We start from the raw sequence: 278,922 nt of genomic DNA on the forward strand, positions 1-278,922 counted from the left end.
ACAAAAATGAAATTATTATCTAGTGCCATCATTTTTTTTTAAGTAGACATTATAATGGAAATAATTTTATTATTTCATTAAGTAACATTTTTTCAGATGTTTGACATTAAACATATTTAACTGTTATAGAAAGAGTTGACTTTTTGTTGAAATAATTGAAAATTTAACTTTTAGTAGGATTATATTTCAGTAATGTTTTTTTTAATAAAGTAAGAGCATTAATAATAGCAGAAAACCAGGGAGGCCTAAATCTGCAATAAATAATAACAAATCATTAGAGAATACGCAAGAATTTAGTGAGAATCCTCATTCCTCTACTTGAACAGCAGCACAAGAACATAAAATTAACTAAAGTTAACCGATTCAAACATTAAAAAGTGAAAATTTCAAACCTTTAAAATTCAACTGGTACAAGAACTTAATGAAATGACTACAATCAAAAACTTTAGTTCTGTGAAATTATGATGAACAATATTTGTGCGATCCTAATCTATTAAACAACATAGTTTTTAGTGCTGAGGCTAAATTTTGTTTTTAAATGACAATGTAAATTGCCATAATTGTCAATATTGAACTGTTATTAATCTACACATACACATTTTCCAGTCAAAGTAAATGTATGGGAAGGTATTGTTGGTGGACTATTGATAGGGCTTATATTTATTGACCATATCATCAAAATATTCAAAACATTGTTGCCCCCAACTTCCAAAACATTTGGTTTGAACAAGATGATGACTGCCTCATTTTGCTCTTCATGTATGTGAAATTTTAAATGCAATTTTTCTTGAAAGATGGATTAACTGAAGGGATCAATTAGAATGGACAGCAGATAATCCGATTTTCACCGTTAGATTACTTCCTATGGGTACACTTAAAAAATATTGTTTATCATACATAATAATCCCCATGATATCAATTATTTACAAAATATAACTCGAGAATCATCATAAACTATTGCTAGGGAATCATTGAATAATGCAGTATCATCCTTTTACAACCAACTGGCACACTGCCAAACAGAAGAAGGATATTTTGAACATTTATTAAAATGAAATGTAAGTAAATAAGCAAATTTTATGCTTTATAAATATTATTTTTAAATAAATTTATTCACTATATCCATTTAATCAAATTATTAATGTAATTTTTTTCAAAATCTAAACTTTATCCCGCTGCCATTTTGGGTATAGACATCAAACCAACTTTTTATCTTAGAGACCTTTAAAATGGTTTATCACAAAGGGTGTTACCATTTAAAATATTTGAGGTACAACCTCTGGGCCATTCCCCAAGAAAGGGTTGAAATTCTATTTCACATCAAAAGAGAAAGTAGTTGACCAATAATTTTTCCTGAAAGTTACAGCATTCTATCTGAAACGGTTTTAAAATTGTTGAGGGGTTTTCATACTTTTAATACTGAATAAATTTTTCCTTGAAAAGACTATATTCTGATCTTCCAAGATCAGAATTTGAGTTGATCAAAGGCTCAACCCAAAACCCTTACTTTACTTATGGTTTTCTTTATCCTTAATACTTTGTTCCCTGGATGAGTTACATGGGAATTTAGTGATCTGCCATACATCTTCTACCATTCTTCTTCTAGACATGATGTAGACAATTGGGCAGTTGTTTATGTAATAGGGCTGATGATTTTGCCACTGGTTATAAAGAAACTCTGATTCCTATCCAGGGATTGCACAAAAAGCTCCAAAAGTGATGGACAGTTATGTAAATCTGATTGTGAACATCCAATTACATTCTAAATCAAGATATGAACCTAATATTTATAACAATGAAAGAAATATCTATAGTTTCTTAAACTTGCTGTATAACTTAACATTTTTTTTTCCATCTTTCATGACTGCATAGAATCACTTTATTCAGTTCATTATCCAAGGGTTGACAAAGATACTGTTCCGGTCCTCTCAGTACTTTTTCTTACGTTCTGATCTCCGTGCCCCTTCATTTGTTGAAAATGTTTATGTTGTGAGTTTCTTTCTTGTGAGTATGAAACGAGTGTTTTTGTCCTTGATTTTTTCATTTAATTTTATCTGGTCTTTTGGTGCAAGGCCAATTTCCTTCAGATCCTCCCTTATTTCTCTGATCCACCTGCATCCTGTCTTGATGTTCAAATCTTGCATCTTCACAAAGACATTTTTTACTGTAGGTTTACCAGGTTAATTTTTTTGCTTTAGCTAGTTTGTTTGTTCTTGTATGGATTTCATTTATGCTGTTTGCTATTAATTCGCTTAGGTATTAAATTGGGCTACTATTTTGACATTTTTACCATTTATGTTTACTTCTTTTAATTGTGTTGGTTTTTGGGGCATCATTTCTGCCTTTTAGAATGATATTTTGAGGTCAATTTTATTTGCAATGTTGTAAAGATCTAATATGTGTGTTTTAGCTTTGCCAGTAGTGCTAAGTTGTCAGTGAAACCAAGGCAGTTTGTTTTGATTTTTGGTAGGCATTTTTTGAGCAATTCTCTCATTATCATTTCCAGACTGCAGTTGAATATTAGTAGTGAGAGTCCATCGCCTTGGCGTAGTCCTGTTTTGATCTCAAATGGTTCCAAGTGTTCACCTCTGAATTTCACTTTTGACTTTGTGTTTGTGAGGGCCAGTTTTATCATGTTTATTAATTTGGGATGTAGTCTGAGATGCCTTAGAATTTTTAGTAGGGATTCTCTGTGGATGCAATCATATGCTTTCTTGGAGTCTACGAACATTATCACTATGTCTCTGCTTCTTTTTCTGTTGTAATCCATTATTAGCTTGAGACTCATGATTTGCTCTGGACAGCTCTTCCAGGTCTGGAACTTCCCTAGTATTCTACTAGTTCTTTCTCAAGCTGTAAACCGATCCTGTTGAGGATGTTGAAAGAATTTTGTATGTTTGTCTAGGAATGAGATTCCGCTATAGTTGTTAGGGTCTGTTTTGTCTGCTTTTTTGTGTAGCAGGTGGATGAGGGCTGTCATCCAATGTTCTGGTAGTTCTTCTTTGATAACAGAGGTTTGACAAGCTGTTGATGAAGGGTGATTTTTACTGGTCTTACTGATGTTCCAGTTCTCTCCATAGATCTGACCTTCTCCACCCCATTGTAATTCTTCATCACACCCAGTACGATAGACTTCTTTTATTGTGGGAGGGTTGATGTTTTCCATTGTTATTGGGGTGTTGGAGGTCAAAATTTAGAAGTTCTGTCAGATTCGTATTTTTGGGGTTTTTTTTAAGGTTTTGTGGTGTTTTCCTGACTGCGTTTGTTGAATTTTTTTTCTATTGGTTTCACATTGTTTATTTGGTATTGTCTTTTTATTTTCCTGAGGATTCAAGTGGTACCTTTTCTTTGTTTTACTAGATTTTGGAAGGATTTTTCTGATTTTTAGGATTGGTATAGTAAAGGTTAAGTGAAGAGGCTCTTCACTGTTTCGTTGTATTCACCGTTCCACCACTGATACTTTTTATGGGGTTTTATTGCAGCCAGTTCTGCAATTTTTTTAAGTTTGTTAACTAGGTCTTTGAGTTTATATGTGATAGTTATTTTTTCGTTGCCTTTTTGATAATTTTCATTTCTGATTAGTTGGGTAGGGTTTATTTTTCTTTTAGTTTTAGTGGCTTGTTTGTTGCTTCCCTTGGGGAGTGAAATTAATTTTAATTATGACTATGTAATGATCTGAGCCTATGCCTACTCCTCAGAGGACTTTTACATTGTAGATTTATGGTGGTGTTTGTCCATGAAGACATGATCTAGTTGTCATTTCCTTTAGTGTTGTAGGGATGTTTCCAGGTTTTGAGGTTTCCTCTTGAAATATGTGGATTTCGAGATTAGGTTGTACTTTCTGCAGAGATCGATAAGTCTCTGTCCATTTTCATTAGTTCTCTTTTGGCAGGTTTTCTGCTAACATTGCAGTATCTTCTTTCTGTGCCTAGTTGAATGTTGAAGTCTTTGATTAGTTGTTTAAATGATTTTTGGGGATGTTATTTTTGGTCTGGTTGAGTAGATCACAGAACTTTATTATATCTTTAAGGTCTTTTGGAGATTTGTTTTCATTATTAGTGGGGGTTGTGGGCATTTATTTTGGGGTAGATTTTATTAGATGCTTTTAGAGTGAGTTTTGAGGTTCTTGTGGACTGTGACTTGAATTCTTGTATGGAGTTTATTATTTTGAGGCTCACCAAAAAACCTGTTCCAAATTGTGGTACACTTTTCAACACTCTTTTCCTGATTCATAGAGCTTATATCTGTGAGAATCCATGACGTCCTGATGAGTGTTTCTTATTTCCTGCAATCCATGATGAGAATTTTGTGTTGGTTTGTTAGGTCAATTGTATGGAGATGACGCTCTATCAAAGCCCAAGTTTTTAGGTGGTTTAAACCATTTTCAGATGGCTGGGAATCAGTTGCAGACGATCCATGCTCTAGAAGACCACTAACGTCAGAAAGTGACAGCAGTATTGAGTGAATCAGAGACTCAATATTGTACAACTGGCAATTTACAGAATGACTGCAAAATAATTGAATTTGAATCGTACCACAGTTCATCAAATTTTGACAAACAAATTGGACATGAAAAAGGTTTGTGCAAATTGGTTCCAATAAAACTCACTGTTGCACAAAAAAACAAGTGGGTGGAAGTGTGCTGCAGTCTTTTAGAGCAAATTGAAACTGATCCTGATTTTCTAAAAAATGTTATTACTGGTGATGAATCTTGGATATTTGAATACAACCCAGAAACAAAACGCCAGATCAAGGATTGGCTCACTTCAAACTCACCACGACCCAAAAAAGCAAAAATGAGCAAAACAAAACCATGCTAATTTGTTTGATAGTAATGGCATTGTCCATTAGTGCCATTACTTTATTTACAGACCTCGTATATCCAGGCGCAGCATGTAAAGGTTCGATAAGACTTTTGTTAAAGTTGTTATTTTGGAGAAAAGTTAAAAAGTCCAATCCTAAGCATTATGCCCAACTTTACAATATATGTTATTGAGAAAAAAACGTAACAATAAAGTTAAATAATTTTCTGTTTTACTTGACATGTGTTCACCGCAAGTTTATCTGACCACTGTAGTACATGCAACTGTTTGCTTTAAAAGGAGATCAGATTTCTGTTAAGTTTTAATTATTTTCAGTTATTTTTGTATTGATAGAGAGATGCTTCATATTTTCCTTAATTTGTGAGAGTAGAGACTTTTTTTTAATACCTTTGAGGTTTTTATATTGAATGTGTTTCCTTTTAATTTTGGATTGCTTGGAAAAATAATTTTTTTTAGTTATAACTTTTAGTAATTACTTTTTAGAAGTTATTTTGTCTTGACAGTTTGTTGCCTTAATAACAGAATAAGAGTAAGATTTCAGAAGGGTACATCACTATTTATGTTAACATTCTTAATTTTTCCCTTAACCTTAAGTGAACAAAAATGAATGTATTTACATTTATATTGCAGCAAATAAAGCAAGCTAAAAAAACTTATCTGATATACAAAACTAAAATAAACAATAGAAAGCACCAGTAGCCCCAAACTCTGTGCCACAATCAATGTGGATACGATTTTATGAATTGAATATTTTTAACAAAGTAGCAAATTAAAAATATTTTTTCTGCTAAACCAAGAGGCCTGCTAGTTTCATTTTGTTGAAATAGTAAAGTACTATAACTCTGTAATAATGGGCTGAAGTGTTCTTCTAATAGAGTAGTGACCACCAGAAAATTTCACAAATTTTTTACTGCTCAATAGAATAGTAGTGCAGAAATTCACTCAAATGACAGCACAAGTCCTCATGGCTAATGGGGCTTCTTTCTTTAACAGTCACCTTTGTTTTCAATAACCAAGAAATAAATACTTGTTTCTAAATTATCAATGATTTTCTTTTTTATAAAATGTGTAGTAATGGTAATTTTGTTATCAGTAACACAAATGAGATAACATTCTTTATGAAAATTAAAAACTTTTTCAAAATAGTTGAAATTATGGTTCCAGACAATCTTTTCAGAGCTATATTATATAGCTCCTTTGTCAGTGGAGTTGCAATGGCAATCTTCCTTATGTGGTTAAGAAACCTGTTTAATATAAATGAATGATATATTTGATGTACGTTGCTTTTGTTCATGTAGTATGTTTTGGTAATTGTTGTGTTTTTCTATGTCTCTTAATGTTAGATTTGTTATAAATTAAGATTTTATATTTATAAATACAGTTTGCAGCTGTGTGTAAAATCTGCATTTTCTGACTCATATTTATGTTTTCACTTTTCATAAGGTGGTAGTATGCAAAGGTTGATTTTTTCTGTGTATATTGTTGGTCCTTTGTACCTGTGGGTGCATGAGCAACCAGTTAAGTTAGCTTAATATTTTGTGCAGCCACTACAATTTAATTTTTTTACCACTAGGGTCTCATATTTTCAAGGTAAGGTTTAATATTAAGTTATTTACTCTTGAATAAAATATTCTCCAGTTAAAATAGTTCTCCAATTGAAACACCAATTAAAAAAGCCTAGGGGTCATAAAAATATTTGGCGATCATGACTTTAACTTGGAAGTGATGAATTTCAGAAGTTTTAATAGCAGTGGTAGGTTAAACTTTTCAAAATAGTGAAAGAGGAATCAGGCTTTCAAAATGTTTATACAAAATATAAACTACTTTTTATAAAAATCTTCAAAGAGGAAAATATGTTGGGAAAAAATTATCTGAAGTGTTAAATAAGGTCTGCTCTAAAACTTGATCATAACAGTCTCTCTATTATGATTAGAATTTGAAAAGCTCTTAAACTTAAATATCTTTCTAATAACTTCAGTTACACAATACAGGTGGTGAGACTTAGCATTTGAGTATAGATAACTGTAGTGAAGAGAAGATAGCAGGATTTAATGTTTATACCTTGGAATAATATTACATGAGCCATATTTCCAACATATGACTGTTTTCAATCTCTTGTTTTTTGTTTGATTTTTTTAATGAAATTACAACATTATAGTATACTAGGAATTAATTATATTATTACAAAAGTTATATTTACAAACACATTTAAATCATATTTTAAACATTTTATATATACTGCAGGTTATTTACTACACTATAAAAACATAATTAAGCACACTGCTGTTAAATATTATTCTATAATTATCAAAAGTCAGACAAAATGAAAAAGAAATAGATGAGTATTTTCTGCACTGAAAATTTAATCTATTCTTACTGTATCCATTGAGTTACCCCATAAACAATTCATTCATTCTTATAAACTAATCTATTAATCTTATTCATTACAATTAAGTGCTTATTTTAGTTAATAAATAAAAACCATTCAAAAACCCTTCACTTAAAATTTAAACCTGAATAGCTAATTCAGTCGTTAAACAATCATTATAAAAATTTAATTAATTAAATAAATGAATGAAAGATAAATATTAGTTCACAAATAAACAGTAATTGCCCGGCACTATAAAATGAGTATTTTTAACAGAGCTAATAACACATAAAATACAAAAGAGTTTTTTTAGGTAATAACAGTTGAAATCGTAAAGTTAGTTTAAGAAAATCTAAATCACTGATATCTTAACTAAGATTGCCCTTTATGATCCTTATGGAAAATATGCCCCAAATGAGTTAGATGGGATAAAAATTTATCTTAAGAAAGATAGAGATAGTGTAAATATTTTTTTTTAGCTTCCTGGACCATCATTAGGTATTGCTTCAGAGGATGAGATGAAATCGCAGTTTTTGTAGTATGTAAAAGCTATACCTTTGTGGAGCAATAACTAGTGGAGCCTAACTAGGATTCAAAGGATGAGATGCTACCACTCGCATCACCCAGGCTGACAGCATGAAACTTAAACCAGAAATTTCCTTCAACAAATTTTAAGGAAGGGGATAACCATTTAATTTAATCTATTTTACAAGATTTTGTTTTTTTGGACTAAAGTCTATACTAAAGTATCTATACTAAAGTTACTTAAATTTAGAATAAATAACCAAAAAAATAATAATGACAGTAATAAATATTTTTACAATATATATCCTATAGTAAAAAATTGGAAAATGAAAACAAAATATGATTTCTGACGTGAAAAAAACATTATTACACAATAATTAATTGCAAATATAAGACAATGTCACAACAGAGAAAATAATAACCTGACATTTAAAATTTATTCTTTCCATTTACTCAGACATCTTTATTTCAATGTTTATATGAACTTTCTTCTTTATTTTCACCATTAGAACATATCTTGAAAGTTTGTTACTTTATTGTGAATCACTCTATATATAAACAAAAAAATAAATAAATAAATAAAATTTTGTCTTGCACAGTGAAAACTATTTGGTTTCAAATATGATGCTTTAGTTGATTATAAGAATGATAGGGTCATAATACCTGTACTTGAGTATCACTTAATTCCTTGGTAGGTGATGTAAAGCTAAAAAGTGGAAAGAAGAAATGCTGCAAACGGTTTCCTGAACCTCGTTATAGGCTCTCGACAGCTCAGAATCCAGAATTAACAATTTCTCAAACATTACAAAATATAAAAAGTATACTTTCAGATGATTTTGTTCAGAGATGAAGAGGTAAAAGATTATAACTTCATGCCTGTATTTAAGGTGATCCATAGGCAAGTTTACCACATCATAGGAAGTTTGTTGCCAGAATTACATCAGCAGCCATAGGTTTAACAAAAATATTTTGTCAGAGACAAGGAGAAGGAAAGAGATATTTACTGTGAAAATTTTCAGAGTTCCAAACCACTCTTAGTAACTGGCAACAGACATTACTTTCCAATACAACCTTTACTTAATTGACAGTTTTATATGCCTGAAGACAAGTTTATGATAGGCAGTTGAAAAAATTAAAAATCCAGTTACGTCTCACGCTAAGTCTTGTTTAGACAACAGTCTAAATAATAATACTTTTACATAATATTTTTGTTTAGACAACAGTATTATCATACTATTCTCAAAACCAATATGAGAATCCATCTAAACAATGATGCAAAAGCAAAGGCTTTCTCAGATTGCTTTTAAAAATAGGAAATGCAGAAATGAAGGAAATAGATAGCAAAATATTGATTCTGGGGAGTTGTGTTCAAAAGTTTGGAAAGATTAGTGTGAGGGTTTACTCGGACATCGAAAAATTTGATAAAAAAAGTAAATTGTGGCTAAGAGAGAGAGAGAGAGAGCAATTTTAACACCTAAAACTGACATGGTACAGAAAATAATACGTTTCTCGCAAAGCTTAACTCAGAGATTGTAAAGTATAATTGTGTTGATTCCAGGGTAGAAATTGAGAACTCAGTAAACTATCCAGTCAATTCCTCAGTAAGTTACCATTAATACTCAAGGTCTCTCCTACAGCCTCACGCTCAATATAGGTGCTCTTACCATTCTGCTTCATTCATCCAATTACAAAAGGCTTTATTTTTATGCAAATGAACATATAACATTACACCAAATTATAACATACATGTTTAATTATAAAATTTTACTTACAATTATCACAAATGCTCAATATATATGGTCCCCTTCGGAAAAATGGCGTGCATTCACACATAGTTAAAACTTGTCCCACACTCAAACAATCATGTCTGGTTTTACTGCAGCCTTTGCTGTCATTTTGTAGTTTGTCCACAGTTGCTGGAAGAAGGGGCATACAAACAAAGTCTTCCATATGAATTCGCAAAACTTCACCTGCCGTTTTTTATCAATGCTGAAGAGGCATGTACCAATTGAATCCTGTATAATTTGAATACCATACAGGCATACATCACTGCAAAACATGCCAGGCAGTCATACAAGGAATGTGTCATGTGAGGAATCGGCAGAGAATCTTCTCTGCTGGCATGACGAGAGGTCGTCCAACACACGAGGGATAGTTCATTACTATCATGCTTTTTTTATGTAAGTAGGCGTAAAAACTATCAAGTGTAGTTGTTGCTGAATCAGTTATGGAACCGAATACAGTAATCAACAGTATAATTTCATTAGAAAAGTGTTGTTAATTATATTGAACAGCACAGGAAGGTTAGAATTGGGAGAAACGGTATGATTGTGAAAATCGATTTGATGCTGCTCTCGAGGTGCAAAAAATCATGGTCGTCTCATCTACCTAAAACAATACAAAAAATACTCGTGTTTGTTTCAGTAATATCTTCTGTGAAAAAAAGTGAATTGAATGGCTACAGGCAGCTACTAAGCATCCCAACAAGAAACAATCCGTTAAATATGGACATCTGTTGGATTCCTTTTTTTTGCAAATTCTGCTGGATATTACAGCTTTTTGGCCTCCGTAATAATTGGTACAATTTCTTACTAAAATTTATTTTTATAAGAATAATAAATTTACATTTTCTTAATAATTAACATATATTTATAATTTTCTAAATAATTTCAAATACATTTCTAATTTCTAATCAATTTTTAAAGGTACATATGCTAATCTTGTACATTTATGTTGTATCAGCTTTAATAAATTAAGTATGATCATATAATAAATAAGTCTTGGTTACCAAGTGTTGCTGAAGCAAACAATTGACAGGAAAATAAACATACAAATGATCAAGGTATAGCCTAACTTTGGAAATCGTCTTGATACGCATTAATCAATTTTAACATAGTCCACTGAATGTTGGCCCCCACTAATTCTGCAAGTATGTGATATTCTACTATGAAATAGGGCATGTCACCATAACACATCATAGGTCTTTAGGTCTTTAGCAGTTTCCCAAGGTGAAAAGATAAAGATGCTACAATTTGCTGATGATATAGTAGTTCTAGCTGAGAGTAAAAAGGATTTAGAAGGAACAATGAACAGCATGGATGAAGTCCTACACAAGAACTACCGCATGAAAATAAACAAGAACAAAGCAAAAGTAATGAAATGTAGTAGAAATAACGAAGATGGACCACTGAATATAAAAATAGAAAGAGAAAATATTATGGAGGTAGAAGAATTTTGTCATTTGGGAAGTAGAATTACTAAAGATGGACGAAGCAGGAGCGATATAAAATGCCAAATATCACAGGCAAAACGAGCCTTCAGTCAGTATTTATAATTTGTTTAAATCAAAAATTAATTTAAACATCAGGAAAAAATTTTTGAAAGTATATGTTTGGAGAGTAGCTTTATATGGAAGTGAAACTTGGACAATTGGAATACCTGAGAAGAAAAGATTAAAAGCTTTTGAAATGTGGTGCTATAGGAAAATGTTAAAAATCAGATGGGTGGGTAAAGTGACAAATGAAGAGGTGTTGCTGCAAATCGATGAAGAAATTAAGCATTTGGAAAAATATAGTTGAAAGAAGATACAGACTTATAGGCCACATATTAAGGCATCCTGGAATAGCCACTTTAATATTGGAGGGGCAGGTAGAAGGAAAAAATTATACTGTCAGGCAACGTTTGGAATACATAAAACAAATTGTTAGGGATGTAGGATGTACGGGGTATACTGAAATGAAATGACTAGCACTAGATAGGGAATCTTGTAGAGTTGCATCAAACCAGTCAAATGACTGAAGACAAAAAATGGTCTTTAGGAAAATGACTTATTGTTTGGGATTGTACTTGTCTGTTGAAAGTCAATATGCATGTCAGTACATGGCTGAAATATTCAAACTTCAGTTCATTACTATCATGCGTTTTTTTTGTAAGTAGGCGTACAAACTATCAAGTGTTGTTGTTGCTGAATCAGGTATGGATCCAAATACAGTAATCGACTGTATAATTTCATTAGAGAAGTGTTGTTAATTATTTTGAACAGCACAGGAAGGTTAGAATTGGGAGAAACGGTATGGTCGTGAAAATCGATGTGATGCTGCTCTCGAGGTGCAAAAAATCATGGTGGTCTCATCTACCTAAAACAATGGATTTTCAGTAGCATTTGTTGAGAAAACAGCATGTGTTTTGTTGTGAAAATAGCTACAGATTGATTAAAATGCTAATTGCTATTAAATACAATGTTTATGTCAGGAGCATATTGTATTCTGATTTCTAATGTGTGCATCAAACCGATGCACTGGAATAGAAACGTTTTCACCACAATGAATCATCTCTTATGCTATGAATCATTTTGTTAATCCTAACAGTGGTTCTCATACTCAAACCATTGGACGCATGTGGGATGTTGCTGAAATTGTGTAATAAAAAGCACAGGTGTACTGCAAGGCACCACGTGGAATCTCCCTTCATTCAATTCATGTTTTGTAACATGATAAGGGTAGAATCCTTCCAGAAAATACTTGATCACTGATGGTGATACAAATACCACCAATGATCGTACTACAAATCATTGATAGCGATACAAATTACCTAAAAGAACTACTAATTGTTACTTTTTTTATAATAACTATGCAGGTTTTTAGAATAATGGTATTTACGCATTAGCCCATCGACCATAACGATCCCGTAACATTGAAAATAGTTCAAAGTTACAGGATAATAAACATATTACAAACTTAACCTACACTCGCTAACCTTGCCTAATTAACAGTAATGTTTTGATTATTTAAATAATTGAAATAATTACTGAATTTATTATTTAAATACTCAAAACCTTATCGTGTAAAGTAGTCAAGATTGACGAGCGTAGGTTAAGTTTGGTTAGATTATATTTATAAAATAAATAAATATAAATGGTTACAGCAATGGAAAACTACAGCTGCTTTTTTTCCAAGAAAATGTGGCTCTCTGCATTTTCACATAGCAATAATGGAGGCGCCTTCCTTGGTAAAATATTCCGGAGGTAAAATAGTCCCCCGTTCGGATCTCCGGGTGGGGACTACTAAGGAAGGGGTCACCAGAAAATTAAAAAATAACATTCTACGAGTCGGAGCGTGGAATGTTAGAAGCTTGAAAAAGGTTGGTAGGCTAGAGAATTTAAAAAGGGAAATGGGTAGGACAAATGTGGATATAGTAGGAATTAGTGAGGTTCGGTGGGAAGAGGAAGGCGACTTTTGGTCAGGTGATTTTAGAGTAATTAACTCAGCGTCAAATAATGGGCAGGCAGGAGTAGTAATGGGCAGTATTTTTCGTGATGAACAAGAAGATAGGGAGGAGAGTGGAGTATTTCAAAACGCATAGCGATAGAATCATTGTAATAAGGATAAAATCAAAACCTAAACCGACAACGATTGTTAACGTCTATATGCCTACAAGCGCCCATGATGATGATGAGGTAGAGTGTGTATACGAAGAGATTGATGAAGCAATTAAACACGTAAAAGGAGATGAAAATTTAATAATAGTTGGAGATTGGAATGCAAGCATTGTAAAAGGAAAGGAAGGAAATATAGTGGGTGAATACGGGCTGGGCAAAAGGAATGAAAGAGGGGACCGACTTATAGAGTTTTGCACGAAGTATAATTTAGTAATTGCCAACACCCAATTCAAAAATCATAACAGAAGAATATACACTTGGAAAAAGCCAGGCGATACTGCAAGGTATCAGATAGATTATATCATGGTTAAGCAAAGATTTAGAAATCAACTCGTTGACTGCAAAACTTACCCTGGAGCAGACATTGATAGCGACCATAATTTGGTGATAATGAAATGTAGATTGGGGTTTAAAAACCTGAAGAAAAGGTGTCAGATGAATCGGTGGAATTTAGAGAAGCTTGAGGAAGAGGAGGTAAAGAAGATTTTTGAGGAGGACATCGCAAGAGGTCTGAGTAAAAAAGATAAGGTAGAAAATGTAGAAGAAGAATGGGAGAATGTTAAAAAGGAAATTCTTAAATCAGCAGAAGCAAACTTAGGCGGAATAAAGAGAACCGGTAGAAAACCTTGGGTTTCAGACGATATATTGCAGCTGATGGATGAACGTAGAAAATATAAGAATGCTAGTGATGAAGAAAGTAAAAGGAACTATCGGAAATTAAGAAATGCTATAAACAGGAAGTGCAAACTGGTGAAAGAAGAGTGGATTAAAGAAAAGTGTTCAGAAGTGGAAAGAGAAATGAACATTGGTAAAATAGACGGAGCATACAGGAAAGTTAAGGAAAATTTTGGGGTACATAAATTAAAATATAATAATGTGTTAAACAAAGATGGTACACCAATATATAATACGAAAGGTAAAGTCGATAGATGGGTGGAATATATTGAAGAGTTATACGGAGGAAATGAATTAGAAAATGGTGTTACAGAGGAAGAAGAGGAAGTTGAGGAGGATGAAATGGGAGAAACAATACTGAGATCTGAATTTAAGAGAGCATTAAAAGATTTAAATGGCAGAAAGGCTCCTGGAATAGACGGAATACCTGTAGAATTACTGCGCAGTGCAGGTAAGGAAGCGATTGATAGATTATACAAACTGGTGTGTAATATTTATGAAAATGGGGAATTTCCATCAGACTTCAAAAAAAGTGTTATAGTAATGATACCAAAGAAAGCAGGGGCAGATAAATGTGAAGAATACAGAACAATTAGTTTAACTAGTCATGCATCAAAAATCTTAACTAGAATTTTATACAGAAGAATTGAGAGGAGAGTGGAAGAAGTGTTAGGAGAAGACCAATTTGGTTTCAGGAAAAGTATAGGGACAAGGGAAGCAATTTTAGGCCTCAGATTAATAGTAGAAGGAAGATTAAAGAAAAACAAACCAACATACTTGGCGTTTATAGACCTAGAAAAGGCTTTCGATAACGTAGATTGGAATAAAATGTTCAGCATTTTAAAAAAATTAGGGTTCAAATACAGAGATAGAAGAACAATTGCTAACATGTACAGGAACCAAACAGCAACAATAACAATTGAAGAACATAAGAAAGAAGCCGTAATAAGAAAGGGAGTCCGACAAGGATGTTCACTATCTCCGTTACTTTTTAATCTTTACATGGAACTAGCAGTTAATGATGTTAAAGAACAATTTAGATTCGGAGTAACAGTACAAGGTGAAAAGATAAAGATGCTACGATTTGCTGATGATATAGTAATTCTAGCCGAGAGTAAAAAGGATTTAGAAGAAACAATGAACGGCATAGATGAAGTCCTACGCAAGAACTATCGCATGAAAATAAACAAGAACAAAACAAAAGTAATGAAATGTAGTAGAAAAAACAAAGATGGACCGCTGAATGTGAAAATAGGAGGAGAAAAGATTAAGGAGGTAGAAGAATTTTGTTATTTGGGAAGTAAAATTACTAAAGATGGACGAAGCAGGAGCGATATAAAATGCCGAATAGCACAAGCTAAACGAGCCTTCAGTAAGAAATATAATTTGTTTACATCAAAAATTAATTTAAATGTCAGGAAAAGATTTTTGAAAGTGTATGTTTGGAGTGTCGCTTTATATGGAAGTGAAACTTGGACAATCGGAGTATCTGAGAAGAAAAGATTAGAAGCTTTTGAAATGTGGTGCTATAGGAGAATGTTAAAAATCAGATGGGTGGATAAAGTGACAAATGAAGAGGTATTGCGGCAAATAGATGAAGAAAGAAGCATTTGGAAAAATATAGTTGAAAGAAGAGACAGACTTATAGGCCACATACTAAGGCATCCTGGAATAGTCGCTTTAATATTGGAAGGACAGGTAGAAGGGAAAAATTGTGTAGGCAGGCCACGTTTGGAGTATGTAAAACAAATTGTTGGGGATGTAGGATGTAGAGGGTATACTGAAATGAAACGACTAGCACTAGATAGGGAATCTTGGAGAGCTGCATCAAACCAGTCAAATGACTGAAGACAAAAAAAAAAAAAAAAAATGGTAATATAATGGTTATATCGGTTGATATTATCGGTAACCCAGAAGTTTGCACTTTATTGGTAGACGGGCTAATAAGGAAGGTCGAATTGAGACTGTACAAGACTACACTCATACGTACCTTCCTCATTCATTTTCTGAAGTAATACCTGAACGGTAATTCCCGAAGGCTAAACAGGAAAAAAGTGCTAATACGTAAGTACCATAAAAAACTAGTATTCCCAAACATGCAGGATTTGACATGAATTTAACAGAAACCTTATAAAAAATGTTTACACAATCATTATCAAAAATAGTTCAGAGATAAACATGTTTATAGTTATTTACCCCATCTGATACATCTAAGGGATAAAAGCAACATTGTAAAAAACTGAATAATTTACTAACCAACTATAAAATTACAAAGCAAAATATAAAAAAAAAATATATTTAGCTGCAAAATTAAATTCCACGTAATTAAAATATAACAATGGCAGTCAAAATGAAATTATAAAACTTTTTAATATCCAATAGGGATAGATATTAAAATTTAATTACGGGTAACCTTTGATAAATAAAACTGTATTGAAACACATTTATTGTTACTGATTCCATACCTACTCCAAAAATATAAATTCAAAACGTATTTACGTTCACTACGGAGGTTGAATGCGCATACTGTGATAAAAAATAAAATAAAAAACAAGATCAGCCTAAGAACCCACCACAAGATAAAATATTCAAAATCCCAACTCTTCAAGACTATGCACTAATAAAGAAAAAATCAAGTTACTTTAATATTGTTCGATCAATATTAATATAATTTTGTTAACTGATAATATGTATTATAAATATTAAGTGTTAAATAAACCAACCCAAAAACAAATAATCAGTATAAAATGAAATAATTTATTAGTGCGCAACTGAAAATTTTGTTTTTCAATTAACATTTTTCCGTTTTTTTTAAAGAAACCTTAGTTTTAAAAGAATACTTTTTTTAATTCATCTGCTTTTCAAATTATACAATGTCAAAATACAAAATAAACAATTTGACTATTCTTGTTCAAACTATGGCCAACTAATTATAAAACGATTAAACCCAGTACCAAAACCGACTGTTAGGTAGTGGGAAATAATACGAAAAAGGTTGTTCAAAATTATGAAAGCGAGTCAAATTTAATGTAATTTTAATCAGTTTAAAATTAATGTTAACTCTGAATAATTAATAACTCGTGCAGGAAAGACCGGTCCTGTGGGATACAGCAAGTGAAAATTACAAAGACATTATTACGACTTAAATTGGAAGCGTGGAAGTAAGTATGTCGAGAGATGAAAGATGATTAATACGGTGACCGACGCAGAAAAAAATAACACGTAATATATATGAATAATTTTATTGTTATATTCAACTACTAATTAATACAAATTATTATTTGGGAGCATTTTATCGTGAGGTCGGTAAGATTTTTACTATCTATTATTTTAAGATTATTTGTAATATATAAAATCGATCCTATCATGAGTTTTCCAGCTTTAGAAATGAAATATGCAACAAAACCTTTTCTGATTTAGTTTGCATTCAAACCACCTTGTACTGCATGTAAGGTGGGAGATCTGCTGTTTCTCCCATCATTTCAACTGGTCGTGTTTGTACGAGATATATTTATGAAGATGTAAATGCGGTTTTTGATGTATTCTTAAAAACTTTTGGAAGGGTAATTCAAAATTCATAAGTAAAAAATTATCAGAAAAAAACCTTGGTTAAATTTTCATTTTCTAACTAAAATTGAAAAGAAAAATGATTTATGCATAAAGTGGAATAATCAACCATATAACATTAAACTTTTTAACAAATAGAAAAAATTATGCGACTAAGTAAAGTGTGAAATAGCTAATGCTAAATCTCGATTCTACAATGAAATGCTGACTAGTTTAATTAGTGACCCAAAAGGAAACCGACGTATCATAAATAAACTTATCGGTAAAAATAATCCAAGTAATGAAATAAACCAAATTAAAGATAGCGATGGGCGAATAATATCGGACAGTTTCTGCATTGCGATTGAATTAAATAATAACTTTATGTGAATATAGCCCTGCCATTTTCATCGTACACAAATAAACGTAATGAAACCCTTTTAAACTGCTATAAAACATTATTCCATTCCGAAAATGCAAGTCTGTCTTCAATGTTTTGATACCTACAAACAAAAGAGAAATAGAGAATTTAATAAAATCCCTTAAATTAAAAAAAGTCCCTGGGCTTTTTAAAATTACAGTAGATACAATAAGGCTGTAATAGACAAAATATTTTATATACTTCTCTTTTACTTTAATCTTGCAGTAGCAACCACAGTGTATCCAAACCAATTACAATTTTTCCATTATTTCAATGTATAAGGGCAGAGATAAAAATGATCCTAATAATTTCAGACTATTGCTTTATTGTCGATTTTTTTCCAAAGTACTTGAAAAGCTCATGCGGATCTGTTTAAATAGATTTTAAGTAAGACAAATTTCTATAGTAATAAAAATTTGGTTTTAGGAAAGACCAAGATACTGAACATACAATAATAAATCTCTTCTTTGGTATCTATAACATTATAAACAGAAACTGCCAAATTGCTGCACTATTTCTAATTATAAGAAAGGCTTTTGATTCTGTCAATCTCACACTCCTAAAAAAATTAAGAGATGCCAGTCTCAAAAGAATCTCTGGAGACTGATTTGCTAGCTTTCTGTCAGGTAGGACCCGGCAAGTTAGAGGTTTTAATTCTTTGAGTAACAAATCCTGTATTGTCTATGGTATGCCTTTTTGTTTTGCCATATCTATTTCAGTTTATCTCAGTTATTTTTTATGAATTGCAATGCTCCAAAAATTAAACTTTTATACATGCCAATTTTTTGTGACTATGAATGATTTGATTCTTTATGTATAGTGGTGGGATTTATGGTTGGTTTCCTATAAACATCTGTTTCAATTTCAATGCCAAGTAGTGTATTCTCCTGTTAATTTTCATTTCAAACGTAAATTTTAAGTCATTATTATCGTTATTAAGTATATTTGAAATAGTCATATGTTCGTCATTTGTAGCTGGATTATATATGACCAATATATTGTCCACATCCCTAATCTACAATAATATTTGATGTTTGTTCATAATATCATTAATTATGATCTCTAACAGTGGAGATTTGTCGGTTGAAGCAAAACTTCAATGAATTGTGAAATGTGAGTGTATCACTGTATGAGCTGGGTTTGAACTGAATGATTATGAATATCTAAAAACCAGTTCATGTGTTTAATGATTACTACAGTATAAAAAATAAGTAATTTAAAATCATGTTTCAGATAAAAAACATGAGGAGGTAATTATTATTTGAAAATATTTTAAAATCAAACAAGTTTAAAAAAAGATTAATGGTGAAGATTGCATATAGACTGTTAAAAGTGTTTAATTTACAGATATGGGAATGATGGTATAAATACCATCATCATTAATTATTGAAATTAATTTATGTTGTATTACTGATTGCAATAATTATTCCTATTCTCAGTAGGGATGAGTCTAATGATGATTAACAATCAAGATTTGTAGCAAATCACTGGCCAGTTATTACTATTAAAGATAATAAGTATGTTATTGTTAAACAGCTATTATATGGCTCAGTTAGTTGGACCAGTTACAAAGTCTTGATGTAATCAATTGCAGAAGTGGAATGGTTTTAGTGAATTTTTTTTATAATGGCAAATTCTATTACAGATTAGCTCTATTACAGATAGCTCAATATCATGGTCCCTATACCTGAAGAGTGTTTCAATTATTTAAAGATTTCTCAAGATTTGGAACTCTCTGATGATCTTAAGAGAAGAATAAATCTTTGGAAAGAAGTGCTGCTGATTTTTGACTTTGGATCTTGTGGTATTGCACATATTACTTTTTATCTGTAATATTTATGTAATCAAGACAAATGCAATGGTGTTATTAAAACTTTCACTTTACCATGCAGTGACATTGAAACAGCTTTAAAATCCACATACAATACATCTCACAAATTAATGTAGTATCTTCATCAAAAATTGATACTGTGATGATATTGCAAAGATATTATGAATAGAATACATCTACACTATTTTATATTGTAGCCAAATGGCTTCGACGGCACATATTTCATAACCTTGTGGTGGTCCTGAAAAGGTCTGTTTTTTGCGTTAGCTCTGAGAAGAGCTGTTGGGTCTGGAAGCTGGTCTCTGGTGGAGTCGGGGTATTGCGGCTCATCCATTGAAGTCCGACCGGGCTTTCCCTCAGCGGCAGTTAGGTCCCCACTACAGCATGGCAGTGGTGGCCCCCAGAGCCCTGCAGTGTCGAGTCGGCGTCGGCGTCGGACGTCCTTCGCCGGTGCAGTTCTCCCCGAGTAATTCCACGCTGGGCCTGCTCCTGCTGCTGAGTCCGCCGCGGCCAGGGAGATTGAAGCACGGCGAGCTGGAGCTAGAGCGGGAAGGTAGCGTCCGCGTCCAGCTGCTCCGGCGGGGATGTTAGCATCCGCCGGGAGGTCCCACGTTGAGCCAGCCAGGAACTTCTTTTTCTTCCGACTTCTTCAGGTAGTGGTCGACGTTGAATTGCGTTCACTCTCGTGATGAACGCTCTTTTTTGGTACCTGAGAGTGGTGGGACTGCAGCGCCGCTATGGTGGGAGAACTGCGCGGTAGAAGTGATGTTTATATAAATGCGTCCGTATACTGTGCGCCCCGCTCACATCGTTGCTACTGTTATCGCCCGCCGATATTAAATTAAGCATGTATGTGGTAACAATATAAAGAGAAAGAGGGTTTTTGTTTTTTCAGGATAAACAAAAAACTACCTGATCAATTACAAAAAAATGTTCACCCATGTTTCTTAGCTAACTGAGAAGGTTTTTGGATATATTTCATCTTGAAACATTTTGGACATAAAAAAAAATATATATATGTATATAAATATGTAATAGTGGAGATTTGCCAGTTGAAGCACAAACTTCAATGAATTGTTAACTGTGAGTGTATCACTGTGTGAGCTGGGTTTGAACTGAATGATTATGAATATCTAAAAACAAATTTCTAGATTTTTTGAAATTCTGAGTTTCAAGGGTTTGAAATGGATTTTTGATGTTTTTTAAGACCATGTTGTTATTTTAATTTCTCAGTAACAAATGAAGAAATCAACCTGATTTTTGGTCAGTGTAATCTTCATATCAATAAACAAATTTCTAGATTTTTGAAATTTGACCTTGAAAGGGGATGAACAAAGCTAAACAAATTTTGAACAATGATTGTAAATTTGACCAATCCCAACTATAGTTTACTATACATTCAATAGATTTGAGCTAGAAAATACTCTTCAGATAAATATTTAAAAACCATTTTTGGATTTTTAAATTCTGATTTTTTAAGGGATGTGAAGGTATACGACGCTGTGGCTCAACTAACACAGCCAATGCCACCGTTACTGTGCGTGTGACTTACTGGCTGCACCTACCTCTGGTTACTTGGCTAAAAAACATAAAATAAAAAGATTGACTGCTAGGGGAAACGTAAGTAACCATATAATACAGGCAAATCTGTAATGGGCAACTAGTTTTAAACTATATTGGAATTATTATAAAAAATAAACAGTTTTTGTTATTAAAAGACTGATAACAGTTTCATATGAGTGGGCAGAAAGTCCCTTTACACTGTAATATGAGGGTTATTTTTTTCAAGGTCCGATCGGTCGCAAAATAAAAACCCACGCAAAAAACGGATGAACCTTTGCGCATATGTGCTACGCAGCGTCTCTAGTATGGCCTTCAATCACGCCGCGTCATTTCGTTTAGTTCTGAACACACAGCTAGCACGTAAACATGTCTACAACAATTCGATTTCTTCAGGCTGAGGGGTGTAATGCACCTGAAATTCATCGACGAATAAGTAATACGTGTACGTATTACGTGTAATAAGTGTACGGTGAAACTTCAATGAGTGGCAGCAAAGTGCGACAATGGTGCAGGAACTTTAAAGCAGGACGTACAGATGTTCATGATGCAGGCGGTCAGGGAAGGAAGCAAGTATCAACCGATGATCTCGTTGAGCGAGTGGATGAGGCAATTCGCGAAAATCGTCGGTTCGTGAAAATGACTTTGATCGATGTGTTTATGCATGTTATTGCTTAAACACTTTCTGAGAGCCAACGATAAAAGAAACGTCATATTCTTTGATGAGTGTGCAGTTTATCAAAGTTCTTGTAACTGAAATTTTTTTTCTGGGTGAAAGACAATCTCCATTTTTTTCAGGAAATTGAACACCATCCACCTTATGTTATGATTTGGGCTGGAACTAGAGCTGAACATCACCTTGATCCTTATTTTTTCGAATTAATGGCAAAAGAGATCACTGACATCATTACATTTCAGCAAGACAATGCTCCAGCGCATTTTGCTTTTAATGTCCATGGACATCTCAATGAAATTTTTCCAAATCGCTGGATCAGAAGAGTTACTGGCTTCAATGCTTTGGCCTGCAAGAAGCCCTGACCTCACAATGCATTCTAGGGTATTATAAAAGAAGAGATCAAAAAATGCAGATACATCAACAAGCAGCTCCAAGATTGTGTTCAGTCAGCATTTGAAGTGATCACCTTTGATATGCTATTGCAGATGAACAATCGGACATGGAGGCACATACAGCTGTTCTTTGAACATGGTGAAACCCAAATAGACATTTTACATATATAGAAGGGATTTCCTGCCCACCCATATATAGCTAAGTTTGAGAAATAATTCCAGATAAATTTGTCACAATGCATTTTATAACAAAATTCACCTTGCTTTAATTTGTATTGAATATTAATTTTTAATTTTGCATTGCATATAAATTTTTGGATTTAAATCTTCGTGTTTATTTTTTGATTTTAATCTTCTTTTTTCATCTTTCAATCCATTTTAATGCAAGGAACATCCTAGAAGGCAGTGAAAAATACTTATTTTTTGTGCATCAAAAAATTTAAAAACATCAAATTTGAACCTTTACAACTTTTGGGTGTTAATTCTTTGAAGTAATCTTTCTTTGAAACAAGTAAAAAAATAAAGGACATTAAATGTAATTTCCTGATTGAAAACAATGGTCTTCACTCAGTATTATTAGTAGTGCAACTCCATAACTTTTATTTGGTAAATTGCACTTCACATTTTACATATAAAGCTTGTCCCAAAAAAAATCATTCGATTTAAATTGTTTATATTTTGAAAAATATTGAATATAAAAAGTTAAGATTAATTTTGTGTTAAAGGTTATTTCATGAAGTTTTTTACATACCAAGTCATAAGTGCTTAATAGTCATAGGTAGTCATACAGGGATGCACGGTATGTCCACACAATAGTAAAATTCGTCCCTCACCTTAGAAAGTGTTTCTCTATTTACTGCTGCCATGGCTGCTGTTATGTGATTTGTAACTGGAAGGGGAAGCACATCCATCTTTGAGGAACTTATCAATCAAAAATTTTCAAACGTAAAGACTCCAGTAAGGTGGTGCTCCATCCTGCTGGAAAATGAAACTTCCAAATCGGCCTCTAACAGAGGGAAAAGCCAGTTTTCAAACATATTTTGATATTGTTGTTTCCATAACAGTGTTCTCTAAGAAAATAAAGGGACCATACATCTTTTCCCATGACACAAAAACATTTTACTTTGGGAGATTCTCTCTCTCTCTCAGGCTGTACAAATTCATATGGCCTCTCCATACTCCATATTCTAACATTGTGGTGGTTTGCCTTCCCACTTAAATAAAATGCAGCCTCATCACTAAACATTAAGCATGTTACAAAATTGTCATCTGCCACCTTGTTAAGGAAGCATTCACAAAACTCCACATCATTGTTTGTCATCTACATAAAGAGCTTGCAGTAACTGAATCCTGTATGGTTTATAAGCAAACATTGATGCAAAACATTCTGGGACATGTTTAGTTTAATAGCATGGTGAGTTTTCAGGGGCTACTTGAGAAACTCTGATAGATGTGCTTCATATCTTCGTCTGACATATGGGGTCAACCACTTGATTTCTCCTTACACAGACAGTGTCTTTAAATTGTTTATACAATCACCCTAATGCTCTGAGCGGTAGAAGGTTCAGCACCATATTACTACAGAAATCATTCTGAACAGTTATTACAGACTCACTCTGTGTAAAGCATAGAACACAATATGATTGTTGTAGAGTCGCCACTTTTTCTAACACTTTAGTGAATGAAGTTCTGGTGCTCCCTATATTAATTAATTATATGAAAAAATATCTTATTTTTCTGTGTTGATGGTTGGATGCATTTCCCCTCCTAAAGTAATGATAATGATAAAATTTACAGTCTCCACAAAGAAAAGGATTAGAAAAGAAAAAGTTTGTCTTGAAGAGTAAATAGCTATTAAAATTGTTGCTTTCTACTAGAAAGCACAATTTTAACACATTTAACAATTTTCATAACAGATTTTGTTTCTGTTATGTTTCAATTCCTGTAGGGCTGACCAAATTTCCTTAAGGGTCATGAGAACTCTTCAAATGTGAACTTTCTCTTTGAAGTATACTGTATCATCATGCAGCATATACTTTCAACTGAAAGAGTGAATGAATAACCAAACTCAGAAATATGTCAAGAATATTTGGGTTCAATTCAAATGAAAGTAGAAATTAAAATATTTAAAAAAATATTATTAAAATAATTTGTTTATTATTTAGATTACTTATACAAAATTTATACATGGCTGTGATAAAATAAGTTTCATGAAATTTATTATAAAAAGGATTTCGGAACATAGAATATAGCTGCTACAAATAGTTTTAATTACTAATACATACACTAACAAGTATAATACTATTTTTTACCATTTAATATAGTTTATCACATAAAGAATATCTGAAAGACAAAGTTTACAAGAATAGTGAAGTGAACATTAACACTAATTTGATTGTTTTTCAGGTTTAAAAAATAACTGGCAAGAAATTTTAACACAAGCAAATAACAATAAAAAGTAATATATTTAGTAATAACATAGGCAAGAAGTAAATTATATTTAACTAGGAAAAATGCTTAATATCTAGAAAACTTCTGCTAAAAATATTTTATTTAAAATAACTTATTTGCATCTTCAATAAGGCAAGTATACGTACATATCAATTAACTTTAAAGAACTGTAACTATTCTACTCACTGGAAATTCATTAAACAAATATTAATACTAAATCTGTTTGTGTACATCACTACATTTTATATATATGCAAGCTGTGTGCAATATGGTATGATTTTTATTCATGATTAAATTACTATTATTTTATTCACAAAGCAAACAAATAAATGTAAATCTTATTGTCTTAAAAACAGTCACTTTCAATTGGTGTATGATGTCAATTCTAGCTGCAAATTTATAATAATTGAATGCTCAGAATAAACTATTTGAAAGTTTTTAATTTTTTGCCAGGATCTTTAAATATTAGCAAATACATTTAATACCTTTATCTTAAAAAAAAGTACATACGAATTATATTCAAATTCTAAAATTTAACTACATAATGAATCTAAAAACTATAATGAAAAAAAAAATTGATGTGAAATGTGTCAATAAAAAGGCTATATTTTGCATGTATGTTCAATTACTTCATTTCTTTTTAAATAAAAAGCTAAATATAATGAATACTGTTCTTCAGTCTTCAGAAAAAAAAATATTTAAAATTAATTTTAATACTGAAACGCGATTGCTGAGTGTATACATAATTGTTAATATTACAATATACCAACAATTTAATATAAGTCTAATGTAATAACAGAGATTTGTATTACATAGGTGGATAAAATAATTTGACTGGATCTTGTATATATGACCCAAAATACATTAAAAAAGAAGAAAAAAACAGCAGTTAGTTAGAAATTAAAATAAAGTAATAAATTCACAATCTTATATCTATACATACATACATACATACATACACATCATTTTCAATTTTATTTCTTTCCTTAAAAATATATTCACGCGATACTTTTGTTTGAGCTGATAATTTTTTACAAAAAAATTAAATTTAATAAGACTATCATAGTCTTATCATAGTCTATATCATATAGGTAGCAAAATTTCCTCTGTTGTACAATAATAAAACTCTAATAATCAATAAAAAAAAACCTTAAAGACAACAGCAGAAAAAGAAACAGAATGTCTAACAGAAATAAATCTTTTTTACTTTCATTTTAGGAAAGAACACACTACGGTGAAAGGTACATGTTTGTGAAAGAACATGAAAATACAGAAAACATATGCACTTATAAATTAACATTCACATAAGAAAACATGAATATTGCAGTATTAATCTTGAAAAAAAAAATTTATTTATATGAAATAATTGTGACAGTGTAATGTTGACCATTTATTGATACAAATGAAGTTAATTTATTTTTTAACTTCATTTTGTATCATGGGATTTATCCTGTCACTTTTAATAAATAAATATACACGAGCCGGTTGGAATGAGAGAGGTGTAGGTCAAGAAAAATCTGATGTGAAGTTACAGCCATGGAGATTATCCTCAATGTCTATTCTTATGTTCAGTATATTAAAGTAAGTCATTAGTTTCACCATTTGCACCAACAGCAGCAGCACAACATTATCATCCTTAGTGGTTTATTTTATTAAAAGTTTTAATGACTGTGTTTGTTAAAGCAGATATTAAGGTTGTGTTAAACAGTTTTTCAATTTTATATACTGCATTCATATTTATTTTAACAAAAACTGTGTTAAATTAATGTGTGTTATTTTTATGTTGTGAATTTTTGGGTTAGTTTCAAAAAGAAGACCAATCCCTTTAAAAGTGGTGTTATTACTGATTTTTTTATTTAAATTTAATATTGTTGATTCTCTTACTTATGAGTAGGCCTAATGGTAATCAAAATTGACTTAAAAGATTAATATTTCTGAGCAATTCATCAGATGACTGTAATGATACTGATCAGGATCCAAATTTCTCTCCTGGCTTTAATGTAAGTAGGCCTTTTATGAATATTATACGTAATAATCTTCAAAGAAACAGGTTATTATCAGAATCATCATCTCATTCAGGGTCAAAGATTGAGGGATTTATTGGACCTCAAAATAAAATCAGGCGTAGAAAAGGATAAGAATACCAGAACACAAGGGAAAAATTGCAAAACATCTGAGAAACACTGGTCGAAGATATATTAGTAAATGAGGAAAAGTTACTGAATATAAGGAGTTCTCTAATAATCCTTGCATTTGCAACGAAAATTGGCATGAAAAAGTGTTGGAAAAGGATAGTTATTTCATGTTCCAGACTTTTTCAAAAATGGGCTTTTAAAAGACAAAACACATACATTTGTGGATTAAGACAAAGGCAAGAAATCAAACAGAGAAGACCAAGAAAGAAAGAAGGGGTGTATTTTCTGCATCAGATGGCTGAGTAACTACAACTATTAAAAAAAATATGTGAGGCCAAAAGCCCTGGCCGAGGATCTAAGCGGTAATAAGGGTTGACCCTCTACGAAATTACCTTTATCAGATATAAGATTTATTTGTGAACATATTAATTTGTTTCCTGCATATCAAAGCCATTATTATACCAGGAAACATAATGAGAACAAAAAGTACCTTTGCAAGTCTCTTAATTTAAGAAGAATGCACTTGTTGTTGTACATAGAAAAATGCACTGCTAAAAACAAACTTACTGTTAAAGAACACTAATACAGGTACCTTTTTAATACAAAATTTAATCTGAACTTCTACATTAAAAAAAAAAAGATAGCTGTAAGAAATGAATATTTCTAAAATAAAAATCAATGATATTAATTTAAATGCAGAAGAAAAAAGAAAACTAGAGTTTAATCATGAATACCACCTAAGAAAAGCTAAACTCACAGTTGAATGCTCGTAAATTTTATCATTACACCTTTTTAGACTGAAAGTGGTTTAAGTCATTTAAGTCCAATTTTTAATAGAAACTCTAAAATTATGATTGTACTTCGTATGCACAATAAATGTTTCAGTATTTTTTAGTAAAAAAAAAAAAGAATAAATAATCAATATGACTGATACGGATTTTTTAATATCAGACTTAGCAAAAATCTAAATTGCATAGAACTGTAAAATATTGACTTACACCATTCTCAATCTAACCGGCTTAATATTAAATGAAATATAAACACCAAAACATAATAAACAGGTAAGTTAAAATTACCATATTAATTCCAAGAATTGATTTTCATGGGATTCTGTATCTTCAGTTTCTATTAAATTTAATAATTATATTAAAACATATTTATGATTTGTTAATTTGTCAAAATTGTTTTTGATATTTATTATGGATGAATACACAAATTCTGCTGTCCAGTATTGTAATCTGGAATCTAGTATATTCCACAATGAAGATGTGGAACCTGCTTTCAGTTATTATTAAATTCTATAATTACATTAAAACAAATTTATGATTTGTTGAAACTGTTTTGTGAAAATTTTAAAATTTATGATGTAAAATTATAATGTCAAATCATAAATATGTTTTAATATAATTGTAGAATTTAATAACAACTGAAGCTGCAGGATTTTGTGAAATCATTTCTTGGAATTAATATGCTATGTTTAACTTACCTTAAGTATTACTACCATAGTATTGACTATGTTTTGGTGGTTTGAATTACATTTAATGTTAAATAATATTAACACAGTGATCAATATTTTAATGAATTATATGAATTTACAAAAAAAAGTATATATATACACACACACACACAAACATACCATAATATATATACACACCATAACCATAATATATATATATACACACACACACCATGACTGATATCAAACAACTGTTGCCTTGTTACTTGATTCATAGCTCATTAAATACATAAATTTTTCTCTCTATACCTCTGGGAACCATTAGGTATTGCTTTAGAGCATGAGATGAATGATTTGTAGCGTGTGTGAAAATGGCATGCCTGTCCGGGATCTTTATATTAATTAGCTTGTGTGATTGTAGTAATTTTTTCTAGCTCAGCACATTGGGTCACCGCTGATGTTGATAATTTTTTCAAATCATTTTTCTCAATTAATTTCTTAATTGTACAGATTTATCTAATAATTAAATAAGATATGATAATACATGATAAAGTTCAAGCTTAATGTAATGGTATTTCAAAATGTAATATTTTATTTCTTTCAGTTTTAAAATTACATATTTTTACTTTCAGCACATGATTAGTTTGTTTCCCAATTATCCTGATTGCTGTTCTCTTTCTCTCTCTTAATTTATTTACTTAAAAATTACAACACCAAGAATTAAAATAACAATATATGGCATATAGCTGCCAAAGTTTAATTACCAGACCTGTATTGAAAAATAAATTTTCTTGGACTAAGTGTTTCTTATATATTTTTTTGTACTGGTTTCAAAAATAATTTTTCTATAACACATGCATATTAATGTTATACAGTGTATACATATATAATCTCCATTATATTTCACTTATTACAACTTGGCAAGTTTTAGTATATAAATTAAACCTCATTTATAAAATTTATTAATGCCTATCACCATAATCTTCCTTTTTATTTCCTGGTTTTCTTATAATTCCCAAAATTAATAATTGTCATAAAACTGTTAATATTTAAATCTTGAATACCAAAGTGCTAATCGTGGTTATTATTTGAACTAAATAGTTTTGTAAGTGGAAACAAAATCTATATGTTGATGTCAGTAATGATTTCTTTTATCATGATCTATCCTCACTTTTGATAGTAATTTAATTTATGATAAAATGAGTAGCTGTGGTTGTGTAAACCATCTGGGCAACTTTTATTATGTTTATGGTGAGTTTGAGATAAAAAAAATATCAAAAAAATGTTACAGATTTTATTAAGAAAGTCTATAATGGATACATTTTGTATATGTGGAGGATTAAAGAAAATTGTCGAAAAGTAAAAAAAAAATTCTAGAATTTGGTGTTCAATGATTTGGAGGAGCCAAAAAAATCACTTGAATGACTAACTATTATTTTTGACCTTATGATGTTTAAAGCTACAATTGAGAAAAGAAAAATATTTTACCTACAAACTTTACATCTGCACTATGACCTGGTTTCACACAGTTCAGAACTTCCATGCCTCTTCCTCCTGAAATATTTGAACTTCCTGATGTTTCTGATACAAATACTGATATAAAAGACGATCAGGAATTTCATTGTGATGAAGATAATGAAAGTCCTTAGTTGTTCAGTCAATGATCTAAATGATCTAGTAAAATTAAAGATTAACCAAGGATTCTACTTAATTTTTGGTTTTCATGATACAAGAAAAGATTTTATTGGCTGCAGGAACTTCTAGTAATTTGTATATAAAGGATAAGAATTTACTCCTTACAGGAGTGTGATTTGGTTTACTGCAGTGCCAGTTTGATGTACAGCATTATATATATATATATATATTACGAAGTAGATAAATGGAGGTTTTATTAACTCTTCTAAAAGTTTAAAAGCTGTTCTTCAACATAGTGGAAGCAATTATGTCTTTATACTTGTTGGTCACAAAAGGAAGTTATGTTAATTTAGAATTTGTACTCACTGAAATAAAGAATGTAACTGTGTGGTTTGTGGAAACCTTAAAATATTTTGTATGTTTCTAGGTAAATATTCTAAGTACCCCATGCTTCTTATTTGAATGGGGGCAGCCAAGCAAGATGACAACATTGGGCGGAAAAACACTAGCCTATAAGAAAATCTACTTGAGCAGAAAGCAAGAATATTTTGAATGAAATTCTTGACTTAAAAAAAATTGGGTGGAGCTGTGTCGGGATGCATGGTTGTTGGTTTCATGTGAAACGTTACAGACCTTGAATGAAGTTCCTCCAAGTTACAGTCTGACCAACTTATCTGTAGATTTAAATGGGAGAGTGAGCCACCACCATATGTTTTTGAACAAAAACTGAAAATCTCCAATGAAAAATTTTAGTTCCTCATTTGGCCAACTCTACAGATAAATCGGTTGCTCTATATGTCAGCGAGTCACTTTTAGTGTATTGGATTGAAATAAAAACAAGACTATGTTTAATTTTAACATAAAACAGACACTTAATGGTACATGAAATGAAATATTCATTTCGACAAATATTCTATGACAATTTTGTTCAACATTGGTCTGTGATATGAGAAGTAAGAGATGCAAGGCATAATAAGCAGCATAGAGGTACTCGTGCAGTCGGCTTCGTTCACTGAGCATGCCATGCCAGATTTGCGATGCTCCCGAAACAGTCTCACTTGCTTGGCACCAGATATTGGAGTACCTGTGCTTGGCCCATAACCTCCTCTTTCCAACGATATGCGTAATTTATATTTCTGACTGGCTTTTGCATGGGCTGAGGCTGACATATTGAATTTTTATACTTTTTTACATGTTTACTTTAGTTTTTTACACATAAATATTGTCCAAAATACGCTTGTTATTACTTAAATCAATCTATCTCAACAGTAGACATTTTCATTACACTACAAATTTCTGTTCTGGTAGCTGTATGTTTTGGTGTGATTTTAAAGACGTTTCACATCAAAACACTTCTGCTGCCATTCCATATAGAACTAATCTCATAAAGCAATTTGTTAAAGCGTATCAAAATAATAAAATGGCCAGTACCTATCTATGAAGTTCCCTCATTTTTCTGAAGCTAAGCTGAAAAAAGGCATATTTGTTGGGCCAAATATAAAAATTTTTATGACAGATGTAAGCTTCCTGCCCACAGTGAATGATACTGAAAAAAATACTTGGTTGCTTTTATATACAGGGTTATCATAAAAGAATGGTGCGGTTTCAGTAATTTATAGGAAGATTGTAGGGAAATTTCTAGGTGTTTTATTGGTGTCCCTGAAAGCCTCCAACCCAAGAGTTTGTTTATCAGCAGTTGTAACCACAACGTCAGTTCTTGTATTGTTGTTGCGGTGAGTTTAGTGAGTTACTATGTTCTCGGATAAAGACAAAGCAAAGTGTGTTTTATTGATACCTGAATTAAAATCTGTAATTTTAGTTCAACGTGCGTTTCGACGTGAATTTGGAAGAGATCCGCCACACAAAAATAACATAACACGTTGGTTCAAACAATTAGAAGAAACTGGATAGGTTAAGAAACAGAAATCAACCGGCAGACCAAGTGTACCAGACGAAACGGTTGAGCTAATTAGACAATCGGCAATTAGGAGTCCTGAGAAGTCCATCTCCCGTTGAAGCATCGAATTAGGTATTCCAAAATCAACAGTTCACAAAGTTTTACATAAAAAAACTGAAATTACACGCTTATAAAATCCAGATACTGCAGGAATTGAAACCCGATGATGGTGTAAAACGTTACAATTTTGTTGTTGAAATGTTGGACGGAATAAGTGAAAACGAATCATTTTTAGACTATATAATTTTTACAGACGAAGCTACATTCCATGTGAATGGGTGTGTTAACAGACACAATTCACAAATATGGGGCTCTGAAACCCCACATGCAATTATTGAGAAACAATGTGATTCGCCTAAAGTTAATGTTTGATGTGGTGTGATGAAAAATCGTGTAATAGGGCCTTTCTTCTTTGCTGAAAAAACAATTAAATGAGTTGTGTATCTTGACATGTTAACCAATTATTGCTTTCCTCAGCTGGATGAACTCGAAAACATTCATCAAGTTCATTTCCAACAAGATGGTGCTCCCCCGCACTTCAATGCATTGGTCACGGACGCTTTGAACGAAAAATTTGGAGATTGATGGATAGGCCGGCAAGGACCCATACTTTCGCCTCCAAGGAGTCCAGACCTGACACCTTGCGACTTTTTCTTGTGGGGGTACATCAATAGCGTTGTTTATACATAAAAAATTTACGACCTAAACCACTTAAAAAACAGGATTAATGAACCAATGACAACCATTAACGAAGAAATGTTAACCAATGTTTGGAGAGAAGTTGAGTATCGTTTGGACATTTGTCGAGCGACTAAGGGGACACATATTGAAATTTATTAATTATGTAAAAAAATGTTTGACAGGACAAATTTGAAAAATAAAAAACATAAACTGTAAGTAATTCTGCTTTAATTTAAACCATGTTCAAAACCGCACCATTCTTTTATGATAACCCTGTATGTTATTACTGACCAGATGACCAAAAAAAAATTATTATTTTTTTTTAATACTTTACTCTTTTATGTGTTTTTACTTTATATGTGTTATATACTTTATGTGTTTTTATACTTTACTCTAGCATTTTTCTGCTTATAAAATTCTTAGGAACACCAAGGATGTTGGTGTTTACAAAGACACTGTTTTAGGGATGTTGGACAAATTCAAATATTGGGATATTTAATGAGCATAAAATTTCACTTTTTGCACACACATTTTGACTTACTATCAGAAAATTAGGATCTGTGAATGAAGTACAGTATGATGCTTCCACCTAAATTAAAGAGAGGGAGTAAGGTACTCGAAAGGTAGAATGTTAATAAGATGGAGTGAGACTAATGTTGGATGCTGCATCATGACAATTGAGACTTATCACGCAAGAATAGAGTAGCCAGCAAAGAGCTTCACAAGCAAAAAAAAGGCATCATGGCATCGTAGAATTCCAATTAAGGTAAAAAATTGAGGAGGTACATGGAATTAGAGCAATTTGACAAAATTATCATTTTTCAGGAGATCACTTTATTTTATAGCTTGTAATGCTATCTAGCGGACACAGATGAAACTATTTCGATAAGTACAAAGTCAGCTGAGCTACATGTTTTTTTGTGATGCATTATTGCCCTTCTTTCAGACAATGAGGGATTGAGGTTACGTTTATGGTGCATCACACTGAGGCTTTATGATAGTGTTTTGTTTGTGGCTTAAAGTAATAATAAAATGCGTTCTGTAGACAAAAATGTTAGTTGTGATAGTGATTATATGAGTAGCAGTACGATTCACCTACGGTAGAAAGAAACAAAGATTATCAGAAGTTAAAACAAGAGTCTTCTTGGAAAAGGAATATATGAAGATAAGAAAAGACAAAGGTGAATATCAAATCAAAATGTAAAAGATACTGTAATAGGAGCTAAGAAGTTTAAATCTATAAATAAATGTTGTTAGAAAAATTGTTTTAACAATGTTCCAAATCAGGATCAAAGTATAAAAGTATATTCTTTCTATCTTTTTGGGACATCAGTAATAAAAATGATCAGTACCTAATTGTGGTACATTCTTTGGTACCTTGTACACCTAAGAGTAGAAAATAATAAACTCAAAGTGAGAATCAGTAGCTGGATATATAAAATACGTGTTGGTTGTAATTCTTATGAAGTGTGCAGGATTTTTTCTAGAATTATTGCAAATTTCTACTAAACTTATGTGTATTATCCAGAAAAAATTAAATGAAGGACAAATTAGCATAAAGAACATGAGAGGTAAACATAAAAACAGGCCCCACAAGATTAAGAACATGGTTTGAAAAGTGATTGAAGAACATTGGGGATCCATTCCATCCTCCAAAGCCACTATTCCTAACCAAAAAACAAGAAAATTATATTACGATAATCCTGAGCTTAGTGTTAAAAAACTGTATAAGCTTTTTAAGGAAAAAAACTGGTGAGGATTTAAAAATTAAACATGAAACATACCATAGGTATTTTAGAATTGAAGACAACAAAGAAGTGATGTCTGCGATTTCTGTACTCGGTGTAAAATCGCTCTTAAAGAAAATGCCAATGATACATGTAAGGTGAAATATGATCTACATTTGAAAAATACAAATAAATAAAAGAAAACTATATATCACAAAGTGTAAATGATAAATCATTATTAGTTCTTGAATTTGATTTTGAGCAAAACAGGCCTTTTCCAAAGCTGGTAGTTAATGCTCAGTTTTATAAGAGACTACTGTGTTTTTATATATTTAATATTCATAAATACAATAATAACTCAAGTGGTTTTTATTGGTATTTAGAGAGTGAAGGGGATAAAATTGTGACAGTGTTTGTTCTGTTGTATAACTACATAAGTAAAAAGATTAATCCATCTTCGAAAAGAATTGTTTTATTTTTGCTGTTGTGGGAGCACAAAATAACTGTTGTGTCAAAATTTTTAGCTTGGCTATCAAATCAAAAATGTTATCCATCGAAATAGAGCATGTATACCCAGTAAGGGGATAACACTCTTATTGTGTATGCAATTGAAACTTTGGCATGTATTCTACAGGTACAAAGAAAAAGGAAGTCATTGAAACTAGTGAAAGATATATAAAACTACTTGAAGAGTGTCGCAAAAGCCCCACTCCGTTTGAATTTGTTCATCCAAGAGACATTTTAAAAAAGTGGACCAGCATGCTTGAACCCCTTTGTTCAAGAAACCTACTACTAACAAGGCTGAATGAAAAATTCAACAACAATGTGTAATAAAATACTTAAATGGAGTTATTATTATAAATCTTAGTTATTTGGAAGTTCTGATAACATTCTGCTCTCTTTTCAACTGAAATGGATGGCAAATGTATGGATGTATTAGTACAAGAAAGTAAAATTATTGACTTAAAAGTCAGTAATTCCATTTTTAGATGAAAATGGAGAAGCCTAATTTGACAAAAATGTTTTTCATGTTTTATGACGGGCTACTAGTTTTAGGTTGAATGTGGTTATTTTCAAAGGATAACATATAATTTGTACTTTGATATATATAATACCTTTTCAAGAGTGTGTGTTTAATTTTTATTATAAAAAAAAAAAGAAGAAATTGTTATTTGATATGTAATTTTATATAATTTATATACAACTGATGATGCATGATCCTGTGAAAGTGCTACTGGAATAAAGAAAAGAAAAAATAAGGTAAGTGTCATTTCATTTACTTTGTAATTTTGTACTTGGGTTGTTCAAATTGGATATATATATATATATATACATATATCCAGAATCTGGATATAATATCCACTTTTAACTGAAGAAGAAGAAAATGATACTAGTGAAACTGACAATCTTAAGGAAGTTGTGGAAATTTTATCAATTCTGTCAGATGCAGGCACGAACAAGCCTATGGAAAAACACAGTTTAGAGGAAGTATGGTCTTGGCTTGAAGATGATGATGATCAGAAACTCTCTGATGATGATATAATCGTCAAAATTTTACAAAATGATAAATCTGAAGAAAAAACAACTGTGGAGGAAACTGGTTGGTATATATCTGGTATATATATCAACTGTTGGCTGTATATGCGGTTGGTGGTCTTGAAATCTGAAAGCAATAAAGTAGTCTGTCAATCGACTCAGAAGGGCTGCGCAACGAAAGGGTGATCCCGATCGGCGTGTGGTCCTAACTGCAGATTACTACAGAAAGAGGGCTAGGTACTTCCATAGCATTAGGTCCTCCAAGTGTAATTCCTGGCATTCCTTCGTTCAGGAACAAAGGAATAGAGACCCTCGAAGCACTGTGTATACAGCCCTTGGGAATAAGTGCAGGAAAGATGTTCTCTTGTCAGCTTTGTCGACCCATGAGGGTGTGGTAATTGATAAAGACTGTATCCTTAATATTTTGTTGAATGATTTGCTCCTGGATGACACTATGGTGGATGAAGTTTCATTCCATCAGCGTGTCAGATGAGAAGTCATGGTTTTCGAAACCGATTTACAATCTTCTGAGATCACTGAGGCAGAGGTGCATCAGGTGATCTGCAGTATGACAAGACACAAGGCCCCCGGATATGATTGTATCACAGTGGAGCTCCTCGTTCAAGCCCTTCCAGTAGTTCTTGGTCCTCTAACTAGAATATATAATAGGTTGCTCTTCGCCGGCCACTTTCCAGAGCGTGTTGGAAGCGTGGAGACTTGGCATTGTTGTTCAAAGGTGGCAACAAAGATCCTACTGTTCGTTCTTACCGTCCACTAATGCTCTTGCCTGTGATTGGTAAGGTTTTTGAGAAGGTCCTACATATTTGTGTATTAATGTTAGATTGGTCACTGGTCATTTGCTAACGGACAACCAGTACGGTTTCCGACTGGGCAAGAGCACTGAGGATGCCATACAAAAGGTGATGAATATATCTTCATCTAGTTCATGCAAATATTATTACAGATTTTTCTGGACATATAATAACTTCTGGGACATTTAATAACTTATGGTGGCCCTCTTCCCTGTTTCAGATGCAGAAGCGTAAATTTACATGAAATGAATTAGAAGTGCTCTCAAGTTATTTCAGCCATTAAACCGTTTCCCTGCGTGATGGTGGCTCGAAAGTTTGTAAGACCTTAACTAAAGGATGTCCTTAGGGCAGTGTTCTGAGTCTCCTTCTTTGGATTATAGAATTCAATTCCATGTTGCTTTTGAGGTTGCCACGTGGTTGTCATGTCATCACTTATGTTGACAACGCGCTGCTACTAATTGAAGGGGACTGATGTAACGAAGTAGAGTTCCGAGCTGCTCATGCTTGTGAGACACTCCAGCTGTGAAGTCTCCAATATAAGATGATTTTCAGCCCAGAGAAAACCACAATGATATTGCTTAAGGGCCGATAGGCTACTTCCCAACAAATCCGGGTTTGGATGGTTGATCATTTGGTACATTACTGGTCCCGCCATTCGGTACGTTACCGAACGGTCTCCCCTTTCGGTACGCTTGGCTTTTAGGTGTTACACGGACATTTTGCTATGGGCCCAGTGACTCCTCTTGCTGGCTGTTATAGAACAGTCTCACAAGTCTGTGTTAGAACAGTCTGTGTTATAGCTGGAGTCAAACCAATCGATATTTTGGCTAACGAGTGTAAGGAATGCTACATTTCCAAGGTAAATAACCTATTGATGTCAGAACAAAAGCAGGAGATTGAAGATCAGGGCCTTGTGTCTTGGCAGGTCAGGTACTACCCGCATGATTGCTACTACATGCATGTCCATTTGAGGGCTACATGAAGGCAAAATCTGATTTGTATTTTACTGATACAAATGTCTGCCGAGGAATTTACATCGGTGGCATCCCAACCGAGGACTGGCTGATGACTGTGAGATGTAATCAGTTAGAGGGACTGACGGTCGTCTTTAGACCTCAGGGCTCAGAATGGAGGGGTTGGAGTGGTGACCGGTAACGTCATCACTCTATGGGTTTGGGATGTGGTGTACAAACTTTGCCAAAAATTACTGTATGATGCAAAGAAGCTTTGTCAGCATTCAGCACCTGCATTAAATGGGCTGAAGAAGAAACATTAACGCAGATGAATATCTTTCATTAAGAAAATTATGTGAAAAGATTTTTCAGGAATCATTCACGACAGAAAAACAAAAACCATAAGATTCTCTTTTCAAGCCTGTGTAACCAAAAATTATGTTAATTATGTTATGTCACCCGAGTTTTATTCAATATGATAAATTGTTAATATGTCAATATGATAATTGTTCGTCTGTAAATGTTGTGTTCATCGACCAAACATTGCACAATAGTATAGTAGCTGCAATACCGTGCAAATACTGTATTTTCTTAATTTGTAAAAAAATGATTATTTTTCATAAAATGTTTTCAATTTTTTTTTTTGTTAATTTTAACAAAAAACGATTTTTTTGAGGAATAGTTATTACAATAATTAGCCTATGTATTATTTTTAAAGAATCCAGCCTAATGTAATTTAAAATTCTAAAATGTGTTTTTGTGTTTTTTTTAAAGAGTCTTTTTGCTAATACTATACTGTACTAAATACAGTTTTTTGGTTAATATTAGTTATAAGACATAGTTATTACAATAATCATTATTTTAATAAAAAAACAGTAATTTAGTTAAAATTCAAATACACATATACAAAAAATAATACAGATATACATAGTTAATGAACAATTTCATTAATTTCTATAAATAATACTGAACTATACAGTAGCATTATATGTATTTGCAAAAATCCAGTAATCTGGAATTTTCAGTAATTTGGCACCCCTTAGTCATGACTGCCACCAGATTACTGAAATTCCATTAGAGATAAAAAATAAAACTTTTCAAGAAATTTATACAATCCCTTTTCCATTCTATAATTCTCATATGCAGTCAAAACAATTTAGCAGATTGTAAAATAAAAAACTACTCATATTTGGATTCACCATCCCCAAAAGAATATATTCAGAATAAATTTTTAAACAGGTTATGATGAATTTAAATTTCTCAGGCCAGTGTAATTTTTAACATAACTTACACTCTTCAGTTGCCTTTTTACATTATATAATTAATGTTTTAGTGTTCATTGCTTTTTCAATCTGTTCACAAGAATAACACAAAAAATAAATAAAAACTTATTTATAAATAACTTGACTTTTTTTAGAGGAATGGAAATTAATATATTAATATAAATGGAAATTAACTTTCTCTAATACGGATTAACAGATAGATGTTTTTGTAGACGTACATAAATCAAGTTATAAAAATAATATACAAGGATATATTCCTTTTAAAGGAAACAATAATTTAAAATATAGCTAAAACTAAAAATTGGAGTCTGAGTAGCAGTGTAACGTAAAAGCAGAGCTATCAACCTAAAAATGAGCTTACATGCTGATTACTTAGCTAACCAAATAACTAGAGAGAAACTGCTAAAAACAACTTTAAGAGAACAAATGGAATCAAGTAAAAATATGAATAGTACTTAATACATACTTATTACATAAAATCGAAAAGTATGACTTTTGGCTAAAAAGACAAAAAAGGAAACCGTTTACAGATATGTATATTCACAATTATCCTTAAACACCTTTATGTAAAGAGATAAATTTGGTTAAGGCTAGATAAAAACAGGATTCACATAACATTACATTTTTATATATAAACATATGATATGACAAACCATAGATTACTTTATTATACTATACAAATCAGAAAGGTTTTAAAAACCTTAAATCCTAGGGAAATATCAATAAATTAATCAAAAGAAGGGGTTTAGGAAACCAAACTGTTAATTTTTGGGAAAAATGGATTTACATGTTACATGAAGTGTACATGTGGAAGAATTTACATGGGAAAAATGAATTTAAATGTTTATTAGTGGTAATCTCCAAGGTTTTACAGCAAAATTCTATAAAATGGGTTTTTGGTATAGAAATACTGTTCTCATACTAATAATAGATCTATTATGCATTTAAATCAGATAATATACTATTAAAAAAATTAGTTCAGTTGGCAGCAGATGTAGTAGCAGAAGTTGAATGTTGTGCTGATATTGTGTGCAAGTTATGTTTACCAGTAACAGAATTAGACAGCAAACAGCTATTCACAATTGCTTGTAATTGATTTCGAGCAACTCTTTCTTCTTGTAATCTATCAGACAAAGCTGCCAGTTTACAATGCAATGTGGTTACTTCCTCTTTTAATGTATATACTGTATCAGCAAGATTCCTGTATAACAATCAAGTACAAATAATGAAATAACTTTTACTACATTTATATAAATGTTTTTACATAGAAACTTTATATTCATGATAAAAATATATATATATATATACATAAAACATAATTAAATCATTTAAGCACATCACTTCAGGCAAGTCAAATTATCAAATCTATGTACAAGGGCTGTTTTTTTTCAACCTCTGATGGGCTTAAAAAAAGACACATTGACATAACAAAATGATTTTATTACTAAAAGTTGAGTAGTATCTTAACTTATTTTTCTACATAATCAACAAACAATTGAGGCATTTATCGTATCCTGACACCACCTTTCTGATGCCCTCTTCAAAGAAGTTTGCTGCCAGTGAGTTAAGGTATGTCTTGACAGCCTCCTGAAGTTCTTTGTTGGTGGCAAAGTGTTGTCCACCAACCAACCATGCCTTCAATTCTCGTAAGAGATGAAAATTGCTAGGTACTAGATCTGGATTAACGGTGGACGGTCGAAAACTTCTCACCTGAATTGTTTGAGAAGGTCTTGCATCATGTTGGCACAGTGCGGTTGTGGATCAAAACCACACCGGACGAGAGCATGCCTCTTTGTTCTGGATCACTCTGTGGAGGCGACAGAAGATTCACAATAAACTTCCTATGTTATTGTTGCCCTCTATTCTATAAAGTTCACCAACAAAAAAGGTTTTGGGACCTTTATGGTCCCAAAAAACTGTAGCCATTGTTTTTCTGTTGCTCAGTGTCTGCTTGAACTTTTTTGGCTTGTTTGGAGAAGTGTGCCTCCACTGCTTAGACTGTTCTTTGGTTTCTGGATTGTCATACTGAATCCAAGTGTCATCGCCAATAACAATAGACTTTAAAAACATTTCCCTTCATTATTAACGCGTGGGTAACATTAAGGCTGACGACATTCGTTAGATTTTGTGATCATCACTCAACATTTTTGGGACCCAACGTGCACACACAGTTTCCGGTGTCTTAGGTCTTTAGTCACAATTGTATACAGAGAAGACCTTGAAATTTCTGCAGAAATTTAACTTATCGTAAACCTTTGTCTGTCGCGGAAAAAATAATCAACACACTCAACCAGGCAAACAGTAATGACAGACTTGCGTCCCCTTGCCCACCTTCATCATGGATGTCTGTTTGCCCTTCTTTAAATCTCCTACACCATTCCCATACACTATTGTTTCTTATAAAGTTTTCACCATACACTAGACTTATTATGCGATGGATTTCAGCAGCACTACATCCTTCTACTTGCAAAAAATGAATCATACTTTGCAACTCACACTTGGTGGGAGCATTGATTGTAGAGGCCATGTTCAATTGTCCATAGCTTAGCTCAGACTGATACAATGGAGCTGGCAATAGCAGAGGTTGTGGTAGGGAGTGGCACAATCTTTTGTTTACTTAGATGTACAATTGGAGGTTGAAAAAAAAAAACAGCCTTTGTGTAATTAACATAATTAAAATTGGTTATTTATTTCATGCAAATCAATCACACTCTATGTAAATATCAATGCTGATACATATAACAGCTAGTAAATCATAATTTAATAGTGGAATAATTGTGTTACAGAATTAAATAATAAAATAATTCTAATTTTCAAGATAATATTTCATGATAATTGCAGGCAGTGTGATCTACAGGTTGTAGGAATAGCATTTACTGTCTTCCTATGTAAAAAAGCTTTTGTATCTCCATAAATATTAACAGTACATAGAACTATAAAAATTAATGTATTGAATGTTTTCAGTAACAACATTTCCAAATAAATAGATGATTTCTGGAAGTTGACTTAATAATCATAATCTGCACAAAAATGTACCAGGTGTGTAAATATGAAACCGGAATTTGCCCATAGATGGCCCTAGTTGTCAATGCAATTACTGTCAACTGCATCATTGGCATCATCATTTTCTTTTTTTGACAGCTGACAAAGATTTTCAACTTACAAGTTTCACACAACAGCATTGTTTTATTTAGTGTTGAACATGTTGAGTTTTGATTCGTCAACAGCATTGATTTTCTGTTACCATTTAAAGAAAACTGCTGCAGAATCGCATTGAACGCTTGTCGAAGCTTACGGTGAGCATGCTCTTGGTAAATCACAGTGCTTTGAGGAGTTTAAAAAAAAATTCAGAAGTGGTGATTTTGACATGAGAAACAAAGAACGGTGGAAGATCATCGAAAGAGTTTGAAGACAGCAAATTGCAAGTACTGTTGGGTGAGAATGACGCTCAAATGCAACAACTCATAGACTAATTAAATGTAACATGAGATGCTGTCTTCATATGTTTGAAAGCCATGGGAAAGATCTAGAAGATGGGAAAATGGGTTCCACATGAACTGAATGAAAGACAGCAAGAAAACCGAAAAACCACTTGCGAAATGCTGCTCACCAGATACAAAAGAAAGTCATTTTTCTATAAAATTGTGACAGGTGATGAAAAGTGGATATATTTCAAGGATCCTAAGCGTAAAAGATCATGGGTAACTCCAGGCAAACCATCCACATCGATTTCAAGGCCAAATTGCTATGGAAAGAAGACAATGCTCTGTGTATGGTGGTATCAGAAGGGTGTGATCTATTATGAGCTGCTAAAACCTGGCAAAACCATTAATACTGAACACTACTGAAAAAAAATGATAGATTTGAATCAAGCATTGTGTGAAAAACAACCGAATATCAAAAAAGGCAACACAAAGAGAATTTGCTTTATGATAATGCACCATCACACACAGCAAAACCAGTCATGGAAACGATTGAGGCGTTCAATTGGGAAACACTTTCGTATGCGGGTTACTCGACAGACTTGGCTCCGTCCGACTACGATTTACTAAGCTTCACTTCTTATGAATGTACGAAAATGGCTGGATGACTGGTTTGCTTCAAAAGAGCAACAATTTTTTGGCGAGGTGTTCATAAATTGTCAGAGATGGGAAAAATGTATAGCTAGTGATGGACAATGTTTTCAATAAAATATTTTTTATCGTTTTAATACAATAAACATGTATTTTCTAAACAAAAATTCCAGTTTCATATTTACACACCTGGTACACTGTTTATCTCTCCATGGTATTTAGCAGGAACTGAAGGATATCAAACTAGTAAGTCATCATTGCCAAAAGTAATGATCTTATAAAAGCCCCACAATGTAAACCAGTGGCAACATTTACATTAAAGCTTTAAACAGTATAGTATTAAAGTTTTATATGTCATAAAATGAAAAGAAACAACAATTTGAGGTTGAAAAGGAACCCCATGAATGGAAGAAGAAAACAAATATGATGGCTGCAAACGTCCAATCAATAAAAAAAAATCAACAAACAAGAAAATGAATTATAAGTAATTATAATTTTAAAAAAAATGTAGCTACACCAGCTAGTTTTTTTCCTAGGACTCCTATGAAGGTAAGAACCCAATAGAAACTGACATGTGCACTATAGTTGCTGGGAATAGATGGATATATAATGAATATATCAGTGCTTAAAAACCACTTACTGACATTCAACTCAATATAGCAGAAACCACATGCAGTGTAATGAAGGTCTGAGCTATATGTTATACAATTCAGCAATAAATATTAAGTCAAACCAAATATCTAAACTCTGTATTCAACCATAAACAAAAGATAATGGAATCACTCTACTTAGAGCCAACAATGAAATTCACTACATCAAACTTTATAAAACTCCAATTCTGACATCAGATTTGTATTAGTTTTTTTTATACTTAATGAAGTGGTTAAAGTCCTCATAATGTTAAAGTTCTCTGATATATGAGTACACAAGGTAGTATATGACATCCAGCATAGAAATTACTTGCCAAGCCTGAACTCATTCAGGCTGTTATATCAGAAAATTCTGTGACACAGCCAATCAGCATTCTTCAGCAAAGCAATATCATGTAGAGGATGCTGAGATTGTGCCTTCATATTCCAAAGGCGATTAATTATTAGTCATTGCTGCCAGAGAGAAGCCTCACCATTCTCAAAACGCTTACTACTGGGCTAGAATGGAAGCACTAGCAGCAAATCAAAGATTGTTATGGACAGGATGCAACATCCCATGAGTCAGTGTAGGAATAAACCAAAAGCTGTTGATTTTGGGATATTATGTCCAGAATTTCTAAATATCAATTTGAGTTCTCTTACTGAAAATTTTGAACATTGTTGTTTTTGGTCAAACTAGTCATTTTGATAATACCAGTTATTAACTGGTAAAAATAACACAATAATTAAATACTTACTTTTCTTCAACTACAGTCTTATTAAAAATATTGTTACTGCCTCTAGCCGTTACCATTGTAATACTGCTTACATTGTTATTATTAACATTATTCTCATCTGATGAAGTCTTCCCATCTTCAGCAATAAATAATGCAGGCATTGTTACAGATGCACTACAATGGCTACCTCGACATCCATCCAGCATAAGAGCTATTTACAAAAAAAAAGATAAAAGATACACTGCTATACCAAATCTAAAACAAATTATAATTGAAATCTTCACAATACACCACCAGTTTGGTAAAAAAATTAAAAAATATATACACTAATGGCAACTTTGGATTCTTCCTTCATGGTTTATAAATTGTACATTTTTTGTCTGAAAACAGATTATTTACTTTGTCAACTGTTTAAAAACTATCACAAGTATTATGCAATATAATTGATAAAATGCCAGTATAGTTGAAGTAATATAGAACAGCTGGTTGTAAAAGCTACAAACTGCCAACTCCAGTACTATACATAGATCAAAACATTACTGGTCAAAATGAAACACTCTGGTAAAGATAGTTTATCACACATATTTCACATCATAATCAATATCAGCAATTCTTGTTATAAATATGATATTTAATGAAAAAATAATCATCCTACCACAGACAATATAATGTAATACTATATATCAGGTGAATCTAAATCAGCACTACTTCTATACAGCAAATTACCCAAATTATTATAGCCCTAAAAAGCACTTTATGGATCAGTATTATAATAAAGTGATATCAAAACTTACTAAGTTCATTTTCTAATTATGACATCCTTATCTTGATCTCACACAAGCAACAGCCAATTGTTAACAATAAAAACAATATAAACTCTCCCACAGACCTGCCTAAGCTCTGGTATTATTTGTAATTAACAAAATTTAATACAGACACTTTTACAAGACCTTCAAACATTGAACATTTTTCCAGAACTGAGGTCATTCAAAATCTTTACACCAAATTTTCATAAAAACTATTTAATAATATCAAACGTTGGTAAAAAATTAATACAGGATATTTTGAAAATTTTAAAAAGTTTTACTTTCAATATGTTGTTTAAATGTAAAATGCACAAAATAAATTTCAGTTCAATTTTTTATTTGAATAAATCTTTAAGAAAGAAAGGAAGACAGACTATAAATTAAACAGTTTTAGTTCTATGTTAGATAAATCATTTTTTTTAAATTTTAAATACAGATAGATGATCACTTCCCAAAATTTGGCATATGACTGCAGATACTGCAGTATAATAAAACTAAACTGTAATTTATTAATAAAATCCAGGGACCTTTCAAACATAGATAATATTAAACCTTAATAATTTAATAATAACCTGATCTCTTGATCAGATTCCACATACTACAAAGATACAGAAATATTAATGTGATTAAATATGTCAACAAAATGATTATAATATGGCAAGAGCTTAAAACCGCTATGAACATTTTTTAAATCTAAATTATAATAACCATTACGATTTACAAATACTATTAAATTGGATTTCACGCAATTTTCACTAAGCCCTTACTAATTTAAAATGAAATTTTAATACCATAATAATTATTACTTTTGGGAACATATTTTACCTTTAAGAAGGTGGAATCTATTTTACGCTGCTTCTGAATCTGAAGGGAGGAACTAATCCCCCCCCCCTACGGTAAATAGTGGTTAATTCATACATTTTAAATGCAAACTACAACCGATTTACACATCATTTTAAATCATGTTGATGAAACTATGATTAATTAAAAAAAAGATTAATTCTAATTGAACTGGTGGTTCTTAGCATTCACCAGATTTCATTATATAGTAGCATTATTTTAGTGATTTCAGATTAAAGTAAAAAATAAATAAGAGAACTTAAATTTTTTTATAACAACTCATTAAAAGATTTAGAAAAAAAAATAAAATGCTAATACTATGAATATGACAATTTAATTCCAGTAAGATTTTAATCAAGTCAATTTAACTATCTGTATATTCCAGTTACAATTTTTTAATTTAATTTTTATGCATTAAGCATCAACATTTTTTAATTACAGCAAAAAAAATCAGTAAACAAAAAATTAGTCCTTGCTGTTTTCAAAACTAAATAATAGATATGTCTTATAAATTGATATTTTTATCTTAAAATTATATATTAAAAAAAGAATTTAAAAAAAATTTATGAAAAGTAAAAAGAATATTAAGAAACCACTGAAAAAAATTTATATTTTTCATAGTCTACTGTATAGTGTTATAAAATTATTTTATCTTTGGTCATAATGATGTATTTCTTTTTTAACAATAAAAGACGCACTTATTCCAAACATTATGTCATTAATAGTTTAGTAATCTAAAAAATTACTGTAGTACTACAGTAATTTTAGAATAACCATGCAGGTAGACCACATTTTTCTTGTAAAATTGCATGAATGCTTCTTTGAATAGAAGAAAGAAAAGTCTGTCGCAGATTGAAAAATGTAATAAAAAGATCATCAGACAAAACGCATAAAATTATAACCTAATTTGTCAGCAGCATGCTATTGAGGAAGTTCTCAAAATCATTTCTTCATAAAATATAACAAGAGGAAAGGATGTATCCCATATAAGGCAAAAAATTATTCTAGCCTCATCCACATCACAATAGACTAGTTTTGAAGATTTAGGCTCTCTTGTGGAGATCGGTTTTTGTATATTAAATTTAAAATAATTCTAGCTTAAAATCCACTTGCATTTTAAAGAAGTTATTATTTATTTATGTAAGCTGTTTTAAAATTTTATAATAAATTATATATTTATTTATTCCTACAGTTTCTAAAACTGGGAAGTTATAATACGTATTGGCTATGAATTCAAACTTAGTACAAAAATACATTCAAACTTCAATTAATCTTATTTGGGATTTGACAAAGAGTAAATGTATCATCTATAATTTTTTTTTTAATTTATTTTCTAACTGTGTATTTTAATTATTGTCTAATAACAAGTCGTAATCTAAAATTAGCGATCAGGGAGTCAAAAATTATAAAGTATTAGATTGTTAGTATTATAACTGTTATGTATGCTATACACAGCAATCCACAATCGACGATTTAGACTTGCTAAGCCAATTTGGGCATTTAAATAATTTTAAAAACAATACAAAGCTCTAAAACAAAGCGCTTCACATTTTCCGTTTCTATTAACCTACCTGTATAACCTTATTATCCTTTTGACAGGATGTCATTTAAAATTAAAATAATATAACCATAAGAATGAGACAAAATCACAATAAAGTTAAAAAGATTACCTTAATATATAAATATAAGAAAATATTGTGAAGAACAAACAGAACTCTAAAACTTTGACACCAGTACCCCAATAACAACACCACCAGAAAACACCACCAATAACAACACCACCAAGTCTACTAACCACTGGGTGAGATGAAGAATTACAAAGTGGCAGGAGATCAGACCTTTGTAGAGATCTGAAAACATGCAGGAAGACCAGCAAAAATTGCCCTTCATTAACAGCTTGTCAACCTCTGGATCAAAGAACTACCACAAAACTGGATGAGAGCCCTTATCAACCTGCTACAAAAAGAAACAAAATAGACCCTAACAACAGAGGACTCTCACTCCAAGACACAACATACATAATTCTTTCAAGAATCATCCTCAACATGATCGGTTTACAACTAGAGAAAGAACTAGAAGAATACCAGGGAGATTTCAGATCGTGAAGGAGCTGTCCAGATCAAATCATGAGTCTCATGCTAATAATGGATTACAACAGAAGAAGAAGAAGCAGAAACATAGTGATAATATTTGTAGACTTCAAGAAAGCATCTGATTGCATTCACAGAGAATCTCTACTAACAATTCTAAGACACCTTGGACTACATCCCAAATCAATAAACATGAAAAAACTGATCCTCACAAACACTAAGTCAAAAATGAAATTCAGAGGCAAACTCTTAGTGTTCAACTGTGCTCTGGAAATGGTAATGGCTCAAAAATACCACCAAAAATAAAAATAGACCAAAAAATGAAGTCTTGGCTTGGTTTCATTGATGACTTGGCACTGCTAGCAAACGACATTGACAAAGCAAAAACACAGATATCAGAAATTCAAAACATTGCGAATAAAATTGACCTCAAAATGTCATTCAAAAAGACCGAAATTATGCCTCAAAAACCAACACAATTCAAAGTAAACATAAATGGTAATAAAGACAAACCAGTTGTTGTTAAATACCTCGGAGATATAAAACAAAGTAGCTAAAGCACAAAAATTATCCTCATACACCTACAGTAAAAAATATCTATCCTTCAACGCAAAAATAAGACCCTTCAACATAAGTCATAAAACCAGAACCCACATATGCAGCAGAAAAACTCTTCCACCTGAACAATCAATCAAAGACAGACAGACTCCAGAAAATCGAAAGAAGAACCTACATAAATCAAAAGTACCAGAAAGACAGTGGTGGATCGTGCCCAACACAGTTGTGTGCAAAGAGTTAGAACCCATCACTGATATGATACCATGAGTAAGAGGAGACTAGGATTCTTTGGACACATCATGAGGATGCAAGATTAGCGACTTCTGAAACAGCTGGTACTGTACAATCTCGCCTCAAAAAATACCAAGGCAGGATGCAGATAAATCAGAGAAATAAAGGAGGATTCTGAAGGAAATTGGCCTTACACCATAAGATACCACAGACAAGATAAAATTAAACAAAAAAATCAAGGACAAAAATAGTCACTTTATACTCAAAACACACAACATTTTCAACACCAGAAAACTCACAGAGATCGAAATGTATTAAAAAGTACTGAGAGGACTGCAAGGCCGAACAGTTCCTTTGAAGAGACTTGGATAATGGACTGACTAAAGTGTGATCCCAAGCGGTCATATATGAAAAAATCTATATACATAAAGGAAAACTGAATAAAATCCCACACTAAATAAATATTCCTCCATAAACACACATTATTGGTATCTTTGAAGTTTTATTCGAAATGTTTTTTAGCTGAATTCAAAAAATAAACCTGGTTTTAGAGCTCTGCTATTGAAGGCCTTACCAAAAAAATTTCCCATGATTGCATATGTTAGTTGAATCCAAAACCAAATTTCTTCAAATTTTAAAGCATTACTTCTCATAATTTAAATGAACCTCCAAATTTTATAATTTATAATTATAATTTTATACTTTCTTATTTTTATGAAGATTATAATATTTTTATAAAAAGTATACGATTTTGTAAACTAAGACTTGGTAGATCCATTTGAAATATGACAGGAAATGCTTCAAAATTTGAAACAATCTGGTTAAATATTTCACAAGATACAATCAAGAGCCTTTGGAATCACAATTGTAAATGAAGCTTGTTTTTCTGATTTGCCTAAAAACAATAAAATGGAACATCTGAAAACTTTTTCAAAGCAAATTAATGCTTAACAAGGATAATGTAATCTCTGATATTTATCCTCAAACTCCATACAACCAAACATCTAAAAGATTTGGATATATAGTTCTATAAAATGAATACCTAAAACAAAATTATAAATATGATTACTGTAAATGTAAGGACAGAATAAATATATGAGTATTTGTAAATGAGAAATAAAAGTTTAAATAATTATGAAAGTGAAATAAAAATACTTTGTCTTAAATTAACAAAAAATGTACAATTTAAAAATATCAAACATAACACAAGCAATTACAAATATTTCAAGCTACTTTATCACTATAAGTAATCTTAAGACACCCCATATTAAATAAAACTTGAGTAATGAGGTTAAGTAATTAAAAAACAACAGTAATGAAAAAAGAATACCCAACAGATACTAAAGTAATAAATTTGTTAATTTATTTATACATATTAAATCATATCTGCATACATAACAATATAACAGTAGAGCTAATACTTATTTAACATTCTGTTAGAATATTAAATTACATTCTGTGACTAAAAAAAAAAACTGGAAAACAATCACAAAAATATGGTAGACAAGCACAGATATTAAACCAACAAAACACAAAAACATTAATAAAAATATTGAAATACAGCTAACTCAACCTATGTAATATAACAGACATAAATATTATATACAGATTACAATAGTATTACTAAATTATTAATCAGATCTATAAAACAGAAAATGACATCTAAGTCATGTTTATTTAATGACTGAAATAAGAAACTGATGAATTCAGTAAGTCAATGTGATCTGGATAATGAATTATAAGAAATAGATTACTGTGTGATTGAACGTAAGTAACAAAATCAGTTTCTCTTAAAACTATTTAAATTATTTACTTCTTAACTCACATATTATTATTTAATATATATATTTATTTATTTATATTTGTGGAGTACTGGGGGGAGAAATATTTTATTCCCCCCATAAATAATTCAATTTCATTATATAGTATGAACCTGCTAATCCAGATTTCAACAGTTTGGAGATTTCATTATTCAAGACTTGTCCAGTAATATTAACTTTCAGCAATAACTTTAAGGGGTAAAAATAAATCATCAAGTCAAGTACAAAAACTACTCCCCTTTACATATCTGATTTAACTCATAGCCCAGCAAGATGAATTATGATTACACTAATCAAATTTAATTATCATAATTACTGAAGAACTAAATTGATGATTATATGGCTAGAGAATACATCTAACATACAACAGTACAAGACACAGATCTTTACACATTGTATGTTTTGATTGTATAGACCTTTTTCATCATTATTGTCTAACAGAATTTTATTACATACATCATTTCTATAAAAATGTTTATTGTACATTTAATTTCTATTAAGCCACAAAACCAGCAATTCAACCCAGTGAGGTAATAAAATTCTGTTGGATGATATGGGGCATCTACAAAATGGATTATAAGACTCTCATTGAAATTTTATGGTAAAGAATATAAATAAAGCTGTGATATGATTCATAATTATTTATGAATACCTAAGTTTTAATTTTTTTCCATATCTATTTAACACCTTTTATTTTTTTATCTACTTCTTAATTTTTTTTAAAGAGTATACAGAATTGTTTATTTAATTTTATTTCCTTGTAAATATAGTTGTATTAAACCAGTAAGCAACCAAAAGGGAAAAGTGTTAATAATCTCTAAGTAACAAAAACATTTCACACTACTTTTTATTGGTTTCATCACAACCATTAACTAGAAAAAAATTGTATCAGAGTCTAAGGACAAAAGCACAATTGAAAAACTTTTTTACTGGACTGAACTATAAATCTAAACCAAGAATGTGGTCTTGTTTAATCTGGATTATTAGGATTCTGCTGTACTATTTTTATTATATAACTGTTATTTATTATGTCAAATATTTTATTTATTTTGTAATTTATTTATAAATATCACCATCAAAACAGACAGAAAAAGCAAGAACACAAATGACTAACTAGCACTTTTAAATTGTAACTTTTCTTTGTTAAACTACTTAAAAATTATACATACTAGCAATATTGCAGTAACTTTATTAATATAAAAAATTGCTTTTTCTGCTACGTTATAAATTTCAAACTTATAAAATAAATGTAGGTGTTAATCAAAATGTACTGGGTATGTTCCACATTTTCTTACTACTAAAAAATAAAATCTTTTTATTCACGGTTTTGAGGGTCATCTGTGCACCTCACTGTACTTGTTTTACAGGTTATATTTCTTGACTGTATAATAATAATAAATAAAAAATTTGTTTCACAATTTAAATTATAAAAATGCATTTTCTATTCAATTAAGCCACTGAAGGTTATTCACTATTATCTTCAAAATCTGTACAAATTTTACATAATTTTCTATTCTGCACTGTTACAAGGATTTTAACATTTTGCATTCACAAGTTCTTGTAGGCTAAAAAGGCAATTTTTTACTACTAGTCAAATATTTTTTTTTTAATAAAGCTTATTGATATATTTTGTCACTTCTCAGAAACTTAAAAATACAACAGATGACAAGCATATACAAAAAATTAAGATTTAAAGTTATTTACAACATACTTGAAAATAAATGAATAAGGTTACAATTTACATACACAGAATATATAACATGGTAATAAAATTATGAATAATAACACCTTATTTTTGTACATAATTTAACTTTTATAAGTAGTTAGTCAGTCATAATTTACATATAAAATCAAATTATTAACAAATTACTTATGTTCTGCAATCATAGAACAAAAAAAAAATTAAAAATTGAAATTTGTAAACCTCAGCAATATACAAAAAAATATGTTAACAGAATCATTGTAAAAGAATTTATAATTATTTGGCCAAAATTAAATGCCAAATAACAAAAATTAATTATGATTTTTCCAGATTAATAGTTTACCATTCCTTATTGTCCCTTGGGTTATATACTTCCCATTTCTAATAACAAAGCATTGAAATTCAGAATTTTAAATGGTTTTATCAAGCAAACTTCAAAGATGTGACTGTGGATCCTAACTTACCTTGGCTGATTCACATGAGGAGTAAAGTTACCCACACATAAGTGAATGTAAAAGGATAATTTATAATGTATATATGATATAAAACATTTACCAAGACATTAAAACATTTACCTGTTTTAATTTAAACACCTACAAATTTATACCTGTTAAAATTACATATTAATTGTTAAATATGGAGAATTAAGTGGCTTACTGTTTGGACCATTATTGTATGCTAATAACTGATAAATTTGAGTTCTAAGCCATATATGCGACCATTACCACCAATTTAGTGTATAACAAAATTTTTTTTTATTTATTCAAAAACCTAAGTTTCAATATAAAAGTTTTACAACTAGAATAGAATAGATAGTTTTTTTTTTGGGGAGAAACTGCAATTTAGAATTTCATACTGTGTACTTTACAACAGAATGATGACAACAATATTGATAAGTTGTTTGTAAATAAGGTTATGAAAACTTTTTTTCACTCAAGATTACATTGTAATCTGAAGCGATCAAAGTTGTTACTATAAGCATGTGCTGCATTCAAAACAATGTTGAACCAAGCAGGTTTCATTTATAAAAACAACTTTATCTGTTGAAAAACTTACAGCAAAAAGCGTAGGATGACAGATTTCTTTCAATGCCAACAATTAAAAAAATACATGTTTTTAGCAATTTTTAATTTAACAAATTTATTGTTGTTGTTAATGTTGTATACTGCAAATTTTTATTCTTATTTTTTAATCGTATGTAATAAAGTGAACCAATTAATTGAGCCTGAAAAATAAACTTATATATATATATATATATATATATATATATATATATATATGCATGTTTCAGTGTACAATACTGTTCTCATGTAATATAGCTTGACCTAATATTTATATAGGTAGTGGAAATTAACAATTTGAGTGGATTTGTCCATTAGCTAATTCATCTTATCATTTCGTTGCAGAATATAATTAATGCATAGAAGTGATATAGATCAAAGAATTTCCTTAACTTTAATAAAATGTTTTCTAAGACTACCTTTAAACTATGAAGACTGCATATAATGAACATTCTGGCCTTATTACCTTACACTGTTTAAGAGATTTTATTATAATTACTGCGTAATTTTGTTTTAACGATTAATTCCCTTCTGTATAATGACCCCCAAATGATTAATCCCATTTTAATAATTGGGAAAGAACTCTTCAAACAAATGAAAAATGCCATGCCTAATTGGGACTCAAACCTTGGACCTTCCAGATAAAAGGTTTAGGCAGTACTGCTATACTATGGAATATCAATTATTTATATACAATTTTTAAGATTACTATGTATTAAAGAAATTAAAAAAATATTCTATAGTAATAATTTATATAAAACTACACTTATTCTGTTCTTTCAAATAGTGGACACTAATTGGACAAGCACTGTGCAAGAGAACAGAAAAAATTTAGCACTATTAAAACACATCAACTTGTTTATGATAAAAAACTTTGATTTGAAACTTACTTTTTGCTTTATCCAGATGTTCTGACAAAATTGTATTTCAAGGATAACCTGAATTTCTTTAATTTTGGCTAATTACAATACGTATTAAAAATAATAATTTACATATTATTAATTCAATTCTAGTATATAATTATATATTAAAAATCAATTCTATGCTGAACAGAACACTACAAGTTAACAACTAAGATGTATTGAATAATAATCAACATCCAATATTATACACCAACAAGAATAATAAATTAGCTTTAGAAAAAAGCTCTTAATACATGTATTATAAAAGACTTTAATTTATGATAAATAAACTAACACTGCAACCATATAAAAAAACAACTAATGAGGGAAGCAGATAACAATGTAAAAACAGGACTTCTTGCTCAGTTTTTAAATCTGCTATGAGTTCAAGTAAAATAAAACATCAACATTTGCCCACTTTATAAATTGTATTACACAAACATAATGCATTATTAAACAAAAATTAATTATAATATAAACAATGGTATGCAATCAGTTTTTTCTTCCTGAAAATACTCAAAACATCAATCATAACATTTCTTTATAGGGAAAATACAGTATTATTATAATAGTGATAACATTAATGTAATAAAGACAGTAAAACATTTATTTTTTATTGGGAGTCATGTAGATTAAATTTTAAAATGTATCAGTATAAAGAAAACATTTTAGACTACTGTAGTTTTCAACTAGAGAGGATGCTATTAGGCATTCTCTGTCATCCTCCTACAAAGTATTTCTAAGTTATAAAAAAATGCACTTACCACAAACATATAAGAATGGCACAAAAAAAAAACTCCACAAAAATTAAGACATGTAGAAAATGAGCAGTAAAATGTAAAGTCATAAGCAAGATTAACATATTGTTTACAAAGCTAATAAATTCTATAAGAAACCACCACTAGCAAAACAGAAAATAAAATGCTATTGACTATTCAAAAAAGTAAGCAATATCTATAAGAAAGTTAATAATAAACAAATAAAGCCATTTTAAAGCCTTTTTCAAAACTTGAATGAGACATTTGTATTAAAAAATCTACAAGTTAGGTAGTCAATAAATTAATTTAAAGAAATATCTATCTTAATACAAAGCCAAGCCAATTCATAAAATCCAAGTTAAAATATAACTACTATTTTACACAGAGAAATCATACTTATTACTTATATCATAAAGCTTAAAAAATCCCTTTCAGCTTGCCAGAAGGCAGAGGTAGATTTCACCGGTGCTAAGTAGGGGATAAAAAAGATTTCCACCTTAAATTTAAGAAAAACTTCAAATTTACTCAATACAACAATGGGTTACATGTGAAAAAAGTTTTACATATTTAGCATATGACAAGCCCCATCTTCTTACAATTCCAGCAATATTTTGGTCATCCCTTGCTGTAAGGGTTAATCATATCAAAAATTGTTTCAGACAAAAGTTTTAGGTAATGATTAGAGGACTAACATCTACTTTAAACCGATTCAATACTGTGCCTATTAAGGGAGTTATGATTTTTTTTTCTTTCCGAAACCACATTTTTTCCACCCCTGGACCAATGGTTGGTGATATCAAAAAACTTTACTTACATAAGTTTTAGGTCCTTATAAAAAGAATAGTAGGAACTCTAAACGAATTCGATATTTTACTTAATAAGAAAGTTATAGCAATATTTCCTTTTTTTGAAAAAGCCCCCATTTCTAACCCCCTATGGTCTGATTTTGCCCATTAAACTGTACTGAGATTTTGGGTCATTATGTTTTATACATCAATTTAAAAGTGATTGGCAAAAAATTACGAGTCTGCGAGAAAGTGATATATATATAAAATGTATATATAAACTTTTGAACTGATGGTAGTTTTTGGATCTGGAGGATGTGAAACACGAAGATATGTCAAAATTTTCTGGAAGTCAAACCATGGTATCCATTACAATAGGTAGCTTTCTTATGAAATTTACATAAAACAGGTTATTAAAAATGCGAAGTGCTTTAATGAGATCATAATAGAAAAATAATAATGAATATTGCTTCTAAAATAACAGCTTACAACTTATTGAACCATTACACAAGCTACATCAGGAAAAAAATACTTATACATTTACCAGAATGTTTTTTATGTGCCTGTAAGTGTATGCAAACAAGTAAATGGACACACTACTCGTTATCCAACATTAAAATAATTTGACCAAATTTAAAAAGTTATTGATTTAACTAAATTTTTATTTGTTTGTTAATAATCAAAGCAATGTTTTCTTTAGTAGAAAAAGCTACACTATAAAAAACTAAATAAATTAAGAACAATCTATACCATTCATATAATGTAATAGATTAAATAAAAGAATCCCTTAATCACTGTAACAGAAGCAAAAGCTGTCAATCAAGCTTATACAGTAATAAAATTAGTTATGTGCTGATGTACGACTTATAATCTGCAATTGGAAGTTCACTTGTGTCTAAACAGTACAAAGGAAATATGAAACAGCCAAAAATGTTGTAACAAATTGCAAGAAATTTTTCATATGTTAATCTTTGGTAAATATTGTGAATGAGTTTTCCATTTTAATACTATAATTTGCTATTTTCTTTTAAACACTGTGCTACTACATACTTTTAGGCACTTGTGACCAAGTTTTAGTAAACTATTCTCAGTTATGCCTAACATCTAGTTTAATTTTTTTAACATTTCAATGCAGTTTAAATATCGTGATAAATCTGTTATAATAGAATAACAACATATGCACAGATTAATCTTTATTTTTTTTATACAATATCAATAATCTTACTTTGTCAGTAATTCACAGCAGCTGTGGACCGGTTTACAGCACCTGTAAACTCTGACTTAAAAACTGATTGCAGCACATTGTTATAGAATATGACTAGCAATAATTAGAAAACTAATAATATATCAAGTATAATTAACAATAGTTTTAAATATACTAAAAAAGTAAATTTTCTAATGTTGAGAAGAATTATCAAAAATCAGAAATATCCCATGATATAATATATTTAAATATAAAAATAGATTCTTATATCAAATATAACATTCTTAATTAAAATATATATCTTACTTGGATCTATAAACGTTTTAAATATTTAACATTTTTAAAAAATTATACACAACTTTTCAATAACACATATACAATTTATAAATACTATAAAATACAGATAGAAATAAATTATAATTACATATAAATACTCAAGTTTCTATAATAATATTCAAAATAAACATTTTAACAGCATGAATATAAAAATCTAATTTTTTAATAACAATTATTATTGCTTAAAATATTCTAAGTTAAGATTGAATTGCTTATTAAATTCAAAACAAGAAACACTTTTGCTAAACAGAAAATTTGACAACACTATTTATTTAATAAATATATTTATTTTTTATCTATTCGACTCTTTTTGAAAAAAAAAATCAAATCTGAAATTAAGAGAAATATAGAAAATGAGAAAAAAAATCACAAATAAAAAAGAATTACATTACAAACCAATTGACAAAATACAAGAATGTGTTTGTACAGTATGAAATTAAATTAAATCAAATAAATATAACCAAAATTAATATAAAAGGTGATAAAAATTATAATAATAATAATAATAATAATAATTTTAATTTATATTTTATTTAGTTTTTTATTGTTATGTTTCAAAAGTACAAAAAATTTACAACCAATAATAACATCACTCATTCATTGATGAATTATGTGAATTTTCAAAAAAGTTGTTGTTTACACACACACTCGCGCATGTGTGTATATATACAATAAAAGCATTTAACATAAAAAAAATTATATAAAACAAAAATTAATTTTCAATAACAGCACTATAAGCATCAGTGATGTACCAAAAACAAAATGTAATAAAGTAAAATGACTGTTATACGGTAATACTGCTTTAGAAATTAAGATGACAAAATAAGCTAAAATAATGACAATTCAAATGGAAGTTTGAAACATCTCTAAACATAAGATATAAATTATTTATGGTGATAAATGCCGGAAAATATCTAGTGAGGAACCAGGATCCATATTTTAGCTAAATCTTTTTAAAAATGACTACCTATTTTAGGTGCCCAAGAAGGAAAAACTCATACAAACCACATACATTAAAAAACTAATTTTTTTAACTTCATTAGTAAAAAAGAAAAGATATTCTGGCCAAATTTGAACTTTTTGGCACAAAGAAAAAGGAAAAACGGTACTTACGTATTAACGTCACCACAGCTACAGTTTTATTTAAAAACACAGTAGTCAATCAGATTTCGGTGGAAAATGGGCCGATATAGAGTTTAACATAGATTCAAAACAGTCTCTTTATTAATTTTAATAAATGGTTATTTATATTTATTTATTTTATAAATATAATTTAACCAAAATTAACCTACACTCGCTTCGCTCGCTAACCTTGACTAATTAACAGGAGTGCTTTGATCATTTAAATAATAAATAATTTCAATAATTACTGAATTTATTAAAATACTCAAAAAATTACGGTGTTAATTAGTCAAGGTTAGCGAGCGAAGCGAGCGTAGGTTAAGTTTGGTTAAATTATATTTATAAAATAAATAAATATAAATAAGCATTTATTAAAATTAATTAAGACACTGTTCATTTTCCACCGAAATCCGATTGACTACTTTGTTTTTAAATAAAGCTGTAGCTGCGGTGGCTTTAATACATAAGTACCGGAAAAACCTCCACCATTCCATCATATGATACGTAAATATAACTGCTAAATTGATATCCGTATGAATTTAAAGAAGTTTAAATGATCCAATAAAGATGTTAACTAACAATTTCTATACTTCAAAATATGTCTTAAAAATAAATATGTACTTAAAAATGTTAATAAATTACAAAAATGGAGTAAAGTTCTCTTAAAAATGACATAATCTGTTCAGTTAGGTAAACAGAAAATTAAATCATACAGGTTCTAGTGATGAGTATTATTGATCAGAATTTAAAGATTCTATCTTTTCAAAACTTATAACTACATAACATCTTTCATAACAGTTTTACCACTGCAACATCATTATGTTTCTTTCTTGAAAGAGCTAAATAATTTTTTTTTAAAAAAAAAGAAGCTAAGAATCAAAATTAAGTATTTTTGCTGTTTCCATCAGTTTCTACATCAGAACAAAAAATAATAGGATTTAATCACAAAATGGCATTCAATGAATCACCAAATGTTTCACAAGAAATTTTGATCAATTTTTTCTTCTAAAAGAACAAGTTTTTTGACAAAATATTAATATGGTTTTTAAATATGTTTGAAGATACAAGTAAAGACTGCAATCTTATTCCTTGATCTCCAAAAGTTATTTGAAATCAAAAACCATTTTACGATGCAATTAAAACACTTGATGTGTACCACATTCTGAAATCAAGTGACAACTGAATGCACTGGGATGAAAACTATTCACTTGGTGACTCATAACACTCCTCAATATGCTACATATCATGAATGTTACTGTTTTTCTATTAAAAGTGTTCAAGAGTGCTATTATGAATCTATCCCCTTTTCTAACTGTCATTAATGACGTTTAAAACACTTATAACACGTTTAAAACAATTAACACAAATAGTTCATTACTCCATTATATTAACCACCAAGGATAATATAAAAGCAGTTCTATTGCTTTTTATAAATTGATTCTCTTATGAACAGATTCTGAAGAACTGTTTTGCTTTAAGCTATTTAAATACAGACAGACTCTTTCCTTAATTCTAAACAAAAAAAAAATGAATAAATATGTTATTCTGTTACATATTCCTGTTTTTGTGCGTGGTGAATTTGATAACAGATTCTATCAAGATCCTTCGTATTTACACAGATGTTTACTGAAAATTTAAGTTTTCCCTGTATAGTAAAGTAAGAAAACACCTCAAATATTAAAAGGTATCATAATTTCCGACTATATTCTTACACTGGATTATATTTAACTGATATTCATCTCTAAGAATCTTCAATCATTTTTTAATTTTTTTTAGAATATAGAAATATTTTCTCTACAGACAGGATATCTAGAAGTTTATAACATGATTTGTTTAAATTAACAGTTCTGTATTACAATTGAGTGGTTAAGCATTTAAACATGTAATAAGATATTGATAATAATAATATAACATATAAGAAGTTAATCACACTAATAAATCTCAGATTTCTCAACAATGTTTCTCCCTTTTATAAAAGCAAAAACAAAATACACACACAAACAATAATATCAGAGGCATTTAAAACTGTTGAGGGCTGAATCTTTCAAAGGTTTACAGAAATAATTTTTGTTGGATATGAGGGATTATAAAAATAAATGAATTCTTCAGTTGGTAATAATGAGTGATTCTAGAGGAAAAATACCAAATAAATAACCATTTCTACTATATCAATACTTTGGGTATGTTGTTATATACTTATTTATTTTTTTGTAATTTCCTAATATTTATTGATGACTTTGTACATTAGTTACGACTTCTAATTATAATATGCAACAATATACATTATAATAAATCAAGTGATTGTACTTAGTATTCAAGCAGTCTCTCAAAATTCTCTATAAAAACATTAAACAATGCATTTTAGTTTTAGAAAATGTCTTTTCTAAACCGAGCAGTTCTGTGTAGCCATGTTCAGAAAAGAATTTTTTCAACTGAAAACATTCGTAAAGACATATTTTATTAAAATTGGATACTAGTTGAACAACTGGATATTTGTTCTATATTCAAAACAATCAATAATTAAAATATTTTGAATAATCATGATATACACAAAAAATTGGTAAAAAATAAAAATATTAGGAGTGAATTATTAATTAAAAAATTACTGTATGTCAGTAACACTGAATAATATATACTATCAATTGTATATTAAATTAATTCAGTTAAAATGTTAAATAATAATTATTAAATGATTTTTTCATGTTAAGTTTTATGAAAGCAAAAATAATCTAATCTAAATGAGCTTTAGTTAAAGTACGAAGTACAAAATCACCACAGCACCAAGTTGAAGCACGATGTGTTTTACATACACTAGTTGCTATTGTGTTACGAGCATGAGCACGAGCTGCATATGGGTCTCGATGATGATTAGGATAAAGACCGAGGCTTGATCCTGAAAAGTTCACAACATGCTGATGTGGATGCGATGAAGAAGCGGCAACATCATCGTTGTTATCATCATCTCCATCACCATCATGATGTCGATTAACACCATCGACTGCACAGACTGCATGCAACAATATATCACCATCACCAATAATGAACATGCACTAATAATGCACAACAACATGAATAACCACAATACATAAACAATGTAATAAGGAGCTATTATACAAATAAACAGTAACATTAACTGCACAACTAATACAAAAAAGAAGTTTACAGAAAACATCTGCACATTTCTAATAAAGAAATAATACAAATGTTACGCACTTTTGTAATGTAGGATGTAATGAAATTCAGTACACTATTTAGAATAGTGTACTTAATACTTTGAATAATAGACTAACAGCCAATCCACTGTTATCAAATAACATATTTGAAAAAGTAAACAGAAATAATAACAGTAGAATTATTAATATTTTAACTTTTTTTCATCAATTTCTAATTCTTTTATTTAGATTTGATTAATTAAAACAATAATTTCATCCATATCTCAAGAAAATAATCACTTGAATTAACTCTAACATAATTTCAATGATTTAAAATATATTCATAATTTAACTGTAAAAAACCGTAATTTAATATTTTAATCCTCATGAAAAAATGACAATAAAAAATAGCATACAATGTAATCCTCCTTTATAAAAGTTTCCTTCAATGAAAGTTTCTTTTTATAACATTTTTTTTTAAAGTATGATACGAATTACTAAGTTTCGTTGAGTTCCAAGTTTATCACACAACAGATTAAATATTCAAAAATCTAAATGCTTATTATGAATAAATTATTTAAAGTATATAAATGAATTTTTAGGCATCAATGATCAACAGACATACCTGCAAATTAATATCTATATAACATTGCAAATATTTAATGAAAATCATGAACGCATATCTAAAAAAAGTAGGTATAAAGTAATCAGAACTTTATCAATGTATCTCATTATAGTTATAATTTAATTAACACTACATATCTACCTATTTTGTTTTTTAATTCATTTATATCAATCAAATAAGCAAAAATTTCCGTACTACCAATTGCAAGAACAAAGGGGTGAACCAGGGAGGTAGGTAGAATGTCTTTACCCAAGAAAAAGATACTTAAAAATATCTATTACCATCCCCAAAAGTTACTTTAATAAATTTTCAAAGTAGTAGCAACCTAATGTGTGCATAACTATGCTGAAAATTAGAAATGCAACTTTAAATCACTTTGCTTAAGTTAAGTAACAAGAAAAACTTCTAAAGTGTTTAAGCTATCTGTGACAAGCCGTAACAGCTAATAAAATGAAATAAATATTAGAATAATATATGAACAAGTCTATAAAAAAAAAAATCACACTTATTTGTACAGATATAAAACTACAGTTTTTATGTACAGACATAAAACTACAGTTTGTAAAGTGATGGTCAGACTAGGCTGAACAGAAATGATCTGGGAAAAAAAGATTTGACTGTGAAAAAATGAATTTGAGAAAAAACAAAATTAATGTAATTGTGAATAAATAGTGCAGTGAAACCTGCTTATTAACACAATTCAGGTTCTAAAGAACCTTTATAAATAAATTATTCTACATAATCATAAAATAATTTTACTCACAGACTCTAATTAGGCATCAGATTGTCAGTATGAATAACTAATTAAGTAAGTAACTTTACATCAGTATATAAAGTTAAAAGCATCAAATCCAGCTTCAACATATCATCCTCACCTCATGGGATGTATTACCTACTGCAATTCTTCATACACACCAGTTCTCAAAAATGAAAAATATAACGAAAATAAATAAAAGTGGATGTGTCACCCCTTTCATCACCATTTTACAACAGGCACTGCCAATATATACATGTTTTTAATTCCATAACCTGGGCTACTGTTTTACATTTTGATAAAAAAATAAAAAATGAAATTGTTAATCAACTGGTGCAATTGATCTAATAAAAGAATTTTATTTAGTTTACAAGCATGGAAAGAAGGAGTAAATTTCTGTATATTCTGAAATATAAAAATTTAAGTTTTTATTAATTAAATTAGTTTAAATTACTTAAACATAAATTTTATTCAAAAACTCTGTCATAATACATAATTCATGTATTGTGATATCAATAAAAAATAGGAGCATTTAATATTAATATAATGAAGTTTGGAAACAATTACATAATATTTTTAAATTAATATATTACATTATTTTTTAAAACCAAAACCTAGTACACATCTATGTAATATAACAAAGAAATATATATATTAAAAGGAACAACACTTTAAAGATTATTTTATATAATTAGTAAATTAAATAAATAATGCTATACAATTTATCTACCATTTTATAGAATATTATTTACAGATAAAACAGAAATGAATAAGTACAACTACCTAAAATAAAATGTATAGAAAAAGTTAAAAAATCATACATTTTGATAAAACTTATCTGAACAGATTTTAAAAGATGCAGAGAGAACATTTTGTAGCAGAATTTGTAAAAGAATGAGGTTTATGAGCTGAACATTAATGCGTGCCAGGTTAACAAATTTAGAATCAAAGGATGTACACAAGGTAATAAAAGAAATGGAAAATAAAGATTAGCATATAAGAAAGAAATGTAGCCACAACAGAAAGTATATTAAAGCAGCGATGATATAAAAAAAAAGTTAATGTTTTCTTATTTCAAAACTGCTTTTCTCGAACAATTTGAATCCGTATACTTAATTAAGAATGAATTATTTTAAATTCTTAAGATAAAATTGAATAATGGTACAAAAAATCAAACATTTAAAAGATATTAGTTCTGTGGTATACAATACCTTAAGAGATCTATTATAAAATAATACATTTCATTCAAATTTACTGTAAAAGTAAAATATGCTGCTGAATAAACGTTCAGAGGGTAAGAGAGAAGGAATTGCTGCAATATGGTTCTTCTAAGGCATCCTAGCTGACCCGAAAACTGTTATTTTACTGTTTTAGCATCTATACAACAGAATGTGATACCCTTTTTTTATCATTTTTTTCTATTTTGATATTCTTTTATAATTGAGCATGCAGGATGTAAGCAAGGATCAAACATTCTTGCATGTAAGCAAGGATGTAAGCCTCACTCTTGTGTTTAATCTTCCATATCATTTTTTTTTTTAACTTGCTGAAGAATTCCCATATTAACCCAAGATTCTTTTTAAAACAGATATTTTTGGGCAATTATCAGAATGATTACCTTCAATAATTTAAATATGATAAAATAAAATTTGAACAGTAGATGTAGAAAAAAGCTACTTCATATTAACTAGTTATAATTAAAACCAGTGTCACAAACTCCTAGAAATAATTTAAATACTGTATTCAACACTACAACATATAATTCTGCAGCATTTAAAGAAAATAATTATGAATAAAATACTGGACAGGGACAATAATTTTTTATTAAAAGGCATTTCTCAATAAAACAAACCAACCAATAAGGTAATGTTTAACTACTTCAATGTAGTTTAGGTAAATTGGCTTATGAAACAAAGCTGATTTCAAGAACTTAACACAAACACATAAAAATATTGCAAATTATATACTGCAAAAACTAATATTTTTAACATGTTAAAATGATAACCTTTTAAATAGAAAGCTAAAAACAATGGCATGCTTATATATTTAATAAATACTGTACAAGTAATTTATTAATTATGGCACAACAAAAAAAATTAAAATGCCAACAATATAAACAACAGAAAATAATACCACAATATACATTAATAATTTTATTAATTATCAGTACACATGCAAAATTATTTTTGTTAATTAAAAACTATAAATCAATGCAAAAGTGAAAAAATACAAATACTGTGTGAAAAAATAAAGAAGTGTTAACCTTCTGTTATAAAAACATGGAAAATGATCATGACTGATGTCAAAAAAAATTACTTTGAGATGTACGAGGGATATCTCTAAAGTAAAGACTGCTGAGAAATTTTTCTCCTTAAGGTTGGCGAACCTGTGTTGTTATGGCTACATAAATAATGTACACACTGCATTGTTGTCTGAAAGTTGTTGTACTGTAGTATCTTTGATTAGGTGTGAGTAATTACATTATAAAATGAATAGGAAAATCGATGTTGTTGCCGACTGAGAAGTACATGGAGTCATACGTTTTTTAAACCATCAAAATGTTAAGCAAGCTGAAATTTATAGGCAGTTGGTTGCTGCGTATGGTGATAATGTAAGTAATGAATGAATGAATGAATGAAAGAAACGTCCAAAAATGGTGTGAAAGGGTTAGAAATAACAAAATTAATGCACACGATGAATGTTCTGGAAGCTCCATGATAATCACCGAGGACTTGTTGAAACATGTCGATGATGAAATCAGAAAAGATTATCGTTCAAAAATTTCTGACCTGGCCCTTTTTTTTCTGATGTTTCAAGAGCTGTTATCAGTCGTATTGTTCATGATCATTTAGGCTTCAGAAAGGTTTGTGCACATTGGGTGTCGCACGTCTTAATAGAACATCACAAAAAACCGAATGGGATCTGCTTTGAAATTTTTGACGTGCTACACAGAAAAAGGTGATGAGTTCCTTACTTCAATTGTTACCGGTGATGGAACATGGATTTTGTATTACACACCACAGAGAAAACAGCAGTCAAGTGAATGCCATCATCCTCAACCACTAACCAGACCAACAAAGGTCAAGCCACAGAAATCTGGATGCAAACTGATGGTCACAGTCTTTTGGGATTGGTCTAGCATGCTGCTGATTGATTTCATGCCACGTGGAATGACTATAAATGCAAAAGCCAACGGTGAAACTCTACGTAAGTTACGGCACACCATTCAAAATCTGCAATGGGGGTAGCTGACTGATGGTATCGTCTTGTTGCACAATAATGCACGTCCACACATTGCAGGTCCGACACGTGATTTACTGAGAACATTTGGATGGAAAATTTGTGATCACCCACCATTAGTCTGGACTTAGCTCCTTCTGATTACCATTTGTTTAGGAAATTGAAAGAATTTTTGAGTGGTAAGCAATTTGCAGGTGACTATGAACTTAAAAATGCTGTTTCAGTGGCTAAATGGATTAGTGGCAGAAGAATATGACAAGGGTATATTGAAGCTGGTGTATTGCTACAATAAATGTCTTAATTCATGTGGCGATTATATAGAGAAGTGTTTAAAAGAAATAAGAAATATTTATAATGTTTTAAGAATAAATTTTTTTACAATAAAACGGTCTTTACTTTAGAGATAACTCTCGCACATTAATAAAAAAAAATATATATATTTATATAATACATTATATTCTACACAACTATCATATTTTTGTATTACACAGTTATCAAACATCTGTGTAATGCTAAACTGTACCACATTTCAAAACAATGATGAAAATAATATATTTTTTGAATATATAAAACAAATGAAAAATCCTTGTGCCTGGACAGAAGTACTTCTAACAATATTAAAATTATTGCAACCAACATAAATAAGACTAATACCAATACACCACAAACACACAAATATTGATAAATTGTGGATTTAAGTAAAAATCTGATAAATAATAATTATATTGCTCTCATTAATTGTAGCTCACACACTTTCTGAACATAAATTTTCATTAACTTAACTAATTTTGAATTTCTGTTAATTTTAACATTAACTTATCTTTATGATATACACACCTATTAATAGATATGAATAGATAAAGGTAAATTATCAAATAATAAGCCAAGAATAGTAGGGGATAAAGTAAATGAAGGCATAATAACGATAGAAAATATCAAAGGGATTTATCAATAGAATGAAGATAGCAATTGATTATTGATCCACACTCAAATTTAGATTAATTTCAGGAAAAAATTAAAAATTTTACTTAATTAAAAACACAATAAAAGAGAAAAAATAATTTTAGCTACCCACTACAGCCAAATTACTTTAAGTTATCTATAACAAGAATACATATTACATTTTATCCTTTAAAAATTAACAGTATAATTCAGTTTTATTAACAAAATATCTAAAGATAAGAAATAAATTTTTCAGCTTTTTTTAAATGTAGTTCTCATCTATATTCAAAATTTGAACTGTTTAGAACAAGTGATAAATTATTTTCTGGGTCAGATTAGCATGATCATAAAACTGTGGGGGGATAAGCAGCTAGAAACTTTCAAAACAAATTACAAGAACTCTGTATAAAAGCGTCCAAGTATCGCTGTTAATTGGAAGTAAATTTTTTCAAAAATAAAATGAGTGGTGAAGAAAAACAGTACTCTATGTATCTCTATGAATTGGAAAAATTGCTGATTTACATTAACACAGTTGGTGCAAAGATCACACCACACATCAGCAGTTTTCTAATCTAGTAGTACATCATAGCATGTTACAGAAATCTAGTTTAATCAACAAAAAAAACTAAGAGCAAAAATTAGTTTTATTATTAGTTAATTTCATTATATAAATGAATAATTTTAATAAGTGTAAACTTGATGTTTTAAGTACTCTTGACTAAGTTTCTTTTTGATAGTGTTTATGAACAAAGAACAATTCAGTTTAGTACATTACATTCAAATTCTGTTTAATACGCTTTACCAAACATAATAATGTGCTGCATACCTGGAGAAGAATTACATGCTTATTATAATCTGGTGACTCAGTTATTATTATCCTTAGTTTCTCATCATACAAGTTTTACATCCACTGCACATTTATTTTATACACAATATATAAAAATCACAAAAATATACTACAATTTCAAAACCATTTATTTACTATTCAATATGGTTGAAATTCTACATTATTTTTTCCCTTAGAAATGCTATTTATAGTTAATCTACTAAATGTTCAATACAGCAAAAATGTTGGTTGTGAAGGATCTGTATTTTTTAAATGTTATGGCCAAACAAAATTTAAAAACAAAACCTCTTCATAACAACTAACAGATTTCTTTCATATTATAACCTTGGAAATGTGAACAAGAAGTGAAATTTAAACTCATATTTTACCATAATTCGGTTTTGTAACAAATTACCTCACAAACTAGCAAAAATATGTATCATCCACATAAGAAGATCTAAGTTTCAAAGAGTCACTTATTCTTGGAATTCTTTCCATTTCAGTGTTAAAAAAGTTCTATTAATTGCAGGTAAATTTACATAATTTTCCATAGTAAGTTTGTACACCCAAAAAATTTCTGTTGCAGATAGGGATTTCATTTCTGTTTTTAATACATTTACAAACATGTTTATGATGATAAAAAATATAAAATATAGCTTATAGACAGACCATACAATCATATAATGAAGCATTTAAAAATTCATAATTATGATAATGATCCTAATAATTTGTGTGGTATTTATAAAATAACATGCAATGATTGTAACGAAATTTATATTGGGAAAAATAGTACATCATTTAGGGCAAGGTTTAAGGGCAACATTTTAGATCATTTTAGATCTAAAAGATCTAAATAAGTTAGTCTCAGCAATAAGTTAGATTTTCTCCAATCTTGTAGACCATTTAATAATCAATAAACATTCAATCACCGATTTGGATACAAATTTACACAGTAGAAATTGTATAAAGGATGTGATACTAATAAAAAATAAAATATTTTAGAAAAATATTATATAAACAAGTATAGACAAAAGTTTAATTTGATAAATGTACAGACAGAATTTGATAATGACTCTCTAATCAAAACAGCACATATATAGCAGCACATTTATATAATTTAAATAAACTCAAATAACTTCAGTACAATACTGTATGTGTGGCTAGCCACATAAGAAACATTTTTTTTTAATTTTATAATTTTTTAATATTTATAACTACATATTTTTTTCATGTTTATAATTTTAATGTTTTGAATTTTATGTGTGATTTTTTTTTTAAAGAAAAAGTTTAATTGATGATGAGGGAAACCCTTGAAAGTGCTATTATGAAAAAACAATATGCATAAGGTAAGAAGCATTATTGAATTCTGTACTCTTTGTGGTAAACTGCTTTTATACTTTTGTCTTTGATATATATATATATATATATATATATATATATATATATATATATAAATATATATATATATATATATATATAAATATATATATATATATATATATATAAATATATATATATATATACAGGGTCTGTTAATAAAGTAATGAGACTAGTTTTTTTTTGACAGGCAAAGTGGCAACACTGTAAAATTACTAGTAAACATATGGTTATATGAACAGCTGATTTATATTAGATATTAATATTTTTAGTCTATTGTTGCCACATAAGACGTAAACAAACTTTTTGTGAAACTGGTTTTAATTGTGTGTCACAAAAATGAGTGATACTAATGAACAATGTTGTGCAATCAAATTTTGTGTTAAACTTGGTGAGAATGCTACTGAAACTTTTTCAAAATTTAAAGGAGCATGTGGAGATGACGCTCTGTCATGAGCCCAAGTTTTTAGGTGGTTTTATGCATTTTCAGATGGCCGGGAATCAGTTGCGAATGATCCATGCTCTGGAAGACTGTTACGTCAAAAAGTGACGACAATGTTGAGCAAATCTGAGACTTTTGAAGTTTTTATCTACAGGACAAACTGTAAATCAATATGTTTACAGAGAAATTCTTGAAAGACTGCGGAAAAGAGTGCCCGTGTGAGAGCAATCATCAAAGACAACTGGATGCTTAACATCCAAGACAACAATGCAACTTGTCACACTGCGCTATCAACTAATGAGTTTTTGGCAAAGAAAAACATTCCTGTAATTACCACCTTATTCACCTGACTTGAGTCCCTGCAACTTTTTCCAGACTTTAAAAACACCTTAAAGGACACCATTTTAGAACAGTAGAAAATATCTTTAAAAATGTAACCAACCATCTGAAAGATATTCTGGTTTCTAAGTTCCAACACTGCTATTAAGAGTGGAATAACCATTTCAAGCATTGTATTGTTTCCCAAGGGAAATATTTTGAAGGTGGTAAGAGTCCATGTATAATTGGATTGTAAATAATTTTTTTTTCTAAACCAGTCTCATTAATTTATTTAGACCTCGTATATGAGGTGTGGCTAAAAAAATCATTTTAATGCTATAAAAACCTTTATTTTTTATTCTTCAAAATTATAACATTATCCCCTTCAATATATGCCCCTTCACAATCCCAACACCACTCCATGCAAATTTTCCATTGATCAAAGCAGTGTTGGAAGTCATTTTCAGAAGCATGCTCATGTTTCCATTGGTTTGTCTTTCACGGCTTTAACTGTCTCAAATCTTGTTCCTTTTAGTGCTGATTTCACCTTGGGGAACAGAAAAAATCACACAGGGCAAGATCCAGTGAATAGGGTGGATGTTTCAACACAAGGATCCCATGCTTGGCCAAAAACGTCTTGACAAATTATAAGACTAATTTTTTCTTGTACAATGAAATTTTAAGCAACAAAACCCTCATTTATAAAAAAAAGATATACAAACAAAATACAAAAGTAAACTTTATTAATGATAACCAAAAATAAAATCAGAAATCTTAAGTTCATAAAGATTTTACTTTCATCAAAAGCAAAGTCCAAATTTAGCGATTTAATGGCACATTTTTTTTATTTCTGACCCAAATTAATAAATTAACAATTGACCGTGTTCATGATGTACTTTTTTATATGAAAAGCATTTAAGTTTTGCTATACTTATGGATTTATTTTTAATCTCTTTAAACTTTATATAATGTTACAGTAACGAATTATTAAGTTTATTCCTTCATTGTTCATACAGAGCTATTAAATATTGAATTGGATTATTAAAAAGTAACATTTGACAAGCGCATTTGAAAAGAAATGAAACTTATGAGAATTAAACAATACATACACTATTTCCCCTATAGCTTGTCAAGTATAACAACTTCTATTCGTAAAACAAAATATTATAAAAAAACATAGTTCTGTTATAGAAATTTAAAGATATTATAATTAATCAAAGATGTATATGGATTAAAACTCCAAATTTATGAAGAGGTTTGTATAACAAATTAATAAAGAGTGCGTGTAAAAGTATATATGCATGCACAGGTGTTTATATTTGAACATAAGTTTATTCATTAAAATAAAATAAACACCAAATAATGCAGTCAATGAATTTTATTATTTATAGAGTAAAACTGCAAAGGACAGACTAAATAAAGAGGGACACATCATTAGCTTGTACAACCTAGAAAACTTATATATAGAAAAAGCTGCTACCAAACAGTTTGGAATTATTAAAAATATTTTTGCTAAGATAACAAAATATATTTTATTAACTATATTATATTTTATGAATAATATTATGCAAACCATTAATAACAGAAAAGCCAGGAAAACAGCAGAATTTTTAGAGACACTATTAAAAAAGAATGCTGAAAATTATGTTGAGTTGTAGAATGAAATGAAAACGTTTGAAGAAGAAGAGAAATCTGTGACAGAATCTTGAACAAAGAGAAGAGCCATATTCTCCAGCAATATCCCTGTTGGTATATGAAACAGACAATTGAGTTTGTAAGATGTACTCATTATGCTAAGATTAAAAGATTGGCTTTGATAGAAAGGAATGGAGATATTTCCATTAAACCAACCAACCATCTGAGGATAAATAAAGCTAATTCCTAATGAAATACAACCAATTCCAATAAATACTTTTTGATAAGAACTTATCAAAAAGAAAAATAGCAGAATAGTCTGTTCCAAAAATAAACTGAATATTAAATACTGTTCCTTACATCATTTTATTCAATTATGCAATTAATCAGATCTAATCACTGTATAGAATACTCTAATGTTGATACAGGAAAATTTATCAATTATGAACTGCTTCAGGATATTACAAAATTATCTCAAAATTAAATACGCTAGCTGATCTAATGCTTGGAAAAAAGTGATGACGTCCATGATTATGTTCACTCTGACCTCCATTAGATTTTACAACACAACTTTATGACTTTCCAGAATGTTTGCATTAACTAATTATAATTACACTTTCCCAAACTAGTTCAGATAAACTAGGATTTTCAACATATTAACTGATGTTATAAATATCACAGAAAAAATCTGAAATATATGATAAAGGAAAAGCAAAATAAAAACAAGTAAGAGAAAGAGAGAATTGATAAAATTACAGATCTATTTCACAGATATGACTTGTTCTTTGATGAATGGTGTAACTGATTTTTCTCATGTTCAGAATTATTTTTTCTAGTCAGCGAAAGAATTCATTCAGTACAATTTATTAGTATTATGCATTTAAAGAAATGGAAAAGGCAGGATAATTATAAAATGCAACACTTTAGGAAGAGGTTAAAACAGGATGGATAGCAAGAAGAAAGCATTCTACATCTTCAACTATCATCTAAATGTTTACTTAATAAATTATATTCACAAAACGTAAAGAAGTTAGATTCTATACATGCATTAGATGATGTATACATTTACACATCACTACTTGAATAGGAAATGAAAAATTTTATACTCTCCTTTGTAGAAGAAAAGACAGCCTTATGTCCTACTTAAAAATAAGAGAAGGGCTAATCTTAAAATGTGTAGGAATAGATCAAGTAGGAAGGACAGTTAGTATTTAACAAAGATAATAAATGGTAACATTGAAGACCCACAGTCAGAGAGAACAGAAGTGATTATCATAGAAAAATCAATCTAACAAGAAAAAAGAGGAAAATAAAAAAGAATGACCAGAACTTATAAAAAAATGTTCAATAAGTCTTCATTAAGTGACTATTTTAACAATCTTTAATACTTCATCTTAATTTTAGTAATGTAATTTGTAAAATTATTAAACTATTTTAGTTCTTATAATAGCACGTAAAGTCTGATTAGCTGAATTAAATGCTTAAGAAAGTATAACATTATAAAAAATGTACATCCTAAGTTAGTTTACATTAGTATTATCTTTACAAAAGTAAAATTTATTCAATTACTTTTTTCTATGACAGTTTTACGATCGATATTAATTTAATACAAATAACACACAGGTCCAAAATAATCAGAATGACAAAATTAACAGAGTGAAAAATTTAAATAGCAACTCTTAATTCACAAAATTAATATTTTAAGATAAAAACACTGTATAGAGAACGATTTCAACGAAATAGGAATATTTTGTTTCTAAGTATTTTAACAGATCATATAAATTTCATTTTTTTCTTTAAAAGAACCTATTAAATTATTTATAGTACAACCTACATGATACAATGTACACAAAGTATACCCTGCACTGATTTTGTTATAAAACTTATATTTTGTGAACAGAAAGTAACAAATAAAAAAAATGAACAAACCTACTTAATCTCGGATGTAAAACAGACATTTGCTAAATACAAAAATTTATACAACAAAAGTAATTTTTTTATTTTCACAGCAATACCACAATCAGATCACTCAATCAGATTAGAAGTAACAATATTTCCATATGTTGGTAAGATATAAAAATTTAATAATTTTTGTAAAATCACAAAGAACATTAATTTTCATTTCTCTTAAGAAAGTCATCTCATAACTAACTAGACATGTCAGAAATTAATCAAAATAATTTTGTAGATAACTAAACAACTGTTCAATTAACACAATAAGGTAACCCAAACATAAATTCTACCCTTAATAATAAATAACATATGAAAACTTATAAGAAATAACAATAAATAGAACAAATAAAATTATTTTCTTTTTTAAATTCTTTTGATTTATAATAAATTTATAAATTAATTTTAATAAATAATTAAAATAACAATATTAGCGGAAAAAGCTATTTACAGTAAAATAGGATGTTAAAATAACAACTGATTACTTTCATTAACCATCTACTTATAAAAAAAATCTAATTAACCAAACATAATTGTTACTACAAACAGATACGCAGATTAATTTGGGAAAAGCTGAAACTGGATTTTCTTTTAGAAACATAAAACCTGAATTTTTAGTAACAATAACACTATAATTATTACATTTATTTTAAGAAAAAGATTTACTTTGGTACAGTATGTTTTTTAAGCAAAAATTTGCACTTAAAACTGGTCTTGGAATCCTAAAATACAATGCCCTAAACATGAAGAAATTAAACATTTTAGTAAAATAACAAAAGTTCTGGTAACTATTATTGAGCATTTAAAAAAGAAATATTCTCAGTTAATAAGCATCTAATAAATTGATTTAAAAGACCTGGTAATGGAAATTTTAAGTACAAATATTTTTACAATTAACTTGAATCTCAAAAATTGCAAAAAATATGACTGTAAAATCAACAATTTGAAATATGAATAACAGATATCACTTGGAAAAACTTAGATTATCTTAGATCTTTAAATACATTAAAACCTACAACTTGCATATCTGAATTTTCTCATAACAGAAGCACCAAGAATAAGAAAAAAATAAAATTCATATTTTTTTATATCTTAATTTCGTTTTGTAATCTATTGAGAATAGAATATGTATCTGACACAACAATTAAGTTAAACTTACCATAACGCTTTTTCAGTTGATATTGAATTCTATAATTACATTAAAACATATTAATTTTGTAATTAGTTGAAATTTTTTTCTGTTTTAAAAATGCTGAAATTTATCATGAAAATATATATTTCCTTAGTTCTACTGTCATTATTGCCAAAATCATTAGATTACATCTTATTATGTTTTTAATTAAATCATTGTTGAATGTGATCTGGTGGTTCATCATTTCAGATTTTTGTTGATATTTATATATGTAATATTTCTTGAGTATATTCATTTTTTTATCATTATTACAAACTTCCAAAATCTCTAAATTAATTTTGCAATCAGTAATACTATGTTTGTTTTCTAACAATTGGTAAGCTATATTAATTAGATATACCTCTTTTTTTGTTTTAGTGTGCTGTGAAATGTTCTATACATTTTTTTTAATGATCTATTCGTTTTACCAAAAACAATATTACTACATTTGTTGCATTTAATTTTGTATATTCCTATTCCTATTATTATTATTATTATTATTATTATTTTTGAAATATTTTATGATGCGATAATTTGATTTATATTCTTTTTTGTATTTATTATCATAAAGGTTAATAATTTTTCTATTATTTTATTTGTGTTGCATTTTAGATATAAACTATTATTAATTTTTGTGTTATTTTTATGCTGTTGTACTTTAGCATAATTATCATGGTATTTTTTATTCCGCTTGTTATAATTTTTTTCTACAATTCTATCATCAAAACCATTAAATATTACTATTTGTTTTATTTCATCTATTTCCGTTGAATATAATGAATCTTAGGTATAAATGTAAAAAATACATACAGTCATAAATAAATTCTTTTAAGTAAATTTTACCAAAAAAATGATAAGTTATCATAACACGAAAATGTACCCTAAGATATCAGTTGATAAGATAATAGAAATAATAAGAAATAGATCAAATGAAACCCCGGAATAAACCAATACATTAATCATTATTTATAAGATATATTGTCTTAAAAGTTACTTTGGGTACAACAATAACTATTTTTCACAAAGAGAAAGCTTACCAATGAAATTATCTATGTCTGCTAATATGTCTGATATACTTATACAAGATTTTGAAAATAAATAGTTCATGGCATATTAAATACATACTAAAAATTATTGTGGATAAGATATGTAGATGATATTTCAGCCATCTAAATTATAAATTTTAGTCTTACTATAAATAATGAACATTTTATCATTCTAAGTAAACTTAACAATTACAGTAAGAATTTAAAATTTACATACAAACAGAAAATAACAGAAAAATACTTTTTTAGATACTGAAATCGAAATAAACATAAACAATATAAAAGAAATATCAGTTTATAGAAAACCCACAAAAAATAATATTACAATATATTAAAATTCTAACCACCCATGGTCACAAAAAATTAATACATATAAAACAAGATATTTAAAGCTATTCATTACACAAAAACAATAAAAATAAACTCAAAAAAGAAATAAGATGAAATAAAGTCGATCTCCATGGCTGAGTGGTAGCGTCTCAGCCTTTAATTCGCAGATCCCAGGTTCAGGTATGGCAGTTTTCATATGCTACAAAATTTCCATTTCATATTCCCAAGGACAAACTTCGAACTTATATGGTGAAGTAATCATAAAAAAATCAATATTTAATGATTTTGAATAAAATTATAAAAAAAGTTAATAAAAACCAGAATAAAAAATACAACAGTAAAAAAATAACATTTAGGTGTAATAGTTTATACCTAAAATACAATTACACAAATAAAATAACAGAAAAATTTAACATATATGATAAAAATAAAAAAGCATATAAACCAAATAATCACGTAAAATACTTAAAAAATAACAGTAATAAAAATAATAGAGGAATTAAGAGGAATGTACAAAATTAAATGCAATGAATGTAATAATATTTATATTGGTAAAATCAATACATTTTTATATGTGATTTTTTGACAGCATTTTGTTACTTGCAGTCTTCCACACCCATTCTCCAAGACTTACGATCACTCTAAGCATCCATATCCAATCCTTGTTTATTCACAGATTCCATCATGCGCTCCATCCAAGATCTCAGCGGACATCTATGTCTCCATCTCTCCTCAAGTACCCACTTCCAATAATTTTCAATGTAACCTGTATGGCTCCATTCTAGGTACAAGTCCATACCACCTCAATCTCTTCACCAATATTTTAAAACAGTAATCTTAACTGGAGGCCTGTGTCTGACTTCTTCATTCTAAATATGTTGTAACCATGAAAGTCCCGCATTTTTTCACAAAACATCCATCCCTACCACAATCAGTCTCTCTTCCTCTCAACTCCCATGTTTCCGCCCCATACAGCATAATCGTAACTACCAAATTGTAAATCCAGATCCTTTGTATCCTTTTGTAAAACATCACAAGTCCACAAAGTCCCAAACAAGCCTGAGTCACTCGGCTATGTATATCAGCCTTACTTGTTCCATCCTTAGAGAGAATAGTACCTAGGTATTTAATATCTTCAACACCTTGTCACTGACATTTAAATCTTCCACTTCCCCCCCCCCCCACACATCTGGTCCAGTCAAAGTTTATTCTCAGACCACCATTTCTTGTATACTTCCCCCAGATTCCTCATCATATATTCAATATCATAATCATTTGAAATTATAATCACCTGATCATCTGCAAACAATAGTAGATGTATATAATCATCAATGATAAAACCAAATGTATAAACTGTGAATGTATAAAACCAATAATCATTAAAAAAAATATTTTTAGAACATTACAGAGCATACTAAAACAAAAAACAGTTATATCTAATGTAGTTGACCATTTTTTTGGAATACAAATATTGTATAAGAGATTGCAAAAATAATTTAAAAATTTTGGAAGTTTGTAATAATGATAAAAAAAATGAATATACATAAGCAATATTAAATTTATAAATAAAGAAAACGATATAAAATAATGAACCAACAGATCACATTCAAAGGTGTTCGAATAATGACAACAGAGGAAAATATATATTCATAATAAATTTCAAGATTTTTAAAACAGAAAAGAAATTAACAAATTATAAAATGTATATGTTTTAACATAGTTATAGAATTCAACACCAACTGAAGATCCTGAAAAAATCAAATGTGGTTTAACTTACCTATTACTGTGTTTTGGTGGTTTATATTACATAATATTTAATTTCATTAACACAGTGGTCAGTATGTTAATGAATTAATTGTATTTACAAAATATATAACTATAAACAATTAAGTATAGTATTATATATATATATAAAAAGGTATAAAGTATAATACTGGCTGTAATATATAATACTGGTTGGATGTACTACATTATACTCATATAAAATAGGTAACTTATTAATGATGTAAGTGTAAAACATGAATAATAATACATCCTAACCAGTTTTTGTATATTATACGTAGACAAATAAAGAGTAAAAACCAAATAATAATAATAATTTGAATAGTAGGCTTTAACATTTTAATTTTTTAAGACTACTCAGATGTTTACTGTGTTAAATGATGAGGATTCATTCATAACAACATTCATTCATATGTGATGTCAACAGAAAGAAAAATAATCATGATTACAACTAAATAATTTTAGCAGATTATCTAATTAAAATAATCTGTAAATTTTTTAACTTTATCCTATTAATAGTATAAAAGTTAACTATTATATTATTACTATTGTTATTATTTTTACATGGCGTGTTTAATTTAAAAAGATTAATACATATAATTTAACATTAATTATTTTAATTAATATAAAAATTGCCTTTTTCCTCATATCTAATATATTTTCAAACCCAGAATGTATTGTGTATTATTCCAATTATGAGAAATTTTACTGAACTTCAAAATCCATTGAAAAATCCAACTGATGTTCTCTTACAAATTTTTATATAAAACTCCCATCAAAACTAAATAGAAATTCTAGCAGAATAAATTTTTACATACAAAATATCTTTATCTTATTGGGGGATTACAACTTCCCTTCAATTTATTAATCAAAATGAGCTCAGACTCCATAATTGAATCATAATGCTTTAATCTAACAAAAAAAGTAGAGATGGGCCTGAAAATTGTACCTAGTGGAGGATAAAGATTCTTAATGAAGAATAAGTTCCTAACCTTCAAGCATACATTCCTCCATTCTACACAGCTCACAAACACTTTCTTTTTGCCTAGAACAATCTCTTAGACCAATTTTATGTTCATACGCAACTAATATTTACTAAAAGCAATATGCAATAAAAAAAATAATCTACTATCAATATATAATAAAAGTTTAAGGCACCATGGTAATTCTTAACCGATATGTTTTGAAAACAATAGACTAGATAATACGATAACCAATATACACATAAAACTTATGCAAAGGTATATTTATGTAATAATGTAAATGTATTAAAATATAAACAAAAAAAAATGTAAAAACTGTTTAGTGGTGGGATGAATCCTTTTTTCCTCTAATTCGAGTCCAAAAGTTTGTTACTGAATCTTGAATCAAAACTGAAAAAAATACAGGCAAGACTTTAGAATAAATGCGTGTATAAACTAAAACAAGATGGAAAAAGGAAATACCTACTATGTACACATCTACCAGCTGTTGCACTGAATCTATAGTAAACCAATTTCTATCATTAAACCAATTTTTCACCTGAATTACTCAAAATATATGATACTTATTTATCATTCATAATTTCTCAACCTCCAACATTCACATTTTTCAATTAAAATTCAACCAACAAACTTTACAATCAAATTCTGATAATGTTCTTTCTTTTTGATTGCTAACTATATAAATGGTTATGATACTTAATTCCCATCAAAATTAAATTTTAAGTACTAAAAAAAAATCTTAATATCTATTTATTTGTATGTAAACAGCTAAGACAGTTTCAATTTATATTTAATTTTATAAACAAAAGTCAACTAATACTTTCATTAACACACTCAAAAGATGATAACAGGAGAAAACAATAACTGCATTTCTGAGGGTCTGTAACAGAAACTAACTGAAATGTGATTATGAAACAAAAGAACTAATTTTTTCCATCACTAATAAACAGTGTTCATAAATACCTTTCAAATAGAGTTTACTTTCACTCTACAAATATACAATATTTTAACTTGCCTAATGGCTTCAGCAAGGAAAAACTTCATATACACGCACCGTTATATTCTAAAATTTTACCACAAAGTTTTCAAAATTCAGATATCTGTCATACTGTATGCAAAATATTTTAATAAGTTAAGTTTACAAAAGTCTTGTTTTACAAAATAAAATCAAAATGTTTTATTCACTGGTAAGTTTTATCACACATTTGTACATTCAGATCCAATAAAAAATTTTTAAAAGGATAATCACAATATAATCCAATAGCAAACTACTTTTGACTTAAAAAATAATTGGCTAAAACAAAACTGTTTTCTAGAAGCATTATTTTTTTGGGATTAAATATAGAAATTATTCAATTTATTTTATAAATTCTTGTTAAATTTGTTTCATCATTAATTTTAAAAAGTCTTATCAAAAAAACTTTTGAGAAAAAGGAAATCTTTTTAAAAATAAAAAAACTTCTTCGTACAGTTTGATTGTGCTTTTTTTAGATCTTGGGCCACAATTCATCAATACCATAATGCAGATGACCATAATATAAGAATTTTGGTGGATTTTTAACCAGAGTATAATTTGCCTGGATTCATCGAGCTGAGAAAAAGTTTCAAAGATATATGCTAAGCTTGTAACATATGTAGACCCAAAAAGTTAAAATATAATGCTCACTAAAAACACTACTTTGGCCAATTTCATGATACAACCACTCAAAAAAAAAAAACTGATAAGTTTTTTCTTAGACTAAATATCACTCAAGTCAAATTTTGATGTCATGAACAATATAAGGTGTTAAACAATATTTGATTGTAATACCAACATTCTAACCTACTTCGAGGACAGATAGAATATCTAATTCTTTGGATTCATAAATCAGTTTCCAATAAAACTACAAAAAAACAATTTTTTATTACTGTATTTTTCTCTACTATTTCCATCTATATCTGTAAAAATCATTTATTTAAATATTACATTTCACATGAGTTGGATATTGTTGGCTGTTATACCACATGCAGTATACATGTTTTAAGAAATTTTTATAAAATATATATGTTATAAATTAAAAAGAAAATTTTATTTATTAAAGAACAGTCACTGCTGAAAGGGAATGAAAAACGAATTAATGCGAGTTGAAATTATTCAACTCGCATGATGTAAAAAACGATAAAATGTAAACTTTGTACAAATGCGTGCATGCAACATCACCAAATTTTTTAGTAAAAGGCTTTTACAGAACTTAATAATTATTACAGTAGCTAAAAACATCTCTTAAATGTAACTAAACAAATGATTAAAAATAGACATTCTATGAATGACGTAAAAACTGTGTGGATGTAATAGAATCATGCCAATCATAGGAATCATAACCATCTAAATAAATATTATATTAATAAATAAAAGAAAAAAAATAAACAATTTAAACAAAAAAAAATGTGCTGGTTATGGTCAATACTAATGTCCTAAAATCAAATTATATCTTATTTGTATAGTTCATTGTTGCATATACCACAGGGAAGTTAAAATTAAAATTACATCTTTCTATAAAAGAAATATGGCATCTATGAAGAACAGATGAAATGCACTACTATTTATTATCCTAAATAGTTTCTGTTGTAATATCACATCTCAATATATTAACTACACATAATAAATTAAAATAATTACTGATAAAAACATACATTTTAGTATTTCTTGATAAGAGCTATCAACTAATTATTATAAAAAGTTCAGAAAGCTCCATCATGATTAAACTATAACATTAAGATAAATATAGGACTGAATATCTGAACTACAATATCCCTTAATGAAACAATATATAACTAAAATGTGATCATTCTTATTAGAATCATGTGATAATTTTTCACATTTTTTCTCCTTGATAATGATCTAAACACACCTCAATTTCTTAACTTGAACTGTACCATTTTTCAATAAAAAATTATGCAGTATACTTAAATGTATTCCAACTCGGCTTCTAATGGAACATATTATTTCTCCCTTAAAACCAAAAATAGATGATTAATTCTTACAGACTATCAAATGAATCATAAATGTAAAATACAGTATTTTTTTTACTTTATTTGATAGGATCTGAGGACAAACTAATATGAATATTCTAAACAAAAGCTCTACCTACATATGAGTACTGAAAATGTCTTTTTCATAAAAAATAAACAAAAAACTATGAGATCTATCACTAACTGTTCACAAAAATTATCAAAACTATACTTCTAACTGAAATTAGACTGTATATTAGCAATGGGTTACCTAAATATATGAAATTATATAAAAAAGCAATGCTAACATCACTAATAGCCCAAAAAGAAAGAAAATGACAAAATAAATGCATAGGTAATAAATCTTCAAAAATAAACTAATATATCAGATAATAAGAGAACAAAACAACAAATCCCCTGCAAAGCAACCCAAACTGGTAACTAAAAAACTAGTTATACTTTTGTTAGTATTGTTAATTTGTTGTTAAATAAAATCTAAATTTAATCTTACATAAACTTACCAGAAGTGATCGTATATCTTGACTTAACATTTGCACAATAACCTTCAATAACACGTAAAATTTGAGCATCCTCTTCAAAACACCTTTCATCTATAAAAAAAATTCAATAATTTGTTTTAAAAATCAACAAGAAACTTCAACTATCGAAAAATAATCACATTTAACTTAATATTTATGAAATTAATAAAATATTTTTGAGGAAGAAGAAAGAAAAAACCATATTGGTTTTGATGAGGTTTCTCTAATGCAGAGATGGCTTAGTGCAAGTTTTACGCTAACCAGTTTTTAAGCTGTATATATATATATATATATATATATACATTGTTAAGCTGGAATCCATATAGTAACACTCACAGGACATAGACCATACCGATGCCAATAGATATGAAAACAATACTAAAACCACATTTAATTTGTGATGTTTTTTATGCTTTTTTCAATACAAACACATTTGTAAAGAGTTTCTAGTGACAATTAAACAAATTAACAATTAAACAATTAAATTAAATTATCTACTCATATTAGTTTTCATCAACTGATTAAATGATCTATTTTTTAAAATTATTTTTGATATTTTCCTGATCAGTATTAAATGACACACTTTCTGACTTTTTAAGTATTTTTCACGTATTATAATAATAATTGATACAGATTTTTCTCTACCCTCTTTTAAATTCCCTTTTTACACAATTTTTGTATACATTAATCAATGAAAATGAGTAATTGTTTCCCACTTGCAAATATTGCTTTAGCGTGGAGAAAAGAATAAGTACCACTACAATTTTCTTTTCTTAAGATTGTCACATAATTAATATCATTTGTACAGTTGAAAAGAACCATCTGATATCTATTTTCTAAAAAACAGTTGTTCATAGAGAAACAAGAGCTCAACAAAACTGACTTACACATTACCTTTCTCCAGAAGTAGCTGGGTAACAAAGAAAATTCACTTTTATTAAGTAAATCTGATGCACTTTAAAAATTCAGCAACAAATATACCAAACATTTTGTGAACAATAGTCCAATTAATAAATGTTAAAAAAAGAAGGAAATTTTGAATCTAATATATAAATGTGAAAGTTAGTAGTGGTTTTGTCCGTTCACAGCAGTATCATGCGAGAACCAACAAACCAGATTACTTTCAAATTTTTAGGATACATTTGTAAATAATCAACCAATCATTTGTGCTATTATCCCAGGGAAGGTTTTAAGCCACAGAGCAAGGACCTAACCCCCTTGAGGGCAAAGTTGTGAAAATTTCCTCTTGGATAATGATCTAATACTGTTTTGACTTCATTTTTCAACATCAAAAAAATAAACTAAACGTTTTATAACACATATGATTCTCAGCTCTCTACCTTGACCCATTCTTGAAATATAGAATAATCTAAGGTAACAGAAAACCAACTCCCTAGGGGAATGGTTTCCCCGTTATCTAGGGGAATGAAGAAAAGGCTAAAGGGAAAGGCAAAAGGATCTACAGCAGGAGGGTTATCAGAGTTCTATATCATGAACAAGAGAAATGTTAGAGAAAAGAGAGCTTTTCAGGCTTTAATTGTTATTTATCAGTTTTATTCTCACAACCATAAGGATAATGAACACAGCACGGATCTGCCCCCTGGCTAGTATTTGTATAAAAAAAAGTATCATGATGAACAAACAGTAACTTTTTTTTAAAATAAGCCAATAATTCAATAATATGAGGAATGCATCATGTCAAAAATTTTTTGTTACTATATCTTTAAATATGAGTTTTTGAATGGCAGTAACGGTAAGACATTTGGCGAGTTCAATGACATTGGTTAGATACAAATTACTGATTGACTACAGTTTGCTGTGTAGGTATTTTGTAAATTATTGCTTATTATTTGAAGAATAGAGAAATACTGAAAAAAATATTCAAAATTTATGTTAGTTTGGTCCGGCTGCATGTCCTTTGCAGGGGCAACTGCAAAAGCCAAAAAAGAATTGCTCTACAACATATAATAAGATTTTTGTAGAGAATCTGTCCAGTAAGTTATGGCATTAATCTGCTGACAGCACTAAATCTAGGAAAGAAATGGCAGCATAAACAGATAAAATTTCTAGTAAAAAATCCTGGTAGATTTTCACGGTAGAAGATCCTCATACGCTTCATGGGAATGTGTAACAGTCTGGTACGCAGTGACTAAATTTGGAGTGATGGACTCATAAGTTTATGTAGAGAATGGTTGAACAGTTTCAATTAATTCAGTTTGTTATGTGGAAATGCTGAATAATTTCCTTGCACCAGTGTTATATCATCTTGAAGTTAATACTGAAAATGTATGGTATCAACAGCAAGAATGTCAGTGAATGTGCTATGACAGATGTTTCCTGGACGTGTCATTTCAAGAAATGGTGACCCTTCATGGCCTGCTAATTCCCCAGTTCTGTCAGCAAGTGATAATTTTCTATGGGGATATTTGAAGTTGAAAGTATATGTTGGAAGGCCTCAAACAACTGAAGAACTGAAGTTAGCTAATCACAATAAAACAGTGGTAATACTGAATGACATAACAGTGAAGGCAATGAAAAACTGTTGTTTCGATTCTGCGTTGGTGTAGGATATCGATGTCTTGTCGCCCGTAACAATGTGGGAAAACAAATCATCTCCATCTTGTCGATAGTGGTCCAAAAACGCTCATCCACTGCACATTCTTTGCTCTTTGTGTTGGTTAGTGAGCATTTTCGGTACCCATCTTGCACACAATTTGTGATGATATCCGAGCTTTCCTGTGACAATCGTGTAGATAGAGGTGCATCCAACATGCAGAAATTCATCAGCCATAGCACTAATCATCAATTGTCAATCTCATTCCAGTTTTCGGTTCACTTGTTTAATAATTTTGTCAGTCTGAATACTGCACCTGTCACTCTGCTCTTTGTCATGCACATTTGTGTGCCCATTTTTAAAGTCTCAACACCACTGTCTAACCTTTCCTTTACTCATAACTGCAGCTCCATACACTAGGCACAACTGCCAATGAATTTCAGTAGCTGAAGATTCTTTTGCACACAAAAATCAAATCACAGTGTGCACTTCACAACTGGCAGGAGTACAATTGTTGCAGACATTGCAATCTGCATTCACAGGCAGGCAAACAACTACTGAATGAAAACAACTGCAGTGGCTTTGTAAATAGCAAACAGATGGTCCTGTATGTGTGAAACTATATTCAGATCTGCTAATATTTAAATATAAGCCGATGGCCCTTACTTTATGAATATGTCTCGTACATTGTATCATTCTGAGTTCACCAGTGAGTAGACAAACTCACTAAAAATAAAGGTAGGTGGGCATATATTAGACATTCAGAATTAACTGAATTGGTTATAAAGGGAGAAAAGATAAAATCTACAAAGGCAAATTAAAAAAAAAAAAAGATAACCAAGAATGAAAATCTACGTAAAATATAGGAAGAGACTAAAAAATAACAGAAGATACTAAAAAAGAATAACTACCCCAAAATAAGGATAGTCAACGATTAACTACCCCCAAAAAAAAACCATCTTTATAATAAAAATTTTGTGTGTTTTTTCTGATTTGTTTCATTTCATGATTCTACTATCAAGTCCGCTTTTTACAAGCTGAAATTATAAGAAAAAAATATATGCATATATCCTTAAAATTCACACACACCTCACAAAAAAGAAATTGTTATCACTTTAAATACTTAACATCTGGTTTGATTACTTATAATCTGATCAATCCAAATCCATTCATGTCATCCCATTTCTGACAAAATAAAATGGAATGGCTAACCAGAACCAAAGTTAATTACTTTAATGTGAGATTTTTATGCTAATTAAATCATGCAACACAAGTTTATTACAAACACAAAATGCACCTCAATCTATTAAGAATACGTAATAAATTAGGAGATCCTTAGTAAGATAGAATATCACTACGCACTGTAGTGATACACATACTATAGTATTGTTAATAACTGATGAACATAATAGTTTATGCCTAAAAAAAAAAAATTAGTAAATTAAGATTCTTTTTTTTCAGTCTCATTAACTAATTTGAAAAACTTCACCACTCATCTCTTTTCATTCAGTTTAAATAAATACTAGTATAAACAAACTTTAAAAAAAGACTACTTAGTTTTCTTGAGGAGTTATGATGTAATCCATGTCCAGGTACAGAAGACTGTTGACTGGTATTGTTGCTACAAGTCTTATCATCTCTAGTTAGTAGTGTTCGCAGTGGAGGGGATGGACGGAGACATGATACATTCCATGGACGTAATGATGACTGAGCAATATTTTGTTGTTGAACAGGGGATGACTGTTGTAAAATTCCACTACTACTGCTACTGACCATATGAACAATATTATTGCTGACAATCTGTGTGTAATAAACAAAGTTCAGATTTAAAAAATGTATTTATTGATTTATAATAAAGAAAACAAAAAAAAAGGTACACAAATGCACACTGTGCATGCAAATACACAGAACGTCTATAAAAACAGTTTCAAGAATTCAGGGAATGGACCCTCACATCAAAAAAATAAAGAAAGACTTAAAGAAAATAAAGAATCAAAGAAATAAGAAAAGACTTTATCAACATATGTCTGGAAACAGTTTACTGGCTATCCACCATTTTGTATTTTTAACATAAAAATTTTTCTCAGGAATCATGTGATCAAGTTAATCTTATCAAGATGAAATTTTGTATAATATTAAAGTACCTACAGGTTTACTTGTACAAAAATAATGAACTTGCTCTTTCAATCCATTTCAAAATGGCGACCATGTAAATTTTTCCATTGTTAATATCTTTCAATTGCTGGTTTACAAAAAATGTTAATTGTTTTATGACAAAGAGAATGACACCTTATTTATTCAAATCTATTCAAAAATAACAAAATTAAGACAAAAATTCTTAAAGCAAGTCACTCATTAAAAAACCAGTTTCATTTTCTCCTGAATAAAATTAAATTATTCGACACACTCTCAAGTGGAATAATTTTATTAATGTTATGTAATAAATTATAATAATTTAATAATATTAAATGCAATACAATAAAATACTATTAAAATCATGAAAATATATAATAATAAATTAATATTGCAAAATAATTTGCAAAAAAGATTTTGTAATGACTTATTACCAAATCTTTTTTATTTAACTAATAACCGGTTTTTGTCTTTTGCCATTTGTCTTTTAATGAATAATTTATTTTGCCATTATCTTATAGATGAAATATCTAACCATCCTGAAAAAAGTACTAGAGAGCTGGCGTTGAAGTTCAATGTTAGTAATGCAACAGTCTGGAAGGTTTTGCATGAGCAGCAACTCCACACCTATTACTATCAACAAGTACAAGCTACTTTACCTTGAGATTATACTCACAGTGTTCGGCTATGCCAATGGCTTATCAAAAAATGTAATCTAAATTTTTTTAATGATATTTCTTTACTGATGAAGCCAAACTTACAAGATCAGCCATTCTTAACACCCACAACACATTCATCCCATTTAAGAGAGCCATTACTAGTTTCAGTTTTCTGTAAACATATGGGCCAGTATTATGGGTGATAACTTATTTGTCTGTTTTTTACATGAAACACTCAATGGTGAAAGATATTTATATTTCTTTATGGCTGATCTTCCACTTTTACCCAAGATAAACACATTAAACACACACAAAAAAATGAGGTTCACGCTGGATGAGTCAGGCTCATTACATATTACTAGTTCGAGATCATCTAAATGAAGCATATCTAAGCAGACAGATTGGTCAATGAGGCCCAGTATCATGGTCTGCAAGGTCTCCCGATCTTAATCCTCCTGACTTTTTCTTATGGGGTAATTTAAAGACACTGTACACTATACCCCTTTAGATAGCATAGAAGAACTGCAGAAGAATTTTAAATGGGATTGAGAGGATTCATCAGACACCATGCATCTTTGGAAGAATCTAGCAGTTAATGAAAAAACTCCTGGATGTATGTATTTTGAATGAAGGCCGCCATTTTGAACAGTTACTGTAGTTTATTTTATTAATGTTTTATTACCTGAATGATAATTTATTGTTGTTAAATAAATTTCAGTCGAAAAAAACAGTCTGTTCATTAAACAAATAACACATAATGCAAATTATTTTCCAATATTATTATAATAGTTTCATGATTTCAATAATATTCTATTTTACTGTAATACTTTCAGTATTATTAAATTATTATAATTTATTACATGATAATGTTAATAAAATTATTCCAGTTGAGATCGGGTTGAGTTATTTATTTTATTTTATTCGAGAGAAACTGAAAACTGGTATTTTAATCTAGAGTGACTCACTTTAGGAACTTTTATCATAACTTTGTTATTTATGAACAGATTTGAATAAATAAAGTGATACTTTCTTTATTCATGAAATGCTTACATAATTAACATAACATAACAACTGCATAAACCAGTGATTACAAAGACATTAACAATGAAAAAGTTTACTTGACAGTCATTTTAAAATGAATTGAGAGATCAGGTTCATTATTCTTTTAAGTAAATCTCTAGTTACCCTAGCAATAAATGAAACTTCAACACTATACGATTAACAATTCCTAAGAAATAAATTTTGATGTTAAAAATACAAAATGGCAAACAGGAAATAAATTAAGCTTTTCCAGACATATGTTGATACAGTTTTTTTCTTTATTTTGTTCTGGGGAACCATCCCCTAAATTCTTGAAATTGATTTTATAAACATTGGTTATATATTAAATTAAAAAAGGGCAGACAACAATATTGCTGTACATTTTGAACATTTGAATAGAACTTAAAATTTAACCCTTCCTCAGTATTTGTACAAAAATATAATACCCTAATGAACATAATTACATATTTTAATTTACTACCATTATCTTCTAATAATTTTTTTTTATTACAAGTAGCAAAACAATTGGTTAAAATAGTTACAAGATCAGCACAGAGCTATCTTTACCAAAACATTATTAGAAACATCTCAAATGACAGTAATTTTATATAGATGCACTAAACCCCATTAAAAGCTTTTAAAATTTAACCTGAACCTCTGCAATTGTTGAAAACTAATTCCAACCTGATACTTCTAATTTAGAATACATAATAATTTTTGAAGTTAATATATACTGCAATAGTTAAACATTAAAAAAAGTCTTACAACTATTATTTTCAAGGATGGGATTTTAATATCCCCTAACAATCAAATGTTTTAAAACTTTCCCCACCATGATTTTATCTTATTTAGAAAAAGAATATTTTAAAGATAAGAAATATTTTAACCTGAAATTTATATTACAAGTAATCTCAGATTAAATAAGATTAAATAGTCAAAAGTTTCGTTCCCAGAACTTAATGAAATTGTATTATCCCCTACACTTCTATAACAGAAAATTATTTCTACTCTGATACTGCCTCATTAAAGCAAAAGTCAAAAAATTACAATTGCAATTAGAAAAAACTTATAATTCGATTTTCTTCTTTTACCATTTCCAATCACGTAATTTTTTTATAAGTTAAAATAAACACTAAATCAACCCCAATTTGAAATGCAGTATCCTCATCAAACATTTTTTTAAACTTAATAGAATAAATTCCTAATACACAATTCTTAACTTAACAATTCTAGGACCAATACAGATACATAATTGCATATATACTTATGTGTACATACATATATTTAGAATTTTTTAAAGTGAAGGGACCCAAAACATAATCAAGGAGTGGCTTATTTTATGAAAAACAATACTTTCCCTCTGCTAACAGTCAGCCAAAACTAAAACAATCATTAAGTGGAAAGTCACCAAAATATCTATAACAGATGTAAATTATCAGGATTAGCTTAGAAATGTACTTACCCAATATTCAAACCCAACTGAATATTGGTTCTCTGCCCACTTATCTTTTATATGCAGCACCCTCAAAATAGTTATTAATTTTTAATTTGGAATATTAAATGAATTTTAAAAACAAATAAGAAAAATTATTAAAGAAAGGGCTACTTTTCACTATCATAAAACCAGCTTTACAAGTAAAATGAAATGATAAATGTCCAGAGCCTAAACAAAAATGTTAACCAACTTAATAATTTAATAGAGTTAACAAATTTCTTACACAAATTAAAAATTTTAGTTTTAAGGAAAGTTTTAAAATTTTTCAGTAATAACCAATGTTGTACGTAACTCTGTCTGCAATAACTCACTTAAAGTAATAAACTAAATAAATGAAGCTAAATTATCTACAAATAAATTAAATTCTAAAAAGTTCATCTTGTAATCTCAACAACAAAAAATTAACTTATTTGTGAGGCACAGAAATGATTTTTCTAACTTTTTTTTTATTTTAAAAATTGTTAAGCGTATGAACTGCTAAGGATATTTGTACAATAAATAAATGCCAACACCACCCAGTTAAAGTTTACTCAGTACACCATTTAAATACAATGATCTAAGAGAAGTTAATTAAAAATTTTCTGTAGAATACCATTTAATAAATAAATACTTAAAATAAATATTGTACTGAGCTCCAAATGTAGATGAAACATTAAGGAAAAATTCAAAATTATATTTCAAATTTTCATCAAAATCATAAAAATTAAAATTTTTAATTTAGTTTTTCAAAACACTGCAAAAATGTCCTTGCAGAAAGACATCTTTGTAAGCAATACATTAAAACTCCATTACATCTTTTTATTACCTAAAATCACAATAATTTTAAATCCATACTGTAATCTCACTGAATCATATAAAACAAATTTAAAAAAAAAATCAAAATTTTATACAGAAAAAAAATTTCACTATATAAAAACTGAGAAATTCATAAAGAATAAAAAATTAATTTAAAATTGTAAATCAGACATCACATAATTATTAAAACAATAATGAAAATTTCAAACGGTAACTTAAAATCTATCCCAGTTTTTCCTTAAAGATTAACAAAATTGGCAAACTTAAATGAATAAAATTTAACTAATATCAATTGTCAATATGTAAAAATAAATTAGATATAACTATAATCATACAAAAAAAAAGCTATACCAATACTCCATACTTTAAGATTAGTAGAAAACTTAAATTAGAAATATCACTGAAAACATATATACATATCATATATATGTACAGCTAATGAAGCACTCAACAAATTAGGAGTTTTAAAAAAGACAATTAGTAATATTCTACTAAAACATCACAAATAGGTTCTGAATAGATTTTCTATAATACAACCAAAAATTGCAGCAAGCATTTCCACATCCCAGACCACTGTGTTCTATTACCTACCACTCTAATGTAAATAAAACATAATTAAGGTAAAACTAAATAAATATTAGAAAAAAAAAATAATGCAATCTGAAGTAAGCTCAAAAACGCATCATGATACAATGATTTAATAAAGATGAATAATGATTCATAAAATGTTAAATGTTAAAAAATGCAGATGAAATTAATAATATTAATACACAGCACATATTCAATCACAATAATCACGGAAAAAATAGTTATTCGCAGCAGATGCCAAAACTTAAAAAAAAACCACAATATTGTATTTTTTAAACATACTGTTTTATACCAGAATTAACTAGTTACACTTGATACATGAATTTATGAACACATAAGAGATAAATACATTTTAAATATGTATATATGAGTGTAATATATAGATTTCAATCAATATTGTAAATTTAATAAGTTCTACGAATTATAACATATTAGGATTTGTAAATTCCATTATTTATCAAAGGTGATAAGCAACTCCCAACAAAAGTTTCAAAAGTTGTACTTTTAACAATAAAAAGATAGATAAAAAAAAGTTCTGCTAAATCTTCACACCAATTTAATTGAAAGCACAGCAAAAATTCATAAATTTATTAATCATAACACTTTCATCAAGATTTCTATCCTTAAAAAAGCTTTATACAAAAAGTTACTCTAACCACAAGAACTTACACACAAAAACAGTTTAAAGGATAAATAAACGTTTTTATTTGATAATTCCAGTGTTTAAAGTTTTTACTAGATAAATTTTTTCCAGAGTTTCATTGATCCCAAGATTTCTAAAAACTGTGAATTAATAACATTAAACCAGTCTAGTAAAATAAATATACTACAGATTTACTAAGAACATTATAATTACCAAAATTTAATTAAAATTATTAGTATTCTTAACAGATTTATTTTTTTAATGTAATGTACAGATTAGTACTGAGATTAGCATATAACTAGAGAATTTCTTTTTCTTTTTATTGTTACAACCTCTTTTAATACAATTTAACACAGAGGACGAAACAAATAAAATGATAATGTGAAAAAATATCACAACTTTACTGGGAATTAAACTCCAAAACCAGGTAATCTAGAAACCAGCATGCATGCCAAAACACTAACTGGCTGACCAGTCAAAGAATTTAATTTTACACAATATAAGAATTGGCATCTTATTAAATTATAGCTAATATTATAAAAACAAATAATAAAACAGCACAACTCATAAAACACACGGAAATTTAAAAAAAACTCAGTGGTATTACTGTCAGAACACAAGAGTGGTAGTTAATGTATTTGCTTGCCTGGTAATGTTTTACAGTTGTTTGCTGGTATTTTCGCCTTGAGCCACCAGTGGGCATACATGCCTGAACGATAGGTAACAGGGTCTTGGGATGTGGTAGTGGTATCTGAACTTGTAGTATCAGTGGGCTGACAAGATGTCCTTGGTGTTGAACCAAAAGGTGAAGAACAAACACACTGGTTTTCAAAATTACCAGATTCTTCTGATTCTGGATGAATCAGCCCTGGTGTTATTGCATCTGGAGATGTTATATCAGCTAAACCAGAATCAGATGATTGATGACTGTTGAAATACTGACAAGGTTCATCCCCTTGTAAATATTGATAACTAAAAGTTCGATGAATTTTTTTTTCTTTACAGATCTCGGCACTTTTTATAGTACTCGGTGGGATATCAAAACTAGAGGAATGTGGAAACTTATTATAATACGTACTGCTGGTCTGTAAAGGAAGGCTTTGATGAGTAGATTTAAACCCATCTCTAGATGACTTTAACGATTTTGTCATCACAGTTTTACTATCCATTCTAGATAAATCAGGGACATCAAGTTTATTAATAGTAAGAGTGCTGCGGTAAATACCCCCTTTGATATAACCAAAACTACTGCTAGCTACACTGCCAGCATCATCATCATCGTCATCATCACAATTTTCACAAGTGTGACTTCCTGCCAATTTACTGATTTTATAAAATATATCATCAGCACTGTCGTCATCATCATCATCTCCATCATCACTATCATTATGTTTATTATCATTTTTAGTCTCTTCAACATCGGTGGATATAGTTTCAGTAGTGGATGTGCCAGATGATAACCAGGTTCTAACAGCATGTTGTGGATAAATGATACATTCAGTTCTATGGCTATGTCTTCTTTTAACGAAATCTGTATTAACCCTTTCAATATACTGCTTATATAAAAGTTTTTTTATAATTTTCCTAGTCAGTATACCACGGCGTACAAGCCGTGAAAAATACCTTGCTAATCTTGCATAAGGACTTACTGGGGAATGTGGTGGAGGAGCAGGGGTTGAAGGTAACGGAGAAGATACTCGAATACTGCGAATTTGTTGTCGAATTAAATCTACCCAAGTCTGTTGGTCTTCCTTTGTCTGACAAACAGCCACAATTTTTTCTATCATTGGTCCTGAAAAAAATAAAATGTCTTAAAAATAATTGTATAAAAAAAATCTTTCTAGAAATTTAGGGAATGAAAACTAAGAGGTTTAATTCTAATGGTCTAGGTATTTCTGTCTTACTAGTTGTCGAAGAAACTGATTGATGACTGAGAGCAATGTCTCATCCAAACAAAGGATTAATTAAAAATCTGGATAGAATAACCATCAAAAGCTTTGAAAGGATAATCATTCCAACATATTATCACTGTTGTTGAGCAGTTAGATAACGTTCAAGCAAGTATAATTATAATCTGAGTGAAAGTAGGCATTAGATGCAAATATTATAAATTTTTACTAGGGAAAATAAAACTACAATCATTCAATTCTCAGAAAAACTTGTATGAAGGGTAACTAAAAATATCTGAATAATGAATGTGGCATAAAAACTAGATATATCTGTATGATGCAAGGTATTGTAACTGCTATGAAGTGAGTTAACATAATTCCCAGTTTTGCATTATTATACAATTACAGCATATTGTAGTTTCTTTCTTAGTTTCTGCATGGAAGTTCATAATTTTTATAATAATTGATAATATAAAGCAAAGACTGTGTATTTTGTCTTCTTTTAAGGAAATCAACTGCTGAAATTATTTTAATGCTTCAACAAGGATTTCAGGAAAAAACTTAATGTAAGACAAGTACGAAACCAGTATTTACATTTCGAATGAAACATACAATCTCCTGATTTTCTGAAGAAAATTTAATAACTGTAGACTCTTCAAACAACCAAAATAACAGAAATCTTGAAAATGTTTCTGACAAATCAATCAATGATGATCACTGTCAAACTGCTGATAAGGTTTCTGAGATGATTAGAATTTTTCTTGTTAATATCAGCAAATATAAAGATTTGAAAATGAAATGTTTTTCTACAGCATTTCTTCTTGTTTATAACAGAGAATAAAATACAAAATTACTTGAATGTTCATTGCAATTCATGGGAGCAAGTTTGAAATCACTCGTACATCTTTTTACAGTTATGCTCCTTGTGACCTATGCTGACCTTGTGTAATGAGTTTTGGTGCAATAATTATGATCCAGAAATAAAATAAACATAAAATCAATGCTAAACCCAAAATTCATGGAACACAAGACAGGCTGAACCAATATTACAACACATGTTGATGTGTTTTTATGTTAACAGAATCATGCAAAAAGAATTAATTTCTTTTGGACAAATTATGAACCAAAAATTTTAATAGAAGATAAAAAGAAATAGTGCTGCTCCAAAAATCTGCAGTAACAGTAATTAGGTCCTTTACTCTGACAACATATTGAATAAAACCTAATGAATATTTAGAAAATTCTGGTTATTCATGAGTCTTCCTTTGTACACGTCTGAAGATTATATGAAGATATTAAAATTTGAAATTCTTTATAAAATCTGAAATAAGAATTTTACAATTCCTAGTCTAATTAATTTTAGCAAGAATAATGTGTATTATACAATCCTTTTACATATTCTAAGGTGTCATTGCTATTTTTCTGAATCTGGATTTGGTTCATATTTGAAGGTATATTTAGCAGTTTACTGAATGTGATTAAATAGATCCATACCCAAATCTGTTTTGTAGCAACTAATTTACATTAATACATTATAAGTTGAGTTTTATGTATTATTTTAAATAACAGCTGGCAAGAAATATGCCGTAAAACAATTGTGATTTTAAATTTTATAATATAAACCACCTAGTATAGAATATTAAGATGAGATGTATCCTTACATTAATTTTATCAGAAAAGTAATTTTGTGGGATCCCGCATCCGTAGTCATGATTGAATTATTTTAATTAAACTGCATATTAAAAAAACTAAAATAACTATGTATATGGTGTAATGTTTGTTACATTATTGTAATATTAAAATGAAAATTTTGTATTAATTTATTACAAGAGTGCTGCTGCTAATAGATCTCAATTTTGTTCATATAAATACAGGCAACATACATTTATTCATCCAATCAATCAATCAATCAATCTCTCTCTCTCCCTATTTTACTCTCTCTTGCATGTTATATTTTCATATTTTATTTTGGGATTTATTTTTTCCACTTACCTGCAATCATCAAAGTAATATAAATATTTTGTAACAAGAAATTTAATTCTTAATGATTTATTTTCAAAATCAATAATTATTTTGGGTTCAGCATTTTTGATAGTTCTATATTTCTTTTTCTAATTGTTTTTTCAACATTTTTACTTATATTGTCTAGATCAAGATTTTCCAAACTTTTTAATCTAAGGGCCACCACATTAACTCCTCCACTAAGTCTCAAGGGACTCCTGCTGATGGTCTTATCTGACTGCTACCAGCAGACTACCAACTAAAACCACCCTCGTAAGGAGTACTCCTACATACCTTGGAACAACATTAGGCATAACATCAAGGTGCACAGGCCCCAAAACCAGTTCACTCTAACTTTAATGGCAGATTGGACCACGTAAAACAAGAACATGGAAAAATACATCACTGATACGACACAACACAACTCAACAACATAAGAGTGCAACACCAATTTTTTTTTTTTAATTACTGTTAAACAGAAGCCTTACACTAACAACGCAGCCCTATTGGCTACACAGCCACAAACTAAAAACGATCATAAAACTAAAAGGGTCAATTACATTTGCAGTGATCCAAGGGTGGCTGGTTGACCAATTCAAAAAAAATTACAACTTACCCACTAGATGTCTCAGGACCTTAAAACTTTTTTTTTTTAATTTTTAATTTAAGCAGTTTACCTGCGGCATCCATTTTTGTTACAGTGCACACACCTATTTTTGTGATTGTAAGGGTTTATGGAAAAAATCATAACTAAAACACTATTGGTCCTGGAAGGATAAAACAATAAGCAATTTATTCATATTTTCTCAAGGTAAAGATTGATCCAGTGATTTATTTACCTATCTCTCTTCTTTCTATGAGAAAATTACCAATAAAGTTGAACATGAAAAACTATGAAATTTCATTTTTGGTAATTTTTTTCAAGAGGCAGGGATGGCATACACAGTTTGAATTATTTTTTTATATGTAGGTATATTTAGTAGTTTTGCCACAAATAATATTAATGGTGATACACTTAACTCTAAATTTATATGAATTTTTGAAAACTGATCTTTTTTTTAATTCAAATTTTGGCTCCAAATAACTCTGATGGGGCTGGTGATAAAACAATTGTCGCAACATTTTGGAAGTCACAGTTTTAGTTTACATATTTCCTTATCTAATTCTTTAATCGGAATGAGACTTTGTAATTTGAAAACGGGAATGACTATGTGTGGATCCTACTGTTTCAAAGCAATTAGAGTCTTATATGTCAGGAGAAATCCATCACCAAATTTGGTCAAAAAATTTTTATAATCATTTTTGGCCCATCTTCAGACTTTATCTCAGGTATACTTTCTCATATTTTGTTATAATAGGTGGAAAGGACAGCTTTTAAACAAAATAATCCATGAATTTTGTTTTTTAACCTGTATATTATAGTAGTCAAAGATAACACTGGTCAACATGATTTTTGTCTTATGAGTACCAACAGGTGTACTTATTGCAGTTTTTTGTTATTATAATTTTTTTTTAATTTTAAAACTTTTTTGTCCATTGTCAAGGCTCCTAGAGCAATGTAAATATGATAGAACCAAATGAGCTAACTCAGAGAATAGCATTGCTACTGTTGTGCAGGTTCAGATGTGAACCTGTACAACAACCTGTGTTTAAACGCCTAGAGTTAGTTTAAATCATCCTAATAATTTTTGTTATTATGTGGTGAAGTGACGCTCAAGTCCCAAAGGCAAATCTTTACTCCATTAGCAAAAAAAAAGGTTATAAACTTTATTTTGGGTGTAAATGCAGAGACCAAAAAAATTTAATAATTATTACATTTATTTATTGGTTATTTATTAGATATTTATATAATTTATTTTTTACTTTTCAGTGCATTTTTATATTTGTTAATATATATATATTTTTTTTTTTTTTTTTTTTTTTGTTTAAAATTCTCAATTTGATTTAATTCTTATTTTTTACTTTTTAGAGGGTTTTTCTAATTTGTTTCCTTTTTTATTAATGTTAATATTAATATTAGTTAAATAAAAGCTTTTTTTAAAAAATAATTTTTTATATGTAATCAAATATATTTTTGTAATTTTTTTGGTTTTTTTGAATTTTTTTAAGACTAATAATAAAAGCTTTTAAAAAAGTAAAAATATTTATTTTTACACATTGAAGTTATATACGTGTACCAAATTTCATTGATTTTCATACGAAAGATCAACAGATATAGCAGTTGCAAGATTTGATTATTCCTAAAGTGAGTTAAATAAAAGCTTTTAACAAGAGTCTGGACTCCACATATATGTTGTTTATTGTATTCTAGGCTTCTCACTGCATGGAAAAATGCCATATGCCATTAGCATCCCTATGATTTGGAGGGAACTCAAAGATCACTCTGACTGTAATTTCTGCTTAACAAATGTTAAAGGGATTACATCAACATCAAAACATACAGTGGTATACCCTAACTTGCAATCTGCAATGAGACCAGTTCCTCACTACAAAGAACTGAACATACCAAAGTCTCCAGAACATGACATTAGAATAAGAGAGCAAGAATCTGATGGAAGTAAGAAAGAAAAAGGAAAATTCTGGTGATACAACTTTTGAACAAAGCACTTCAACTGAGCCTCATTTACTAAATCAAGAAAACTTTAATGATCTCATACAAAATTTAAAGTTTTCTAAAAAACAGTCTGAAATGCTTGCTTCCTGGCTGAAAGGATAGAATCTTCTTCAAAAGAATACAAAGATATGTACATAATCATCATTCTGAATTTGAAGACTATTTTTCTGAAGAAAATGGCTTAGTGCTTTGTAATAACATTTATTTCTTCTTTTATGGAGACACTTTGTAATGAATATAACCCAACAGAATGGCGCTTGTTCATTGATTCCTCTAAAGTTGGTTTAAAAGCTGTGCTTCTCTATAATGGCAATAAATTTCCATCATTATCTGTGGTTCACTCTGCTAGTATGAAAGAATTATATGAAAACTTTAAATTTATATTGGAAAAGCTTCAATATGTAGTGTAAGAATGGAATATTTGTGGTGATTTGAAGGTAATTGAAAGAATGGCCTAAACACAAATCACCCATTCCTGAACAGAAAATGTGAAACATGATCCACCCCTCCACTGTGTAATCCTAAAAATGTGTGCCTACCTCAGTTATATATCAAACTAGGATTAATGAAGAATTTCATCAAGGCCACAGACAATACTCCTGGTTTCATATACTTAAAATTAGTAATGAAAAAAAAGAAGGGATATTTGTGGGTCCACAAATACGGTCACTAATGCATGATGAAAAGTTTGAGGAACTACTGAATCCACTGGAGAAAGCGCTTGGCAAGCATTCAAAAATGTTACTCAAAGCTTTGTGAAAAATCAAAAGGCGGAAAATTACCATGATGTTAATGATCTTATAATATCTTATAAAAATTTGTCCGTAAAAATACACTTCCTGCACTCACACCAAGATTTCTTCCCAGAAAATCTTGGCACAGTGAGCGATGAGAATGGAGAACACTTTCACCAGGAGATTTCAGCTATAGAAAAGAGGTATCAAGGCAAATGGAATCCTAAGATGCTGGCAGATTATTGTTGGACCATCAAGAGTAATGCTCCACAGGCGAAATACAGCAGAAAATTGTCATTCCTTACTTTCTAGGTGGGTCAAATATTTGAATATTGTGTAGTTAACAATGCAGAAAATATTAAACGTTTGAAATTATAAATTCCTGTCTCTCAGAAACCTTGCATGATGGTGAAAAACTGATATCATATTTGAATTCAGGGGAAAAAATACTGTCAGAATCACATATTTTTCTTCCCAAGACAAAAAAAATTTCTTTTTTTTCCCCAGTGTTACAGTTAACATGTTTACTTTCATTATGTACATCAGTCATATTTTGTTTCTTAATTGGTCATTAAATAAAAACATCTATTATTATTTTGTATGATTTACTTATATTGTAAATTTTACAATGTAATCAAAATAAACTATGGCAGGCCAAATAACAGGCATGTCCGCGGGCCGGATTAGTGGTGCTCGTAGACCAGTGTTGGCCCATGGGCTGTAGTTTGGAGACCCCTGTCTATACTATCTGTTTTGTGATCAAGAATAAAATACTTTACAACAGTATTAATTTTTAGTTTATTTTTTAAATAAATAATTGTGCAAAGACTATTTCAAGTATTTGTTATTATAGTTTATACCAAAATAAAACATCATCTTTTTCCATGTAAGTGAAAATTCGTAAAATTCAACAATCATGAGTAAGAGGCATGATCCTTCTAACTGGGAAAAACATGGTCGCTAAGTGTTCTTGCAAGAAACAGTCATGTGGATCCACATGATGCCAATTTTTAGAAGTTCTGATCGTTGAAAAGTTTTTAAACATTTCATAATTTCTCAAAACATTTCCCATTATCATAATCTCTCAATTATTTAAGCTGGTGGATTAAATTAGTGAAAAATCTATTGTAGCAAATGTCATAAGTTTCTTTAATACAGTGTTTCATTAAGTGGCCAAGAAACAGGTGCGCAGAATCACTTATTCATATATTATGTACCACAATACTCACAGAATTTATACACAAAAGAATCCAAATTGAAGTGTGTTTATTTTTCTAACAATGAAGAGCTGAAAAATACTAAAAATCCTTGCCAGGAGCTACACATGAGCATGTGCACATGCACAACTATTTTTACAGTGAACCAGTTTAAAGCTGTTTTATATTTTAATAAGTAGACAAATTAATATTACTCTATATCATACTTACCAACAATTTCAAAAGCATTCTTAAATGTATCATTAGTATCTTCCAATTTATTAACACTAATACCAGCCAAAGGTAATTTACCCTAGAAAAAATAATTTTTAAATTACAACCTATTATACAATGTATTATAAATTTGAAGAATCATTAATCTAAAACCTTAACTTCAGTAGTTTATAACAAAACTCTTTTACAAAGGAGCACAATCTACTTAACAACAAATGATTTTTTTTCTACAAGAATGGTTGGTGAAATCCTTCTTACTTAAGCTGATAATTTCACCAATTACATTTGCTACATTTCATGATTTCAATTACCCTTTTTTCATGAATCTAACCCCTGATCCACATATTTAATGGTGTTCTTCAATTTTTAATTTAAACATACGAAGAGATATAAAAGGACTGATGATCAGTATGCCAGACCTCAGTTTTATAAATTATTTATAAAAATAAGTTGTTTGATACAGTCCATGAACGTATTCTGTTAACAGATGACAGAAATATGTAGACTTTTACTCTTGATTTTAGATTAGGAAAATCACACCCACAGAACACTAGAATACTTAGGAAACATCTAAAATGTAGCCATTATTTGCTTTTTTTGCGATAATTTGTATTCACACACAATTATTTCATCATACTTTGGTAAAACACAAAGTTTATCAAGATAATATTGCAATGTAAAAATATTCAATGGAAAAGCAAAATATTGACATTCTTATAAAATAACTTTTTTAAAGATCTTCCCTCTTTATACATGTCAACTGCTTTTATTTATATATTTTTTTTAATATTTAATAAATAAATAAAATAAACAAGAAGGAAGTTACTCTACAATACTCTACAAATAAGACTTTTTTTTTAACTTTAGATGGTACTGAAATCATATAAAACCCTAGCAATATTAAAGTAAATTTTTAAAAATACTTGATTGGCCGATTTAAAAAGGAATTATATACATCCGTACAGAGTACTGAAGGTAAGTGGGAAAGAAGAATATTGCTTTAAAAAAAGCCTCATTCCATTAAAAGATGATAAAAAGAAATGAATACAGAAAAGATATTACGATTTCATGAAACATATAAATTGATATTTTTTTGATACAATATAAAATTTGTAAAAATCCATTTAGGAAAGCAATTAAGCAAAATAAAGAAGAAAATATGGAAAGATACAGCAAATGAGTACCAGTAGTTCAGATAAAATAAAATATTCAATCTCACAAAAGCTTCACACGCTATCATCAATGAAGTTAAGAAGATACCATAGATAAAAATTATATGATAATACAACCCAAGATTGAGAATATGCAATCAAAATCCCAAAATTAGTAAATTAAGAATTTAATAAATATTTCAAATTACCAAATAACACTTAAAAAGATTCAATTGACAATATACCTTTCTGTAAGTTTCAATGCAGAGAGATAAAATACAAGGTTTGTAATAATTTTAAAACAATTAGATCATTCTTTCAAACAATGTGAAGGATTATTCCACAGAGCTATTTAGTGATCAATAAAATACTAACTCAGTATATTAGAAAGCTATTAGAATAATTTTTGACCCAGACCCTAGAAATTCTTGCAAGAATAGTATTTTTAACTCTGTGTTCACTATATAATTATTCTGTTATTAAATTTAATATATAGACCGGCAAAATTTAATATGAATAATGACAATTTTTTAACTGAAGTACTTGGTCTAGAATTAAGGTTTACTTTAGGCATATCAGCAATCATAAAAAAAAACAGATAAGTCTATTTAATATGGAAGCATTTTATACATTGAACTGCTGCACATTTTAAAAAATAGAAAAAAGTAAATTTATAATTGAATAGAAAAAATATTTACAATAAAAATGCCTATACAACCACGATGAGATGAAATATATACTAATGTAATATCTATTGTAAAACTGAACTCATTAAAACTTACTATTTATGTAACTACTAGCATAATTCAATATATTTCATTTCTATAAAAAGATAAAAAAATGAATAAACAATAAAGGAATTTGTTTAATAAGAATATTAAAAATGCTGAAAAGATAGACTAAAGAAAAATCAATCTTCTCATCATACAAAGATGGCTGGACAAAAAAAAGAACTTGCAGTTAATTAAAATTTTCAGTTAGTACATATATCTTGATTCTTATTCATTTTCATAACATCTCATGAAAAGCTGATTTTTAAATACCAATTTAATAGCAATATCAACAAAACAAAATTAAAAAAAAACACCTCATAAATGAAAGCGCTCATACGATGACTAACAGACAACATTAACAATGTTGAAGGAAACAATACAAGATAACGGTCATGATGTTCAGGACCAACTGCTACGGATCCCATATGTATAATTTCACCAAGACATGATAAATCTTCACCTTCCCAACCTCGTACACCACCACTGATTACCTCCAATTCCATTTCTTTCTGACGGCGTACAACTGAACACAATGACTGCAACATATAATTATTTCACTTTAAATTATGTTCTTATTTAATTTGCTTCTACTAAATTGCTAGTTATGAAAGTAAGATGAAAATGCTACTAGCAGGGGATTTTTAAATATTTACTAACATCCACACTTGAATTATTTATTTTTTGGAATACACACAACTATTGTATCTTTTATTTTTTAACAAGGCATATATAATACTTCATTCAAGTTCCATATTAGCACTAAAGTAATCTATAGGACTTCACCTTTTCTACATAGTTTGAATCTTCTTTCACAACCAGGTTCACAACAACAATAATAAAATCTACAACTTAGATTTACACTCTACTACGTACTAAAATATTTTCTTTAAATTACCATTAGCATTGAGGATCTTCTATAACATTCAAAGTTATACAGACACACATACCTTGCTCACTAAAACATAAACAAAAATGTGAATAAACAAATGATGAGGTCATCATCATCAAAGAATTAGACCTGGGAAAAGGAGAAAATTTGATTATTTTTCAAATAATCAAGTAAATTTACCTTTTCAGAAAACAAATGAATTGTGAGCCAGTTTCTAAATTCTAATCTAAAATCTAATTTTAATTCTAAAATGAAATTTGATTCCACCAGCACCATACTACTCAACCTTCCAGTTTTTACTGATGAGCCTCTTTCCATGTTCGCAAAATCTGCATGATAACAAGCTAGATGAAAGGCAGTAAAGCTAACAATCCCTAGCTAAAACATCAAATTACAGGAAAGTCAGAAAGAAGTAAAAACTATCTTTTACAATAAATGAACAAAAGTCTTTCATTTAGACCAATCAGTATAAGTAATAATACATGCATATGCTTATCATTGCTAATAATTCATAAAAGCATAAAGGCAGGCTTAATAGAATCCTTAAGAAATGCAGACTTGGAAAAGTCAATGTAAATATTATTCAACCAGGTGGATAAAACAAGATATGACAGGACAGACTGGGTAAGAAAAGTTAAATATGGTAACTAAAAACCAAGTGAATTCAAGATGTGGTGAATTCTAATGCAAAATGGAGGGCGATTACTGTTAACAGTCATGAAAATCCTGTAGCAGGCACTTCAAAACAGAATCAAACAGCAGATGATTGGTTAGATGACATCAATCTGTTTCAAAATAACAATCAATTTAGTTCTAAAGAAGGTTTAAGTTTGACAAATTTTAATTCATGGCCTCCATAAAATTTTGCTCAAAATAATTATTGTTACAGCTTTCTCTATTTCTTGTAATGTAAGATATATATTAGAGAAAAAAAAAATATTTATACCAAATAACAAGTACACTACTTTTTTATCATGATGATGATAGGCAAAATTTTTTGTAGAACATGTAAAATGACAAATGTGATTATGATCCAAACCAAGAACCCTAGGTATGAAACACAGAATAGAATAATCAGTGCTAATTTTATTATCAATCAATCTTCCACAAATTCAACAAAAATAAATGTTCTTCTCCAATAATTACTTTGCCTTCACTGTTCACAATGAACTCATAGATGATAAAATAAATATACTTAACATAAATATATTTATATTAAAAGAATTCAAATAGTATATACTTATTATTACCGCAATATCTTTGAAGACTGAAACAGAACGTTGTGTATCTCCCCTATCAATGTGATTTTCTTCAACATGTCTTTCGAGTTCTTGTAACATACCAGCATACTTTTCTAAACGACGAAACGGTTTACTAAGACCAGCAGTTAATACCAGTAACCCAGGACTAGCAGCACCATTTGATTCCATAAACGAACCTAATTCCTGCCTATTAAAAATTAAAAAAACAACTTTACAGCATCATCTAAATGTTATTTAATTTTATTGAAAATATTAAATTAATTCAAAGCATTGTTTGCAATACATTTTTTTTTTTTTTTATTTACTTTTTTATACTGCAGAATTTTTATTAAATATCTTGTGATAACTTTTGAATAATAGAAAATATTAGTATAGGACCATTGTCTAAATTCTTATAGAGAAGTTTTTTTTTTGTCTTCAGTCATTTGACTGGTTTGATCCAGCTCTTCAAGATTCCCTATCTAGTGCTAGTCATTTCATTTCAGTATACCCTCTACATCCTACATCCCCAACAATTTGTTTTACATATTTCAAACGTGGCCTGCCTACACAAATTTTCCCTTCTACCTGTCCTTCCAATATTAAAGCGACTATTCCAGGATGCCTTAGTATGTGGCCTGTAAGTCTGTCTCTTCTTTTAACTATATTTTTCCAAATGCTTCTTTCTTCATCTATTTGCCGCAATACCTCTTCATTTGTCACTTTATCCACCCATCTGATTTTTAACATTCTCCTATAGCACCACATTTCAAAAGCTTCTAATCTTTTCTTCTCAGATACTCCGATTGTCCAAGTTTCACTTCCATATAAAGCAACACTCCAAACATATACTTTCAAAAATCTTATCCTGACATTTAAATTAGTTTTTGATGTAAACAAATTATATTTCTTACTGAAGGCTCGTTTAGCTTGTGCTATTCGGTATTTTATATCGCTCCTGCTTCGTCCATCTTTAGTAATTCTACTTCCCAAATAACAAAATTCTTCTACCTCCATAATCTTTTCTCTTCCTATTTTAACATTCAGTGGTCCATCTTTGTTATTTCTACTACATTTCATTACCTTTGTTTTGCTCTTGTTTATTTTCATGCGACAGTTCTTGCGTAGGACTTCATCTATGCCGTTCATTGTTTCTTCTAAATCCTTTTTACTCTCAGCTAGAATTACTATATCATCAGCAAATCGTAGCATCTTTATCTTTTCACCTTGTACTGTTACTCCGAATCTAAATTGTTCTTTACCATCATTAACTGCTAGTTCCATGCAAAGATTAAAAAGTAACGGAGATAGGGAACATCCTTGTCGGACTCCCGACTTATGTTCTTATGTTCTTCAATTGTTACTGTTGCTGTTTGGTTCCTGTACATGTTAGCAGTTGTTCTTCTATCTCTGTATTTGAACCCTAATTTTTTTTAAATGCTGAACATTTTATTCCAGTCTACGTTATCGAATGCCTTTTCTAGGTCTATAAACGCCAAGTATGTTGGTTTGTTTTTCTTTAATCTTCCTTCTACTATTAATCTGAGGCCTAAAATTGTTTCCCTTGTCCCTATACTTTTCCTGAAACCAAATTGGTCTTCTCCTAACACTTCCTCCACTCTCCTCTCAATTCTTCTGTATAGAATTCTAGTTAAGATTATAGAGAAGTTAGCATTTTCAAAAATAATAATGCACATGTGGGGAGTAGTTTGTTTCCAAACATTACTCTCTGCACCAAGCAGAAAGAAAACTATTATGATCTGATAATGGAGGAACTGAAGCATTACATCTGCAACATATGAGTTTACCACTAAAGGACTAATGAAACATCTCTTAACCCTTTGTGGTGGGATGGCCAGTATAGTTGGCCACGGCCCACTCTTAGTCAGTTCGGAATATTTACAGTACTAGCAGTGCTCACAGTTCGAACGACCAGCAGGACTGGCCACTTATTTACCCTGTCATTATTGGCTCAGCTGCCATCTTGACTGCTCTGCCCACCAGCTTGGAATTGTTTTTCATTCATTCCTAAATATTTACATAAGGCATTTAATTTTAAAAAAATATCAGTACTTATATAATTTTTTTTTTTATTGACACAAAGAATAGCTAACATAATTTTGATTACTTTTTACTTTACTGAATAACATAATAAAATAATATTTAAAAAGACACTTTGTAGTATAAGAAAATTGTCCAACACATTTGTTTAACTTGCTAGCTAGATCGTGGTTTATTTTTCAGAATGATATTTTTCAAAGCATTTGCCCTTGTGTAATCCAGGGTGTTTCTAACAAGTCTTACAAAAAAATTTGTTTCGTTTTCTTTCTCCTCCAGGTCTTCTGTCACTGCAAACAGCGCAGTCTTTTAACAAAAGAACATTTTTTATTTTTACAAAAGACTGCGCTGTTTGCACAGGACCTGGAGACCAGTCTTTTGTTGAAAGACTGCATTGGGAAACATAAAAAAAGGTTCAGGAAATGTTTTTTTTTTTTTTTTTGTCTTCAGTCATTTGACTGGTTTGATCCAGCTCTCCAAGATTCCCTATCTAGTGCTAGTAGTTTCATTTCAGTATACCCTCTACATCCTACATCCCCAACAATTTGTTTTACATATTCCAAACGTGGCCTGCCTACACAAATTTTCCCTTCTACCTGTCCTTCCAATATTAAAGCGACTATTCCAGGATGCCTTAGTATGTGGCCTGTAAGTCGGTCTCTTCTTTTAACTATATTTTTCCAAATGCTTCTTTCTTCATCTATTTGCCGCAATACCTCTTCATTTGTCACTTTATCCACCCATCTGATTTTTAACATTCTCCTATAGCACCACATTTCAAAAGCTTCTAATCTTTTCTTCTCAGATACTCCGATCGTCCAAGTTTCACTTCCATATAAAGCGACACTCCAAACATATACTTTCAAAAATCTTTTCCTGACATTTAAATTAATTTTTGATGTAAACAAATTATATTTCTTACTGAAGGCTCGTTTAGCTTATGCTATTCGGCATTTTATATCGCTCCTGCTTCGTCCATCTTTAGTAATTTTACTTCGCAAATAACAAAATTCTTCTACCTCCATAATCTTTTCTCCTCCTATTTTCACATTCAGCGGTCCATCTTTGTTATTTCTACTACATTTCATTACTTTTGTTTTGTTCTTGTTTATTTTCATGCGATAGTTCTTGCGTAGGACTTCATCTATGCCGTTCATTGTTTCTTCTAAATCCTTTTTACTCTCGGCTAGAATTACTATATCATCAGCAAATCGTAGCATCTTTATCTTTTCACCTTGTACTGTTACTCCGAATCTAAATTGTTCTTTAACATCATTAACTGCTAGTTCCATGTAAAGATTAAAAAGTAACGGAGATAGGGAACATCCTTGTCGGACTCCCTTTCTTATTAGGGCTTCTTTCTTATGTTCTTCAATTGTTATTGTTGCTGTTTGGTTCCTGTACATGTTAGCAATTGTTCTTCTATCTCTGTATTTGAACCCTAATTTTTTTAAAATGCTGAACATTTTATTCCAGTCTACGTTATCGAAAGCCTTTTCTAGGTCTATAAACGCCAAGTATGTTGGTTTGTTTTTCTTTAATCTTCCTTCTACTATTAATCTGAGGCCTAAAATTGCTTCCCTTGTCCCTATACTTTTCCTGAAACCAAATTGGTCTTCTCCTAACACTTCTTCCACTCTCCTCTCAATTCTTCTGTATAAAATTCTAGTTAAGATTTTTGATGCATGACTAGTTAAACTAATTGTTCTGTATTCTTCACATTTTTCTGCCCCTGCTTTCTTTGGTATCATAACTATAACACTTTTTTTGAAGTCTGATGGAAATTCCCCATTTTCATAAATATTACACACCAGTTTGTATAACCTATCAATCGCTTCCTCACCTGCACTGTGCAGTAATTCTACAGGTATTCCGTCTATTCCAGGAGCCTTTCTGCCATCACAGGAAATGTTATACACAATTAATTAAAAGGCTGTCTGATAGGTTACAGACAAAAGAAATACACTGTTTCTATAGCAATATGTTTTGAGTGGTCAGTACTGTTGGCCATCCAAGCTGTGAGGAACGTGAGTGTGCAACAATTCTGACTTGACAAGTAAAATGCCTACCCGACCCAGTGGACTAATTTTAAATATGTTATCTGACCACAAAGGATAACACATACTTACCAAAATTTCAAAAATATAGAAAGTATATAGAAAGAGGAAAATTTTTCATCAAATTAAATAAAAAACATTTTACTAACTTACAGTATATATAACTACTAAGCAAGTCTTTTATTTTAAAAAAATGGTAATACTTACTTGTATTTATCAAGTACACATACAGCCCGAGGATGATTACAACAATATTTTGTTAATACTTGTTTAAGCTGAGGAGCAATTGTTATAAAAACTCTACCAACCCTTTGTTCAGGTCCAGGGAATGAGGCAACTTCAACCAACGAATTTAACAGTCCATCATGTAAATCAATTATTTCATGTAGATTACTAATTAGCTGGCTATATTCTGAATTCTTCATTCTGAAAATAATAAAGATTAAAAAATACATAAATTTCAAACAAATAAAAGAAGTATTTAAATTGCAAAACATGAATATCTTAACATTAATTAAAAATAACTTTACATTAGTTAAAATCTCACATATTAATTACTGAGTTGTTCCCTACTCAGTAATAAAATAATTCAGCAAATAAAAAATCTCTTTATTTGCTATTAACTTCTTAACAGTTAAACATCCACCACTGTTGGGATGTTTTGATAATCAGCTGATTAATACAAAAAATTCACTGCTGACCAATATCAGCAATAACCAACATAAAAACAAAAATAATGATTTACTTACCTGTTACTTTATTAATAAAATCTTAATCACTGTTTTAAAATATGAATCAATAAAAAAAATGTAAGATAAATGTGCAGTTACAACCTCCCTGTATATGTTCAAACTGTACATCAATATCTTCTTGAGAATAGAGATGTTGTTGCTGCTGCTTATTCCTAAGAATAAAATCTGATGGAAAACCTAAAACTACGAGAACATTTAATGAATGAGAACTAACACTTCATACGCTTTCAGCATTGCTGTCAAGAATCTCCCAGCCTGACAAGAAACTAATGAGTAAATAAGAAGCCTGACAAGTAAGAAACTAATGTCCATCTGTCTGGATGTGTTTCAATGATGACAGTTACTAAGTCCTAGTAAGTGCTTCAAAATTAAAGATTTTTCATATTGAACCATTAAAACGTTAAGGGACTTTTGAACATATTGTATAACACTAATTATAAACATAATAAAAACAGAAACAAAATTAAAAATAATAAAGAACTAACATGCAATCATACTACAAGGGTCATTCAAATATAAACCAGAATATTTTTATAAAGCTTTATTGATATTAAATAAAATTAAAAATTATTTCTTCCTTCAACAGAAATACATTTTCTCCAACAGGTAGGTAACTTCCTGATACCCTCATAAAAAAAACAAAAAAACAAAATGGCTCTCCAAACAGCAAATTGAACACATAATGATTGACTGCAGCATCACCTTTACATCTTCCCCTCCTAAAGGTTCTTTCTTTCATCACACAGTAACAAGTCTGGACTGTACGGTGGATGTTCAAGAGGTGTCCAATGAATTTTAGCAAGTTTATAAAAATTCTGAGCTGCTGTATGCAGACATGTGTTGTCTGGATAGAGATGGAGGATGTTCCGAATTGGTTGCTGGCGTTTGTTGCAATAAGCAGCAGAAATATGTCGCATTTACTGTCCTTTATTTTAAGCAGGAAATCAATCAGCAGCACACCTTTTCAGTCCCAAAATACAGCTGCCAGAACTTTTCCGCTGACAAGTGTTTCTTGACCTTGATCAGTGCCCCTTCCTCACTTTTCCACTACACCATATTTGTTCACTTGCATTCGGATATAGTGCTGGACACACATTTCATTGCAGGTCACAGTTACAATACTAAAAAGCCTCTCCTTCTTTCTCAAAGCAATTCAGAAGCCGCAAACAGACGTCTTTCCAGACATTTCTCTATGCCTCACTGAGAAGACATGGAACCCACCTCACCAACACTTTGCTATTTCCAAGGTCTGACATTGTGTGTACACTCCCAACACTTACGCCCACCTCTGATGCAACTTCAGTGATGGCCATCTTCCACTAGGTCATGAACAGCCTGAATGTTGCCATCATTGACACTGGTCTGCGGATGACATTCGTGATTTTTGTTCCACTGAATCACAGCCACTTCAACATTTTTTGGCCTAATTCAAAAACTTTGAAAGTTTTTTGTCTTGAAAACTTAAGTTTTTGAAAAGGTAGCAATTCTGAAAATTTCATAGGATTTAACACCTTCGTAGGCAAGAAATCTGATAATTCATTGTGCAATGAACAATGGTACCTCCTGCACAGATATTCTGCTACTTACATGGGAACGATACCTAAGGGTGGGGTTGGCCAGTTGCTTGCCTCCACATGTATCCAACTACCCACAGCGCCCATCACATTCAGTCCTCCTCCTCAATGCAGCAAAATTCCAGTTTACATTCTGAATGACCCTGGTAAATTATATAGTCATTTTTACTGTTAGAATGCGAATGCTACTATTACTCTAAAACCTGATCTGAATCTGATATGAGTAAAATAATTATCACTAATTTACTAAGCATTTGGCACCATTGGTATCAATACAATTGTATAAATTAATTTCCACTTACCAACAATTTAAAAAGTGTAAATCCTAGTACTTTCAGAGCTATTACTTCATCATCAGGAATTTTCTAAAAGATGTTAATTTATATTCAAATCAATAATCTATTAAACTATATTCATAATAGTCGATTGTCAAGAAAAAAATTAATTTGTATGTCAATAAGACAGTAACGTCATGTTTGTAAAAAATTTGCGACTATTATCATAATGTATATTATAATACAAGGGTTATTTTTTTTTTCAAGGTCCGATTCGTCACGAAATTAAAACCACAGTGAAAATAAACAATTTTTTATTTGTAACAAGTACTTACATAGTTACGCTATTTCTCTACATAGTCGCCACTCCGATTTAGACATCTGTCGTAGCGTGGTACCAACTTTCCAATACCCTCGTCATAGAACGGAGCCACCTGTGTTTTCAGCCATGTTTCTACGCTGGTCTGCAGCTAGCTGGTCTGTCCCAAAATGTTGTCCACCTAGCCAGCGTGTTATGTGAGCAAAGAGATGAAAATCGGATAGAGCCAAGTCCGGGCTTGTATGGTGGGTGATCAAACACTTCCCAACGAAAACGCTGCAGGAGCTTCTCTGTTACAGCTGCAGTGTGCGGCCAAGCACTGTCATGGAGAAAGACAATCCCTGATGACAACATTCCTCTCCGCTTATTCTGAATTGCCCTTTGTAGACATTGAAGAGTCACACAGTATGAGGCTGCAGTGATGATCGTGCCACGTTCCATGAATTCCACCAAGAGAACTCCATTCTGATCTTAGAACACAGTAGCCATACACTTTCTGTTGGAGAAGGTTCGCTTGAACTTTTTTGATTTACTGGGAGAATGAGAATGCATCCACTGTTTGGATTGTTCTTTTGTTTCTTCAGTTTTGAAATGAACCCATGTCTCATCCCCTATGACAATTTTGTTCAAAAAATCTTCTCCTTCATTGTGGTAGCGCTGGAGAAACGTTAGGGAGGCGTCCATTCTCATTGTTTTGTGATGGTTGGACAGCATCTTGGGAACCCATCTTGCACACAGTTTGCAGTACTGAAGTCTCTCACTCACAATGGTGTAAGAGAGCTGATGTTGAAATTTCAGGAATAAAGAAATTTCACTCAATAAAGAAATTGTGAAACGACGATTTTCTCGAATTGCCTCATTCACTCGCTCAACGAGATCATCGGTTGACACTCGCTTCCTTCCCTGACCACCTGCATCATGAACATATGTCCTGCTTTAAAGTTCCTGCACCATTGTGGCACTTTGCTGTCACTCATTGAAGTTTCATTGTACACATTACTTATTCATCGATGAATTTCAGCTCCATTACACCGCTCAGCCTGAAGAAATTGAATTACCGCACGCACTTCACACTTGGCGGGAGATGCTATTGTTGTAGACATGTTTACGTGCTAGCTGCATGTTCAGAACTAAACGAAGTGACGCGGCATGATTGAAGGCCATACTAGAGACGCTGTGCAACACATATGCGCAAAGGTTCATCCGATTTTTGCGCGGGTTTTTATTTTGCAACCAATCGGATCTTGAAAAAAAAATAACCCTCGTAATAATATATTATCATATATATCACAAACATGACGTTACTATCTTATTGACGTAAAAATTAATTTTATTCTTGATGACCGACTATTATGAACATAACAGTTTAATTTAAAAATGATTATTGATTTGATTAATTTAACATCTTTTAGAAAATTCCTGAAAATGGAGTAACAACTCCAAAAGTACTAGGATTTATACTTTTTAAATTGTTGATAAGTGGAAATTTAATTTATACAATTATCACTAACTAGGAAAATTATGTAAAATAAAATTTTCCCACTTCTACCTGGAGATATATGTAGTATAAATGTGTGTTTAATCAACATGGTTCAGTAAATACAATGTGTATTTCATCAAATATAATCAAAGATAAATATGTAGAAATAACAGCTAATCATGATTTCTAACCAAAATCATGTGAATACCTATGTCAATATATGCCTCTCTATAGATATGATATTCTGAAACTTTCTGCTAAAATAAACATGAAATACTCTTTCCAGATACGATTCTTTAACAATAGTTCAACAATGAAAACACAAACACGATTTCTTTTATTAAATAATAGCTAAGAATCTTCACAAACTACAGCTGATAAAATATTGATCATAACAGATAATACATGTTAACAATAATAATACCATATTTACTCACATTAATGTGTTCTCCCCTCTGTATGCACACCCGAAAAGGTGCATGGTGTGTCTTACTGGGAAAAAAGATTAAACAAATGAAGATTTTATAATTTCAACTATTTTGCTTACAATAACACTTTCAGCACCATGGCGCACTTCAACACTTTTCATATTAGCAGAGTTATTAATGAGTCATTTCCAGAGTGATGGATAGGCTACAGTGGGCTACACACCTGGTCGCCAAGATCATCCGATCTAATACCACTGGATTTTTGCATGTGGGGTTGGATGAAAAGTATTCTGTGTAAGAAAAAAGTTCATACCTGTGACGAGTTGGTTGTTTGTATTATAGATGCTGCCGTGCAAATTAAGGAAAGTCGTGCAGAATTACGGAGAGCAATGCTAGCAATCCAAAAGCATGCAGCCAAATGTATTGAAGTAGGACACATTTTTTAAAATTTATTATAAACTTTATTAAATATCAATTACATTTTAATTTTTTTAACACTATCAATTGTATGTAGTTCATTTTCTGTAGTTGATAGCATTTAAAAAAGCATTTAAAAGTTTTCATACAGTAGGAGTAAGTAATAAAATCTAATTTTTTGAACGTGTATTTTCTTTTTAATTGGACCATTTTATATCTATTTTCTCTGAATTACATTTTCTACAAGTTTTGATAATAGATTTTATGCATTCATTAGTCATTTAACACAGTTTTTGTATTACAAACATAAAAAATATGTTCTTAGACAACAAACCTTTCTGTTTTACGTCTGATATTATGAAAACTACTGGAGATAAATTCTGAAAGCTATTTTATTCAATTTGTCAGGTCAAAAATCATAAGAAATCATCAAGTTTACCCCTTAATTTGAGTTCCTAGAATTTCAGTATGCTTTTATTTCACTCTTTATCCAAGAATCAGCGGGATCTTTTGCTAATCAAAACTTGCTAACAAGAGTGTTTCTGGACAGATTTTATATACTTTTTTCATTATTTTCACTAGTAGAATAAGCTCAGAAAGCACCATTAACACACATGAATTACCATAATATATATATATATATATATATATACATACACCAGGTGTGTAAATATGAAACCGGAATTTGCCCATAGATGGCCCTAGCTGTCAATGTAGTTACCATCATACCACATCCCTGGCGCCATTTTCTTTCTTTAACAGTTTTAATTAGCGTTGTACATGTAGAGTTTTGTACCTACAAACTATGATTTGCAAACAACATTGATTTTCTGTAACCATTTAAAGAAAACTGCTGCAAGATCACATCGAATGTTTGTCTGTGAGCATGCACTTGGTAAATCACAGTGCTTTGAGTGGTTTAACAAATTCAAAAGTGGCTATTTTGAAGTGAGAAACGAAGAACATGGAAGACTACCAAAAACCTTTGAAGACTGAATTGCAAGCATTGTTGGACAAGGATGACGCTCAAACGCAACAAAAACTCGCGGATCAATTAAATGTAACATGAGAAGTAATCTCCATGCATTTGAAAGCCATGGAAAAGATCCAGAAGATGGGAAAAAGGGTTCCAGATGAACTGAATGAAAGACAGCAAGAAAACCAAAAAACCACTTGCGAAATGCTGCTCGCCAGATACAAAAGAAAGTCATTTCTCCATTGAATTATGACAGGTAATGAAAAGTGAATATATTTCGTGAATCCTAAGCGTAAAAAATCATGGGTAACTGGCGAACCATCGACATTGATTTCAAGGCCAAATCGCTATGGAAAGAAGACAATACTCTGTGTTTGGTGGGATCAGAAGGTTGTGATCGATTATGAGCTGCTAAAACCTGGCAAAACTGTTAATACTGAATGCTACTGACAACAAATGATCAATTTTAATCAAGCACTACGCGAAGAACAACCAGAATATCAAAAAAGGCAACACAAAGTGATTTTGCTTCATGATAATGCACCATCCCACCCAGCAAAACCGGTCAAGGAAACGACTGATGTATTCAGTTGGGAAATACTTTCACATGTAGCTTACTCATCAAACTTGGCTCTATCCAACTAGCATTTATTGACACGCACTTGCTGAGCAGTGCTTCACTTCTTATGAAAATGGCTTGATGACTGGTTTGTTTCAAAAGAGCAACAACGTTTTGGCATGGCATTCATAAATTGTCAAAGAGATGGGAAAAATGTATAGCTACCAATGACAATATTTCGAATAAAATATTTTTTATCATTTGCATACAATAAACGTGTATTTTCTATTCAAAAATTCCGGTTTCATAATTACATACCTGGTATACATAATTCAATAGTGGAAAAATGTTTGATAAAATATATATATATATTTCACAATACAGAAAAAAGTGAGAAGACATTATATATATGTATCTCCCAACTTAGGTATCCCTGAATGTCATGTGCACCCACAAATTTTATGCTGGTTTTAAAGAAAAGAAGGTGTCATACGCAAGAAAATATAGTCAGTAAATTTTTTTTGTTTTCTTTAAATAAATTTAAAAATTTTATCTGGTACTTACATGTCAGCCTTCTCAAGAGGTATTAAAAAATTATGCATTAATCCTTGAAGTTCAGTGAGATGAGCCCTTTCAGAATCAATTAAATCTTTTAATACAACACTGCGATAAATTTTTTGTTGTGCAGCAAGATCTATAATACCTGGATTGTTCTTATCCACAGACGCACTACCGATTAAACTACCTAAATAGATAAAAATTTTAAAAAATGCATGTATTTTTTAGAATATTTTAAAAATATTTTAGAATAAAAAAAAAGATCTAACTAATTTTCTAAGTCCTACCTCTCTAGTTACACAATACTTGTGACTCATTTTGTACAGCTATCACACTATTTGGCAAGGGCTAGCTATAACATAGAAATCACACACAGTACTAGGCAGAATCTGTAGCCAAAGTAAAGTGGGTGCTAAGAAGGGCTTCTTTCTTTAATTTCCACTTAACATAGGTTTTAGTTAACTAACACTATGACAATTTCCAGTGGTGGATTTGGCACCATTCAAATAGGTTAACAAACCCCTTACTTCCTTGGGACCTAATTAATGTGTTCTTCCACCATAGTTAGTTCATAGACACTTCATTAACTGATTACACTTTATGACTGTGAGTAATATGATTAAAAAGTTCACATTGGTGAATGTGGAATGTGTAGTACTCTCAATCTATCAAAACAGATTGAAAAAAAAGGAAATAAAAATGGCAATAATTAATAAATCTAAACTGAAATAATCAATAAATTTAATAAAAAAAAGAGTAACATCACTTTTTATATTAGGTGTGACAGAAAAAATAATTTCTAAAATTAGTTCAAGCTAGAAAAGAACAATTTTTTATTTTTTGCATTAAATATTGTTCAAAGGAGAACTGAAATGTCAAAAAACACGTTTTATAATTTATTTTTAGATCAAAGTAATTTATATTTCTCGTTAGAAAAATCAGTCACATAATTAAAATAGGAAAAGCTTAAAAAATCTGTTAGACAATAAAAAGTAGATTAATCATTAGATTCATTAACAGAATTAACGGTGTTTACACTTATCACTTTCTATACTACCCCACTAATAATTATGTCATTAAACAAAAATCAACCTCAACAAATTTCAAGAAGTATAAAAATTATTTACCAATTTGAAATTAAACATAATAAGTTTCATAAATTAGACAAGCAAGCAATGACTTTCCTTTAAAATCTTAAATCATTCAATTAATTCCACTTTAAAACAATTTTTTTATTACAAGAGTGAATCAAATATAAATAGTAATTGTTTTTTTTATAAATTTATTGATTAATAATATACACAATTCATACCTTCATCAGTTCTCTGTATAGCCTCCTGCTCTATCTACACAATGTTGCCAACAATCTGGAAGCTTGAATATTCCTTGTTCATAAAAAGTTTGGAAAAGTTTTGGAGCTGATGACTTACATTAATCTGATACGGATGTAATTTTAGAACTTTGGTAGGCTTATGAACACTTCTGTAAGATAGCTCAATCTGGTTAGAAAGTTTTTTAAGAGACTTTTTAGAGAACAAAGAAGTGTTTCATTTATCGTCTGCAGATTGTCATCAGTTAAAACACTTGAACAACTGGTATGCTTACAGTCATGCACACTGCCTGCATCCCCTCTCTTTTTCTGTTTAGCCTTCGGAACCATTGTAAGGTATTACTTCAAAGGATGAATGAGGATATGTATAAATGTAAATGAAGTACAATCTTTTACAATCTCAGGTCAACTACAAAAGAGCCTGCGATGAAATTAACCGAGTCCTGAATCAGGATCGGATGGGTCCACTGTTAGGCCCACATCAGAGAGGCAGAAGATCAATGTTTATGCTGTTGAGAGAGGGGACATGAGTCAGTGAAATGCAGAGGCGTTGATAGAATGGATTTGTGTTTTAACTGTGGTCATCCAGGACATTGCTGCGCCCAATGTAAGGAGGCTAAAATATGTGCTGTTTACAATAAAGAGAGCCACAGGGCAGTTGATTGTAGTACCTCATAATGAAATTACTGTGACTCACCCAATACCTGCCAATACCTCACCCAATACCTTCGTCTTCCTGCAATACCTACAGGAAGACAAAGGAAAGACTGGAGAAAGTCCTTCAAGACGAAGGTGAAGAAAAGAACAGGAGAGCATGGGGAGAATGGACAGCCCTCTGCTGAGTCATCATATGTCTGCACCTGTGTAGATGAGCAGTGATGATGACACACAGCGACTCTTGATCCTACCGCACTCAAAGGCACCTCCTGGGGCTGAGTTATACTTAATTGCAGATCCGGCCCCAGGAGGGCAGCAGGTAATGTGGTTAGGTTTAGTGAGTAGTGTGCAGGTATACCATATGCCATTAATAACATCTTTGCAGAACCTGTTGTGAGTTCAAGACTGCCCCTTTGGGCCGTACGTAAATGGTATTCCCCCACACCAACTAAAAAAAAAAAAACTACCAAAAGAACACCAGCATCCATAAGAAAGTATTCAAATCCATATAAAACTAATTGCATTTACTAAGATTTGAACCTTAGAACTCTCAACTTCAAAATCAGCTGATTTGCGATGACGAGTTTAACCACAAGACCAACCCAGTAAGGTACACTACCTGCACCTCGAAAAGGATTAAATAAATGACATATAGTGTATTTGTCTGGATCATTAGCATCTGAAAAAGTATTCATAAAAGACCTCCATATATATATATATATATATATATATATGCATCAGGTCTGTTCAGAAGATAACCAAACTTTATTTTTTAATCTTTATTATTAATTTTACAGATAATTGGTCCTTGTCCCCTACAAAGTACTCTCCTCCCCTATTCACACACTTTTCTCAGTGGTGTTTCCACTTTGCGAAGCAATCCTCGATAGCTTCATTTGAAATGCCCTTTACGGTCTCAAAACGGCGTCTTTTCATTACTTATTTTAATTTTGGGAATAAGAGAAAATTACAAGGAGCCAGGTCTGGTGAGTAGGAATGCTGAGGGACGACAATTACCTAATTTTTGGCACAAAACTGAGAAATTGACAAAGCTGAGTGTGCAAGTGCACTGGTGAGAACCATGGGTTTTATGTGAAAATATTCACAAGGATTTTTTCATGTAACCATTACAAAACACCTTGATAGTACGCACAGATCACTGTTTCACCTTGAGGCAAGAATTCAAAATGCACAATTCCATTAAAATTGAAAAAACAGAGCATCACTTTGCCGATCCATTATGATGATTGAACTTTTGTCTCAATGCTGTAGCCACAAACCCAACTTTCACCTGCTGTTATGATCCTTTGCATGAATGTTTCATCATCATCAGCTTGTTCAAGAAGTTGCTGACAAATGCCCATTGTAAATTCTTTCTGATGTTTGGTCATCAAATGAGGAACAATCATTACTGCAACTCAATGCTGTTCAATTTTTCAGTCAAAATGTCATGACATGATCCAATTGAGATGCTAACCTCTTCCGCAAGTCAAGTCTCTGAAAGTCAATCGGCGAATTGCATGCACCTCATTGTTGATTTTCTGAACATGAGTGTCATCAGTTGAAGTCAAAGGTCTTCCTGGTCAAGGGTCTTCTTCAATTGACTGATGACCATTTTTAAATCATGAAAAACATTCATAACATTGCATACGACCCAGGGCATTATCTCCATAAGCTTGTTTCAAAAAATGAAACGTTTCTGTGAAAATTTTCTCGTTTCACACAAAATTTTACGTTGTATTAATACTCCTGAAAATTGCACGTTACAAAAATCACTACTAGCACTTAAATACATTGCACTCAAATAACAATAACACAGACTATATGAGATGTCAACAATTCAAGAACATGTGGTTACAGAGGAGGTTATGTGGAACACAATGCTGCCAACTGCATATTAATAAATATTTCCATTGGCGCATAGATAAAAATGATCAGTTATTTTCCAAACATACCATGCGCGCGTGTGTGTATTTTACAATCTGCAAATGGCTATGGCTCCCACTGAAAATTTAAATCCCTTTTTTTACTATTTCAGAACTTTTTTTATTGACTCTTGTTAAATTGTCCAAGCAACTAATTTATTATATAAATTTTATTTTGTGTTATTTTTTTTCATGATGTAAATTAATTTAATTATTTTGTTTCAATTTCAGACTTTGGAATTAAATTTTTTGATTCCATGACCTCAGAAAATATCAAAAAATGAAAATATAAACAAGAAAATAGAATCTTACTAAATAATAGGTACAGAATATTGCATTTATTAACAATAATGGAAAGTCACTGTGTCTTATTTGTACAGTTACAACTGCCAACTACAAAGTAAGCAATTTATGTCAACATTATAAATAGTAAGTAAGTCATCCCAACTTCTCAAATCAATATAGACTCAATTTTAAGTCTTTGCAATCTGGTCTTCATAAGCAACAAGACTCGTTTTCTTTTAGTTGCAAAGATGACAGAGCAAACGTAAGATAGCTTGAAATACTGCTTGTGCCAAATTGCACAATGTTTCTCATATGGCACTGCTTGTGCCATATGGAGAAGGAAAATTTATTAAAAGAAACTTGAAAGAAGTAGTTAAAGTTTTGGATCCAGATAATACAAAACTTTCATAAACTGATTGCAGAGGTTCCTATGTCATGCTGTAAAACTGAGCATCGTATTGGTGCAATTAGCAAAAATATTGAAAAAAGCTTGATGCGCAATTTGAATAATTGTACAGCATTTAGTTTAGCTCTCGATGAGTCTGCATATATTCAGGAGGTTCCACAATTGCCTGTTTTTGTCCACTATTCTGGAGTTATTGGAGATGAAAGAAGACCAGTCATTGTAAATGCAGCACAAATCTACTTTTATAATTGAATTTTGGATACTCATGCCAGAATCAAAATATCCACAAAATTTCTTAAAGAAAGGGTTTAGGAGTACTGCTTGCCATCTAATTTCAATTTTTGTTTGTTTCCACAAAAAAGTTCATGAAGTCGAAATACCATTCACAGTAGATCAACAATCATCTCACACAATGCTGCGAACAGCTTTAATAAAATTACACAATTTTCAAAGATTTGACCAAGGTCTTCATTAAATGTTATATTTTTATTATATTTCATTTTTATTACTAAAATCTTAAAATAATTATTTTGTATTTTATTTCTCTTAATTATATTTTATTGTATAATATATATATATATATATATATATATATATATATATATATATATATATACTTTACATAGCACAACACTTGAGTAGAATGTCTAACCATATTAATGAAATTTGAATTTGTGTATTTAATACTATGTAATTATGATGTGGCTCTTTATAATACATGAAAAACCGGAATGTGGCTCTCATTGACCTCATGTGTAACCACCTCTTATACATTATATATATATATATATATACGATATTAGTACTAGGTGTGTAATACAAAACACATTCACAAAACTAATTTATCACTGAAACATCTTACTATTTGAAATTTTATATTCATTAACATAATTGGATGGAAACCAGCCAGTTTTCTCTCCTAAAGTGCCTTCCCACCAACCACCCTCTTCCACCTGGGTCACGGTGATAATGTCTCCCTTCTTAAAACATAGCTGAAATCAAAAACAAAACTTTAAATACATTACACTAAAATAACAGACACAGTTTGTTTAAATTAAATAAAGAAATACAGATCATGATTAGACTAACATATACAAGGGCTATTCAGAAACTAAGGAACGTTTCCACCTGACGCCGCCAGGTGCACACCAATCGCGTATATATTGGTGTGCTCGTGCTCAGCACCTCAGTCAGCGTCCAGCCGTGACAACAGGAACATCTCCGCACTGCCCCTGTCTTTTTATATACAAATTTGAAATGTGTGCTGCAATCGAAAATCCTACCAGTTGTGAGGTGCGGTCTGTGATTCGTTTTTTGTTGGCAAAAAACTTAAAACCAATAGAAATTCATCAGGAACTATGTGAAGTGTACGGGAACAACGTAATGAGTGAAAGTTCTGTCAGGAAGTGGTGCATTCAGTTTAAAAATGGCCAAACAAACGTTCACGATAAAGAGAAGAGTGGACGTCCGAGCATTGTGACTAACGATCTGGTCTCCACAGTTAATGAAAAGATTCGTGAAAACCGCCGTTTCACAATAACTGAACTTTCTCTATGTTTCCCACAAGTTTCATGGCCTTTATTGTTTGAAATTGTTTCACAGAAGCTAGGCTACCACAAATTTTGTGCAAGATGAGTGCGTCACTGAGTGGTTGAGATCACAGGTGGCAGAATTCTATGACACAGGAATTTCAAAGTTTGTACACTGCTATGATAAGTGCCTGAATTTGTATGGTGATTATGTTGAAAAGTAGTATTTTAGTCCCTCTTTCACATGTATATAATAAAAAGTTTTTCTTGTATTTGGTTTTTTAAAATTCCAAAATGTTCCTTACTTTCTGAATAGCCCTCGTATGTATATATATATATACATTCCACCTTTGATTTGCTTATACAGTACTATGTAAAAATAAATTTGCTAGTAACAAAGCACAAAATTTTCTAATATATATCATCTCCTCTGGATTCTTTTTGTCTTCAGTCATTTGACTGGTTTGATGCAGCTTTCCAAGATTCCCTATCTACTGCCAGTCTTTCATTTCGGTGTATCCCCTATATCCTACATCCCTAACAATTTGTTTTACATATTCCAAACATTGCCTGCCTGCATAATTTTTCCCTTCTACCTGCCATCCAAAATTACAGAGACTATTCCAGGATGCCTTAATATGGGGCCTCCTATAAGTCTGTCTCTTTTTTAACTATATTTTTCCAAATGTTTCCACCCACCCACTCATTTTCCAAATGTTTCCTTTATCCACCCATCTGAGTTTTAATGTTCTCCTATAGCACCAAATTTCAAAAGCTTCTGATCTTTTCTTATCAGGTACTCCAATCATCCAAGTTTCACTTCCATTGAAAGCTACGCTACAAATACATACTTTCAAAAATGTTTTCCTGACGTTTAAATTAATCTTTGATGTAAAAAAATTATATTTCTGAATGAAGGCTCGTTTCGCATGTGCTATTCGGCATTTTATATCGCTCTTGCTTGGTCCATCTTTAATAATTCTACTTCACAAATAAAAAAATTCTTCGACCTCTTTAATCTTTTCTCTTCCTGTTTTTATATTTAGTGGTTCATCTACATTATTTCTACTACACTTTATTACTTTCGTTTTGTTCTTGTTTATTTTCATGCAGTAGATTTTGCATAGCACATCATCAATGCCATTCATTGTTTCTTCTAAATCTTTTTTACTCTCAGCTAGAATTACTAACTAATCAGCAAATTGTAGCTCCTTTATCTTTCCACCTTGTACTGTTACTCTGGATCTAAATTGTTCTTTAATATCATTAACTAATAGTTCTATGTAAATATTAAAAAGTAACGGGGATAGGGAACAACCTTGTAGGACTCCCTTTTTTATTTTGGCTTCTTTCTTATGTTCTTCAATTATTACAGTTGCCGTTTGGTTCCTATAAATGTTAGCAACTGTTCTTCTATTTCTGTACCTTGAACCCTAATTTTTTTTAAATGCTTAACATTTTATTCTAGTCTACATTATCAAATGTCTTTTCTAGGTCTATAAATTCCAAGTATGTTGATTTAATTTTCTTTTATCTTCCTTCTACTGTTAATCTGAGCACTAAAATTGCTTCCTTGTCCCTATACTTTTCCTGAATCCAACATGGTCTTCTCTTAACACTTCTTCCACTCTCCTCTCAATTCTTCTATACAGAATTCTAATTAAGATTTTTGATGCACGACTAGTTAAGCTAATTGTTATTTATTCTTCACAATTGTCTGCTCCAATTCTTGCACAATTGCTACTCGGACCTCTTGCAATGTCCTCTTCAAAAATCTTCTTTATCTCCTCTTCCTCAAGCTTCTCTATATTCCACCAATTCATGATATCTTTCCTTCAGGTTTTTAAACCCCAATATACATTTCATTATCACTAAATTACGGTCGCTATGAATATCTGCTCCAGGGTAAGCTTTGCAGTCTACGTGTTTATTTCTAAATCTTTGCTTAACCATGATATAATCTATCTGATACCTTGCAGTATCACCTGGTGTTTTCCATGTGTATATTCTTCTATTATGATTTTTAAATTGGGTGTTGACAATTACTAAATTATACTCCGTCAAAACTTTATAAGTCGGTTTCCTCTATCATTCCTTTTGCCCAGCCCATATTCACCCACAATATTTCCTTTCTTGCCTTTCCAATGTTTGCATTCCAATCTCCAACTATTATTACATTTTCATCCCCTTTTATATGTTTAATTACTTCGTCAATTTCTCATATACACACTCGTCATCTACATCTCATTATCATCATGGGCACTTGTAGGCACATAGGCGTTAACAATCATTGTCTGCTTAGGTTTGATTTTATACTCATTATAATGAAACATTATGCATTTTGAAATACTCTACTCTCTTCCCTATAATCTTGTTCATTATGAAACCTACGCCTGCCAGCCCTTTATTTGAAGCTGAGTTCATTATTCTAAAATCATCTGAAAGTTGTTTTCCTCTTCCCACCATACCTTACTAATTCCTAATACATCTGCATTTAATCTACCCATTTCCTCCTTTAAATTTTCTAACCTACCAATCTTTTTTAGATTTCTAACATTCCATGCTCCAACTCGAAGAATGTTATTTTTAAATTTTCTGGTGACCCCTTCCTTAGTAGTCCCCACCTGGAGATAATAGGGGACTAGTTTATCTCTGGAATATTTTAACAAGGAAGATGCTGCCTCAATCTTTACTACATGAAAATGCAGAGACTTACGGTTTCTTGAAAAAAAAGCAGCTGTAGTTTTCCATTGCTTTCAGCTGCGCAGTACTCAGAAGATTGAGTGATGTTAATATGGCTGTTTAAGTCCTCCTGACCTACACCCCTAACAACTACTGAAAGAGCTGCTGCCTTCTTTCAGGAATCACTCCTTAGTCTGGCTCTCAACAGATATCTCTCCAATATGGTTGCACCTTCGGTTCAGCTACTCTGTACTTTCTGCACTCAAGCACTCAAGCCCTTTCACCATCGGCAAAGTCTCATGATTCATAGAGGAAGAACTTTATTTATATATTTAAAGTCCAATGTCATTTTTTGACAACAAAAACAAAATCAAAAAATTATTCAAAAAGTCATATAAATATTAAAAATGTATTTCATCATATCACTCATGAATATCATTCATTCAGTCATATCATTTACCTAATTAAGGATATATTTCTTAGGCACATTTATTAACAATTAAAAAATAATAACTATATAAAAATAACAATATTTGCAAAAACGTTTTACAAAGTCACATCCCCATCCCAAAAAAATTGTTGTAGTCATCTGGTATGTTGTGATGTCATAGGCGAGTAGTAAAATTAGATAAATCAATAATATTTGAAGTAATAAAAAGTAACTCAGTCTGGCTGTGTCTTGAACCGTACAAGCAAAATTTATTCTGAGCAAGTTGTGAAATTACATTAGTTTAGTTAGTGCCAACCGTTGCCACTAGTACCACCATACCCACACAAATTAAATACGGGGTATATGCGTGCCCTTTAGTTAGAAACATTGAATTAAATAAACGAAAAAATATTATATTTAAATAAAATTATAAATATTTTAAATTAAGTTGAATGTATATGTGTGTAAACTGTACATCAGAAACAACCTACAGTAGTAGGTCTTTCCCGGAACATGAGAAAATTTAGCTGCCTGACAGGAAAGTCCCAAAACTGTTGTCAGCTTTTTTTTAACAAAACTATTTTATTTAACATTTTTTCATTATATGTCAATTTAAATTACAGATAAACCTACCAATTGAAAATAAGTAAAAAATAAGCCATACACAAAAAACACAACGATGAAAAACCTTCATCTTCATAAAATTATGAAAAGGAATTCACTTATTTTTAGTCAGAAAGTTTTTTCAATTTAGTAATTTTAGGCTGTATTTCTATCTTTAGGATAAAATAATTCAAAAACATTCAATTAGCTGTTTCAGTTATTTCTTCAACATATTAAAAGAACATATATCATAAAAAATTTATGTTATTGATTTAATTTTTTTTATTAAACAAAATTACTCGTTTCATTACAATCAATTTTTTTTTAATTTTAATCTTTGAAGCCAGATGCTCAACAAAAATCAATTAACAGAAATGTTAATTAAGTTAGTATATTAGCATCACAATTTTGAAGAATGTTTTGACTTTTTGGAAATTTTGGGGCTCATGTATCAGGAAGCTTTTTTAATTATTTAAAATCATTAAAATTGATTTTAAACAAATATATTTTTTTTAATTTCATCTGTTTGCTCCCTCATCACGGATGGATATTAATTTTTTTTAGTGACTTTACTGTTTAACAAAATATATTTTGAGCATTAAAAATTTGAAATAACAAAAAAAGGATTTTTTTCATTTTGGGGGTCCTATCTCAAGGAAACACTCCGGTAAAATTAACATTTAATAAAAGTGGAGAAAAGTTTAAAAAATTTTAAAAAATAACTTTTTAAAATTTTATAAAAATGTTTAAATTTAGAAGGAGGTGAAAGTTTTTGGCTAATTTTTTCAAGTAACAAGTAGGCTCCTTGCTGCTCTGCTGTGTTATTATTACAAAGTAATGTTGTATATTTAAAAAATTAGAAAAAACCTAGTGAACCTGTGCTGCACCGTAACATTATTACAAAGCAATATTTTTAAAAAATCAGCTAAAAACCTATTTCATTTACATCTCATCCCCAAACCCCCTTCTTTTATTCTTTCCTTTACTACTACAGGTAAAACACATGCTCAAACCTTTTCCAGATCATCAGACTGATTGGGCTGATTTGTTTTTTCTGTTTGGAATAGCTTGCAGATATGTCATCAAACATCATTGGACCTTCAAAGTGATTTTCCTATGAATAATAACCTCAGAAAGTTCCTGAATTAAGGAATAAATGAAGATTTTTGGAGGATTTCTTAGAGTTGACTCAAGTTTGGAGTCCAATGATGCTTGATGACACATGTCATTCGAAGCAAAAAAAAGAAAATCAGCCCGATCTGTCTAGTAGAATGCCTAGACTAGACAGACTGAAAATAGTTTTCAGCCCGACTTTTCTAACATATAAGATAAGAGAAGAGCTATCAAAAAATTAAGATTTTTAAATTTTAAATGTAACTGGTTACTATCGACACGGATTTAAATTTAAAAACTTTTTTTAAAAATTAAAAAAATATTTTTAGTTTCCATAGACCATTGGAGTAGGATGTGCAAAAGATTTGTATAGCAATATGAAAGCCAACTACTTTTATGAAACAAGATATAGCTAAAAGAAATATATATATAAACGATACAGAATAATCTTTGAGGAAAGATGATTGAACAATTTTTTTTAATAATTTATGATCTTGATAAAAACACTAACTTTTCTAGGAAATTTTTTGCTAAAATGCTCCCGTCGGCATACACAACCATCGTCTACATGTCTAATTAGACGTCATTCCTTGAAAACTTCCCCATTCATTTCAGGGCAGTAAACATAGATCTTTGTTTAAAATATTAAATCCTTCTACAAATTCACAGTTAGATCTTCTAACATGAAGAATTATTAACCAAGAATATTTGCCCGTAGATACTTAATGCCAATGCTAGCTTCTATATCTTGCATATAGAATACCTAGCATAATAATATTTTATGTATGATTTTGTTACCAAAGTTCTGATTATGTACCATGTCTGTCCAGAATGTAGTTTTTCACATCTAGGCCATGAAGGAATTATTTAATTCCAGTAATAAAATAGACTTTAAATAGTTTGTGTATAACTCATTTTTAGAATGACACTGTAGATCCAAAATGATATCAAATATGGAGCTCATTCAGCTATACATTTTCTAAACACAAAAGATGAATGCCTAGCATGAATTTATAAACATATAATACTATTTATGGTAATATGAAATTAAAAAAAGTTTTAAAGTGATGTTACAAATTCTCAGAAGAAAGAACTATTCATAACAAACAAGTCAGAGGCTGAGTTTTGGCCCCTGATAGCCACCTTCACAAAATTTAATTCGCAAAGCTGCTAAACTGTGAAGAACTGGAGGAACTCTTAGAAATCAACACCAACACCCCTCTTAAAACTAACCCAGCAAAAATAACCCCCCAAAAAAAAAATCCAAGAAGTAGTGTATGCACTGAAAGAAATGAAGAATTACAAGGCACGCAGGAAGACCAAGTTTTCACAGAAATGTGGAAATATGCTGGAAACACAGATCGAATCTCTCTGCACCTGGCATTAACCAGAAATTGGTTAATGGAAAAATTCCTGGATCATTGAACAACTGCTATCTTCCATCCATTTCACAAAAAGGGTGAAAAAAGCAATCCAGTTAATTATAGAGGGATCTCGTTCTTAGATTGCACTTATAGAATATTCTCCAGAATAATTTATAATAGAATTACAAAAAAATTATAAGATAAATTGGGAGAATATCAAGGGGGTTTTAAACCATGCAGAAATTGCCCAAAACAATATCATGTTAAAATTAGTAATGGCTTACTATAAAATATTAAATAATCCTAAATCTTTGTAGATTTTAGGAAAGCGTATATATGATTCCATTCATAGACCATGAATGTTAAAAATACTGTTTCAGTCTACATCCAAAGTTAATTAGAATGAAAAAAATTATAAAATTAAAATTAATGAACACAAAATCAAAAGTTAAATTTACAGGAGAACTCTTTGAACCAATTCCCATAAAAACCAGATTAAGGCAGGGGGATGGATTCTCCCCTCTTCTATTCAACTATGCCTTAACGACATAGAGAGAGTCATATAAAGAATATCAAAATAGGAAGGGCAAAGAAAATCTAATCTTATCTGCCTAGAATTTCCAGAAGACCTGACTTTGCTAACAAACAATCTTCAAGAATTAAAAAACAGATAAAAGCACAACAAAATATAGCAGAAAAGATTGGCCTGAGAATATCCTTTGAAAACACGAAAATGCTAACCAACCCTACAATCACAAATAAAACCACAATAGATGACCAGAAGATAAAAATTGGGATAAAATTTAGGAGAAATTATCACTTACAATTTAGATGAAAAACCTACATGGATCAGCATAGTCAACAAACGACCAAACTCACAAAAACTCACCATAAACACATACAATAAAAAATGTCTCTCCATAGTTACAAAACTGTGATCAACCAGAAATAACATACAGAAATGAAATTCTGTTTAAAACAACTACTCCTTGACTGCAGAAGAATCTTGAAGCTCCTTGACTGCAGAAGAATCTTGAAGCTCAAGAGAAGGGTAGCATGAACATGCATTAATAAAAAATATCAGAAAGTCAGACACTGAAAAATTCTCTCCAATGAAGCAGTACATAAAGAATTAGAACCTGTAACCAGTAGATCAGAAAAAAAGAATTTCATTCTTAGTACACCTAATCAGAACACCTGGGAACAGATTATCAAGATTATAGAAAAATTCTGGGATAGTAAATACAACATAAAATGGATTGCAGAAATTAAGGAAGATTTGAAAGAACTTGAAATAACAATAAAAGATTTAAGAGAAAAAACAGATGAAATTAAGTAACTGAAAAAGAAACTATACTACAACCAAGAATGAATAGACAACAGGAAGGAAGAGTGATTTCAGAGAGGGCAAGGTCTGAAAGAATCAAGAAATATTGGAAAAACAGGAGACTAAAAAATCCTTCTTATAAATGACTAAAGCAGTGCAATGGTCATTATTACAGTTAAGTATTGGTATCAATACTGTTTTTGGACACCAATAATAGTGTAGTATTGAGAATTAATACATATCCTATCCAGCTAATGGATATACATGTACTGTGAAGATGTGTAATCATAGACAAGTTTGTAATAACAACTGACCCCAATCGGCTGCTTTGTAAAGCTGTGGATTCTATATTTCAAGTGCAACTAAATAATTAGTTGCATTAATCAGGAGTGAATACCCATTTTTCTTGGTAAAATTAAGAGTTAGGTACTGTTCAGAAGGACCAATTGATCCTATTGTGGACAGTCCAACATAATAGCATATCAATCCAGTTATGTAACAGATTTATATGATTGACAAAATATGAGTGATAGAAATATGACTGAATTCAAACAGACAAAGAGAACACAATTCTCTCAATCTAACAGAAAATATAATGAAGATTCCAATGATTGATTTTTAAAACATCCTCATACCATACAATTCCAGAAAGCAGAAAAAAATAAAAGTATTTCTTGAAAATGGCAGCCATTTTAAAAAATAAATATACTAAGAAAAGTTAGGAATAAAGAAATTTCCTATTATCTTCTACATCAAGCCATACGTATGGTCACATATCGGCATTCCCAGCCCACTGAAATAGCCATACTAATGATAGGTTCACCACAGGGTACAGTCTAGTGTATAATAAACATCATTAATCTCAGAGAAAGCAACTATGACTGAAAATTGTCGTACCCCAGTGGTTTACATGCATCATAGTGAAAAGACTGGGATAGATAATGTAAAGCAACAAATTAATGTACCCCTTTACACAAATGTACTCCCTTTCATGTGAAATAATGTCATTATAGATACTGTTTCAACTTAGCAAAAGAAACTAATATTGTTATTGTAATAATATTATAATGTAGTAAACTGTAATATGTTGCACTGAACTTAGGAGTTATTACAGAACCAAGTCCATAATGTTCAAAATTTTATTAAAGATTTATTTCTGCAAAAAGAGGAAACTCTTTTTACAATATAGTTTATAGTTTTTAAATATAATTTTACATTATTAAAGCAAAAAATTCTGAATAAATTGATTTTAATACAGTTGACTTACTATTTTACAGATTTATTATGAACACAATGTTACAGGTCTATCAGATACAAAACTCATTTTACTTATCTATAAACCTACACATGTTTTGTAAGTGTAAAACTAACTCAGATGTCAGGTAACAAATATTCTAAGAATGCCAAAAAAACTGTATTAAGTAAATTTAAAAATAATACTAACACTACAATTTATCAGAAAACTGAAAGAAAGAAAAAATCAAACCTGATCTTACCTCATCATTATTTTTGCCTTTAAATGAATACACTGCCTGCACAAGGAATGGTTGCTTTCTTTCTGGATCATTCACATTATTGATATCAACATTGCAACTATTCCCACTGCTAGCAGAATTATTTGCAGCCATATTATAGTAACACCAAACAAATAACAGAAATTATTCACCTAATAAATAACAGAAAGAATAAATCAAACATTAATGAAGTTAATTGCAAACCCAAAATTTGATGACATGAAAGTTAAAGATAACATTTCTGAACATCACCTCCACACTTCACCACACTAAACTACAATACGTTGTATTAAGGCCACTCAATATTAAATTAAATACTTCATAACAGATATAACAGCAGTACAGTTTAGAGCAAACTGATTCTTAAATTCTAAGGAATTCTTGGCAAAGTATATATGACCAGTGAAAACTGGCAACTGGCGTAAGGCCAAACTCAACAGAATGATGGGTCGGCCTCTTATACAAAACACACTATTAAAAGCACATACACACGTATTAAATACATTTACACAAGTTTTTTAAAGAAACATAATGAACATACGAATTTAACCCTACAATTGTTTTACATGAACAAAATGCTTTGCTATGAAAATAACTAGATGTCTGAACATTTTTTTTTTATTTTATATTTTTATTTGAGAACATTTTATTTTTATGAATGACATATTAACATTATAATGCTTTAAAAACTTCAGCCATAAATTTATTATTAATTTTTTTTTTTTAGGTGTAAACCACTAGGTAGGTTACTATCACTCAAAGGCCATGACAATAAACTAAAACATAATTCAGTATTGCACAGAGACCCCAACAAACAGAACGAGTTGAACCAAGATAAGAAAAGCCAGCTTCTTGTTATTATGTGCAAAGTTTGGCATAATATAAAAAAAATGTATATATAAAATTGTATACAATTTGTTTCATTATATAAAATATAACATAATGTATATTATAAAATAATTTGTTAAATTACATTTAACTAAGGCACATTGTAAGTGTAGCCACAAAAATCAATCACTGGCCAAAATATATAAAAATTTACACATTTTTAAAAATTTTTCCAACAAATTTCATGAATGAAAATGATAATGCAAGAAAGAGGCAATGCTCTAGAGACAATGTAAGTTCTCTGTCAGAGTATGGTTGATAGAAAAATCAAACTTTACCTCATTTCTGTTATGTTGGCAGAATAAAAATCTAAACGAACCTTCTGTGCACAAATGGACACATAATAACCTGAATCATGATAGAATAGAATTGGAAAACAATATAAGTTTTTATTTATCTTCAATAAATGCTAAAAACATCACTGATGCTAAAAAATTAATTTTTTCCAGAGCAAATAAATGAAGTTATTTACCACTCGAATACAATACTCAACAAATCCCAAAAAATAACAAAACACTCTTCAATAAAACTTAAAAACAATACAATAAAAATGTCAGTAATGGCATCACACCAACAAATACCAATCTACCATGGTAGTAGATCATTCTTAATCATACTTTTTTATAAAATAGATCATCCGTTCCTCATTGATTCTTCTTAGAATTACACTTTAGTATTACTTTAGAATTACTTTTGCTAGTATTACACCAAAATTCTATCTTTTTCTTTCAAATTTACTCCAGGTTGCTTTCATATCAACAAACCTTTTTGATGATGATCAGCTGATACAGAATCTAAATCTGCAAATGTAATGAAAAGCTGGACCAAAGCTGGAAAAAATGGACCAAAGGAACTAAGATTCCTTTAAAAAAAATTTTTTACCAGATGTTTTACCAGTTTTCATTTTTACCAGATGTTTGTATTAATATCACACACAATTAACTGGTTATAAAGTATTCAACTACAAATTTATTAAAAAAATTAAGTACACTACTTGCTGCTCAATCATTATTCTAACCCTCAGAATTAAGAAACTAAATGTCCATAATCTTGGAAATAAAAAACTTATTTAACTTTCTGAAATATAATTATTTATATATATATATATATAGCTGAGTATGTCACACACACGTGCATGTGTGCATACACAAACACACACACACACACACTCTCTCTCACAAATAAACTTATAATGAAGCAATGATTATGACAAAACAAAGTGTAAAATATTACTAATAATCAGAAATCTACATAGCACAAACTGCATAAAAACTAATTCTAACAATCTTTAACAAATTACTGAATATCTTCCACTTCCAATCTAACATTACACTGAAGCTAGAAATACTTAAAAATCACACCTATAGAAAATTCTATAAATATTTAAACCACTCACTTTCCTGGCACAGCAGTTTCTTTTGTTGTAAGCATGTTCATGATACATGCTAATGTCAGACAACAGTTGACTACAAACATCATCCAAGAAGGATTCTTTACTAGAATTCATTGTTACAGAATATACACTTATCAAAAGTTTAAGGAATAATTTCTTTAGGAAACTTACCAATTTAAACTCAAATTTTTTAAACTTAAAATATTGTAACTAACTGGGTCCAAAATTTAGTCAGACCTTTTGTTAACAGTTGAGATTGCTTAAGTGGGTGTCTAGTATTGAACTGTTTGAAGTTAAACAGTATACTTCCTTCATACCATACATTCCTCTACAAAATCCAATTAATCTCTGAAAAAAAATTTTTATCAGCACATATTAAGCAGACTGACACAATATTAAGTTCAGTAATGTGCTGCTCTCATCTATGTAAAAATATCTCAGTTTCCCATGAAAATGTGGAATCCACCTTCTACCTGGAAGGAGCCTTGAGCACTTTTATAGGTAAGGTACTTCATTCTCAAGTATTTCATGAAGAGTTCAGACCTGTCCTGCTAGGTTATCTCAGTAGAGAAGACAACAGGAATTTTAAAAGACCCAGTGCATCTTTGGTATGTGGTAGGAAGGCTAAGGGTGAACTCCGGGTTTTGTTTCCTAAGTATAATGGCTTAAGTATCAATCGAATAAAGCCAGACTTCCTAATGCCAAAGTACAAAATATAAAATACTAGTCAAGAAAGTTTCAATCTAACTTACTTCATATCAGCAGTACACAATACAGCATTCAAGTACACAATACAGCATTCAAGTACACAGTACCTGAATTACAGTACACAATATTAAATTTTTTTCACAACTGATCCCAATGGATTCAGGATTGCCGAACAATCTATAAAATCTATAACAATCTGTTAAACAAAAACAAGTGTTTTCATAATAAATATACTTTCTCTGTAAACTTTTTCAGTAAGCATAAAAGTATATAAATATAATAAGTATACTTTTTCTGAAAAAGTCTATTGAACACACTAACAGAAAATAACACCTTATGAAATCGTCCAAATTATCGTCAAAATTATTTTAACTCCATTGCTCTCTATGCCTTGGAATTTACACCAGAAGTGTGCCTTGTAACACATTTCTTACTTTTTTTTTTTACAGTGATTGTTATTTACTGATCACAGACATGTGCACAGAATCACCCATGCGAAGAACAAATGTGTAACTAGGGCTCTTCTTTATAAATAAAATCTTTTTACATATTCTTCTTATTAAAGATAAGTAGTTACAAAATAACAGCCATTCAGTAGTTACAAAAAATTAAATAAAATAGTTACTATTTAATCAAAAAACTGCTTTATAATCAACTTTAGAACATAACAGCCATTCAGTAGTTACAAAAAATTAAATAAAATAGTTACTATTTAATCAAAAAACTGCTTTATAATCAACTTTAGAACATTATAGATTAACAGATATCAATCGAACTGTTAGTAAGATAGTTATACACAATAATTATACATTAATAGTAAGTTAGTTGCTCTTGATCTCCAAGTAATAAAAGCCTCACAGCAAGTTCCATGGAAAGAACAGCAAGAAGAGATTGTCCACTAAGCTAAAAAGGTGAAAAAAATCATTACTAGTTTTTTTACGTGAAACCATTTCATGATTTCTTAAGAACATTTCCAACAGTTTTCAGTCAACTGATATTGTTGAATTCCCTTGTGACTTTAGAGAGCATGATTTTATTATCAATGAAAATAATATATTTCATCAATGAAAGTATTAATTTGCATTTTTTATAACTGCAACTTTAACAAATTATCTATAAAATATGTTTGTGTATCAGCAACTTTACCAATTATTCATTTTAATAAAGAATAATGAAATTTTGTTAATAAATAATCTATTCCTAAATATAATAAATGTGTAAAATGAAAACATAAGTTTGATCATTTATTACGGTTACTATTAATAAAGTAAACTTTCAATCATAAATTTCAACTAAACTTTTTCCAATTAAACATATTCCAATTGTTCTGTAACACAAGTTTTAGTCTGGGCCACATCAAAGCCCTGACTCAAGCAATTTGGACAGCACATTATCCCATTTATAGTTTGGCAGTATGACCAGCCCAACTATAAATGTGAAATAACAATTCTTACACTGACCTATCTGTGAGTATCTAGCAGATTTTTGCTATCATGGGTCGTTGTTAGTCCTAGCAGCATGAAGGGAATTTCAAAACATTCACTACATTAGCCTGCGTGACAAAGGTTTGAACTCTTTTGGGTTATATTTACTGATATATTGTTATCCTTAATTTATATATTGTTTACCCTAATTGCTCAAAACACAGGAAGATTGACTTCCTAACCCAAAACGAGAGTTCATGACTTCACCATTGACTCATGTCTTCATTTTCTGAGATTTCAGCAAGAAATCTGACTTAATGAAGGCAGCATCCACCTGCATCACCATGTCCAGACTTGGGCTCCCATGCTGCAAAGCAGGCAATTGCAGGCTGTGTCACATTCCTGTGATTAGCTGTCCATTGCCAGAGCAGTTTTGCATTAAAATGGTAGTGATCTAGAACCAGGTGAACACATCTAGAACACTAACTATAAAACCACGCTATAGCAGACCCAAACCAGGTCTGCCCCAAAAACATTTGTTGCTCAACAATAGATTTTTTTTTATATTTAAGCAAAAAGAATGTAATTCTATATTTTTAAAATACTCATATTCATATAATCAAATTGCTAATTCTTTGTGAACCTTAATATTCGATTCAAACGATTCACATTTGCAACTTAATATAAATATAAATAAGTTAAACTAGTTCAGTAAGTAAACAAATAAACTGCAAAAGTTAAATCTAGTTCAAAAAACTGCAACATATTATATTGTAGAGATTTCATTAAACTTTTATGACTGAGACTAATTGTTTGGTCCTGAGACTAAGCCGCTCTGTAAACTGATCATGGTAATACTCTTTGGTCATTGATTAAGAGGCATGTACAGGATACCCAGAATACAGTACCTTAAATGATATTTTTCTATTCTTTGATAATTTGACAAACTTCCTATGAAGTTTAGGAGTAATTAATACTACAGTAAGAAGACAATGAGGTGATAATAATGATGAAAATGCCAGTACAATAAAAAAATCTTAATCGAAGATGGAGATGAAGAAAAAACATAACTTTTAACTTTGTTTCGTAATATTAGTCTTTTTCTCTTATGAAATATAAATTTTTTAAATGTTAAATATTTTTAATCCTTAATACAAAATTACTTTAATTAATAACAAAAAAATAATATAGATTTATTTTTTCATGACCTTATTATAGAGTTATTACCAAAAATATTTTTTATAAAGAAATAATTTCTAGTCCACAACCCTGAAATTTTGAAGGTAAAGAAAGAAAGATTGCATCACAGCAAGGTAATTCCATTATTTAGAATTTTGAAATTCATGTTCTTTACAAAAAAACAAAAAAAATAAAATCATAATTCTTTCACAAGGGAATTAAAAAATGCAAAAAGTCATTACTTTTTTATCATCGTTTCAATAGTACAATTAAACTCTTTTGGTAACAAAATTTTTACACAAGAAAAATTAAAACATAATTACCTAATTTAAATTTATTTTTTTATATTATTTTCTTAATGAATTAATGAAAAACAATTGTTCCAGCAATTATGTTTTTAATTTTCCAACCAATTCTTGAGATCCAAACAGCTGCATTTGAAACCTTTCTGACAGTAACTGGAAAACTATTTCAAGAAGTTCAAAACCATTTCAGAAAATATCATAGTAAGGATTATGAGGAAAGATTACTTTTATGCCAACAAATAGGACAAAGTATTTTGAAATGTTTTATATATTGTGTGTGAAATTCAAATTATGTTAAGAAATAATTAAAAAACAGAGGGTGGAAGTTTCCTTTCAATTTTTTGATGAAATTTTCAACCAGTGTTTGTTACTGAATACAGTATGTTCAACAAAAAGTTCATTATTAAATTTAATATGTATGTGTGTGTGTGTGAACACTTTTTATCTCTGATTTTGATTTCAGATTCAAATTAAGGATCATTAAAGGATTACAAAAAAAAAAAAGAATGGCCGCAGTCACGTTGGCTTCACCTCAAAATGGCCACCAAAGTTAAAATGTAATAATCATTACAATTAACATTGTAAGTTATCAGTTTGGTTCAAACACAGTAATGTAAGGTTTACTAAAATTCAAAAAATATATAAATATAAATTTCAAAAATCAAGTGAAGGCCACAACAAAACGGCAGAAAAACAAACTTTTTGATAATTGAAAAAAAATGCCATAATACAAGATAAATAAATTATATTAATAACTTATTAGCATATGTAGGACACACCACAATAAATTTAAACCATAACAAAATCATTTGCACCACCTGCAGATTTATAACACTTTTTTATAAAAAATTAGAAAAATGTGTAAATTTTTAACTGTAACAGATACTGAATATGAGAACCAACATCACATAAGGCTATAAATTATTAACATAATATTAAGTACTGATCTGATTGGCTACCAAATAATTATCACATGACCTAAGGGAACTTTAAAACATAAAAATAATTATTTAAGACTTACGTGACCTTCATATACAATACTGACATTATTGACATTGACATTATTCAAGTAATTATATAATAATGACATATTATTAAATATTATATTATACAGTAGCATGCAAATTAATCCGAACACAAATGTTATTTAATGAAAAGTAACTTTATTTAGAAAAAAATCATCTGTACAATTTATGAATATGTAGTAAATAACAATGTCCTCCTTTATTCTTAATCACTTCAGATACACAATTTGGCGTAGATTCAACAAATATACCTACCCTTTTTTTCATCATGAAATCAGACAGATATTACTGCTGTCTGATTTCATTACTGCTTTAATGAGGTCAATTTTTGTGGTTAAGTTCATTTTTGAGTGGTTTTTTGATTACTGCCCAAAGATTTTCAATTAGGTTTAAGTCTGGGGCCACAGGAGCACTTGGGGGAAACGAATAATATATAAAGAAGCAGTTTATATTATATTTAATAACTGTATTTTAGATTTAAGCTTAACTTAAATCTAAATAAAATATTTAGAAAAGAAAACTAATAATCATAATAAAGTAAATAATATGTGTGAAATTAATTAAATGTAATGAGATCTTTTAAAACTAGATTTCTTGAACATTATGGAGATTATAAAAATAATAAATTAGATTTATATAATATAGCAGACCATCTAATAAACAATAAACATTATATTTCTGATAGTAACACAAATTTAGAGATATTAGAAATTAATAAAAATGAAATATATTAGAAAAATATTACATATATAAATACAAACAAAATTTTAATTTGATAAACCGTCAGACACTGTTTGAGAGAGAGACAGCCTTATAAAAACTACGATGGCAGCACTCATATAAATTAATAAACAATTTTCATTATTTTAATATGCAATAATGGAAATATTTCAATCACAACTGAGGATACAGGATCTGCAAAAGTACTTTCATAAAAAAATTAAGGTAAAATACACCTTATCTCATATATATTATTATCATCTTGCCTTACATTCTGTACTAGGTGGTTTATTTTAATAGAATTTAAATATAATTTAACATTAACGAGGAATAATAAAAATCTTAAAATGATTAAGTTCAGTAAAACAATTGTTTATTAAAAAAAAATTTAATTATTTTAAGAGTGATATTTATTACAGTAGCAAATATTAAACATCAAGAATTTATTAAAATTTAATTATGGAAACTTCCTTCGAGTCAGAATATGATGATTATTGTAAAATTTTTTGCAATGAAACTTAAAGAAGGGCATTTAAGAAAATTAATTTTGTATAAGATCTTAATTTCAGTCTTTAAAATAGAAAATAAACTAGAAACTATGCAATCAAATTCACCTTAAACTTGGTTCATTTCAGCACTGTCCTTCACAAGTTAAATGTATAAACTGAGAAATTTTCTTTATTATTTTCAGTATGAACAACAAAATATTTACTTTGAATGATAAAAACACAGGAATAAAAAGCAACTACTAGCTATTTCAACAGGAAAATGTCAGTAATTTTCATAAAATTACTGACAAAGTTCCATAAAATCTGTGAATTAAAATTTTATGATATAATTAAATCATGCATGCTTTATCTAAAACTGGCAACTTATGGTTGTGAAGTAGATGTTCACACTATTCTATTAAATATTTTCATAAAAATGTTAGTTATAAAACATTACACTATAAAAGTATTTATAATAAATAACTATTTTTGAAATCAGTGCCAACCAACACAAGTTAAACATAAAGTTATGTAAAGTTAGTACCTCAACCAACTGTTAGGCTGCTAAGGCAGATAAACAGTGTTTAAATCCCACATGTAAAATAAGAAGAAAAGCCCGGTTAAATTACGAAGAAAGTCAAGTTTTCCAGAAAATTGAAGGGGGCTGTGATATTGCCAAACGTGATCCCCAAACTTCATTAAAAAAAGCAGATTGAAATTTTAATCATGAAAAGCAGAATGAAAGTGTGCATTCTGAATTACCATCTGCACAGATTACAGTAATTGAATGGCAAAAGAAAAAGAAGTTCTATTTAGAAATTAAAGAAACCAAAAATTTGTCTACATCAGAACTCCAATGTCTTGTTTTACTTGAGCAACTAAATGAGCTCTTTTTGAACAAATTGAGCACTTTTTTTGCAAGAAAAAAGAACAAGTTATCAACAATAGAATATCAGCAATAGCCAAATCTGATACTACACAGTCAAGTTCAAACATTAAATTATAATAGTAAAAACAACTTTGAGGTGGAATGTCATAATTATGAGAAATTGTACAGTTGTAATAAAACTGACATAGGCTATAGAGTGTGTCCTATAGAGTGGTGAATACCAAAATCTCATGCAACTCCAATTTGAAATCCGTTGTCTTACAAATTGCAAAAATATTTCCATTTTCTCATGTGAGTTAAAAGAGCTTCTTTTCTAGATTCATCTGCTTCTTTCAAAAAGTGATCTGAAAGGTATTGTGTGACTTTGCTTTCAAATCGCAATAAAATCTTTGAATTGCTGTGGCTAATATCCTTACTCTCAAAGTAATTTTCTTTTCAAAATTTTGCCATACATCTCAAATTAAAACGCAAGTCAACAATGCTGTAATACAAATATTCTCAATAGCTACCTTAAAAATAAATATTAACTTATTCATTTAAGTCAGTTCTTGTTTTTATTCAACTGAAAATAAGACATTACTGGAAAAACTCTAAGTAACTTTTTATAAGGTAAGTAAACACTGATTAAATTATAAGTTTACTTATTGTACTAAGAGAACACTTAATTTTTAATGAATCCTTTTGTTTTATTCAATTTGTAGTAAGTACTTAAAAAAAAAGTTGACAAAAATTTTACTTTAGTTAATAAAAATATAATTATTTGTAACTTTTTAGTACTATTATTTTTTAAACTGTTTTTATTTTTTAGATCATTTTATTTCACAATTTTTAGTGATTTCTAATATATATATATATATATATATATATATATATATATATATATATATATATATATATATATATATATGTATCATAGCCATTTCAACAGTTTGTACACCATTCCAAGTGACAAAGTGATACAGAGATATTGAGCGCAGAATGCTACTTCTAATATTAAGCTGGCTGTAACTGCAGGGTACAACTCTTGACAGGGCAGTGATAGACCTCAGCAAAAGAGAGTTTGCCAAGGGGCAGATTTATATCGCTATAGAGTTAAAATCTTAGAGGGCCTCGCCTTGTCTGATTTGTACCCAAATAAAGTAGCATTAAATAGACCACATGATGAGAAAGATGTGACAGAAATAATAATATTATGTAATCTACCCAATTCATAGATTTCATTATTGAGAGTAGACATTTGGACAAGGTTTGCAAGTACCTGGTTAAAAACATGTTTACAATAACTACAGAATAATATTTGTAGCAAAATTATAATAATTAACTCACTTCATACATGGTGATGTCAGCTGGGAGCTTTTTGTAACATTGCAAAATTATTATTTATTGTTGCATAATACATATATAAATATTTATATTGTAATTTTGCAATTAGGAATAATGCACTTTTTCACCATTTTATATATATAATAAGTATAAATAAAAATAAATATTAATATTAATATATTAACCTACATTTAATATTTATATGTAGTATAAAGAAAAGTAGCCATGAAAAAAAAGGGAATGCTTGTTTAAGTAAAAAAAATAGTAAAAGAAATTCCATAAATAGTTCCACAGAGACTAAAAAACGATAATATAGACGAGAGAGCAACACTGCACTGATGAAAGCGGTCAGCAGCTAAGGGTGTTGAGCCGTTCAGTTTTTTTGGTACTTTTCCTAAGATTACCATTGGATTTGGTTAAAATTTATATGGGGCCACTGCAAAAGTATACTCTTTTGACTCAGTTTATACTCAGTTTCCTAATGTTGGGGATATGGCATAACATACATTAAAAAAAAAACTTTTGGATTTGAGAACCACCTCCTTTCTGAGTCTGTTAAAAATGTAACAGCTCTTCATTTTAAATATTTTAATATGGCTTGATTATTTAATTTACTCATAATGCCCTTCGACAAAATAATGTACAAAATTTTACAGAGCAGTTAAATATTTTTATAATTCACTTTTTGCAGAAAATATGTTTGGTCTACTTCCAAAAACAATAATGTATTTGTTCAAATTCTACTCTATTATACAGTTGTCTTTAGCTATGAAATCTTATTATATGGTTGATAATAGTTATTGACTACTATAATTCAACAGACTTCATTAAATATGCCAAAATTAACATTAAATATCATAAATCAAATAAATTCTGTAACATAAATGTTACAACTTGTATTTTCTGTGACTTTTTCTATTACGTTGTACACACCTCCATGTAAAGTTTTAACACTGGATATGGCATGAATGAAATTGGGAGTATTTCACTATATTCAAAACAGCTTTACAGCACTGTTTATTTTGAGACCTGGATCTTTTTTCATCGCAAGATTTCTTATTTTACTGGTTAACTTTATAAGGGTTAGTTAGTATTTTAATTTAGTAACCTAAGTAACCAAATAATATTTTTTTCAAGATGTCGTTTGCCATAAAAAAAATAACAACAAAGAATTTCATGCTCACTTTCTTCTCCAAAAGGTTCTAACACCCCCCCCCCCCCCACTCTAACACCAAATTAAAAGGTATGGTGATATTCAAAATATCCTTTTCAAAAAGTATTCACACTTTCACAAAAAAATGGAAAAGATTCTAATCTCCTTGACTATAAAAGGGTTCTATCATCAAAAATTAATATTGGTGATATTCAAATAACTTTTTTTTTCACAATTCTACCTTCAGAAAATTAAGAAACAAATAGGGCAAGAGGAGGCTTCCAAGCCCCCTAAAAAAAACAAAATTGAATGAAATACTCATTTTCAAACCATTATTTTTTAACGTATGTTCTACTTTTTCAGCAAATTTTTTTAAGTAAACAAATGTACAGGATCAAATATTCTTGTTCAAATTACTATAACACCCAGGCCCAGGCCCCTCAATTAACAAAATTAAAAATATTACAATACTCCAACTAGTTTTTTTATTCAACATATGCTCTGCTACCAAAAGAAAAATTAAGATACCAAATGGTGTCAAACAGGTTTGAATTTTCTCGTACCCACATAACTTCCATCCTTCATTCCCCTAAATTAACAAAAATTCAAATATTAGATTTTCAAACTGTTCTTTTCTAAAATGTATTTTGCCTTCAAAAAAAATCATTTAGAAGAGGTTTTCAAAAATAGTTGACATTCCTATGACATATTCATCTGCTAATGATTGATCTGAAAAATACAGTTTCCCTAAGATTTCTACTTTTTATTTTTTTTGTAAAACAACTTCTTGCTCAACAAAGAAGTAATACTGTAACCCACTCTATTTATTTCCCTCCCTCAAATGACACCAGTACAGGAAAAGGTTTGTTTTTAAAAAATTCCATTTTTGTAAATAATAAAAAACCCAGTGGCATCTCAGGTCTTCAACCCCCCCCCCCCCCGCCCGTCCCACAAGATTATGAAAATCTAATGGGCCTCACAATTAGCATAAAATTGATATTTTTAGAAAATTATCACAGTTGAAATGTACTTAAATGTAATTAAATTGTCAAATACATACTCCCTCAATATGGTCTTTTCATGTCTGAAAGTTTTAAAAAACCTGATTCAAACAGAATCATCAGAACATGAAACATCAACTATTTCAGATATTAAGAAAAATGGAAACAGGTTGTTGTTATTATTATTATTATTATTATTAAGTTGCAACTTGAAAAAAGAAGAACAAAGTTTTTTACAGGAAGATAATCAGAAAGCATCAAGTGAAGAGATGAATCAGGTTCTTTTCTGGTGGTTTGTTCAAAAGCGATCCCTGGGTAAGCCAATTTCTGGACCAAGTCCAAAAGTCCAAGTCCAGTGAGAATGGCATTAATTTTAATCAGAAACTGAATAGGGATGAAAATTTTAAGCAAGTACTATGGGATGGCATGGAAATTTTAAACAGCATCATGGAACTTGGTAACTTGAAATTCAAGAAGAAAAATTATCAGCAAATGTCCCAGCAGTAAATAAATCAGTTCAACAATTTAATATTTTTTTGAAAGATAATAGACATAACGTAACAACAATGAAATGGGCTGTGAATAGAAAGCTCCTCCTAAGAAAACTTCAATTTCCTGCAAAGAAGAATCAGTTCCAGTCTACAAAATGTCTAAAGAATATGTGTTACTCATTGGTTGGTGGTAGTGGAAATAGAAAACACTGATTAAATCTTATGCTGATTGGTAAATCAAGAAGACCACATGTTTTTAAAAGTTTCTAAAATTTTCCAGTTATTTACAAAAAAACAAAAGGAAGAATTGGTTTTCAGATTAGTACAATAATTATTTCATACCGCTAAGTTAAATACCAGTAAATAACTAGTAAAATAAGAACGTTCTTATGATAATACATCTCTACCCATACTTCACCGCTTAAAAAGAAAAGACGGAAACTTTGAAGTTCTGCTTCTACCTCCAAATGTTATATTCATTTTACAACCAATGGATCAAGGGTTATAGTTTCCCTGAAATCCCTTCATCACAAACAATTAGTGAATTGGCTCAAAAGAATTGAGCCAAAAAAAGAATTTTTTTGCTCAAAAAAAAAATTATTAGACACCAGTTTTGTTAATTTTTTAGTTTTCATGTATTATCTGTCATAGTCTAGGTTTGTAAATCTATTCTGAAAAGCAATTAGGTTTCTTAATATATTATTTTCTGTTATTGTTTCAATAAAAAAAATTGGGAAGGAGATTTTGTTTTAGAAAACTTTTCTCAAAGATGAAAACAGCAACACACAGATTTCACTATAGCTTCTTTGGTGTTATTAAATTACATAACTGTAATTAACTGAGTACTTTTTGTGATACTGTAACTTTTCTTTGTCAGTTTATCAAACAACACATTTGTGTGATTTTTGGTTTTTGTTAGTTTATTGTAATGATAGTGATCTGATTTCAATGTAAGAGGTTATGGGAAAGACAGCAGACTTATCACTCAGGAAGAAGGTTTTGGTGGAGTGACTTTTGAAAGAAGAAAAGTATTCTCAGCATGATGTTGCAAGAAAACTGAACACATTTCACAAAAATCAGTCAGTTGCATTAATATTTCACTCAGACCTGGCAAGGGCCTTGTTTCTAAATGGAAAAGCAACTGTGGCCGAAAACCCAAAATGAGCCCCCGAATGGAGAGAAAACTGGTGCAGTCTGCTAAATCAAACAGAAAGGCAACCAGTAAAGATATTTCTAATAATTTAAAACCAAATGGAACAGGAAGTATTGGTATCAAACATGTGAAGACGACTTGGTGCTGCTGACCTCAAAGCACACAGAGCAAGGAAGAAAGCAAAAATTACACCTGGAATGGCTAAGAAAAGGCTGATTTGGGCAAAGAAAGTTCAAGATACAATTGGAAACAACTGGGGCAAGGTAAGTTAAACTGCAATTTTCTTCAGATATTTCTTAACATTATGCAAAGCTAGCAGGAGTAGACTATTCAATTTTTTGTTTATAAAAATGGTGTGAGAATACAGAAGTGGTAACGGGAATCCTGATTTAGACCTATCTAAAAGGAAAATACTACATACTTTCTTTTTCCTTTCCTTTCAGGTAGTCTTTTCTGATGAATCCATATCTTCAGTAGGTGAAGAGAGTGGACAGTACAGACACCAAACAAAAGATGAAAAACCACAGCATTTTGCCAAGACAGTGAAACACCCAACATTTGTAATGTTCTTCCTTAGCCTGCAGGCCAAGGAAGAAGCCCAGCTATTAATCTAATACCCCAGATTAAATCCCATAGAGAATCTTTGGGCAAATGTGAAGAAAAAAATGAAAATCAGCACCAAGACTACTCTCACAGCTGAACTTATTCAAATGGCATAGCGATGAAGAAATCAAGAGAAATTGTGAACTGTTCAAAAAAAGAATGCCAAATTATATAAAAATGGTCATAAAAAACAAAGGGCTTTTTAATACTAAGTATTAAAAAGTGTTAAATTGTATCAATAATGATGAGATATCAATAAAGACTGATTGTAAATATGTTATTCTTTTTAATTCATTTGCCGAGTCTAATAACTGCCTGATCATGCCACTTACAAAAAACCTTTGTAAGTGGCATGATCAGGACAATCAAGAGGAATTAATTTAAAAACCACTGTTATATGGTAGTTGATACATGGAATTCTGTCAATTGCATGACACTGACAATGGCATAGAATAAAAGTCTAAATTAAACAATGCCCACCAAGACTAATGTCAAAAATATAGGGAAGAACACAAAAAAAAAAATAAAAATGTTAATATGTCAATGAATGTATCGTCAGAGATGATAACGATCTAGGATACCAAATTTTGAGTGATGAAAAGATCGTTCAGGTCATATGAAATGATCAGCTAACAGCTAACAAAGAAGGTGACGACTTCCAACCATGATCATTACATGAAAAAGCTCATGAATATTTGTCTATCGCTAAGAACCATTTGGAGTGATAAAAAGAATGCAATTCTACAGAATATTTTTTAAAAAGATTATGTGACCCTGCAGCTCATAAAAGAAGATCAATATTAAAGCAAGTACAGATTACAGAATTTTTAAGAAGCAATAGTGTTTTTAAAGGTTTTTATAACTGTTTTTTTATTACTGACTGTCAATAAGTTTTATTCTGTTTAACATACTGTAATCTTTATAAATTTTTTTGTAATTTTTAGAAATTACATCTTTTACAACAACAGTTATCTTAATTTCTCTGAAAGTTTTGTAACTTTTTTTTTAATAAATTTTTACGTGCCATTTTTTATAAAGTAGCTGGGTAGTAAATTATTTCTTTCACATACTTTTTGTAAATTGCGATTCGTTTATTTGCAGATTTCTATTCATTGGATGTTTGTGCCATTCATTCACAGTATCAGTTTTTTTTAGGGGGCAAATAAGACTTTCACATTTTCATTGCCCGGATCACACATATATGGTAAATAAAAATTAAACTATTAAAAAAACTAAAGACTTAAAAACTTACAACTAATATCACATAAAAGGGAAAAAATGAAAAGCTAAAAAAAAAAGAAACTTAAAGCTAATATTACAGATAAGATGTCACTAAAACTTAAAACTAATATCACAGTCAGAATCTAACAGTAAAACAAATTTATTTAAAACGAAAATATAAAAAATTTAACAAAATCCGCAAGGGGTGTAAAGGGTCCCTACACGGATAACAAAGATTAACGTTCTAAAAAACTACAACTAATCTACAAACACTAAATATAGGTAAATATTACACTTTGTTAAACATATTTATTCTCCGTAGGAATAAAAGTACCTGATCTACTACTTGCTTGTTATTGCCTAGGATACAGCAAATGTTTCAGGATAATTTAAATTTTCCAACATATGCAATCTAACAGAATGTGGTGCACAGTAAAACGACAGTCACATCTTATGCAAAGGGGTGCAGCATGTCCTGCTAACATGAGGTACCCGTGTGTGACTTTGGTATGTCCTAACCGCAATCGACAGAGGACCACTTCCTCACGAAAACACAGAATCTTTAATGTGCTGGAGTTTATCAACGATAGTCGTTAACGGTTTGGCTTAACGATATTCAAAGCCTTATTGATTGTGTACAGTTCAGCAGTAAATGTACTTGTAATATTAGGTAGACCAAACATATAGATATTCTGCATATTCTGCAATAAATGTGCATCCAACAGTATCATTCTGTTTTGATCAATCTTGTATACTATTGCATCTGGGTGTATTTTAGAGAGAATATTGTGAAAACTTTGCTGAAAGACAAAAGGTGGTGTTGATTATTTCTTGTATATGGTAAGATCAGTAATAAAATTTATAAGGTTGATTCTACACATAGGATATGAATAGGGATAGGTTGTAAAAATAGAATATGTCAACGTTTAAAAACTGTAGTAACCGCCAGGTATGTACACCCACAAGTGCAGTATCACAGGATGTTCTTCATATCTTCGTAAATTAAAATTCCCAAGAACTGCGGACAAAGCCGGGTGATTTGGTTGCCCTTTCAGACAGGCAAAGTAAGATGCTAGAAATTGGTCACGTCTATCCCAAAGTACCAGAGTGCGGTGAGAGTAGTCACCGCACTCTACAAGTATGCTAGTGACAGGACTTGATCTAAAAACACCTGTAGCAAGACCGAGTAAAGCATGATAAACAGTATCCAACATCTTCAGCGCGTTATTACGCACTGAAGAGTAGACGGTACAACCATAATCTAAGCAGAAACATGACTATCTAAGCAACATGCACGACTATCGGCTCCCCAATTGGTGTTGCTAAGAACTCACAGCATATCTAGCAGTTTGAAACATTTCATTTTTAATTGTTTGATGAGATTGACCCATGTAAGACAGCTGTCAAAAAACAAACCTGAAAACTTATCACAAGAGATAGCAATTTGCTCTCATTCAGAAAGATTTGTGGTATAAAAGGATCCTGCAAGCAAGAAAGGGCTACACATTTTGTTTTCTCAGATGAAAATTTGAAGCTGGTGTCTTGGACCAAGCTTCAAGGCAATATTATATTCTGTAGTAGTCTCTCTGCTGTGGCTGTTTAACAGGACATAATATAATATATGGCAAAATCATCATCAAATAATGAATATTAAACAGGTGGTTTTGCACACATTCAGTAATACTGTTGATGGCTATAGCAAACAAGATGGTACTTAATACACTTCCTTGAGGTACTCCATTTTCCAAGGTGACACTACCCAATAAGGAATCTCCAACATCAACACAGGAAGTTCAGTCATTTAAGAAACCCTTGATAAATGCAAGCAAACAGCCCTTGACTCCCTATTCTTTTAAGAGTATTAAGAATACCACATCACCAGGCCATGTCGTACCCCTTCTTGACATCAAAGAAGATAGCAGATGAGGTGCTGGCAGAATAGGAAAGCGTTTTGAATAGCTGCTTCCAGTTACACTAAATAGTCAAAGGAAGAACATCCTTGGCAGAGACCACATTGTTCTAGATACATAAGGCCAAGTCTCTCTAAGTACCATGTGAGCCTGTGGTTCACCATTCTCTCCATGACTTTACACAAAACGCTTGTCAAAGAGCTGCTGAAGGGTATGCTTTGTCTTTACCAGGTTTAAGTATTGGTATGTACCAGAATGAAGGAAAAACTTGTAAGGAGAATAGACTATTATAAACACACAATAGGTGTTGTAGCACCGAATTATGAAGGTGTGAGAGCATACTAAGATGAATGTTGTTAAGTCCAGGAGAAGTGTCATGTGAGTTTTTAAGTGTGTAACACAACTCATTGAATGAAAATGAAGAATATAATTCACCAACCAAATTATGAACGTTTAACAGAAATACTTCCATCTGTAATTTGTACCTCTGAAATTCATTACTGTATGATGAGGTGAAAGACACCAAATGGAAAGAATCTGCCCAGTTACTTACAACTACAGAAGGTGATATAAGGAGTTCTCCATGAATGAGTCCGAAAATGGATTGTTTTGGTGATCCGCAAATTGTACAGATCTTTTTCCAGACAACAGATGTGGAATAGTGCATGAGATTGTGTCTACGTATTTCCTCCATGACTTCCCTCCTAGCAACTTGCAGTACAAATCTTGATGTTCATTTGTTGGCATGCAGCTAAATTTGCACTGTACCTGCTGTCGTTTGCTAATAGTGTTTTTGCAATCATCATTCCACCAAGGAATGGAAGGACGTCTAGGATTTCCGATGTTTATGGAATATATGTTTGTCAAAAGTGTCTGCACCATCGTCATACTGTAATGAGAAGGCTTTACGGTAACCGTTCCAATCTGCCTTTTCAACAATCCATCTTCGTGGTCTTTTATTCACCTTGTGGTCGACACCAAAAGCTAACCTGTGGTCACTGCTGTGAAGGTCTTCACAAGCAGACCAATTAAGATACAGGAACAAATTCAAAGAGCATAAGGAGAGATCGATGTTTGCTAGTGTACCAGATGATGGGGACATGAAGGTGTTTGACCCATCATACAGTAGACAAAGGTCTAAGACCTTTGAGATCAGCCCCAGGAAATATGGTGGGCATTGATGTCTCCTACTATTAACGACAGCGATGGGTTTGAATCAAGCGATTTGATATTTCTAGGGAATAAAACTCGGAGTTCAGTGAGAGATACAAACTTCAGATATGCACTTTAAAGGAGACTGAGATTTTTACAGCAATAGTAGGAATGAGGGTAGCTAGTTGTAGCGTTGTAGCAGACAGCTCATTCCACATGAAAATAGCAACACCACCACCACTCTCTCTCTACTGTCTACAAAACAGTCATATACCTCACAGGTATAGCCTGAGGGTTACCATATATTGTAGTAATATATGTGTTTCTTGGAAGCACATTATTAATGGTTCATGTGCGCACATCAATACTCTAAAACATTTTCAATGCGGGACCGAATACCTCTATTATTCCACTGAATAATATTCATAAAGGTAGTTAGATACAGAAATACAGATAAATATATATGAAAAAATTAGTTGTAGGTGATTTGATTTTTATTTTTAAAAACTCCAATGCCCTGGGGTCGGGCGGTTCGTCTACCATGTCCTCAGTAGATGTGGAGTTGGAGGGGGAGATTTTGATAAATGGGAAATTGAAGACCGACATCCCAGAGAGGAGGTGGTTCTGTAGGCTCCCTTAACAAGAAGCTTATTTGGTGGCTTACCATCAGCTGTATTTACTCCTGTTCGCAAAGGCAGAACTTTAGAGACAGGAACTTTTAGGGAGATCCCAATAGTATTAGCTTCAATAGCTACAAACAATGACTTATTCATCTTCGTTAACTCAGAGATAGTTGCAGTAAGTGAATCAACCTGATCAGATAATATCTGAACAACCTTTTCAGTTCACTGCAGGATCGACACTGTTTGTTGCCTGCATTTATAGGAGCTTTAACTAATGTCATAGCACCAAAAGAAACATCCGGTTTAACGAGGTTTCGAGAGCTAAGTGTCTTTTTATATTCTCTTCAGGCAGTTGGGAAGGAAAGCATTTGCTTGGTACAGATTTTTAGAATTGCCTTCTCTTTTTTAAAAGCTGTGAAGTCTCGAGATCGAGCTGAATGTATATCTCCAGTTAATGTCATTATGATCTTCTTTGGCAAATCAAGTGCATATTACAGTTTTTGAACACGGGTATGTGGCCATATCCTTGGCATTGGAAGCATCGTCCTGGGTTAGGGATGATAGGTCGCATCTGAACCTACAGGTAACCCACTTTAATATTCTCTGGTGGTACCGTAAGATTAAAAGTTAATATAAGGGAAGGTGTAGGTTCTCCCACTCAGTTCTGTAATTTCTTGATTCAATTCACCTCCACAACTTCCTGGTTACAAAGTTCATCAGCTATTTCAGTTATATCCATGTTCAGAAGGTCATGTAAAAAAATTACTCCCCGGTTTGTATTTAACCTCTTGTGGCATACCACACTTATCTTTATGCCACCCATATTACTGAGACATAACAGAGAGTGACTCTGCTCATCATTATTGTTTCTATTAGAATCGTTCTGTCTCATAATTTTTTTATGTTCTTCAGAGAACCACATGAACCACTTACAACTTTGTTAATAAGGAAAGGTAAGACCTTATGGAGGGAGCCACCTTCCTGATTATTCCCAAGAACAATAAAATGAATATTTTTATATTTTATATTTGATGTTTTAGAATTAGTATCTTCTGCAGGATTATTATTCTCATCAGAAAAAGCTGACTTGAAATTTTGGTCCCATGAGAGCGCACATGTACTGAAGCTACAGCTAAATACAACTGGGTTCGCCCTGGTGCCCAGAGGACATCATTCAACTCACTACGTAGAGCCATTCACCCATCAGCATGATAGTTTCCATCTTGGGTTATGGTTGTGTTTCTTAAGATCTCGCAACATCACTGAGTGTAAATCTAAAAAGAAACAGTGTAGGATGTTGTTATGTAGTTGTGTATATGTTGTAATTTGTGCAGTATTCATGGTGTAGTTTATGCGTATAGTGTAAAGTGTTCTGTACTTTACAAGCTGCAGAGGCTAGGGCCGTGGGGATGCCAACCCCCAGTTTTAAAGAATAAGACTCCCCACCGGGAATCTGTTTTTATTACATGAACACATTTTCTGAGCATCTCTTAATTTTATTGCAATACATTTATTTTTTTATATTTTCATCTTTTTATTAAAAGACATCCATTAAACATTAGAATGATATATTTAATTCAAATGATAAACCTTTTTTAATTTTCCAGTCATCAAATTTCTAAACATCAGGATTCTGCCTTACAAAGGTCAATCTGGATAATCAGCATTCCATGTACCCCTTGTTAATGCAGTTATTCAAACATATTTTCTGTGTTATTACAGCTGAATATAAGTAGGTACATTTGAATGTATTTTATTTTATTGATAGATTATTTAGGTAGAGATAGACAATAGTTTGGGTAGTTTGAGGCTTTGATTTTAATAATTGCATTTCAGAATATATTCAAAGTAACATGGATAAAATCTGTTGACAACAGATTCTGTTTAATTTAGACTCTTCAATACAGGTTTCACCGTACCAGGTTTCCAACATTTGGATACTGTTCATAAGCTCCAAGCTTTGGGCAGGATCCAAATTGGGTGGGTCAACTGCGGGGTCACAGATAGAAGAAAGAATCAGTCTTTTAGGGATAAAGGCCATTTTGTCTCTAAGTGCAAGGGGCCCAACCACTCAGCACTTTGTTTCAACTGTGGCAAGGCTGGCAACAAAAGGTCTGAGTGCAAAAAAGCATAAAGATGCACAGCCTGTGAAGCTACCAACCACAGGACTAGTAGTAGAATGCCATAAAAGTAGGAAATAAAAGTCCTCCAAATCAATACAAACAGGATCCAGAGGGTCTATGACTTGGTCTCAGAGATCGCAAGACAGGAAGAATTTCATGTTGTACAGCAAGCCAAATATAGCACTGGCCACTGAGAGTTAGTGGGTCTGCAATGCTGACAGCAGCGCCGCCATTATCAAGGTCCCTGGTGCCTTGGCGGTAATTTGCTCTGCCAGCGGCACAGGCTATACCTGACTAAAGACTTCTGAGGGCCCTGTTGTTTAGTTGCGGTATCTCGTTGACCTGTTCATTAGATGCTTTCAAGCATTATCTGGACGGTTTAATGGTGGAGGGAGGTAGACAGTCGGAAAAAACCATCTTGGCAGGAAGCGATTTCAATGCTAAAAACCCACTGTAGTGGAATGATGAGTGAACGTGTGGTCACCCTCTCTACGAGGCGATGGCCGAGTCGAGATTCACCTTAATTAATGTGACACCTGTACTTTCAACAGAGGTGAGTCCACCTCCTATATTAATGTAATACTTTTGAGACCCAGGTGATCAAATGTTAACCGCGAGTGGGAAGTCCTGGAGGATGAGAGGCTATCAGATCACAACACAATTCTGTGTAATCAGTCCTTTCGAGAGGGGGCAGCAGAAGATCCCTCGACCTGTATCAATCAGGAGGTTTTGGCTTCCTACCAGGCCAAATTCATGGCGCGTCTGTTGGATATTAACCTCACAGACCCTGAGAGTCTCACATGCTGATATTTTAGGAAACTAAACCTGGCGGCCAGGCAGACCACCAAAGGAAACGGGCCTATTGGTGAACTGCGGAGGTTGATAGGCTAAGATGATGATCTTGTATGAACGCCAGGCGAAGAATACAGAGGGCCAATAAGAGGGATGATATCAAATTCCTATTGGCAGGAAGAGCTCAAAAGGATTAGGCAGAATCTGACGTACGAGATATCCAGGACCAAACAGCAGAGGTGGAGGGAACTCTGCAATGCCCTCAACGAGGATATCTGTAGAGACGGTTATAAAATCGTTACAAAAAAAATTTGGTAGGCATCTTCCTGTACTAGACAGGTTTACTCTATTGAGCTGCTCAGAGACTCTCTTTTCTGAATGCAGTGGGACGAACCGTAAGGAAACAGCTGTCATTGATATTCGACTTCCCACTCTCGTCACCACAGAAGAACTTGAGGTAGCCAATTGTAATATCAAGCGAGGTACAGCCCTGGCTTGGACGGCGTACTTTGGGAGGCGGTCAAGCTAGTTGTAAGACTCGCTCTGTGGTGCATAGTTGATGCATTCAACTATGCAATCACCCGACAATGCTAACCAGACAACTGGAAATCCACCTGGCTTGTGTTCCTCAGGAAGGAGGGGGGGACCAGCATCCTTTAGACCGATCTGCTTGCTCAGTTTCCTGAGTAAGCTTTTTGCGAGGATGCTGGTTAACAGGCCCAACCGAGAGTTGTAGGAAATTGGCGGTCTTAGCCACCTCCAATTTGGCTTCCGTAAGGGCAGGTGAACTGTAGATGCCATATCTAAAATCATGAACAACGTCCGGGAGACCAGATCGGGCTCAAGGCATAAGCGTTTGATTCTGGCAATAATCCTGTTTGATGTAAAAAAAAAAAAAAAAAAAAAACGCGTTCAACAGTGTACCGTGGGGCACGGTATTCCGGGCACTGATGAGTCGTGGCGTCAGACCATACCTAAGAAGGACAATTCAGTGTTACCTCTTCGAAAGATCGCGACGGGTATTAACGCAGAGGAGGAGTTACCGATAAGGATGAGTTGCGGTGCTCCACAGAGTTCAGTGTTGGGGTCAAAACTGTGGAATACCACGTATAACAAAGTCCTGTCCGCCGCGCTTACCGTTGGGGCAGCTCTTACAGAGATGCCGACAACTTGGTATTCTATTTTAATTCAGCAAATGATCAATGCTCACTATTTTTGATTTTGATATTTGGTAGATAATAACTACCCACCTTGTAGTGGCCTAAAAATATTTTTTTTATATTTTTAAACTATTTTTTCTTGATTAATAGACTACTTTCTAATTTGCCAACAAGTAAAAATAGCCATTTTCATCACTTTTCCATGAGCTATAGGCATTCTTATTTTACATCATAGAAATCAAAAAGAGCTGTTTGGAAAAAGTAAAGATGGAACTTAATCTTAGTGTACTCTAAATTCATTTTCTTACATAACCAAATCTTAAAACGTTTACTGAAGTTACGTTTACTTTCAAATTTTGGGTTCAAAATAAATAATGAAGAGCTTAGGGTAAGAGGTCTGTTTTTTACCTTTTAATTCTTAAGTACTAATAGTACTTGTAGAAAAAATTGGACTGTTACCGAGTGTCCTTCATTAAAAAAAAAATGGCCGCAAAATCGTAAGATTTTGAAAATGTCTCATTTTTGGGGCCCAAAAACCACAAGTGGGACAGGTAGAAAAATATGAAATATTTTCAGCCGTAAGTACTTTTTATGTACTTTAAAATCATATAAAATTGATTTTGTTACTCAAAGGGGTTATGAGTAATGAAGCCATCAAAACCACTAAAAACACAGTTTCTTCTATCCGTAAACAACGTATCCACAAATTCTGATGTTATTTATTTTTTCATATTATAAAAATTATAACTAAACTCATTAGTATGAATTAATTGAAAATTAATAAATAGTTTAATTACATAATGATAATAATTACAAAATGATAAACAATTCAAATACATTAACAATTTGTTCAACTCACTTTGACCTAATTTTGATAACCCTATTTTTGATAACACACTTACCTAACGTAATTTAGTGCTCCTGCCATTTTTATATTGAGTAGAACTGATAAGTCCTCATTCATCTTTAGTGTAATGTTGTGTCCTCTTGGAGGAGTGAGAATCTTTAAAATATTTTCCAGTTGAACCCATGTTTGATTATCGCTCAATGATTACATGAATGAAGTACCAAGACCCTACGAATGGAAAAAGTATATTCGATACTCCTCTTCATTTTCAAGTATTTTGGTTTCAATGACTTTTCGCCTAACCAACACTTGCCATCGTACACGCAGCAGGCATAATTTTTACATTTTGGCTTTGGTAAAACTATAAAGCATTCAAAAACACTAATGTCCTAGTGTACCGATACGAACGTAAATGTATCTGATTCAGAGATGGCCCACAATTTCAGAATACATTTCTGACTTGTTGAAACATAACTGTGAAAGGTTCTTGTTTCTGGGACTGTTGTGATTATCTGATAACTAGAACTGAGTTATTATTCAGTCTCTTGAACATCTTTATTAGAGCAGAAAATAAATGTTATATTTTTAATAACATATATATATTTTTAATGTTATATTATCTTTGCAATAATTGTACATTTCAGGTGTAACAATTTGACTGCTGACTCTCCTTTGAAGGCTTGCTTTAGTCACAGTCCTTTTTTCAATTCCACCAATACCATCAAATGGTCCTTTTCCATGATATAAGGCAAAAAAATCACATTCAGACGCGATTTCAAAATCTTGATTGTAAGACAAATTTATGAAATTGTTTTTGTTTTTATACTGGACTGAAAAGCCATCAGAAAATAAAAAAAATCATTTAACTTGTTGTAACAGTGTTTTTACTTTATTTATAACTTGCTTTTGGAAGCAGAACAATGTAGTATTGCGCTTCAAGTACTCATTAATCACACAGTAGCTTTGGCTTTGTATTTATATGAGAAATGGATGTACTGTGGCATACGTTTTTGACCAGTAATATAACTGGACTTAATCCTGTATCACACAAAAGGAAAATTTTGAGAGAAGTCTCCCATTACAATACATTCACCCTCCATCAAGTATTTCTCTATCTTGGCCATTTTTGTAACTAATTTTTTTTAAATTGGTTCCTTTGCGCTGCTCGATAATTTTTTAACCTAAATGGGGGAAATGCCAAGTGCTGAACAATCTTTATTCACCGACAATGTGACTATCACATTGAGACTTAAATATCTTGGCATTCCGGTTCACTTTCTGTGTCATCTTGTGGTTTTTATATTTTGTTTAAGCATTTTGTACACAATGCTCTCTCTGCCAGAATTAATTTTAAATTTGGATTGTCTGTTGAAAATGTCAAAGATATTTCTCGAAGAGATTTCTTAACCAGTTTAGTATGAAAGCTAAATGGGTCAGAGCAACTTTTCCCATAATATGAACATATTTATCTAAATATTTGGTACAGATATTTTTTGTTTCAGTACATCCACTACTTAAAGATATCAATGTAATTTGCTGTTCAGTAAATTCTAAAATATTGTGCAATACTGAAGATCTATTGTAAGTCAATTTGTGACATATGTTTCAGTGTGAATGCCAATTGAACACTTAATAGTCCATTTTTATAAAATGCAAGGGTTTTTACAATAACAATACAGTTAGTATAAATTATAAAACTACCTATTGTACCTCACTTTGTCTCATCCCAATTTCTCTACAGCTAAAATAAAATTTTTTCTAATTAATAAAATTTAAAAAAAAAGATATCGCATAAAAGAAAGTTCCCTGCAAATAAAATTACTTTATAAACAAGTGTACATTACCTTACCAAAGTATTAACACTACCAACTATACAGTAACTGAGTCTTCTACAATGTTTACATTCAGGATTACATAAACACTCATGTCCATGCATGTCTATTCACTTTCATGTTTAAATATGAGTTTGTGTGTATGAGTCATAGTTCAAGTAACAAACTAGCTAGAATATAAGCTATCTCATTATAGACATATCAAAATATTTTGTATAGTAAACCTACATTATTAATGGAAAAAATACATCCTGTGAATTTTTTGGATACATTCTTCAGGTTAGAAAGAACAGTGTTTTTAGAGGTTTTGATAGCTTCAATACTCTCTACCCCTTTGAGTAACAAAATAAATTTTATAAGCTTTTAAAGAACATTAAAATTACTTACTGCTGTAAACATTTCAGATTTTTGCTACCTGTCCCACATGTTGTTTTTGGGCACCAAAAATTAGACATTTTCAAAATCTTACAATTTGGTGACCATTTTTTTAATGAAGGGCACTTGGTAACAAGTAAGATGGACAAGGTAAGTTGGACCACTGAATGTAATAATAGGAAGAGAAAAGATTATGGAGGTAGAAGAATTTTGTTATTTGGGAAGTAGAATTACTAAAGAAGGATAAAGCAGGAGCAATACAAAATTCCAAATAGCACAGAACAAGCCTTCAGTCAGAAGTATAATTTGTTTACATCAAGAATTAATTTTATCGTCAGGAAAAGATTTTTGAAAGTAAATGTTTGGAGCATAGCTATATGGAAGTGAAACTTGGACGATCGGAGTACCTGAGAAGAAAAGATTAGAAGCTTTTGAAATGCGGTGCTATAGGAGATTGTTAAAAATCAGATGGGTGGATAAAGTGACAAATGAAGAAGTATTGTGGCAAATTGGTGATGAAAGAAACATTTGGAAAAGTATAGTTAAAAGAAGAGACAGACTTTTAGGCCACATTAAGGCATCGTGGAATAGTCATTTTAATACTGGAGTGGCAGGTAGAAGGAAAACATTGTGCAGGCAGACAACGTTTGGAATATGTAAAACAAATTGTTAGGTATGTAGGATGTAGGGGGTATACTGAAATGAAACGACTAGCACCAAATAGGGAATCTTGGAGAGCTGCATCAAACCAGTCAAATGTCTGAAGACAAACAAAAAACTTGTTTGTACTATAAGTATCTAAGAGTTTTTAAGTTAAAAAACAGGCCCGTTACCCTAAGCTCTTTGTTATTTATTTTGGGCCCAAAATTTGAAAAAACAATTTGTAAATGTAACTTCAGTACATTACAAGATTTGGTTATGTAACAAAATTACTTTTGAGTACACTAAGATGAAGTTCTGTCTTTACTCTTTCCAAAATGCCCTTTTGACCTCTGTATGATGTAAAATAAGAATGCTACAGCTCATGGAATAAGTGACAAAAATGGCTGTTTTTACCTGTTGGCAAGTTATAAAACAGTCTATTACTCAAGAAAGATTTAATTTTAAAAACAAAAAATATATTTTAACATAAAAATATTTTATACCCACTACAAACTGGGTAGTTATCGTATACCAAATACCATCAAAATCAAAAGCAGTTGCAATAAAATTTTTGAAATTGTTGAATTAAAATAGGAATACCCCTTCTTACAGTTTCACCCCTGCAGTAGATTGGGCTTCAGCTTTCACCAGAAAAGACCAGTGATCTTAGTCCCGATTTCATTTAGGATCTTTGTCACAGAAGTTCATCCTACCTCCACAGTGATATACCTTGGGTGTGGATAGACAAGAACCCCAAGTTCCAGAGATTTGTATAAGTGTCTGTCAAAGCAAGTTTTTTCTGGCTTCAGCAGCAGTTTTTTGACTGCCACGATCGGTCATATAAAGGTCAACATCACGGTTCCTCATACATTGAAGCAGAGGGTCTTTTCTCAGGTGATGCTCTCAAAAGTTACTGTAGAGAGCCCAGTCTGGACCATCATGCTGCTGAGGGGAAGAGCCCGTGCAATTCTTAGCAGAGTGAACAGGGTTGTCTTCCTTCGGGTATGCTGTGGGTACAGGACCATCTCAGGCAATGCGGCCAGAGTAGGACTTATACCCCTGGATCTCCTTGTTTAAAAGAGGGAGGAAATGTACAGGCGAGTGGTAAGGCAGATACAGAGGCATCACTTGTCTGCAAGCGTCAGGAGAGATAGGATCAAGTCGACAAAAGGCAGATGGACTTACAGACTGATCCCGGACCTTTAGAGATCGCTGTGCCAAAAACATAGGGAACTAAGGTACGAGTTGACTCAGTTCCTTACCAGTCATGGATGTTTCAAGGCATACTTGTACACTCGGATGCCGAGACCCTCCATGGATTGCGTTTACTGCAGGGAGTGGGACACCACAAAACATAATGTGTTCGTATGCGATCAGTTCCTGCAGCATAGGGAAGCATGCAGGAAAAAATTTGTCAAGCTTACTCGAAACATCATTGGGACTATGCTTCAGACCGAACAATTCAAGAATAAATAACTACCTCTGAGTCTCCCTTGGGGCAGGATCCCGACAAGTGCAAGGTTTGGGGTCAGCAATGGAGGCGAAGGTTACATAGGGTGCTGTGATAACACCATAAGATGGGCCTAGCAACCAATATTGTAGAGGAGGAGGGATTTTAATGGGTAGGCCCCCAAGGGACACACTACTATGGGGTATCAGGCCACATGGTGCCTGTAAAAGGTTTCCCCTCCCCAAAAAAAACAGGTTTCCAAAATTATTCATTTTAAAGGGAAAAAATATACTACATTAAAATCACTTAATAACTATTAACAGATCCTTCACCTACGTTCTGTACAAAGAATAAACAATAGCTGTGTGGCACAAAAGTAGTATCCATTAAATATATTATTTCAATTACATACAATAGTAAAACATAAACAGAAAACAAAATAAAAATGTTAAGCTATTTAATGTTGCAAGATTTTTTTTAATACTATTTGACAAGAACATTATACATCTGATATAATTAATAATTTATGAGACCAAAATCTAAGATTCATGAATCTTTTTATTTTATTTTCTTAACAATATCTTCAACAATCTTTGTTACTTCAAATACAGTAAATTTATGAATATATTTAAGTACTAATTCCAGCCACCAATTTTGCATAAATGATGGCACAAATACACTATCTTCAATACAATCAATGGCTGAGACATAACTTCTCAACTCTTTGAAAGCAACAAAGCAAGTTTCATGAGCAATATTTGGGAAGAATACTGGGCAGAAACTAATTGAAAGTAAAGTAATTATTAGTGTATAAGGAACTGAAGAACACCATTGCAGAACCACATGTCTTCTAAAAAACTGATCATACATATATTCTTCTAATGTAGGATCACCATTATCAGCAAAATCAACTGAGTATACATTCCTTAAATCATAATTATCGCCATTGTCATTGTCATCGTCATCATAAACATTATTTTCATCAGTACCACTAGCAACAGCAACCACTTCATATAATAGGTCATCAATTATTCTATCAACAATTTTAAATTCTGTATTAATATGATCAGTCAAAATTTGTTCAAGAGATAAGTCTTCTTCATAAATTGCAACACATCTACCATACAAAAGAGATAATCCTTTACCAAATCCAACCTTCACATCTTCATCTCTACAAAATCCTAATAACAAAGCCATATAGTTAACTGAATTTTCATTAACTTTATATAGTGAAAACAAAAATTCCTTGGCAAGAATAATATGCAAAACATGTAATGGGCTTTCTGGTAATTCTCTTTGAAACCACAAAGTAACATTCATGTAATCATCATAAGTTACAATGTCACTCTCAAATGAATCATACCGTAAAAATTGTAACTTAGCATCAACAATATCTTCCATTACAGGGAATGGTAAATCTAAACAATGTATTAAAAAGTCTTTCCACTCTATAAGACCAACATTACCAAAAATTCTTTTAAATAATTCAACACAATCATTCGGTTGCAATTGATTCCAAATCTTTGGCATCAACTTAAAACCTCCATTTTCTGATCCAGGTAGTATCATGTTTTGAATGATAGTAACAAAAGCTGATTGACTGATTACACCATTTGGTGCAACGTGCAATAGCCTTTCCTTTATTGCTTCTAACTGTTTAATTGTAAATGACTCTTCAAGCAGCATTTCTTCAAGAGCAGAAGGTAATTTTAAAACTGATGCAGGTTTCATAAAATATCTTCTCTCTACATACAACTTATCCTGATTAAAATAAAAGTCAGCATGTATCTGTGTATTTTCTTCTATAGCTAGATGAAAAATCTCACAAAGCTGATCAATACATTTACACTCCTCATTGAATTTTATGGTTAATGTTTTATAAAAATTATCAAATGTATCTTTCATAACAGTTTCAATATTTGTTAAATCTTGACATGCCTTAAGCATTATTAGCTTAACTCTCATTAAAATCCTGTCAGTTTCATTCTTTACAGCACAATTCCACTCTAAAAATAAATTCTCTAATCTTTTCCCCATTTCTTCAAAATTTTCTTGTTCAATCTCATTAATGGTTGATTTTGACCCATTTTTATTATTATCTGCAGACTTCATTTTGTCGACTGATTCTTTCAATAATTTCTCGGTACCCTTTTTTTCATCCTTTTTCTGTGCAACATATTTTTTATGATTTTTCATAGCATTAGCTTTTTCTTTCACAATTATGCCTTCAAACAAAGACTGGAAATTTTCAACCTCAGAACATACTGTGTTTGCTTCCTTTTCAATAAGTTCATATGCAGGATTTACAGATTCCAATTTATCATTACTTAATATTCGTTTAATAATTACTGACCAGAAATCAGTTTGTTGGATTTCTTCATAATTTAACTTAATTCTATTAAGCATTACATTATTCAAAGGTTTTGATTCATAATTCTCCAACATAGACATATAATAATCACGTATTAATTCTAATGTATAGATACAACGATCCATTTCAGTTTGTAACAATGAAATAAAACAATTTGCAATAACTATAAATTCCACACACAACCAATTTTGATTTACAATTGTCTGTCTCATTTTTTCAGCATCATTCATTTTTTTTTCACACAAAGCAGTCAACTGGGTCTTCAATTCTTCAACACATAAATGAAGCTCACACTTAATTTCTAAATCAGACCTTAATATATGATGTATATCATTATACTTTGTCAAAAATTCTGTAACAACGCTTTGTCTAACATCTTCTCTATTGAAACATTCTTTCATTACCTGTGTAATGTGAGTAATGTAAGGTATCAACATATAATCATTATTTCTTTTTGTAAAAAAGATATCTTTTAAATTAGAAATGTAGTTATTTACTAAGCCCTCCCAGAAAGAAGCTAATGAGACCAATATATTGTCTGAAATAGGATAATCGGCAAAAACCCAATCCTTATCACCAGGAGATGAAGATTTACTATCTTTAAAAGAAGATTCCGAGCGGTGAATGCTGAGAGATGGCTCATTGTCTGTAACCTCATGTGATGTAAAACCTAATATTCCAGCTTTGTTTTTAATTATTTTTACAGGAGATTCATGTTTATAAGCAGAATCATGAACTTCTGCACCACTACTTCCTGAAAACATGCCTACTATATTTTCACCAAGAAATTCACTTGATGTCCTCTGTTTTGCAGCATCTTCTAAATTATGTGAAAGAATTAGATGAGCTAGCTGTTTTAGTGTATTCAAATCAAATGTTTCATAGATAAAGTCATAAGAAATGTCCTGTTCTTGATAGAAAGTATGAATTGTAGGTACACCTTCCTTTTCAGGATGTTCAAGTAATGTAGTGCTCTCACCATCTAAATCCTCAGATTCTAAAGAAGTGTATTCTTCAAGACTAGAGAAAGCTGTAGTTTCACCTTTCATGATTGTGAGATATAATGAAAAGTATGTTTTAAAAGTGTCATCGTAATCAAATTTCCTTGGGTTTGGGACAATATTATGGCTTCTTTCTTCAAATTCATTATTAGTGGGAGCATCATTATCTCTTTGAGACATAGCAGTAAGTTCACTGTAAACAGAATTTGTTCCTTCATAAAGGTTAAATGGAAATTTTTTACTTGACAATACATATTCAATTACAGATGCTTGTAATAAAGTAGATGGAAAATTTACAATTACCCACCCTTTGATGTTATTCTCATTATTTTTAATGTACTCAATTATAGCATCTACTAGTATACTGCTTGGTAATTCATTTCCTGAAAGTAATATGTTTAATATTTCTGCTCCTAGTTTCACTCCTTTACTCACTGTAGCCAAATCATCTTCTTCTAATAAGTCATCTTCTTCTGTCTGAGTATATTTTGTATGAATGTTATCTTCGCTAACTTCAGAAAGTATCTCTTCTGAAGTATGCTGCAATGATTTGCAACTGGTTTCCTTATATTTCAACAAATCAGAACTTAAAATGTACTCGGAAAATTCTTCATTTCTCAGTTTAATTGCATCTTTGTAGGACTGCATACAGAAATAAACAACAGAATTAACATCTATCACTATTATATCACTTTTAATTAGGAGATTTTTAAGTTCCATAATTAATTCTTCACTCTCTAAGCCATTTACAACAGCTCTAATTGGATACTTTGGAATATCTGCTGGTTTTGGTTGAGGAACTAATGGATATTTTATATCTAATAATCTGCGAATAATATAGCCTAACACTAGTTGATTATCAAATAAGTCACAATAAGTATGAATACTACTGGATTCATCGTGGTGTAACAAATCTGCCCATTCTTGTTGTAAATAAAGATAGTCATCCAAATCACTTTCATGCAGAACATTCTGTCTCCTTACTTCAACAGAAATGTCCGAGTTACTTTCCTCTCTTGAAAATAATATGGCAAGTTTTTCAATATTATCATCTAAACCAAATATAGGCTGTTCATTATAAAATAAACACCTCCACTCGGACCACATTTTAGGTGGGAGAGGTAATCCATACTTTGATTCAAACTCTGATTTTTTTACAGCCAAATCACAAATATCTGCAATTGTTTTTAGACATACAGCATACTGTTTATCAAACTGAAATTTTAATTTTTCAGCATATAACCTTTTATGTAACTGTACAGTTCTCTTTTTTTCACTTAAGTAATAAACAACATAATCATCAAAGAGGCAATTTGCATCTTCATTTGATTTTGTATCATTCGATGTAAGCACAGAATTACCTGCAACACATTTTTCAAGTTCAATATAACTTTGCTTCTGTATTTCATTTTGATTTATTATTTGAAAAAACTTTGTACACATCTCTCTCTCAAAAAATGGTTGCTTTATTAATCTGAATGATATTATCCGTTTAATATCTTCCTCCTCATTATTTAAAAACATTCTCCACACTTCATTAATAACCAGGTTGCTAAATTTGTTGGTTTCTTCTCTAATTTTAAATGACATCGCAATGTTACATTTTAATTTATTCATATAATCTGTTTGATTAATCATAACTGATTTAACATTAGGTTTTGCTGATATAGGAGGTAAAAAAGGGCATCTGTAATAAATATCAGTGTGGCACTGGTAATTGTTCATAAATTTGCTTCTTGAATGTGTTCTGGAATTACTGAAAGATGGCAATTTGTTATTACCTCTGTGTCCAGCAAAGTCAATGTTCTCATCCTTATCACATGTAATACCATCACTTGATGAACTAAATTTACGTAGCTCATTTCTTACATAGAGAATATCCTCTTCAACCATTAATTTCTTTTCAGGTTGTAACAAAACACCCACACTTTTATTCTTGTTTACACTTTCATTGATCTTATCAATTCTACTTCCACAAGTTCTAGTATACGAGTTAAGAGATTTTGAAACCCCTTTATGGTAAACGTCATTTCTCTTTTCACAACCGTATTTGTTTTCATACCAATTAATAAGGCTCTTATTTTTTAATATTCTACCACTGTATTTAATTGTATCTGCACTCTTATTTGTTTTAGCTTGTATGTCCAGTATTGAAACTTCAGTAATATTAAATTTTTTATCAGAATTTTTTAAAAATCTTTCTTTCTGTTTAGTAAAGAAATTAACAGAATTTTTATTCTCTAATATTTCAAACATCTGATATAATACATGAATACATGTAGAAAAATCACATTTAATAATTTTATCAATAATGTGATCATTAAAATCTATATCAAGCAATTTAAACCAAATTTTCTGTTGAACTAAATTATATCGACATATGACCTCATCATCAGTTGGTAATATATTTTTAACTAGTTTTGGTTTAATAACAAGATAGTGTTCAAATATTTTAATAAACACTGTACCATCCTTCAGTTCATTACCTAGCTTTTCTACATCTAAAATTATGCCCATACAAGTTTTCAACCAGTTAATTAGAATATCTATCATTTTCAGTTAGAAGACCTACTTTTAATAGTCAAACCAGATATTTAGGGACACCGACCTTTAATAACAAAAGTGGAGGTGTGAAGTAAATTGGTTCTGTAAAAAATAAATATTGTTTAAACTATAAATTAAATTAAATATTACTTGAATAATTACATATTAAAATAAAATTATGCATCATCAATTTACTGGATAAAACTTGCAGAATATTTACAACAAACAATCTAACAATTAGATTGTTAGATAGGTCCAAATTTAACAATAAACTAACACAAATGTGAGGGTCTGTCATTACAAACTGATAAGTAAGATTAAATAGCAATGTCACTAATGAACTGACATGAAAACTACTCACAATGCAGGTTCAAAATTGAGTATAATTCATTACTTGCACACACACAAGCAGATACAAAGACAACATTATCTTTTTCACACATCAGCTTATTGTGTTTATGAAACTAATAAAAAAAAACCCCCATAAACAGGGATCGTGCAAACACAACCTACAACATCTTAACAGTTGACATATTCTAGATATAGTTTCGCCATGGCTGACATTGAGTATGAGTCGAAAATACAGATATTACTGTAACAGTGAATAGTGAAGTAGCAGTGAATATTATTTACTTTTATCAAACAAACAAAAGACAATGAGTTTGATACAAAAAGCAGAAAAAACACATCACACTTGGTAACAAGAATCATAAAAACTAAGTCAATTTAGGTTCACTGATAAAACTGGATTTAGCAAGAAAAAAAAATGTATAACCTACTACAATCAAACATAATGATAAAAGGGGGATATGAATAAGATACAAAGTTAACACAAGTCAAGCTATAGTTCCAGAATATAAGTCATTTAACTAGAACCTACAGTTGATTCAGTTCCTGCAATCATATAGTACTTTATTTCACTTGTTAGGTCATTTCATGCGCCCAATTTATTTCAGTAATTTGAACAAAGTGTTCTATTTATTAATTCATACAACGATAATTACAAGTCAAGGTGCATAAATTTAATATCAAATTAATATTAACAAATATTAGATTACCTATCTTTAACTTAGATATGGATTTTAACTTTTAAGAAAACTATTCCTTCTCAGTTATCTTTACTTAATAGCTGTACTCTAGAATATGGCAAACTACATAAAAATGTAATTACTACAACCTAACAGAATAACATTTTTAAAATGTATTGAAAAATACCAGAATCCACAGTAAATCGAATTCAGGAAGACCAGTGAAGGAGAAAACCAAGGAAGACCAAGGAAGGAAGACCAGTGAAGGAGAAGTTATAAGAACTATTACTTTATTAGGTGGTAAGCCTGATTGGCCTCAATACTTCAATAACAATAAATTTTGTGCTCTCTTAAAATAATATAAATAATTCAGTTCAGTGTGTCTTTTGTTCAGTCTTTTATCATTTTTAAATATTGTCTTTGACATACAAGGCTCATTCTACATGTGTTGGCTTTCACAAGACTGAGGTTTTGGTGATTGTAAACTAAGTTCATTCTGTACTACAGGTTACCTCGTAAAGCTCAAGATTGGACTGCTTTCCTTTTATTTACAGACTTCTTTATATAACTGAAATGCCATAATCACTGCACATCTTTCTTGCACATCCAGAAAGCCAACACAATAAACCTTAAATTAATATTACACTGAAAAGCTACTCAGAGGCCAAGCAAACACTAGCTGTGGGTGATAAGGAATTAATGGAAGCAGCTGATAACAGAATGGTTGTCTTGCTAATAATAAGCAAGCAATGAATGAACTGAGAGGATTTGTAATGTGAGGGTCTGTCATTACAAACTGATAAGTAAGGTTATAGCACTGTCATTAATGAACTGACATGAAAACTACTCACATTGCAGGTTCAAAATTGAGTATAATTCACTACTTGCACACACACAAGCAGATACAAAAGACATATATTCCTTATTCTATTAGGTCTATACAAAGCTGTTAAACTGATATGTTCATAATACTTTTATTCGTGAACCATATAAAGGCATACTTCTATCTTCCATCAGTAGTCTACATAACCCACAGTTCATATTTATTTTATACTTTTAGTCTAATAAAATTTAATTTTTTATACTTGGTAAAAATGATTCAAAGTTGAACAAACTAAAATGGGCAAGCCTTGTGTTATATTTAGTGGCCACAAGTACAAGCAATATAGAATACTAAAAAGCACACCGGAAGGTGGAGGTAGATTTCACTGGTGCTAAGTAGGGGATAACAAATATTTCCACCTTAAAGTTAAGAAAACCTTCAAATTTACTCAATATGACAATGGTTGCATATCAAAAAAGTTTCACATGTTTAGCATATAACAAGCCCACTCCATCTTCCTACAATTCCAGTAACATTTTGGTCATCCCTTGCTGTAAGGGTACTATCAAAAATTGTTTCAGATAAAAGTTTTAGGTAATGTTTTAGGAGTAACGACCACTTTAAACCAATTCGATATTGTGCCTATTAAGGGAAGTAAAATTTTTTTTGTCTTCGAAACCCCATTTTTTCCACCCCCAGGCCAATGGTTGGTAATATCAAAAAACTTTACTTAGGCCCTTATCCAAAGAATAGAGGAACTTTAAATGAATTTGATATTTTGCTAATAATAACAGCTTTTCTTAATAATAATAGAAGCAAAAGTACAGAATTAATTCTGTACTTGGGTTGATTGGATTAATATATATATATATATATATATATATATAAACTTTTGAACTGATGGTAATCATTTCAAAACACAAAGATATGTCAAAATTTTCTGCAAGTTGAATCATGGTATCCATTACAATAGATAGCTTTCTTATGAAATCTAACTAAAATGGTGACATTTCATGGCGCTTCTTGGGAAAGAACTGCGGTGCCTCAATCAAAACAGACGCAAATAATTGTAAACACACTGGCCCTTATCCTGTCACCCTCAGGTCGCTGTTACCTGCTGTTTTGCCTGCTGCATCAAACACGCATACAGCATCACTCTACAGTCGCCAATTATTGTCTCCTGCATCACCAGCTGTCCCAAGCAGTCCTTCACTTGCCAAAACTCCAGTGCGGCCACCCACCTCACACCAACTGTCACCTGGTTGGCGCATTGCCAACCACCCCATCAACAAAGTCTATCACCACATCTTCCACATTCTCTGCCTCACCTTTTGATCCATTATCCACAATTACATCAGTAACAACTTATTGTCCAGTTTTAGTAGAATCACACTCCACACCTGACAATACTTCAAATATCAGCCGTTTGCTCTGGATACTACTACTACTCTTTCATTTCCTCCTTTGAAAGATTCATGTGATCCGATTGTGCAGAATAAGCAGTTAAAGGAAGAAATCCACCAATTACTAGAGCAACTCTGACACTAAATCGTGTTTGACATCTGGCTACTTCAATTTACTGACCAGGTCTTTGTTGCAAATATAAATAACGTGAATGGCATGATATCTACTGTTCACAAGGCTAATCAATCCTTCGTAACCTGACATACCCAGTGTGACATTTCTTCTGCTGCAGCTTGTTCGGGTCTTGATTTTACTCAAATGTTGGTTGACAATGGAATGCAAACAAACTTCTCATGTATTAAATGTACAGTGTTAAAGGAGGAGACCAAAAATATGTTAAACTCGATTCAAGTATTGGAGGAAGAAATAAAAAGTTTCAAAAGCATGCACATCAACACATCTACCACAGTGGAACAGAAGACACCAATACTGAGCTTGAAAAATAATTTTGGTGTATAGGGTGAATTGCAAGAGGGAGAGAATCAAACTGAATTTACTTCAGTAGTAAATAAAAAAAGGAAAAGGAAAACCACCAATGAGATCAAAAAAGGTAATGTAAAAAGACTTCATAAAGCTAGTGAAATTAAGTCATTCACAACATACAACATACAAAATAAACAAAAAAAATCAGCATCTCTTTCAAAAATGTGACTGTGTTGGGGGACAGTCATGTGAGACACATACCCACAATAATGAAAGAGTCCCTCTCTCCAGAAGTTGGAGTTAGTGGAGTGTGCAAGCTTGGTGGTGGTCTACTGCTCATCAAACCAATATCCACTCCTCCAACAGACCAATGCTTCATAATAGTGGTTGGGATCAAAGACGTCTTTGCTGGGAGGCAAAATGTCAACTTTAGGTATATGGAAGGCTGTATGAATAAGTGTAGTGCTAACTCTAAAGTCCTAATTTCATCTCTGCCAACACGATTTGACCTAACTGTCAATAGTCCTGTCCACAAGGCCGTCATCCTGGTTAATAATTACATCAAGGAACTCTGCCAGTTCTGTAAAGATGAAGGATTTCTCAATATTTGGAGTATTAGATGACAACACACGAACTGCATCTGCGAGCTAGTGGGAAAAACTGTTCTCAAACCTAATTTTGGAAAAACTGGCTCAGTCATTTCCAGCTTCTGATCTGCCCCATACCAGTGATCGGTCTACCCCTGATTCTGCAGCTGCTTCCTCCGAGACTCAAACAAGACTACCAGCACCTGCAGGCACCCACACTCTACCCTTTAATTCTTATACAAGTGTTGTAGTGAACAACCTCCCTCTTCAACGTTTGACTCCTCTGGACCACTCAACAGCCAATGTCAAAGACACCTCTGAGAGGAGTTGTCATTCTGTGTACCAAAAAAACAGAAGTGTACTAAAGAACATAAAACCAAGTTAGATCAAAGTACATCAGGTTTATCCTCTAAAATTGTACTTCAAAATTATTCTTTTTAAAAATTCAAAACTTTATATCAGAACGCTCAAGTGACCACTAACAAGGAGGATGAGTTGACGATAGTTTGCCAAGAGCTTCAGCCAGATATATTTGTAATTTCAGAACACAGCTTTACATCAGAAACCATTCAATTCTTCAAAATTCCAAATTCCAATTTAACAATTTTTTGTCGACAAAATCACCACAGGGGAGGTGTGGCAATTTTTCTAAAGCATTCATTAAAACCCAAACCATTGAAAATCTCCTACTCTGTCGACCTTGATTTTGAGGTCTGTGCAGACAAAATCCAAACCAAGATACACAGAAAAGTGATAATAGTGGGTTTGTATAGATTAAACCAGCTATCAAACACAAATTCTTTTTTTGATAAAACTCAAATCTCTTCTTAACTTTCTCACTTTGAAAAGAAATAAATCCATTTTAATAGGTGATTTCAATATAGATTTTAAGCCATGTTTTTACACAATAAAAGGATTATTTATTTATTAATCATCATTTCATCTGGCAAAGTCAGTTTAATACTATTAAAACAATTTAATTGCACATACTTTGACACAAAAGAAAATTGTTTCACAGCACAAGATGAGTAACAAATTTTTGCTGTTATTTTAGAGTTAAATATGATAAAAAACTATGTTACATTTCACTGGATTTACCACTTATAAAAAAAAGGGCAATAAAAATTAATTCAATGAAGGAAAAGTCCTAAAGGGTCACAGAATAAACAAGAAAGATTAAAAATGCAAAATGAAGTTCTGCACATATCAATGATAAATGTGTTATGACGTTAAGATAAAAAGTACCACAGAAGACACTTAATTTCATTAATACTTATATCATAAAAACCAGCAGATATATACAGTCTTCTCTACCTTTTGGTAATTTAGGATTTACCACAGACACAATCTGGATTTAGTAAGAAAAAAACTAAAATGTGAATGTATAATCTCTTACAATAAAACATTATGATAATTGGCAGATATGGTTCAGACACAATGTTAAATACAATTTCAAGTTATAGTTGTAGAATGTACATAAGATATAACTCTTGGCTAGAATTTGGAAATTGTAAATAAGTAAGACATATATTTATATGTGTAATATTGCAACATAATCTTCAATGAAATAGCTTTAATTTTCATGGTTCTAGTCAAGAAGTACTTCAACAATGAATTTCAAAGGTTTTTCATGATAAGAATGTAACAGTGGTTCTATTTTAGCTATTAATAGTGAGAATAAAAATCTTATATGTACATGAAAAAAATTATGTAAAAATAATTTTTTTATATGCTTAAAATTTTAAGCCATATTTTTCAACACTGAAAATATAAACATTAAACAATCTTACTAACAACACTAACTTGTTTACACTATCATTTTCATATTCATTTATGCTTACTATACATACACATAAAAATATGTATGTATTTATTACACAACAAAACCACTGATATGTAGTTAGTTTCTTACTGTGCTTTATAATTACACATCCATTGCTAATATTTTATCAATAAACACTGAAACTATCAATTCTATATTGCATTTAACTGTTAATTTACTTTAATTGCATAATACTACATTCACGCTACATAAAGAATAAGATTTTATTACCAGTGAATGAAACATTTCAAAATACAAGTACCACATGATTGAAAACATGGTAAAGTGAAGCAAATAAAATAATAAGAGTTCAAATTTATGATGTACATCAGAATACAATTTAAAAGAAGTAAACTAAATGAATCCAACACAGCCCACTTTTAAGCCTCACATACATAACAATCTCATGTATAATACAAGTTACAATACTTTATACTTACTATAAAATATAAAATACTGTATATTGTTTTACAGGAATGATTTAATATATTTAGTTTACACCTGACATAGACACAAAAATGTGTAATACATCACACAATAAAACATAAAATCCAGTCTTTACAAATTCATTATGCAAAACACAAACGTGAATAGGATAAATTACTCAATCCTAAGTCTTCTTCGCGGTCGTTGAACGTGTTGACATTTACACAAAAACGTATAAAAAATCACAGCTGCTAGCAAAATGACATAAAATAACGGTATAGAAATAGTACTTAGAGGTGGCGGCGGCAATGTTGTTCGACAGAGAGGGATGCGATTTAATTCTGCTGATTTGGAACCTCGAATCAATTTTGGCAATGTCCATTTGGCTGTTTGCGTTTGATATCTAGAAACAATAAATTTTGCAGTAGCTTTTGGTTTAACTGAATGTTTAACAGGAGCTTTAATAGTAGATTTAATTTTTTTAGAACATATCACAAATTTTGTAGTTTTCAGACACTTTTCCGTCACCATAATGCCTAGCCTATTAATAGATCAGAAGAATTTAAATAGTATTAAATTAAGAATCATTGGCTACAGTAACGTACCTTTAAAAACCTTTTATTGTAGCTAAAATAAAGACTTCATTTGTTGACAGGATGTTTCTTCTTCTTTATAAAAACCACACGAATGGCTTAACTAACTGAACCTACATCACATACAATAACAGCTTGCTGTCAAATTTCCAAACATCCGACAGAGCAAGCATAAAATCCACACCTGATTTGGCTGTATTAGGTACCAACGTAAACAGCAATTCACAGATAAAAAGGAAAATTCAGATTAAATATTATTTTGACTTAAATACATTTGCTACGAAATATTATATTTACGAAAATATTTTTTCCCTAAAGATCATTCCTCTTAATAAAGAAGTCATTATCCCCATATTTATATAAATGTTATGTTCTACGTTTTAATGGTAGTATTTTTGATAACAGTGTTAATGTCTAGTAGTTTATTTAAAATACTATAACTAAACTCAATTGTGTTAGACATTATTACGTAAATTATTTCAGATAAACTACATTTTGTAATGGATGTAAAATTGTCTTCTATATTTTTGCTTTGGTTTACAAAGTAAAATTGTTAAAATAATTCTGTAGGATCTTATGTAATAGCGGAGAGTTCATTCTATTCCAATTGTACAATCTTTCATTGTACTAATTTTCTAATGTTACATATCCGTAATAGTACTGTTTTCTCAATATTCATTGTTGAAAATAATCCCAAATCAGATAAGTTTATTCCACTAATCTCTATATAACTGGATAGCGGATCCATATGACATAAAATGCAATTAAGTGTTCAATATTAAAGCATACTTCCAACGCTGCAGAATGAGTGTCTGAAGACTAAATAAAACCATTGTCACAGGCGGCGACTATAATCGTGATAGTAGGATGTTTATTTTACTCAAGTCAGAAATTCAAAAGAACGCACCGTGTTGGTCTAGTGGTGAACGCGTCTCATCAAATCAGCTGATTTCAAAGACGAGAGTTCCAACGTTCAAATCGTAGTAAAGGCAATTAAATTTGAATACTAGATCGTGGATACCGGTGTTCTTTGGTAGTTGGATTTCTATTAACCATACATCTCAGAAATGGTCGACCTTGGACTGTACAAGACTACACTTCATTTACGTTCATACATCATCCTCTGAAGTACCCGACGTGATTCCTGGAGGCTAAAGAGGAGAAAAAAAGTTAACCAAAAGAATGGTCATTTTCGCAACACAAGCACACATTTACGGACAGTTGTAGAAAATTTATATAGAGATCAAATATATATATATATAGTTATGTAGAGATCAGTGTTCATAATACAAAAACAGAATACCTCCTCTACTGCATCTGTTTAAAACGTGGTTTTATCCCTACTCTTTAGAATTGGCTATTGATTTGATGATTCGATGCTCGGATCCAAATCCCATGTTCGAACTCTATGAATCGAATCCCATGTTCTACTAGTGCATCGAATCAGTAATTCTTATAGCAGCCTCAACTTAAAATATTCTGTGGTGACAGTTATGATTCGAACGAACAAACTGAACACAAGTACTCTTACTCTCTCAACTACTGTTTTCAATCTGCCGTTTCAAATCTTACACAATAAACATTTGCCGTTTTAAATCTGGCTTAGTTAATATTACGTGGGAATCAACAGCAAATTATAGTAGTGGAACCGTATTAGTCACAGCAACTGATTCGAGGATTCCGTAATCATCTTAGCGTTAAAACAAACGATCTAATAGATAAAATTCCAGTTAATAAAATCATACCTACAAAATGAACAGCTACCATGCTTTTCATTAATGAACTGTAATATTGTTATTTAACTTTTGCAAAATACATTTCATAAAAAAAACACTTGCATATTAAAAAAAAAACCACTGATTTTAAAAGTAATAATAGTGAAAAGTTATGACTTTTAATATTAAAAAGAATTGTAAAATTTTTAAAAATGAAATTCCATCTTAACTGCAAATTAAGTTTTATATTTCTGGCAATATTTTTTTAACATTAGCTGGAATTAAATTTAATATTTTTACTTCCTTGTATGAAGTAAAGGAAGTATTGCAATAGCGAAAAATTTTGATTTTCAGATTTCAACGGAAATATCCATTTTAACCATCTCTGAATCTATTTTGACTATTTTTGGCGTGACGTCCATATGTATGTCTCTATCTCGCATAACTCAAAAACAATTAGCCGTAGAATGTTGAAATTTTGGATTTAGGACTGTTGTAATATCTCGTTGTGCACCTCCTCTTTTGATTGCAATCGACTGGACCAAAAGTGTTCAAAAAAGCCCAAAATCCAAAAAATTTAGACACATCGGTTCAAATCCAACTTCATACACATTTTTTTTTAACTTTTGTTTTTAATTTAAATATATTCATTTATTAATAATTATTAAGCTCTAATTGTAACAGATATTTACAATTAATAATAATAAAAAAATATGTATGAAAAAGCTCAGAGATTATTAGTAAAATAAGATTTTATGTACTTAAACTCTTTACTTTACTTTATGTACTTTAACTCAAAAATGTTTACAGAGGTTAATAATTACTAATAAATCAATATAATTAAATTTAAAAAATATATATGTATATAAAGTTTGATTCAAACTGATGTGTCCATGATTACAGATCCAACATGCTCTCATTTAACACTACATAACAACTTGAGCGATGTGAAACAAATTTAATATTTAAACTAATATAAGCATATATATATATATATATATATATATATATATATATATATGCTGATACGAATCATGTTTATTTATGTGCACTGATATTTTAAAACTGGCTGTCAAGGTCTTTTGGCATTGCATTACAATGATTCATAAAAATACTCTTTTATGTGTTCTGTTTGTTCTTAATAATTACTGACTTCGGATTCGTGGAAAGATTCGTATGATTAAAATCTTGACAACTAACTGATTTATGTGATTTGAATCATTATAATGATTCATTTCTCCTAAACCTACTATTCTTACACTTACCTCTGCATATGCACCATTTCATTTTATTTAGTTCTACCACTCATTTAGTGGCGATAAATGCTTTAAATTTTATTAATTCCAATATATAGGATTCCTTGTCCAGTTATATAAAGATAAGTAGTTTGTTTAAAAGTTCTTAACTCCTCAGTTGATATCAACTGATTGCATCTTTTCAGCCTGATATTCAAACACAAATTCTTCATTATATTGCAAATCCTTAATATTTCCTAAATATTTAGATTTCTGTTTTCTGAGTGTTATGGATTAAAGAAACTGCAATGTTAGTTTTGACGGTTATCTAATTCCTTTTGTCAACCAGCTAATATTTACAGCTTTAACAACTGGAATTGTATTATTACAAAGATAAGATTAGACTAAAGTTATTTCATTGCAAATGCCTTTCCTGTTCACAAATAAAATTACCCTACAGTTTATGAATGAGTTTAGTACTTTATCTCTTTCACTAATTGTCTATTGGTAACTCACCCAACAACTTCCTGTATTCATGTACTGTCCACACTGGAATGCTTGTGATGTCACATTGAACACACCCTGCACCCTGCAGTACTACACATTGACAGATAACGCTGTCTTACATTCACATCAAACACATGCTAATACTTGCTTCTTAAAAAGTGATCTTAACTTGTCTTTTCTGGAGTATTTATACTCCTATCCTCTTGATCTGCAGAACCAGACTCAAGTTGAAGCGTAAGAATGATCATCAGAGTCCTTATATTTTCCCATAAATTCCTACTCTGGTTCAGTAATTCTTCTCATTGAAGATCATTTGTTGAGGTGTGTCAGCAGGCAGTATTACAAAGAGCGATTGTTAAACAAATCTGTTAGCCTTAGAAAAAGGATTCCTTTTAATCCTCTTTTGGATTCCTTCCATTATTATTTTATACTACTTTCTTCTTAATTGACAGAAATCCATTACTCAGCACCGTTATACTGGTCTTGTTATTTCATTACATACTAAAGAGGTTTCCAAATCTTTTTAAGACAAATTTATAGTTGAAACTTCATTAAAAAAAATGCAGTCAACTATCTTTGAAAGTTCCTTTAGTAAAACAACTTCATTAATTTCAAACTCATTCATTATTTGAAAATGTAGGACTTAATTTTGTCATTTTTTTCAATGAATATGTGAATAATTTTTTATTTCCTGTGCTTGTCCACTGTTGATCGATGATGCAAGTACATTTATTTATTACATGTTAATAGAATTAACACATAAACAATTATAAGTAAGGTAAGCACATTGATTAGGTAACACCAATGTTATGTTAGGCAACACATTAGAGATGAACATTGCTTCTTCATTTATTGAATGAGTTCAATCAATCTATAATGCAAATGTTTCTTGTTGTTAAAGAAAATCACCCTGTAACAGGTAGTGTAGGAGTTGTTAAATGCCATTTATAAACATCACCACCAGCAACAAAACTGGTAAGAAACTGCAAAGTAAGAATGAAAAATCTGAAAGCATATTTTAATGTACATAAGATGTTTTCTTTTTTTTTTAATAACACTTTTTAACAAAGGAAGCAAAAATAAAATTCATAATACCTACAGTAACATGTAAATTAATCAAACTCAGGGAATTTTTTGGTTATTTCTATGTTCAGGTTACATTGTTTGACCACATCCCTTCTTTAAGTTGTGTGTGTAATGTGAATTTATTGTTCTTTGGTTATTTAGTAATTGTCATGTTATAAACAGTATTTTGTAAAAGTTTATTTCATTTTTTATTACAAAATCATATTTTTGTTCTGTGTCCCTCAAACATACGGAAATAAAATAATGGATATAACTCCAAGAAAGCAATCAAAAATAGTTTCTTTTTTTGAGCATACCAAAATGACAAAACAAATAGTTTCTGAGTATGATGTTGGATTAGAGACAATGAATACTATTTTAAAACAATATAAAGAGAATGGTTCCTTTTCACCTCAAAGGAAAGACAAATATGGCTATAAGAGAAAAAACTATAACAGGGGATCAGTTATTAATGATAAAAAGTAAACTTGATATAAAATTATCTGCTGTAGACTTAAATTGAGGATTTAAGTGGAACAGATTTACACATGACTACTGTTAGATGCCGACTTCTTGCAACTGGTTGGAAAGGTCGTCAGCCAGCTTAAAAGTAGCTTTTAACAGCAGCAACGTACAAAAAGTGCCTCATTGACCAAAATACATGCTAACTGGACCAAAGAAGACTGGAAAAATGTTGTTTTCGGATGAGTCACATTTTTGTGTTCAGGGAGAAGTTTAATAAATTAGAAAAGCATCAGATGAAAATATATCACTGGCTCATATCAAACAATCAGTTAAACATCCCCAGAGAAAACTTTTTTGGGGTTGTTTCACATTTGAAGGCCCTTGTCCATTACTTCCAATATATGGTACATTGAAAAGTGATGGATATATCAAGATCCTGAAGGAAAAGTTTGTGACACAACTTCAAAACAAATTCCCATAAGGCAACTGAGTGTCCCAACGAGATTTGTCACCCTGCCATACTGCCAAAAAAGTGGAAAAATATTTTGAAGAATGAAACATTAAAGTGCTCCTGTGGCCATGCAATTACTCTGACTTAAACCAAATGGGAAATCTTTGGCAATAACGACTCCAAAATGAACTGTATCACAAAAACTGACCTCGTTAAAGCAATTATCTCGGATTTGGTTTCATGATGAAGAAATAAAAAAAAAAAAAATTATGTGGTGTAATTGTTAAATCGTATACTTGTTAGTGTTGAAATAGCGATATTTTTGTATATTATCAACATATTTAATACAACTTCATTTTTATACATTTTAACTTCATGTTATATAATTATACATTTTCTTTGTTTTTAATTAACTTCGTTATTATTTATTTTTTATAATTGTTAGCATTATTTCGTTATTGTTCATTCATTCATTTAATGTCACAAATTTGTAAAATAATTTTGAATTTTGGGAGCAGTACTGTTAGTGATTATACACAATACTGTGTATTGTCTATAATCGATATAAGCTGTTAATTTTTTACAGCCAGTAATCGAGCATATTTAATTCCTACAAAAACTCTGAATCTCTGACTTTCGATAGTTACTTCGAAATAATCGAAATCGTAATAATCGAACTTCTGTGTTCGGATATGAATTTCTAGTTCGTTGAGTCGCTGGTAGATTTGTTTTGACGTAATCTGTTTGGTTACGCTTCTCAATACTGTACTAGTTAAACTGTGTGAGCGGTGTTGTGGCAGATCTTACGTGTTGTTTTGTCGTAGGTTAGATGTACCGGTAAGATCTCTGAAACAGAATTTGACAAAATGAACTTTTTTAAAAAATTGCAGCCTGGTATTGAAAAATTGCGCGAACTTGATGCTTATTCCAAACCAATTGAAGATTTTCGAGTAAAAACTGTTTCTGGAGGAACAGGTAAGTGCGTTATTTTACTTTCTGTAACGATTCAACGTTTTCTTATTTGTTACGAAAATGTAAGTGCTAATTAGAGTAATGGGTGTTAATAACTGTAAGGTAGTGATAAATAAGGGAATATAAATAATATGAAGTTTTAATTTTTTTTCAAAAATTACCAGCGAAAGTCAATTTAAAAAAAATTAAAAACTTAAATTTTGTATTCATGATGTACATATTGAAAAAAGATAAAACTACTTTTAAATAATTATACACTATGTTGGAGTAAAATTTATACGATTTTTAACTTTGCCGTAGTTTTCATATTTCAACTATTTAGATAATTGAGATTAGCTTTCCATAAGTAAAGATTTATTAGAACTAAATCGTACTAATTCAGTTTAACTTTATTTACAGCAAAAGCAAGTTTATAGGTCAGGTAAATTTTTCATGTATTTTCCGTAAAATATAGTGTACTGTAGTCTGTTAGGACACAATTTTTAAATAGTTCTATTCCTACTTGCATTATACCTTTGGCCATAGAGTCTTTTTAATCTGCATTCATTAAATTAGTAATTATGCATTATTTAACACCATACAAGTATTGACTTTTTTCTGTTAATTCTGTAAGTGTATGTGATATTCATAAATCCAATCTGTCTATTTTTAAGTTTAACATTTATATCACCAAAGATATTCAGAACTTCTATTAAAAACTTTTGATTGTCCACGATATGTTTCCAACTTTGAAACTTATTTAACCAGTTTTCATGAAACAGATATAAAAGACTGGGTTTAAACTCCAATTTCGTATCTACTGCACTGATTTTAAATATACAAATTTAGTTTAATAAATGTATGATTTATTTTTAAGTAGATAAATTACACTGATAAAACGCAGCAAAATAAGAATTTGTGGTTGATAAAAGATTATCACATGTAATTTCCTTGTATAAAAACTATTATAGTAATAAAAATATGTTTTTTGATAATTATCGATGAGGTTATTAAAATTAGAAAATACAATAAAAAGAAATTAGACTATAAAAAAATGTTTTATCATTGTAATTTGAAGTCAATCTGTAATTGTGTGTATTAATAAATAAATAATGTACGAGAAGATTCTTGGATATAAACAGGGTTACATAAATTTTTACTAATTATAAATAATTAATTACAAATAACAAATAGTTAAACATTAAACAATTCAAACTGATAAAAAATAATTGCTAATAACTGCTAAAAACTAATACTAATTACTAACTAAATTACTAACTAAACTAATTACTAACTAAAACTAATTACTAATTGCTAGTAACTGGATAGAAGAAAATAATTACATTGTGATTTTAAAATAATCTGACTGTTTCCTATAATTAATTTATTTAAGATATTTCAAATTGAACATAATTTTTTGTTCACTTTCAGTTCTCATACCCCAGTTTTGTTATATGATCCACATTAAAAACATATTTGGTAGTACGTATTTTAATTTATGATTAAGTGTTCCAATATCAACTTAATGTTAAATTAGTATGATCCTAAAATTGACTGCAGTAATGCATGTCTCGTGAAAGTTTAGAGGCTTTCCACCGTGGTTTGAAGAAAAAATCACAACTTATATCTAAAAGTGAATATATTTATCTGACTAAATCTTAACCAAGCCAAACAAGATTCTACTGGGAGAAAATCTGTGGTCAAGATACTTCATTAAAAATCAGGTTTGTGCCATTGTTGTGAAATAGAATGTTAATAATTTGATAGATTTATTTTTATTAGACAAAGATTAAAAATAATATTGGACAATGAACGTATCCTGTGGAGATCAAACTTTACAAAAAAATTTGGTATCATAATTTCAGACTCGCGTATATTCCTTAAATAACTAGCAAACAGCCTTTTGTTCTTTCCCCATTCTGCTTTAATTTAAAAAGGTTTAATTCTCCTTAATCCCAGTTAAAGAGTCAGCAACTTTCACTGGATCTAGAAATATTACTTAAGATGTTTTTGTTTTCTTTAAAACTGTCTGCAAGAAACTTAACTTCAAGATTGTAGACTGGAAACCATATTAATTTGAATCTAATATTAACCTATATTTACTCAATAATCCAGTAAGCCTGCAGTTCATTATTTTCTCCATGATTTTTGATAGATTAGGGTAGTCGTTTCAGGCAACATGGCATTTTAAGATTTAAATACAGGTTTTATGCACTAACTTTTATACAGCTGTTTTTTTTTTTTACAAAAAATCTGTTTGTTGAGTAGGCTGTATACGTTTAGATATATGCAGACAGAGCAGTAAGCTATTAGTAATTTTGTTTAGATATATAGCTTAGCAGTGGATTATGAGTAGTGCCAGCTCCAAAAGTTGATTTGCATTTTTAAGTAGAAATAACTGTACATGTTTTCAGATCCAAGAATGGCATTTCATTATATAGAGATAATGATCACATTACCTTATATGTAAAGCCAAACGTTTGTTTGTTCACACACCATGCGAGAACCAACTAACCAGTTGCTTTCAAATTTGCACGATACATTCGTGTTATCCCAGGGGAAGTTTTAAGTGAAAGACCAAAGCCCTAGCCCCTTTGGGAATGAAGTTGTGAATTAAAGATATTCATTAAAGAAAACAAAAGATTAATCTGTTTACTTTATTATATTTCTGTCATCATGGTAACAGAAATAATTATGAATTTGTTGTCCTTAAAGGTGTGTGTACTTTAGTTACCATAGTTACTACTGTCATTTGTAATTTTATTTATTTACTTATGCATTATTTTCACACATAATTACCAGTAATAACAATTACGTTTCTATAAAGCCTGAATACTTTAATTGTTATTTATCAATATTATTCTCACAACCATGCGGTTAATGAACACTGCAGGGGTCCAGGGGACAGAAGCTCTCTGGCTAGACAGGAATGGTGATCAAAGCGAGCTCTGGGTCCCTGGGTAGATCCCAGGGAGAGCCCCTGGATTGGCTCCAGGGTTTAGAGGGCAAAGGCCCCTGGCTAGACAGTCAAGTGAAGCAAGCTCCAGCCAGCTAGTTTTTCTGTATAATTATCTATCAAGATAGTGTTTCATTTTCTGATTCGAATTTTATTTCAATAACTATTTAGCATATAATATTTAGCATATAACTCCTTTTATATAATATTAAAATGTCTACCAGACTTAGAAGGAATATAATAACAAAATCAATATATTCAGATTTTTTGTTTATTTATTGAAACTGTACTAAGTTAAATTGCCCATTATACTTTCAGCTCCAATGAATAGACCACATTGCTTGTAAATATAAAGGATGGCCCAAGATAAACTGAACCTGAAGTAAGTGAAGAACACATGAACTGTAAGGTGATATTATACAAGTAAGTGAAAGACAAAAACCTACTTATGTAGGTTCTTCCATTTTTACAAGTACCACTGGAAGTTTTAACCACCATGGTTTGCAGATATTCTATTGGAGTTTGTCAAGAGTTTGTGGATTGTTCTGGTAAACCTTGCCCTTGAAGTTGCCTCACAAATAAAAGTCCCAATTGGATAAATAAGGTGATCGTGAAAGCCATAAATCCTTCAAGACAGTCCTGTCAGGTGTGGAAACTGAGTGCACTGCTTCCAAGAAAGAGTATGATGTTGTGCCATCCTACAGGTAATATGCAAAACATCGTTCATCTGGTGTCAGTTGCTCTACGAAGAGCTGGAAGATGTCGGCAATGTAATGCGCCGAATTCACTGTGTCTGAAGAAAATGGATCCAATGATTCTTGTCCCTGACACAGCACACCAAACTCCAATTTTTACATCATGCAGCAGTAGCTCGAATAAGTCATTACATAGCGGTTTGGGTCGAATCCGCTTTTGATTTCCTGTAGTAGCCATTTGCAATACTATACAAATTTATCATGGTCTATAGGCTTTAACTCTTTTAAGCCATGATCTTATATGGCTTCAGGTTCAAGTCCATGTTGGCATGTTGTTCTTGACACTCCTGCCTGCTGTGACAGCACCTTGTGAACTTTGTGGGCCTCTGCAAAATTCACTGGTGAATATTTTTCTTCTGCACCTCATTCCTTTTCACAGATGGGTATTGATGCTTAATATCAAGCACAAATCCAGTTTGATTTAAACTTCTTTATGCGCTCATGTATGGATGACTTGATGGGTGGATCACTGTTAAACTCTGCTTAGAATTTTTCTTCCACTCCTTTGATTGACCTGCTTTGTGTGCAATTGCCACGACGTTGAATGTGCTGGCATTCTTCATCAGTGGCATATTAGTGTGTGTGCATTGGTGATTGGGTTTATCTTCACTGCATTTCCTTCACAGCTACTGTTTGTGTTCCCCCTGTGGTGCTTTTCCCCTCTTTCCCCGTTCATGATCAATGTGCATCACAGTTTGCTGCACAGCATTCAAAATGTTATTGCTTGTTGCTACATTGAATTCCCGAATGCTTTTCGGTTTTCTCTCTCCTATTTCCGATTCTGTTTATATTCAGCCACCCATTGTAATTGTAGCATTGATGCTGGAAAATTTTACCTTTAACTTAAATTATTGACTGCTAATCATTTAATAGTTCAAAATTTTCTTTTTTTTTAAATTGATTATTTACTGTATAGTTAACAATTGTTATGTTTGTATTCATGAATATGTTAACTAAATTTATACAGTTTATCTCATATAATTTCCTGCTCATCTCTTAAATCTTTAATGGAAGTAATAATTTTACTAAATCTATCATCTAGTTTTATTTTCTGTTTTGGATTGTTGTATTACATTTTTTATTGGCTTCAATATCTCCAGAACCACTTTACTGCAAGATTATTTATTCTTTGCTTCTTGTGAACTCATTCTGTACAAAGAGTATTATTTGATTGGTACAAAATATTTTACAGTATCTTGCAGATAAAGAAATCTAGAAGATCTAGAATGAAATAATTAAAAATATAACCATAAATTTTTAAAATAAATTGGATTTTCTGCCTAATACAGGACAATCTATATGTGTATGCTGCACTGGAAATTTATTTAGTTCATACGTATTTGTAAAACAATTTAATCACCCCAACTTGCTTTAAAATTAGATAGTTGATGTCCCCTCGCCATTTGTGCAGCTTTTAATTGTCCATCTCTGTTGAAACAGCATATCTTGGCTGCGTATTTCTTGAATGTAAGAAAATAACTGCTCTTCTACTTGAGGAAACTTCCAAATTTTGCCTTGAAATGCTCTTCTTTTAATATTATCCATAAACTTCTTTCTCCAGTCTCATATATATGATTTTGAACTATCATTTTTATCGCCTACTGCTCAATTACCGTTTTCCTCATCTTAGCGAATAACTTAATTTTTTACTGATTGTAAATGAATGCAAACATTATACAAAACTCATTTTTACTAGCTCCCTTAAAGTACAAACTGGAAAAACTTAGTATAATTATAAACTGAACACACAGTCTACCTTCACTTATCTAAAACAAAATGAATACTGTTGTGTTTAGGTGAGATGGCTTGTCTCCTATTCAAAAATTCAGAATGATGAATAATAAAAAAAAATATAATAACTGGAAATGCAGAGAGAAACAAAATTGCTTATGATAAAAGTTTGTTTATAAACAGGCAATTATGATATAGCCTACATAACGGTGCTATGTTGCTTAAAAAGGTGTGCGTCGTACGTGAGTAAATACAGTATTACTGATTGTAAACAAGGAGTTGAAGTTGAATAACACACATGATTCAATGTACAAGGTTTAAAATGCAAAGTGCTCCTGGGGAGATTCTTAATTAAATGCAATTTTTAATATCTATTAATGATCATTCTTAGAATCTCAGACCATTCTTTAATACCCATTTTGGAGTTAATAAACCGGATTAAAAAAAAATTTCAATTAAGAATCGTAAATACATGGTTTGATAAATAAATTTATGAACTTGCCATGGTAAATTTATGTTGAATTTCACGAAATCCCCTATAAGGTAATCTTCTTGGGAAGTTATATCAATGTCAGCTTTCAGTCCAGTTTTTAAATTTAGAACTGGTTTTGTGGAATCATCTTCAGAGCTATTGTCTTATTGCTCATCACTGTAATCAAAATGAGTCCCTTTCAGTGCTTCCTTTATCTTGAAAATAAAAAGTCATGTGGAGTCAGATCCAGTGAATAGGGTGAGTGTGGGATGATGCTTGTTTTCTTGCTAAAACTCTCTTTGAAATATAATCAAAGTGTTAAGAACTGAATTGTCATGATGCATGGTTAGTTATTGGTAAAAAGTTAAAAGTTTTTTTCATTATTTCTTGTAACCATTTTTGCAGTTCTACATAGTAGGCCTGATTCACTCTGATAGGAACAATTTGTAACAAACAATTTCTTTAATATCAAAGAAATCAGCAGAATTGTTTTGACTTCTGATTTGGGCAGGAGAAACTTTTTTGGAATTGGAGAATTGGCACTTCTAGTGTACACTTTATTGGTTTGTTTCACAGTTTGATTCATTACTTGGTCTGAAGATGACATGGTTCAAAATGTCATTTTACCTCCAAACCTCAAAAAAGGTTTTGGCAAATTTCAACTTTTCTTAGCTTCTGTCCATTACTGAATTGTTTAGGTAATTAATAAACCTTACTCATGTACACATCTTACACACCTTACTCTGTCTTAAGATTTTCGTAACTAAAAAAAAACTATCAAGTTTCATTTGCTTTGCTATGCTTCTCACAGTTGGTCAATGTTTTTCATGTATAATTTGATAAACTTTTACAATGTTTTCATCCTGATTGTCCTACCTTCCATCAATATTAGCACTTTCTTTTCCTCAGAAGACCATTTTTTACTTATCTGTAATTTATATTTTCTTCATACTGTTAACATATTAAACTAATACTAATGTTTCTATAATTTCACTTGCACTTTTGTCAAGTTTGACAAGAAGTTTATGTTTATTCTTTGCTCTAATTCCAGCAATGACATTTTAACAAGGTGCTCTTAACACGCACATAGGAGATTTTACTCATGAATGAAAGAATACTGATCTGCTAGCTTGCAATCCCAATATGATGTCACGAAAACAATATTTATTTTTTGTATAGCGGTACTGTATAGATGCACTAATGGCAAGTTTACAAACTTTATTGTCAAATCTCATAATCCTTTGTGTCAGTTTTAATAGTTTATCTTAAAATATGAATAAAATCATTGCAGTGTACTTTTGGGATCAGTATTGCATAGCTAAATGTAGGTAATATTCCCACTAGTAATAACAGTACTTAAGTTGTCTATACATATCATCAAATTTTAGTGACTTAAAAAGTGTGTTAAATGTTTGGTGGTTGATCAAATTGATTTTTTGCTGCAATATAGAATTAAACTATTTGAAGCATCTTAGTCAAATATTTCTACTTGGATATCTATTAAAAAAGTAAAAACAAGCTTTCAAGATCATTATGTAGGTGTTAAACATACGCGTATGTAGACCAATATTTATTAAATTAAGAATTCAGCATGTGTTTGTTTACAAACATATTTCCTTTGCTACAAAAATTAAAAAAAAATAAGTAAATAAAAGAAAATGGTAATTTACTCCTAAAAAGTAAACAGCATTTATTTCTATCGGACAACAGAACCTGTTTTCATGTAACTTACTAGTTGGCATTACAGACCTTGAAAGTCTGTTCTTTGACTACATTTTTCGGTACTTACGTATTAACGCCACTGCAGCTACAGGTTTATTTAAAAACAAAGTAGTCAATCGGATTTCGGTGGAAAATGAACAGTCTCTTTATTAATTTTAATAAATGGTTATTTATATTTATTTATTTTTTAAATATAATTTAACCAAACTTAACCTACGCTCGCTTCGCTCGCTAACCTTGACTAATTAACACCGTAATTTTTTGAGTATTTATTTAATAAATTCAGTAATTATTGCAATTATTTATTATTTAAATAATCAAAACGCTCCTGTTAATTAGTCAAAGTTAGCGAGCGTAGGTTAAGTTTGGTTAAATTATATTTATAAAATAAATTAATATAAATAACCATTTATTAAAATTAATAAAGAGACTGTTTTGAATCTATGTTAAACTCTATATCGGCCCATTTTCCACCAAAATCCGATTGACTACTTTGTTTTTAAATAAAGCTGTAGCTGCGGTGGTGTTAATACGTAAGTACCCATTTTTCTAAGCAGCTTGCTCTTAGCAACCTGCCTGCTATCTTGTCACTACCTTCTTCTCTTTAATTTCTCAATCCTTTTTAGCCCAAGAACCAGTAAAATCTCTCAAACATTTGATGGACCACTAACTTATATAGACCTCTTTTTTTACTTATGTGAATATTGCCAACATTTAAGACATACTGTGTCATTTATAATGTTAAAAATCCAAAAGTATTTTTTTGAATACATAATTAATTAAATTGGGAGTAAAATATTAAAAGTGAACCATCCTGAACAAAGATTTTGTTTTTATTAAACAAATAAATCATATAATATAATTATGTTATTTTTAATGAGATGGTTGAATTGTCAGTCCTTGCAGAGTTCCTTGATATGTAGCTCAGATATGTTAACTTCAATCAAAGATCGGCACTGACATTAAGATTACTTCTGTAGTTTGTTTTTATTTGAAAGAACGTTGAAACCCATCTCACAAAGATAGATGGTTGAAAACTGCATGATGATTTTCAGTATTTCTTCAGATAATTGAGTAAATTCATCTCTCATTGGAGATGAATTGAAAATTGGGCCAAACCAAGGCTTAGAATCACTTCTTTTATTTGCTTTTCTTTTCAAAGTCCCTGTTTTAAGCCTCTTCACCATTATTAAAAATGTTTCCAAATTATACATAAAAGCTGGAGTTACCCTATGAGACTATCACTTAACACTTGTGAATAATATATTGAACAACTGAATAGAAGCTAAGAAACTTTTTGTGTGCATGGTCAGATTGTTGCACAGATTGCTTGTAATTTGATTAGTAAAAATATGTCACAACATTCCTGCAAGCAAATCTGCGATTCTATTTGTGAAAATTTTCTCCTGGATGGATGTTTAATTTAGTGCCCAGGGATGAGAAGAATACAGTGTATTGATAGAAATAAATTGGTGGAAATGTGTACATTTTACTGTAACCTGTGAGTTGCAGGACCACCTGGTAGTCTGATTAACAGCATCTTTTACTGTTTAGAACCATTTTCTATTAGCCTATGTTAATTCTATTTGCTTCAGAAAGTTACAGTTGTGTCTGTGGACATTTTCATATTCTTACATTTACCTCCATTCCTAATATAACATTTATTACTACTTATTTTTAAATCCTGATCTTTTCTTCCTCCTACCCTTGCTCTTTGTTAAGTTCATGTCATTTGCTACTGCTCCTGTAACTCTGAAGGTCTCTTTGATTTCTAACCAACAAAACTATTTGTTAGTATATGGTAATGCTTAGCTATTTCTATTAAATTATTCCTTACTGGTTTATGTCTGGCTGCCTAAGTACCTCCTCAAATACCTGATAGACTAGTATTGAAAGCACACACAGCCTAATCTCAAACTTTTTTAGCATGAAATTGTTCTGATATTTCCATTCACATTTTTCTGACATTTTACTGTACACATTCATTTTTCCATTTTAATCAGTATTTCAAATTATTTTATGTTTACAGTCTTTCCTTTGTAAGACCTGCCTTAATAGTGCTTAAAAAATCTATGTAGTCAAGCAACTTTTCTGGAAAAAGATATTTAAAATATTTTCTGTTTTATTTTCCTTTACTGTGATTAAAACAAATAACTATTTTTAAACTATATAACAATATATCTTACACTTTATTATGTACTTTTTTAGTCTATGTGGTATGGAATGGAATGTCTTACTACCTTAACTTTGTGGTTTTTAAAAAATCCTTATTCTAAATATATTAATAATATTGTCTCAATTGGTAATCCTTTTCTTTACATATGATTATGTAAGTTTAAAGTGATAATAAATGAGTCAAACTTCAGGATGAGTTACTAACAATTTACTAATGCTAATTGAATGAAGCATTCAGTATTATCTGAATTAGTCTGTCCATCATGTAACCTGTTGTTTTATAGCAAACTTTAGTGCATTGTCTTTAAAATTAGTCAATTTTTTTAAATTTAAATCTCTGCTGATGTGAAATGTCATTCTGTCATGATAAATAATTATATTATTTTATAAATAATTATTATTTATATAAAAATATTATATAGTAAAGAGATTATAATCAGAGTTTGTAAATTGTGTGTGAAAGAAATTGAGAAGGCTATCCCAAAATTGATTTCTGAATAGAAGTGATAATACAAAAAAAAAATCTTATTATTCATAGTACATAGCTCAATTCACAGTTATAAGTGACCTTTATATCTACATTACGTCACGTAGTCTATATCTTTGCTCAGGCAATTCAGCATTTCATCTACTGTGACAACAAACTCTTGTTAAGAACTCTGCTGCCACATCACTCATTTATTAATTTCACTTGTGAGTTGTCCATTTAAAAGTGCTAGAGAGTTCCCCAAATGTTATCTTGGTAGAGGGTGTTTAGAGAATGTGGGTAGCATATTATCATTCAAAAGAATAACACTCTTCATAAGCATCGTTTACCAAGCATCCATTTGAATTCATCTGAACCGATACAATCCGGATACTCTGGTGCAATTGTTGATGGATCTTGGGGAGAGGGATGATGCTATGCAACATGCATTCTGCAAGGTATGGGGGTAATAGTGGTAGGTTCCATGTTTCATGGATATAGCTTTACCAGTATCAAAAAGAGTAAACTGCAGATATGTGTGATGTGATTATAGATGGCTGATGGCTATTGTATTTTCAACTGCGTTGCTCTGGCCATTAGTTTACTTTCAATAGCGTATCGGGATTCAGTTTTGGAATATCCTGTCTATTAAATATTATTGAAATTAAATTTTGTTTTCTTTATTATTTTACAGTTTCTGTATGCTGTTGGTGTATTATTATATGTCTTGTATGCCTGCGTTTTTACGAACATTTGTTTGTGCAAGAAACTGTTGAAACAATTTTTGTTGACACATCAAGAGGTCCAAAATTAAAAATAAATATTGATTTTGTAATGCCTAATATTTCCTGTGATTGTAAGTACAAAATTTGTTTTTTATGACATTAATGTAATTATGTTTTTTCTTTCAGTTGGTCTTTTTCTTTCATAGTAGGTCAGATATTTCTTCTCCTGCTGTTTTATTCTTTTCATCTTTTTCATTAAAATACATTTTTAAATCTACATCCAAGCTTATAATAAAAACAAGGGTCTTTTCCAATGTCTGCCAGTAATTTAATTTGCTGTCTATTTCCCTCTTTCTTATTCAGTGAACTAAACTATATAGGTGCTCCATAAATGGCTTTAGGATTTTTTACAAAAATCAAATTGAACGAAATATTTTGGGTTTGTTTAAAATTAGAGTAATGTTGACTACTATTAAACATGAAAAATAATATCATTTAAATGTCTACCGTGGCTAAGCTGGCAGGCATTGATGTGAACATTGAAATTTCGTAGGATAATTTTGTGCATGGGAGGTCCAATCTCCCTTGTAGTGGCTCAGATGTTATCTTTATGAATTGGAAGTTTGTTGGATTGTTAGGATAAACTTTGCTCTTCAAATAACCCTAAAGATCAAAAGTCTAAAGGGGTCATGTCGCAAGATGTTGACATCGCCAGTTCCCATCACCATTCTGTGAGATAACATGTCCTGGAATAATGCAGTGTTTTCTTGTGTTGTGTGGCATATAGCACCACCTTGTTGAAAATAAAGATCATTAACGTCAATTCCATTTAATTGCCATATATAGTCTGTTAGCATCCCATTACAATGCACTGCTTTTACTGTATCACATTTCCTTGACTGTCTTCAAAGAAAAATGAGTTGATAATTCCTCCGGATCATAAACCGCACCAAACATACACTTTTGCACATAATCATTCATGAATAATTCCAAGGGTTTTCCTCCCTCCAAATGCAGCAGTTTTTTTTTTTTTTTTTTTTTATTAACTGTACCGCTTAATGAGAAATGAGCTTCATTACTAAAGATGATTTTATGAGCAAAATGTGGATTTGATGCTTTTTTCTGTAACATCCAAGTAACAAAATTTCTACTTTGTTGTTGGTCTGTCACCTTCAACTCCTGGTTCAGCTGAATTTTTCTGCATGTAAATGCAAGTCTTTGTGTAAGATTCTCCACAAATTAATTCAAGGAGTGTGTAATTCTTGAGATTGCTGTGAAATTGATGTTGATGGCTCATTTGCAACACTTTCTCATACAATAGCAATGCTTTCAGCAGAATGTGCAGTTTTTGGCCTCCTTGAGTGTAGTTTGTTGTGAACACACCCATTGCTTTCAAATCCTAGTAATGGCAGTTACTTTTATACAGATTTGAATACTAGTTTGTGGATCTGTGTTCTTTGGTGGTTGGGTTTCAATTAATCACACATCTTAGGAATGGTTGACCTGAAACTGTACAAGACTGCACTTTGCATTCATACATATTCTCATTCATCTTTTGAAGTAATACCTTACGGTGGTTCCGGAAGCTAAACAGAAAAAGAGACCCATTGTTTTCAAATCTAAATTTTGAATTGCTTGTTCAGAAGAACGATCGAAATCTCGGAAAAAGTTATGAATTTTACGATGTGTTTCTTTTATGGACTGACCATTTTCATAAGTTTTTTTTTATTTCATGTTCTGTTCCTAGTTTGAGCCAGCTAGTGCTGCGCTCTAGTTTTTATTAGCGCTGGCCTGCGAGTCAGTTTTATATGTGCATTTAAGTGAAGAATCCTGTGTGGCGTGGTCATGTATTTCTTGGCCTAATGTGACTAGTGTTATTAGTATTGTACAAAATAAATTTAACTCTCCTAGAAGAATATGGTTCCATTTTTTTTTTTTAATCGACGATCAAATACAGTCCATCCTAGTACTAAAGGCAATATTTCAATTTACTGTTCTTGCAAAAATAGGGCCTTAGATTTGTATCTACTCAACTTGGTGTGTGTAAAATTTTACATGAAATAAAGAAAACATTGTAGTTATTGTCATTTAAAATCCTGAAGCCATTACATTGACCATAATTTATGATAATTTTATCTTTATACATGTTAACAAGAAAAGTTACCAGTTATTATTTTGTAGAAAGCTTAGCTACACTTCTACCACAAGAGATCAGGATTTTTTGTTTTGATAAATTATATATATAATAGAACAAAATATAACAGAATATAAATGTCCAGATGACTGATTTTTTGGTATTCTGGCAGTATCTGTGTATTTAGTATAGCTTGTTATATTACCACATGGCTAGAACAGGGAGTATTGTTTACTAAACCCAACTGCGGAATGATGGCCATGAGACATTACTGAGGAACCTTTAGTATTAAAATTTAGCTGTTATGGCCAGATATCTCGAATGGTCTATCCTGAACGGGAAGGGAATCACTAATCATCTCTATTACTTCAGCACATTATTTGATAGAACTGCTCTCTTTAAAGTAGTTTTCAGTTTTTGAGGTATTAGTAAAAAATAAATTTTCAGTTTATTTTCTCATTACGTATGATGCTGAAACTTTCTAAATGTAAAATGTAGTGGTTATGTAGAAAATTTATTGTTAAATTGTACATAACATGTTTTATCTATTTTATCTTAGCAGTAATGCTACATAAAAGCATCTTCATGCTCTAATTAAATTTTTCTCTGTAGAAAACAATTGCCTACTTCCTTGATTGTTCTGTGGTTGCAAGGTTGTGTAATTTTATTCCATGAGAAGTCATGTTTTTATATGATGTTGGAGATTTGTGTATGATCTGCCATATAATTTATTTGTTTAATTATTTTGAGTAAATTTTTGTTGTAAATTGTGACAATTTTATGTGTGAACCTGTTGATTTTTTTAATCTTTTATGATTATTGCCGAATTTCACTCGCTCAGAATATGTTGGTTGTAATATTTTGCCTTTCAATTGAGTGATTTAAAATAAGCAAGTATTTTCATTTTTTAAATGTATTATACTGAAATCTATTGTATTTTACTTTTCTGTATGTTAGGAAAAAAGTTGATTTATGAAAATGAACTTTTGTTGTATTCCTTCATTTTTTGTTTTTTTCTGTTGAATAAGAAATTGAAAATAATTATTATTCTATAATAATTATATTATTTCATGTATGGGTACTTTTTTTTACCATATACATTTTTTAAGTTTGTTTAAGATGTTTTAATCAATGTTGTTTTATCTATTATGACATTTTATATTAGAAAAAAAAGATTTAATGAAGAGCAATAAATTTAATCTAACTGTACTTATATGTAGCATCTTGAGGTATTTATATTCGGTAAATCTTATTTAAAATGGTGGGTTGGTTTTTAAATTTTACGAAGGTTGATGTATTTTTATTTTATTTATATCTGATTTTAAAACGTTTTAAAATTTTGTATTGAGGTAATCCTTAAATGTTTTTAAGTTCTGTTAGTTATTATTGTTTTGTTTTAAATTTGTACTTAAAAGTTTGTTTTGGCTCTTAATTTTGGCACACTTCAAATTTTAAGTACACAAAATTTTATTGAACAAGAATATTCTTAAGTGAAACATTTGAGCTGTTGAATTAGTTTTTTTTGTTATGTTTGCAATTGTTGTTTTTCAAGATCTTTGTAGTCCAATGATTGATTTAAATAGTGCCCATAGTATTGTAATCTGTCTAATTAGTCAAAGGTTTTTTGTTATTATATTAAAAATAAACTTTTTTTGATTACCTTAATGTATATAATATCTACAATATATCTTATCTCTAAATCCCTTCACAGACCAGAAAAATAACAACTGTTGTGAACAAATAAATATGTAAACAATTTTGTATAAAAACACTATTCCATTGTTATTGTATACCTTAGATTATTCTAAGCTTTTAGTTACTGTAGTTTTATATTAAACTTTTGTGTCATTTAGTTTTTAACAAAATAAATTGTTTAAAAAAAAATTAAGAGCTTATTTGTGAACTTTTGCAATTTCTCATAGTCATATGTTTAATATAACCTGGGTGAGTACGGGCATCGACTAAGTATAGTGTTGCAAATGTTAAAGAATATCAACTAGAAATTGGGCATTTCTGTGCAACAGTAGACTAGTTCCAGTTTTTCAAAATTGGGTTTTGTACATCATCTGGTGTCAGGGACTACATTGAAATAGATATTTTATTTTACGGTTTCTAGTTCAAGTTATTAATTAAACTTTGAACTAATTTTTAATACCTTGAATAAATCAAATTAAGTTTCTGATTAGATTTCCTGTTACATCATTTTTTAAGGTCCTATTGTATGAGAATTAAAATGATTTATTTACCTTGGTTTTAGATGTAGCCATAATCATTTAATTATAATTTTGATTAAATTTTTTTTGCCTTAGTATTTAATTTTCTTTAGAGCATTTTAGTAAAATTGTTCAATTCCAGTTAGCCTAATTCATTGTTATTATTAAATTTAATCAGAACATGTCTCAATATATAGTGAGATACAGTGTTGTCTACAAGGTATTGGAAAAAGAAACTGTGAAATAAAAAAAATAAAACAATATGTAAGGCTTCCATATTCTGTGTATAATGACAAAATGTAAATGCATGCATTGTATAAATGTATGTGCTTATGCAAATGTTTATATAGATGTAACATTCTTTGCAGTTAATTAGTAATAGTGGTTTTTACTGGGTTTTTTTCTTTTTAGATTTAGCTGTGGATGCAATGGATAGTTCTGGAGAACAACATTTACAGATTGACCATAATATTTATAAAAGAAGACTAGACATCAATGGACATCCAATTGAAGAACCACAAAAAGAAAGTAAGAATAATAATTGTATGTTTTATCTTTTGTATTAGAATGTTTCATGACTGACTACTCTTACATTGCTGCTGGAATAACATCATTAACATTACCTTATACTACTTTTATTTTTGGGTGTGTAAAATGTACATTGGATTTTTTGTGTCTAATAATAACAACACTGTAATGCATATCTTACTTTTAACCAAATAATTCATCATCAGCCACTCAGTCATCAACTAAATTAAGTTGATGTCAAGTTGGTTGTCAAAATTATAGTAAATTAATAATGTATTTCTGATGGAATTGAAGCCCATTAAATATTATTAACCTTTTCCCCATCACAATGATTCGCGGTTGATTAGCGCTCCTCGAAAATATGTTGGTATCTGATTGCCTCCCTTCATAGTCTTATGCTACCCTCTTGTGAAAAAATTACAGTATATTAAAGAGATTTAACAGATTCTGACAGAAAAAAACGTTACGATTGGATATTTTTTATGCCTGTAACAACAAAAAATTGAAACAGTACAAAAATTATGATAATTTAATTGCAGAATTTTTTTGCACATTTCTACCTCTTTTTTTTTTGCTTTTTGTTTATGAAACATAGTTTGCTGATTTTAAAAATAATACTTTCAAGCAAATTGGTTGAAAATTGGGCAAAATATGTTGAAAACCCCGTGTCATAAATCACAGTTAGTAACATATGTTAGTATAAGTGAAAGTAGATTCAGAAAACTACGTTTCATAAAAATCCCCACCACTCAAAAGGCTATTCAGATTGACAAAAAACCATTTTTACTGTATACTGTTTTTCATTACGAATCGATGTGTGTTACATGTTTACCAATATCATTTGTCAGAAAAGATATTTATAGACGTCAAGTAAAAGTGACGTATTTATGACCACAAATTCCTTCTTTTTTTTGTGTGCCATATATCATAATTTATTATGTGTTTCAATACATTGATATGTTGCTAGTAAGATATTTTTGTAAATAATAAATAAATCCGTAATCCTCATAGCAATTATAATACACAAGTCACATACACACACACAAGCACATTTCTGAGAAAAAAATGGTCATATTCTTTCTAGTCTAAATAAAACATTTTACATTGTATAAACATTGTTCAAATTGTCTAATAAAACTGATTCCTTTTTGAATATAAAAAAAATAACCGACTTAGATCCCATATAAAATGATTTTGTAACAGCGTTTTAAAACTGACGCCACACATAACCAGTTCCAAGGCTACATGATCTGATAAGGTTAAGTAAATTATAAATGAGTATTCAATTGTGTATAAACAAATTAGTGATTCTTTAAACATTCTGCTGTTTGTTTTTTTTATTTGTTTTTTAAAGATTGTTTTAAGATTGTTTAAATAGGCTTCTGAATTTTTAAAATATATCAATTTCTCTAGAAATGTCGTATGTTGAATTATTCAATTTTTTTATTCCCTGAATTTTCTGTTTTAAACTCAGAGGATAAATTAATTGTTTATTTTAAGAGCATTATGAATATATTGAATGATGTCTGATGACATGCTCCCCCTTTAATTATTATTAGTCATGATGAAGAGATGATTAGGAAAAATCAGCTTATATAACTTTTGTAAGTATGTATCCAAGTCTGTTATACTACAACCATTGAATTTATCACTTGGATTATATATTTATATTAATTCTGCTGAGTTTGAAACAGTTTGTACAGGTATATAACATATTGCTTCACAACAGAAAGGGATACACTGTCTCTTGCTTTACAGTACCTGTCCCAGTCATTCTATATGATATGTAAAGTACTACATGTTGGTATTGCTTTCTTTGAATTAATAATATTTTCTGTAATCCATTACTTTATATGAACTGAGTGAAGGTATACCTTATATGGCTGAATACAATTGCATCACTGTATGCTTGACATGACATGTTCATAACCATGCAATTATTGCTGTTCAACTCACTGAAGAAGGCAACAGGAAACTATTTCAGTCATATTTTCCTATAATAAACCATGAGATTCTTGCTGTTATTGAAAATGTTCATTTTCAAACTTTTAACTTGCACAGACTTTTGCACTTAACATATAAATCCTAAAAAAATATCATGAAGTGGGAGAATAGTGTGCTGCATTATACAAATTCTGATTTTAGCTGATAATAAATTATTTTTTATAGTTCCAAATATTTTTCATGATAAACCTACTGAAAATGCAGTTCATTTATCATCACAGAGTAATGGTAAGTAGTGAATATTTAAGGTTTTGCCACCATATTCTGCTATAGATAAGAATGCAAAAGAAATTAGACCTAATAATTGTAATTTCAAGAATTAAACTGCTGAAGTTAGACACAGATTTGTCATTGCATATATCAGACTGAATGTTGCTTTCTGCAGTTAATTATATCTAGTGAAGTGTTATATTAATCGTTTTTCACTTACTGTTACTATACTTATTGAAGTTAGTAATTATTTAATAGCTTTACAATGCTGTTTGTATGTATCTGTATGTCTGTAATCTTCCCTGGGTGTACCATATAATGCCTGTAAGAAAATGTTCTTAATAAAATAATTAATTCATGAAGTTTTGCAATTTTTTTAAGTAACATTGACTACGCTGTTCCATAAAGTTAGTAGATTTTACAGGTCTGTCTTTAAACAATAAGTATTTCAGTTTCTAGTATGGTTTTTTGTAGAACTGAAAAAAGTAAAACAGTCTTTGGACAGTCTTGCATATAGTGTTGCCACCCCACCGAGCCCCATTAAAGAAGTGTCAGGCCTTCTGGCTACTAAAAGGTGCCAGGGTGAGGACTGACTCATTTCTTATTTCCATTATGTCCACAGAAAATTATTTCCATTATGTCCATTATTATGACTGACAGAAAATTTCCATTATGTCCATTTCTGGACCATATTTCATTTCATTTCATGTGGTTTACAGGGATTAGTTAATTAAACATTGATTTGACAATTGTTATTTTTCTTTTTTAATATATGTCAGTTTTGAGGATGCTAATCTCTGAGAAGTTCTAAATATTGTGAACCATCAATAATGAGGGATGTTTTTGCAGTCCTATCTAAGTTCCTAAATTATTACTGGTGTTTAGTCAGTTAATTTATTAATATTCTCAAACATTAGTTGACAAATTATCATTTAATTTCTTTTTTCATGTTTCATGCTAATTTTGTTTTTCATGAATTCCATATTATATTTCTGTTTTATAGAAAACTGTGAATGAAATAGAAATTGAATAATAGTAACTGATCATTTTTTTTTTTTCAGATATAGGGACAAAAGTTATTAAACCTGAAGATGTAAGTATTGAAATAGATCATTATATACAAGTATGTAGATGCTCTTGTTCCACTACCCTGAATATTATCATATTCAGGATAGTGGAACAATAGTATGAGCATTAACCAATCCTTCATGACACCATCATTCCTCTGGTGTTGTCTTTCTCCCTTATCCTAGTCTACATCTCATACTTTTAGGGCCAGTGTAAAATTTTCTCTCTTCTGCATTATCCTGTCCTGACTTTTCTCCATTCCCTCATTCCTCCATAATCTTTGTAATATTATTTTAATCCTTTTTACTTTCTTAAATTTCTTCTGTCTCGGTGTTTTGTGAATATTCTGATTTTTATCTTTTTGTTTCTCTTAGAGTACTTAAAAATTCTATTTTTCCTGTCTGCAGTTAGAAGTGTTTAAACCTATTTGAGTTCTTTAGATTTTTTTAACAGATTATTTAATTAAGTTTTAGGATCATAGGAAATTGAACAACAGAATTAGTAATAAAATGGAGAAAAGAATGTATTTAATGTAAATTAATGTGGGTTAAGGCTAGTGTGTATTTGAGCCTTTGTTTTAGAAGTGTTTATTAGATAAAAAAAAAAAATGCATCGTCTAAATCAGTAAACCTTCTAAATCATAATTTTTTACCTTACCCTATCTTAAACAAAACTGTGATTGTTTAAATTGAGATGTTGACAGTTTGGAAAACCCTTTCATTCATTTCCAATCTCTTGACCTTACATTACCTGATATTTCTTATATATTATATATTTTTGTTATTAATAAAGTTCAGTTCTTTACTATTATCTGTTTATTATATTCATTTTTGTTTATCCAGATTTTTAATTTTCTATCTTTAGACAATGTTTTGTGCAAAAATGTTTATTTCTCTCTATTTTTTTCATTTCTTCTACTTTCTTGGATATATTTAACCATTATAACATTACAGAAGTATGGCAATTTAAAAATATTTTTGCGACTTCTATAATTGTTGTCTCCTTTTTTTATTACAAATCATTCTGTTACTAGCCTTTCTCCACATTGATTTATCCTGCTCATTATTTTCTCCATTTTATTATCCCTAGTTCTGTGATTCCATTTCCTACAGTTGTAGACCTTAATTAAATAATAAACTATTTAAAAAAAAATCTAAAGAAATCATTTACATGATTTACTTTATTTATTTATTGGTCCTTACAGTCTGGGTGGAACATGAAAGATTCAACATGATATAAAAGTTGACTGATTATGGTTTTAATCTGTGTATGTGTGTAGAAATATTTTTTCTCTTTAATTTGTTATGATCTTGGAGCATAGCATGGTTATAATATGTATTGTATTGTTTTTGGTGTCATCCTGTCCTATTTTTGAGTATATCAAATTAGTCCAGTTTTCTGTAAGCATATGCACATGTCATGTATGTGTTTTTTACTTGTTTCGTATTTTTTCCTATTTACAGCTCCTGTTAGAACATGATGTGCTTGAGCAGGACTGTTTAGTATAAAGTATATATATTACTTTGCATTTCCTATTCTGTTAGAAATTTTAGACATTACAGTGAAATGATTTCATTTTTCTTTGGATAAGCTGCAGAGCATTGCTGATTATTACAGAAGTATTTATTAATAATTGGAATTTTTTGTCTAATACTTCATTACATTGATACTTTTTTCTTTTTTTAATGATCGGTTTTAGTTGCATGACGTTTTATAGTAATATTTTTTAATAAAGTGGTTTATTTATAAAATTTGACTTTTTTAAACTGATTTTGTTTCTACATATTTTGAATAAATTAATGGTAATGTGTAGTAAAAGTGGTTAACTAAAAGAGAGCATAAAAGAATGTTTTTTCAAATAGTAAAGAAAATCTGTACATTGGATGTTATTTTATACTAATAATTTGAATATTGAAAAGTCACTGGAATACCAGCTCACAAAAATGTTATATAGTTGGAATTGAAAATGCTATTAAAGAAAACCAAATAAAGAAGATGATAATAAAAAAAAAACCTTTACTAAGAATTGAATGAAAAATTTATTGACTTAAGTAATGCACAGATCATAAAGACTTTCAACAGGCCTCTTGAATGAGAGCTGGACCTGTTTTGATTAAAGTGAGCTGCTCGTTAATTTTAACCCCCCTCATTCTCTTTTTCTGGGTGTAGAATCAATGTGTGCATGTATGAGAAATTTAAGTACATCTTTTCCAATCTTTAAGATCATTCTTTATCCTAAAACACAATAGGACTAATAGGTTGTACTTAATTTATGTAGGCATCTGTATTTGCAGTTATCTTCAGTAATTTGCAGGCCAATATTTTTGTATTTCTCTATTTTAAATATAACTCTGTAAACTGATACTATTTGTTACTGCTTTTGTTATGTATCAGCTACTTACTTCATAATGTATCAGATTCCTACGTCAAATGGAAAGCTCCACTTACTTGAGAAAAAAAAGACATATACTTTCAATACACAATATATATACTTTTAATTTAAAAACCCATGCTTCATATATCCTTTTCTGACTCATTTGTTAGAAGTTAAAAATCTAATAAACATTTGAATAATTGTATCTGCTACCTCTAACAGTAACGCTTCTGATTCCAGTAGTAGTAATATTTCTTTTGGATGAGAAGTTTTATTATCTACACATTTTGTTTAATAAAAGAGTAATTTCAACTTGTGGGAGTATATATTATGTGTTTTTAAGTTTTATATAAATTGGAATTTGTCAATAAGGTGTTGCCACTTGTAAATGATCTTGATAACCATTAAAAAGTGTAAAGAAAAATTCAAAGTATGTTATATTTAGTGTATAGTCATGTAAGTATTTTGACTGTGATCTTTCTGAAGATGCCATAATTCAGAATTCCTTTCTTTTACTGTAGTTTTGTACTAGATAAGAGTTTATTGTTTGTTGAAAATCATTGACTAAAATTTTGAAATAATTTTTAAGTAAATTTGTCATCATTTGCTAAACTGTAATGGTGTATTAGCTGGATAACTGAAAATACATTTGTGTATATCTGTCATTAAAAATAAAACAAGCACTTACTTCATTACCAATCATTGCTTCTTGCTTGAAAACTCTGGCTTCTTCCTTCTAATCTTCCTCTGTATTAGAAGAAAACAAACATAAAAGTGCTTGGTGATTAAAAAATGTTTCTGTTAGTATTTCCTGGGAAAATATATTGATGTCTAGCTAAAATAAATTATTATTATTTAATTAGTTCTTCTGTTTAACAGTTGGCCACTGAAAGTTCAAATGTTGCTGAAGAAAAGAAATGTGGTAGTTGTTATGGAGCTGAAAATGAGGCATTAAATATTACGTAAGTATTTTCATAAGTTAATTTAAAAATCAATTTCTCTATAATAATGTATTATTGTAGAATAATTTATAATTGCTTGATATGTATTATCTTACAAGAAACAGTTATAAAAGGAAGTACAACATTATTATGATCACAAAAATGATAGGAAATGATGAAGAATGCTGCATTTTATTAAAAATAAAACCTTGGATTAATTGATCATGAAGCCAACTTGCTGTCTTTTGTATTCGTAAACTTAATCAAATTTATTGGGTAAGTTTATGGGCTTAACCTAAATTTTTCTTTCATCGTAACAAAGAATATAAATGTCTTGCTTTTAATGTGCCATTATTATTGTTCAGATTTTGGTACAAGTTAATGGTTGTATTGTTTAAGATACTGGCTTTGAATTGTAAGGGTCGGTTGAACCTAGGATAGGATAGAGAACTCTGTCATTTTTTATCTTTTCAATAAGAAACTTGAATTTTGCACACATAAAGTATTCCATTATTAAGAAGGAAATGTGTAATGCTCTTGAAAATGGTTATGAAAATCCATTATAATTTTAAGCTAACTTGGAATACCCTGTATTAATTTTTTCTCCTCCAAGGCTGTTTTGTTTATTACAGATTTTGTTACAGTAAGTTGTCACTTTTTGTCCTCAAGCTCACATTTAGTTATACAGAATAATTCATTTTTCATTAATTCATCACACTTTAAAGTTTCACATTCCCGATTATTGGATGGTAACATTATTTATTTGTCTTGTCTTCAAGTTGGTTTATTTCTTGTAAAATGATTTTCATGTTGTCTGTTTTAATTGTATACACTACTTACTGATAAATTATTTTTAGCTTTAATATACATAAGAAATTCAAAGCATTGAAAACCACAACGTGCACTCATTAGTTTCTTTTATAATTTAATATTAAGTTAAATTTATAAACTGATTGAAATAACTAGTTTAGGGGGTAAAAATTGTTACCTGGACTTTTATAAGTGGAAATGGTAAAGGGCTTATAATAAATGTAAAAAAAATAAATGTGTGAGCAGGGGTTGATGAAGGTTGATTTGGAGGGTTGAAAAGAGGTGAAAAATGGTATTATTGTGATTTCCGGTCAAAGTTGATGTCAAATAAATTTGTGGTTATTTAAGACACAGAAAGGTATACTTTCACCAAGTTTTGTCAAAATTAAATTATTTTTGTGGAAATGAAAAATAAAAAACAAAAAAAAAAGATTTTTGCATTTTTCTCAGAAATTTTGAGGTTCTATTAAAAAGTCACCTTTACAAAAGTTGTAGATTTTTGCATGATCTACAACTCTAATTTTATTAATTAAAAAAATTATAAAAAAATAAATAATATTTTTAAAAATAGAGTAATAAAAAAAATTCTACAGGATGTATGCATTATTGATTTTATTTCTTCAATTTCTTATCATGTCCATTTTTATTCTTTTTTTTCAGATAGTTTTTGTTATATAATGATATGTTATATGATTACATTAAATAATATATTGGTATTTGTTATTGTAGCCACTGATCTATATGTTTTTTAATCTGAACATTTATACAGTAAGAAGTAAAATATATTGTTTCCAAGATTCTTTATTGTACATTCATTTGATTTTACAACTTTTCTTTTGATATTTTTTATATGAAAGAAAGAAAAGGTAATTCATTTCATTTTAAAAGTTCATCACAGTTTTTAATACAGCCTCAAAGACCTTAACTATATAATATAACACAGTATGTTTTACTTTTAAAGTTAAATAACATTATGGACAGTAGATGTGTGGGTAAGTGTCAATTTAATTGTGTACTATTTTCATCCATTAGATTGCTTGCAGCTAAACCTGGCCCCAAGATGTTTAGTAAACTCTTTTCTAATCCCTTCCATCACAATATTTGGAAAGAAATGATCATAGATATAGAGAAAAAAATGAATTAATAAAATAAATTTAGAATGTGTTAAATATTTCTTATTAATTTAAAATCTGGTTAAAAAAACTATTCTGATATCTAAAATTTACAGAATCCTTTATAAAGTCATTAATTTTTATAAAGCTAACAAATTCTTAAATTTTTGTTGGCACCCCTTCAGACCAAGGAATTTTTGGAAATTATTTTAATTAGTTTTATTGATAATTTAGGTATAAAAAAAATCAAAAAAGCAATAGAAATAATTAGTTTTGAAATTTTTTATTTTAGAAAGGTACAGTGATGTGTAACCTATAGTTTTTACTGGATCTTATTGTAAGTAAAATGTAACATAAAAAGTATATTAATTTTTAAAAGTTCATGAAATATTTTGTAACAATTTCTATTAGCATTCCGACACAAGTAAATAGTACAGGTGCTGCATCTAACTCTGTATTTTGGATGATTACATTCTGGGCATCTGCAGTGCGATTGTTTAGCATATTGTTTTGATCCTTGACTTCAGCCTCAGTGTAGCCAGCGATCAGGAGAGCCAATCATCGGCATAGGTGACTTGCTCAACATCCCCATCAAAATTGAGGCATAACAAACCATCAAAGGCAAGGTTCCACAAGAGCAGGCCCATGACCGACCCCTGCGGAACCCCAGCAAACATGTCAAAGGAGAATACTCCATCTTCAGTTTGCGTTGACACCTTCCTCTCTTGTAAACAGGAATTAATGAGACTCGGCAATATCCACTTATACCATGAGCATGCAGCAAGTTGATAATCACTGGCCATGGAACACTACCAAAGGCATTCCTGACGTCTAGGAGGACTAATAACGGTATTCTCCGTCGATGCTGTGTGCCCCCAGCCTGATCTTTTGCTCATTCAAGGATATGCCGGATTGCATCCATGGTCGACCTCCCCTTCACAAAGCCATATTGATTAGGGAATAGACCACTTGAATCCACAACCTCCTTCCAGAGTCCATCTACAATTAGCCGCTCTAAGAGTTTACCAACAATATTCAATAACAATATTGGACGATAGGTAGTCTGACCATCTTCTGTTACAGCTTTCTTCGGCACCAGCACCAACAACTCCTTCCACCATACAGCAAAACTACAATCTTGTAACACATTGTTAAACGCATCAAGGACAACCCAAGAGTGCCTTAACATGAGCATCTTAATGATAGACCCAGGAACCATATCTGGGCCTGGGCTTTTATCAGGATGAAGCCGTATGGCTGCTTCGTTTAACTCAACAGTGAATCGATTCATATAAGCCACTTGTATTTGCCAACTCGGCCACTGGAAGGAGCTTCAAATAGCACGAGTCCCATCATCTCTGCTTATGGGGACAACAGGTTTTCCAAACCTGTTCATAACAATTTTATACACCCCCCATGGGTTGATGTCTAAATCTGCAAGCAAATCAAGCCAGGCCTTAGCCTGGGCCTCCTTAATTGCAGCATTCAATATACCTGTTGCACGATGGTAGGCTAGAAGGAGTTCATCAACGACCCAACTAGCTCTTCTATTGGCATGCTGTAGTCACCTCCTGGCATAGGATTAGACCTAGAAAGTTAGAACTTTTTCTGACTTTCTACCAGGTCCAAGAAGGTTATTCATATTTCAAGATGTTTTGTTTTCTGAAAAAATTTGTGTTTTCTTAGTTATTGATGCTTTGTTGCTGTTAAAATCATAGACTGTTTAAATTCTATTATTTAATTGATCTGTTTCTTTAGCCATCAAACTTCTGTAATTTGTCTTTTTTCAAGTGTACTTTACCTTTTATATAAATTTTAGTTGGGTCCAGTTTGATTTTTAGTTAATTTCCTAAAAAAATTATTAATTTCTTGTGTTGAAATCAAACCATTCTGTGAATCAGTAGTGAATAGGCTGGTTCTGTAAGGTTCTTGGTGTACTTGAGTTTTTACACTTGTATTCTCACTTCACAACTCTTCTTTTATTTTATTATTTTTGAGTTGCCATTTACAATTTTTGACTGCTAAAGAAGTAGCTTTAGATAAAATATTCCCATTATGTGTATTTGCTAATGTGTATATATACATATATATATATATATAATGTAAATCAACCTGATCCACCCAAGTACAAAGTCAAGAAATATCTTACCTTATTTTGTTGTTTTTCTGCAAGAGTACTTTCATGAGTTGTTTGTAAAAAAATTTCTATATAATTACATAATAAACATAAAAAATATTAAAAGTTAAAATTTAAATTTAAAACATTAAAAGTTAAAATTTAAATTTAAAACATTAAAAAATAAAAGATTTAAATACAAACACATATGCAAGGCATATGTAGTCAATTGGGTAACATGCATGTGGCCAGCCAAATACAATACTGATACTATTTTAGTAATTGAATATTTTATATAATACGAGGGCTATTCAGAAAGTAAGGAACGCTTCCACCTGACACCGCCAGGCGCACGCCAATTGCGTATATATTGGTGTGCTCGTGCTCGGCACCTCAGTCAGCACCCAGCCGTGACAACGGGAACATCTCCGCACTGCCCGTTTTTTTTATATGCAAATTTGAAATGTGTGCTGCAATCGGAAATCCCTCCAGTTGTGAGGTGCGATCTGTAATTAGTTTTTGTTGGCAAAAAACTTAAAACCAATAGAAATTCATCGGGAACTGTGTGAAGTGTATGGGAACAACGTAATGAGTGAAAGTTCTGTCAGGAAGTGGTGCATTCAGTTTAAAAATGGCCGAACAAATGTTCACGATAAAGAGAAGAGTGGACGTTCGAGCATTGTGACTAACGATCTGGTCTCCAAAGTTGACAAAAAGATTCGTGAAAACCGCCATTTCACAATGACTGAGCTTTTTCTATGTTTCCTACAAGTTTCACGGACTTTATTGTTTGAAATTGTTTCACAGAAGCTAGGCTACCACAAATTTTGTGCAAGATGGGTGCATCACTGAGTGATTGAGATCACAGGAGGCAGAATTCTATGACACAGGAATTTCAAAGCTTGTCCACCGCTATGATAAGTGCCTGAATTTGTGTGGTGATTATGTTGAAAAGTAGTATTTTAGTCCCTCCTTCACATATATATAATAAAAAGTTTTTCTTGTACTTGGTTTTTTAAAATTCCAAAACGTTCCTTACTTTCTGAATAGCCCTCGTATATATGAAAGTGCGCTATCTATTGCAGCTTTTATAAGCAATTTCCCTCAAAATCCGTCCGTAGGTTGATAAGTTGAATCTTTGTCTGTATTTATATACTCGTATATAATATTTTTCTAAAATATCTAAATTTTTATTTATATTGCCTTTTTTAATTTCCATTATTTCTAAATTGGTATTAACATCAGAGATAGAATGTTTATTGTTTATAAGATGATCTGCAATATTAGAAAAGCCCAATTTTTTATTTTTATAATGTCTAAATTGTTCATAAAATATAGCCTTAAATGATCTATTAGTTTTACCTATATCATTAATCCTCACAATCATTAATTTTATTTTATAAACACCACATAAATTGTATTAATCAGTGTTAGTTATTATTGTTTTTTAAATATTTTATTATGAGGTTGTTAGTTTTGTATGCAGGTTTAAATTTATCCTTGTTATAAACTTTGGTTATATTTTCAACTATAGTATTGGTATATGAATATTTTAAGTAAACATTATCAACTTTTCGTGTATTCTGAATTGGATTTAAAGTTATTGTACTGTTAAGTTCTGATTCTGATACTTATTTTTTATGTATGTTATCAATTAACAAAGAACTATACTCTTTTTGATTGCAGTTTGCTTGTAGGATTTATTTCTGTGTTAAGAAATAACAATTTCTTTGTTATTTTGTGTATAATGTATGGCTCTATTAGTAATATTTGTATATATGTTAATTTCATGAGACCAAAGAGAATTTAATTTTCTATGAATTGTTTTGATTATTTTTATTAATTTCAATACTAACATCTAGAAAATTTATATTTCAAAAGTAAATTTTAAATCATTATGATATGAATTGAGTTTATTCAAAATTATGAGGTGTTCATTATTTATGACCGGATCATAAATGACAAAAATATCATCAACATAACGAGTCCATAATAAAATCTTATGTGTGAGTGATGCCATAAACAATTTTACTCTCAAAATCTTGTAAATATATCTCTGATATAATAAAGGAAGTTCCATTGGCAAAGTATTTTTCCTGTGTGCAACATTTGCTGTTAAATTCAAAGTTAGTTTTTTGACATATGTTCCTTAGTAATAGTAATGATGCACCAATAAATTTAGGTTCTTCATTATTATTAGTTAATTTATTTTTTATTATATGAATTGTTTTATCAATAGGTATGCTAGGATACATGTTACAAATATCATAACTAACCGTTCTAGTGTTTCTTCACCAACGCTTAAGTTTTTTAATTTATTTATAAATTCATACCAATTTTTTATGTTATAATTATAATGCAAATTTATTTTTGTCCTAAGGATTTTACCTATAATTTTGAAAATAATATAAGATAGAACAGAAGTAAAATCAATCAAAGATTGCATTGGGATTGTATTGGGATCAAAGATTGCAAGGTTTATGTATGTTTGGAAGTCTTGTTAATTTTGATGCAATCAGTTCAAAAGAGTACATTTAGTATGGTATCATCTTAAATTAATGTTATGATCAAAAATATAGTTTGATAGTCTGTTATTAAACTTTTTGTAATTTTTAAAGAATTATTAGTAGGGTCTTTTATTTCCTTAAAGTTATTTTCAGACATGTATTTTTTCATTGAAATATTATATTTTTCATTGTAGATGATAACAGGTGTATCAGTTTTAACAGATTTCAAAATTATACCATTATTTTCATTTAAATTATGAATTGTTTTACATTTTTTTACTTTTAATCTTTTAATGTTGTTTATGTTTTATATGTAATTATGCAAAATGTTTTTTACATATAACTGATGATACGGAATCCTGTGAAAGTACTTTTATAGAAAAATAACAAAATAAGGTAGGTAAAAAGATATCTCTTAATCCTGTACTTTAGTGGATTAGGTTGATATACATTATATATTTAACAGTACAGAGGTGATATGGGTCTTGACAGGATTGATTTTATAAAAATAATTATGAATGGTGACCAAGCAAAATTATCCTTTAAATGTTATAAATTACATATTAAACTAATACATATTAAATAACATAATGTTATACACTTTATAAATTTTAATAAAACATGTCTCAGATTAAACATCATTCCAAAATATGCTGAGATAAATATAAAAGGTTCGTAATAAAAGTATATCCAAAATAAAGAATTTGCAAAAAGGTTTAGGATGAAACAGGAAATTAAACAGGGTTATTACAAAAAGAACTGTATAAATATTAGACTATATAATACCCACCTTCAATTATTAAATATTTTAGACAAGTGATCCTTGATTATGTATTTAATTTAATTAAAGTTAATGTTGAAACTCATAAATGTAGGTTAAAAGAATTGCAATGTATAAAAATTGGTAATATGATTAAGATAAGAAATAATTGTAAGTATTGTAGTACCAGAAATCTGCATTATAATAAGTTTCAAAAAAATGTTGTTCGGAATAAAAATGGTTTGTTACATTTCATTGACATGCAGGAAAATTCAAATAATTATACTAATACTAATAATGAATTTTTAAATTTAACAAATGTTAACTTTAATGATAATGATCAATTTATTATTGCTAATGCTTTTAAATTTAATTTACTTGATAACAAAAATTTGATGTGGGCAACACCACATGACTTCCTTGTACGCATATTAAATTACATATAGACATTTTTTTAAATTTTTTATTTCACTAATAATTTCTGATTTTTTCTTTTTTTTACTGTTATTGAATTATTATTTATTGTAAAAATTGTTTTACAATCAGAGGTTAATAATTATTAATAAATCAATATAATTAAAAAAAAAAAGAAAAAGTAAAGAACATATGTATATGTAGTCAGATTCAAACCAATATAAATATACAAATATTTCATTAATTAAAATTTTATTTGGCAATAACTCTGGAACCAATGAAAATAAGTACCACTTATGATATATCATTGAAAATCTCTCAATGAGGGAAAAATCCAGATTTTTTTTTTATTTTGGACATTTTTGGTTGAGTTGATTACAGTCAAAAGGGGAGGTGCACAACTAGATGTTACAACAGTCCTAAATCCAAGATTTCAACATTCTACGGCTAATTGTTTTTGAGTTATGCAAGATACATATGTACATACAGATGTCATACTGAAACTAGTCAAAATGGATATTTTCGTTATTACTTTAATGGATATTTTCATTATTACTTTAATGGTTATTCCGTTATTATAACAAGAATAATATTATCAAAAATATTATAGTTGATTCTGAAATAAATATTAATAAAATAAATTCCCCTGATAAGGAAGTTACATAATATTATTAGTAGGAATACAAGATATAAATATTATTAAAAATCCACTTTTTAATAAAAAAGTAGTTTATAATTTAAAGAATAAAGTAAATGGAAAAAATTGTATAATTTTAAAATCTGATGAAATTAATACACCTGCTATCATGTACAATGAAAAATATAATACTTCGATGAAACGATATATATCTGAAAATAGCTTCAAGGAAATAAAAGACCCTACTAATAATAAATTTTAAAAATAACAAAAAGTTTAATAAGAGAACATCAAACTATTTTTGATTGTAACATTAATTTAGGATACCATACTAGATTATACCCCTTTGAACTGGTTGAACCAAAATTAACAGGACTTTCAAACATACATAAACCTGGCATCCCAGTGCAACCTTCTGCTCCATTTTATATTATTCCCAAAATTATAGATAAAATCCTTAGTATAAAAATAAATTTACATTATAGTTACAACATAAAAAATGGGTATGAGTTTGTAAATAAATTAAACAACTTAACAGTCGGCGAAAACACTAGGATAGTGACTTTGTAACATAGATAGTTTATATCCTAGTAAAAGTTGTAAATCTTGATAAGGAAAGTTTATTATTACTATCAATATTATTATCATTTGTATTAATGTTAAGAATCGTTTTTCATACACTCTTATTTCCTTTCTTGTGAATTGAAGGTTTTCATTGTAAAATCAAATCATTCTTTTTTAGGGGTTATAAAGCAGTCTTTGCCTTTCAGATACAATATATGTTTATGCTTCAGTTGAGGAATATACTTTGAGTTAACTTACGTTATCTGTTTTGATAAATACTGTCATCTCGTTGTGACAGATAGTTATGATTATCATTGATATTTGAATGATCTAGTTTATTCTTACAATAATGTTTATTATTAGTGTAAAATTGTTTCATCGATACCTTAGGTTAAATAATTAGTATTAATTTTAGAGTTATTACTTTCTAATTTAGATTCATTAAATTTGTTCATATGAATGAGTATATTGTTTTTCTTACCACATATGTTACATCGATTTTTTGAATAACATTGATTAGTGGAATGGCCTTTTCACCTAAAGGCCATAATTGAACAACAGTTATTATTTTCAAAAAGGCTTTACGATCATCAATAGACAAGTTTAAAATTCCTTACACATTGAAATAAGTAATGATTTCAATTACACTATGAACATTGGTCAAAGTTAAATTTTGAATAAAAACTGACATTTTTTCTTTTATATTGTTTGTTAGGATTAAAGTAACGCATTTGGTAAAGGTTTTAGTTGAATTATTGTAATGATTTTCTTTGACATTGTTTCCTGTATTTACTTGGGTATTTTAAGTGACTATATTAAGGTTTTCTAGAAGTTGTCTTTAAAGTTGGGGACCTTTGTTTTGACAATTTCTCATTCCATAATCTTGCTATAATCCAATTTAGGTGTTAGAAATTGGACTACGATAAATTCATCTGTATTAACAGGAAGTTGCATTGATTCAAGTGAATTGGCATGTGAGGATATTTTGTTAATAAAATTAAGACAAAGTATCTACAGATTCTCTTTTTATTGAATCTGAACTTACAATGCAATTAGCATTATGAGATGCGATTAAATATTTGTTGTCAAATCATACCTTTAATAATTCTAGAGCAATATAATTTTCATTAGTTATTGGCAGATCTTTGGCTTCATCTTTTAATGAAACATGCAAATAATATGGTTTTTGTAAATTTGTTAATCAATATTATTATGTATTAAGTCAATAAATATGTTATAAAAATGCTGCCATTCAACACATTACCTCTAAATACAGGTGTATTGATTGGCTGTAATTGTGTTTGTTTGAATATTGTATTTGAATTAATTTCTTTATTAGATGATTTTGATTATTATTTGTATCATTTATTAAATGTTTCAATTCACATTCTGTAACAAGTCTTGTTAAGACTTGTTCATGATCCAAAAATAAATCATCAAATTTCATTTTAAGTTTTGACTGAATGCTGTTATATTTGTCTTGCAAATGAAGAAGATTCCTTAACTTAATTTGTAAGTCAATTTTATCATCTTGTGAGGTATCAAATTTATCAGTAAAGTTGCGAATTCTCATTATCGAGACCTTTACTGACTCTCTTTGTCTTATTAATTCTAATTCCATAATGGTATTAACTTAATATGAATTTTTGATTTTTAAACCTGAACATGGTGTCAAGATAATATCCTCCTTTGTGTAGTACCTTGGTTAGGGTAACTATGTATTTACAGCTAGTTCAAATAATAAATAAATATAAACATTTATCACTTCATAATTAGATATCATTCTTTAATATTTGAATGAATAATACAAGATTATGTGTAAGTGTATATAAATGCTTTTAATGATTCCATAAATATATGTTAAAAAATATATATATTATATTTTGTAAGTTTGTGTGTTGAGTCCATGAAGATTGATAGAAGGCTGGAAGAAGACTGCCTGAATGTAGTGTAGAGCCTGCTTATATAGTTTATACAGAGCCACTGAATCATCAGGAGCCGAGTGCATCCGAAAGGTGCTATGTGAATTATACGGAGCCAAGTATGAACTGATAGAAAGACCTTTAAATTTTAAAGTCCTGCTTAAATAAATTTTTAATAACATGCACTGAGCCTGAACACATGGTTTGTTCAAACCGAGTAAGTTTTATGAAATGATTTTCTTTTTTCCTGCAGTTGCTGTAATACATGTGAAGAGGTTAAAGAAGCATATAGAAAAAAAAAATGGGTGCAACCTGATCTTGAAAGTATAGAACAGTGTAAAGGTCTTCATGATCCTGAGAAAATTAAAAATGCATTTAATGAAGGATGTCATATATATGGTTATATGGAGGTTAATAGAGTAAGTATAGTTTTCCCCCTCTTGAGCTTTTATAAATTTGCAGCTAGTCTTTAGTATGCACATAAAACATGTTTTGTTCTAAGAATAGTTAAAATAGACATCGTGTCATTGTTAAAATAAAACTAATAACTTTTTAACAATCAATTCTGACACATGTCAGCAGTCAGTCAGACTGATCCTACATATCCTATCTTATTAAAATCTTAAACTCTTAGTCTTCCTTCCTGAAAAGCTTATAAAAAATATAAATCTTTGTATTGAATGTTATTTCATAAGTTTATATTTTGAATAATCAATTTGACTTTAATCACATCTGTTTTACATTTAATAATAATTTGTGTATTTTCTTATAGTAGTGCTAGATGACCTTGGCTTTACTGCAGTTTCTTTTGACCCTTCTGACAAATACTGAAGCAGTTCTCTTTTTTTAACATAGGTAGTATATCTACCCAACCCTGATATAATCTATATAATTTATTCTGTACCGATCAAAATAAAAAATGTATTTATTTATATCTATTGTTATGCAACAGTTTAAAATTTTATTTGTGGTGTGGAATGTGTGAATAAAATTATTTTATGTAATGTGTCATGAAATAAATATAAGTAATATGCTTACATTAACATTAAAGTTATTAAACCAAGTTGAAGAAAATAGTGTACCCTAGGTTAATCAAATTAGGTTTAAAGGTATAATTCTGTTTTATATTTAACTCGTATTATTATTATTAATTTATAGGTTGGTGGCAGTTTTCATGTTGCTCCTGGTCAAAGTTTCACTGTTAATCACGTTCATGGTGAGTATCGTTTTCATTACAGATATAATATTCTTATTTATTTATTTAATTTCTTCTACAGCGTGCCTATCAGAGCACTCTGAGCAATTTATGAGATTAAATGATGGAAAAATTCCACCAGACTCATACTGAGAATTAAACCCAGGATTATAAGAAGAAGCCTGTGCTTTATTTTTTCAAGGTTTAGTCTGTCGTCATTTATTAGTGGGATTCCAATTTTTAATATCACTTCAGCAAAGAAAAAAATTAAAAAACTTGCATTATAGTTATTTTTTCAATATTGTAACAATTCATTTACAAAAATATTATGAAATTGGTTAAAAAAGCCATATGACTATAGGGTTCTCTAGTCAGAAATAAATGACTTCAGATATTGCAAAAAAAATTCTTCTTGGAGCACAAAAATTCATTCACTGCACTATACTTTTTTATTTTAAGTAATATATAGCTTAATTTTAACTGAAGTGATAAATGATTAAAAATGACAACAAAAGGAAAAGGTTTGTTTTCATTGGCTAAACAAAGTATGTGCTATGTACATGAAAATATTTTTATTATCTTGTTTGAAGGCCTCATAAATGAAACTATTCAAGCTGAAATTTTCTGTTTTTCTTCACATCAGTCAACAATGAGAATTTGAAATTGTGAAGTTTCTAAATGAACAGTGTAAACTTAAACTTAACTGGTTTTTTTTTGTCTGCAGTCATTTGACTGGTTTGATACAGGTCTCCAAGATTCCCTATCTAGTGCTAGTCGCTTCATTTCAGTATACCCCTACATCCTACATCCCTAACAATTTGCTTTACATATTCCAAACATTGCCTGCCTGCAGAATTTTTTCCTTCTACCTGGCCCTCCAATATTAACGTGACTATTCCAGAATGCCTAAATATGTGGCCTATAAGTCTGCCTCTTCTTTTAACTATATTTTTCCAAATGCTTAATTTCTTCATCAGTTTGCTGCAACATCTCTTCATTTGTCACTTTATCCACCCATCTGATTTTTAACATTCTCTATAGTACCACATTTCAAAAGTTTCTAATCTTTTCTTCTCAGGTACTCCGATTGTCCAAGTTTCACTTCCATATAAAGCTACGCTTCAAAACATACACTTTCAAAAATCTTTTCCTGACATTAAAATTAATTTTTGATGTAAACAAATTATACTTCTGACTGAAGGCTCGTTTCGCCTATGCTATTCGGCATTTTATATTGCTCCTGCCTTGTTGATCTTTAGCAATTCTACAACCCAAATAACAAAATTTTTCTACCTTCGTAATCTTTTCTTTTGCTATTTTTACATTCAGAGGTCCATCTTCGTTATTTCTACTACATTTCATTACTTTTCTTTTGTTCTTGTTTATTTTTATGCAGCAGTTCTTGCGTAGGACTTCATCCATGCTGTTCATTGTTCTTTCTAAATCTTTTTTACTCTCGGCTAGAATTACTAAATCATCAGCAAATCGTAGCATCTTTATCTTTTCACCTTGTACTGTTACTCCGGATCTCAATTTGAACATCATTAAGTTGCTAGTTGTATGTAAAGATTGAGAGAACAAGAATATACTTGTCAGACTCCCTTTCTTATTACGGCTTCTTTCTTATGTTCTTCAATTATTACTGTTATGTTTTGTTCCTGTAAATGTTAACAATCTTTCTATCTAATTCTTTTTAAATGCTGAGCATTTTATTCCAGTCTAAGTTATCGAATGCCTTTTCTAGGTCTATAAATCCCAAGTATGTTGGTTTGTTTTTCATTAATCTTTCTTCTACAATTAATCTGAGCCCTAAAATTGCTTCCCTTGTCCCTATACTTCTCCTGAAAAGAAATTGGTCTTCTCCTAACACTTCTTCCACACTCCTCTCAATTCTTCTGTACAGAATTCTAGTTAATATTTTTGATGCATGGCTAGGTAAGCTAATTATTCTGTATTCTTCACAGTTATCTGCTCCTGCTTTCTTTGGTATCATGACCATAACACTAGTTATAGTCTGATGGAACTTCCCCTTTTTCATAAATATTACACACCAGTTTGTATAATCTATCAATCGCTTCCTCACCTGCACTGCGCAGTAATTCTACAGGTATTTCGTCTATTCCAGGAGCCTTTCTGCCATTCAAATCTTTTAATGCTCTCTTAAATTCAGATCTCAGTATAGTTTTTCCCCTTTCATCTTCTTCGACTTCCTCTTCTTCCTCTATTACACCATTTTCTAATTCATTTCCTCCATATAACTTTTCAATATATTTCACTCACCGACTTTGCCTTTCGTATTATATATCGGTATACCATCTTTGTTTAACATGTTATTAGGTTTTAATTTATGTACGCCAAAATTTTCCTTAACTTTCCTGTATGCTCCGTCTATTTTACAAATGTTCATTTCTCTTTCCACTTCTGAACACTTTATTTTAATCCACTCTAATTTCGCTAATTTGCACTTCCTGTTTATAGTATTTCTTACTTGTCGATAGTTCCTTTTATCTTCTTCATCACTAGCAATCTTATATTTTCTACGTTCATCCATATCGTCTGAAAAAAAGCTATTGTAGCTGCAATATATCGTCTGAAAAAAAGGTTTTCTACCAGTTCTCTTTGTTTCACCTAAGTTTGCTTCTGCCGATTTAAGAATTTCCTTTTTAACATTCTCCCATTCTTCTTCTACATTTTCTACCTTATCTTTTTTACTCAGATCTCTTGCGATGTCCTCCTCAAGATCTTCTTTACCTCCTCTTCTTCAAGCTTCTCTAAATTCCACAGATTCATCTGACACCTTTTCTTCAGGTTTTCAAACCCCAATCTACATTTCATTATCACTAAATTATCGTCGCTATCAATGTCTGCTCCAGGGTAACTTTGCAGTCGATGAGTTGATTTCTAAATCTTTACTTAACCATGATTTAATCTATCTGATACCTTGCAGTATCACCTGGCCTTTTCCATGTGTATATTCTTCTATTATGATTTTTAAACTGGGTTTTGGCAATTATTAAATTATACTTCGTGCAAAACTCTGTAAGTTGGTGCCCTCTTTCATTCCTTTTGCCCAGCTCATATTCACCCACAATATTTCCTTCCTTGCCCTTTCCAATGCTTGCATTGCAATCTCCAACTATTATTAAAGTTTCATCCCGTTTTTGTGTGTTAATTGCTTGGTCAATTTTTTCATATACACAGTACCTCAACATCATCATCATGGGCACTTGTAGGCTTGTCGGCTAAGGATTTGATCTTATTCTTATTACAATAATTCTATCACTATGCATTTTGAAATACTCTACTCTCTTCCCTATTTTCTTGTTCATTATGAAACCTACTCCTGCCTGTTCATTATTTGAAGCTGAGTTAATTATTCTAAAATCACCTGACCAAAAGTCGTTTTCTCCTTCCCACCAAACCTTGCTAATTCCTACTACCCTACATTTATCCTATTCATTTCCCTCTTTAAATTTTGTAACCTACCAACCTTTTTTAGACTTGTAGCATTCCATGCTCTGACTTGTAGAATGTTACTTTTTAATTTTCTGGTGACCCCTTCCTTAGAAGTCCCCACCCGGAGATCCAAACAGGGGACTAGTTTACCTCCGGAATATTTTACCAAGGAAGGCGCCTCCATCTTAGTTATATGAAAATGCAGAGCTACATTTTCATGAAAAAAAGCAGCTGTCGTTTTTCATTGCTTTCAGCTGCACAATACTCAGAGGATTGAGTGATGCTAATATGGCCATTAAGTCCTTCTGACCTATACCCTTAACAACTACTGAAAGAGCTGCTGCCCTCTTTCAGGAATCATTCCTTTCTCTCTCAACAGATACCTCTCCGATATGGTTGCACCTTCGGTTTAGCTATCTGTATCTCTGAGCAGTCAAGCCCCCTCACCATCGGCAAGGTCTCATGACTCAGAGGGAGTTTAACTGGTTATTAGACCAATAAATTTATATTAGTTTCTCATTTAAAAAGTTGACAGTTTAAATAAAAACTATTTTGTTAGCGTACCTTTGTGGCAGCACCTCAACCTTTCAGTCACAAATTTCACATCGCTGGTCAGGCTTGAAAACTTCCATACTTTCAAAAAATCTCTGTTATATATTCCCATACACAGGCTTCAAGTTTATGTACTAAATTAATAATCTTAAAAAATTAATAATTAAATTATAGAAGAATTGTTTTTTTTTAAATTGGAAAAGACCTTTTCAGTTGTTGAAAATACCAGTAAAGAATTTATTGTATTTCTGGGGTACCTGAATAGGAGATATAATGAAATTAAGAGCACTTTTATAGTTCTGATATTACTGTTACTAATTTTACTGGAAATTTCTCTTCAGCATAACTTATTTTTATTTCTGGATATTGGTGTTATTATTTTTAAATCTTTTTGCGTTACAAATAACCTTTGTTATGTTATACATACGTGCTTATGCAGTTAGTCATGGTGTCAGCAAGTTTAAATTTGATGCTTGTGTATAGGCTGTACTCGTTAATCGAATATATGTAGCAAATTGTTCTCTGAAAATCAGTGCGTTTCTCTCTGCAAAATAATGAGGATGTTAGAATCAAAAAATTGGTCCTCTTGCACAGAACTGTTCAAGAGTTTTTTGTTCTATTATAAGAAATATTTTACCATGTTACCCATGATTGTCAATATAAAATACAATGTATAGAAAACTACACTTATCATGGTATTAAATTAATACCATAATTTAATAGTTAACTGATTAGTAACTATTAATTAAATATACTTTTACTTTGCATTAACAAATTATTTTCTGTTTTATTACATTAATTTTAAGTACCGTATTTATTCAAGTACCCCCTGCCCACGAATAACCGATTTTCGGTTATTCGAAGCCCCGCACCTCGATTTTCCAGACCGAAAATCTAAAAAAAAAAATCGAGTATATACCGGTATTTTAAAGTGCAACAGATATGATAAAAAAATATGTAAATACGAAAATATTCAGAAAGTAAAGTATTTAATTCGTTCATTTAAATTACAATATTAATATTACATTAATAATTAATTACCGTAAGTACTAGTTTAGTTCAGAATCAGTAAGCCAGTAAAACAAAAAGTAAGGTATCATGTTGAAAAGGATAATTTCAATAAACTTTTTAATATGGGATTTTATTTTTAATTAATCACTGTCACTGTCAATGTATGTAGAAGAGTTACTGGTAGTCTCCACGTCACTCTGCCAAAGGTGATCTACACTACCATCAAGTTCATTAGATATTCCACATTTTTTAAAACTTTTCCTTACTAATTCTGTGGAAATATTTTCCCAAGCATCTTTTATCCAAACACAAATATGGTTAAAATCTGGGCGTTTGATTCTTCCTGTAGGCGTGAGAAAGAAATGTTTATCAGCCATCCATTTACTGTACAGTTGCTTTAATGCAGATTTGAACGGTTTATTAATGCAGACATCTATTGGTTGCAATAGAGATGTCAATCCGCCTGGAATTATTACTTGGTCTGTCATACATTTTTTTAAATGTCTTTCAGTTTATCAGTTGTATGCCCCCGATAACTATCCATTACTAGCAAACCGATATTTTTTTTTATTAAGTAAATATCCTGATCGCTTTTGCCATACACATCTGATCCAATCTAAAATTAAGGTTTCGTCTATCCAACCTGATTCCTGTGCTCTGATAATAACTCCATTTACCTGTACGGTAGGAAGAGTTTATCATTTAAAAACAATGTACGGGTAATTTTGATCCATCAGAAGTAATGCAAAGCATAACACTGTACCTTTGTTTTTCATTACCACCAGTGCGATTCGTAACACTTTTTCCACCTTTTTTGTTTACGGTTTTGTCAAATGGCATTTCAAAATATATGGGGGTTTGATCAGAGTTTCATATTTGAGAAGGCAAATAGCCTTTATCTTTTCTAAGATTTATTATGTATTTGTGAAAATGTAATTTTTTTTTCATAAGCGCCTGGAAGTCGTTGAGAAATGGTCGTCTTTCATCTTATTGACAAATCATTTCATGCAAAAAATTGTATTATCCATCCACGGCTTGCTTTAAAATCAACTTTATTCAATGATTTAGCAATTTCATGAGCATATGATTGACAGATTTCTGTCATGACAGCATAATGTTTTTCTATAACAAAGTCATAAAATTTTTTTCTATGTCTGTGTATTTTGGTTTTAAGCCACGAAAAACCCTTTTATTACCAGTGCCTTTCACCAGAAGTTGTTTCTTTGTACGCCAGTTTCAAATGCAGCTTTCATCTATGTCAAATCTTCTTCCTGCCACCCGATGTACAATTTTTTCAGCCTCTTCTATAACGCGCAGTTTTTCATTTACTGTAAAAGATCGTAGATGCTGTCCTTTGTACTCATTTTAATGCCATAATTAAAATAAATCACCATGTTAAACTTTACAAGATAAACTAATCAGATAAAATGCACATAACCATCTACATATACAAACAGTACAATGACTATGGCGAATAGACAAGATGACGATGGGTAACTGATACTGTAACTGTAGTGTCATTAGAACTGGATGTAGCCTATACAGAATGAATCACTTTTATAAAAATATTGTAACTTCATTCCTATCGATAATATGAACAGGATGTTAATAATTAAGGATGTATTCTGTATAAGCGGCATCCGCCGGTATTGATAAACGAAAGCCTAATGTAATTATATTTATGTGATTGAATTTAGGTGCTTCTAAGAAAACGTTTACTTTACATAAATTATCCTGGCTAAAGGCTATGTTTCAAGTAAGCACCGCACCCTTATTTTCTCTCTCCAATTCCAAGAAAAAAAGTGCAGGGGGTACTCTAATAAACACGGTAGTCTAATTTGTTTTATACAACTTATAAATATTATAATTCAGTAAGGATAAGTGTAACTAAGGTGCAATCTATAATAAATTTATATAATTTGTGATTTAAGAAATCTATATATATATAAACCCTTTATTTTTGGCTTTCATGAAAACTTTTCATGTATTGAATTTCATTGTCTGTTTTAATTTTGTATAAGTTGATCATTGATATGAAACACTTTACATTCATTTCAGTACATGATGTTCAGCCGTTCTCATCAGCTTCATTTAATACAACTCATCGAATAAGACATCTGTCATTTGGTGACCATAAAGTTGTTGGCAAAAGTAATCCATTAGATGAAACAGAATCAGTAGCAGAAGAAGGTAAGTAAAATAATGTTTAATCTGATCTTTCAGCATGTTTACATTGTATAAAATTTAACTAGTAACAATTTTTAAATTTATAAGGTTTAAAGATTGTTCTACTTCTATGTCACATAAGTTAGCTAACTCTAAGGTAGTGATATATTATGTGTAGAAATTATTCAAGAGAAAGTTGTTACGCTAAAGCTACAGTGTGCATATAACAGTTATCAAGATTAATTGCAACTCAACCGTGTTACATTTTTCAGGAAATTTTGCAGTTGCATACGTTTCATTCAACCATTCTTTAGGAGTGACCATCTCTTATTACGTAAACAGAAATCCTCATTTAAAGATATGCAGTTGAAAAAGACATGACATTCCTTTCATTCATATGAATTTATGTATTACATGTCATCATCGGTTGAAGTGATTTTCAAAAATAGAAAAATGCAAAAACACATAATAATTCTACATGATTTGTGTTTATAGTAACATTTTGTAAAATAAACTGCTGCTTTATAGTCGCAAAAAGTTTGAATTGAAGTTTTTATTAAAACTTATGTAACTGTTTTTTTTCAATCTGTACATAGTTGATTAAAAGTTTTATATAAACTACACTGTATTTTTGATATAGTTATAAATTGAAGCTCTATACACAGCATTTTAAAGTACAGAAAATTCTGATAATTAGCAACCATTTATTGAATCAGTCTTTACTGTATTTCTTTCCATAACTAACATATATTTATAAACTTTTTTTTTTTACAAAATTTATATTGAAAATAAATTCCAGAAACTAATAATTAAAAATTATTTTATGTATTTAAAAGCTAGAAATACAGATACAAATTAATTACAGAGTCTTTCATTTTTGTTTGCATAAAGTTCAAACTTCATGAGTGCAACTAATATCCATTTTCTGTGTATGGATTAACAATGATATATACCTGAATCTCTACTCACAAAAGAACCCCTAATACCTCTAAATTGTTTTTTCCTGGGCGCACATTGAGTATCATTATCAGCACCTGAACACAAAATAACTAAAGTAAATGATTAAAAATTGAAATTTACTTTAAAAATTAAAACGAAAACACCTATGCGTAATGCGACATTTGAAATTAAAAACTAGCATGAGATAATAAAAATTGCTGAATGTCAAAAGGTAGAAACAAGAAAGTTTTAATTAAATGTTTTAATCCAGACGGTTACTTTAGACAACATTGATTCATTGTTGCCTAAAATATTTCATATGTTAGGCCATAGTTTAAATTTCCATTGCAATACCATACACACAGTTCACAAGGATGTGGTGCACTGATAGTTGGCAGTTACAGCAAACACAGGTGCATCAGTCTAAGTCATCAGATATCCATGAGCGAGCCTTGTATGCCTATTCGTAAATGGCAAATAATAACCTTCTCATGGTGGTTATTCCTACATAAAGAGCTCCACGATGACACTGTGTCCTTAAGTGGACAAAGTTTATTGTTGATGGTAGCATTCCATTCACTTAGCCACTTATCATGAACCAGCCTCTTCAGAAAAAAGACAAAATCATTTGAAACAATGCAATTAGTGAAAGGGGGGCTGCAAACAGGCCTCTTTTGTTGCACAATCAGCATGCTCATTGCCTAAATCTCCAATTTAGCTAGGGATCCAGCAGAAGCTCATGGTTGTGTTACACAAAGTCACTTCAGAGAATGTTGGGCTAAATGTATTTAAGGCCTTGTTAATAACATAAAGCTCTGTGACAAAAACACTGGCAGTGTTGGGAAGGCCAAACTTGTATGTTCTATTTTTAACCACAAAAGCACAACCAACAGAATTATTGTGTCAGGTCAGAGCTATCTTTCTTTTTCCTGTTTAGCCTCCGGTAACTACCGTTTAGATAATACTTCAGAGGATGATATGTATGAGTGTGAATGAAGTGTAGTCTTGTACATTCTCAGTTCGACCATACCTGAGATGTGTGGTTAATTGAAACCCAACCACCAAAGAACACTTTGTCAGAGCTATCTGTATAAACTATACCATTAGGAATCACACTATTTACAATATTGAAAGATTTTTCTTGTAAGATAACCAGATTTGTTTTATTTTTGTATATAATTGAGAAGGGAGTACCACCAGGGAGGGTAATAATGTTGAGTAACAGGAAGTAATTATATATTTAGAGCTAAGAAAAAGCCTGAGCTTTGATGGCTAGAGGAGCAGTAGATCTTGGTCATTCCTCATATCTATTAAGCTGGTTGAAGAATACTGCAGCAAAGGTAGGATGATTTGGTTGTGCTTTAATTTGAGCTACATAGGAGCATACAATTTGGTTCCTTCTATTCCAGAGAGATGGATCACCACTGTCTACTAGACCACAGGGCTTCAGTGAAACACTCCTGTAGAGATGGATAAATGAATGTTGGACTGCATATAGCATCTTTAGAGCAGTAGCCTGTGTGACGAATAAGCCACACATCCATAGTGTTCCAAGTGGGAACACATATCTCACCACTATGTGGACTATAACACATAGTGGAACACATAAGTGGAACATATTTGTTCCAAGTGGGAACAAATCAGAGTTTGGTAGAAGCACAACATGTATACTCGATCAGGCCCCCAATGAGTACCTCTGTAAAGATCTGCTAATACTGGGAGAATGATTTTAAAATTAAAAAAGTGTTTTATCATGCTGATTGATGAAGTTAAACTTTTATAAACTGTGAACATTTTTTTTTTTTTTACTTTTATAGTGTATATCAATTATTGTAATCTGTTGCTATTAAAATTTTGACTCTTAAGTATAAATATACTAGCTCCCCATCACAGCTATATGGTTACTTGCATTTCCTATCCGATCAGTTCTTTAGTCAACTAACTTAAGATAGGTGCATCCAATCGCACACAGTTACAGTGGCAATGCTGTGTTGGTTGTGCCACAGTGCCATATATCTTCACACTCCTTAAAAAATTAGAAATAACAAATTTTTAAGTATTTATCTGCATATAAGGTTTACTATAGTTGGGAGTGGGAAAATTTACAATCATTGTTCAAAACTTTTTTACCTTTCTTCCCCTTTCAAGGTAGAATTTCAAAAATGTATTAATTGTTTATTGACAAGATTACACTCGCCAAAAATCAGGTTAATTTGTTGAGAAATTAAAAAAAATAAAAGGGTTAAAAAAAGATCAAAAATCCATTTTAGTACTTTCATTCTGACTTTCAAAAAATTTAGAAATCATTTTTTAGATAATAATATTTAGATTTCACACACCAAAAATTAAGTTGATATCTACGTTTGTTAAAAAGAACATTTTATATAAATAATTTCATTGTTACTCCTTAACCCATTGAACTCTGAATTTCAAAGTGGATTTTCTTAGTGTGCACTTACACCGTAAGGAGAAAGTGTATACAAATTTTCATAAGTTTATCTTCAGTAGTTTTTGCTGGGCATTGGTCACTCACGACATATCTTTTTTATAATAATATATATATATATATATATATATATCTTTATAGCATCCCCACTTCCAGGTATATGATATGCACTTTGATTTTCTGGTAACAGAATGTATTGACTTTCCAAATAGTTCTAGAAAATCCAACATAATTGTCCACAACAAAAATAGTCTGATCATAAATCAATACCAATGTGTTTGAATATCTGACCTAGTGCTTTACTGATTATAGCAAACTAAAGTTTTGTAGGGAATTGCAGGCTCTTGAATTGAACTGGTAAGTCTGTTGGAATACGGGATATAAGAGCAAGCTCTCTTGCAGCTTTGAAATAGTAGCCGCAGTGATGTGCTTTCACATAGTTTTGATTTGCAACCTCATGCCATCTTGGAGGGTTAAGGTTTCATAGTAAAATAGTCGGAACTCCCACTTTAAGATTGACACTATGAGCTGGAAAATCTGCAGGAGTATGAGAAAAAAAAATTCTGGAGGATAGTGGACTGCATCTTCAGTATTCTTTGCTTTACCCTTCAACTTTTTTAAAACGCAAAAATATTTTGAGGAGTTATCTTTCACAAAGCCACTCGTACAGTTTTTGTAAAAGCTTACTAATTTCTGGATAAATATTGGAAATGTTGTTAGCTTCGACCCATGTTGTTAGCACTAACATTGATGTCTTGTTGCAATGTAATTATCAGCACATAATTTTTTTTTATTTATTACAAATAAAGGTTAATCTTTCAGTGACCATTTAGGCCATCTCATGTCAACACAATATTGATTAAATGAGTTTGTGTAACATTGTAAAAAATTGTCAGTGTTATCTCAAATCATAAGTTGATAAGCATAAAATTTAATGCAGGAAACAGTTTTATTTTATAGTGACATAGTTAGATAATAACCACCTTCACCCTCAAAAATGTAAGGGGATATTGTAAAGGATCATAAGAGCGATGAAGCTCAGACACACGTATTTGACCATCACAACAATGTAAGATTATATCTCTATGTCCTTTATCTGCATCGACCAGTAAAACAGCAACTTCATTAGTAATTGGAAGTACTATAGTGATCCCAATGCTGATTAAGGTACACAATCAGCATAAATTATTAATTCAAAATCTTCCGCGTTACCTGAAGTGTGTTGAAATTATTATGAAAATCTGCTGGAGTGCTGTTATTAGTTCGTTCTTCAAGTTTGGAACAATATTAGTACGAAGAGAAGTTTGATCAGCATCAAAGAGGAAGTAAATTCATAAAAATTGGTGATCAACACCAGGTGCTGGCAATAAATTTCCTATGTGATGGTAAACTTGACCTTGAATTTTAAATATAGGTGTAAAATTCCTTTCTACAATTTTGTTAAAGGAAATTTTAAAATAAACTGTTTGTTGTTTCTGGTAGCTCATTAAGTGTAGGAAGTGAAACTTCCCCACCAGAACAACACATGCCAGGTGGATCTTTCCATTTTTTTTGCAAAACAATGATTGCATATTTTAATCATTGGACAAATTTGTAATCCAAATGAGGATCATTTATTCAAAACCAGATCTGAACTTTAAAGTGGCTTTTCTATATTTTATAGAATGATAAAATAGATCCTCACGCTCTTCAATGTAAACACAATGTAGACATTCGCCTTGCATTTGTAGATTTTCTACCAATATTATGTCTTCAGTTTCGACATGATTTTAGAAAAGTAACTTAATTACTGCCAAAATAGATAGATAGATAAATTTAAATCAAATATTTATTGCTGAACAAATACCACCAAAAGCAAAATCATTATAAAAAACAATGGTGCATGGGTTTGTTTGTCATATGTGCTCACACAGTTTTATTGTAGCGGCTATTGGCGCAGAGCCAACCAATGGTGGTGTACCAGGCAGCTGCACACGGCTCTCCACACTAAAAGCAAAGCTTTACTTTATGCTCTCTTCTGCTGGAAGCAGTTCATTGTCAGTTAACTTACAGATTTAATTTAATTTTTAAGTGTAGATTATTTTTATTTATAATTTATATTTGTATTTTTATTTTTTTATTATTTAATTTTATTAATAAAATAAAGGGATTATTAGTTAATATTAAGCAAAAAAAAAACATTCTTTATTTAGAGCTGTTGCACATGACCCTCCTGCTAGAAGCAGTTCGGTTCATTGTCAATTAATTTACAGATTTAATTTAATTTCTAAGAGTAGATTATTTTGATTTATATTTTTATTTATTATTATATATTAATATCTTTTATTTGATTTTATACATTTAAATAATCAAATATTTATCATCTATCACAGAATCAGTATATCATATTACCTGATAAATCAAATACAATTGTATTAACAATTATGGCAGCTTACGTTTTGGTGATTAAGCAGACTGAATTTAACCCAACATGTCCGTTACCTAGCGGAGAGCCAATATACTATGTAAAACATTGTTTCTTGAGAAAACATATCCATCGCCTAGTGGAGAGTCAACATATTACGTATGGAGACAATAAATCATTATCTTTTAAATGTGTTTTTTTATTATTGTTTTTAGATGAAATATATCTATAAACGTTCTCAGTTATGCCAAGAAACATGGGTAAAAATTTGGTTACAATTAATCAGGTAGTTATTTGTTTATCCCGAACAAAAAAAGCTCTTTCCTCGTTAAAAATAGTATAGATTTCTAAAATATATAAATATTAGAACGTTTAAATAAGTTAATCTTTTTTGATGGAGATGAAGTTGATTTTTCCGTAGTCTGTAAGTATAGTTTTCTTCAAGAATAAAAAATGAAAGGATTTCATTAGATTGACATTCCATCTAGGTAGTGTTTATATTGTCACTTACTCTTACATGAAACTGATTTATTCTCTTTTACAAAAAATATTCACTTTTATAGTGTCAAAAAATTTAAAAGAAAGTTTAAATTAATTTGAAGCATTAAAAAAATTGGAGTATTGTGGCTATTCTTGTCTTTGATGTTAACATAGTGTTTGGTTGTAATACAAATGTTTTCTTGAATCATATTTCTGAGTTCGATTAAGTTATTATAGCTGTCAAAAAAATTCTGATGTATGTAAGCTGATCATTTTTTTTATTACAAATGTAAATTTAAATAAAGTTTATTTTTTTATAATTTTTGTTTGTTGGCAGTACTGTTACTCTAATAAAGCTAATATTCTTCAGTTTTCTTCTTAGACATTTCTTTTTAATTTTTACATTTTATTTATATAGATTAAAGAGCCTCATTTTAGCTAATAAAAAAGGGATAAATTTCTGTTAGCTAGCATTTATTAAATTTATTTTTAACTGATAAACTACTGTAACATTTGTTTTTATTAATTACAAAAATCTATTAATATCTCTAATTAATAATACTTGTGGTCTGTTATAGAATAGTGGTTAAAATGTTACTGAAATATTTGAATATTCAAAAAATTACACACACACACACACACACACACACAGGTGATTCCAAATTACACAGCAATGTCTCAGGAGATGATTTATTTAAAAGTTCATATAAACATAGGTCAAAAGATTGTTTAATAGCGAGTTTTGGCTCGCAAAACATTTAGCCCTGCTGTCTGCTCCCTTTGTGAAATTAAACCGTATTAAAATTATTGTGGTACAAATCTAAGGGTATATTTGGTGCTTCCTGATGGGTTTTGATCTAAAAAATTGAATAAAAGTGGTCACATACCTCTTATCTCACTTAAGTTTTAAGAAAAACGAGGTAAAACACTAAAATGTGTCGGAAAATGCAATTTTTTAGGTTTGGAATAAAGTAACTTTGTTAATTTATAAAACAACAAAGATTTCTAGTTATTAACTTTGTAGAGAATTTAATTCTGAAAAAATTAATGTAAATAACATCTATTAAAATTAAACACAAATTTGAGGAGTTTAACATTACAAAGGATTTAAAACAATTTACAAACATGCTAAAAATTATGAAACTTTTGAAAAATATAATATAGGAATTTTAGATTTATTTAGATATATCTGTTTAACGTACACACAATTTTTATTATTTTTTTTTTTGGAGGGGTGCACAACGAAGTATCATCATAAGTGCCCAAACATTATATTTATACAGTACATAAATAAATATTAAGAATTAAATTAAAAACTAAACCCAGTAATATAACAACACACCATAAATGGAAAAGCCTATAACATATGCTTTTTTTTTTGGGCGCACAACAGATGTTTGTTATTATCACCTGAAAGCAGCAATTCTAAAATAAATAAACTAATTCTGTAACATGTGCTACGTGTAACTGATATATATACTAAATAACAGAAAAATAAAAAATGGCATTAAAAGCGCAATAACACAGGAAAAAGTAAAGCACAATATAAAATACTAAAAACAATAAGATAAATAACTGAATATATATGTCTGGCTTACAAGATATTCGATAAAAACCTCATATTATTTCCTGGAATATCTTGCACGTTAGCTGCTATTTTAAATGTCTGATGCAATAATTCTGGATTATGAACTTTATTAAGAATATTGTATAAAATCTTAAAAGTTTTTTACTAACTGAAGAGATTTTAAAAATTTAACTCCAGAAAGCTTTAAACTTATAGCTTTAATCAACAAAATTCTTCTTTATTAAGAAAGTAACTAATTTCCAACCATTTTATCAGTACCCAAATGCAGATACGTGGTAGAAAAAAGTGCTCTTGACTTGGCCATTGCAGGGTATTCCATTTCAATTCAACAAATTTTATTGCATCACTATTTTTTATGTAAATGATATTTGGAATATGGTGGCCAAATATGATATTTGGCCACCTAGAAGTGGCCCAAAATTTTTTTTTGTATTTAAAAAAAAATGTTTTTCTTGAGTAATAGACTATTTTATAACTTTCCAACAAGTAAAAACAGCCATTTTCATCACTTTTTGCATGAGCTGTAGCATTCTTATTTTACATCATACAGAGATCAAAAAGGGCTTTTTGGAAAGAGTAAAGATGAAACTTTATCTTAGTGTACTCAAAATTCATTATGTTACCTAACCAAATCTTGTAATGTTTACTGAAGTTGCATTTACAAATTGTTTTTTTCAAATTTTGAGTCCAAAATAAATAATGAAGGGCTTAGGGTAACAGGCCTGTTTTTTTAACCTTTTAATTCTTAGGTACTAGTAGTACTTATAAAAAAATCCCTTTCGGCACACCAGAAAGTGGAGGTAGATTTCACCAGTACTAAGTAGGAGATAAAAAAGATCTCCACCTTAAACTTAAGAAATATTTTTAATCTACTCAATAGACAATAGTTACAGGTGAAAACAGTTTCACATGTTTAGCATACAACAAGCCCCATCTCACAATTTCAGCCATATTTTGGTCATCCCTTGCCATAAGGGTTAGTCATATCAAAAATTGTTTCAGGCAAAAGTTTTAGGTAATGCTTAGAGGACTAATAACCACCTTAAACCAATTTGATATTATGCCTATTAAGGGAGGTATGATTTTATTGTCTTCAAAACCATTTTTCCACCCTCTGGGCCAATGGTCGGTGATATCAAAAAACTTACCTAAGTTTTAGGCCCTTATCTGAAGAATAATAAGAACTTTAAACAAATTCGATATTTTATTAACAAAGTTATAGTGATATTTTGTTTTTAAATAGCCCCCCCATGGTCCGATTTTGGCCGTTAATGAACTCCACCAAGATTTTGAGACGAGTTATTTTTAAGGAACAATTTGAAAGTGATTGGCACAACATTATGGCAGTAATCATGTCCACAAGAAATATTGTATATATATTTATATATGTATAAATGTATATATAAACTTTTGATCTGACAGTGGTTTTGGGGTCTGGGGATGTGTAAGAAAAAGATTTGTTTAAAGTTTCCAGAAGTCAAATCATGTTACCCATTACAATAGCTTTCTTTCTTATGAAATCTATCTAATTGGACTGTTACAGAGTGCCCTTCATTAAAAAAATGGTCACCAAATCATACGATTTTGAAAATGTCTCATTTTTGGGGCCCAAAAACCACATGTTGACCGGTGGCAAAAATCTCAAACATTTACAGCAGTAAGTACTTTTTATTTACTTTAAAACCATATAAAATTTATTTTGTTACTCAAAACCAGTTGACAAGTAATGAAGCGATCAAAAACGCCAAAAACACCAGTCCTTCTAACCTTGAACGAAGTATCCAGAAAATTCATAGCATGTATTTTTTCTGAAAATAATATAGGCCTACTATACAAAATATTTTGATATGTCTATAATGAGATACACACAAACTCTTGTTTAAACACGAAAGTGAGTAGACATGCATGGATATGAATGTTTGTGTTATCCTGAATGTAAACATTGTAGAAGAATCAGTTACTGTTTTGATTTCAATGTGATATGTTGCATTGTTACTGGTGTTAATTCTTTGGTTAGATAATGTACACTTGTTTATAAAGTAATTTTATTAGCAGTGAACTTCTCTTTTATGTTTAATTTTATTAATTAGAGAAATTTTCATTTTATCTGTAGAGAAACCTGGATAAGACAAAAATGAAAAAACTTACATCAACTATGGAAAAAATTAATATTTTAAGTTTATTACCAAGTAGCTGGAGCATTCAAAAATTCAAAATGAGTTTTGTGTTAGTATTTAGTCCGTCAATCCAAACAATTAGTTAAAGCAAGTGGAATTTTGCTACATCGGCAGAAAGAAACCCGGTCACATAATTGATGAAAATGTTATTAATTATATCCAACATATTTACCAGAATTATTACCACAGCCAAATGATGCCAGGCAGAAAGGATTGTGTCTGTTAAGACAAGCTGATGGAAGAAAATTAATATTCAAAAAAGGCTCTTATGTAACTTAAAAGAATTGTACACAGCCTTGTGTACCATTTAATGGTATTGGTGGAACTGTAAAAAGGACCGATTAAAGCAAGTCTTCTAAGGACAGTCAGCAATCAAATTGTTACACCTTCTGAAATGTAAAATTATTGTTAAGATAGTATAAAAATATAACATTTATTTTCTGCTCTAATAAAGATGTTCAAGAGACTGAAGAATACCTCAGTTCTTGTTATCAGATAATCACAACAGTCTGAGAAACAAGAACCTTACATAGTTATGTTCCAACAAGTCTGAAATCTATTCTGAAAGTCCGGGCAACCTCGGAATCAGAAACATTTATGTCAGTATTGGTACACAAGGACATTAGTGTTTCTTATTGCTTTATAGGTTTACCAAAGCAAAATGTAAAAATTATGTCAGCTGCATATACAATAGCAAGTGGTAGTTAGACAAAGTCATTGAAATCAAAATACATGAAAATGAAGAGGAATATTGAATACACTTTTTCCATCCACAGGGTCCCCCCTGGTACTTCATTCAAGAAATCATTGAGGGATAATCAAACACTGGTTCAACTGGAAAATATTTCAAAAATACACCTTCAGAGCTTTTTCTATCAACTACTGGAAGAGGACACATTATACCAAAGATGTGTGAGGACTTATCAGTTCTATTCAGTACAAAAATGGCAGGAGCACCAAGTTATGTTAGTTAAGTTTATCAAAGAGTGTAAGATTTAAAGTGAATTGAACAATGTATTTGAATTGTTTATCATTTTTTAATTATTATTTATCATTCTGCAATTGCCTATTTATTAATTATCAGTTTATTCATTCTATCAGTTTAGTTGTAATTTTTATAATGTGAAAAAAATACATATCAGTATTTGTGGATACATTGTTTACAGTTAGAAGGAATTGTTTTTAGTGGTTTTGATAACCTCTTTCAGTAACATAAATTTTATATGCTTTTCAAGTTCATAAAAAGTACTTACTGCTTTAAAAATTTCAGATTTTTGCCACCTGTCCCACTTGTGGTTTTTGGGCTCCAAAAATGAGACACTTTCAAAATCGTATGATTTGGCGGACATTTTTTTTATGAAGGATACTTGGGAACAGTCCAATTTTTTTTTTATAAGTACTATTAATACCTAAGAATTAAAAGGTACAAAAACAGGCCTCTTACCCTAAGCCCTTCATTATTTATTTTGGACCCAAAATTTGAAAAAAACAATTTGTAAATGCAACTTCAGTAAACATTACAAGATTTTTTTATGTAATATAATGAATTTTGAGTACACTAAGATAAAGTTTCATCTTTACTCTTTCCAAAAAGCCCTTTTTGATCTCTGTGCGATGTAAAATAATGCTGCTGCAGCTCATGAACAAAAAATTACTCGAGAAAAAAAATTGTTTATAATATAAAAAAATATTTTTTGGCCACTGCACGGTGGCTAATTATCATATACCAAATATCAAAATCAAAAATGGTGATGCACTGATCATTTTTTTAATTAAAATGGAATACCCCCATTACCATTGTTTGGTAGTGACCAGAAATTCCTCCTTAGTTGCATTATAAGTTGCTAGACAGTCTGTGGCAAAATTGTACCAGGTGTGTAAATATGAAACAAGAATTTTTATATAGAAAATACACATTTATTGTAGGCAAATGATAAAAAATATTTTATTCAAAATATTATCCATCGCTAGCTATACATTTTTCCAATATGTGACAATTTATGAATGCCACACCAAAATAACTGTTGCTCTTTTGAGGCAAACCAGTCATCGATCCATTTTCATAAGAAGTGAAGCGCTGCTCAGCAAGTGCATGTCCCATCAATGCAAATAAATAATAGTTGGGATGGAGCCAAGTCTGGTGAGTAAGTTGCATGTGTAAGTATTTTCCAACTGAATGCCTCATTCGTTTCCTTGACTGGTTTTACTGTGTGATGGTGCATTATCATGAAGCAAAATCACTGTGTTGCCCTTTTTTTATATTCTGGTTGTTTTTCATGCAATGGTCGATTCAAATTGATCATTTGTTGTTGGTAGCGTTCAGTATTAATGGCTTCACCAGGTTTTAGCAGCTCATAATCGATCATACCCTTCTGATACCACTAAACGCAGAGCACTGTCTTCTTTCCATAGCAATTTGGCCTTGAAATTGATGTCGATGGTTCACCTGGAGTTATCCAACATCTTTTACGATTAGGTTTCTAAAAGTACATCCACTTTTCATCACCTGTCACAATTCGATGCAGAAATGATTTTTTTTTGTACCTGGCGAGCAGCATTTCTCAAGTGGTTTTTTGGTTTTCTTGCTGTCTTTCATTCAGTTCATGTGGAACCAATTTTTCCATCTTCTGGATCTTTCCCATGCCTTTCAAATGTATGGAGACTGCTTCTCATGTTGGCAACTCACTTGGCGGGATAATAGGACAGTCTTAGAGGTTATTGTTAAACAAAAAATTTAATTTTGTATTTTCTTTTCACATCATCCATGCATTGTTTCATAAAAAGGGATAGAATAATTACTTGCTTAACATTACCTGTCCTAATATTTTTTGTGCTTGTGATGCATGTAAAGCATTTAAATAAAGTAGGCAACAGTTAGGTTTACTTTTCCTAAGAGTAATATTTTTCCTATACACCCACACATATTAAAACCCACCGGGTTGGTCTAGTGGTGAACACGTCTTCCCAAATCAGCTGATTTGGAAGTCGAGAGTTCCAGCGTTCAGGTCCTAGTAAAGCCAGTTATTTTTACACGGATCTGAATACTAGATCGTGGATACCGGTGTTCTTTGGTGGTTGGGTTTCAATTAACCACACATCTCAGCAATGGTCGAACTGAGAATGTGCAGGACTACACTTCATTTACACTCATACATATCATCCTCATTCATCCTCTGAAGTATTATCTAAAAACGGTAGTTACCGGAGGCTAAACAGGAAAAGAAAGCCACACATATTAGTTTGGTGAAGGCCAACATATTTTTTTTTATTTTTCCTAGTAAACCTGTCATAGTATCTTGTTATTGTTAAGAATGGTTATACCATTTTTGAAAATTTTGGCACTTATACATATATGTTTAACCGGAAGTTTAAAAAAAAATTCTTTCAAAGGAGTGCTCTTTTCCCAAATTTAAATAGAACAATAGAGGTATAGATTTTTAGGAAGTAATATGGCACTTTTTTATGATTTATACATTTTGAGACTTCAAGTGCCATTAACATAATTAAGGTATTAGATAAAAGAACCAATAAAAAAAAAAAATTGAATTATGATTTCTCTGTATAATATGTACTGCTTTTAGATCAAAAGAGTAGAATAGGATTAAGACAAAATAACATGGAATATGTAGATAGTGTGTAAGAAATTAATGAAATTTAAAACTTTATTATTTCTTTCATTAAAAAAAAAAGTATTAATAAACTAACTATAGTTTAAAATAAATTCATTGCTTTACTAATTTATTATGAAATCTGAAAATCAGTTGCACCAGTATAGTAAATACATTAATACAACCTAAAAATAATGTGTATATATGTATTATATATATATATTTTTTATTTATAAATATTATTTACAATTATAACTGCTTTTTAAGTGACATTAATGAATTAATTTAATTATGTTCTACATATAAGTAAATAGGTTACAATAAATTTCTTCTTTTTTTTTATTATAAACATGTACCAAATTGTCGCACAGACTAGCAGTCATTAAATTGTTCAATATTTTATCAATTTTTTTTTGTTTGCATCGAATTACAGTTACAATAAATCTTAACTAACATATTTTTCATATTTTTAACACCTTATACCAGTTCCTATGGCCATAAATGTACCAAATGTGCCACCAGCTGATAACATAGTTTTCCCCATATTATTAACAAGTTGCCGTCCTCTGAGACCAGCTCTGCAACAGTTTTAATTATTACAGAATTACAAATTATGTTGCTTCAAACATTTCATTTAAATCAAGGGCCATTACAATAAATGTCATAAACAGCATATTAGCAACAAATTAAATTTGAGTTTTAATGGATTTCTACAGCTGCAGATTTTTTAAAGCTCAAAATATAGAAACAATCTTAAAATCACAGGGCCTTCAATAAAATTGTAGGCTGCATCTCTAGAGATGCAGCAATACTAATAAAATATAAGTTTTGAAATTAGAGATTCCTTGGAACTGAATTGTGACTTGACGTAAGTGTACAATTAGCAAGGAGAGCTTGTAAATAAAAAATAGCTGTACTTGTTACAACCTGATTTCTACAGCATTATATGAGTTATTAGCAGCAGCTGGTGATCATTAATTAACATTAACCATAAACCAAATATTTAAGGTTGTCAATTACTATAAGACATTGTCGCATATATTTTATTTAGTGGATAATTTTAAAACTTTTAGTCAACAGAAATTTTTAATGTCAGGTTAAATATTATATCAGTAGCCTGAAAATCAATATTCAACCACTTGAATTATCCCTTCTATGGTACAGCTGGTTTTAGACAGCAGCAAAGTGATAAAAGAAAATGAAACAAATTATATTGTTTACTTATTAATAATTGTTAACAATTTCATCTCAATTTATTATTACCATATACAGAAATAGTTACTCTACTAATTATGTTTCTATTTGTTAAGAAATTGTTGTCGAAACAGTTTGTAGCCAGACAGAAATTAATTTTCAGTTACTATAAGTTATATGGAAGTGAACATAGGCATGGTAAACAGCAAATTAGTAATAATTATTATACTTACAATTCAAAACTACTATAATAGTTCTGAATTTTTTCTTTTGCTAGTTTATTAATAAACTTGTTTTGTTAACATTTATTTATCAGTAAAACTAGACGTCAAAATATGGTACCATTAGAATTGGTGGTTTCTGTATTACCAGCACTTGCTATTCCAGGAAACCATATATGTTATCCTAACAAATGAATTTCTGTTAAGACCAAATTGATTCAAAGTAAATTCTGAATAACATAAGAGGGGAAAAGCTTAGTTAAAAGAAATTAACTAAAATAACATTTATTTTAAAAAGTTTATTTCAAGTTTTAGTTCTTTAATTTTTTTAATCTAGGTGAAATAAATCCTAAATAAATGGAAAAAACTATTTTACAACTCTTTGTTGATTAGGAGGGTAAAAAAGCTGCCTGAATCAAATTTGTTGATGGTCCAGAGGATTTATGGGAAGAAGGGTACAGAAGCTCTTACACTATTGAATATTACACCATTCCATTTCTCATTAACTTAAGAGAGCTAGGGGAGGCTATTGGGTGTCATGCTTTGGGAGAGGGGGGGGGGTAAGAACCAACCTGAAGGACAATTATTAAGTTTAATTAAAATCAAGGATAATAGTTTTAAAATAATTATTAGAATAATACAATAGTATTACAGTTTATCACCTGAGGGGGGGGGGGGCTGTTGCTTCTCTATAAATTTCAGTTTACAATAGTAATTGGAAATAATTTATAATTATATTAAAAAAATATTACCTAAGAGCTCCATATCCTCCAAAAAGTGCTCCAGACGCCATTCCTACACAAAATCCTATTGTGAAGCCCATCCTAATTCTGTCCCAACAACTTGGACCCTGATGATAAGCACCTGGTACTGCTCCTCCTGGCATTTTGACTGTATATTTTATGAATATAACTGAAACATGAGAAAAAGGTACTATTTGATTTTACGTAGGGGTTAATCCATTTCTGTTGCAAAGAACCATGTAAAATAAATTGTTATATAATTAAATAACACCATTTTGAATCTATAAATATTTTAGTAGTACGTAATGAATAAATGTTAATGACATAATTTCTGTAACCTATAATGAATTACTTTGATTAATGTAACTACTTAGAAAAGTATATTGTACGAATAAAATTTTCTTCCCATATCTTTTTAATGTTTTCGTTATAGTGAAATCGAGTAATTGAATATCTTTTCGAAAAATTTCAAGCTACACTGCCCTCGTAGTTCTAACCTAAACCACGTCAAGTCAACTTAAACAATAGTATTTTCTTTGGCCACTCACATTGTAATTACCACAAAATATTTAACAAATAGCGTTCTAAGCGTTTTGTGTATTATTAAATTGTGTATATTTCTCACGGAAACGTCGCCGCTTCATGACCTACAATTTATAACGTGAGGTTATAAAAGTTGTAATAGTTAAATTTCATCGAGTACTCACTTAATATGCTCTTCGCTAAACAGTACTATTTACACATTTAGTGTAATTTAAAGTTTTTTAATAAAATAACATAATTCAATGATTATTTCGATTAAAATTATCGAATTCCGAATTACAACAATGGCATTTTAACTTCAGACGTAACGTGTATAACTTTTACTGTTGTCAGCGTTGCCAACTTTTTTATGAAATTAAATGCTTTTGAATCATCGTCACGTTTACTGTTAACTCGAAATGTGTTAGTAGTTTTATTACTTCGCGATTTGTAAAATTTCTTTGATTTATATATTCAGTAATTTAGCTAGAAAATTTATCTAAGAAAATTAATGTATGTTATCGTACTTGTCGATAAACTATAACTCGCTGTAATCTCTTCAACGTCGTATTGGCCTTATGTAGTATATTTTGATGCGATTTCTGTTGCTCGTACTATTTTATTCCCAAGTATTTCTAGCGAAAAGCAATGCAGTGTGATCATTAATTAAATGTACCAACCCCTTCCCAGGTATTGTATTTTGATAATAGTGTTTTACATGTAAAATATAAGGATAAGAATAAAATTTATAGTAGCGTTTATCAATCTGAGTAGTCACGAAATTAGCCTACAACGTTACATGTAAACAATAATGAAGTCATTTTATGAGAAAAAATCATTTATTATAAACATTTTACTTTTATGTATGAGTACACATGTAAAAAATAAATTAATGAGATGGTTGCGTTTGTATTTCATTTAAAAGTTTCTCCATACGTGCACCTGTTACAAACAAAAGCGAATAGTTTTCAAGTAATAAAAGACGATTCCTGTATTTAGTTTGTAGCGCAACCATTGACAAAAAACTTTTCATAGAGGTAAGACGTAGTGAAAAGGATTAATTTTTTCAATGCTTCTGTGACTAAATTCCCATATTCACTTCAACGGGCAAACCAAAACATATCTAATTCTGATGTCTATCCTAGTTGTAACGTTTTATTGGCAGATATTTCGATGAGCTTGTCATGAGTCTCAACTGATAACTTAGCAGCTGCAACAACGTTTTCATTAAATGGATTCAGTACCCATCTCTTGGAGAAATTTTTATCTTTCCGGAAATAATCCGCCAACTGAATTTTTAGCTCGCGCAAATGCCTCTTCATGCTATCCAAACTGTGGCGAATAATAGTGCCTTATCCAAATTTTTCTGAATATAATCTGAAGTAAGTGAAAATATATCAAACTGTTTGCTTTGAAGGCGAATAATTCAGTTATCAAGCCCCATAATGAAAGCACGAACTTTGTGATTAATAAAATGTTTTTATAATATCCTTGTAAATTCTCTTCAAATCGTTTAAATGCGAAAATACATCAGCTAAGTATACAGCAACATATACTAGTTCTGTAAAATCATTGAGAATGGCGTTTGTTTACAATCGAAAAATATTAATTCATCTCGGCAATTCCTATAACCCGGTTAATATCGCGGTTCCCCACGATAACCATCTGACTTCTGTATGTAAAGGAAGAGATTTCTTTTTTCACCCATTTCATCGCATAATTTAGCAAACAGCCAGCCTATTCTGTAATGGTCGATTTTTAATAAAATTAATCATTTTTATAGCTTTACAAAGAATTTGTTTGAGATTATCCGGCAAGAGCATGTCTGAGGAAAGCAATGCGTCCAATTCTGCTCTTGTATAATAAGACGATTTTTTAATTTTTTCAGAAATCCATTGTTCTTTCCTGATATCGTATTTGCACCATCACTACATACTGCAGTATATTTTGTCCAATATGTTATAGGTTTTACTAGCTTCATAAAAACAACAAAAAGAAATTGCCCTGTTGCATGACTAGGTATTGTTTTGCAAAACAACATATTTTCTTTGATTGATCTGTACCTATCGCATTCATATCTCACAAAACAACAACTGAGAAATGTTTACATCTGTTGATTCATAAAATTTAATACTAAAATATTCAACTCACCGGGTTGGTCTAGTGGTGAACGCGTCTTCCCAAATCAGCTGATTTGGAAGTCGAGAGTTCCAGCGTTCAAGTCCTATTAAAGCCAGCTATTTTTACACGGACTTGAATACTAGATCGTGGATACCGGTATTCCTTGGTGGTTGGGGTTTTCAATTAACCACACATCTCAGGTATGGTCGTACTGAGAATGTACAAGACTTCATTCACACTCATATAATATCTTCCTCATTCATCACCTGAAGTATTATCTAAACGGTAGTACCGGAGGCTAAACAGGAAAAAAGTACTAAAAAATTCACTTGCTGAATTTTTCGATCCCGAACATCGGCAACCATGTCATCGATTTGCCGTGATAATGTGTTGTTAGAAAGCAGAATTTTTTTAAATTCTTTTACTTACACACCTATTAAAACATTAACCATACCAATTGCTGCAGGCAATATGAGATTCTCTGCAATTTTATGTGGTAAGGACATCTTAGCTACTACATTTAATGCTGCAAGATAAAATGCTTCAAGTATACTTTTATCAGTATGGCTTGACATAAATAGAAGCTTGTTGATTTCTCAAAATATGTAACTTTATTTAAAAGAATTACAAGGATTTGCTGTTATGGGATGTTTAGTTTCCAAGTGTTGAATTAATTTTGATGGCTTTGTGCTTTTATTGGAGAGGATTTGAAAGCAAACAACACACTGATTTTCCATCCAGTGAGATAAAATCATAATTTAAATAACTGTCATTATACAGTCTTGTTTTTTTAACAGTTGATTCACTGGATGTAGATGACTAACTTGTATTTTTTCAAATTTATCCATTTTCCACAAGAATCTAATTGGGAAAAAAACTGTTACTCCATTTGACTGCACACTAAAAAACCGAAACCTTAATTATTATTTTCAGTGATGTTCTGCAGTACCTTACATATTGTATGCATGTTTGAACATTACACTCTCACATCAAATTTTTGCAAGCAGACCAAATAACAAGGAGCATGTTTACATCAATTTGGAACCTGTAAATTTCTCATGTTTGTACACTTCATACATTCATGTTCATACCCATCGCTATCAATACAGCTAAATAGTTTTAAATAGGTTTCATTGGATTGTGATTGGAGGTTTGCAAAATATTCAATATATATATATAATTTTTTTTTTGGAGGGGGGGTTTGTGGAGTAAAAAAATTGAGATAATCACTGGTATGCAGCAACTCTTAAATGGAAAATCTGGCATTATTTATATTCGATAGAAAAGCCAGTATAGTTCAGGTTTATTTTATATTATACTAGGTGGCAGTGTAACGGTTATATTTATGTCAGCATGGTATTTTAATATATTAATCTGTATGGTGGGTCAGTTTACTGCTGCATAAATAAACATCATACTTTTTTTCTGTCTTCAGTCATTTGACTGTTTTGATGCAGCTCTCCAAGATTCCCTATCTAGTGTCAGTCGTTGAATTTTGGTATACCCCCTACATCCTACATCCCTAATAATTTGTTTTACACATTCCAAATGTTGCCTGCCTGCACAATTTTAATGTGTGGCCTATATAATCTTATGTTATGTGTGACCTATTTAATCTTAATGTCTGGCATATAAGTCTCTTAACTATATTTTTTCAAATGCTTCTTTCTTCATCAATTTGCCACAATACCTCCTTTTTTGTCACTTTATCCACCCAGCTGACTTATAACATTCTCCTATAGCACCACATTTCAAAAGCTTCAAATCTTTTCTTCTCAGGTACTCTGATAGTTCAATTTCACTTCCATATAAAGCTATGCTCAAAACATATACTTTCAAAAATGTTTTCCTGACATTTAAATTAATTTTTGATGTATATAAATTATATTTCTGAATGAATGCTCATTTCGCCTGTGCTATTCAGCATTGTATAGCCCTGCTTCATCCATCTTTAGTAATTCTACTTCCCAAATAATAAAATTCTTCTACCTCCGTAATCGTTTCTCTTCCTGTTTTTATATTCAGAGGTTCATCTACATTATTTCTACTACATTTCATTACTCTCATTTTGTTCTTGTTTATTTTCATGTGGTAGTTCTTACGAAGGACTTCATCCATGCCATTCATTGTTTCTTCTAAATATTTTTTACTCTCGGCTAAAATTACTATATCACCAGCACATCATAACAGCTTTATTTTTTCACCTTGTACATTTACTTTAGATCTAAATTGTACTTTAACATCATTAACAGCTAGTTCTATGTAAAGATTAAAAAGTAACTGGGATAGGGAACATCCTTGTCAGAACTCCCTTTTTTATGTTCTTCAATTACTACTGTTGCTGTGTGGTTCCTGTAAATGTTAGCAATTATTCTTCTAACTCTGTACTTGAACCCTAATTTTTTTTAAAATGGTGAACATTTTATTCCAGTCTACGCTATCGAATGCTTTTTTTAGGTATATAACAAGTATGTTGGTTTGTTTTTCTTTAATCTTCCTTCCCCTATTAATCTGAGTGCTAAAATTGCTTCTGTTGTACCTTTCTTTTTTCTAAAACTAAATTGGTCTTCTCCTAACACTTCTTCCATTCTCCTCTCAACTTTTCTTTATAGAATTCTAGTTAAGATCTTTGATGCATGATTAGTTCAGCCAATTGTTCTGTATTCTTCACATTTATCTGCTCCTGCTTTCTTTGGGAACATAACTATAACACTCTTTTTGAAGTCTGACAGAACTTCCTCTATTTCATAAATATTACACATCAGTTTGTATAATCTATTTACCGCTTCCTCGCATGCACCATGCAGTAATTCTGCAGGTATTCTGTATATTCCAGGAGCCTTTCTGCCATTTTAATCTTTTAATGTTCTCTTAAATTCAGATTTCAGTATTGCTTCTTTGCTTTCATTCTCTTCGACTTCCTCTAAAACACCAGTTTCTAATTCATTTCCTCCGTGTAACTCTTCAATATATTCCACCCACCTATCAACCTTTCCTTTCATATTATAAATCTGTGTTCCATCTTTGTTTAACACGTTATTATATTTTAATTTATGTATCACAAAAATTTCCTTAAGTTTCCTGTATGCTTCATCTGTTTTACCAATGATCATTTCTCTTTCCACTGCTGAACACTTTTCTTTCGCTAGTCTGCACTTCCTGTTTATAGTATTTCTTAATTGTCAATAGTTCCTTTTACTTTCTTCATCACTAGCATTTTTATATTTAATATGTTCATCCATCAGCTGGAATATATCCTCTGATATCCAAGGTTTTCTACCGGTTCTATTTGTTTCACCTAAGTTCCCTTCTGCTGATTTAAGAATTTATTTTTTAACGTACATTTTCTATCATATCTTTTTTACTCAGAACTCTTGCAATGCCCTCTTCAAAGATCTTTATCTCCTCTTCCTCAAGCTTCTATAAATTCCACAAATTCATCTGACACCTTTTCTTCAGGTTTTCAAACCCCAATCTACATTTCATTATCACTAAATTATGGTCGCTATCAATGTGTGCTCCAGGGTAAGCTTTGCAGTCGATGAGTTGATTTCTAAATCTTTACTTAACCATGATTTAATCTATCTGATACCTTGCAGTATCACCTGGCCTTTTCCATGTGTATATTCTTCTATTATGATTTTTAAACTGGGTGTTGGCAGTTATTAAATTATACTTCGTGCAAAACTCTGTAAGTCGGTCCCCTCTTTCATTCCTTTTGCCCAGCCCATATTCACCCACAATATTTTTTCCTTGCCCTTTCCAATGCTAGCATTCCAATTTCCAACTATTATTAAAGTTTCATCCCATTTTTGTGTGTTAATTGCTTGGTCAATCATATACACAGTACCTCAACATCATCTTGGGCACTTGTATGCTTGTCGGCTTAGGATATGATCTTATTCTTATTACAATGATTCTGTTGCTATGCATTTGAAATACTCTAATCTCTTCCCTATCTTCTTGTTCATTACAAAATTTACTCCTGCCTGCCCTTTATTTGAAGTTGTGTTAATTATTCTAAAATCACCTGACCAAAAGTCGTTTTCCTCTTCCTTCCAAACCTCACTAATTCCTACTACATTTAAATTTAATCTATCCATTTCCCTCTTTAAATTTTTATTTTCCACGCTCCGACTCATAGAATGTTATTTTTTAATTTTCTGGTGACCCCTTCCTTAGTAGTCCCCACCCAGAGATCCGAACGGGGGACTAGATTACCTCCAGAATATTTTACCAAGGAATGCACCTCTATCTTTGTTAACATGAAAATGCAGAGATATATTTTCTTGGAAAAAAGCAGCTGTAGTTTTTCACTGCTTTCAGCTGTGGAGTACTCAGAAGACTGAGTGATGTTGATATGGCCATTTAAGTCCTCCTGACCTACACCCTTAACAACTACTGAAAGAGCTGCTGTTCTCTTGCAGTTATTATTCTTTAGACTGGTTCTCAACAGATACCTCTCCAATGTGGTTTTACCTTTGGTCTAGCTACTCTGTATCACTGAGCACTCAAACCCCCTCATCATCAGTAAGGTCTCGTGATTCATAGAGGGATTACGTAGATTTTGGTTAATAAGTAAATTTTTCAGAAACAATAAACCAATATACTTTATTAAAAAAAAATATTCACATTAATTAATTAAGGAAATGCTGTTAATACCATGTAATTAACACTCGCCTGTAGAATTCAGTTAACTTAATTATAGTTTACCAAACCGTTAATTATGGACAAAAAATAACATTTTGTTTTTGCACTTAGAGTGAATGTTTACTGACAAATAAGTAAATATTTGCATGTATAACATTTTTCTAGAAGTAAAGTAAATTTCAAAATACTTCAGAGTTTTTAATTGTTCTGTTAAATAGGTGCTACAATGTTCCAGTATTACATAAAAATTGTTCCTACACTGCGAGTGCACAGGGATGGATCGATTTTTCAGTCATATCAGTTCTCAGTTACAAAACATCAGAAAGTTGTGTCAGTTCATACTGGTAATTCTGGCATGCCTGGAATATTTTTTGGCTATGAATTATCAGCTTTAATGGTGAAGATATCTGATAAAGTAGTGTAAGTCCAGTCTCTTATTTTATCTACCATAGTTGGTTTCTTAAAATAGTTTTTTTTTCACTTTTGTGTATTATTTAAAAAATAGTTAACCTCTATAGAATGCTACAAAGTAACATGTACAGTTTATTATAAAGCATTTCATTACACATTATATGTATATTGCTTTAAAATTAAAATATTAAACTAAATTACTATCAAACCTTTAACTTGAAAAAGGAACAATAATATAGAAAAGAATTTTTGAGCATTAGCTGGATTACCAAAGTCCAATAAGCAATAAAATCTCAAATCGGGGATATTGTAATGCACTAAGTTAACAGTCAAATATCATAGTCTCATATTTGAAAAAATCACTTTAATATTATTTTATTTTTATTTAAATTTCTAATATTTATAAATGTAACTTGAAAAAATGATCATATTGAAATGAGTATTTAAAAAAATTTTTTAGATTTTTCCATTAATCTAACACCAATAATTTGAACTTCTATATTTTAAGTACAGATTAAAGTTACAGAAAAAAAAGACCAGTAAAGAAGTAGGAAAATAACATTTTTAAGAATTCTTTTATTATTAGTTTTCAAATTAATTGCAAAAAAATTAACATAAAAAGCACTAATTCCCATGAAGGTCAAAAAATATGATTTTTGCCAAAAATCAACAGCTTTTGAAATTTAAAAACTTCTTTACCCTGCCAGCACATTCTTCCAAAACTGTGCATTATTATATTTTGTAGACTTCTTCAGAATCTTGGTAAATGAATAAAGCTAAATAAAATTAGTAGCCCCTAATTATTTCCTTATTACACCCTTCTTTTGGTTTACTTTTACTGCACTATTTAGCAAATAAAATAAAAAAGGTTTTTTAAAATGTTTCATACATGACAATCAATTATTAATGAATTTATTTTATGCAAAAGTTATTAGTTTTTCAAAAAGAGAGCATTATACGTTATTAAGAGATTGTATACATTAATTAAATAAATATATTTTCTGGTGTAGAGGTTTTTTTTAATAAATAAATTAACATATTTTGCTGACTGTTCTATGAAAAATAAATTGCCTTCCCCATCAAAAGTTTCTTTTATTCATTTTCCATTGTAATTAGAGATAATTGAAATCAATACATCAATGATGTATTGATCATTGTAAAATCAATAAGAATGTACGTATGCACTTGCTTGCATGCTTTTTATTCAAGTTTTTATAAATATGCAGTCTTTATAAGTATATAAGTATGCATAAATACAAGAACAATCATAATTGATAAAACTTTCTCAAATTAAGGAACTCACAAATACTGAACTCATTTAAGTAGTTGCTTAAATTATTCAATGTGAATTATTATAAAAGTAAGTCATTTTGTCATAATTTCAAGTCAACCATTGTTTTAGTAACTTAGCTTAAAAAATGTATACTTATAACCAAACTCCATTTAATTTAAATAAATTGACTTGCTTGCTTTTACGACCACAATCTGTCAAATATGTGTACATGTCCCTAATGATTTTTACAATTTGAATATCTTAGTAATTGAGTAAAATTTTATTTTTAGATAAAGATTGAGTAATTTCTAAATCTTATTCTATTAATTAGTTTACATTAAAAAAAAACTAACCCTTCAAAAAAAACAAACTATTTTCTGAAACATTTTCTTAAAAAAGTATTTTTTCAAGATAAAAGAATATTTAAAATTTCATTTGGTATAAATTTTTTTTATAGATTTACATTTATACTACATTTACTAGTTGTAATCTTTTGTAAACATTTTCTTTTTTTCTTTTAGGCCCCTCAGTCATTTTATAAATGATATCTGTTGTTGTATTGGAGGAGTGTTCATCGTCTTCATGCTTATTGACTCTTTCTTCTACCGATCAGCTATATTATTGAGAAAGATTGAAATTGGCAAAGCGACATAAATTGTATTTTAAGAGTGTGATTGATAGTATTCTAAAAAAAGTAAACGCACTTAATAATGCATATATATTACTAAACAGTTTTAATAGAATTGTATTATAAATTTTTTATTTTATTTTTTTGTGTCCTGGATAAGACATTAAACTGCATCCCTTACAACCAATACTTCCAGATTAACTTTCATATTTCAGGAATTAGAATCCTAGAAATTGAAAGGTTTGAAGTAAAGATAAAGTGCTAACAGCTAAAGTAATTTTTAATTAACAATTTCCTCCACATCAATAAAATTAAACATGTTTGGTGCAGTTTTATTGTACGTTGTTATTATTTATTGCTTGTTAATGACTAGCAATCAGTGTCATTAAATTTTATTGTTGTACTTTCATATAATCTTTCTCACACATTTCTGGGTTTCCCTTAACAGTAATGAACAATTTAATAATCTATTTATGGTTAGTATAATTCATTCCACTTGCACACCGAACTACAATAATATGTGACATACATGTTGGATTACATGCTGGTCCTCTAAAACAAACTGGCATGGAATAGACAGTCTTATAATGATGCAACTACATTACTACTTTTAAATAGAAATTAAATTTTTCTTTTGATTTTATTAAAATTACATTTCTAAGGTTTTTGTATTGGCAATCAAATGTTTGCAAACACATTAATGTCTATCAAGATAAATTGACATTAACTTTTTTGCAGAAATGATGTAAAGAAGTAGATTCTTTCCAGATTTTACAGTTAAATTATTGAACTTATAAATTATTTGTGTGAGTATATGATTCATCATTGAGTAACTTGTAAGCATCAATTTGTTGTAAATATTTCTTAACATTGTTATCAATTACTAGATAATGTTTTTGGCTTCTTTATGTAATAAAGTAAATATTGCATTGATTTTTATTAAAAAATTATATATACTATATTTCTAAATATAAATAAAGAATAAATCATGTAGAAGTAATTTCCAAATCTAAAATAAAAAAATTATATTTAAATATACTGCTATTATTTCTGATTAGAAATTTACCCGAATGAATATTAATATAACAGTGGCCGTACAATAAAAAGATATTGAGTTTTTAGAGTATTATGTGTGCTAGTTTTAATGCATAAATCCATGTTTTTAGGGTATTACATGAAATGTACTGCAAATTATTGGTCAAGAAAGGCTTGTGAGCATTTAGTAATATCTGCATATGCTTAGACCAAAGCTTTTAGTAATTCATTTAACTTGTACACTAATTATTTATTTGGTGTTATTCACAATCTGACTATAAATAAAAATACTAAATAATTCTGTTGATGCAACAGAAATAATCACTCAAACAATTGTAAATTTTTACAGTTTCCTTTAATGGTTTATTCTTTTCAATAATCTCCTTTAATTTAATTCCTTTTAATAGTTTACTTTTTTTACATTCAACATAATCACTGTTACATAAATAATCTGATTTCGATATATAGAAAATTAAGGAAGCAGCATAATGTGAATTGTATAGAAATTTGAAAGTATTTGAATATACTTGAAAGAAAGTTGAATCAAGGCAATAAGGTATGGTGGTTTTGAAAAGACTGTAACAGCTACTTTTGAACAAATTCCAAAATTTAGTTTTATTATACATTAATGTTACATTGCCATTTGAGATTACATTTAGAAACATAAGAAAAAACTCATTCGTGAAGAATCACATCATGTGGCGTCCATTTTGTCGAGGCATTCTTGTAGACGGCTGGTGAAATAATTCATATTCCTAAGTATGGTACGCGGAACCTTTTGAATTTCTCATGTTATAGTATTGGAAAGGGCTTCCAGAATATGTGGTTTGTCTACATAAACTTGAGCTCTTAGGTAGCCCCATGAAACATAGTCACAAGGTGACAGGTCTGGTGACGGAGGAGGCCACTTGACATCCCACACAATGAAATCCAAGCATCCAGAAAAATGTTGTCTCAAAAAAGCCATAGTTGCTCTTAATGTATGGTAAGTGACCCCCATGTTGCAGTATGCAGTAACCAAACTCTGTTGAGGTTAATGCATCATCTTCTTAATTCTGACCAAAATCAATAGAATTGCTTGAGTGATTATAGAATAATAATCTGTGTTAACAGACACTGTTTGTTTATTTTCACAAAAAAATAAGGCCTAAAAATGGAGGTTCAAGAAAAGCTATACCAAACAGTTAATCTGTGGCAATGCATTGGTTTTTTATGCGTTCTTGGAGTTTTCAGTTGTCCAGTACTGGAAATTCTGTTTGTTTACCATTCCTGATAAATTGAAGTGGGCCTTGTCACACATTGTTATCAATGTCATCCGACAGCAATTCCAACATAGTTTCTGCAAACATATAACTTAAATGACTAAGTTGATGTAAATTAAATACTAGTTTTAATAGATCTAAGTAGGGTTTATATAAAGTTATTAGTATAATGAAATAATGTTGCTTTGTCTACCCCCTTGAAAAAGTTACAACTCTACTTTTTTTACACATAGGTTCTAGGTTCCAATCTTTGATGATTGTCAACTATTTCTTTCTAATGAAATTAAATTTATTATCATATTCAATAACTGCAATTAATAAATAAGTACAGTTCTTCTAACTAACTGAAGAATAAGTACATTTCATGTCCAGCAAATAATACAGATTGTGCTTATATGTACGTCACATAACAAATTATCAGTTAATATTAAGAATACAATAAGTTGATTCATTTTTTTAGTAGGTCAATTTCTTACATCAACTGGTAATGCACTTCATCATCAAAAAAAAACTAAAAAAAAAAAAATAGTTGTGAAGTAATTTTTATACAGAAAGAATGACACTAAATATTTATAACATTCAAGTAAACATTTTATTATGATTAGGTAAAAAGGTTTCTAAAATTTTGTTTGAAATATATATGATATTTTTTTTAAAACATTTGATAGTTATTCTTTTATTTGAGAAAATCTGGTGAGGCTGTGTTGGGGTGCATGGCTGTTGGTTTAACATGAAACATTACAGACCTTGTATGAAGTTTCTCCGAGCTACAGACTGACCAACTTATGTGAAGAGTTGAATGGGAGAGCCACCATCGTTTTTCTTTGTAAATCTCCAGTGGAAAATTTCAGTTCCTTCATTTGGCCAACTCTACAGATAAACTGGTTGGTCTGCATGTCAGTGAGTCTCTTTTAGTGTATTGGATTGAAATAAAAACGAGACATTGACTGCATACTAAATTTAATTTTATCATAAAAACAGAAAATGGTAAATGATATTTATTTCGACTAATATTCAACAACAATTTTGTTCAACAATGGTCTGTGATATGAGAAGTAAGATACATAAGACATAATAAGCAGTAGTAGAGGTGCTCGCACTGTCGGCATCATTCACTGAGCGTGCCATGCTAGCTTTGCGACCACTCCCGAAACAATCTAACTATATATCAGGTGTATTATAATTTTTTCCATGTCTTAGCAAAAATTATAAAATCCTTTAGATTTCAACTTCTGACTACAGTAATAAGTACTGTTACCTTTTGTTTGTTCTTAAGTTTTTTTGTATAAGTACATTTGTATGTCATAAAAATTGAATTTACTCTTTCAATTAATTTGTAAATAAAAATCTTTGATTAGATTTTATTAGTTTTTTCTTTAGTTATACAATAATAATTTTAGTATATTATTTGTGAGCGAGTGAATGTATATATTTTGATTTTAATATTGTAGTATGTTTTAATGATACTTATTAAATATTGTAATCAAAAGTGATGTTTAAGTTTAAAACCTCTAGAAAGGCAGTCTAGCTCATTGCAGTAATGGAAGTACCAGCATAATGGAAAATATTTAAAAGTAAATTTAATAATACATATTTAAAAATAAATGATGTAATAATTTTTATTAAATAAATCTTATTTCGCATTCAACTTCACTACGTTTATTTGTACAAGTTAATCAGTCTCTCCCAACAGTGTTATCAATATTAGATTTTGAAAACTGCTGAAATAAAACTTTTAAGAATCACATTAAACCATATGAAGTAACTAGCTGAAGTAACCATAAACCATAACCAGCTGAAGTAACTACTTGCAATACATTTTTCCTTATTTTTACATTTAAACTGGATGATTTGTTAAGTGAAATAAATTATAGTATTATTGTATTTCAAATTATTTCATTCCAAAATCATTTTCAGGGAAATGTTATTCAGTTAAAGATTTTAGTCCTTAAATTATTGGTTGAAACAAACAACTTACATACAATGATAATTTTGAAGTTCTCTAGACTACTTTTCCTCGATTGTTAAAAACATAGATGAGTTTTATAAGAAATGAAATTCATATATGACTGTAAAAATAATAGCAGAATAGTGTCGAAGAATATATCACAATTGATTAAAATTATTTCATGAAACTGAATAACCTAATAAAGTTTAGGAGCTATAATTTAATGAACGGTTTGGTAGTTTATAAACTTAGTACCAAGAAAAAAATAGTTAAAAAATTATATAATATTACATGGGATTTATCATGTTAAAACTTCTTAAAATATAATTGGTGGTTATGATAAAATGGCTTAACTGTGGCAAATTCTGCAGAATATTACTGACCAATTTTTAGTTAACAAAAAAATGGCCTGATGCAAAGTATCAATGTGGATGTGAAACGTACGATCTGAATATCACATAGGAGTAGTAATGAAATTTATTATTTCCTTCGACGTTGCTAAGATTTAATTATTTTGTTAAAAGGTCAGAGAGATCATTAAAATTTTGTCTGTATAAATGAGGATATATTTTTGACACATATTGAATATTTTAGATGTACAATTGTCTTTTATAAAATACGACAAGCTGCTCTTAAACTCATAATAAAGCGGAGCGTCCAGAATGTATAAAAATAAGTTATTATTTAGTAATATGTTATACAAGCTTAATTAGTTCCTCTGAAAAAGAAAACCTGAGATCTTAAAAAAAAATTGTAGTTTATACACAATAGTGCAATATAGTACTACATATATTTGTGAAAATTAATGCAGAAAATAGAATTCAGTTGATGTTATTTACACAAAACCTCACATTGTAAAATGCTAAATTTAAATTTTATTAAACATTAATTTTAATGTACTCATACACACTATATTATACTTATAACGGTGAAACTGGAAGTTTAGAAACAGAAGGGCCAATGTTATTTTCTAGTTAATGTTGACAACCATCAGCAGTGAATTTACATAACTGAAATTAGAATATACTTCCAGCAAAGAAAGTATATATATATGTATGTATATATAAGTTATGTTTAAAATTCAACGAGTTCTGTTTTTAAAAAATATGAACTTTATTTATACAATTATTATACATGAAATTGTTTATGTCATTACCCGACTAATTTAATAGGACGATGTAATATCGAATGAGTCTACTAATACAAGGCAGAGACTTAAGTATACATGTTAACTTGTTGAGTTCCTGATAGACTTTAAATAGGACAATGTTCATCGAACGAGTCCAGGATTGAGACTAAATAATTATTCTTACAATTAGAATAAAGAAGACAGAGGTTGCAGCTGTGTTACATTCCTTCTCACGGTAGCTTTTCCTGGAAACTAGGGATAGGCTACACACGTGTCTTATGGAATGCAATGCGTCAGTTATATTACTGTAATACAACGTATATGTATAAACCGACTGGGTTAGTCTAGTGGTGAACGTGTCTTCCCAAATCAGCTGATTTGGAAGTCGAAAGTTCCAGCGTTCAAGTCCTAGTAAAGTAAATTATTTTTACACAGATTTGAATACTAGATCGTTCTTCGGTGGTTGGGTTTCAATTAACCAGACATCTCAGGAGTGGGATGTACAACTGAGACTGTACAAGACACTACACTTCATTTTCACTCATACATATCATCCTCTGAAGTATTATCCGAAAGGTAATTACCGGAGGCTAAACAGAAAAAAGAAAGAACATATACAAATAAATTGACAAAATAAAAAAAACAAAACAAGAAGTTGGTTAGTATTACACAATACTGGTTTTATTTTTTATTTTATCTCATATATTTTAATGTATTACACTAAAACTACTACTAATTCACCAATCACAAATGTAGTTTGTTGTCAGTTAATTTCAAAAAATTACAATTTTTTAATCAATTTTTGACATAATGATATACAGAAAAGATAAAATATTATTGTCATTATTTTTCTGTACCGTTTCAGCTATACTGTGGATGAGGTACAAGAGCAAGAGCATCTAACCCTGACCTTTCTTGGCTGACTAAACAACGTTTATGTGGTGTCATAAATGTTAGCAGGTTGAAAGCTGCGTATTTCATGCATGTACAAACTGCTGTAGAATTTAATAAAACAAAATTACTATGTCATTCATTATTATTATTATTATCGTTATTAAAATTGTTTTTTTTTAAAAATCAAACGTTGAAAATTTTGGAATCACATTGCTTTAAAACATAATAAAAAATATTCAATATGTAATAAATAATAACAATTTCAGCATATTTTGTGAAGCCTAGTCCTTCTTTTATAGTATTTTGTAATGTCATTAATCCCTCTAAACTATTATTATACTGTATTCTACGTGGGTTTAAAAACAAACAGGTGGACTTCAATCAGTGTGCATGACTCATGAGTAAAAGACTGTAATTTTAAAAAATTATTTTATATTTACAGATTTGGCATGAAACGTTTCATAATAATCATCAGTATTTAGAATTAAACAGCTATTATATTATAAACTGTTACCGAAATAAATTGGAAAAAGATTACACCGTTTATGAGAATTTACAAGAAAAATCTAAACCTACATTATCATTTCAATTAGTAAACAACTATTATTAATAGACACTCCAGAAAAGATATACATAAAAGAATTAAGTTAATACATTTAAAAAAGATAAAAATATTAATGTAAAGATATTAATGCACACATTATGGCCATGAAATTGGCTTCTCAAAATTGTGTGAACTTAGGCCAAAGTGGTGCATCACAGTTGGTGCTGCTGGCACACATTCAGTTTGTGTTTGTACCATTCATCAGAAAGTTAAGCTTATTGTGAGCTTAACATTCTGCAATATCCATCAAGGATGATTACAAGAACTGATTGAGGAAACTGTATGCAGCTTAGTATCTAAGGATTGCATACGGCAACATTGTGAACAATGTCTTGGAGTCCTATTTATTTGATGACCTTAAAGATTATGACTTGCAGGAACTAATAGAATGTAACCAGTGGATTCATACAGAGAGACTCATTGGAGATGCAGCAGGCAACTATAGAAAATTTTGCTGAAGAACTTTTCTTAAAGGTTTTTTACCTGACTAGCCACCATTTTGTTTCAAAACATCCAAGTTCATATTTAAAACAACTGAAGGAAAATTTAAATGATAATCATCATTTAAATTTTTCAATTATCCTGATGGATTTTGCTGAGAACTATTCATTTGTTGTGCAAGACGCTGTACAGGGATTCCATTGGGAAAACAGCCAAGCTGTACTGCATCCATTCATGGTTTATTACAGTAAAAACGAGCTTCGGAATCTTACCATTTGCATGATCAGCGATTGTCTGCACCATATCATTGCTATTCATATATTTTTGACTAAACTGATCAAATACTTGATGACTGAGTGAAATAAAGCATATATACTACTTCAGTGATGGTTTGGCTGCTCAGTACAAGAATTTTATCAATTTGTGCCACCATGAAGATTTTGGGATAACAGCTGAAAAGAACCTTTTTGGTACTAGCCATGGAAAATCACCTTGTGATGGAACTGTTGGCATTACAGAACGATTAGCACTATGTGCCAATCTTCAGTGACCTACAGAAAACCAGATATTGACAAGACTTATTTGAATTTTGTAAAGAAAATATACCAGGAATCAGGTTCTTTGTTATGCCTAGAGAAGAATTTGAGAGAATCCGACCTGAACAGGAAAGCCAGTTTAGTAGTGGTTACACAACTGCTGGAACAAGAAAGAACCACCAGTTTAGGTCAGTTAACAAAGCTAAAACCCAAGTCGCAGAGTTTCAAATGATACTTCAGTATTTGAAGCTGATGCTTATGAAACTGATAAACCTATCACTTGCCAACTTGCAACCAGGCCAATATGTGGCTTGCATGTATGACAATACTTGGTGGGTTGGAAATTTATGTGATATATCTTTGAAGAACATGATGCCCTCATTAGTTATATGCACCCTCATCATGGTGCAGCTTGTTCCTACCATTGGTCCCCTAGAAATGATACTTGCTGGATTCCAGAACTGTACATTTTTGCTACTCTTTAAGCACTATCATCTACACCATTACAATGACAATATATTTATCCAGAATACATTCAGTCTATGACTGAGAAACAATTTAAGCTGAGCAGGAACTAAAAGTATTGTGCTAAAAAAAATTTCTGACTACTGTAGATATTTTGAAGCTTCTGTGTTCTATAATACTGTAATACTTTATTGCATTCTTTACTACTACTATGACTATATTTCATTTTCTTTTGATTTTAGTATTCTTGTGCATGTGTAAGAAATATTTTAAAAACTGTGCTTGCTGTAACAGATATAATTAGTTGAAACTGTCTCCTCTGCATTCAATAGAAGGCAACATACAGTTAACAACTTTGTATTAATAGGCAGCAAAACGAATTATATTACTTAATAAAAAATTACTTTCTATTAGAGAGTATTCATTTAATCCATAAATATTATGAAAAACTTGCTCCTTGTGTGAAAAATCTTCAGTGTTTTTTCTGCTGCTTATAAATTACGGGTCAAAAAGCAAACTGCATGGATTTTGTGGTTTAAAAGTAGCTCTTTCTAACAAAATCTAAGAAGATATACCTGAGATATAAGCTTTCAAAGATGAAAAATCAAGCTAAAAACATTTTAACAAATTTGATATCTCCTGACATAAGCCTCCTGTACATTGAAATTTTAGCATCTTACATGCCCTTTTTCAGGTTACAAAGTCTTGTTCCGATTCAAGTACTAGATAAGTTCAAACTTTGACTTACAAAACGTCATAACTTTTTAATTGAATTTCAGCTGCTATATCTCAAAACCAGGTGCTAAAAGAAACTTGTGAATAACATATTTGAATTCTGCATAAATTAACTGAAAGTATTAAAACTCAAACTTATAGCTTTATTATTGACTTCAAAATTATAAGTCAAAGTTAGAATTTTTTGGATGTATGCACGAACTACAAATAAATACAGTTTTTTCAAGAGATCACAGAAAATCAGCAGTAGCAGATATAGAGCTACAGTTTGGTAAAATGACATTTAAGACCACAACGAATGTCCACACGTCTCCAAGTTTGTCCACACATCTCCAAGTTTGGAGATGGTCAACTGGGGACCCCTGGTCCACTTGACATGGAATAACCCATATCTGTCTCCTTCACATTATTATTTTTGGGGTTACTTAAAATATAATGTATACAAAACCTGTCAATTCTGACAACTTGAAAAGTCATGTAAATGATGAATCTGCACATATACCACCAATCATGATACAACTTATAAAAGAATATAACTTAAGATTAGTTAGTGAACAGCTGTAGCAGGGAAGCATTTCAATTAAAAGTAAAATGGACTAGAGTAATAATAGCAGCTTATAAACTAAGAAACTAAATTTGTTATGGTAGCACCAACTATGCAGTGGCATTTCAATATCAAACTGGAAAAAAAATTGTCAATAAATAAAGAAAAAACCTAACGTTGCAATTAAAAACATAAGAAATATAATTAAATAATTAAAAGGAAATGAAAATAATACAGAATCAACTATGATGGACCAAAATTTTCTAAAACTGAGAGTTCCAAAGTAAATACCACTAAATATAAAGTTTGAATGTATGTAATTACATATAAATTTTATATTTGTATGTACATTATTAAAATGAGCATATCCTATTTTAATTTATAAATTAGGCACTTTCTACATGTACCAGAGAATATAGAAAAAACAATAAGTACAGCCATATTTAAAAGAAATCATATTTTGGGCTAACAATTCAAAAAGATAACATAACATATTTAGTTTATTACCATCCAGTTAATGACAAGTACGTTTTGTTTCCGCAAAACAAGCAGTTTTAGTTTTAGCAATCGAGATTTTTCTTAAAACTTCTTACGTAGTGATAAAAATAAAGAAATACCATAGCAATTATCAAAAACTTGCTTTCATATTAAATTATAACCTTTCTTTACGATTTTAAATCCAACTATCGAACATGGGACAAAATAACACACGCCGTACCCAATCTCTCCTTATAATATGGCAAATGATTTCAATAATCATTAATAGACATAATTCAAAAGCAACTAAAAAAAAATTGCCAAACAGTACCGATATTTGTTTTAAATACTAATGTAGCATATTCTAATTGCTAAAACGTTTTAGGGGTTAAGTGATAATTATATAAACCCTACAGCTATAGTTGTATTCATGGCTTGACGTTTATCCTCAATAATAAAGTCATTAGCAACATAAAAAGGTGTGAGTTTATACAGTACACAATTCAGTAAATATATTACAAATCGTAATAGTAATCATAATAAGAAAAACGTTAAATATCACAAATGCTGTCCAATCACACTGCCATTTACTAAAACTTTACAGACATAACTATCGTACAGATGCTGAATTTTCCCTGCGTTACTATAAAACTTTACATTCCTCTCAACATTCTACATTGCATTCACTAGCTTATGCTGGAAGCGGCTCGTGTTCATTGGGTGTGACATTGCAAGTTAATGTAAAATACTGTACGTAAGGCAAGACATAAGTAATATATAATGTCGGTAAGATAAAAATTATTAAATTTCAATTTATATTTGCATAACTAGAAATATTAATCATCAACAGGTTCTAAATAATAAACGCATCTGTCTGTTAGCATAACTTTCTTAACAACATGTTTGGAATGAAAATTTATGATTTAAGTTATTACATTATACTCTTATTCCAAGTAAAAAAGTGTATAATTTACACATATTCTTTTTTTTATAAATGTACCAGTAATGTGTTATATAATTTTCAAAATCTAACATTTCATTTCTATTTACAGAGTTGATTCTATCCTGGAAATACAAATTAAAGTAACTTTGTAATATTTTGCAGCTAATAAAATATTTACCTTTAAATAAATTAGGAAAACAGAAAATTTCATATTTCAGGAAAAGAATGAGATAACAAGGATACCTTGTAAGCAATAAATTTATCGTGCTCGATTTTTATTGATTAGTTTTCTGTAAGCTAATTTAAACCTGTTGGCGAATACCTTTCTCTTTCTTAATGTTTATTAAAATTTTTCTCCGAACTCCACGTTCCATCCTAAGAATAGTATACGGTTTTTCCAATGATTCATTTATTTAAATTTATTTATTTAAGGTCTTGTTTACAGTATACCAAATTACAAATTCATCTCGCATTTCATCTCTTTATCAAATGATTAATAAAACTCAGACAAATGTGTTGTATGCTCAATTGGAGAGACGTTATGTGTGAAGAATTATAAACCACTAGCTAGGGAGAATAAATTAGCATGAAATCTTTGTTAATAATAAACCCAGAATAGAAAAAAATATATGATTAACGAAATTATAAATAGCGCGATCTTAGATAAAAGTATGTTATTTGAATTTTTGTAAAGTTTCGTTCAATCTGTAAAATCATAATTACAAACATTAACAGAAGTTATGGTAGTACAATTAAATAATATTCTAGGTGTTTATTTTCATAAAACTAACCATTAAAATACAGTCACTATCCTACACTACAAAACACATTACTGTAGGAAAGAGCAGTTTTACTATTGCCTGCTCTTCATGTTGACACTATTTTTATGTAAATTCTTCTAAACTCCAATGCATTTAAGATTTTCTGTATTGATATTTCTTTTGTACATCAGAGTGTGACTAATACAAGTAATTTGGCCTTTTATGAACTTTCCTGATGATTTCCATAAGGGATCATAGACAAGGAAATAAATACTTTCGAGTTTAATATATTGGCTTGGGTTGCCAAGCCAATCCACGAAGCCAAACATAAAAGAAGTCAAGATTTTGATCTCTTTTATATTACTGTAGTTTTTAAATGATGAAAGGTAAAAATAAAGTTTGATTATAAAAAATATTATTATATTTTTGTTAAAAAAGAGACTTCATTAACCTTGGGCAAAGAAAACATTTGTGAGCAATTTGTTTCAAACTGTCAATATCATTTCAAATTGCCATGTATCCCAAGGAACATGACACTGAAAAAAGATGGAATGAACATATCAAATTTTCAGTTTTGACAAAGGGAACTAGCATAGAGATCCTTTGCTTTGATGGCAAAAAAGGCTGAATATATTCATTAAAATTATGCTTTTTAATTTTTTCATGAAGTTTTAAGAAATATATATGTATATTGTATTATTATTCGTTATCATACACATTTAAAAATCTTTCCACTTCATTATTTAAATAATATATTCCTTCATCAAGTAATATATTCACTTTATTTTTAGGTAATTTCATCCTATATGTAATTTAGATAATAAAATACTTTTTAATTTAAAGCAACAGTTACTTCATCACACTTTCAATTTTTTTTTATATTTAAAAGCACTTATTTTCCCTTGCTATCTTTTATTTATGAAATAAATTTTTCTGTATATTATTTTCTATTCACTGAATCAACAAGCTGATGTCCAAACACTTTTCTTTTGAGTAGAAAACTAGATATGAATATTTCTATTTTATTTAATACTTAGTAACAGATGAGATTCTATCTGCAGAAAAAGTTGGTCCTAACCCAAAAAATTAAATTTTTATATTTAGGATTCTCAATAAATAATAAACATTCTGTTCTTAAACACATCTACCATTGCTGGCAAGTAAATAAAAATGTATTGAAATATGTCTTGTATTATCCTTAATTAGAGGTATAATAATTAGTTACCATAATTTAAAAATCATAAAATCATTTTTTTAAAGTATTTAAATATAATAATAATAATAATTATAATAATAATTTTAGGATGAGGTATTTATTTCTGAAAAATAATCACAGTTTTTAAATTTTGAGAATAATATATAAATAATATTTCTGTGAACAAAGTTTAAATTTCTTTGCTAATAAATATGATTTTCCTTTGTTTCAGACTCCACTTAGTCCACGCCTAACTGGTCAAGAAAAGGAAGAAGCTCTCAAACCATTACTGAGTAATGGTTGGACTGTTTTAAAAGATAGAGATGCATTGTACAAAGAATTTGCCTTTGTCAACTTTAATGAGGTTAGACATATATTTTTTTAAATTATAAAGAGATTCCTAAAAGAAAATTTAACCAGAAATTGCAATAAAATAATGTTTTTTATTTCAGTTGAAAATACATTCTGTTACCTTAACAGATTTTCCATACATGGTATCTTATTCTCTATTTTTACTTACGTTAGAAATTCATTATTCAGATTTAAAATTGTTCTTTAATTCAGGATTTAAATATCAGAGCATTCACCAAACACAAGCGAAAGACCAACTACACCAGGAGAAGATTAGTAAGTTTAGGTGTTGAGTCCATTTAATTTAAAAAAATTGACTCACTTTTAATGATTGAAACTAGCAACCACGTGAGTGTATAAATGGTATGTCATTTGTTTTTATGTTGGTTCTGAAAAATTAAAAAAAGGGAAGATGCTGATCACAGAATTCTGTGAAACTGAAATAAACTTTTAAAGAAATAAAATCTGCAAGTGGTGCATCTTTATCAAGAATAGAATGTAGGTATTATAAATACTATAATTAATAAAATACCATTTTAATGTTTTTATAAATGTATAAATGCACTAAAATTGTGATTATATGGCCTAAAATAAGAATCTTTTTTCATGTGAGAATATTTCTATCTTCTGAGATGTAAAATATTTGCTGCCATCACTTATTTCTTTTTAAAATAGTAAAAATCTAAAATTCAGTACTTTCTTGGTTAGATAAAAAGTCTTGGTGTTTGGAATCTTGTCGAGTTTGTGTTTTCAGTATCATTCATTCGTCTTAGATATTTTTTATTGTCACCACATCCACATGTCTTTAAAATCTTCAGCAGTGCCATTTATTTAACATATTCTGTAATGGCATTCTGACTCCTGAAAATTTTTGTGGAAGCAATCAACTGGCTGTTTCATATCTGACTGTCTTTTTCAATATTTTGTGTATTTCTTTTAATTTATTGGGAATTTTAGAGTCTAGTTAATCACCCTATGTCCTTACTTATAACAGTAGTGGGATTTATTCCCATCCTTCAGATACTCTCATTACATTTAATATTAGGTCTGTTCAGAAAATAACCGAACTTTATTTTTTTAATCTTTATTATTAATTTTACAGGTAATTGGTCCTTGTCCCCTTCAAAGTACTCCCCTTCCCTATTTACACACTTTTCCCAGCAGTGTTTCCACTTCATGAAGTACTTATAGTTTCATTTGAAATGGCCTTTAAGGTGCATGATGAATTTGTTTTAACATCATCAGTAGTCTCAAAACAACATCCTTTCATCACTGATTTTAATTTCAGAAATAAGAAAAAATCACAAGGAGCCAGGTTTGGTGATTAAGAAGGCTGAGGGAGGACAGTCATCTGATTTACAAAAATTGATGAATTGACAAAGCTAAGCGTGCAGGCGCATTGTCATGGTGAAGGAACCATAAGTTGTCTCACCACAACTCTGGTCTCTTTTTGTGGATTTTTTCACGTAACCATTATAAAACACCTTGATGGTATGCATAGTTCACTGTTTCACCTTGAGGCAAGAATTCAAAATACAGATTTCCATTAACATAAAAAAAAAAGAGAGTATAACTTTGACTTTGGATCAAGACTGACATGCTTTCTTGGGATGTGGAGATTCTTTGCTAATCCATTGCGATGATTGAACTTTTGTCACAGTGTCGTAGCTGTAAACCCAGCTTTCATTTCCCATTATGATCCTTTACATGAATGTTTCATTGTCATCGGCTTGTTCAAGAAGTTGCCAACAAACGTCCACTCGATGTTCTTTCTGCTGTTCGGTCATCAAACAAGAAACAAACTTTGCTGCAACTCAAGCATGTTCAATTTTTCAGTCAGAATGTCATGGCATGATGCAGTTGAGATGCTAACCTCTTCTGCAAGTCAAGACTCTAACAATCAATTGGCAATTTGCATGCACCAGGTCGTTGAATTTCTGAATGCGGGTGTCATCAGTTAAAATCAAAGGCCTTCCTGTTTTGAGTTTTCTTCAATTAACTGACAACCACTTTTAAATTGTGAAAATCATTTGTAACATTGCGTACGATCCAGAGCATCATCTCTGTAAGCTTATTTCAAAAGTTAAAATGTTTCTGTGAAGGTTTTCTCCAGTTTCACGCAAAATTTTACATTGTATTGTTGCTCCTGAAAATTGCACATGGCAAAAAATCGCTACTAACACTTAATTATGTTGTACTTAAATAACAATAGCACAAAAACTAAATGAGATATCAACAATTCAAAAAGGTTATGCTAAACACAGTGATGCCAACTGCATGTTACTAAATTTCTCAGTTGGCGCATAATTAAAAATGTTCAGTTATTTTCTGAACAGATCTCATATTCCAAATTTTAGTCCCTAAAACCTTTCAGTATACTGCTTACTACCATGAGTCTTCTAGAAGAGTTATCAGTTGCTGTGATTAAACATATAAGATGACATTATTTTTTTTAAAGAGTTGCTAAGATACCTTGGTCTATCGGTTGAAACAAGCTCATAACATTCAGGAGAAGGAACAGCATCGTAATATCTCCATCCTATAAATCATCAATTCCAGGTGAGAAGAGTCATTGTCAAGAAAAAGAATGACTTTCCTGAATAAGTTATTGTTCTTTAATATTAAAACAAGTTCATTGTGGAACCATTACCTAAAATTGTTGCTGTTCATCCATGGTTTTAACTAATCTAGATTTGTAAAACCCTTGGTGTTTGATTTTCCAGTAAACGTTAATGTCAGCTCGTAGGTTTCTGTTGTGTTTTAACAAGCTTAAAATCTTTACTTTTTTCTATAACTGGATGCAGCTGTCTCTTGCTTTCATTCTGATGTTTTCATGGCAAAATTTTATAAAGGTGGAAATAATATTCAATTGCAGTCAGTGTAAGTGAGACTTGAAATCAATTATTGTGTCTTTATTTGCAAAGCTTCACCTTAGATAATAATCAGTTGATAAATCATACCATTTTATCTTGTCAGTCTAAACACCACTGCACTTGGAGTAGTCATTATTTTCACCTCCCAACTTTTTTGAAATGTCTTCTTTTGAAGCAGTGTTTTTAATTCAGGAAATTTTTTTTCCTAATTGGTTCATACCACAAAACAGTACTAAAGACAAAAAATGTCAAGTGTTCATCCCTTTTTTATAATTTTTTTCCAATTTAATTTTCTGGAGCTTGATTAGTACACCATTTTTTTATGTCTGTGCAGTCTTTTCCCTAGAACTACTGTACTCCTTCCAATGTATTAATTATCATAATAATTTCTTTACCAATCCTCCTGAATCAGAGCTTTGAATCCACATTGTTTAACCTCTATTATTACCAAAATCATTTTTCTTTTTTCACTCCCTCACATTCAGTGCTGCATGCATATATCTATACAAAAAATTAGCTGCATTGGAAAACAATAGTTTTATAGCACCATATTTAGTTATCTATAACTGTTACTGTTATCATTTATAGAGACCAAGCTTATGTAAATTTCTCATAAGAAACAAATTATCCCATTTAATTACTACTATATCTAACAATTGTATATTACCATCCAATTCAAACGGTTTTTGATTAAATGTTTTATTAATATTGTTATTATTGCATTAAATTTTTTTATTTCTATTGAGTAGTAAAAACACATATTTTTTTTTAGTAAAAAAAACATTAATCACTGATGCATAAGTACCTTGAAAATAATTGCATATTTACTAATACTTCTCTGGTTCACCTGTGTTTACACAACTTTCACTTCCTGCCTAATCAAAACGGTGCTATTATCTCCATCTACTAATCAACTTACTATTACAACCACAATAGTAGAAAACCTATCTTATAGCAGTTAAGCTAGGCTGATTTCAGTGAGACTGTTTTAAAACATTTGATATCAATTTTTAAAATTAGTTACGATGTTATTCTGACTTGTTTATTTTACAACTTTTTTTTTTCTTCTCCTACATCCCTGTGCCGGACATCCAATTAAGTATACTCGGCCCAGAGACGTGTTTTTTGACTCTAAGGCGGTCTTCCTGCCCACCGGTTTTACACCTGGAACGGCAGGTCAACCGCCCCGGTACTAGATCTTTTCTTGCCTGCCTCTAATTCCCGCCGACGAGGGCAAAGCCCGGCTATGCCGTTCCCCACCCCCGCCGACAGAACCTGGGTCTCGGTGCGACCAACACAAGGAGCGCGCCCACCCCCAAAACCAGCCACGCCGGCCGGGTCTAGGTCTTTTAATTTTATCCCCGCAAAATCTCCCCGGAGTCCCCGTCCCCTCACCGAAACCTGCACGCCAGGGCATACAGGCTCTCAGAGACGGGGCTGTCCACCTATCCCTATTTACGATTGAACCTAACGATTCCTTCGTCGCGCCTCCTCTTCCTTAGTGCGAAGAACCGTACCGGCGAAATTGTTAAAAACGTTCCAGTTCTGCTCCCTTCTTAGCGACCACTCTACTATGTTATTCGCGTTCAGGTTATTGACTGCTATGAATTATCTGTATTCTGCCCATCTTCGGCATTCGAACATCGTATGCTCTGCGTCGTCCACCTCCTGGCAGTAGTCGCAGTTGGGTGTGTCTCTCTTGCCGAATCTTTTTAAATAGTAACCAAAACATCCATGACCCGACATCATCTGGGTTCACCTCGCTATGTTGGCGATCCAGCCATGCGTCCAAATCACTTATTAACCTTCTGGTCCAGGCCGCAGCGTTAGTCTCTGCCCATACTTCCTTCCACCCTGTCGGGTCATCGCCTCGATCTCAGCTCTACTGCACCCTTCCGCTCTCGCTTTCCTGCTCTTGATCTGAAGTTCTATCGGCGGGACCGACGCAAACACACATATAGCTTCATATGACAGAGTACGATACCCTGCCACCACTCCCAACAATGCCGTTCTATGCATTCTTCGCAGTTTATCCTTGTTTCTTTGTATCCTGATTGCATCAGCCCAAACCGGCGCCGCGTATAACGCCGCCGCCGACGCAATCAGTTTCCGTTTGGAGGCCCCCGGTACTGTGTGTTCCACGAATAATCTCCTGATGGCTTTTATGGTGAGCCCTACTTTTTTGCACACATTTTCTATATGCCCACCAAACTTGAGACTTTATCTATTGTCACCCCTAGGTATTTTGTATCCTTGTCCTCAGTTATAACCTCTCAACGGATCACGACCCGAACGCCGCGCAGTCTTCTCCTACCCGTGAAGAGGATACACTTGCTTTTTGCCGGGGACACCTCCATGTTGTTGTTTATTAGCCAGTTGTCTATGAGTTGGAGGGAGCGATTTGCTTTATCCTCTGCATCACCAATTTCCTTATCTTCCACCAATAGTGCAATGTCGTCAGCGTAAGTGACTACGCTGATTCCTTCCGGATAAGGCAACCGGAGCACCCGGTCGTAAAAGATGTTCAATAGCAAGGGGCCTAACACAGACCCCTGCGGAACTCCACCGAAGACCGGAAATCTCACCACCCCCTCCAAAGTGCGAACCTCCATTATTTTATAACCTGCCTAATTACATCATACAATATGCTACATAAATCAACTCTATTGTATTTATATATTAATTGTCTATTTATTACATAGAAAGAGTTATGATAAACAATGATCGGGTAATTCCAAAGAAAATCACCCAATTTTGAATTAATGATTGCATAATTTTAGATTTTTTTCATATTTCTATCATCAAAATCTACATATAACTAGTTTCAAACAGGTTACTGTTTGAGTGGGTTGAAAACAACATATATTCTTTACAAGCATCATATCTGGAAATGATATAATTTATATTTATGAATGTAAATCTAAAAAAGAAAAATGTAGTTTTGACGATGAAACATTTATACACTCCCAGACTTAAATATTATGTCAGATTTTTTTGACAAAATGTTTTTCCATCTATAAGGTAATTCTTGTCCTGAGTACACTTCATCAAGTCAGTCTAACGACCAAAAGTACAATTGTTAAGTTCTGTGCCATTTGAGGGATGTAGTTGAAAACAACTAGCATTGCATTATAGTGGCAATACCATGCTAAATACAGGTTTATGTCCATAAATTACAGTTTTTGTAGTATATTTTGCTAAGCGTAATATCATTTTATCTTTTTAGTGATAAAATGGCACTTATATGAAAAAGAATTTAGGTATTACCAGGAGCATGTCTTTTTTTTCTGAAGTTGATTTAAAAAATTATTGCTGGTAATTGAAATAGCATTGAGTTAAGCTTATATCAAAAGCATCACTTTTTTATGATAATATCTCTCATACTGTAGTCATATCTCATTAGATGCATATTTGTCTAATGTTCATGTGTTTTCATGTATGGTTTTGGTTTTATTTTTATTTTTGTAATGGCAATAAAATAATATGACACTATTTACTCGTTATGTAAGCTATTTAGTTATCTGTAATTGTTATTGTTATCATGTATAGAGAGCAAGCTTATGTAAATCTCTCATTATAAGAAACAAATTATCCCATTTAATTACTAATATATCTGGTGTTTGTATATTACCATACAATTCAAAAGTTTACTTTGATTAGATTTTTTATAAATATTGTTATTATTTCATTAAATTTTTTTATTCCTATTGAAATAGTACTTACAGAAAAGAGATATTTATGTATTAATTTAAAGGAGCTAGAGAATAGATTTTCAATACTCTGTTTTCTTTAAGTTTAGCAAAGTTAAGTTCTCCTTGTTAAGTAAATTGATAGAATTTAATTGGTAGAATGCAAAATTATACTTCTAATAATTTCTAATAAATAAGTGTCAGGAAAGACAAATTGCCAAAAAATCTGAATTCTTCCCACTTTCTGCTTAAAAGCCCAGTATATATGCCAAAAAATATTAAAAAGATATACACCATTATTATAATCGGTGATGATTATAGTATTATAGATCAGTAGTGATTATACTATTAATAATGGTTAATAGTATAATCACTATTTAAAGTAAGTGTTGAAGTAATAATAATAATAATAATTAATAATTTTTTCATTCATTTGTCAACATAATGCTAAAATTTATCATAGTGCATAAATACATATTAAAAAATAAAAAAACAATGTATGTAAGTTAAAGTAAATCTAGAGATATTAAAAACATACATAAAATAAACAAATATAACAATATCATAACTTAATATTTTTATCACACTCCAGAAATTCATTCAATGAGTAAAACAAAACGGGTTCTCAACTAACCACAGTCTAACCAATGGTGGATACAGACCTTGTTTATGGCTTGTATCATACTGTGAAAATTGGATTTTTTTTTGTAATTATTTAAATTGTTTTTCACATTAATCTATACATAATATTTGTACAGATTAATCAGTCATGATTTTTAATTTAATAAACATTGTTTGCAGTGCTTCCCATTACTCTTATTCAGCATTACTGTTACAGCCCTCTTTAGACAAGAAAAGATATCTTGAATATGAATTAACTGCCCCTCCACCATACATGAATACTGTAATTAAGGTGACACTGAAATTGACTAAAATAAAATCATATGCAAAGTGTCACTTGTCAAGCTGTATTTTATTATTCTAATCACAAAAACTACTCTTGACAATCTGCTACGCAAATGTTTAATGTGAGTCTTCCATGTGAGAGTGGGATATAAGTAAAATCCCCAAAATTTCAGCATTATTTAATATTGATTAATCTCTACACTGGTCAATTTTTCAAAACCAAAGGTCATAACCTGGATCGTATTATTCAGAATCAAGCTGTTATAACAAAACTATTTATTTACCCCAAGAAAGTTAGCTGCCTGCTTTTCTTCTAATTGTTGTGGAATTGAATCAACTGACAAAAGAGCTGTATCATCAGCTTAGAGCAACAGAGATGGAGAGAGGTACAGTGATAGATCATCATAACAACAAAGAGAAAAGGGCCCAATATAGAACCTTGTGGAATCCCAAATTCATTTACCCTAGGCTCAGAGGGTACATCGTTAAAATTCACTACCAGTCTTCTGACCAATAAGTTTGACTGAAACAGTCTCAAAGAACGCTCCCCAATTCCATACGGTAACAATTTCTGTATCTCTAGATTATATGAAACTATGTCAAAGGCTTTTGACAAGTCATACAATGTTAAGGAGATAAAACTTTTATTTTCGAAGGCATCTATAATCTGATTAACAACATACTGTAGAACATTGACACAAAAACTGAACTGAGTGAAAGAAATGTGATCATAATGAACAAACTTTCTGTACATTACACCCTCTATAATTTTTGAGGTGATTGGTACCAGGCTTATAATTGTCAGGCTGCTGCTTATCAACCTTTTTTAAAAATTGGTACAACTCTAGAAATCTTAAGTTTATCAGGAAACACTCCAGAGGAAAATATGTAATTTATAAAGTAAAACAATGGATTCAGAATCATAGGTATATTCTTTTTATGGCAAAATTGGAGAACCCATAAAAATTGCTACGTTTTTAATTAAATAAATACATTATATCAATAATATTTTCTTCAACAACTGAACTCCAATCAAATTTATTATTTACCTGTATGTTGAACCTAAAATTATTAATATTTAAAAGAAAACTAATTATCTTTAGCTTTCATTTTTTTTAAAAATTCATCTTTGTCTTCATTGAGAATAGAACTTGCCACATTAATAACATTAAATTGTGCATTTAAAATATCAGGTCAATAGTATATCAAATCCATCTCTATTTATATTACCTTAATTTTTAATTAACTCCCATACAGCCTTTCAGTTATTTAATGATTTCGTAGTATAATTTTAAAATTATGTCATGAAATCATTATATTACGAGGTGTGGCTATTAAATAATGAGACCAATGCTGTAAAATATTTTATTTTAAATTTATACATATTTAGTTATTATCCCCTTCAACTTATACCCCTCCTCTATCCCTACAACACTCCATATGAATTTTCCATTGTTCAAAACAGTACTGGAAGTCTTCTGTGAGCTCTTTCATGACATGTGCCACTTTTTCAAACACAGCTTCAATGGTCTGAAATTTTGTTCTTTTTAATGCAGATTTGACCTTGGGAACAGATAAAAATACCAGGTCAGGCGAATAAGGTAGATGGTCTACCACTGGGATGTTATACTTGGCTAGAAATGTCTTGACAGACAGTGCAGTGTGAGCCAATGCATTGTCCTGATGAAGAAGCCATCACTTGTTCTTCTACAATTCTAGTTTTTTTTTCTTATTTTTTCAGAGTTGATTAAAGACCTTGAATAAGGACAAGAATAGTTAACCGAAGATCAGATCAGATTATCAATTTTTTTTCAATATTTTTATCCATTTTTGACATGGAAGGGCAACCTGGGCAAACATCATCTTCAACATCTTTTCAGCTGCCTTGGAAATGCTTAAACTGCTCAAAAACCCACGCCATGATAAACATTCATTGCCATATACTTTTTTTTTATAAAAGATAAGTTTCAGTAACGGTTTTTCCAAGTTTCATTTGAAATTTCATGACAATTCTTTGCTCTAATAAAACACTTATAATTTTTTCAGCAAAACAAAGTAACAGATGTTATCCACAGCCTAACTAATTTGTCTACAGAAACTGGAGTGGCATCAATCGAAAGAGAAGGCTTCACGCTGCACAGCTGTTGGTTGTACAAACTGGTGCATGCGCAGTTCTTCTGTGGCAACATTAATCACATTATTTAATAGCCACACCTCGTATTCTTCACCATTTCTAGCAGTTTCCTGTAATACTTATTCAGGCTCCTGTATCTGTCTTTGAACAGCTCCAGACCAGATGACAAATCATGCAACATCAAAACTCAATTTTTAACTGTCTTCAAATGATTGCTATGCCAATTAACTGTGAATTATTTAGCTCAATTATTTGCTCTCACGGGAAAAGAGACTTCAAATGCCTTACATAAAAATTTAAAGAAACATTTAAATCTGTCAGGTTTCGAAAACACCACATTCGAGACAAGATCCTCCGCTTCGATGTGCGGGGACCGCCATGTTGGCCATTATCCGACCGATCGCGGCAGCCGTTTTTTCGGCTTTGACTAACAATTCTTCTACGTACTTTTGGAACGTGGCGTTCTTGTATATCCACACCCCTAGATATTTCACTGCACGGGGTAAGGTGCAGTGTTTCCGGCCCTAAATGAAATCGGGGTCAGCTTACGCCTACCCGAGACTAGGACCACTTGTTTGAAGACCCAATAAACTGCAGACGCCAAACAATAGTGTTTATTGTCTCGTTCCCAGTGTCCATCATCGCCCGTTCCGACTTCGCCGTCACCACGAGTGTCAAGCCGTCAGTGAACCCGGTAAGAGCTGCCCCAACGAGAAGCGCGACGTATAAGACTTCGTCATACGCGATGTAAATTAGTGTTGGCTCCAACACTGAACCCTGTGGAATACCACAACTCATCCTATCCGTACCTCTCCTTCGGCAGAAATACCCATCGCTGATCTTTCGGAGAGGTAACACTGGATTATTCTCCTTAGGGTATGGACTCCAGATCCCAACCCCGCAGGGAACGACACCCGCTATGTGACGGTTCCGGTCGCCACTCCCCTCCGTTCCTAGCCGTGATGGGCTTTAACGGGAGTCGTATTTCGCCCTCTAATTTTTTACATCTCATAGTAATAAGCCAGGCCTCGTTGGGATGCCACCGATGTAAATGCCTCTGTAGACATTTACATCGGTGATTTTTAAACTCAGCTTTTGCCTTTGCTGTAGGCCTCGTCCAGACATCTTGAATGTCCTACATCGTTGTCCTCTGAACTAGCTAACCGAGCTCGCGGAAGCAGGAACCCTGCGCCTAGTTCTTTTATTGAGCCAATTTGTGGTAAATGTCTCGAAATTCGAAGCAAATTAACAACAACATGCCACCAAAAAGGTTGTTCGCAACAACAAAATTTAGTCCTAGTTCCCTTAGTGAACTCTACTTCAGTTCATACCCCAGACTTTAGGTTAATTTACGGACTCCGGTCTGGTGTACAAGGGAGAGGCGGACAGACCTCCTACTCCCACTCAGCTCCATCGCAGAGTCCCGCGTAACATTTACTTTCTTCAACCATCGTCGAGCTGCTGCTACACCTCATGGCTGCATGGGATCCATGCCCTCGGCAATGTAGTCGCCGTTCCGCCAATTGCTAACATTCAAATAATCACCACAATCTATCTAACCGTGGCTCAACGCCAATACCCCTACTTCTGGCCAATCAACTGCCCAGACGGTCCCTAGCCACCCGAGGTACTATTCTACTATACCCTTCAGCCTTCCTGCTCAGGACGGGGAATCGGAAGCCAGCCACAATAGTTCATTCTCTGCGAGTCTTCCAGTTGATACGCAAATCAAAGAAGGAGTTCATTCTCTCGAGTTCCCTAACAACTTTGGTACGTTCAGCCTCGTACAGGGATATACATAAGGGACATGGTCCACAGTGTCATCGACCCTACAGTCCGGACACAAGCCGGAGTCAACCAAACCAAACTATTCCTAAAGGCACCATATCCCGAAAGGAATTGAGTTGTACAACGATTGGGGGAAACCCAACTAATTGCTCGCAGCTCCCTAACATTTGGAAAGATACCATGCGTGCATCGACCTAATCGATCCACCTAGCTTGCCAAGAGTCAAAATCTTGGTCTTCAATTACTCTCATACGCCCAGAAATAAGAAAGTCTTCCTTCTTAGAAATGTACTGCCTGCTACGTTCTGTAGCTAGAATATCAATGGGTTTAATGCCAGCGATCACACATACTGCTTCTCCCAAGACAGTTCTGTATCCACCGACAACAGCTAACAATAGAAGATGCTGGACTCGCAAAAGAATGTTCCTGTAACATTGGAATTACAAATTATGAACCCAGATGGGCGCAGCGTACAACATTATGACCTCACAGACACCTTTGTATAGAATACGCATGGTACGATAAATCAATCCCTTAATCAAGATGGATGACTCTACAGACACCAAAGAAGCCATCGATGGCCTTCTTTGCAACAAACTGGAGGTGCTCCTTGAATTGAAGCCTCTCATCGTGCCACATAGGGAAATGGATCTGGATGAAGACAGATCCATTACCCTAAAAATTGCGTCCTCGGTGCCCTTGCTGGGGTGAAAACCATACTGGTCGTCCCATCAGCATATGGTTAGAAATCAACCTACAATTAATGCAGAGGTACAAGACCTTCTCAAAAATCTTACCTACTACAGGCAAGAGCATCAGAGGATGGTAAGAAGAACTTACAGTGGGATCCTTGTTGCCACCTTTGAAAAGCAATTTCAACACACCATGTTTTCAACATGCTGGGAAATATCAAGCAAAAAGCATCCTATTAAAAACCCTAGTCAAAGGACCAAGAATCACCGGCAACGTGTGAACAAGGAGCTCCACCGTGATACCATCATGTCAGAGGGCTTTATTCCTAGCCAGGTTACAAATCACTTTGCGGACTTCCGCCTCAGTAACCTTAGAAGACAAATTCTCAGAATAAAAAACAACAAATTCCCTGCGAACAAGTTGATGATACGAGATTTCACCAACATCAGTATCATCTGGAAGCTGATCGTTCATCAGAAGAGTGAGGACACGATCTTTGTCTAAAGCAACTCCATCCTGGGTCGAGAGAGCCGACAGAAGAATGTATTTTTTCTGCCTATGACCAAGTGCTCTATAGACAACACCCCATGGGTCTTCGTTTCCCTGCTCTTGAACAAAAGAGCGCCACGAATCACTCATAGAAGACCTAACCTTGTGAAAATAGTCGGTTCTCTTCCGACGATAATCCACAACCAGAACTGCATGCCGATCAGGATCACCCTCATGCTGTGCGACTCTCCTGAGCCGGCTGACAGTCCGCTTCATCACGGTCAAGTCCCGAGTCCACCATCCAGCCACTCTCTCTCGACCCGTGGTTCTGGGAATCAACTGTTCAGCAGCTTCAACTACCGCAGAAGAAAAATTGTCTGCCAGATTGTCTAACGGGACCTTGTCCAGACTTTGAGCAAAAACTCGCAGCCTGGTCACAAGAATGTTTCAAAACCTAGGCCAATACGGTACCCTGTGCAGGAAGCGCCCCTGCTGGACAAGAACTTTCCCCCTAAAAACATCACACAGCCCACCTACCAATTCAAAAACTATTAGGTGATGATCACTCTCACAATCATAAACTACAGACCAGTTAAGAACCCTACCAGGGATATCCTTACCCATGGGAATATCGATGTTGGTACCATGAAAGGCCCTCCACAAACCAACTGCACCAGTGAAGGTAGACAATTCGCCAGCTGCAGTAAAGACATCAAAATGTGATGCTGCGCAATGACACCTTCGATCAATGTGCCGCCATCTTTTTAGATCTCACTGTGCCAAAGAGGCAATTTGGCATTCGCATCTACTCCTATAAGAATAGGACAACCTGCTACCAATCTAACAATCCTATCCCATCTTTCCAAATGCTTTGCAGTGGGATCTCTGTACTGAAAGTCCTTAGGTATGGATTGATGCTATGATTCGTAGTGTCTGAAGTATCATACCCCACATTATAATGTGAATGCGTTTTTTTTTTACATCAAACAGGATCACCGGAATCAAACGCATATGCCTTGAGCTCAATCTGGCGTCCCGGATGTTGATCATGACTCTAGATACAGTTCACCTGTCCTTACAGAAGCTAAATTGTAGGTTACTAACATCACCTGTTGCCTCCAGCTCTCAGTTGATCCTGTTAACCAGCATCCTCTCAAAAAGCTTACTCAGGTAATTGAACAAACAATTATCAGCCTAAAGGATACTGGTTTGCTGCCTTCAGGCAGCATCCTTCAGGAGCATAAGCCAAGTGGACTTGGCTTGGAGTCTGGGAACCATTCCTGGGTGATAGCATATTTTAATGCATCAATCACACATCACGGAGCGAATTTTACAACAAGCTCAACTGCCTCCCAGGCCATTCAAGCCCAGGGCTCTTACCACGCTTAATATTATGACTGGCCACTATGAACTCTTCTGAGGTGACAAGTGGGATATCAACAGCAGCTATTTCCTCGCAGTTCATCTCACCATATCTAGGAAAGAGAGCCTCCGCATAACTTAATAGAGTAACCCTGTTTAGAATGGGAAGACACTTACTAAATTTTTTGATTAGAATTTAGTAGCCATCTCCCCAGATATCCTCATCGAGGGCATCGCAGAGTTCACTCTACTTCTGCTGTTTGGTCCTGGAGATCTTCTACTTCAGTTCCTGCCTAGTCCTTTTGAGCTCATTCTGCCAATAGGTTTGATATCACCTCTCGTATTGGCCCCCTGTAGTCTTTGCCTGGTGTTGAGCAATAGTAACTGGAAGAAAATTTTAGAGTTTTGCACTTATAAAAGCAGTCTCTCTCCAGACTAGTGTTAAGGTGAATTCATAATTATTATATGTGAATTTATTTGTTCTGAAATTATTTTTTTTTTTCATTTTGAAGAGTGAAATTTTTATTATACCAGGTGTACAAAAAAGAATATTGGTATCTTTATTTGTTGTAATACCTCTTGGATGAAGTGTACAGTATTGATTTATAGAATCAAAGAGCAAAAAGTACAATTTTAATTTGAATGCATGTAACTAATGCCTAATGCATTTAATGCAATGTGAATGTATGCTTAATTAATAGATGTAGATTGATTCTCTGTTTTCCATTTGAGAGCACCACACCAAACATGGCGACTTCTGAAAAGAAAGCCTTCTCTGTTTTGCAGTTTGTTATATTCGAATCTGTAGTTACAGTTCAATGTGCAGTGCATAGAAAGTTTAATTGTAATCCTCAAAGTGACAATAATATTCATTAATGGCATAATCAATTTAAAACGATGGGATGTCTTTGTAAAGGGAAGAATATGGACGACCAGGGGTATCTGAAGAAAAATTTGTTGAATGTGTCGGGGAGTCTTTCCTGTGTAGTTCTAAAAAAATTTGTTAGAAAGGCCAGCTTCAAACTAGCAATGCTGGTGATGACAATGTGGAATGTTTTAACAAAATACTCCACAATGAATATTTATGTATTTACAACTGTTACACCATTTTAGTGGAAATGTTTACACACATAATGTACATATCTGCATGTCAGTAGATTCCCATGACTCTTACAATACAAGAGGGCCTCCCCAAAATTGAGTGTTTTCTGTGAAATGTCCCAATGGAAATTTTACTGGCCATTTTTTTTTACTGAAGCAAGCATAACAATAGTTACTTATTTGGATATGCTCCACATGTGGCCCCTTTCCTTAACTTCAAGATGGACCAGAGAATTCAATTTGGCAAAAAAGACATAGTGATTTTATAGTTATGTTAATGTGCCTTTTCACTGACAACTGTAAATGAGATTGATTGAATGACATTTTCCCCAATTGCGGGATTGATCGGCAGTATGGACCCAATGATAGAACTTATTTGCAGAGTCACTCTTTCTGACTCGCTTTTGATTTTTGGTTTTATAAAGGATATTGTGTACATGCCTCCTGCTATCTACTGATATACCCAATTTGAGGCACAGAATTGAAGCAGTTATTACTTTCCTTACTCCAGACATGGTGATTGAAGTATGATGAACTCTTCTATCAGTTGGATTTATGGTGAGTGCCAAAAGGTGTTCACATTGAACACTTGTAAGGAAAAACTGTAAGAGTAATACTTTCATTCTTTTGATGATTCATTTCTGTAAGTCAAAGTTAAGAAATATATATATATATCTTTAAAACCTTGATATTCTTTTTTGTTCACCTGTGTTTGTTAACATATTTCATTAATCCTTTCTTTAAATATCTACCTAGCCATCAAGGGTTTAAGATCACAAAATACTTTTTTGCTTTCCTAAAATTTGGGATGTTTAAAATTGCTTTTATTATTAATTTTTGTATGACAAATTAGGTGTGAAATAAAATATTTTATATTCTCTCCCAAACAGCGATCTCATATTGAAGAATTGATGGTACAAATGAAAAATCAACTGTTCATTATTAAATTACTCCTGTAAAATATATGAGACTTGTATCTCAGGGTTTTACATATATATTTTATGTGGAAGACTCATTTTCGTATTTTATTTAAGAACATTAATATTTTATTTATTTTTTAGATTATTTGATATAATTTTAGTGTAATCTATTAGAGCAACTTATGTACATTTCTTATTTTGAAAACCACATTAATGGTTGGCTATAAATTGTGTTTTTCAGAAAGTTTATCAATCTAATTTTTATTTTTCACTATTACTTTTGGTGAGTTACTTATTAAACTGATCTACCTATAATTTTCCAGATTTGACAGACAACTTTTAAAAAGGGCTTCAATTTTACCTACTATAAAAGTTTTTATTTCCATGTTTTGAAAATTTGGTTTATTAAAACACTATTTATCACTCTGTGGGATAAATTATTTTATTTCTATTTTCATTATTTTTTTAACCTTACTTTTACTAATTTGCTATATTAATGTTAAATATAATATTAGTTATTCATATTATTATTTTTAAGTTTTTACACCATAAAATACTTAATGTAAAAAGTAATAATGTAGCAGAGCACCTTATAATCAATAAAAATAATATTACAAACAATGAAAGTAATTGTCCTATATAATAAATACATAATGATTCCATTTTTTAATACAAGCAAAAAAATTTATATATCAATGAATTTGACAGTAACTAAAAAATCAAGGATACTACTTACATGATATAGTTGGTAGTATGATTTCTGGATTAGTCATATTTAACAAAAGTGAGTCTCAAACCATGATGGAGAGCATTAACCATTTTGATAATGTTTAAAATTACTGGTTTGATTGAATTTTTTATTTATGAAATAATAATTAATATTTGATTGAAGATGTATTGAAAAATATGAGAATGATTTCAAATGTGAATCCTCTAGTTACTTATATGATTTATTGAAAAAGATACGTCACATCTTCTTTGATTAGCTGAGTAATGTTTGATAAAATAAAAGATGACTAAGGCTAATACTATAATAATGTTGCATAATTTTATAGTAATTTAAGAATATTTGCTATGTTTTTCTCAAATTATTTGGTCAAAATGTCCTCAGGCATTTGGAGTTATGAGTCGTGTTGCATTACTGGCTGAGAAGATTGATCATCATCCAGAATGGTTTAATGTTTATAATAAACTAAAAGTTACATTGTCATCTCATGATGTTAATGGAATAAGCAGCAGAGATGTCAAAATGGCAACATTTTTTGATAAAGCATCCAAAACCCAATAATATATAAAATAAAATCTGTTGAAAGTTTCTTTGTTATAAAATGACAATAAGAAATCATGTGACTGACATTGTAGCTTATGAATGTGGACCAATAAAAATTATTTTTTTTGTTATATAATTTATTATGTAGCAAGTAAAATAAAAATACTCGCTCTATACTTAATTTAATCCTTGAAATATTCACTTATCCTTGAAGCCTAAGGATGAATGTGTTTAACAGAAACATCAGTAGTTTCATAGGTAGAATTTTATGTATTTACAGGAACTTACAGATGTAATTGATCAAAGACAATTAGTACAATCTGTTACAGGTATCAAAAAACTAATACATAAAATGCTGTCATTAAACAAAATGAAATAGTTTGTATGAGGAGCAAAAGAAATTAACTTCTGTGTAATGATTTTACTGTTACTTAATCTGTAACTTTTTCAGTTTTTTGTATAATGCTGTTGCTAAGGTTAGGCTCCTGCTATTAATCAGTGCTTGTAGATTGCATTGCTTTCTACAAAATATTGGTAAACAATTTTTTTCCCCACTCAAAGTCTGTATTACAATACAGAGATTGTACGAAGGGCTAAAGCACAAGTTGCAATGGGTTTTGTAAAGATTTTACCAATGTGTCTAAGTAAAGACAAACATAAATGTTGCATATGTGACAAATTTAAGTGATAAGCTTTTATTCTAGCAACTTCATAATTTATATGTAAACTTGTGACCAAAATTTAAACTCAGATTTGGAGGGAATAATTGCATGAGCAACAACACTGCTTCCAGTGACCCTAAAACATTTGTTTAAGTTTTAGATCGCCTGACTGGAGTAAGAGGATGTATACTTTTTTTTACGTAACTTTTTTGTAGTGTTTTCATTTGTTTCAACCAACAATGTGTAATATAAATACTCAATTCTTGTCAGTTTAAAATTCATGTTTATTATTCAAAATGCAATAAATTAACTACAGTCACCTTATATGCAGTGGCAGTTCAATAGTCTTGTCAATCTGGCAAATAGAAAATATCACGCCATAATACAA

At 30.6% G+C, this 278,922-nt stretch overlaps 5 protein-coding genes and 1 long non-coding RNA gene across 9 annotated transcripts; 2 read left to right on the top strand and 4 right to left on the bottom strand.

The window, feature by feature from the left end:
* Positions 1 to 35,695: 35,695 nt before the first annotated feature.
* On the bottom strand, positions 35,696 to 174,013 carry RtGEF (Rho-type guanine nucleotide exchange factor). 3 transcript variants are annotated; one of them, XM_075355426.1, is made up of 14 exons: positions 173,850 to 174,013; positions 134,338 to 134,514; positions 131,868 to 132,037; positions 122,186 to 122,315; positions 116,727 to 116,907; positions 109,590 to 109,808; positions 105,277 to 105,475; positions 103,452 to 103,673; positions 101,211 to 101,292; positions 94,195 to 94,337; positions 86,745 to 86,991; positions 82,620 to 82,709; positions 44,341 to 44,530; positions 35,696 to 40,081 (listed from the first exon to the last, which is right to left on the bottom strand). In XM_075355426.1, the coding sequence occupies exons 3-14, from the start codon at positions 131,997 to 131,999 to the stop codon at positions 39,859 to 39,861; spliced, it is 2,058 nt and encodes a 685-aa protein (XP_075211541.1). In that variant the 5' UTR covers positions 132,000 to 132,037; positions 134,338 to 134,514; positions 173,850 to 174,013; the 3' UTR covers positions 35,696 to 39,858. The 3 variants fall into 3 exon arrangements, with proteins under 3 accessions (XP_075211541.1, XP_075211539.1, XP_075211542.1); XM_075355424.1 differs by lacking the exon at positions 134,338 to 134,514; XM_075355427.1 differs by lacking the exons at positions 35,696 to 40,081; positions 44,341 to 44,530; positions 134,338 to 134,514 and adding an exon at positions 79,389 to 79,497.
* On the bottom strand, positions 161,228 to 166,680 carry LOC142319883 (sperm flagellar protein 2-like). Its single transcript, XM_075357557.1, has one exon. It carries the CDS (start codon positions 166,678 to 166,680, stop codon positions 161,314 to 161,316), a length of 5,367 nt encoding a protein of 1,788 aa, XP_075213672.1. The 3' UTR covers positions 161,228 to 161,313.
* A 5,999-nt stretch (positions 174,014 to 180,012) lies between the features above and the next one.
* LOC142318859 (endoplasmic reticulum-Golgi intermediate compartment protein 3) lies at positions 180,013 to 248,361 on the top strand. Of its 2 annotated transcripts, XM_075355428.1 has the most exons (10): positions 180,014 to 180,250; positions 191,198 to 191,359; positions 195,987 to 196,103; positions 199,379 to 199,410; positions 202,639 to 202,721; positions 213,796 to 213,961; positions 214,701 to 214,758; positions 221,815 to 221,946; positions 245,234 to 245,435; positions 247,221 to 248,361. In XM_075355428.1, exons 1-10 carry the CDS (start codon positions 180,142 to 180,144, stop codon positions 247,351 to 247,353), a joined length of 1,194 nt encoding a protein of 397 aa, XP_075211543.1. In that variant the 5' UTR covers positions 180,014 to 180,141; the 3' UTR covers positions 247,354 to 248,361. The 2 variants fall into 2 exon arrangements, with proteins under 2 accessions (XP_075211544.1, XP_075211543.1); XM_075355429.1 differs by lacking the exons at positions 245,234 to 245,435; positions 247,221 to 248,361 and adding an exon at positions 222,195 to 222,357 and having other exon boundaries at positions 180,013 to 180,250.
* On the bottom strand, positions 235,192 to 238,602 carry LOC142318861 (reactive oxygen species modulator 1). The gene is made up of 3 exons (XM_075355431.1): positions 238,430 to 238,602; positions 237,732 to 237,891; positions 235,192 to 236,142 (listed from the first exon to the last, which is right to left on the bottom strand). Exons 2-3 carry the CDS (start codon positions 237,863 to 237,865, stop codon positions 236,034 to 236,036), a joined length of 243 nt encoding a protein of 80 aa, XP_075211546.1. The 5' UTR covers positions 237,866 to 237,891; positions 238,430 to 238,602; the 3' UTR covers positions 235,192 to 236,033.
* Positions 248,362 to 249,564: 1,203 nt separating the features above from the next.
* On the bottom strand, positions 249,565 to 257,805 carry LOC142318862 (uncharacterized). The gene is made up of 3 exons (XR_012755058.1): positions 257,428 to 257,805; positions 252,886 to 253,291; positions 249,565 to 249,701 (listed from the first exon to the last, which is right to left on the bottom strand). It is a non-coding gene; the product is annotated as an uncharacterized LOC142318862 (long non-coding RNA).
* A 219-nt stretch (positions 257,806 to 258,024) lies between these two features.
* Positions 258,025 to 278,053, top strand: LOC142318860 (pterin-4-alpha-carbinolamine dehydratase-like). Its single transcript, XM_075355430.1, has 3 exons — positions 258,025 to 258,183; positions 260,529 to 260,660; positions 277,714 to 278,053. The coding sequence occupies exons 1-3, from the start codon at positions 258,178 to 258,180 to the stop codon at positions 277,888 to 277,890; spliced, it is 315 nt and encodes a 104-aa protein (XP_075211545.1). The 5' UTR covers positions 258,025 to 258,177; the 3' UTR covers positions 277,891 to 278,053.
* The last annotated feature ends 869 nt before the right edge of the window (positions 278,054 to 278,922 follow it).

The sequence above is a fragment of the Lycorma delicatula genome, chromosome 2, assembly GCF_047948215.1.
Source record: "Lycorma delicatula isolate Av1 chromosome 2, ASM4794821v1, whole genome shotgun sequence".
Classification (NCBI taxonomy): Eukaryota; Metazoa; Arthropoda; class Insecta; order Hemiptera; family Fulgoridae; genus Lycorma; species Lycorma delicatula.

Excerpts from the sequence above, each read along its gene's own strand:
- RtGEF (XM_075355424.1), bottom strand. The coding sequence starts at position 131,999 with ATGGCTGCAAATAATTCTGCTAGCAGTGGGAATAGTTGCAATGTTGAT. Across the intron at positions 116,908-122,185 it reads TGAATATAAAATTTCAAATA|GTAGTTTAATCGGTAGTGCG; the intron begins GTAAGATGTTTC and ends TTATCTATTTAG. Across the intron at positions 105,476-109,589 it reads TGTGTACTTGATAAATACAA|GCAGGAATTAGGTTCGTTTA; the intron begins GTAAGTATTACC and ends AATTTTTAATAG.
- LOC142319883 (XM_075357557.1), bottom strand. The coding sequence starts at position 166,680 with ATGATAGATATTCTAATTAACTGGTTGAAAACTTGTATGGGCATAATT.
- LOC142318859 (XM_075355428.1), top strand. The coding sequence starts at position 180,142 with ATGAACTTTTTTAAAAAATTGCAGCCTGGTATTGAAAAATTGCGCGAA. Across the intron at positions 199,411-202,638 it reads AAGTTATTAAACCTGAAGAT|TTGGCCACTGAAAGTTCAAA; the intron begins GTAAGTATTGAA and ends TCTGTTTAACAG. Across the intron at positions 202,722-213,795 it reads AATGAGGCATTAAATATTAC|TTGCTGTAATACATGTGAAG; the intron begins GTAAGTATTTTC and ends TTTTTCCTGCAG.
- LOC142318861 (XM_075355431.1), bottom strand. The coding sequence starts at position 237,865 with ATGCCAGGAGGAGCAGTACCAGGTGCTTATCATCAGGGTCCAAGTTGT. Across the intron at positions 236,143-237,731 it reads GGAGGATATGGAGCTCTTAG|AGCTGGTCTCAGAGGACGGC; the intron begins GTAATATTTTTT and ends AAACTGTTGCAG.
- LOC142318860 (XM_075355430.1), top strand. Across the intron at positions 260,661-277,713 it reads CCTTTGTCAACTTTAATGAG|GCATTTGGAGTTATGAGTCG; the intron begins GTTAGACATATA and ends AAATGTCCTCAG.